General features: G+C 41.4%; 6 protein-coding genes across 20 annotated transcripts; all 6 read right to left on the bottom strand.

Annotated features, from left to right (window-relative positions):
- Positions 1-4,502: 4,502 nt before the first annotated feature.
- Positions 4,503-13,586, bottom strand: LOC104067897 (cytochrome P450 2H1). The gene is made up of 9 exons (XM_009570700.2): positions 13,354-13,586; positions 11,801-11,963; positions 10,866-11,015; positions 8,954-9,114; positions 7,409-7,585; positions 6,831-6,972; positions 6,354-6,541; positions 5,750-5,891; positions 4,503-5,272 (listed from the first exon to the last, which is right to left on the bottom strand). The coding sequence occupies exons 1-9, from the start codon at positions 13,531-13,533 to the stop codon at positions 5,091-5,093; spliced, it is 1,485 nt and encodes a 494-aa protein (XP_009568995.1). The 5' UTR covers positions 13,534-13,586; the 3' UTR covers positions 4,503-5,090.
- Positions 13,587-27,077: 13,491 nt separating this feature from the next.
- Positions 27,078-52,423, bottom strand: LOC128852754 (uncharacterized). The gene is made up of 19 exons (XM_054072285.1): positions 50,814-52,423; positions 48,144-48,360; positions 46,288-46,764; positions 45,083-45,121; positions 44,863-44,976; positions 43,363-43,982; positions 42,991-43,129; positions 41,569-42,414; positions 40,177-40,355; positions 39,027-39,174; positions 38,003-38,070; positions 37,062-37,080; positions 36,106-36,173; positions 34,996-35,127; positions 32,017-32,211; positions 31,281-31,396; positions 30,628-30,781; positions 29,551-29,711; positions 27,078-27,880 (listed from the first exon to the last, which is right to left on the bottom strand). The coding sequence occupies exons 2-19, from the start codon at positions 48,196-48,198 to the stop codon at positions 27,535-27,537; spliced, it is 3,876 nt and encodes a 1,291-aa protein (XP_053928260.1). The 5' UTR covers positions 48,199-48,360; positions 50,814-52,423; the 3' UTR covers positions 27,078-27,534.
- A 3,345-nt stretch (positions 52,424-55,768) lies between these two features.
- Positions 55,769-86,365, bottom strand: ALOX5 (arachidonate 5-lipoxygenase). Its single transcript, XM_009570785.2, has 14 exons — positions 86,170-86,365; positions 79,362-79,560; positions 77,486-77,567; positions 75,818-75,940; positions 72,098-72,204; positions 68,997-69,169; positions 68,130-68,276; positions 67,827-68,030; positions 67,520-67,606; positions 65,606-65,784; positions 63,522-63,643; positions 61,147-61,247; positions 58,368-58,538; positions 55,769-57,138 (listed from the first exon to the last, which is right to left on the bottom strand). The coding sequence occupies exons 1-14, from the start codon at positions 86,317-86,319 to the stop codon at positions 56,959-56,961; spliced, it is 2,025 nt and encodes a 674-aa protein (XP_009569080.2). The 5' UTR covers positions 86,320-86,365; the 3' UTR covers positions 55,769-56,958.
- Positions 86,366-94,338: 7,973 nt separating this feature from the next.
- MARCHF8 (membrane associated ring-CH-type finger 8) lies at positions 94,339-190,479 on the bottom strand. 7 transcript variants are annotated; one of them, XM_054071537.1, is made up of 9 exons: positions 190,325-190,479; positions 167,408-167,586; positions 146,256-146,322; positions 118,694-118,744; positions 108,107-108,186; positions 106,962-107,807; positions 104,824-105,004; positions 101,712-101,859; positions 94,339-99,275 (listed from the first exon to the last, which is right to left on the bottom strand). In XM_054071537.1, exons 2-9 carry the CDS (start codon positions 167,458-167,460, stop codon positions 98,971-98,973), a joined length of 1,731 nt encoding a protein of 576 aa, XP_053927512.1. In that variant the 5' UTR covers positions 167,461-167,586; positions 190,325-190,479; the 3' UTR covers positions 94,339-98,970. The 7 variants fall into 7 exon arrangements, with proteins under 7 accessions (XP_053927512.1, XP_053927515.1, XP_053927513.1 ...); XM_054071540.1 differs by lacking the exon at positions 146,256-146,322 and adding an exon at positions 175,457-175,578 and having other exon boundaries at positions 190,325-190,477; XM_054071538.1 differs by lacking the exon at positions 146,256-146,322 and having other exon boundaries at positions 190,325-190,477.
- Positions 190,480-193,837: 3,358 nt separating this feature from the next.
- ZFAND4 (zinc finger AN1-type containing 4) lies at positions 193,838-224,708 on the bottom strand. Of its 6 annotated transcripts, none has more exons than XM_054071799.1 (10): positions 221,793-221,944; positions 221,150-221,452; positions 214,930-215,005; positions 214,772-214,839; positions 214,066-214,252; positions 209,959-210,106; positions 207,966-209,141; positions 207,307-207,361; positions 205,310-205,424; positions 193,838-203,284 (listed from the first exon to the last, which is right to left on the bottom strand). In XM_054071799.1, exons 2-10 carry the CDS (start codon positions 221,331-221,333, stop codon positions 203,149-203,151), a joined length of 2,145 nt encoding a protein of 714 aa, XP_053927774.1. In that variant the 5' UTR covers positions 221,334-221,452; positions 221,793-221,944; the 3' UTR covers positions 193,838-203,148. The 6 variants fall into 6 exon arrangements, 4 of the variants coding, with proteins under 4 accessions (XP_053927774.1, XP_053927773.1, XP_053927771.1 ...); XM_054071798.1 differs by lacking the exon at positions 221,793-221,944 and adding an exon at positions 224,572-224,708 and having other exon boundaries at positions 193,839-203,284; positions 205,310-205,427; XM_054071796.1 differs by having other exon boundaries at positions 193,839-203,284; positions 205,310-205,427; positions 221,793-221,943.
- On the bottom strand, positions 224,354-260,056 carry WASHC2C (WASH complex subunit 2C). Of its 4 annotated transcripts, none has more exons than XM_054071792.1 (31): positions 259,940-260,056; positions 259,741-259,854; positions 258,579-258,743; positions 257,090-257,155; positions 256,253-256,426; positions 255,504-255,597; positions 255,047-255,105; positions 254,186-254,233; positions 252,794-252,898; positions 252,163-252,247; positions 250,856-250,924; positions 250,370-250,482; positions 248,114-248,186; positions 247,262-247,318; positions 245,646-245,813; positions 244,904-245,037; positions 243,987-244,079; positions 243,363-243,467; positions 241,868-241,984; positions 240,253-240,416; positions 239,681-239,795; positions 238,575-238,760; positions 237,299-237,487; positions 235,620-235,748; positions 235,323-235,418; positions 234,144-234,263; positions 232,501-232,563; positions 231,635-231,847; positions 228,821-229,423; positions 228,055-228,229; positions 224,354-224,840 (listed from the first exon to the last, which is right to left on the bottom strand). In XM_054071792.1, the coding sequence occupies exons 1-31, from the start codon at positions 259,964-259,966 to the stop codon at positions 224,704-224,706; spliced, it is 4,056 nt and encodes a 1,351-aa protein (XP_053927767.1). In that variant the 5' UTR covers positions 259,967-260,056; the 3' UTR covers positions 224,354-224,703. The 4 variants fall into 4 exon arrangements, with proteins under 4 accessions (XP_053927767.1, XP_053927768.1, XP_053927770.1 ...); XM_054071793.1 differs by having other exon boundaries at positions 237,299-237,481; XM_054071795.1 differs by lacking the exon at positions 232,501-232,563.
- Between the last annotated feature and the right edge of the window lie 4,776 nt (positions 260,057-264,832).

Below are 264,832 nucleotides of genomic sequence, written 5' to 3'. Positions count from 1 at the left end.
TAAAATAAAATAAAATATTGAGAATCCCTGTGAGAAGAGTGACTAGCTGTTTAAATTTAAAGGTAATGTTGCTTTGAAAGATGCTGAAAAGCATTTAACCTAGGAATTATGCAGGAAGCCTTTTGTATCTTGCCTGAATACAAAGGCCAAACTATCTGAAGGGCAAAAGCCAATGGGAAGACTAGTTAATTTTTGCATTCTGAAGTTTCTTACAACTAATGTTCCTCGGACTGTGCAACCTAAAGCCTTCCTAAGGCTTAACTCCCCATAAAGGCTTAACTCCCCATGCTTCTAACCTACAGCATGTATAATAATTTTATTCTATCTCTAGTGATTATCATAGGCTGCTTCCTGTAAAAGAGACCACATTTTAACCAGTGAAGTGGGTTTAGATTAGGCTGTATAGCTCTTGGAGCTTGTTCTTTCTTGCAGTGTGTGGGCACAGAACAGGAGAATCTCAAAGTCATAATTTTTAGGGAATTAATCCCCTTGTGCAGGATTTTGGGCTTTTTTCCTTTACTTTTCAAGTAGTATTTCAGACACTTGCAAATAAAACACATGAGGAAGCTGGGATAGGGAATGAGCTGGAACAGAAATTAGATGCCACAAATGAGGTAGTAAAATGTGTCGTCTGTCCTTTGACACTAGTTCTGTGATCTTCTTGATCTGAAAAATGAGTAGCCAAAGTGTGTTCATGTGTATGGGAGTCTAGTAAGAGGTCCACACATGGCAGAGCATGCTACTTGGACAGAGTCTTCAGTAAAAGAAAGAATCCAAGTGAGACATACTCCATATTAAAGCTTGAAAAGGCAAAAGCACAAGTCTAAAAAATCTCCACAGGTCCCTCACCTGCAAGGAAGCTGCAACCTTTGCTGTGTCTGTATATCGCAGCACACAAGTATTGTGAATTACAATTACGACCCATGTGAAAAAAAATCTCTGGTGTGTTTGTGTGCCAAACAGCAGATCAATTTTTAGAAAGGTGAGTCTCAGAACCAAAGTTCTTCAGTGTTAGATCATCCACAGGAACATAACACTGGTGAATCTCAATATACCCTGTTTGATACAGAATGACTTTGGACTTTTAGACCTCTTGACAGTCATGTATAGCTTAACATGCCACTGTACAGAGTTATCTGGCATCTCAAGAGATCAAAATCTGTCTTTGAAATTGTAACTGGGAGAATCACTCAGAATGTTGATAGCTGTGGATAAATGTACTGTTTTCATTACTTTTTCTTTTAAATGTAGCTTCTACATGGGAATTAACGAATGTCTTAGCACCTTTCCCTGCAGGCTTTGAGGGGTATGTAACGTATATGAAGCTCTGGTGTGCACTCTGCCCAAAATTTTTTCCTCTTCAACAAAAAAATTAAAGCTATTTGAGTTGAGTTCACACCTAGATCCTCCAAACTGCTTGTATTCACCTTTGAACAATCCATCTCTCTTGACCCACATCTGTCCTTAATGTTCAGATATACATTTAATCTATGTATGTCATGTTAAAATAATAGCTCAGGCAAGTGCTATTGCCTTGTTATGGGGAAAGTACTCAAGTGTGTTTATTTACTTCATGGATTGTTTCACTGAGTTCCTCACCTGAGACACCTTTAGTGGATTTGAGAACTTTCCAGTTCTTTTCTTCATTAGTGCTTGCCCAGCTGACTGCTGCTTCTGTAGCTGCTTCCCAGCTTCTTAGAAGCATCTTAAAAACTTGAGCTCAAAGAGGTGTTTACATTCTGAGAGAGGCATTTGGCAACTAATAGAAAAAGTGCACAGAATGAATTAATAGAGTTTGAAAGCCACTTCTTCATGTGGCCAAGTGACAAGACACTGTGTCAGGTTTGCCATAGAAAATTCTCATAGCCCTACCTATTCCTGCACACGAGCAAGCGACGCACTGTCTGTACAGTCTCAGCAGAAGAAAAAGTTTAGGCAACACTGCATGCCAGCAGGAAAAGAGTGAGCAGTATGGCTTCATGGGAGATGTAGAGCTTTTCATTGATAGTTAATTGCTTAAACTAACTGATGTTTATTCAGTTTAATGGTCAAGAAAGGTTGATGAGATAAATCCTATTCATTAACCCTCAGTCTCCTGGAAGGTGATAGTATTACTTGGTGCTAAATCAAGATAAACCAGAGAAAATGTGAACTGCTATTGCTTACCATTGCACTGCGTTTTGTACCGCAGGTGACCTCACAAAGTAACATTGCTTTAGTGATCTTTATGTGCTTCATAAATTTTTGGACTGTTCAGAAGGGTGGTTGGCAAAGTCCCATGGGAGAGAGTCCTTAAGGGCAAGGGAGCCCATGAGGGCTGTGCCCTCTTCAAAAATGAAATCCTAGCAGCTCAGGAGCAAGCCATCCCCGTGTTCTGGAAAAGGAGCCAACGGGGATAAAAAACAGCTTGGTTGAGTAGGGAGATCTTGAGAGACATCAAAAAGAAGAGGAATGTCTATGAGCTTTGGAAGAAGGGACAAGCGTCTTGGGTGGACTACAAGGAGGAAGTGAAATTGTGCAGGGAAAAAATCATGAGGGCTAAGGCCCAACTAGAAATCAAATTGGCTAAGTCTCTGAAAGACAGTAAAAAATTTCTACAAATACATTAACAAGAAAAAGAGGACTAGGGAGAATATTCAGTCCCTACTGGATGCAGAAGGAACAACAGTGACAAGGGATGAGGACAAGGCTGAGGTACTTAATGCCTTCTTTGCCTCAGTGTTTAGTCACAAGTGGGGTTCCTCAGGGCTCGGTACTGGGTCCAGCCCTGTTCAATGTCTTTATCAATGACCTGGATGAAGGCATTGAGTGCACCCTTAGCAAGTTTGCGGATGACACTAAGCTGGGTGGAAGCATGGATCTGATGGAGGGTAGGGAGGCTCTGCAAAGGGATCTGAACAGGCTGGACCACTGGGCTGAGGCTAATGGCATGAGGTTTAACAAGGCCAAATGCTGAGTCCTGCACTTGGGGCATAACAACCCTATGCAGTGCTACAGACTAGGAGAAGTCTGGCTAGAAAGCTGCCTGGAGGAGAAGGACCTGGGGGTATTGGTTGACAGCCGACTGAACATGAGCCAGCAGTGTGCCCAGGTGGCCAAGAAGGCCAATGGCATCTTGACTTGTTTCAGAAACGGCGTGGCCAGCAGGTCCAGGGAGGTTATTCTCCCTCTGTACTTGGCACTGGTGAGACCACACCTTGAGTACTGTGTTCAGTTCTGGGCCCACAAGAAGGATGTTGAGGCTCTGGAGTGTGTCCAGAGAAAAGCAATGAAGCTCGTGAAGGGGCTGGAGAACAAGTGTTATGAGGAGCGGCTGAGAGAGCTGGGGTTGTTTAGCCTGGAGAAGAGGAGGCTGAGGGGAGACCTTATTGCTCTCTACAACTAACTGAAAGGAGGTTGTGGAGAGGAGGGAGTTGACCTCTTCTCCCAAGTGACAGGGGACAGGACAAGAAGGAGTGGCCTCAAGCTCCACCAGGGGAAGTTCAGGCTGGACATCAGGAAAAAAATTTTCACTGAAAGGGTCATTTGGCACTGGCAGAGGCTGCCCAGGGAGGTGGTTGAGTCACCTTCCCTGGAGGTGTTTAAGGGACGGGTGGATAAGGTGCTGAGGGGCATGGTTTAGGGAGTGTTAGGAATGGTTGGACTCGATGATCCAGTGGGTCCTTTCCAACCTAGTGATTCTATGATTCCATGAATAATGACAAGATGCAAGCTTCCATTCATGTAGTAAATGGCCCTGGAAGGATCCCAGTATCATATCACTTGTCTTCTTTTGTCACAATGGAGAGCTCTGTAACCACAGTTGGGGTTCTGGTAGGTTTTGTAGAGTCAGTCCAGCCTTCTCCCACACTGTTACTGGGAATGGACGTTTTATGGATCATGGGCCAGGTCAGTCTTCAAGCCATAATATATTTCATACAAATGAGTGAAATGAAACTGATGGATAGAATCATAGAATAGTTTGGGTTGGAAGGGACCTTAAAGACCATCTAGTTCTAAACTCCTTGCAATGGGCAGGGACATCCCACTAGACCAGGCTGCGCAAGGTCACATCCAACCTGGCCTTGAGCACCTCCAGAGATGAGGCATCCGCAACTTCCCTGGGCAACCTGTCCCAGTGCCTCCCCACTCTCTTAGTGAAGAAATTCTTCCTAATGTCTAGTCTAAATCTGCCCCTCTTCAGTTTATACTCATTGCCCCTATTCTTATCACTACGAGCCTTTGTACACAGTCCCTCCCCAGCCTTCCTGTAGCCCCTTCAGATACTGGCAGGTTGCTATAAGGTCTCCTTGGAGACTTCTTTTCTCGAGGTTGAACAACCCCAACCTGTCTCAGCCTGTCTTCTTATGGGAGGTGCTCCAGCCCTCTGATCATCTTCGTAGCCTTCCTCTGAACCCGTTCCAACAGTCTTGGAACATACATACAAGTCTTGGAAAACATTTCGGAGTATAAGCTTTGTGGTGGCAGATTTTTCACTAAAAGATATTCTTGGATCTCAGAAAAACAATTCAATGTACTTTATATTGCAATTTAAGTTGTGTTTTCACAGACATTCATCATGACCACACAAAAGAGGACTCTTCTGTCCAGTCATCAATAAACAGCGTCCTCACCACAGGAGATAGTATACATTTGGGAAGAATTCAGGAGATGATCATCTTCTGACAGAAAAAAACACTGCACCCTGTTTTATGCTCACCTTTAAAAATAGGTCACAATCAAACTGAAAATGCAGAGCAGAGTGGTACCTCAGGCAGAGTCTGTGGAAACCCTGGAGTACAGGCATCTGTTCCTGCTGTGCTGAGAGGATGAAGTGATAGGGACAGCTAGGTGAGGCAGGTGCAGAGGAGAGCCTGTATAAATTTGCACAGGGAGCTGTCTCCTTCCCAGTGCAATTGCCTACTCAGTCTCTGTTCAGAGCTGGCTGTGTTGATTATAAAAGCACCATACACTTTTCTTTTCTAAGCAAATTTCTCTCCATAAAGTATCTAGCAAATGATCTGAGTATTTCAGCCTTAACAGGTTGGGCAATGACTGTCCTTCAACCAGAGCTTTCATGATTGTGGGAGCTGGCAACTGTCTTTTCTCGGCTAACGTGGAACAAAAGAAACCTCATAAGGTCGGGGCATATTTGCCAGAGAGCTGACTAATGGGGAAATATCAATGTCTTTGTGGTCGATGACAGATTTCAAAGTGAAGTTCTGCAGGATGGATGTTAAAAATATGAATATCTCCATTCGGGCCAGACCTTCTCCTGCACATATGCGTTTTCCTGCAAACAAAAGATAACAAATGAGAGTAGAGTATTATGCTGGTGACTTATTTAAACCATCATTCCACAAAAGCTCAGACATCTTAGAATGGATAGGCGGTGCTGCAACATTTTGAAGAAGCAAACGAATTAAACTAGGGGCTAAATGTCTATAGAATGTTATGAGAGTGCTTAGTGGGCAAAGCACTTTGAAGGCTTTAGTTTTTCATGTTCTGCTGCTGTGTAATGACAAGTTTAGAGAGAGAGGTTGCATGACTGAGTCCCACTTTATACATCTCTTCTTGTAGAGTGCTTTGGAGGAGCTTTTGTTGTTGCTAAAAAGGGAAATAAACTAAAACTTTAGTACAGGGGTGCATTACAGCTGCCCAGAAGTGACTCTAGCTGAGTGCCAGGCATCACTGGTGATGGAGTCACTAAAATCTCCAAAGAGGTTCTAGGAGAGGATAGTCTAGGATCTGAAATAGAAAGAGCTCTTACCTGCAGAAAATGGCATGAAGTGGTCACTCTTTTTAAAGGTACCATTTGCATTTAGGAAATGTCCTGGGTCAAATTTTTCTGGATTTGGAAATTCCTTGCTATCATGTAGGACAGAACTCAGCATAGGAAATATTATTGTGTCCTGAATTGATGAAGAAAGGACAAGAAAGTTAAAATGGAGACATGTTAAAGCAAAGCAGCCTCAAGAAGTTCTCACAACTGAATAGAAGTATAGTCAAAGTTTAACCAGTTTAAAATGAGCTGTTAATGAATGCCATTGGTATGTCAAAGATGATTTTCTAATGAACATCAATGGTGAGTCTGATTAGAGTATTTAATATTGCTTCCAAATAAATTAGAATTTTGCTTACATTTACATGAAAAAAAAAGAAAGCTCTATCTCCCTCTTCTCATAGAGGATGAAAGTTTTCTTTTTCGAATAGAAGAGACTGGACTCAATAATTTCCAGAATCCCTTTCCAAATGGAATTATTCCAATTCTGTATCACATTTCAGTGTTTTTGAATATAAAATAAAATACAATTAATAGAACACATCACTGTTTTCAAGAGATTATGACCTTTCTCAGACACAGTGGAACAGACCTTGGGGATATAATAGTCTCTGAACTTGGTGTCCTTGATCACACTATGTGGGACATTAAGTGGTAAGAAATCAATGAATCTCTGGATTTCATGGATCACAGCATCTGTGTAGGGCATCTGACTCCGATCTGCCATGCAGGGGCTTCGGTTTCGGCCAATCACACAGTCTATCTCCTTTTGAATTTTCTCTGTTAGGAAATAAGCAGATGTTGAATGGAAAAGTCCCTCACCTGTTTGCCTAAACCTCTCCCCAGATTTACAGCAAAACTTGCTTTTAGCACACCAGGAATAAATGAACATACTTAGTACTAATATATCTTTCCTGTGAACAGAACTAAGACTGATACACCTCTCCACACTGCAAATATGTTTCCTTATTCAGAGGACAATTGTCACATGCAGTAGTGACAGGAATTGTCCAATTTGATCCCATGACCTATTAAAAAGTATTCAATTATTTATTTACTTTTCTATTACCTACTATCTGTGGATATTTCATGAGAATCAGAAGTCCATGTCTCAGTGTGATGCTGGTGGTCCCTGTACCCGCAAGGAACAAGTCGAGTGTGGTTCTGCTCAAGGTCTCAACGGTGAATTCTGAGTGACTATTCTCTTTCTCCTGGAGGAAGATTTTGCAGAATGTTTTGAATGACGTAACTAAGCAGCTTGTTTTATAATGAAAGTCCTGTACCCATCATGTATGTTTTTAAACTCATCTAATATCCTTTCAAAAATACGACACTCACTTTCCAGAACACTAGAATTCATAGTACTTTTACTGAATAATATTATGAACCTTTTCCAATATGGAAGGAGCACTGAATTACATCAATCAGATTGGTCTGCAACTTTCCTAACTTTGGCTAGTGCTCTTAATTCTGTCTTGAAGAATCCTTGATAAGAAAATAGAGAGGATAGAGTGAAGCTGATGTGCTAAGAAAAGCAAGTTCCCCTCTGTGTTTGCAAAAGCCCAGTGCCCTGCCACAACTGAAAAGAAGCTGGCATTTAAACAGTGGTTTTCTTATAATCCAACAATTCTCTTGCTTTTGCATTACCTGTTCCATTTTGTTCAGAAAAGCATCAATAAAATCTCGAGGACAAGTGGGATCCAGAGTTTTCTGGTGTTCTGCTATGATTTCCAAAACAAATTGATCAACTTTTTCAATATTTTGTATGAGTTTTTGATGAGGCCCAGGTAAATAATCCATGAGAGTTGGGAAGACATTATATAGCTGTAAAAAATGATGGAAAAGCACATTCTGATTAATGACAGAATCACAGAATTGTTTAGGTTGGGAAAGACCTTTAAGATCAAATCCAACTGTAAACGTAACACTGCCAAGTTGGAGACTAAACCATGTCCCTCAGTGCCACATCCACACATCTTTTAAATCCCTCCAGGGATGGTAACTCCACCACTTCCCTGGGCACTCTGTTCCAATTCTTGACAACTCTTTCACTGGAGTTGTATTTCCTAATATCCAGTGTAAATTTTCCCTGCTGCAACTTAAGGCCATTTCCTCTCTTCCTATTGCTTGTTACTTGGGAGAAGAGACCAACATCTACCTCGCTACCGCCTCCTTTCAGGCAGTTGTAGGAGCGATAAGGTCTCCCCTCAGCCTCTTTGTCGCCAGCCTAAACAGCCCCATTTCCCTCAGCTACTCTTCATAAGTAAGATTCATGCTCCAGACCCTTCATCAGCTTTGTTGCCCTTCTCTGGACAGACTCTGTAGCTCAATGTTTTTCTCATAGTGAGAGGCCCAAAACTGAACATAGGATTTGAGGTGCAGCCTCACCAGGGCTGACTACAGGGGACAATCACTTCCCTACTCCTGCTGGCCACACCATTTCTGATACAAGCCAGGATGCTCTTGGCCACCTTGGCCACCTAGGCACACTGTTGGCTCATGTTCAGCTGGCTGTTGACCAGCAACTCCAGGTCCTTGTTCACCAGGCAGCTTTCAAGCCATTCATTCCCAAGCCTGTAGCTTTGTGGAGGGTTGTTGTGGCCCAAGTGCAGTAGCCAGTGCTTAGTCATGTTAAACCCCTTGCTGTTGGCCTTGGTGCATTGATCCAGCCTGTCCAGACCCTGCTGCAGAGCCTTCCTTAATGTTCCCCAACTCTAAGTATGAAAATGAAGCAATTCAATTGTTTTGGAGCAGTAGCTCTTTTTATTCTGCTGGATATTAATGCCTTTTACTTTATGGCTTCGCTATATTCAAGATAGACTTCTCCTAGACAGTTTTTGTGATTATATCCTTCTTTGGAAATACAACGGCAATTCCATAAGATAAGAAAAGCACAGGAATTGATTATTTACTGCCTTTTTGGCTTTCAAGAAATGTCTCCAAATTTAGGAGAATCCACCCCAATTAAAAATTAATAATATAGAATCATAAAATCATAGAATCACCAGGTTGGAAAGGACCCACTGGATCATCGAGTCCAACCATTCCTAACACTCCCTTAAACTATGCCCCTAAGCATTTCATCCACCCGTTGCAGCACTTCATCCACCCGTTCCAATATATGAATAAATATTAATTAGTAAAATATCATAATAATTAACAAATTTATTAATTAAATGCAACTGTACACACCTGTGGTTGTATCGAGTTCTGGAGCTTGTTGTTTTCCTCTAGCAACTCAATTAAAGTTAGAAATTTCTTGTCCTCATAGTCGAACCTATCTCCAAATACAACGGAGCAGATGATGTTGGAAACAGCATGGATGAGGAAGACGCCAGGGTTGAAAGGTTGCTCTGCAACAAAAAAAAATCCACTGTTATCTTGCTCTCATTATTTCAGTCATCATCCCCTCCTTTGACACCACAGGGAAGTTTTGCATCCACTTGAGACCCAAAGTTTTGTAGGCCTTTGAAAGAATGGTGAAGAGCTTATCCAACTTATTCTTCTGTACTTGAAGTGAACTAATTTCCTGGTTTGAATGGTTTAAGTATCTCTTTTGTCTTGTTCTCAGTAGAACACTGGTCTGAATGTCTCAGTTCCTCTTCAGCTGATACATGCCTGTCTGTCTTTGTAGACTGTTTGTTAGAAATGGCCTAAAGATTCCCACCGAAACCCAATTAAACAGTAAGGTCATTGCCTGAGCCATGTCTTTTAGATTATTGCACTCTGTTTATGAACTCTATTAGCATAACTTCAATCGTATAACCCTCTCCTAGGAGTTCAGATCCCTGTGATCCAAGTCTAGTTTTGATAGCACAGCTGCATAAACTTCTAAGAAGATAATGACTGTGTGAGAAAAAGCAAGATTAGACCCAAGAAAGAAAGGAAAGGTATAATTGCAGGCAGTGATAGGATGCATCTCAAGGATTCCAGAAGAGAAACAACAATATGAAGAGGTGTCAAATTCTAAAGGAAAACCAAAGAGTTAGAACTTGGTAGCACTGAGATTCAGCCAGTTTCAAGGAGCAATGGCACCAACTCTCCTCTGCCTGCCTGATTACTCCCTGGCTGGCAAATCCTTGGCAGGTGTCTCATCAGAGGTAGTGAGTATAATAATGCCAAGCCTAGTAGCTAACTAGTTAGAGCTATTTATTATTTGTTATTAATGAATAAATAACTACTCTCAGTTGCAGATATCTTGCTTGCAAAGTCTTTTAGTAGACAGTAAAAGATGCTAAAACAAAATGACCCAGAGACAGAGGCCTACAGTAGAGCACAGGAAATACAGTATTACTGTGCTAGTTAAGGGACAAGAGCAATGCAGGTAAGAGAGTTTTCTCTGCTTTGTAGTAGGAATGTTCATCTGTGAAGCCAGACTGAATTTTCTAGTGGCTAGTGGGAAACTGTGATGCTTCAGTACCCTTTTTCTCCCCTACAGAATAAGCACATTTTGAAGGCTGGCTGTGTGAAGGAAGTCTGTTGTCCAGACTGGCACTGTGCCTCTCGCAGGGGAGGTGCTTAGGCGTAAAGTTTGTTTATATACTATCAGAAAATGTGTTTATAGATTGAAACCAAGGGCATTACCTTATGCCCTGGCCTCAAAAGAAGATTGTAATCTGTGTTCCTATTGCAGCCCCACACCAATACCGGGAGATATTGTCTAGCGTTCAGATGGACTGGACTCAAACCTAAAGATCTTTATATGAGTTCTCTGGTCACTCACTTCTTCAGGATGCATTTACTTAGGATGCAAGAGACAAAGAAAGGAAGTGTGTGCTTCTTGGTTACCTGGCAGTGCCCAGCCCTGTCTCCATGGCTGAATCACACCAAACCCTTGGCTTTGTGGCTGAGCCACTTCTTGTCTTGTTCCTCAAAGGGAACAGGTTAAGGGATGCTTTCCAACACCAGTCTCCTGCACTTATCCCTCCATACTGTGCCTTTGACTGACCCATTCCCAGCAGTGGTAACTTGGTCTATTGCAGCAATGGAGCAGAAACAGCAGCCACATACCCACTTCTTAGGTCATACATTTAGTGAAGCAGCCCTACATTATCTCATTGCAGATAAATGATGTGTCCCAGCAGGCACAAAGTCCATATCCTACCACGTGTGTTCCTGATCCTCTCCACTAGAAAACGAGCTTCCTCCTGTATTCGCTCCTCGATGCTTTTCTTCCCCATCCCAAAATCCCGCAGGGTGGTGAGTGCAAATCGCCGGAGCTGCTTCCAGGTCTCCCCATTACTAGTCACAATGCCTGGTGTGGGAAGAAAAAAACAGAACTCCATGAGGAAACAGATTTTTTTTCCCCAGCATGGGAGGTGCACAGTAAGTATTCCACATGCAAAGACACCTCTCTGTGGAGTTACACTGCAATTGCTATATGCCTAAAAATGTATCTTTGCTGCAATTCTGGGGGCGGCATATCTGATCCATGACAGCACTTTGAGAAAAACTGAGTTTATTCCTAGAATAAGAAAACCTACATGAGGATATAAATAAGAAGCTAACAGTGGTACTGAATTGGTCTTGGCTACAAGCACGTGGCCTTTGCACTGACATAGCTGCTCAACTGTTCTGCTATGCACCTTCACACAATACCATTAGTACTGTGCTATGGTACTAGGGAGAAGGTCCTGTTCACCCAGATAAATGCCATACCGGGAACTGCTCTGGTGAATAAGCTCAGGGCCTGATGCTGAAAGTGGCCCTTACTAGGACAGCCTCCATAATCTTGTCTTTGTTGCGCTGTGAACGTCTGTATTGCTGGTTCCTTAGCTGTATGCACATTATCAATATTTTCAGAAATGGGAGAACGAACGTAAGATTTTAATGAACAAAATTCTAGCCAGAATTTGAAGCATGCTGAAAATAGGAAGGCACTCAGGGAAGCCAAACTGTGACCTTAAACAGTTCCCTAGGGGGTCCAGTTTCCTCAAGGGTCAAAGTAGTGAGTTGGTTTTTAGTCTTTTGTTGCTAATTTGTATGCATGAAAGTTGTGAATGAAATCCACCATTCCCTCCTTCACTGCCCTGGGTGTACCTGTGCCTTGGAAGAGTTTTCTAAACAGCGGTAGGATGCCTCTTCCACTGAATTCATCTGCCTGATCAATCAGAGCTTCTTTCACAACGTCATAGCCATATAGCACCACAACCTTCTGTGGGCCTAAATGTACTGTGAAAACAGGACCATACTTCTTGCTGAGCTGTAGGAAAGAGGAACACAAAAAACAATGTGTCTGAATATTAATCACATGAAAAGAAGTTTGTAGCAAAGGGGTCTGAGTGGTGATACGCCATTGTTCCAGCATCACTGAGACATGGCAGAGCAGAAGTGCAGAGATCTTTCAACGATGAATTACAGTCAGGGGAATTGTACAAGAAATAGGAGATATGTATGGAAATGGTGAGGTGTCAAGTACAAATTCCAGAAAAGAAAATAGTTCTTCTCAGGGCTAGCAAAACAGTCTGGAATGCCTTTCTACAGGCCACAGTGGATAACAATTTACACTGGCTCAGAAAGCACTTGCAGCAGCAAATGCCTAAAGGGTTTTTGTGCACAAACATACCACAGTTGTCTCTGAAATATCCTGGGCTACAGATCTCTGGAAATTGGGTGAATATATCGTTGGAGAGTTGCTGCATCCTTGCAGTAGTCATATACTCTTTCCTAGGCATCTGCTTTTGACAGCAATTGCAGAAAGTTTCTTGGGCTACTTGATCCGACCTGGTATGCTGCTTCTTATGCTAACGTTTTGACAGCAAACTAGATACAGTCCCAGTTTTTTTTATGGTATGAAACTGAATCACATTGTGCTGTGAAACAAAGCAGAATGTCTGAGGGTGCTCATGATTCCAAACATTGACATGCACTAAGGCAAAAAAGAGCTCATATGGGTATATGTGCTTCTGGTGATACACACGGTGATGTCAGCCATCACCACAATTATGCTCTAAAGAACACAGGGACACCTACCCTTCCCATCTCTCTGCCACTATCCCATCACAATCCCCTAAGGAACAGGCGCTCCAGCTGAATTCCCTCTACCTATCCTCTTCCAGGCCTTGCAACACAGGTTTTGTTTGACAGATGGCTGACATCAGCTGTCAGGGAATAGACAGCACAATTCACCTCCAAATTTTTTTACTTCAACACCTTCACTCACTACTTAAGCTCCAAGGATATCCTAGCTGTCTGCTACGAGCAGAGGCAGCAAAATATACCAGGGTCTTGCCTAAAAAAGGTCGAGGACATGTTGCCAGTATGGTGAGGAGCTAGGCAGTGGGGAAATACAGTGAACATTGCAGTAGCATCAGTGCCTTGATTGCAAATCCATTGCAAATTGCAGTACTGCTGGGGGTCAGCACAGGCTCATCATTAGTATTGTTATTGCAAATATACAGACTTGCGTTATATAGATTATTGCAATATACAGACTTCAGAAGCATGTATTTCTGGGAAACCTTTTGTTTCTGTTTGAGTCTGACATTTGGTCAATGCAAGTAAATCTTGTAAATTAAGCTGTGACAGTCTGGACCAGACTTTGTTTTATATGCAGTGGAGACAGCACAGGAAAGAAGGAGACAGTCTCTTACCTTCTTCAAGCTTTCAGGCAAGTTCCACAGGTCCAGATGGAGTACGTTTCCAATAAGTGGGAGTGAGAAGGGACCAGGAGGCTGCTTCTCTTTTTGTGATATGCTTTTCCGTGCAGCCAAGAGAAGAAGGCATGAGATGCAGATCAGCAAGAAGATAGTGGTTGTTCCCAGGAGCAACATGGTGTGAAGAGAGGAAGACACATCAAGTGTCAGAAGAGCCTGATGTTGGACCTGTAAATCAATGTCTATTTATATGCTGTGAGACCAACCACATGGGTGAAATTAACCAATAGTGCCTTCCTATTCCTGCTGAGATACGAGATTACTTATTAATCTGTTCAAGATAATAATTACAAAACTAGGGATGAACTCCTTGTTTGCATACTGATATTTTATCTCCAGTTCGTGTTCCTTTGGGTAATCATTCACATGGGACTAAAGAAGTATTGTTATAGTAATGTCAAACAAATTTAGCGCCTAGCTGCCGTGTATGCGCTTAAATGCTTGCTGTTTGCCTTCGTGCATATTGACATCTGCCAGCCGCTGTAGAACCTGAGCACGGTGCAGGGAGGTGGTGTGACTGAAAAAGGGCATCGCTCCACGTTCATCCTAGGCATTTCACCTTCAAGTTTAGAATGAAATTATGCAATTGTACCCAAGTTATACACACAGATTTTGAGGAATACACTCAGCTTGTCCTAATCTGATATTTTAACTAGATATACCATACTCTTTAGAGCATTTACAAGTCACAGGTTCTCCCCAAACCACCACTTTATGCAGTAACCTCCTTTCTTATGTTTCTAGATACTAATTGAAGATCCATAGGAGGTATGAAGATCCATGATAGTTAAAAGGACCCTGAGCAGAGCTTAGCAGAGTGATTAGTTTATTATTATTGTGTATTTAATACAATATAGAGTCTTAATAAAAATACTATGCTTCCCACTCCTCTCCACAGGAATCCAACCCCCTACAAACAGAGTAAGAACTGTATGTGTTTTCTGGCAGAGAAATAGAGTAGGACAGTGATTCAGTGACCTGAGACTGAAGATCTGATCCCAGGACTCTGCTGCCAAATTTTGTGTGTACAGTATTCGTAGTGTCCATATAGTGTTAGTGATCTACTGTGAACACTGTACTGATACTCCTATAGCCCTTTGGGTCTAACATGCCTCCCATGCTATTCCTCCTCTTTTCACTCAGCCCCAACTACAAGGCATGTTATTAGGCTGCATATTCCCTTTTTATGTGACTTTATGTAAGGAGATACCGATACTCTTTTGAAGCACTTTTGAACACAGTAGCTATAGCAAGATAACTAGAGCAAGTCAGAGAAGCTTGCAGGAAACATCAGTGTACAAGTGACTGTAAAAGGGGCTCTGCATTCAGCTGGTGCTCAGGCTTCCTGCTGGCCAGGGCTGGGTGGATGATGTCTTGTTAAAACTAAGTAGGTATGGGGAAAAAGTCTGAAAAACCTGAAAAAATCTGAATAACCTTTTCTAACTAGACATTATTACTATTTAGTAAATAGCATATTTAGTAAATATGTAGTATTTATGTATATAAATACTATATATATAAAATATATAAATATTTAGTAAATACGCTATTTAGCATAGCTCTAGTTTCAGGAAATCTGTAGGGCAGTAAACCAGTGAAGTAGGCACATGGTGAGAAAAAGGAATTTAGTAGGTGCAAAATTGTTTTCTGAAACTACTTAAGTATCAAGAGCATGAATTAGTCTATGGTTATTAAGGTTAACAAATGTTAATAAACTTGATTTTTGTGAATCATGTAGTAGTCCTAAGGGAATGTTAATTCAGACCCAGTGAAGCTCCAGTAGGGAAACAAATAAACAAGGGAAGAGGACCTGGAGTGTAGAGAATGGAAGCTGGTAACAACTGCGGCTTAAGGAAGTGAATGAGAACATTACTTAAATAAAAAAAAACTAGTTTCATCGCTGAAGAAAATCCCTGCGTAATAAGAGAGAGACATGGAATTACTCTTAATTTTACTCTGAATGATAATCAATACCACAGGATATTATTTTCATGTTTATCTCTAATTAACAAAGGTCAGATATTTACTATCTATGAAACTGGTGCTCGAAGACAATGCAGGGGCTAAGTCTTTTATTTGACTCTCAGGTCATGGTAGAGGGCTGTGAAAGGCACTTTCTTGCCTGCACCAACTCATTGGCTTAGAACTCGAGTCCACATTGGTTCAATCAGTTTTTATGTGCTCACATTTCCACTTTCATGTGTACAAAAATCGCCAGATATACTGTGAACACCAGACTTTGTTTTCTACTAAGCTGTCAAAATGGGATTTAAATGATGGGCAGATTTTAAATTTGCCCAATTAGCTGAGGACTAGCACATTTTAGAGCAGTGAGAAAAGAAGCGTCTCCCACCTAAATTAGATACTAAAAAGGTAGGTATACAAATCAGCTAGTCTCCACTGTTAGTGAAGAAACAGTGGTACTTCCAGAGAACAGGTCATCTGACTTTTCTTATGCACCAATTTTAGTGTGAAATGAGTCAGTCACTGAAGAAATTTGTTTCCCCTGACTACAAAGGGAGCCTCAGGAGACTTATATAGATTTACATGTCTGTCTGCTAGGGATCTCTTTTGAGGAAGATGACTTGGATTACCTACACATCTCTCCTGCTCCTAATGATGTTCTTTATCAGCAAGAAATTCTACAAATTCTGGTACAATGGGCACTACTCTGAATACTGCACACTGAGGGTGTTTAAAAGCAGAAGTGGACAGACAGGTGAAATTGAGAGGAGCGTTCTAGACCATGTCTAGGCAGATAATTGTATTGCTGCAAACAGTTTTATTGCCATCAAGGAAAACATAAAGTTTGCATTTTCCCTTCCTTTACTTCGGCAGACACACAGTGCCTTGTATTCCTCTATTGGCAGCCCTGAAGGTGGACAACCGCTGTGAAGCCTAATGCACTGAAAAAGCAGAGCTTTGCTCACAGTGTCACTCCCATATATGGACATGGATTTTTATTGTTTTATTATTTATCTAATTACTCACATAAGCGCTGAAGGGTCTCTAAATGGTGCTGGGATAAATCCAGAACTGCTTGAAGGGATCAGTGAGTTTCACTGGAAAGAGATGTAACTGCCAAAGGTCTTGAGTCATCTCTGATGACAGAAATACAGGAATTGTTTGAGTGTGAAAGGCAAGTTGAGTATGAAAGACCTATCGTGGTACAGTTCACATTCATAAAATTCTGAAAGATTCTGCTTTCCTCCCAGGGTGGTATGAAAGCAGATGCTGGGGCCTTTGGTCTTGTTATGAAATGGCACCATTCTCTGGCTTCACCTGTGAATTTGACAGACTGGGATACCACTGTATGAACCAATGTTTCAAAATCCAGGCCTTCCTCCGAATGTCTTTTCTGGGTCTGCCTACTGGCATGTATGGGCTGGCTTCTGGGAACACATCCTATGTTTGTACATTGCCTTTCATCGAGGCCGTGCACTTACTGTTTAATTCACTTACTTCTGTTCTCCTCCAGATTGGGTCTGTGAGAAAAAAAGACACTTTCTTATCCCTAAAACACCCTCTTCAAGTATATTTACAGCCTACAAGGATGTACTGGATCTGGCTTCTTCACAGAAATAGGCAGGGAAGGCTGGCTAGTTAAAAGAGGCTTTGGTGGGGAAAGGTCTTCCTAATCTCATGTAGACTGTAGATCAAACTGAAAAATTATCAGCAACATTAGCATCTAAAGGTAGGCCATTCCCATCTTTTCTTAGCCTTTCCAAGGATAAGCCTTTCTATCCATTCTCTTTGCTGGGAGGAGGCTGGAAGGCAACTGGGGGAAAAAAGAAATGCAAAAGGATTGTGCTGTGGTAGCCCCTCACTTCCTGCTGCTGTGGAGGGCGTCCCTGGACAGACAAGTGCAAGAAGCTCTACGACTGATGAAGCCAGGAAATCTGCCAGCATGCCTAGAGAATGTCCTGTAACCTTTGGTTTTTTTAGAGGTTGAGGTCTTGGAAGAGGAGAACATGACAGGTTTTATTTATTAGTTTTTAGTCCATTATGGGCTGGATATTAAGGAGGCTTTATGCTGAGTAGGATGCTCCAAAAAAGCAAACCAAACATTACGTATTATTAAAAAAGGACGAGAGAACATAAAGGGTACCTCTTTACACCATCTCTTTACAAGCCTATGGCAGATCTTTAGCTGGAATTCTATGTGAGCCTACGATTCCAAAAGGATGGAGTAGACTTTGAAAAGCCTTAGAATAAGGTATTTAGGATGACTTAAAATCTGGAAGGACTGGTAAAATGCACGAGATCTCTCTAAGCTGGAAAAGGTGTGAATGAAGGGGATTTAATAGACATTTGTGAAACAGTGAAAGGTTAGGCGACTTTAGGAAGGGGATGACTGCTCATATTTGCTTCCTGATTAGAGCTACAGAGCACTAAAATAGCAACTGGCATGTTTTAAACAGGCAAAAGATGGTGGTTCTTCATACAACATAACCTTGAATTATGGAACACCATTTTGCAAGATGTATGTGACCAAAAAGTAACCAGGCAAATTCATGGGACAAAAATCTCTTGAGTGTTGAATCAAACACAAAGATGCCACTGATAGGTAAGGAATCACTGGAAACTGGAACAGTCTGAAAGCATATGCCTCTGTGATTCATAGGATCATAGAATAGTTTGGGTTGGAAGGGACCTTAAAAGTCATCCAGTTCCAACTCCCCTGCCATGGGCAGGGACACTTTGCACTGAATCATTTTGGTCATCCAGCCTCGCCTTGAACACCTCCAGGGATAGGGCTTCAACGACTTTGCTGGTCACTCTGTTCTAGTGCCTCACCAACCTCACAGTAAAAAATTTCTTCTTAATATCTAATCTAAATCTACCTTCTTTCAGCTTCAAACCATTACCCCTCATCCTATCACTGAAAAAAGTGCCCCTCCTCATTTTTCCTATAGGCCTCCTTTAGGTACTGGAAGGCTGCTAAAAGGTCTCTGTGAAGCCTTTTCTTTTCTAGGCTAAACAAGCCCAGCTCTCTCCCCCTGTCCTTGTATGGGAAGTGCTCTGATCATCTTTGTGGCCCTCCTCTGGACCTGCTGTAATAGATCCAAGTCCTTCCTGCACTGAGGACTCCAGTACCCCATGCGAGGTCTCACAAGAGAAGGGTAGAGCGGGAGAATCAACTCCCTTGACTTGCTGGTCACAAGTTTTTTGATGCAGCCCAGGATATAGTTGGCCTTCTGGGCTGGAAGTTCACATTGCCAGCTCATATTGAGTTTCTCATCCACCAATAACCCCAAATCCTTCTTTTTGGGGCTACTTCCAACCCATTCTCTGCCCAGTCTGTAATTGTGCTTTGGATTGCCCAGACTCAGGTGCAGGACCTTGAACTTGGACTTATTGAACTTCATGAGACTCACGCGGGACCACCTTTCAAGCCTGTCATGGTCTCTCTGGATGGCATCCCTTCCATCCAGTGTGTTGACTGTGCCACACAGGTTGGTTTTGCCAGCAAACTTGCCCTCAATCCCACTGTCCACATAAGTGACAAATATGTTCAACAACACTGGTCCCAATACCGAACCCTGCAGAATGCCACTCGTCACCAATTTCCACCTGGATATTGAGCCACTGACCATAGCTCTTTGAGTGCCACTATCCAGCCAATTCCTTATCCACAGAGTGGTCCATCCATTAGATCCATGTCTCTCCAATTTAGAGACAAAAAATGTGCAGGGCAATGTTGAATGCTTTGCACAAGTCCAGGTAGATGATGTCAGCTCTTCTATCCTTATTCATCAAATCTGTAACCCCATTCTAGAAGGCCAACAAATTAATCAGGCACAATTTGCCCTTAGTGAAGCCATGTTGGGTGTCACATATCACCACCTTATTTTCCATGTGCCTCAGCAGAGTTTCCAGGAGGATCTGCTCTGTGATCTTGCCAGGCACAGAGGTGAGACTGACCGGCCTGTAGTTCCGCATGTCTTCCTTTTTTAAAAAAATGAGAATTATATTTCCCCTTTTCCAGTCAGTGGGAACTTCACCAGGCTGCTGCAACTTCTCAAATATGATGGATAGTGGCTTAGCAACTTCATTTTCCGGTTCCTTCAGGACCCACAGATGTGTCTCATCAGGTCCCTTGGACTTGTGCACCTTTGGGTTCCTTAAATGGTTTTGAACCAGATCTTCTCCTACAGTGGGAACTTCTTAAGTCCCCCAGCCTCTGCCTCTGTCCTCTGTGACTTGTGTGGAGTGGCTTAAGCCCTTGTTGCTGAAGACTGAAGTAAAAAAGTCATCAAGTACCTTGACCTTCTCCATATCCAGGTCTCCTGTTTCCTTCTGGAGAGGGCCCATATTCTCCCTCATCTTCCTTTAATCGCTGAATATACCTATAGAAGCTGTTCTTGTTGTCCTTGACATTCTTGCCCAGATTTAATTCTATTGAGACTTTAGCTTCCCTAATCTGATCCCTGGCTGCAAGGACAATTTCTCTGTATTCCTCCCAGGCTATCTGCCCTCACTTCCACTACTGTAGGCTTCTTTTTTGTGTGTGTTTCAATTTGTCCAGGAGTTCCTTGTTCATCCATGCAGGACTCTTGGCATTTTTGCCTGACTTCCTCCTCATGTGATTGCCATGCTTCTACTCTGTTCCTTGGCAATTCATTTTTAAGCCACTGTTTGACAGGATTCTGGCTGACTCGACCATCACTGTGATCCAGTACATGCATCCGCAGGCTCCTATGTCCTTACTGTGACATTTCAGTGAACATTTTCATTGAGCAGTTTAGCAGGGTAGCCTGTGGACATCATCTTGCCTGTTCTACTGTGAATAATATCTCAGCTACTAAACTCTTACTACTTTCAGATAGGACTTTCCTTAATGCTTTGTAGAAAAACATAGTATCAACCTCTGCCTTATTTCTGGCAGCAATTTGACAAATACCTACTGTGATAAGCAGGTTTTAAGGTTCAGTGGCAACTTTAGCATTCAACAATTTATGTAACACCCATATTTGTAACATGATACACAGATAGTACTAGAGATAAGATATATACCACATCTTTAATTTTCAGATCACAGAAATGACGTTTGACTAGGTAGCTCACAAAGCTTGGTTAAATATTTCTGTATGAACTCACTGGACACGAAACATGACTCAGTGGAAAACAACGAAGTCAATGAAGTTTATCAGTAGTTTGCACTACGTGGCAAATACATGACTAATTGCCTATTAGTCTCCAAAAGGGCAAGAAAGTTAAGCTGCTAACAGCCTTCTTGTGACCCGTACTGTGACTCCACCAACAGCAAATTACGGTGTTGCTGCTATACCCAATCCCCTTTGAATAAACCCAAGACGCTTAGCTCTATACTGTGGTCAGCAATAGGAAAGAACAGGCACTTCCTCAAGCCAGGCAAAAAACCCTGATGAAATAGGAAAAGTTGGTCTGAGTGCTATACATGGTAAAGAGAGGCACAGAAGTGAAGACCGCCAAATTTTAAAGAAGATGTGAGCTCAGCAGAGCCCCTGAGTCTGCTGCTTCTGCATGGGCAGTGGAGCTCCTCCAGAACCAGCTGCAGAACAAGCACTGTATACAGCAAGTCCTTTGAAAGGTCCATGCCCTGGGAGATAAAGAAGTGATTGGGCAACTTCATCAACTCTCCCCAACCATAACACCATCATCATGTGTCAGACTGCCTACTGAGATTTTCCAAGGGCTGAGCAGAGAATATGCAGCACAAACAGGACTTGAACACAGACCTGTTGAACCCTGGGCTAGGGCCTTAACTAGAGGCATTCAGCAACTTAAAAAAGTTGATGATCATCATCACAAAAGATAATGGAATCATGCAATCTGCTGCTAGTCTGTATTTTCTGTAAACAATGCACATCATAAATAAAAAATATGATGGAGAAATTAATCAACTGACAACTTAAAATTCAAGAAAAATTCAACAGTCATCAAGTAACAAAACATTTGGCCACACTTTGTGATACCAAATAACTACAGTGGTAAGGAAAACAGATGAGAAATCAAGCTTTTAAAATGTAAAGAAAACAATAACTTATGCAGATGCCAAGTGATATAACACATAGCTTTACTATGCCTTTCAGTCCTGTTAGAGACAGAAGCACAGAAATAGCAGAGTGGTTTGGGAAGTTGAAGGAGGAAATTGAAGAAACAGAACAGCCTTAAGACATGACCCCACCACAGTGGCACATGCAGTGCTGGACTGTTCTAGCAGGAGGGTGGTGATGGGGGAGGTTTCTTCACAGTGGTGACACCATCTCCCTATTCATTGTGTAGAAAGTTGGGCTATAGCGATTTCTTCAGTATGCAAAAAACTCCTAGCTCAAGACAACACAGATGTCTGCAGAAGTACACACTATTGACTGTTCTTCTCTTCAGCCTAGTCTTCCAGACAAGATCCCACAAATGGATTTACGTGTTTTCTTACCGTTTGGGAGGCTTCAGTTGTTGAATGGAGCAAATGCCAGAAGCCAGCAGCATCTTAACTTCAAGTTTACAAGTATCAGTATCTATCAGTTGGGTTTTTCTCCTAAGCATGCCAAAAGACAGGAAGTGCAGTAGAAGCGTAAATCAAGTCTCTTGACTCTATGTGCTAACTGAGGAAATGTAGAATGATTTAGAAAGATGGACTATGTCAGAAAATGGAAGAAAGTGAGGGAAATGTCTTTTACACATGATAAGTCAAAGAGAAACGCAGAGAGTGCACCGCCTGGGAGGGACCTTTGTAGAAAATAGTGCCAATTAGTGAGTGTGCAGCAGGGCTGTGGGGTACAAGGACAGACACAGATAAGGAAGACCAGTGGTTATCATGACCAGAGACCCCAAGTCATTCCCTATGTGAGGGTCTACCTCAGCTTCCTGGTGACAGAGGGAAAAGGAGAGTTTGCAGGGCTAAGGGGGAGTTTCTGGGATGTCTTTTCTACTTATCACAGAGGAAGCCAGTGATTAAATGCTCGGGCAGTGAATGGTGAACTGACATCTTTCATGACCTGCGTCTCATAAGGAACAAGATCTTGCATGAACTTAGAAGCAGACCTGGGTAACAGATGAACAGGCAGCACTTTCCTGGCAGGACGCAAGCAGCAATAGCTTAGAAGGCAACAGAAATTATGAACCTGTCATTGAACCAAAGCCAGAGTTCACTTGATTAAAGCAAAATATGTGTGCACTTCATGCTGAAATAAGATTTTCTAAGCTAATCATTGTATTAGAGTTTCATTTAATGTTTGGTAGTGGTTGGGTCAGGGTCCACAGGGACCATCCTCTTCTGTGACAGCTATCCACATTTGGCTCTTGATTCTCTTGTCCCATCCCACAGCCAAAGCACGTAACAAACTCTTTCAGTCCTCCTTCACTACAGGTTTCATGCATGCAACCATGGGTGAACAAGGCCCAGGTAACACTTCATCTGCTGCAGTGCTCATCCCTGCCTTCTTTGAGTGCTAATGGTGGCTCCTCCTCTCCCCTCAGTAATCATCTTCTCCTGCATATATCGCTCTCACTGAAAATGATGGTGCCTAACGCATTCTCTCTCATAAACATGAAAGATACCCCCTATCATTTGTCTTAAAGTAATTTGGAATAGTAGAAGAGGGCCATATCAACTATGATTTATTTTACCCACTTAGGAGGTGTGAGACATATGACATTTCAATGAAAAACTGCCAAATGGAAAAAAACCAAACCAGCAATCATCTGGGTATGTACTCCTGCCTTCTTCTTATGTGACTCTCAAATAGAGTTATAAACTGAAATAAAGCTCTCAGTAGTGTTTAAGCAAAAGATACGCAGTGATCCACATGCAGTACAGTTCAATACATTCTGTTAGTACTCAATAGCTCAGATGATCCAGGTGCTTGAAGCAAAACAAAGTATAATTAAGGACTGACCAGATATGTTGCACAGCTTATCTGATATTTCACAAGGACTTGGCAAGACATATATCTATCAGCGCATACGGGTTGGTTAAATGTTTCTTAATGAACTCAGTTAAACCAGGCATCATCTGAAAGAGTCTAACATCAAACATTCTAAATAGGTTTCACTGAAAATAAAGAGTGAACTTCCATGACCTCTTTCAGTGTGCCTTTTAACATAAGGTACAATGACTCTTCAGACTGAAAGCTATTAAGGAAAGACTGTTGTATATTATGTGATCCAGATGTGTTTGAGAAAAGCTGTAGATCAAGGAAAGGTGAAGATCTGCCTAAAACTACTTTATCCTTAATAAAGGAAACTTAATTAAAAAAAAAGAGCACCACCATCCTCTTTTAAAGTAATAAACTGTTTTTCCCTAAGTCTGAATTGAGTTTCCCCAAGCCCTAACCTCAATACTGGATTCATCCTTATGACACTGTGGTTTGTACCACTATTGGAGGCAGAATATTTGTTTTGCTTTCCTTGGGTCTGTCTGAATATATTTCGCAGACTACTACTTTTGGTAAAAGGAGACATTAAGGCAGAAAATCATCAGTTCAACCAGTAAGTGCAGGTTCTGAATATTAAATTGCCTAAAGCTATGCACTTGCAGGCCAAAAGGGGAGCAGATTCTAGATAAAATATGACCCCAGAAAAGCAGCTCCAAGCAGTCATCATTCTGCAAAGGAGATGTGTCAGAAGCAGATGTCTTGAGGTGCTGCAGGCAGGAAACCACAGCACAAAAACCTGGTTAGTAAGGAAGAACTATCTGGGGGGTGGTGGGGAGACAGAATTAAAAGATAGTATGTGGCCGAATAAAGGCAGGATGTGGGAGCAGCCCAAGAGCAGTAGGTCTGTAGGGAGGAGGGCAGTATCTCCACTACTGTGAGCCTGCAGGGGACTGTGGGTCACAGAGGAGAGAGTACTAGTAGGTGTCCAGTCAAGGGTCCGGTTTCCTTCCTTAGACTCAGCCACACTCTGCTGCTGGAAAGTGAGGGATTTACATAGATCAGTGAGGCACTTCTGAGGCATTTCCCCCTCTGCCACAATGGGAAATAAATCTTGGCTGATATAAAAAACAACTGAAAGTAACAACAAACTTACATGAGAAAAGCAAGTATTTATAAAAGCAAATATAGCCATCTGGATAATTTATAACTATGGCATACAAATTTTAAATGGATTTAAAACTACTTGCCTAAGCCCTTGTATTTTCATTTAATTTTATTGATATATTCAGAAATTTGTCATCTACTGAAGTCATGGATATATAGTCTCACTGATCAGTGTGATAATCTGATCAGTAATAATGGGATAAATTGCTTATGACTGTGCTCGGTTAAGTAAATTCTTGGCAAAAAGTAAGAAAAAATAAAGAAACAAAATGAATTCCTTTCTTTACATACTTCTCTTGTCCTCTCTCTTCATTTTTTCCCTCAAGTCTTGACTGGCAAAACATGCAGGCCTTTCCTTGCATCTCAAAAATTATTATAAAATAACAGGCTCAACAGTCAATGAATCTACATCCTAGATTACGAGTCCATCTGAATATATGCCCACTAGAGTTAATGGAATCAGACAGGCATGTCTTGGGGGATTGAATCATAGCTCAGATTAGCTGCACCCTTGAAATTCTCCCTTATGATCACTCCACAGTTGACTATAAGGCCAAACCCATCAATATTTACATCTAGAAGTGGAGTTCAAAAACACAAAAGGAACCAGGAGACCATCGCACTTTGAAGGTAACCACTGCACTTAGTCACTTTTTCTCCCTTCATTTTAGCCCAGCAGCAGAACGTTACTGCTGGCAGTAAGCTTTAAAGAAACATAGACCAAGTCATGCACCTACAGCCACCTACAGGAAAAAAAACCAAACAAACTTTTAAGGAACTCTGCCTAGGAAACTTCTTCCAATATTGTCTTGCTTTGATTTGGCAGAGCATGGAGTTGTACCTCTAGTTACACAGAGGAAGACATTCCTTGCAGTGCATCAACAGCAGACCAACCAATCATGCTGCAAATGTTTGTTTTCCTTGTCCTTCTTTTCGCTCCCTAAGACCTTCAAATATATTTTTACTTTCCAAATCAAAAGCATAAATAAGAAGCTCCAGTGACAGGTGGCACTGCACACAGACGATACAACACACACATCACATTTTTACCTTTTAAAAGTGAAGAAATATCCTCTAGGGCCTGCAGACCTAGGGCCCTGTGGATGCAGCAGTGTAATCTCCAGTATGAGAAGACATTTCTGGGGCTCTGTACTGCAATGCACTGCTTATGGACGTAGATTTTTTTTTTTTTACTTCACACAGGAAAGTTTTGTTTCCTTGTGTAATTACAGACGGACTCACTGCTCCCAGAGTATGCAAGAGACTTGTGTGGAGGGAGTACAGAGCAAGAAAAACTAGAGTGGAATGTGTCCTTTTAATCCTAACTACACAGAGACAGAAGTCATCATAACGGTGATTTTGAGAGCTGAGCTCCAGAGATCTGTAATCTCTGTGACCAGGTATGAGTCCCTAAAACAGGAATAGATGAGCTAAGGGTGGTCTGGGACATTTGTCAGCTCCTTTTCTACTGCTGGTTGGTTTATCTCAGATCAAATGAGAGCTACTGGGGTTCAAGTCATCATAATACAAAAAATAATCCCTCTAGATCGCTGCTCACCAAGAAGAGGTTTATACTGAAGAGGACAGGGTGCTGCAAACTTGCTGTTCTCTCAGATGCTCTGCATACCCTCTTTGTTCCCGGGCCTCTGGCTGAACACATTGTTTTCCCCAGTGATAGTAATGTATTGTACAACCTAGCTAGCCATATGCAATGTGATTATATCAGTGGAGGAAGGTCACATGGACCATATCTGACACATCTACAACATTGGGCTACGTGCACCATGTGTATGGCAAGAACACAAAAACTTAGCAAATCTGTGTGATGTTCATTTAGAGCTCAGTCTAAACATCATACTCATCTTGCCAGAGGAACTGTACCAAGAAATTGAACATTTTGTGCTCATAGAAGCTGGATGCCTACACAGATGTTGTAACACCTAAGATACAGAAGTTTTTCTACCCAACACGCTGTCCCTAAGATAAGCAGGTCAGAGACTTATCTTTCGGGTCAGTTCTCAGTGCTGCCCTCTAACGCCGAACAAAACTTTGTCTTCTGTTCAGCCTAAGAATTACACTCAATCTCCTGGACTCAGCAACTAATGCCATCAAGAGCTGTGCAGCTGAAAACCTTACTACAGTCCCTCACACAAGGTCCAACTTCTCCTCGTCCCCATCCAGGGCTATGACTGGAGGTATGAGGAAAGCCTTGCTCTCTTTCCCAAACTTCACCTTTTTGACTTTTTGACTATCAATACAGAATATGTTGCAAGCAGCCAGAAGCGTGAGCCGTACACATTCACATACTCATGCGCTCCCAACCACTAGTAGATAGGTTTTGGCACAGATGGAGCATTGGTCTAATCCAGGCTTGGCTGCTCCTTCTACTTATACTCCTTCTGCATACATTTTCAGTTATGTGTTGCTACACAATTTAGGATGTGTCTAATTCACGTATGACAGAGCTGATGTAGTGGGGGGACAGAAATGTAACTCTTCAGCAGGAATCAAATTCTGGGTTTTGTATTCTAGTTTTCACCCAAATTCACCATTTTTTTTTTTCAAAACAAACAAACCAATGCTGTTTGTTATCACAATTGTATTATTCCAGTAAACAAAATCACCCAATTTTATTCCAAAAGATCATGTTAACAATAATTCTTTTAAAAGTAAACAGAAGCAAAGTCCTTACAGTTCAGTCACAGAGGTAGTTTATGGGAAGTGGCTGAGTTCCTGTCCACCATATGCATTGTCCTTGCCAGAGGAGAAATAATGTGGAAAAGTGTTTGGAAATAGTGTCATTATTAAACAGCCCATTGAAAGGTTAGTAGGTGCCCTTTGGAAAAAAACCCAAACCCAAACTGGTTGTTAATAATGTCTGTTCAGAATGGGAGAATGCAGGAAAGAGCATGTCATTTTGCTGTTGGGTCCTACCAATGACAGTGTAAGCTGTTCAGGCTCCGCTGAGCATTATGTGATCTCAATGCCCTCTCCTGGCTGGCACTGAGCATGCTGGGATTTTTCATCTCCCAAGAATCATAGGTTTGCAGAGGTCCAGCATCTTGCTTTTTCCATCGTTGTTTCGGTTTTATTTTTAATGCCACTTAATGCCAGTATCACCATACCATTCAGTTTCCTTGAAAGTGGTTGGGCTCCTGTCTATTCCTCTTTTTGCCTCAAGCTCACATACCATCTCTCCCCATTTGTCTTTCTTGGAGAAGTACAATTCATTCCTTTCTAACAGCTGGACTAGGTGGGAATCACCAGGGTCCAACACATGGCCAGCAGCCTGTGGGGGATCAAGGTCCAGCTCTAGAAGTGTATCATAGATATTGTTGGAGGAATCCTCCTCTGAGGCTTTGCTCCCAAAGTAAACAGAGTCGTAGTCTTGCATGTCAACATCAGAACGCACTGCTGAAAGCCTGGCAGCCTCCGATTCCCTTTGGAGAGAGGAGAGAAAAAGTGATGCTTACCCACATGCTGCTGCTGGGCTATGGTTACACCAAGTATTGGCCCGTTCTGCTGGACTCATAGCTGGCTCCTGTCATTATTCAGGAGCATTTAACATCAGAAGTCATCAGCTACCTGCTCTTAGCATGAAGCACCACATAATTTCCCCTTGGTCTGGAAGGCCACAGGATGCTCTGTAACTAGTGTGTGCCAGATGCTGCCTCAGCGTTGTTCCAGCAGAAGAAAGGTGCTGGGCTGGCAGTGGTTGCCACACGTAGTAGGTAATGTGGAGCTATGCTAGTCTCACTGCAGCAGCATTACATGCTGTCTTTTAGTCTAGGGCTTCTTTTTTTATAATTAGAGGTGTTGTGCTGCAGGCAAGTCCTAGGTCTGCTTTCCATACACTGTACTCAGATTTTAGGAGGCATTTTCCATGAAAAGCATAGATAAAGACAAGCAAAAATATTTATTGCTCTCCATTAGGTTCCTCAAGCAAGCAGCTCTGCAGGACTGTGATTCATAATCATACCTTAGAAAATATATGCTGAAATTTACTGCTTTTTAGCATGTAAAAACTTTTAGTGAAGCCATTTGTGGCATATCTACACAGACACTGTATCTCTTCCCTGTTGAAGTGAATGGCTGAAATCTTCGTGCTGCTTCTGAGGCTGGGGTTTGTCCTACAGAGATTGGAACAATGTGTTTTGCAGTGAGTCTCTGAGCCAGCTAGTGGAGGAGTCTGGCACCCATTTTTCTGCTGCTTTACATTATTTTTACATAGGCTAACAGGAAAAAATATAAACTTCCTACAAAGCAGACAACAAGTCTCTGCGTCTTGGGAAATCTGATGAAGGCAATTGCAGCAAATGGAGCTATTCCAGGACAACTTAATTGGCAGTGGAGAATTAACTCCATTATCATATTTTTGGTACCTGAACAGCTCTCATTCTGCTCTTCCTCCTCCAAATGAGAATTTGTAAGAAATTTTGCGCAGATAATGTAAGAAGCCACCATCTGAGTGTTCTTCCACAGCTTAAAAGAAGAGGCAGATTGCAGTGGGGATGTGCACATAGGGAGGCACAGACCTCCCATCACACTGGGCCTACTCCTCCAAGACCTATGTGGAGGTCTGCACAAGTCAGCCTCCCTGCCTGCTGCTCTTCTTCTATAACATTGAGTCTTTGGGAGGCAGCATAGCAATGCCTGAGGGACCATGAGTGTGCGCTGCTACCGCAAGTCACCACCACAGCAATATACAGCTCAGTGATGGATCATTTATCTTCCTCAGACGTCATCTGTGGTGTGGAAGACTCTTGGATCTTGGTTAAACACGAAATAATTTGTCTAACTCTTTAAACACAGCCCTATCCAGGAGAGTTCTACCTCCCCCCAAAATGCTAGCTGAAGTACAGAAGGGCATTTACACAAAGTTTTTTCCTCTTTACTTCTCACCTGCTCCTCCTGCTCAAATTAGCTCTTTAGAAAGACAACTATTTCGGCAAAAAAATCAGTGCTGTCCTTGAATGAGGCTGTGAGCTAAAAGCTGGAAGGCTTCCCTGGGTTAAGAGTAACCCTATGGATATTACTAATCAATCACCAGTGGGACTGAGTGTCCATTACAAAGCTGTGCAAAAAAACGAGTGCAAGTGAATATTCTTACCTGTCTTGTATTTCCTGTTTGATTGTATCTACTATGGCAGAAAATGCAGGTCTCCTAGTAGGGTTGTGATTCCAACAGACTTTCATGCACCCAATCAGTCTCGTGAGGTTTGGAAAGCCAAAATCTCCAGGAATGCTTCCTAACTCCGTAAATTTTAGAACCTGTTTTTATTAATCCAGACAACAAAACCAACGTCACATTAGCTTTCTGGATGTGCAACTATGCCCCACAACAAATTTGCCAGAAATAAAAGTGGTCAAGCTTGCACCGAATTGCATACAAACAGTAAATTTTACATGTTAATTGACATTAGTAGGAATAAATAGTCCCTTGAAAAGAAGTTTTGTATGGCTATTGTGTAGATTCTTTAGCAATGTGTTTAAGTTTACACTGCAGCCTTTTATTACTGAAGGCTATAAAATGTGTTTCTTCCCTCTCCAGAGAGAATCTATGTCCAAAAATGATGCAGGAGCCTTTTAAATGGCTCACAGGGTATGTCCTTGTAGGGCAAGAAGAGAGTGGATTCTAGGTAAAATATGAAACTATAAGCCAATTGAGATCAGTGCTCAGCCATCATACACAGTCAACAGGTTCAAAAGTCACTATGGTGGAAGAGAGGACCAGGATGCTGCCAAACTGATGGGCAGCAACCAGCACAGCACAATCAAAGAGGTCTCCTGCCCTCAGGACCAGGGTAAATGCACAAGCAGAGGAGGAGAGAGATTTCCATGAAGCCTGATTACAGCTTGCATATAGGAAAATGTAGATGAAGAGAAGAACAGATTATGGGTAAAATATACATTCCTACCTAAGAAGGGAGTCCCAAGATTGCAGGTGCTACTACCACCCATTCCACTACTCAAAATGTGGTGGAATATTTCTCAGTCCAAATATTGACTAAATTAAGCTGAAAATAATGACCCCCTGATAAATGGCAACATCCACACTTGGGCTGGGGGTTTATTTTCACACACGAAAAAGAAAAACTGGAAAAAGGTCTTCCCACTCCTAGCAGTATCAGAGTTATAGAGAGGCTGATACAGAGTTTCCTCCCCAAAAGGCCTTTACCATCCTTACCTCTCTGCTGTTCAGTGAGTGGAAAGGTTTCAGTGGTTTGTACATGTGCAAATTGCTCAGCTGTGCCGTCAAAGCTTCCCATATCATAATGCCAAAACTAAAGACATCTGATGCTCGGGAGTAGAGCCCATCATTTCTCACTTCTGGGGCAGCCCTGTTGAAGGAATGAACAGGTTATTGAGGTAATATGTTTCTGTATACTATAGAGCTGGGGGGGCAAGGCAAGGGAAGGTGCTCCATGCTTTTCACTGTGAATGAACCACATCAGTGGTTATCGCTAAGTGTCTAAGTAAGAGAAGAGAAGTGGGGTGGCAATGGTGCATAGTGGGATGTATAACTAAGCTATTGAAGAGAAAAGTAGCAGAAGGCATAGAAGTATTTTTTTTCCATGTTCAGAGTTATGAGAGAATTCAATTTTTGTCAGAATGTTCAAGTTTTCTGCTGGTTAAAAAACTATAAGATAGTTTCTCTGTTTGGAAAGGTATGAGAACACGGAAAACACAACTGCAAGAGAAAATCTTCAGCATTTTCCTCATTCTCATAGGAGCCGTAAGAAACAAGATGTTGGCTGAAGCAGTGGATGGATAAAGCAGAGTTTGTGTAGAAAAATGGGCAGAAAAGAGAGGGCAAGTAAAACAGAACAAGGCACTTACCATTTGGCTGCATCATCTGGCATAATTTTGCGCACGTAAGGCTCAAAGAGATTGTCATCTGTTCCTGGATGTGGCAGACAGACTGCTCTTCCCCAGCGACAAACTTTTGCTATCACCTTTCAGAAGACAAGGGGAAGAGAGGAGATATAGATCCACAGCATTTATCCACTCTTTAGCAAAAGCAACAAGAATTCAGTATGTTTTAAATACTGAATTTTGAAATGTGAAATACACAGTTTAACAGTGTTTTGTCAACAGTGACCAGCATCACAGCTTCTCAGTTAAGGGACGAGTAATGATGGATTGACATGTCTTGATGCTTGTCTAAGCTAATCTTCCAGAAGTTAAGATAGTCGATATAAACATTTTATACAGCTTTCCTCACAGGGCAGATCTGAGCACCTCCAGAAAAAAAATTTGACACCTCCTCTCCAGAAACTACTTTGGCATATGATGAATCTCTTTCTGGGGTGACTGCATTACCACCTGATTAAGAAAAAAACTACTAAACTTTTTGCAGCCCTCTCTGTTCTAGTGTAACCGAAGATGCATCTTTTAACATGTGACAAACCACCTATGATTGTAGTGCTGTGCCTCTTAGGGTGCTTTCCTGCTCATTTGCCAAGGGCTGTGTACAGGTGTCTACCTGCATGGAAGTGGATTGTGATTAGAAGTGGTTCTAGTAGAGTTAGGGAATAATCTGAAAGAAGACTGAATGAGTAGAAAGAACAAATACCTCTGGGCAACTGTCACCAGAATTAACGTAAATATAGCTGCATTGTAGGTCGCAGTGTATGATACCCCTGGAATGAAGATACTCCATGGCAGAAGCCACCTGCTCCAAACAAGTGAGAAGTTTGATATCATCCATGCTAGGACTTGCAGCAACTTCTATTAGGGACTTTGGGTTGCCATCAAAAGGCTTGGAGACCTGCAGAAAGATATACATGAGAAAATTAGGGAGACGAGTCAAAGGGCAAATGCTTGCTAGCAAGTTATCACAAAGAAAAGCTCTGCCGCCATGTATGCCCGTCACAGCAGTCTCCCATCTGCCAGGAGGGAAAGGCAAGATGCTGTATTTTGTCCTGGTTCTATGTGGTTTGCCTACTTTGTGCACAGGTGTGATATACAAAGGTTCTTGTGCGAGCCCTGAGAGAGCAAAGGGCAGAGCCCAAAGCTATGCAGGCTGTGGAATACACTCAAGTCAGCACAGAATTAATTTGTCTTTATTTATGAGAACGTGTTTAGTGTGGCATAGTGGGGGTGATATTACCTGATGGAATTTCAAAAGCACACCCTCCTCAGACACAATCACAACCATATAGTGTAGCAGTGCTTCATGAGACTGGAAAGACACAAACCGGGATGAGGTCTCTAACTCACAGAGTTTACAGTCCATTGCCTGACAAACAGCTCCTTTCTTTAATTCTTCACTCACTACTACGCAGCTCTTTCAGTCACTGCTGTGGCAAAGTGCGTTGTAAAACACTTTACAATCTCTCAATGGAAGCTGGCAACTCTCTCCACTACTGTTCCGCTCCTTGAAAAGCATGAACAGCAGAGTAGCCAACAACCATGCAAACAGTTACAGCTACACTGCTATTTCCCTGCTCAGGAAAGGACTCAACAGTAGAAAAAGTGCAAAGATAACAGCGTTATTCCTCTACCTACCTGGAAGACTCCTCCTTAAACATTGCCCGGGATCCCAGCTCAAGACATGACAAACCCAGACATCAAGTAATGTGCCAAAGAAAACCTTTGTACAGAGAAATTTCTCTTTCCTCCACCACACTTCTATAAATACACAGAATTTCTCTTAAATTTAGAATAATCACTCCTGTTTAACATGGGAATGAATAAGGGCAGAATTATCCACTAATGCCTTCATCATCTGCAAAAAGAACTTTTTGTGGTATAACAACTGATTTTCAATGTTTGCCTGGCAGGCCCTGGGAAAGGGCAATCTGTGGTACAGTTCTACTCTGATTATGAAAGTCAATTAAGTACAGAGAAATAAGCCCATTGATAACAGGCTGAAAATCATTCTGCTGTGGAGTTATACCTCCACCTCCCTTGCTTACAGTAAAAGTAAAAAGCACACAGATAACCAGTAGCTCCTTGTTACCGCCATGAATGTTCTTTTTCTGAGTTCTCCTTCTTTGTTTTCAGAAAGAAGAAAAATGACCTTTCTTTGCCTGCTTTGCTGTGATCAGGTTTAGTGTTTAGTGAGGAATCTGCATAAAAACAGCCTTTCTAACAGGAGCAAATTTATACTTCCTGGTTCCTCGAGCCCCTTGTTTCTCCCACTGCACACACTAATCCATGCACACATCAAAAGCCACACAAAGGGAATACCAGAAAACTGTAACTGTAAAATGTTAGAGATGCGTATAGAGACAGAACTTAGAGACTGACTGGTTGGTGACATGGTGTGCCTGGAGAGTAATCCTGTAGTCACAGAGCTTGTGATAGACATGAAGGCCCTGCATGGATTCCTGTACCTCACAGCTGCATCACTGCTACTTGTGGGACGGCTTTTATCATCATCCGTGGGGGCTCTCCTTGTGCTAGCTTACTCCAGAAATGACTGCTCTGGTGTTTATGCTGTGGCTGAGAAAGGAAGAGGCTCTTATGTGTGGTTGTACCTGGAGGAAGTGCTGAGGGCAGCTTCACCAAACGGCATAAACGTATTTTATGAACTCATTTATGATATAATGAGAAGTCAATGGGATTCATCGATTAAAAATAAAAAGCTGTACCCACCCAAGGCATGGAAATGCTGTCAACACAAAATGACTTGGTGTTTTTATACTGATATCTGCTGAATGAGAGACGAAATCTGTAGCAGTCAGTCAACTCCACAACTTGATAACAGGTAAAGAACTGAGATCTTGGTGCTCTCAGCAGTAAAACTCTATTATAGAAGAAAATCCTATCCACGTGCTCACACAAGCTCTCTTGGAAATACTGTAGTGAGATACTAGAGCATTCCCTGTACCAGGCAGTAAAGATTTACAATGTTGGCAAAGGACAAAAAGTAATTCCAACAAATGCTTAAGGTTATTAATGTTATTATAGCAGCAGCAGAGGGCACTAGTCACAATTTTTTCAGAACCCAGAGTAACCCTGGCCAAGGCAGTCTCCTCCACCCTGCAAGGTTTCCACCCCTTCCCATCCTCTGCAATGACTCACACCTGGAATCTGAGAAGTCACAACAACTATGACTCTCATTCTGAAAATTTATATGGAAGACACTTCAGAAAACTATGATCTCATCATTTTGCCACTTGTTTTTTACTAGCCCTCCTGATGGTCACCCAGAGTAGAGTGGACTATCTAAACATAGTCACAAAGCTACCTCCAAAACAAACTGCCTTCCACCCAAAACAGGTTTGGTTTCAGGAATGCAAGAGAATAGCAGTGACAACCCTTGGAAGACTCACAGTATTAAAGGCATAAGATTCATATCAGAATTCACATCGTAGTCGTGTCAGATATTTCTCTCTGGTTTTCTTCACTGACTCACATCCAGACCCTCAAAAGCTAAAACCCTCCTACAGCTGCACCACATCTATCCTCTCTTATCTCCCGTCCAGGTCTGAATGCACAGCTGTCCCCTGCCAGCTCTCTACGCATGGAAAGTCAGGCCACAGACATTTCTCGCTTGGCACAGAGCCCTGACAAAGCTCTCACAAACCATTCCTGCTGCACTCACCAGCGTAGTCGTCATGGGGTAGTAGTGCATGATTTCTTTTACTGGCAGTATGTTCTCGTGCTGTAGTTCTTGAAGAACCATCTTGGTCATGTGGTTCATTTTGTGTGACACCAGCTCCCACAAGCAGTCACCCTGAAAGACAGTCTGAAATTCAGGATCCAGTAGTAGCAAGATGTTATCATCTTTATGGAGAAAAGGACCGAATTTTAATCCTACCTGTTATGGCAACGAAGAGCTAAGCTTTTCCTTCAATAACCTTAGTGAAACCCAACTGACTTTAAAGGAATGACTGGAGAATTTTAGCCTTTGTAATGGAAGTTGCATTTACTGGTCTTATCAATTTAGTTAGCTTTGTGAATGACTAAAGAGTTAAAGAATAGTTTGATGATTTAACTTAATTTGCACTTGGAAGAAACAAATGATATTTCGCAGCTTTAAGTGCCTCAAAATTTGGGAAAAAAAAATCCCTTGTATCCAAATATATTCTGAAAATTTACTGGCCTAACAAGATTTGATCTGAAAAGACCTTTTGTTACTTATACAAAACATGTTACTTATAAGAAACCCAGTTTTACATGCACTATTCTGTCAGTCAGTTTACTCATAGTGAAAATGCTTATGCTCATCTTGGAAGTCCAGAGACAGATGAAATTTGGCAGGCCAAACTATACTGGAAAGAATAAACAAAATTGCAAAGAATCGTCACAGAAAAGGCACAGATATGTAAGGGGTTCCATCATATTTGTTTTCCAGCTGTCTAAGAATTTTGCCTTATTCCTCTGACTTGCCTTAAACCGGCTCCTTTCATTAAAATGTGCATTTGCAAATGATGAAGCCATAACTAACTAATGCAGTTTAATATGACCATTTCTACAGCACAGATAAAGAATTTTTGCTTGTTTGACTGTCAGCATAATGTTGAAAGATTCAGCCAATCTGAATCAAAAAATGATGATAAATCTACCACTAGTCCTACTTTTATCTAATTTCTTCTATCTCTAGCCACTGGCTCTTGATATGATTTTGTCTGCAAGATTTAAGTATTTCTATTGATCAAACAGAAATTCTTTTAGAAGAGATAAGGTAATAACAAAGAAACCAAATCACTACCTTTTGCTCAACAGTGTCTTCATACTTCTCTGGAAATATGTTGGGTAGATAACTCTTCTTGAAGGTGCCTGAAGAAACAGCAAGACAAAAATACAAGGAAGCCTATTTCTCTTATATGTACAGCAGTTGTATGTTGAGATACTGGCATAGATGTCTGAAAAGTTGCTCTAATTTATCCTTACCATATAAAAATCAGCACCAGTTCTCAGATATTTTAATTGTGTTTAACTCTCCGCTGTTATATAATCACTTTGCCAGAACCTGCTCTTGCAAAAAAAATGCCTCTTCAGGTAAGAAACTTGTGCAGAGCAATCTCTCAGCAAAAGGACAAGTTTTCTTCTACCCTCTGCAGGGTTCCTATTTCCAGCATAGCATGTTCTGCCAGCTGAAGGTGAGGGAAATGGGTATGGGAAAACTTAAAATGCATGCAGTGAGTTTGCAATATGCATATCTGAAAGTTGTCAGACAACAACCTGCTTGTATCATCCTTTATTCTCATAACTTCTGAGGTCTTTTAAGAATTTGTCCACATAAGATTTCAGTGTTTATAAGGTCTTGAATTCTTAGTGTTGTCCCATCACCCACACTCAGTCCCACTGAGTCTCTTTTGGCTGTTTCTCACATGCTGAGTTAACTGTTGAAGCACAGATTCCCTTTTCATGATTGATTACACCTCTTCTGAGAGATTTTTCACATGAACACTCAGAGCCAAGCAGAATGTTCATCCAGAACTCCCTCAGACTGTGGGCAAGCTGCTAACTTATCCCCAAAATTGCATTTCTGGATCCCCATCTGTAGAGCTCTGAAAAACTTTATTGAAAGACTTTTTGTCTCTAGATGCTTGGCTCTATTAGCACATCTGAATCTGAAGGCAACCTGAAAGTTACTGCAGCAAAGTAAGACATTTTCTTGCCAGAGACACTGTTCAAACATGCTTTGAGAAAACTAGTTCATACCTTTGCTGTCAAGGTAGCCCTGTAAAACAAAAGGGAGAAAAAACATAACTAAATTGCAGCCATTCTTAGTTATTATTTCTACTTACTTCCATCTAAGCAGATGGAAATACCCCTACTTGCACTTTTAAATCACATAGCATTTGTGAGCTTTTGAGTTCCAACAATGCCAGAAAAGTCAGGTTTCAGCAGTGTAGATCCTGGGAAGGAGAAATCTTCCAGATGGCCTTTCATTCCCTAAACAAGGAAAGCCTGCTGTGAAATGCTGCTGCTAGAACAGCTTGAACATACTGAACCAACTCAGGTTTAAGTAGGATCCTGATGGTATAAATCCATTCCTTCTAGGTTAAAATTTAAAAATGGTTTTTCTTCATGTCTGAAACCAACCTGATCTGCTGGAGCCCACTCTCAAGACTATTAAATGCATACTTTTACTTTGGGTCACCCACAGCGGCCGAGCGAAAATAAGGCAACACTTATACTACATACTTCCCATTAACACATGAGGCCAGCAAGTCTGCTTCTGACCTTTTTCTTCCATGGGGCCAGAGAAACCAGAACGGCTTGTTTTAGGGCTGGCCAGACACAGTTTTCCTGCCATCTGAAGCTCAGCAGTGACCAGGCAAGTGCTGGACAAAACTAGACTGTTCAAATGTTTACACAAACACTTGGTGAGACCTGATCATCAGAATATCGGGTTGGGTTTCTCAGCACACACATCCCATTTGCAACAAACATGCCCTCCAGATAGATTACTCTGCAATTATTAGGATAATGATTAATGCTGATTATCGACTACTGATTAACACTGATTGCTACTAACTATTAGTAAATATGTCAGTGGCAGCAGCCACTGCCATAGACACCATGTTCTAGAACATGCTAGAAAGATATTTGCAAAGTTGGCACATCTGGAAAAGTTACTTAGCAGAGTTGACAGTTACCATAATAATTTCCTTGCCGATGGGAGAGAACTGGTTCATTATCTCATGCAGCTTGTCCAGATCTGATCCTAAGAAAAAAAAATGAAAATAAAGGCTGGAGTTTGTATTTCATGCTACCGAAACCCTGAGGGCAGGGGTAGAGCTCCTTTTGCTGTCACAGCTACAGTATCTTTGAGGCAAATGGTGTGGCTCAGATTTTGCTGAACTGAAACAAAGAAGACGGTGAAGATCTGCAGGCTGCAACCAAAGAATATTGTGTTATAAGTATCTAACAATCATTTAAGTCAGATGAGAGTCACCCATACACTTCAGCCCCCAGAGACAGTGGCTCTTCTATTGCTGTGCTTCCAGCACAGACAAAAGGACCTCAGCAGGGAGAACTAGACTGAGATCATCCCTTTACATGGGTCACTGAAAAGGAATTTCTTTCCCAAGCTGGTGCTTGTCTATGGAGCTTTTCAGTACCTTGTTTGAGCACTTTTGTCACACACATGAAGTTGCTAACACCATGCACAAACTGACAGCTGTCACATGTAGTTCCTCCCTCCCCACTTGTTGCCTCTTCAGGATCCATTTCAGGAGAAATTCCTGTAGGCAGGTGGTACATTGTCCTCCTGAGGACTGGGCAGCAGAGATGACAGGTATAGACATACAGCTGTTTGAATCCCTCAGACCTAGCTTTTCACAGTATGAGGAATTTTACATGACTGGCCTTGTGTTTTGCTGGTAAAAGGCAGAATCACAAGCAGGATACTGGAAATAAAGGTGTCCCTAAGATTTGTTCTCTAGTTGGTGGAGATCTTCCAACTGCAGGGCTCTGCTTTTCTGCAGGAGGGAATGGACACACACTTTTGATGTGTACATTTATCTTAAAACTACAAGCTCTCTAACTCTGCATTTGTACAGGCTTAGCACAATTCCTTGACTGGGTACTACAATGCTACAAATGACCAGTACTGTATTAAGTTGTCATTGCTACAGTGATGTTGACCAAGAGACTAGCCACTTATAGTGATTTCCATACCCAGGGTGCTCCTGTAGTTTTCCAAGCGCTCTGCCAGTGCCTCCATGGATGTACGCTTTGTCTCATCATGCTCCAAGCTGGGGGCTATTATGTCCCACAGTTTCAGAGGAATTGAGTCTGGTCTTTGGGCCTTATGCCCACGACAGATCTAAGAGAGAGAGGACAAAAAAAGGACCAACCATGATGACTGCACCTGAGCCTGACTGCAAAACAATACAGCCCTGGCTAATACTTCTCCTGCTATCTCAAAGTGACATCATAGGTTACAAAAATATAAATGAGTTAACTATTGATTTCCAGGATTATACCAACACAAAGAAGTAGAATTTGACCTATCTAGATACTTCTTTCACTCTTCCAGTTCCCCAACACCACTGTGCAGCACCACTGAGATTTTTGAACTGCAGCTAATTGGCTCTCACATAACATTTCTTTTGATTACTTTACCCTTGAGAAACCCAACAGTATCATACTGCTTGTAATTAGATCCTTTTATTCTGTAGCTGGTCCCATGCTGTTTTTCTTTTTACCAGTTTCCAATGAAGTAGTCATAGGTCTTTCAAGCGCAGAGTTATCAGGCCCTACTCCCTTCCCAAGGTAGAGACAATATTCAGATACAAGTGGCTTTCACTGAACTGTGATACAATAACTCAATACAGTACTCAGAGCAGAAGATCCAGCTTTAGTCTATCCTACACATGCTGTTATAGCAAGTCCTTATGTTTATTGAATGAGATTTCTTTTAACAATATGTAAATTTTCTTTCTGGTTCCCATAGATGTCTACAATTTCCTCCTCCTTTCAGGGTGACTTGATCACCTCTCTGGAGTCTTCATTTCCCTACTTATCTTGGGGAAAAGGGAGCTTATCCAGACTACACACATGGATGTGTAACCAGTCAGATAAGGACAGCCTACGTGTGTGGCCAAGGATTGTTCTTTGTGTACTCTTCCAGATTCTGATGTTTTATCAAGGTTCACAGGTTTGAAAGACCAAATTAAATGTGAACTTCAGCATCTCAGGTTGAAATAGGTTGTATTTTTCACGGCTCCTGGTCATTTCTTACACACTTAACACCCTCTGGAATTAAGGATACATCCCCTAGTCAGTAGAAAAGATGTTTTACTGATCCCCTCTGAAAGCCACATACCTCTTCTATGAATCTGGGCACAGACAAGTGCTTGAGCTCAAAGTATGTTTTCCCACCATACAGGAGAACGGAGTAAAATGTTGCAGCAACACCCCATGAATCAGATGTAGCAGAGAAGATGTGATACTGTAGGGACTCAGGAGCACTGAAATATATGGAGAGTGGCTCCTCACTGTCTCCTGTGTTAAGACGAAGATGAATCAAGACAAAGCCCATAACAAGAATTCTCTTGCCATGGATATGGATTTATCTTTGTAGCCATCAGTAACCATCCTCACAGCACCTGGACATGGCCAATAAGAAGCAAAAGAGGGAAAACTGTTCTTAGCAGCAACTACTAGACAACCTACAAGTTACCCATAAGGTATGCAAAGAGAGCAGACTACGGAAAATAATTCATACTTTCTGTGTGAGACTGTTTCTATCACACCTTAATAGGTTCAAAATATATTGTCCACTTGTAACTGCATTTGACTCAGGGACAGAGGTCTCAGAGGAGTTCTGACAGGTGCAAAAAAAGAGGCTTTTTATAGTGTCTTTGCTGAAGAAAGACGGTGACATGACTCGGCCTTTACTACACATACAAGAACACACACAAACACTCACCCTGGTAATATTAACACATTTCTGGGCCAGGTTAGTTTGGTTCCAGTAATAGGGTGGGAAACTGAATGAATGAGTAATGGCTTTGCCTAGGGTTTCAAAGTATGAACAACAAGGCTTCAAAGTTTACATATTCCCAGGCATTTCTGGAACAGTTTCATTCTTTAACTTTTAACTAGCATTGTTTACAGCAAGAGTCTTCTATAATTTCTGATGACTCAGTGGTCTAATCTTAGTCCATTATGACAGCTTCCAGGCAAAGCGGCAACAGGTGTTCTATGTAGAGACTGGATAATTTTTTATGGCCTGCCTGAACTGATTGTTTTTGTTAAAGCCATTTCCTTGTAAGAAGCACATGATTAATCCTAACTGCAACAGGTTTCAGTGTTTACAGTTGGTGTGCACACATAAGCCGTTTCTAAGCGCCAGCCAGCCCTAGCAAGGTACTCAGAATGACAGCCAGACTGCAGAAAAAAACTGAGCAGGAGAACAAGCTGGGGTCCTAGAAATTGAATTTGGTTGTTTCAATAGCAGTCAGGGTAAGAATGGATGCTCTTTGAGGCTTCTTATATCTCACTCTTGGTCTTCTTGCAAAGTTATTTTGTTAATAGCTTTAGCTTGCATTTATTAGGGCCCTCTAACAGATATGGAGAAGTAAATAAACCTTGTTTGCCCTGAGGATACTAAACTTCAGCACAGAGAAATTACCCACAAAAGAGCAGCAGCCCAGCGAAACCCACCAATTTTTCCCAAGCCTGTCTTCACTCTACCACCTCTGCATGTCTGTACCTTTGAGGCAGCCAGATCTGATGTTTTCATAGGAATAATAAGTAGCTGAATGGTATCGCTCATCCTCTGCGGGAGCCAGCCTGGCCTGGAAGAAATCAGACAGCTTGACCTGCACTTGCAGCGCCCCAGTTCTTTGTTGTCGACCTGTGACCACAATGAAGCTGGCTGGAGTGACATTGCAAAGTAAGATCCCTTTCTGGTGACATGACCCGACAGCTCTGGCAATATCTTGTAAAATGCCTGTTATAATGGATTGAGTGAGCTTATTTCTTTTTTCTTGCAGGAAATCCAAGAGCGGGTTCCCATCTTCCATCATGTACAGTGGAGGGACTCCACAGGCACTGGACATTAGCAGCTTGGCAATGGACTCCCTGTCTTGACACAGAGCCACTATTTTCATCACCTCTTGAAACCTTTCACAGTTACTGTCAGTGGCATTGGTCTGCAAGATGTCGTTCAGGGTTTGTTGTTTGGCTATGTAGATCTTTGCATTGCCTGCAGGTGTGATACCTTGCACAACAATGCTACTGGCATTTGTCTTCATCTGTCCGTTGAAGGTAAGATCAGGGAAGGTGATCTTCAGATGTTCTCGGAGAGCTGCCTCCACGAGTCTGGGATCAGCTGGGATCACTCTGTTTCCCAGCTCAGTAGCATGTGTGTATACATCGTCCTTGCTAAAGAGTAGTGGTGCGATGCAGTGTCTCACCTCACTCAGCGGGTGGTAAAGTAACTTCTGGAAGAAATGACTGAGGATGGTCATTGCCAAGGTTGCCTTCTCTTTATTGGGAGTTCTTGTGCACCATTCCCACAGGCTTTGGAGCAGATGCAGGCACTCTTTTACTTCCTCTGTGATGGAGACATGATCTGTTAATGCTACTGCAGAAGGAGCCACCCTATTGTACATAGCAGACATTTGAAAAGAACGAGGCGCTATGATACAATGATTTGAGACAGGAAGAGAAGAAAAATACTGTTTATCTGCTGTAGCATTAACTAAGCAGAGACACGTCACCACAATCTTATTGAAAAGGCCATGGACACCTGTAGGCAACTGGAGTGTTTATTTATATCACTAGTGAGAATCTTGCCTATCAGCATGGGGCTCAGTTCAATGGATAGAAAAGCAATCAGCTCAGAAAAATCAGATGATGAAAATCTCAACTGCTTTATGTAGAAACTGAAAGCCCAGTCCTCCCTCTTTCTGAAAGGTTATAATTCTGTCATCATCATCAATTTCCTCAATCAAGTTAGTCAGTGGCAAACAGTAGACAAAAAAAGGATAATAATGGGACAACGTCTAATAAATGAAGTAGATGAGACCTTTTGGAATTGTGACTAGCAGAGCAGTGGCTGTTTTGCCAGTGCCTGAAATCTGATGTCCAAAGCAAGTACCCGCTTCAGGCCGGTTCTGCGTTTCCTTACCTTGCGTGCGGCTGGCTTGGATATGTTCAGTGATGCGCTCAGTGATTTCCAGTAGAATCTCCCAGTGCTTTTTCCCCAGTTTTGTGCACACATGGAAGAGGAAGAGCTGGCTGACTGCAAGCAGTCTGTCTTCAAACACCTGGAAAATACAGAGAGTAGCTGACTTCCTCACATTTCCTGTGAGCTTCATTGGTGGCATTTGCTTACTTTCATATTAAGTAGCTGACTTTACATCCAACTGAAAAGATGCATGAAACAAGTCTTTTGTCTGGGGTTGTGCATTTGCTGCCCACAGAGCAATGTCACATCAGTGAGAGATGGACAAATCAGGAGTTACAAAAGCATGGACTGCATGATCATGTTGTTACACACCTTTTCTGTGAGAACAAGAATAAAAATATGTCTTATCATCCAGGGTACTCTCTGAAGCTGCTTCTGGATGAACTGGAACTGCATGATCCTCTGGTTTGCACAAGTCACTGTTTTCTCCAGTGTCCTAAGAAAACTTTCCAAGTGTTTCAGGTACACTTCTATGAAATTTGGCCAGAGTATTTGTTTTTTTACAGCACTGGAGATGGCCATTCTGATTTTCTGATAGGCACTAAGGCACAGATACTCGTAATTCCTCTCCCCAGAAGGGACTTTTGCAAAGACCATTCCCCTCAACAGAGCCTTCAGCTTTCCATCATTTGTTGTGGAGACATGAACAAACATTGCTGCCAGAATCCAACAGTGTAATTTCTCCTGCTGAATGCGAAGCTCCTGGTTGGAAGCACAGTTGTTGCATTGGATGATATTTCTTACTTTCAGCTCTAAGTTCTCCAGGTTTGCCAACCTAGAGAAAGTCAGAAAGTCCCTTCTGATGTTTTTGACTAACATCTGACAGATCTGTTGTCTCATCCACTCATTGCTATCATCCCAGTATCTCATAAAGTAATCATCCAGCTCTTGAAAAGATACGTTGGACATTTCTTTCAGGATGTCTTCAGTTTCTGGACAGAAAATAAAATAAACATATATCAGCTGGAACCCTCCTAGTGTTTCTAGCTGGTTTCTGTACTGGACCACAGTGCACAGGAACCACTATCTGTTCTCAAAGAAGAGGATGTGGTTTTCCTTTCTATTCAGTCAGGCATGCTGACCAAACCCTGCACATAAGGTTCCTTGAAGATCTCCCAGAATATAAAGCCGTATACATATTCTGAAAGCGGTGCAGTGGTCAAAACATGACTATAACTTGTGTTTTTAGTGGAAGAGCCAGTCTATTGCCCCCTTGAAGAGATAAATTGGAAGAGGTGAAGTCTTACTGTTGACTATGCGAAGAACAGAAATTGGCTCATAACATTGCAGAAGCAATGCTGCACAGACATGAACGGCAGTCTGTATTTTAGTTGATTCTTGCCTATTAAGATTATAGAGCTTTATGAGACTCTACTGGAACCACAACACCTCTCTTATCTTGCTCGAGTTTTATAGTTCAGCTAGCTTCACCAGGCAGTATGACATACACCGAATGCCATAAGCAAGGAACATACAGTTTGTGCTTGCTTCCCCCACCAGCTCTTTCCTTTGCAGCAGCTCCAGAGCATTATCTGTCATCCACCAACACCTGAGAGTATTATGGCTATATGAATCATCTGCCAGTGATTACTCTGATGCAGATAAATACAGGCTTAATTTTGCTGTTCAAGAACACCACTGCAAAGGCAGGAGCCTGTTGTGCAGGACATGAAATTCCCAAAGGCTATTGCAACAAAGTCCTCGCAGCTGCTGCTGTGTATGACTGTCACTTAAGTTGGAGCACCCTGGCTGGAAGAGCATTACCAGTGCAGGGAGCAGTCTGTGTATAGAGTGTATATGCAGGAGCAGTACCTCTGTAGGGAAGCACTCTGTGCTGCAAAAATGAGTTGCTGAAGGAAGATGTGCAGTGATTTCTCCAGTATGGTCTGAATGACATCCTTGATCTATCTGACCTCCTGAAAGTGGCTGTAATGCAAAGATGAATCAAAGAGACATTAGTTGGCTAAATCCACTCCTGTTATCCTGCAGTCTTTGCAGTAATGCATACTAAAAAAATGGTGGTACCACTTACAGTCTCTGCCTGTGGAGGATGATAAGGGCAAACTGGAGTCTGGAAAGAGAAGGCAGGACAGTTAAGGAGAGTAAGTTCTTCTCCAGAATAAGACAAAATGCAAACAATGTAAAGGCACAATCATATCTAATGTGACATGGAATAAGCAAGCTGGTTTATTACTGGTGTATCCGGCCCTTTCCGTGTTTTAATCCTGGGTGTACAGACTCAAATCAGTGCAGAAGTGATTGTCACTAAGAAGACACATAGGTCTCATGAAAGGTTTAGGACTTTAGAGACAGGAACTGCACCTGTCCATCTGTTTTGTGAAATGTTCAGCACAGTGAAGGGTACTGAAGAAAATGCTCCTGAGCTCCACTGAGTTTATTCCCCACGTTAGGTCAGATGCTGAAAATACATCACAAGAAGTGTGTCCTTTATCTGAATACCAAACTGGTGGCTGGAAAGTCGTGATCAGTTCCACACAGCAGTGTCTTGAACACCGTACACACCCCTGGCTCTCTGGAGAGTTTCATACTGCTGGAAAGAAACTATTTCAGCTTCTCCTCAATGTATGCGTTATCTCACTGGAGCACTAACATTTCTTTGAATTTTTTAGGTCAACCAAAGGTGTTATTTCAAGCTGCATTAGAATGCTTTTACCTTTGAGGAGAATATATGTTTTTTCTCTCTCTCTGGGATCAAAGATCTAAAATTCACAGATAGAAGAGTTTTGAAAGAAATGCCACGGCATTGCTTTGGTAGAACTCTCAGGATATATTACCATCACCAAGCGCAGACACTGTGGCTCTGCTCTGTCTGTGTTTCTAGTTGGTACAACATAACCTATGTCTATCATAGAAATCATTTATGAGCACAGAACTGTGCTCAAATTAGACAGTTCTGTCTCATTATGGACTCTGGTGGCATAGACGTAGCCTTAGACATTTTAAAGTAAGCTGGATTTGTCCAAATCCTCACTGAAGTGAGGTACCCATAAAACAAACTGTTTTGTTGGCCTGAGTTGCATCCTGAACAGACTGGTGGAGGAAGCCTAGACTGGTGGAGATAATCTGGCAGAAACTTGCATCAGTATTGCTGAGCAATCCTTAACGTCCCATATTAGAAACTGCCTCTTCCCAAAGCTGTCACACTTCTCTCTCTCTACAGGGCACAATAAACTTCAAATTAAATTAATCCAACAGTCAAACATGACATAATCTTACCTGTGTCAATTTCCCTCAATACCATCTGTCTCCTTATGGTCAATGGAAGCAGTTTTCTATGATGATCTATGGTTTTCTTTATTTTGAGCAGAAGTTGTGAGTCATCGACTTGTACTGAAAAGCAACACTGCCATAGGCTGGGCAAAGTAAAACTATCATCAAACAAAAGCAATACAATTCTTCTCAGTTTATCTACAGTTACAAGCATGTCTAAAAGGCTTAGGAAGTATTGGTCTTTATAGACTGGTATAAGTGTAACAGGGATAATTTTCATGGGTTTCTGCATGGCATGTATGATGGTATCTCCACCAACAAAATTCCTGTAACCGTGATAGCAGCAGTAACCATCATTTTCCAAGACTTCCACAATCTTCTCATTAATGAGGCTGTCAGCAGCTATCTGTCCCTGGTTCCGTGGTGCAGGGGCAGATGGGATGTAGAGGTCATAGCAGTACAGTTTATGATAAATGAGGTCATCTGAAATGATACAAGATGAATAGTAGTACAGTTAATGCCTCTTAGCTGGGAATATTGGTTTCACATGGGAACATCCCTCCTGGAAATCCAGTTGACTTCACAGTGCAATGACTGCTTCTTCACTAGGAAGAACATTACTTTTGCCTACTGTAAATGCATTTTGGCAATGTATAAACCAGTGTTTGGGTCTGAGTGAAATTCTATACTTTGAATGAAATAAAAAGATCATAGAATCACAGAACAGCACAGATTCAAAGGACCTTGAAAGATCATCTGGTCCAACCTTTCATGGGAAGGGACCGTAGGTGACCCTAGCCTGTTCAACTGCACCTTGGAAACCTTCAGTGATAGGGATTCTACCACATGCATAGGGAGGTTATTCTAGTCTTTAGTTTTTCTTATTGTAAAAAAAATTATTGCTTTATATAAGATGAAACTCTCCCAGTGCAGTTTGTACCACTGCTTGACCCCTTCACGTGGCTCCTTGTGAAGAGACTGCAGGAACAAGACTGGACACAGTAATACAGGTGTGGTTTGACTGTTACCAAGTAGAGCGGGATATGGTTGCCATCCCAGGTACAGAACTTTGCACCTGTCTTTGTCATCATATACAGTATTTGCTAGTCCACAGTATGCTCTAGATTCCTATTAGAAGATTACAGTCTCTGAGCAAGCTTTTGGGTTTCTCCTTAGGACTGTCTAATGCTTTAGCTTAGCCAAAAGATCAAGTATGGAGGAAGATGTGATTTTGGTGAAGCAGGTAATTTTCCTTTCTTCTCATTTTATTATATATACTCAAAATAGTTAACTTGAAACTGAGATGATGTGCTGGGAGAGAAAAATGGTTACCCCTTGGTGCTTTATGAAGGGATTCTGAAGGACTAATGAAAAAATCACATTAACTGAAGTTAAAATAAAAATACCCACTAACTTCAGTAGACCTTGATCCAAGAAATATTGATGCAATTACTAGCAAATCAGAGCATTGACACAGCCATCTAGAGCACCCCCAAGGAAAATTCAGGTTCTGCACACAGTCTAGTGTTGGAAGAAAACTGATATGTATTTCAGGGTAGGGTTTTACTTGCTTAAGTCACTCTTGCATTTGGTTCTTGTTGAAAATTAGACTTCTGATTGTAAATTTTGCCATCAAGTCTTTTAGACTTGAGTAATTAACGTTTGCTCTAAAGTTCCCTGATAATTATTTGTTTAGAGAGAATGATCACTTCTAAGAGTTTTCCTTTCCCCACGTCCTTTCATCTGCCTCCACAGACCTGCAGCAATATTGATCTTCTAATAGGGGGCTTGAGGGATGTTCCAGTTCAGTTCAGACCAGCTGCAGGTTGCAGCCTAGATAGACTGGTTTTGGAGACCCTTACCACATTTCCTTTCTTCACACTGTGGACAGGTTTCTGGTTCACTTTGGGTATTCATCCTTCTCAGGACGTTTGTAGAGTCACAGACCAAATGGACAGGTCATTCACATGTACTCTTCCTTGCGTTGTCCTCAATCAGGCACAACTGTTAAGCTGAAGTCACCATGGGCCGACTCTTCATAGTCCATGGTCAGACAAGAGCTTGGGTTCAGGATCAAGCCTGGAGATCAGACAAGTTAAAGGAGAACATCCAACAGTAAATTTTAGGAGCTGAAGAATTCTTACAAGAATAGTCTGCAGGATTTCAGACCTTAACAGTGGTGAACAAGTAAGAGTGGTTTCAGCTCCAGGCTATCAGCTTTTCTATGCATTCTAGCTTCTGCACTGTGGTATCACTGAGATCTTTGTGGAGGGAACATAAAATCGTGTTCTACAAACATTTACGGCAGCTTCCACTGCCACAGGAGGCTCAGTTTGCCTTCCTCTGGAAGCATTGTTAGGGTGGTCTCAGTTGTTCTCCTGCCCTGATTTGCAAGTGTTTCTTTACAGATATCTGGGTGGTAGCTTTCATGTCTTTGAGGATAGCAGCACACATCTGTGAAAAACACCCAGGAAACAATGTTGTGTTGTTTTCATTCACATCTAAGAATCCATATTTCTTCTAGCAACTGGAAAGCTATAAAGCATGTCATAGCAAAGCAGGGCTTTTCCTTTTCAACACCATAGTAGGATGTGTCACTGCTATATTGGTAGATATTCTTGCTCCTTTGCTTGTTTTGTTTTCCAGCTGCTGGCCATACTGCAGCCTGGAAGTGTTTTTGCAGTAGCCCTCCTCTTACTAGAATCATGCTTATTAATGTGAGGCTCAAAGTGAAATAGTGAGACTATCCATCTAGTTCCTGCTGCAGTTCCAGTTTCTGGTGCACAGCACTTTCTCACAGCCTTCTTCTATTCCCTCCCCATCAGACAGTTCCCTCAAACTGTGGCCAAAGCCACCACAAACTCTTTGACTAAAAAGCTGAATTGTCTTGCTTTGTCATACCACACATCACCTCTCCAGTCTGCATTTCTCTCTGGACCACACAGATTCTGAATGGAGAAGAGGACTAAATACAGGAGAAACTGAAGACTCATTTAAATGTCTGATACTTGTCTACCGTGTTCAGCACACAGCAAAACAGACCAATGAGTGTAGAGCTTAATTCCTGCTTTGCAGGTGATCAGATGTTGCTAGTTTCAGTAGGATTCTGTTAGCCTGGTTCTCTTTGGGTCTACAGGAATTTTTCACGAGTCCTTATGTGCGAAAGTTACCAAATTTCACCTCCCACTAGGTTTTAGTGGGTACTAAATGCTTAATGCCCTTTAGCAGATGAAACAAACTTGTTCTGCCAGTAGATGAATAAAAAGCTCTATTCAGGAGTCAAGACTATATTAATCATTTCTGTCAGCATTTCTGAGTCCCCATCACAGAACTTGTGAAACGTCAAGGGACATAAAACACAGGTAGCTTCCAAGAAGGGCACATTTTGTAGTGCAGGTTTTGAATGTGAGCAGTCTATTACATCTTTGGACTCCACACAAATCATCTGTCACTGAGCGACAATACGCATCCAGATATCACCGAGCTTTTGAGAACACCCCATCAGACACAGGCTCTAGTCCTAACAACCACTTACAACCCTGGCCTAAGCAGTCAATCTCTAGTACTGGTCCTCACGCAACCGCTCTGACTCAGCAATGTATCAAGGTCAGGCAGAGGTTGTATTCGGCCACAGGCAGATCAAGAACATTATAGATGACACATTAGTTTCTACAAATGTGTTTCTTTATTTAGGGGTGTGTGGAAGATAACCATGGTATGTTAGTACAGATAAACACATCACTTCTGAGAATAAACACTTGAAACATAAACCATGGTGGTTTCCTGTGCACTATCTCACTGAGTCTAATTTGGAATGAGAAAATATTAGTAAGAATTAAGACCCTGAGAGCGTCAAGAAGATCTAGGGATTTCCAGGGCACCTCTTACCACACTGAATTCCACTTCTCACTTTCTCCTAGACAACTTGATGTCATTATTGACATATTCCATTATTGTGGAAACAAAGATAACATGAGGGAGCGCTAATTACTTTTTCTCATGGTTTTCTATTTCTAAATGTTGTTTCTAGTCAAGGAAGCAAAAAGGAAAGAAGAAATTTGCAGACAAAAGATCTGCTATTTATGGAAAGGAAAAGAAAATGAAGAAAATGCATGAGCAACAGCTGCAAAATAAATCCAGCAGTAGATAAGCATGAGTAGGTGAACACACTATTAGTAGTAACTAGTAACCAATCTGTAGCCAGAAGGTTTAAAAAGAAAAGCATAGTGTGTACTATGAAATGCTTATCTAATTAAAATGAGATCTCTGGCTGAACCTGTCAAGGCATCTTGCTTGGTGACACTCTTCCCAAGCACTTTCGTCTTACAGTTACCCAATTAACACAACGTAAAAGCAGCCTGGATTTGAAAAGCTGAGCCAAACAGGGAGCACGTCAGGAAGGAAAGGAATAAAAAAGCCAGCCAAGTCAGAGACAAATCAATCTTTTTTATAAAATCACTGGGGAGTTCAGAGATTAGGATAGAGTTACATGTTTTACTGTCTCCGCAAGAAGTAAAAGTGACATGACTTACCACATGGTGCTTTTAACTCCCACCAGGATGCCTGCTCCTTCCCTTTCGTATGTCTTGAATGTGGATTTTATAGACAGAAAGAAATGTCCTTCCTGGTTTCTCCCATTGCCAGTTCCTTTTCTTTCCTTCTTCCTTGTACAAAGCCAAATCCTGGTTATGCCAACAGCTGCTTGAGAAAGCAGTGGAAAACTCTGGTGTCTGCTAGCAAATCCACCGAATGCTTAGCCCTTAAGTTGTGTGGTAAAGTATCCAGGGCATTTCTCTCTTTTGAGGCATTGCTTTGCTCTTATTCAAGCTTTCCTACCCAGTCTTGGCATCAGTCCAGCTAACTATCAGAATAGGTGGTGATATGAACTTTGCGCTCACTCCTCAAGAAGCTCAGTGACATGTTCCTTCCTACAACATGTAAATAAATTGTGGCAGGTCCACTTGCATTCTGTTGGCACTCCCTTGGTTTCGGCAGAGGTCTTCCGAGCAGGAAGCCTATAAACAATTGAATTTACTGACTTCTCACGTAGCACTAAAATCTATGAGCTGGTACATTTCTATCCTACTGATCTGATGATTTCCTTTTACCCAGGTAGTGACTTGTGCCCTGAATCTTGGAGATAAGTAGACAGTTAGAGATGGACCTGAGCTAGAAAATCTAGCTATATAATTTCTACTCACATCTGCTTAAAAAAATACCCCCCAAAAAATCCCCAAAAGACAAAAAACACCCAACACTAAGAGAACAAATGCTTAAACCATTCTGTTGCTTTTGTTTTTAAAACTGATAGCTAGAATCTGTAAGAAGCAGCTCAAAACAACTACTTCAGCTAGTTTTCCACCCATCCTTCCAAAGCAATTAATTGCATAGCCATTCAATTAAAACAAAATCAGCTGTGTTAGAAGTCAACTCACAAAAATGAAGACTGTATATCAACAGTCTCTAGGGAGATCTGTCAGAAGGACATCTTCAGCATCCTTATCTCACTGTATAAGGCTATTAACCTTCCTAACATTTGCCAGGTAAAGGCATATTCGTTAAGGCTAGAATTTAATTCTTCAGTTGGTAAAGATCATCTCTCCTGCTGCTGCTAAAGACAATCAGTATTTTATCTCTTATTTTGTCCATTTTTCTGGACAACTGCATGTGCTGTTTTGGCTGAGGTAAAATTAATTTTCTTCACAGTAGCTGGTATGGGGCTATGTTTTGGATTTGTGCTGAAAACAGTGTTGATAACACAGGGATATTTAAGTTACTGCTGAGCAGCGTGTACATAGAGTTAAGGACTTGTCTGCTTCTAACCCCACCCCACCAATGAGTAGGCTAGAGGTTTACAAGAAACTGGGAGGGGACAGAGGTGGGACAGCTGACCTCAACTGCCTAAAGGCTTGCGCGCTTGGCTTTTGCTTTACTTATTAAACTGTCTTTATCTCAGCCCACAAATTGTCTAATTTTTACTCTTTTGATTCTCTCCCCCATCCCACCAGTGAGAAGTGAGCGAGTAGCTGTGTGGTGTTTAGTTGCTACCTGGGGTTAAGCCATGACACTGCAAACAGCTTTTGCTTTGCAAGGAAACGAGCAGTAAGGGAAGGAAATTCAGGCCTTGCGGTCAGATCACAGAACTGACACCCTAGTTTTTCTATGTTTTGCCTCTAACTGTCTGAGTGCTTATGGACAAACCTCTATAGATTATATTTTCCCTCTGTTGATATAGTTGACATATGCAGTAGATACCTCCTTTTGTGATGGCAATAGTTTCTCACAGTTGTGAAAAAGCCCGACTTAGATGGCTCTCCGGCTAAAACCAAATGCAGGTGACAACTTTCTGCTCGCCTGAAGCTCCTGCTCTGTGTGTGATGGTTTACTGCATTACTCTGCACTTCCAGTCATGTCATCAGCCTGTGTCCTTATAATGTATTTATATTCCTGTATGTACGTACCTGCGTGTATACAAATTAAGACAAGCCGGTGAAAAGCTGCTCCCTCCCTTCCCCTGTTCACTGGTTGTACCACCTATCCATTTAGCCTTGTGGAAGCAATACAGCTGCATTTGAATGTCAGTTAAGAGGTTGCTGATAAACCACAGAAATACACCAGTGTCCTTCAATAACAAAGTTGTTAAGGGTGGGGCACTGAGATCTGCATCCAGTCTGGGTCTCTTGAGCCGATGGTTGCAAGCAAACTACCTGTTGTTTTGTATTTACAAGTCAGAGACCTAAATCTATGTAGGAACTGCAGACACGTAGTTGCAGGCAGGAGGAAATGCAGCCTATGAAATGATGACTGAAATAGCTATTGAATCGTGGTCATTATCAACTGCCCACATGCTGTCCACACTGTAAACAAAGATATATTGGGAACGCATAAGAGGTTTAAAGGAAGTCTTGGAGCAAATTGCTCCAGGAAATTAATTCTGTTTACCAAAAGAAAGGGGAAGAATAGTAGCGAACTTCTCAGGGAAGGTTCTTCAGTCCCACAAATCTACTGCAAGCAGCTGTCTGTTGCAAGAAGCAAAAACTGAATGTAAGCAGAACTAAAAACACAGCATGCATTTTTCACAGCAAGAAGGATTCACCAGTGAGACAATTGACTCAAGCACGAGGGAACCATGTATTTTGGTAAATCATGAGCAGCGGTTTTCACAGAAGACAGTTTCCCTTGTATTGAACTTGAAGAGGGAAATGCTTCAGGGAAATCCAAAGACCTGTGGCATGCTGAGATCAGACTAACCAGACTAATCATAAAAACCCATGACTCAGTAAAACCTCTAAACTTACCAGCCATGTCTGATTGTGCAACAGTTATTCCTGTTTATAGTACAAATAAAGCAAGCTAAGCATTTCGTGCTACCAACTCAGTATGTGCAATTACTTCCTAGATACCACGTAGCTACTGCTGTGGCAGGGAAGGCCAGTTGCAAATTAAAACTTGGTAGTTAGGTAGTTAAGAACAGGTCTTCTGCCCTACATGCAACAGAGCAAATAATTCCGAGTGGCCAAGCCTGAATACGTTGTCTCCTCTCTAGAAAGCTAAAACTACCATGCTGCAGGTAAACAACTTTCTCACAATCTTTCTGCAAAGCAGCAAAGCACCTCAAATCAGAGCCGATCTGCTGGATTTCTTTGCTCATATTCCATTTCCCTACTTGTAAAATCAAAATGCAAAATGGGGGTAGCTTACTTCACATAGGATGACTATGAAGTATCTGTGCTCTATTTCCAGGGGCAGCAAGAATCTTGATATTATTGGAAAGGATGTTTGGGAGTTGGGGAAAAGAATGCCCCAAAAATAGTTCACAGGGACAAACTCGCCCTGCAAAAAGAATAAAGCATGGGAGGTCAGTGGTGAGAGCTGGGCTGGCTGCAGACGTCTAAATCCTCGCTGTCACTGATGAGCTCAAAGAGTTACAGACTTCAGTAGGGAAATGCCTGCCCTGTCTCCTCTTTGATAGTCTCTCTCAATCTCAAGGCCTTCTTTTCTCCTTAAGGGGAGATAGTCTTTTAATCTGCTTGGGGAGAAAACATTAGGGTCTTTCCTCTATGCCAGTCCTTCAGGACAACTCTTCCCAGTTCCTTTCTCATTAGCAGTAATGGTGTTTTACAGCTGGAGTGCCCTCTCCTGTGATCAAATGAGAGGAGGAAGGGCTGAGATCCCAGAGCCTCCCCAATTACTGCCAGGACTTTCTGAGAGGGACATACCTCAGTTTCATCTTCCAGCAGATTGAGAATCACTGCAATTGGAAAAGACAGCAAGAAAGTTTGAGTTGGAAGAGACCAGCTAAATTCCCTTGGACTGGCCAGCAGCAACAGCCATCCAGCCAAGACATATGCTATTGGCTGTCAATCGAGTTAGTCATGCATGTTTGATGCACATCAAACAGTAATATCTACCATAAAGCTGAGTGCATGACTGACATCACAGAAAGCTAATCCTTTCATTTCTACCTAGGAGTGATCCTGTGTTGTACCTTAGTAGTGTATCTCAGGACATTGTACCTTAGTAGCATTACTTAGGAGATACCTCTGTGCAAATCATGGCTACAGATGTAGGGGAGGAACTCATGGCCCATGCACAAAAAGGTGGCTCTGGTGGAAGGTGACCGATTGAAAAGGGAGCAGGGAGTGGGACAGCAATGTGTGCACCTAGACCCCCTGGAAGAGTAAGCACTTTATTATTTGCACATATTTGCTTACTTTCTGGTGTCAGTGTTACCTTTAATCTCCTTACCTCTTTCCACAACTGCTTTTGCAGTTGAATCAGACTGCTAATACTGGCCTTCAAAGCTGCACAATCAGGTCCCCAAACCTCCCGTCAACCCTTCTTGTATCTCAGGTCCACAGGATAAAGCAGAGGGAATAGATGTGAAAAAAAAACCAGTCAGCCTCTTTTCCCATATTTCTTTTTCTAAACAGATACTTGGGTATGCAGATCATTATCATATGAAAGCTGAGGCAAGAGGACATTCACTGCATCCCAGGGGAAGAACAAGAGTTAGAGCTGCCATGTTGGATATACAGCATCAGCTCATTGCATTTTTTTGCCTTTTGCATTTAAGTCTTGTTTTGGGGAGGAGGGTATGGGAAGGAGTGTAACTCACATGTTATGGTCTCTGATCCCACAGTCCTGTTTCAGTGTTGCTACAATATGGGTTGCAGTAAAAGAAAGATGCACAAAAGTCTTAAATGTACTTCCTCAATAACAGGAAGTGGTCTTACCTTCCACATTTTTGATGAAACTCTGTAGCTGGGGAGAAAAAGGGAATCAGTCTGCTGTAATGGATCTAAAATCAGTTGTGCCTCCACACCTATGTTTCGTATGAAACAGAAAGGACTTATATTTTAGTAGTACCCCTTTTCTCAAAGTGCATGAGCTTAATTCCTCTACAAAGCAAATCGTACTTATAAGCTTTTTGAGACATACAGCATTAGATATTGAGTTAAGAAATAAAAGATAGATGGTTTTGTTCAGTTTTGGTTTATTAGCAAAAGAAGCTTTCTTATCCATTGAGAAAACACAGTGCAGGCTGGCGGAGCTGGTAAAAGGAACAAATACTGGAAAAAATAAACCAAAACTGTTATTAACATAACTACTACTAAATTTCCCAAACCTCATTTTTACTTACATTATCTCAATGACTCTCTCAACTTCAACCAAAGCCCAAGTATTTGCATGTGACCACCTCTAAACAAAATAGACAAAACTCATTTATTTTTAACTAAAGTGGAACATGCCAATTATGCTTAATTGGCCAAATCTGAAGAGTCGCCTTAGAAGCTGTCAATTAAACCTTTTCCACAATTTTTATCACTATACAAAGTACCTTCTTCATCCCTCACAAAGCAGAAGAAACCATACACAAAACCCAGCCACTTCAGCAATGAAACAGAAAAGGAGCTTAAGTGCTTCTAGGTCTGCTAAGTCTGTGCTCATTGACATTGTGCTAAGCAAAACATTTGTCTGTACATATGAATGACGTCAAAGTCTGCTGACAGAGGCTAAAACAAACCTTCCTAATTTTATGTGGAAAACATAAATCAATTTATGTAGGTACAAAATTTTCATCTCCTATGAATCAGGCTATCTCATTTCATACGGACTTGTTAAGAAAGTGATAAAAACACATCAACTCTGTTAAGAAAGTATCCTGCTTCTACCTTCATCCTGATTAGGACATTCATGGTTGTAGTGAAAATATTTAGCATTCATTTCATTCAAATGAAAAGCAGTGCATTAATTTTAAAATTACAGTTTATGTCACCAGTATCACCTACTAAAATAGGAAAGATTTTAAGATGTGACTTGCCTACTGATGATGATAATGTTTTCACTGAATAAGATAAGTGATTCTGCAATTTCATTGTTTTGACTAAGAGAGTAAAAGCTAACGGAAACGTGGATATCAATTCAGATGAATTTTAAAAAAACTTTGAAAAATGAACTTATAATAAAACCGACCCAGAGAGTTGTCAACTAGACATGATCTGCAAGATCATTCATAATTAAATTTGTTTTGACAGTCCAAATAGACTATGTGTCAGCTCTGATGGAGAGGATGAGGCGCTTTTTATCCATTTCTGAAAGTTCATTGAAAAGAAGCATATGTAACAGGAAAACATCATTAGCTTTACACTTGCCGAAACTCCCCTGGGTATCTGCTCAAACAGCAACACTGTTGGGAATGCGATCTGGAGAAAGGTAGTAGTAAGGAAGCTTTTTGTTCTTGTTGCGCTCGGTGATGGTACTGACGATCTCATCCAGACTCTTGCGGAATTTTGCCATAACCTCTTTCACCGGCTTCTCCACAAAGTGTTCATCTGGGTACATGCCCAGAAACAGCTAATGGAAAAACACCAAGAAATCATATTTTGTGAAAGCAAAGACTATTCTATTTCAACACTATGTTCATCCAGCAAAACAATGCAGAGAGCCTCACAAACGCTACTATGAAAGTATTAATAACTATATTTAAGCTAGCCTACACTGGCACTGTCAATTAAAGGTGTTGTCCCACCCTCCCTTCACCACTAGCTGCTTCTTTTCAGCCCTGCATCTTTTGGTAGTGCCGGTTCAGGTGTCCATGTGGCACATCCTCCACCTGCAGGGAGCTGATCCACTGAAAAATTAGCACGTTTTTCAGGTTAGTGGCCGGCTATATCAGCTTCCCAAGCCAGATCTCTGTGTAGGCACTCAAACATTTGTACTGCTAAAGAAAAGGATAGCATGGGAGGCAAATGAACAGTCAGGGATGAAAAAGGAAGACAACTGTTTCTTTCAGCAACAGTGGAAGTTTGGTTGACTTAAAACTGTCCTTCAAAGTTAAACCTGAGAGTTGTTTAAGACTTTAAGCGTGCCCCAAATACAGCTTTGCCAAAATGCACACTGGCATACTACCTGCTTTAGGTAACTAGTTTTCATGATACTACCAGCTTCTCAGACGAAATATGCTTTATTCTTAAAGACAAACTTCAGAAGTACCCTCTGTCCATCACCTTCCATTTAAGGATTTTAAAACACATCCTGCAGAAACAGCCCTTGGGTGAGACAAGCAAGAATCTACCTCATTTTGCGTGGGGGAAATAGCTATAGACCATGCTTGCAAAGTGCCCTGCAGGCTTGGGTTTTTTGCACTCCATACCAGCCAGGCACAAGCCACAACTGTAGCGCATGTGGCACTGAGGCACATTTTCCAAAGAGACAGGACAGAGGGATGCAGCAGTGCTATAGCTTCTCCAGCAGTGCTGCTGGGGCAGAGTGGAGAAAACCCTTATGCCTCTCCAGCCCTCTTCTTCCCATATCAGCATCCTTACTCAGCAATGCCCTATTTCACTTTAGAAACTGGTTTTGGCTGAAACGGACTCAGAGTGAAAATATGACTTCTCACTCAGAGCTGGTTTGCATCTGGCGGAACAATGGCAAACCCACACCACAGATAATCTCCACAGAAAGGCACATAGTCCAAGTCAAGCACATTGCAGCACGACAGTCCTGTGAGTACATGTGATCTTGCCATGGCCATCATGGTCTCACCTGCACGTCCACCACCTAAGGATGGGAGATCAACTTACTTCATTGTCCTGAAACTGGCTCAAGGCCCAGACAGCTCCAAGATGCCAACAAGAACGTCCCCTGTCTGGCAGAGTCTCCACAATTTGCTCAATGGTGACTGTCCCCTTTTCTGTTGGAGGAGGACGGCGCATTGTTGGTGGGGCATTGGGAATCCAGGAACACCAGTCATACTGCACAACAAAGCAAGATAGCACAGTGAAAAGCTACAATGGCTGGTATTTAGGAACTCTGCAAAGGAAATCAGGAGTCTTGACGCTAGGGAGTTTGCTTCTGTCACAAGAGTGTCTCAGAAAGAGAAGATACTAACTAAAGGATAGAGAGATGCTCTAGAGAAGGACTGAAGGAGACAAGGAAGCTCCCTCCATCTTTGTCAGTATTTCACAAGCGAGAAAGCTGAGTTGCCTTAACGGGAGCAGTTATTCTGCTAACCACAGGCATGTGCAATACAGTCCATATTCACCAGTCAGGCTTAGCTATTTTATTATACAAAATACCTCTTCTGCTAAATTGAGATGACTCCTGATAAAAAAACTATAACTGATAAAATTTCCATTTCTCAAGTTGCTCTTTTCTGCAAAATTTGCTTTAAGAACATGCCCACAGTACTGTGGTCAGGCAGTAAGAGAGGCAAAGGTTGCTGTTGCATCATGGAATATGGCATGTGGTGAGCACCAGAGAGGCAACTCAGAATCACTTCTGGCCTGCCTCAGTGTTGTGGGATGGTGATGTCTCATTTTGCCTCAGATATGAACCCGAGTTTTGCCACCATGTGAGAAGATTTACTTCCCATAACCTTCTTTTCCAAGCACTTTTTCATTACCTTCATACATACCCCTTGTCCTGCCTGAGGGGAAGTCCCATTTCAGCTGTCTGCCATGCTTACACTGTGTTCAATCGGTTCTTGCCAGTGCATAGCCACCTCCTTCTGCTCTCAGCACTGTCTGCCACTTTTTCCCATGGCAGAAGACCCTTTTGCTGATGGGCTGAATATCCCCTGCATAACCAAATTCCCGTTCTCATTCTCTGAAGGCTTTCTGCTAAACCCCAATAGCCTGGTAAATATTAAGACATGGTTTCTTAGTGGCACATGGACAGACAGGATTTACGTGGGGGAGGCTGGGAGATGTCTAAGTCACTTGTAATGACAGGTTAAAAGTGAACAATTGCAGAGGTCCCTGGTCATGGATGTGGCACAGGAACAGTGGGGGTTCATTTGATGCCTGGCCCTAGACCTACTCCAGTGCTCCTAAGGGGACAGGAAGGTCAACATGAAGAGTGATGCGGGATGCGTTTGGCAATCACTTCCATAGGAAAGATGGTCTCCCTGCATATCTGAGAGATCGTTCATGTCTGAAGCCAAAACACAACCCAGAAAAAAGCTCATGGAATTGTGCATCTCAAGTTGGAAGGGTCTCATAAGGATAACTCCTTGCTACCCAACTACCTAAAACTGAACCATATGATGTTTCTTGAACTCTAACAGTCTTCGTACTATGACCACTTCCCTGGGGAGGCTGTTTCAGTGACTGACCATCCACTCAGTGAAGATCTATGCCATACAGTCTGACAAAGAGATTTGCTTCTGGATGTGAAGTCTGCTTTCCAAAACCCCTCGATGTTGGAAGAAACAGTATTTGAAAGACAGGCTGTTACTATAGTTGCATGGTGGATATATGTCAGTAAAGGCAGGCAGGGATAACACAGGCTATCAGTCTGTGACATGTTAAGCATCACAGAGAAAGATTGAAGTTGTCAGTTGGTTCTCTAATTCAAGAAATGAGCAGCAATGCCTTTTCCATGCATTGAGAATATAAAGCATATTGGTGCTTTTGAAAACTTGGCCATCCATGACCAAAGAATAGATCATCCCAGATGTACTGTTTCAAATTTCTATGTATTTCAATGGGAGTTAAGTACCTAGATACCATTGAAGATCTGGACTTCTGTCCCACTGACTTGAGCAAGACTTTACCTTGCAGATGCTTCACAATGCTCCTGCAGAAAGTAGAAGTAGAGGTCTTGCAGATGCACAAGGCAGCTTTCAATTAATTAACTCAAGGCCTTCAGTAAGTGCTCCTAGGCCATTAAGATCACTTTACTGCTGGGAATGAGCTGTTGGAAATAGCCAGCTGCACCAACTCAAAGACACATGGTGTATGCAGCTACATGCACTACAGTCACAGAACTGAGCTGCACTGCACATGTTTCCCAAGCTGCATCTGAAAGCGGGATTTATGGTACTTTGGCAGAGGAACCCTGCCAAATTAACATAGCTTACAACAGCACCCTATAATAGCTACCTGTGAATGCATTCACAGCAAATGCAATGCAAGGCCCCTTAGTATAGCTCATTGCATTTCATTGCAGAACATGCCACAGACTACCAGCACATATCCAGGCACTTCAGGTGGTGTCTGGAAGGCATGCTAACTAGACTGTGCACCTGAACTCTTCAGCATTTCTGAAAGGGGTCTTAGAAACCAATTTAAATGCTTAAAAATTGTCCGCCACAATAAAAATCATTAAAATTAAAATATACAAGCTAGAAACCCTGAATTTGAGCTTTGGTACATATTTACAGCTCAAAATACCTTTCCTGGCTTCCAATATTATTCAGTCTCCACAGGCTTAATCGGGATTTGCAGATGGCTCTGCAGCTATTTTGACCAGAAGGAGTCATGTAATGTCTGTACATCTACTAAAAAACATTTTCTCCGACTTTGCCCTGGTAGATGCATTTCCCATCCCAGAGAAAAGTGTCTTCCCAGAAATTCCTACCTGACCAAAATTCACTGCTGCATGCTGGGCCGATGCAGTGAATATTATCACTGTGAGGTATTCTGCTAGCTTCTCTCGTGTCTTGATCACCTTAGGAAACCCTAAATGAGGGAGAAAAAAAGCTGAAGTAACCCAGCTATGTAGTGACCCAGTTACCCAGTAGAAATCAGCTATTCAATAGGCATGAATTAGAGGACTGTGCAGCAGTCACTGAAGAGCAGGGCATTCTGTTTCTGAATCTCACTGTGTGGCCTAACAAGTATTAGTCAACCTCCCTGTTCCTTGGCTGTCTAGCTACACAAGCAGAGTGATCTTGCCTTAGGTCATATAGGGCTGTGAGGAATCCTCACCATTTGCAAAGTATGGGGCATTCCTTAAAGGAAAGGTAAAATCCAATTACACCTTAAAAAAAAAACTGTATCCCTGTCCTCTCACCCTACCTACCCTGCAGCGAGGAACTCAGAAAGTTCACAGGGCAGATGCCTCAGATGATCCCTTTTCTTCAGTTTGCAGCGCAAGCAGGTAATGTTCATGCCAAGGAGCAAATGCCCATGTGCTTGTATTTACAGATTTCAAGGATCAGTGATCAAGGGCACTGCAGGAAGAGCGCAGAGAGAACTTATTTGCTGAAAAGGGAAGTGAGGAAATGAGAACTTCTGAAAGAGAAACAACAGAATGAGGAACAGAAATAATTGCGTCAAGCCGTCTTTGAAAGCGAATAGTCAAATGGAGCTAAATAAAGAAGGGACTAGTCAGGGACTAGGGAAATATTTTGCTACCAAAGCATCCGCAAGCCTGTATCTCTCCCATCCTCACTGCATCACAGTTCTGTGCTGTACTCCCAATCCCAGCCCAATGCAGCCACAGCTCACAGGATATCTAGAGATCTATCAGCACCCTGGGGCAAGCTGCCCATGCTCAGGCTGCTTCACGTAGAATGATTTGAGTTGGAAGGAACCCTAAAGTCATTCAAGTAAATCCATCAGCCTGATCCAGGTGTGAACTCCAACTGAGAGGTGAAAGAGGCACATGGTAGCTCTGGCCAGCCACTAAGTCTGATGAGGAGAGGATGCACCATTCTCTGTGTCCTGCTATTCAAAACACATTGTGCTTACCTTAAAGGGGCTTGGCATGCTCCCAGTCAGAGCAGCTTTCCCAGGGCAGGAATGGAGACTGGAGGGGGAGCCCTGGGGGAAACAGCCTCCCCCACTTATCCTCCTTTGCTTCTTTAAGACCCAGCCAAGTCCCTCTGCTCTCTGCTCCAGCCCTTGGAGTGGCAGCAGTGCAGACAGGGATGCTGCAGCCTTGGCAGGTTTCCCCACCTGTAGTGGCAGTCTTGCCATCAGTGGTGCTTGTAGTGTCCCAGACCTTCTGTACCCCTGAAAAGGCTCAGTACTAGTCCCATATCAAGATGCTTAGGTCAACTAGCTGGCCATTTCTATGCTTTTCCTAAGAGACAACCACACAAAGAAAAATGATAGCAACTAAGTGTCCCCCAATCCTCTGCTTGTCCAGGCAGGAGGCTGTCACACACCAGTGCTTATTGGTAATGAGTGGAAACATCACAGTTTTGCCTGGAGGTCTCACACACAAACGTGTGCATGCAATGCCAAAGCCATCTACCCCAGATCACTGGCCAACAGGTGTTTCCAGATATAAATCAATCACATAAATCGTATCAATATGAAGAATCCCCATTCACCTGTACAAATCCCTGAAAGCCTGCTTGGGCAAAATGGAATGAAAGAATAAAACATGTTTAGGGAAAGGCAGGAGAGTGCTGACTCAGGGGGTAGAACCATGTTACGGATTAGAGCTCCCACAGACAAGTAATGGTTTGCAAGAAATGAGAGGCAGCAAGGAGAGACAGAGCAAAGGAAATTATTTCTTGGAAAGAATTATGAGTATCTTCTCTTGAAGAGAACAGAACAGTTCAGTGATGACACAGACGTTGAACAAATGTGAAGTGCAGCAAGATACTCCTGGGGAGGCTCTCACTTGTTCTTATTTGGTGTAAAGTTTGGATGAAAAGGTTCAAGGGTGTCTCACTGCTCCTTGTGATTTCTATCAGTCTGTCTGGTTGTTTCAAGAGCACATACATACAGACCCTCCTAATTCTTAAACGCATGACAAGATCAAAGGACCGATCTTCGGTGTACAGAGAATTTAAGAAATTTGCCCAATCTCATGGCAAGAATCTCTGGCAAAAAAAAGAAGCTGTTTCCTGAGGGAGGACCTGATCCACGGTCTCACTCATAAAACTGAGCATCTTTGTACCAAGCAGGAGTCTCCAAAAGTTCAAGGCATGCTATACATGCAGCATTGCTGTCAGCATTGATTCAATAAGCTGCAGACCTGAAAGCATCATACTTTACCTGAGGCCTTCACACCCCTCATCCCATAGACGTAAACATCTCTGACGAAGGCCTGGAGCTCCACATCTTCACACACCACCTCGTCGCTCTCATAGTAGATGTGAATCACATCCTCAGCAAAACTGCAGACACAGGAAAAAATGAGCAAGACAAAATGAAAAGAAGAAAGCAAGCCTGACATTCCCTGAAGACATTCTACTTGCAGAGGAGGGAGATGCTGCATGGGGAAAGAGAGAAGGGCAAGAGCAGGTCTCAACACCCTCCTACCTCCTTCTGACAAGCAGTGGGAATGCACAGAGGCAACTTTGATTCATTTCTGACTGCAGCATTACTTCCTCCCCCAGCAAAAAGAAGCTGGATCACATTGCATCCCACGAACAGTCCTGCACTCTTTACTGTCTCATTTGAGGCTTTGCTCCTGCCCAAACATCTGTCCTCACATCTACATCCTTTTCTTCACTTACTACAGACTCCCTCTGGCATGTCCACATGGCTCCCACACTGGGAACAGGGGTTCCCAAACTGCAGGGCTGACACGATTCCTTGTTTGTAGGACACACCAAAGTTGCTCTTGAATACCACTCAGGCAGTTCATCCCCTCCTACTGCACATCCTCTTCACAGAACCCAAGTGGCACACTCCAAAGTGGGGTGGCCTGAGAAACTTCTCTTCGGGACAAGAGGTCTAGACCTTTTTCCTACACCCACTGCACACAGTGGACATCTCCTCCCTGTTCAGTTCCTCTTTACAAAATCCCTCCTTCTATACAAGCTTCCCAGGCTAATTCACCTCAGAAAGAAAGGCTCTTAAAACACTAGGATAACAGAAATAGTTCTGAATGCAGTGAAAATAGGAAAGCATGATTGCATGCAGATTTTCATCTGATGACTGAATGACTGATTACCTGAGCTGTGCTGAGATGTTCTGTTAGCTCTGCAGGTACCTATAACTTCTTGCTAAATATTTTGAGAGCAACTCATATCCAAGTATTTCTCAGCCAAGTCTGAGGCAGAGTAACATCTTCCTCCAGCGAGGTTAACACCCACAGTCAAACTAAATTTAGTTGATTAAGTACTATCTGGTATTTGAAAACACATACCTCAATCAGCGAGAAAACACAGGAAAGAGAAAATAGACAAAAAGAGGACTACATCAAAATAAAAACAACCACAGAAAAGTTATAACTTCCCTTTCTCTCAAATAGGCACTAACAATTGCAGGAAATATTGCAAGATAACCCCTTGCCAAAACACAGAGAAAACACAGGAGACAAAGATGTACCAAATGCTTTAAACATTATGCTTGCATTATAATGTCCCCCTACTTTGTGTACACAAAAGATCCAATTTTTAATGAACATACTTTTCAAATGCCAAGTGACCAGAAACAGTGGTGTATTAAGCATGACATGCAAAAATATGTTGTTTGTTAAATGAAATGGCACTGTGGATAAAACCCACATGAATTGGTCCATTCTGAGGCAGTGTTTCATATGTGAAAAAGAGCCATGTTTGTATGCCAGAGTCACCTTGCAGTACCTCTCTTGACTTGGAATTGCTTTCCTTCCTCGCAATTTTAAGGCATTTAAAAATGGTTTTGCTCAAACCAAAGCCTAATTTATTTGGTTTCTTAACTCTCTCACGCAAGCCAAGCTTACATATTCATTCCACAAGAACCCTGATGTTCTCACATGGCTGGATCAGAGAGATGGGTTTTCTCTTTGTTTCTAAATAGCCAAAAAAAAAAAAAAAAAAGTTAATGAAATTCACTTCACAGGGCTAAATTCCAACTCACTAAACTCTGTGAAATCCTACGGAAGGTTACATACTTATAAAGGGGCCTCTAAAATACAGATTGCAATAAAAAAGGCTGAGAAGAGCAGCAACTAACAGTTCCTGCAGCGTGAGTGCTTGCTTGGCTACGTATTTTCCCTCAGATGAAATATAGAAAAGGCTCCACGTGACTAAACAGTCCAGGTGCTGTTCATAACGCTGCGATGTAAAGTAAAGTAATTAGAGAGAAAATTAAGTTGTGTTTCTGTGATAATGACTTTATTAGCTATTTCTAGAACTACAGCCTCTTACCTTTTTATAGCCTCCCAAACTTTAATGCCATCATCCCGGTAATAGTAGTAGGGGATATCCTCTTTGCTGTCCATCCCTTTAGCTTTGATCTCCTCAGGGAAGCAGAGAGACGTATAAGTCAGATCCTTCATTGCTTTCTGCACCATTTGTACATGTCCTCCTCCACCTGTAGCGTTTGCCTGCAGGAAGAATAGTAAGACAGGAACACCAGGAGATTACATTCACTTTGTGCTGAGTTTGGTCTTCCAAATTCACAGGAGATGGTATTCAAAATGCTGGCAAATCTGTTTTTCAAGGAGAAACCCACACTTCAACTCAAACAAGTACTGAACTGCAAAGGTATACTGCAACTGTGCATTTTAACTTCAGAGATTTCACACCTCCCCCATGAATCACTGTTCATATTACTATTTTCTCCACAGGTACAGCACCTGCTTATAACGGAATATAGTCATAAAGTACAGTAACATCAAAGCATCTAACCCAAACCAGTTTCTGCCAGCCCTGTGCTCCAGAACTGGTGTGTGTGTCAAGGAAGGCAGCCAGCAGTTTATTAGAACAAGGTTTTTGTTAAGCAACCCAGTGCTGCTACAGAGGTTTAGGACAGTGTGTTTTGGGATGCAGGCTACTGTTAGCCTCCCTGGAATCTAAACCAGGAGATCAGTCCTGCTGGCTGGCTATTGATGAGGATTGGCCAGAGTTTCAGTGTGTGTTTCATTCTGAAAACACAGCATGTCCACAACAAACAGGCAAAACTCTTTGGATAATCACTGCACAAAAGCTCCCAAATGTTGCTTTTCTAGCATACGATGCCAGCACTGTAGCATCATATAAGTATCCAGCTTAAAGTTATTGTCCTCTGGCTGCTTTTTTAATCTACATTTTTTATCTACATTGGAACCAACCTGCTGGCAGGTCTTAGCCACCCACTAAGGGCACAAGGCACAGACATTATAGTTCTGTCCAAAGAGACGGGAATGCCTGCCAGGTCTCCACAGTCAGCAGTGGAGTACATGAGACAAAGAACATGCCTGGATTTAACCTCTCTTTTCTCCTTGCAGGAAAAGCTCTGGAGCACAGAAACTATTTTTGGTCTGGTGCCAGAGATGTACGAGGGACAGATCCTGAAACATAGGATCCCTCTTTGAAAGGATTTCTGAAACCTCCCCAGTCTTCCCAATTGCTGCTAGCGTGTTTTCACAGGCTGCTGCATGCCAACCTATTGCAGTTCCTAGATGTAGCACATCATTTCTGGTAGAGCCAAGAGAGGAAGCTGAGTAAGTGTTAAATACTACTGCAGTGAGATTTAGATGTTCAGATTTGACCCAAGAGCTGCACCACAGTCCACGATAAACAGCTATGTTCCACTGACTCAGATGCAGCTGAGTTTTAAGCCTAGCAGATCTGCTGTTTGTGGCAATTCAAGAAGGCAGGCTAGAATTCATACACAGTATTTGGGGGCTTAGAAATCTATCTTATCTCCACGTTTTTCTCTGTCACGCAAATTTCCTTTTGCAACCACAAATTCTTCTGCTCACCACCCTTTCCCAAGATGAATAACTAAGTAATTAAAATATTTAACTGTGTGCATACACGTGCAGCGATGTATGTGTGTATTTTGTAACTGTGCACTCCCATATTCATACTCATAGCTGACGTGGCTTTGGGGTAAGTGAGATACTGTCTTATTACTGCCATTGACTAGTTCTGAACTGGCTACTTAGATGTAAGACACCATCTTTATCACAACAAGAAATTAGTTAACTTAAGGCATGAGCTCTGTGTGCAAGTTTCTCAGGTGGTAGTAGTTATGTTTGTCCTTTAGTAGAAATAAGGCAATATTTGATGGTTAAAGGACAAAAAAATATCTAGAACAAGAAAGAATAATGAAGATTTGCAAAGGGGATTACTTACCTTGTCAAAAAGGCCACATTCACAGATAAGCTGTTCTCGGGCTTTGGTATTGATGGCTATTGTGAATCGCATGTGTGGCACCAAGAGCTGTGAAACAAGACAAATGATGAAAGAAGGAAAATTCTCTGATCAACTCAACATTAACCAGGGGTAAAGTTTTAAGTCCTGGTGGCTAGATGTACATCGCTTTTCAGTGCAACCAGCCAAACTATCTCAGCTGAGCTATTGCTGGGACTTTCTATTGGTCTGTTGAGCTACTGTGATAACCTCCCTGACTCACACATGGTCCCTTCATGCAAGAACCAACCTTGAAGAGTGGATGCACAGCAGGAAGCTGCCGGAACATAGCTATGCTGAACACCTCCGAGACTAAGTGTGTCCGTAAGAGATGGGTTACTGTCTGGTGGACATGGAAATCAGATGAGCGAACCCAAATCTTAGCTAGGAGCCAGTCATATGTGGCATCTGAGGGAAGGAATATGGGATTGTCTGGCCCAGGCTTCTGACCAAGCTGAAAGATATAAAAAAGATTATGAAACCCCATGTCATTCAAACTTGGGATGAGACAGCAAGCAATGTGTCCCTTCAAATACCCTGACAATAAGCCCACCTGGATTGCAATGGGTACAATTTTATTCTCCAGATTCTTATACAGCAGACAGATTGGTGCAGCCAAGTATTGTATTGTGCGTGGGTCTGTTTTGTTGGCATCAACGCCATCCAGCAGCTCATAGTCCACAATGAAAATGTTTCCTTGCTGGGGGAAAAAAAAAAAGCATGATGTGTTTTACAGAGTGCAAGCAGCAAGGCTCGGAACGAAGGCTGGGAAGTCCTGGCCAGAGACTAGCTTGTTTCCTGTGGTTAGGAGCAGCCACCAGGTTGCCCTTGCTTATGGTGGCTTAGGGATGATGCCACAGACAGAGCAAGTACATAAACTGCCTGACTTCTGTTTGCTGAGCCTGATAGCGCTCTTTCAGCAAAGAGAAACTAAGTACTTGACATTCATGCAGTGACACTAAGACACAAACAAGTTTCACATTGACAGCTGTAGAGACCCCTGTACTCATTGTAACAACAAAAGCAAGGCAGCACCCTTGCCAACCCTTCATCATCACATTAGTTCAACTCTGTTTGTGCGAAGAGGATGAGACCCTACCAGAAAAAGGAGAGACCTTTGCCACTTAGTGTCAGACAGTCAGTCCCTAACCTTTCAGACAAAAACAGTGAAAAAAAACCCTTCACCTTCTGGTGATATCTTTTTAACTGGATCTGAAGAAGGGTAAGGCCTGCAGCTCCAGGATAGCAGGAGAAAACAGTTGATGGAATTGTTGCCAGTTTGTAGAGGCAACCAGCTTTGCCATGACTAACCATACAGCCTGAAGAGAGCAGATTGGAGCTGAAGGCAGTTAGAAAAGGACTTGGAAGTTAGAGGATATGAGAAGAAACAGATGAAGCCCAACCTCACTCGGAACCCTACCTTCACTTCCTCCTCCAGGGTCAGGTTCCTCTCCAGACTGCATTCTACCATATCCATAGTCACAGGTAACTTCTTGGGTATCTCCGTGCATCTCCGGATCAGCACAGGATTGCATCCATTCAAGAACTGGTAGCCAAACATAAAATCTTCCTTCCAGTGCTGCATCTCGTATTCTTAAACAAAAACAAGCCTGTGGCATCAATATCTGCACTGTATCAATATCCTACTGTATTGTAGGTTTCCTCCCTTCCTTCCCACCTTTTGTTGTACTGCACTGCAAGTTTGGCTGAAGAAAGTAGCAGGAAAATTATTCAAGAAGTGCTATTGAATTTTTAGAAAAATCACTTAAGTTACATGGACAATTTGCTTTTCACTTAGAGAAGAATTCATAGTAATTTGTTTCTCCGTGTACAGAAGCAATGAGGAATAAAATCATCCACTCCACTCCTACAAGAAATATTCTCTTCATCTTAGGACCACCTTCTCGGGTCTTCCATGATACCTTTAAATCTCACTCTTGAAATTGTCAGGGTACGTACTACAAAACGATGAGTCCAAAAAAGATAGCACAGGCAGGAGAAGGGAAATACAGAGCATTGTCAGAGCAGTGGCTGGAGCACTTCTCTCAGCCAGAGCTGGGTAGGGGTTTTGATTTTAGGCTTCTCAGTGAAACTGTTCACTGTTTGTTTTGTATGGTTCAACATTCCCCCTCCCCTTTATTTTTCAGTGGCTAATATAAACCCAGATTAACATCTGCTCTTAATAAAATGCTAATTTCAGGTACTCAATTCCCTTATACTACATTTATAGTACTACTACATGATTTCCACAATTGCAATTTGATGTTCCGTAATGTCATGTTGCTACTACATCCTACAAGTTCAGACTTCAGAAGAAAATGTGATAAATATGAAAAATCCCACTGGCGTCTTCAGGGGAAAAATGAAGCAGGTAAAGTTTTCCATTGCCTATTTTTGGACAAGGCAGAAATTTGTCTGAAAACAATTTATTTTTCTACAAAGGATGAAAAAGATAGGCCTGTAGGAATGCAGTAATAATTAAAAAACGAAGTCTCAAAACTCACAATGATTTCTAATAGAGTGGAAGAAGTTAAGTTTACTTAAAGTTGAAATTTACATCATGTCTGTCAAGTGCAGTCTGAAGTCTACACCAAGCAAAAAAATGACTCATCACCATGGACAGAAACCACATGGCTGAAAAATGCCTCGATCCACCTTCTCCGCTGGCTCTGTTTCTGCCAAGTATTGCAAATAAGGAGATTCAGAATTACACTAACATAACAGAGGCCAATACTTAAAGTTTAAAACTCACAGAACTGGAGCTTGTCTCATAAATTTGGAAATGTTATCAGTGAAATTAATTATAGATTGTATCTAATTCTTGTGTTAAAAGTAAATCTCATTAAATGTAACAAATAGATGTAATTTGTTTTTTAAAAGCTCTGGCCCCCTTGTATGCTTTATTTTACACCCAAACCACAGAAATTACTCTTACTTCTATTAACTCATTCTTAGGCAGCCTGAAAAGGAGTAGAACTTCAGAGCAGGAGGGAAAAGTATTTTCCTTTGCAGAGTTTGAACGGGCTATTCACTAACATTTGAGGAGCCACATGATAACCAATTTAAAGTATCAGTGTATCTATTATATCCAATAATATAGTAAAATAAAGTAAAATAATGTAGCCATCGTAGAAGGTTGGTGTGGCTCACAAATCAAAGGCTTCCCAGCCCTGCTTTACAGAAATGGCACCATAGACTTCAAAACCCATGTGTCTGCAATTTTTTTACTAGATTTTCAAGTAACTGCTAAGATTTCCATATTGAAAGGGATAAAGGAAAGAAGTATTTTGTCTTTCATATGTTAACGCTACATAAATAGTTTATAACAATACGACAAATACTGCAGAACAGGCCTAAATACAAAAGTGCAACTCACACTCCTAGAGAGGGATTTTTGCCTTCTAGTAAGAAAATGTAAGTATGAAATTGTAACCACAGCAGGATATTTAAAGCATATGCACAACTAATTCTGGCACATTTTTTAAAAGAGATGACATTTTGGACAAATGACACAAGTCTTTTCAGGCCTGGTTCACACATTTCCAAAAAGAAGCACAGGTCCTTGGTTTGTGGTCTGGATTCCCATTCTGGCTGCAGCAGGACCAGGTGAAAAAGTTACAGGTCCCAGGTCATTCCCAGCTCTTTGCAACCTATGTACAGACCCATTGGCATAACAGCACAGGCTTTCAAGTCTGAAATAAGTTCTGTCAAAATGAGCCCTGTTGGGAAAAATTTACTGCTGAAAAGGATTTGAGCTCCTCCACGTCATTGAAACAAACAGCCCATAAGAACTAGTGGAGAGGAGCCACAGGTGAGGTTATGACAGAAGAATGGATGCAGTGGTACCCTCGTCGTGTTGCGACAGGGATGAGAAGCTGAGACTGTTAGCAGCAGTGCAAGCAGTACTGAGCATATGGCTGGATACTAGGCAATAGCTTTTAATCTGGTCTGTCTAAGAGGCAAGAGGGGTCATTCTTGTACTTGCCTTTAGTGGAGAACGGCTCCAAACATGCCTTTTTACTTTGAGAAAAGCTGATAATAATTTGTTTCTCCACATAAAGAAGTAATAGGGGATTTCCCATGCATTTAGATGTTTGAAGTGGGACATACAGGATCAAACTTTCAAAAATGCCTTAAAAGCTAATACGCTTGGAAAAGCACTCCCACTCAGTTATCTCTAGTTTAAGATGTGAAATACTTAAGGAAGTTTGTTCTATGGGACTTGCACATACCTGAAAATACATTTCTAAAAGCCAAAAGGGACTATGATGCCCAAGAGGCCTGACCTCCAGGATAGCTCAGGACAGAGAAGGTCTGAGCAAATTCCAGTAATTTTAGTTCGTGTGAGATCATATTTTCACTTTTTGGTCTTGTGGGCTGCTGGTGTGACCAGCAGTCTGCAATGACAGTTTACTTATGAAAAGCCATGGAGAGCAGAACTGTGGGTCAGCCACAGATACGTACAATTCAACTGATTAGTCATTCTATGATGCAAACATGCGTGAATGCTGACAAACCCACCAGAGATTGTGTTGCTGATTCTGACGAAGATCCTCTCAAAATCTGCAAAATCACTCCAGGAGGACTGGAACATGTGCATGAAACGGTTGATGTAAAGATTCTCCATGCTAAAATTAAAACAAAAAACTTCTGAAAAAAAATAATTGCGAGCTTCTTCAATACCCTTCTCTATTCTTTTCTACCATTTGATATACATATACGCAATAAATTTTTCAGTGGTTGGCTGTATCTTTATACACAAGCCTGAAAGGTATCTAAAGGGCCCAGTCCATGCTATTATACTTACTGAACTCCATTTTAGAGTTCTTCTTGGCAGCCTACAATGGCGGTGCTTTACTACAGTCAGAAATACTACAGTCAGAAATACTACAGTCAGAAAAACTAGTGCTTCACACATTGCCATCAATTTGCATCACACAAAGAGACTGCATGATTTCCACAAAGAACAAACACAACTTAGGTTCAGTCCAGACGGTATTCCTAAATAGAAGATGTCTCCTGTTAAGTATCTGCGTGACCAAGGCTAGACTGGATCCCTACAGGGTGAGGCCTGAGTTTTTGAGAGTTTTGTATTTACTTGAGTTGCTGGTTAAATTTGATGGTCGTCTCTATCGTCAGGAACCAAGTCACTTGGTTGCAGACATCACATGAACATGGGGGGCTGGAAACCAGAAATACCTAACTTGAAGTGCAAATTCAGCAGAGCATTCTGTCTACAACACAGTCAAGCAAGGCCACCTTCTATGAGATGACAAGTCCTAAATTGTTACATAAATGCTAAACTGTTGTTATTAAATGAAATCACTTATTTTTACCAGAAAGCAAATAATGAATTTGAAAAAGAAAGTTGGCTTCCCACTAACACTTCACGTACATGAAGAAAAGTACACCCTCCCCTCCCAAAGACAAGCAGGGCAGATAATAGAGTAAAGAAGGGTCATAGTGCTGCAGGAAATCCTCTGAAACATAATTTGAGGAAGGAAGAATCTGAGGATAGTGGATTTATACTCAGTAAACTTAGACTGAGGCACCTTAACAAGAACTGGATTAGAAGTGGGCGAAGAGGACCAGAAGGCAGGAAAAGGAGCAACCAGTAATCTGGAAGAGGGCTCTAGACCAGCATGACCATAGCCCAGACAAAGAAGCTGCTTCTGCATTGAGGTGCCTGTATGACAGAATGGACTGTTTCTGCTGTTGCAGATGGTAGTCAAGTTTAAGAGGTGCTTGGAGGTAAAACTCAGGCAATTGTCTGGCCTGGAATTTAACCTCTCCAGAGGCTTCTTCACATCTCAGGAACACAGAATGATTGTATGAGGATCAAAGGGAGAATAACTGCCCAGCAGGATTTCTGGATAGATACAAGGTGTCTGAATTGTAGATCAGCTTCAAGAGGAAGCATAACAATGACCTAAAGTTTAAATGATTTTAAACAACATAACTTAGTAGCTTAAGAGAATTTACTTGGACTATCTCATTTGAGAGTTTCTACTAAAGGTCCTGTTGAACCTTTGCCCTCCTTCAGAACTACTCTGAGATTAGGAAATACTAGACACATGAACCAGTATGTACTGTTTCTCTCCTGCCCAGGGTGTTCTTCCTACATGGAGCTATTAGCTAAAACAAACCAAGCAGTCAGCACAGAACCTGGGATCTAGTCACAAACCTGCTGTGGTTTGACCAGCTGAATGCCAGGCATACATTCATTCTCAAATGTTTCAAAGATTACTTCCCAAAGGAAGTAGTCTTTCACATTTCCTATCTTGGAAAAAGCTTCCTAAGGACCTAGGAAGTAAAACACTGCTTTCCCTAAGAAATCAAGTGCTTCTCAGATGTCTTTGGTGCACACTAGAAATCAGAAACTAAAGAAAGGAAAAATGGCAGTGTTGCTTGTAGAACTCACTCTGCCCAAACACAACACTGCTCCAAAATAACTACACATCCCTGCACTTCTCACACAGAACCCAGGGTGAGGGTTTCTGTATGCTAGATAGTGTAGGTCTCACCAACACTGGAAGCCTTCAGGATTATCCCCACCCACACAGGATTAATCCTGTAAATTTACAGAATTATGCCAAGAGCATCGAAAGATCCAACCTTGCAACAGAAGAAGGAATCTCTGAGATGCATCTCCTTCTTTCTAAGTTCAGTTTTGTATGTCCCAAGCAAAAGGGCTTTCCCCTCCCCTCTTCTACTACTCCCTAAGCCTCATGTAAGTCTCACAACTCTCATATTTCTTTCCTTAAATGTGCTCCCTGCCCACTGCTACACCTTGCAACTCTACACCTGTCCTTGGACGTCCAAACACACCTCTTTGTCTTCTTTCCTACTTCACTCAAACTGAAGGAAGATGTCATGCCTTCCCTCATATGTCTCTACTTCATTTATGCAGATAGTTGTCCTAGACAGACAACTAGGCAGACTAGCTAGTTAAGGGCTATTAAAGTAATTCTCCAAAGCTTTTCACAACTCACCAAACCAAAAGCACATGTCTAGATTTTCAGCTAAATGTGCCAGGCTTCTTGCTGTTCCTTGGATAAATCTCTTTTGTGTCTTTTGTGCCTTTTGTGTCATACCAGTTCTCCAGAATAGTCGGCTATCTGCAATAAGGTTTCATGTTCCTATTTCATGGGGAGGTGCCCTTACAGCCAGTGACAAAAATAGGCATCCCTGCATTCTGCTGAATTGTTTGCAGTTTTCACTTGGCTGTGACTCAGGGTCTCTACAGCATGCTACAGACTGGCGGGATGGGATCGCTAGAAGGGGAATGTAGCCTCCAAATTGTTTACATTCACTAATGGCAACCCTGTCATCTCTGGCTTTCAGATGCTGTCATTCCTGCAACACTCAGACCTCCTAAGTGAGCTGCAAAACATCTATCTTGCACCGGCAAACACCATGCTAGAAGCAACAACTCTTGAAAAACACAGGATTTGTAAAAGTTTGGAATACCATGCCATTATTTTGCACAGATATTGAAATTGTGGGTGATCTTGGACTAGTCTTGAATCATCTCAGAACATCCCACCGCCTGATAGCATCATGAGATGTTTGAGATTGTATGATAGGATATGTGCATGTGAGACAGCTCAGAAGGGGACTCACAGGCCAGAGAGGTCCTGTTTGCCTCATTAAAACTGTACTATTTCAAAGAGCTCTGCAGGATCCATTATTCAGGCTCACCCAATGTCCAGGACACTGTTTTTCCCAATGACATAACAGGTGCCAGTAGGTAGACAGTAACTTTGTTGCCCCAAGGGTATTGCACTGGTGGTTAACTGATGAGCTCCTCAGAATAGCTTTCCTTCAGCAGGGTCTCAAAAGAGCATTTATATCATCTTCTGTCGGTAAGTGACTGAAAGGCTTAATTATTGCCAACAGTCAGAGGACAGAAGTATCTCTAGAGGGCGACCCTGAGAACTCAGTTAAAAGCATAAGGTATCAGGTGTTGATAATCCTTCTTCCTATGCTTTTCACCATTGCCTCCTCCACCTACCTACAGCCAAAACAGCATCTAATAGGAATGCAGAGGCCCAATCCATTCCAGCATGAAAAGCTTAAACATCGATACTTTAAAAAAAAAATCCCTTCAATTCTTTACTACTGTTATTGACTCCAGCTGGAAAAAAACAATCCAATTTTGAGATTTGAATGAAGCCTAGAAGGTGATCACATCCTTACTTTGCACCCAAAAAGATTTTGCAAAACTCCACAAACACTTACGCTTTAGAGTAGTTCAGAATGAAGTCGATTCCTTTCTCATTGTCAAACTGGATGTCACGAGGCAGGTCACTGTGGGAATGGGCATCGATGCTCAGGGGGAATCCCGGATGCCACTCCTTCCAGCTACGAAAACAAGAGTGGTTAGATTAACCATATAACCCTACTAGTATAAGAACTGTGTCTTTCCTTTCCTTACACTGCTTCTGTGACTCAATTCTAGAAAGTAAATTTGTGGCAGACGCATTTGGGGCAAAAATAGTGACTTGTACCACATCAATACCTAGCAGTACCCTACAGAATTCTGAAGTACAATAGAAAGCATCTACCTGGCCACCTGCCTTCACAAAACTTGAAGCAACTTAATATCTGTGATACTTCCAAACACTTGTCACATTTGGTGGAAACTGCTAGTAGCTTCAAATGTGTTGGGAGAGGAAGGGACAGACAACTGCCCAATGCACACTCATTTCTGGGGCTGTATTTTTGCAGAAATGAGATACAGAAGCTAAAAGTACTCAGACGTATTTAAGTTCCTCCAAAAGGCAGTTCTCTGAGATACACAGAAAGTCTTGATTCAGCACCTCAGAAGAGCCTTACCTCGTAACAGTCATGGCACACATTCTCTGCCATGTATGTTCTTGTATTATGCCCCGTTTTCACTTTCAAACAAAAGAAGGCAATTTGTAAAGAATACCATTTCAATGGTATTTACAAATTGCCTGCCACACACAGACTGCATTCTATGTTAAGGGTTACGCCTCTGAATGGCATATTTTCCAGATATTTCCCTGGAATTACAAATGGTTTTGCCTTCCTTTTTGCATATGTAAATAAATTTTTGTGACACACCTCTTTTTGAAATATGTTTTCCTCTGCTGTATTTCCCATAATTTTTAAGAAAGATCCTTTCTTAGTCAAATGATATCAACAACACATACACCGAGCCTCAGTCCATCAATTCTTAATGTACCCTCTGTCCTTCTGATTGTTACTCTCATGACAAGGAAATGGAGGTGCAAGAAGCTTTTGTTATTAAACAGAGAGTATGTCTCTAGGAAAAGGAAATGTTTAATGGCTTCTGGAGTTACTCATTGATAAAAGACAGCATTTTCCCACTGTGGCCTTGATTAGGAAAAAATGTCTATGACAGTATAAAGATGGTTATCACAATTGTGTTCTGATAGCTTATTCCAGTCCACTCAAACAGGACCAGATCTTCCACTGCAGTGTAGGGCAGGAAATAGCTAGAACTATCTTGCTGTAGCAGTCAGAAAGTTCCAGTAAGAGCTGACATGTTCAGATCATATCAAAACTGGAGGACTACTTGTAAAAACCAAATGAAATCTGCCTTCAAACCTTCCTTGAAAGCACAACTATATGTCAAGGACCCACAGAGAGAATGTACCACTGAATTCACACTAAAGCTTTCCAGATAGGCTTATCTGGGATTCAAATATCTCTTAATGCCACTCACACCAGGATGATCATCATTTACACTGAATATCAACTAAGTAAAAAATATATACAGCCAATCTGGTAACTTCTGCTTTCTCGTGTCTTTCTCGTGTCAAGCGATCCAGCAATTAGAGCAACATGAAAATCTGAACAAACCCCGGCAAACTCTCACGTGAGGAGACTAGACCTTCTGGGGAGCTATGGGAAACTCACCGGTACATTTTTTGACGGGTCTCGAGCTCTTTGCGTCTGTGCTGCTTGAGAATCTGGGTCTTGTCATCCCGAGGGAGCTTTGCTGTGAAACAGGGAAAAGAGTGTTACGAGGTTCCCCTACCTATCACTGCCCAAGTCTTCAGAAGGATATTAAAGTTTCCAAACCTTCAAACTTCTGATCTATATCTTTACAAAGTTTCTGTGGGAAATGCTTACATGATCCAATTCAATACCTTGACTAGAAACACAGGTCCCTAGGGAATCTATGGAAGGAGAGAAGCTTCTAACTTGGCACATCCAAGGGGCAATCAGCTCAAGCTAGGAACATCTGTCTCAAATATATATAAGCCCTGGATTCTTGGTGTAGACATTTGCTGTACATATCTAGCATTAAATGGTCTGAATAGGGCAATTGGAATTAATTTTACATTTCAGCATCTAAGGGAACTTTCATCAATAAGAGAAATCACAATACTGTTCAAGCTAATCTCTGCTAAAAGGCATCACCAGTAAACATCTCCTATACCATCTCCTTGAGCTGTGCTCTCCCTTGTCAGCTTGGGGTAATAATCATATCTTCTTATTATGAGAACAGAAGGAATGAACAGTGAGGCTTGATTTCCAGATAGCTTGCTCTTCTGACCATGTATTTGCTACCCCATGAAATAACAGAGACACTTCCTTAGCGGTCAGAGAAAAAGCAAAGTAGAACTTTACATATACAAATGGAAAGGCAGATAAAGCCAGAATGAGTTTCATGGAAATAGCTGTTTGAGGTTTAGTATTACCTCTAATATTTCTAAGTCAGCAGATAACATACATGGCTAACAGTTTCCAGCTGGTTGTGTTAAAGTTAACAAAAGGGTTTCTCTTTCTTTTGTCCTTTACCTCACCTTACTCTGAAATTCATGCAAAGCTGCTTCCCATGGAACTGTTACAGTTGTTATAAATCAAATTGTGAAAAATGGAAAGTCCCTCTGGACACCAAAAGTAAACTGACACATAGTTCTGATTACAGGACAAACGGCTTGCAATGCAAAATTCCTCAGCCAGGAGCAGCCAAAATCTTAATGGGAAGATAAACATTTGTCTCCTACCACCTCATATATTGTTTCAGCTGTTCCCACATATTCATGCTGCAGACCACTATAGCATCCTAGGAAGCATAGAGGGAGCAAGCAAACATCAGTGATGAATATCTGCCCTGATCCTGATCACAGCAAGTAGGTTGTCAGACACAGCTAAAAAAAATTTCAGGTCCAACAGGCCACTCTGAACAGAGCACAGAAGTGCTGTAGCAGTTCTCAGATGATCATCTGTACTTGCAGTCATACCCATCTCACCCTGTCTCTTCCTGGACTTGACAGCACGCAGAGAGAAGCACTGAAAAGTGAAGCTACTGTTTCAAGTCAGTCTTTGCACATGGTGAGCAGCCTACTTTGGAATTTTATTTCGCTCAAGAAAGCAAGACAATTTATAGGCAATTAATCATGGGCCACTTAAGGGCTTCATATGAAATAAAGATGGGACACTAATTTTAATCAGATCGAAAGGACTTCCAGGATGGAGTTGTGGAGCAGACAAAAATTTGGCATTAGGGTCAGCCTTCAAATTCAAAAACAGTGTAACAAGCCCGCATAAGGATCTTCCTTTCATTTGATTCCCTAAATATCCAACTCAACTGCCAGTGCCCACACCAAACTGCTCAGTAAGTAGTTCTAGACAGCAGGGAAAACCTATTCCCTAGGATGCAGAAGGGAACTGGCAGTGGGTGTCCATGTGAGAGAGAAGATTGGCAGGCACATGGGGAAATGGGAAGGAAAGATGGAAGAACCCTGAATGTTCTGCCAGAAATAAGGTTTCTTATGGCTCTTACCTCTTCCATCTCGAAGGACAATCTCTTTTTCATCTGTAATCCAACGGTAACATGGGAACTCCAAATAATCGCCCATTGGCGTTTTTACAGTGATATACTTAAGGTACCAGTCATCCTGGTACCAATATTTTCGTTTCTCAATTTTTATTAGCTGAATTTCTCCAAGATCCTCTCCCACAGTCACATCATAGGAGTCAACCTACAGAGGAGGTTACAGTCAATGATCCACTGCACATTGAAGGAGCACAACCAGCACAATGCAAACATACTTGGCCTTTTCTCATATAGTACGGGTTCAACAGAACTTTCTAGCTTCTAGTGGGTGACAAAAGGAAGACCTACCTTTGGACTGCAGTGCAACAGAAAGATGAATTAAAGAACAGAGAATAGCATGCAAAAGACACCAGAAATGGAGGCAGATTTTTGGATGCAACCTAAAAATGATATCGCTCCTCAAAATGTTTGCAAGTCTGAGGAAAATGTGCAGAGCATGAAACCATTTACTGCTCACTTGGCATCAGATGAAAGAAGTATTGGTAGGGTCCATCTATTTATGCAGTTGGAGTGGAAAGATAATAATAAGATTAACACGTTGGACTAGGAATCTAAAGACCTCTGTATTAGTCACAGAAAATGAGCCAGCATATGGAAACATGATTTAGCTCTTTCCTCAGTTTGGAGTTAACTCAAAGGCCTGACTCCTGCAACATGAAGGGACCTCAGCCCAGACTTACACAGTAGTTAGTTGGTTTAGTCCTTTCCCAGGCTAAGGGTCCGGTCACAGGGTCTTTGAATCAAGCTAGTACTGAAAGCTAGGGACTACCCACACCTGCTCCTTCAGGAGCGTCCTTATCAGTGGTGGGCCTCTGAAACCTTGAGTTATTGGCCATGCAATGATCCAGGTAAGGAAAAGACCAGTCCTGGTACTGCCCCTACATCAAGCTTTGCAGAGATGTGAGGGCTGCAGCTCTGAACCTGGTCAGGCTAAGGAAGTGACTGAATATCACACTTTCCTTTTGTTGATGACTGCTCTAGCAGGTCACAAAACAAGTAATAGTGAACATTTTCTTCTCGTTTCATTCGAATTACAATGGCTTTGACTGCCAAGTTCAGCATAATGGCTTGAAATGGATGTGGAGCCACTTGGCCCACCAGGATGAGTGTAGTTGTGAGCACGTGTAACAGCACATCTTAGCTGCTAAGTGTTGTAGGTAATGAGGTGTGATGAGTGGCCCTCTTGAAGGTCCTAGAGAACCAGTCATCTAGACACAAGATTATTTTTGCCACCAAGGTAAAGTAGCAATTCATAGTGTAAATCGCCTCTCCCACAACACAGCTTTCAATGCCACAGCTACATGTCCAGGCCTGACAGAAGGACAGTTGTGGACATGGTGCTCCTTTCAGCACTTTTGCCCATCCCAATCACCCCTAACTCACCACAACAGCTGTTATGCATGCTGATTTAAGTGCCTTGTTAAATTGCCTTAACAGATTTAGGACAGTGAACGCTTACTCCAGAGAAGGGTGCTTCAGTCCCCTCACAGGGCTAATTTTTCAGTGATGTAAGCAGTCTCCTACTGCATATGTGGACAACATCCAGCAAGAGACAGTTCTGGTGGCATTTGCACTGTCAGGCAATACCAGCATCAGAAGAAATTTGTACTTGTTTCAGATATGACCAGCAGACACCATGTGGTGCCGGGCAGTTTAGGAGAACAGGAACTGACTATCACTTTCCAAGGGTGTCAACAGCTCAGGGCAAACAGAAGTAGCCATGCGCTCATTGTAACAAAGCTAAATTGGCTACCGCTACCGTGGGAGCAGCAGTCAAAGCCTGCTCTGTTCAGACGATCCTGCGAAGCTTCATGTGGCTAGAAGTAGAGACTTCATTCTCTTGTTTTTTTCTTCAACACAGTAAAGAATCTCAGAAACCAAACAGCTACTAATATCAAAAGCATGAGGTATTGCATCGACACACTGTAGTGCCTGCAGAAACTCACCTGCTTGGGTGAGCTTTGTCATTTGCCTCCTGACCAAGACATCACATTCAGCTTGCTCTTTTCAGAACCACTTTCTCAGCCTTTTTTTCCCCAAAGATGTTCTTCAACCAGCTCTGAAACTATCAGGCCATGATTGCTACACTGCAACTCAGATAAGGCTGTTTAAGGCTAACAAGTATATTGAAATCTCTTCTACTATGTAGCCTAATTTAACTTTAGACTCAAATATTTAAAACGGGCAGGGACAGGCCTTATTTTCATTTGCTGAGACTTAACAGACTAATCTTAGCCTGAGCACCTACTAAAGCAAAAGAAAATGAACTGTTTCTTTTCAAAAGGAAGCCCATTGTGTCTTAAGTAAAAATTTGCAATGTTTATGTTAATATCACACCCACACACGCCAAGTGGTAATAAACTACTTCAGAAATAGTATAGTGGTGCTTGGCAAGCTTTGGATGACAGCATCTGTCTGCTAGGATGCGAGCTGAGAGACAAAAATCACAGAGCTGATATTTCAACCAAAACATTACAATGATATTTGCCACTTTTCTTTCCATCTTCATAGCAGAAAAGAAATAATTTTTTTCTGTAGAGTCAATAAACATATTAATTTCAAACAATTTTTGAAAGTTTAGGTTGCTGACACTTTAACTGCTTCACTCCTCCACACTACCTCCAAACAGCTAAAATGATAGAGTGTAAAGGTAAATTAATTCCCTTATAGATTCATGATTTTGAACCACCTGTGGAGACTGAAGATTGTTTAGCAGTTTTTCTTAGAAATCTCATTAACAGTGCCTTGAGCCCAAACTATAACAGTCAGTGACTTCAGGACATACCCCTGTGCTTCTGTGCTAAGTGAATGGAGATTCCTCCCTCCCACAATGCTGCTTATAACACCACACTGATCTTAGCTTATCAACCCACATTCAATATTCTTGGCTTCACTCTTGTCAATCAGTACAAAGAATTCTGGATGAATGATAGAAATGTGGATAATATACCCAGATTGTTTCCCATTTTTCAAATATTCTTTATAGAAATAGGCAGCTCTTGCACCATTTCTGTTTAGTATTCATTTCCTTGCAACTCCTGGTTTTCTCAATAAAAACAGCATCAATAAACTCTTTTAACAGGCTCAGGTTTCACACTGAGTCAGTACTTCTGCAATTTCGTATGTCTTTCCAGGACCAGACGGCACTTTGCAGAAGACTCCCTCACCACAGACTGTCACACCATGTATCTCACAGCCACTTCCTGCTTGTGTACTTCTTCATGCAATTAAAACATAAAATGAATTCTCTCTTTCAGTTTTACCATGATCTTGTTGCATTTGGCAATCAGGAGCTGGAAGCAGCCACCTTGCAGAGACACAGCCCAAACAAATCCACAAACCTATGTGAATTATTACCCATTTGTGTTCATCACTATAAAGGGAATGTATACATGTAATGACTAATGCAATAACCTATAGACGCAAATGACACACTGCATCTAGATCAACTTCATTTTATATTCAGCTGCTTAGGGCTTTTATGCTTCATCTTCTCACTTGTTTCCAGTTCCAGGGCTAGTTATGTACAGAGGAAGAATAACATGACCAAAAAAACTGTCTGGATTAGGGAAACATACTGCATTATTTTTAGCTCAAGTCCTCACGAAAACCCATTGCTGTCAAGTGACAGATATGGCAGAGAAAGTCTGAAATTAGTCTTATTTTCTTTTCAACTTCTTGTTGCCCAATACACCTAAATATCCTTCTTTTTTAAAATTCTTCTTTGAAGGTTCAGCTAACAAATTCATTTTTTAAAAAATGTCATTTACACATACATATTTCTACAGTTCTTATGTCACAGCTACACACACACTCCCTCACACACCTGCACACACATGCACCCAGCCCCACCCACCCCCCCAGCATTACAGGAAAAGAGCAATGTGAATGAGATCCAAAGAGTTGAGAGAAATGTCACATGAACAGCCAGTCTTTGGAAGAAACTCATTCCTCTGGTAACAATCTCTTTACTAATAGTACAAGAGCCTGAAGATAGTTGCACAAATCACCATTGATGTAATGCAAAAAGGACATTCAATTAGCCTAAATGTTCCTGAGGGTTTCCAATCTTTTTATGACCATCACATTTTAATGGCACTTCCGAACGTCAGGGTTCTGTCCTGATGTCTCACCCAGCTTTTGCTGCCTCCAGATTTGCGATGCCATGGGCTCACCTGAGATGACAAATCTGCTAATGCAGTAAAGCTGTGTCACGTTACGAAGACAGTACAAGATCCAGGCAAGAATTGAGAGTTGGTTGCTCTGGATTTCTACGGCACTTGTTGTATGAGGTCTCCTTGTAAATACATGACATCCCTGCTGGCTACATGGTGAGCTAGAGGTGCTAGGAGTTTTTACACAGTTTGAGTTCAGAGTGAGAGAACAGTATTAATGCAGACTATTGCACTGTCCAAATTCCTGTAGCATACTGTTCAAAGAATTTAATCTCACACAAAACCTAAGCTTTTTCTTTTTGAGGAGAGACTCCTACTGACTAGCCTGATATTGCAAAAAAAGGCAACACAGACAACTTTCTATAAGCACAAAGCTCTAAGTTGAAAGAACTGCATTTCCCTTCTGGAAATACTTGTGAGTGTGCTTCTTTCAACTAAAGGAGAATGCAGATGAAGGGGTAACAGGAAGAAAGCAGAGAACTGACACCATAACACTTGCTTTGAAATCACTTGGCACCGACAGGAACTTACTCAAAAGACACTGAGTAAAGAAAAGCTTTCTACATCACCTGTGTCCAGTACTTGGAGTAAGTCAGATAAAAACTACAACTGAGCTACGATTGTGCAAATCCTTTCAGGTTTATCCACATCCCTTTCCCTCAATCAACATCTGGCATGTAAATCTCCTACTCAGGATTAGCCCAAGCCCTAATTCATATCTAGTAATACGCACAATTTGCATTAATTCCAATGAAGACATTTCCAGTACAATGGAACTATTGGGCCTCGTCCAACATTTAGAAAAGAAACTGGGAAGTAGACAAAGCCTTACTGTAAAATTGTGGTCATTCACTGAAAAAGTGGGTTTTTTTCTCAAATGTGTTCACAATTGAATTGCTTTGCAGAAGAAGAAAATTATAGAGATGCTATTGAAAGAAACACTAGAGGCAGAATTGTGAAACCAGTTGCTACATTTTACAAACCAACAAACCTGAAAAACTTTTGGCTAGTTTCAGGTGCTTGGGGTTTTTTTTTTGTTCTCTATTGGTATTTTTCTTTTCTTTCCTTCTTCATTAGCACAATGCATTAGTAAGACTCACATTTTAGGCACAATGTTACCCAAGCAAGTGCCTGGAGAAACACACTGCAGTCCCCAAGAAAATATCCTCAAAACCAAAATGTAGCTCCACCATACTGCAAGTGTCCAACCAGCCAGACACTTTATGGAATACAAAGTTATTCTCATTCTCCACAATAAACATGTCCTGCAAAACCTGCATATTTGTACTATCAAACACACAACAATCAACACAAATAATTAATTTGGTTAGGAGAAAAAAATCCTTATCTGGATTTAGTCAAGAATCTTTGCACTTAGAAACTAGTTTGACCAAAAACAAAACAAAAAAAAAACAAACCCAAACAGGACAGTCCCTGCCTCAGAAAGCTTACTTATAACAATGCATTTTATATAAAATATTAGGACCCAGGTGAAGGTGTGCCTAAAAGCCATCTTCCCCAAGAGATGTAAGTACACCTTTAGGGTGCACACAGCTTCTGCTTTAGTGCTACCAATATCCACAAACATCCATCCATTGCTTCCTCACCCAGAGGGGCCCACTGCCCACAGGTACCCCAGCTCCTGCTTGACCTGGTTCCATAACAGTTCAAGAGTGCCTGCTGAGCATACACTTAACGCTCACATGATGGCATTTTCTCTCTGCAAAAGGATCCAATTCAATCAGGTGCTCAGAGTACTACCAGGATCTCCATCCCAGCCATCCCTCCAAGGTCTTTTGGACACTGTGCGTTAGATTCCCAAATAAAATAAATATTTGGGGCAGGGGAAAAAAATTACTTGAGTCTGTTATTCTTCACAGTAGGCAACAAGCACATAAATAAATGCTATTCTAAAACAATGCTCAGAGTGTGATTACAGATGAATAGCCAGGATACCATGATAAGACCACAGAGAGCACAGGGCACAATCCATGACAGAAATCAGGGTTAGAAAGGATAGCATAGCTGATAGCTCAGCCCCAAATTCATTCTCACATTTGCACTTTCATGCTGCTTTCCAGCTTTATTTAAGTTGCCCTAGACATTTCCTTTGGCAGGCATTGGAATTTCCACTGGAATTTCTTATCTCTTCGTTTAATTCCTTGGAGATATCGGGCTCTGATTACTAGTAAGTCCTATTATTAAGAGGAAACAAGTAATTATTTTTTAATATTAGTAAAGAAAATATGAGGAAGTCTGAAATCCCACTGTGAGGCAGCAGGACAGGGCCCCGCCTCTCCCCACGCTGACCCACCGCAGCCAGGGCGAAGCCCCGGGGCACGGGTGCGAACGGCGGGATGGCAGCAGGCACCTCGGTCCCGCTCCGGGCCACTGGAACACTGGGTTTTACAAAAGCACAGCCCTGCCGCAGCCCCTCGGGGCTCAGGGAGACGGCGGGGAGCCCCGGGGGGCTCCGGTACCCCCGGCCGTGCGGAGCCGAGGGGATGCGGAGGGGATGCGGGGGAGATGCCGAGGGGATGCCGAGCCGCCCGCTCAGCGCAGCCCCCGCCCAGACTCACCGCGCCGCGCTCGAAGTCGTTGTAGAAGGGTTTGTCCAGGAGGTGCCTCTCGCTGCAGCCCTCCGTGCCCTCCAGGCTCAGGTACACGTAGTCGTCGGTGCCCGCGAACCACTGGCTGCCCGTGGCCACGGTGACGGTGTACGACGGCATCGTCCCAGCGGTGAGACTCAAGCTCTGCTGAGCCGCGAAACCACCCCAGCCCCGACCCTGCCCAGCACCGCCTCCTCCTCCCTCGCCACAGCACCGCGCGGATCGGCCCTGCCCGCCCCTTCCCCTGTACCCCGCACACTGCCCTGTACCCCGCACACCTACCCCTGTACCCCACACACCTACCCTGTACCCCACACACCTGCCCCTACACCCCCAGGCAGCCTGTGCTGCTCAGCTGTCTGCTCTCCACACTGCACCCCGTTCCAGCACGGCTACCCTGCACTGCACCACTGTCCCCACGCAGCTATCCCAAACTGCAGCCCCGTCCCAGCACAGCTACCCGCACTGCACCCCTGTCCCAGCACAGTTACCCACACTGCATCCCTGTCCTGGCATAGCTGCCCTGCCCCTCTGTACTGCAACCCTGTCAAACACCCTACCCACAGCTCTCACAGTTCACCTGCCCTCCCACACCGCACCAGCTCCACAACAGCACGCTTTACACAGCCCTGCACGGGCTCTTCATAACCTTCGACTGCTGTTGCACAATCCAACACAGCGCTCAGAGGTCTCAGCAAGCACCATGCTGCTCTACAGAGCAATCCCCCTCCTACTAGGCACACCTATGCACAGCTCACCCTCTCAGTGTGCCTCCCCACCTCTACACTTCCCAGATTTCATTCATGCGCCCTCAAAATCCTCAGCTGTAACCTCATCTCTTGATCACTCCAGTTTGCAGGTATACACATTCTTCTGTGTCCAAACCCTACACTGACTCAACACACTACCGCTACCTGCCCTTCCACGTACACTGCAAATATCTTGTTTTCTTTATCGTCCAGTTCTACTTGTCTTATATTCACACCATAGTGCACTTTCATCATATACACCAATCTGCAAATCCATATATAAATCACTGTTTTCTCAGGTCTAGACCACCATTTGCCCTGTCGCTGGCATGCTTTATTTCCTTCATTCCCCTAAGCCTGTCAAATCCCCTATTGTCTGTGTGTTAACACTAACCGCCAGCATATCTACACATCAGAGCTGTACATACAGAACCATACCTTCATTTCCACTAAGAACTCTAGAAATCCCACAATTTCACAGTCCCACCCTGAGCGCACCAAGCATCAAATACCTGCTGTCATTAAGATGTTATCATTAAGACAGCAGAAGAGCTGTCAGTGCTTCTTCCACAGTCCAACTCACCCCAGAGAAAACAACCCCATAGCAGTGACACTGCACACTTGGCACTTAGGCATGAAGACCACTAATGCTGTTCTCCTGCGTTTTCCTCAGGCAACCAAATAGCACACCTTCTTACTCCTGTTACCTCACTAACAATCTTCCTTCACACTGCTGCCTGATGCTGCGCAAAAGGAGTCTGGCTGGGTTTTCGCAGATCCCAGCATCCTTCCATAATTGCTCTGTGATCAGTCCAAGCTCCTCGCTTCCTTGCTCTCGGGCAGTTCACCTGGTTGGACTCTGTGCTCATATGAATTTCTAGTAACAGTTTCACAAAACAAGCTAAATTAAAACAACCTCAGAAGTGCTTTTCTCGTGGTACACTGGCACCTCAGGTGCTGTACTCACATCATTTCATACACTAACTCAGTCGTATTTTGGCGGTACTTTCAGTCTGACACACTCTCTACACGTAGCCTGTCTCTTCACATATGAAGCTGGGTGGGCATTATCCGTCACCAACCTTCAAATACAAAGAGCAATTGAAATCAACAGTTGGAAGCTATTGCTGGCTCGTGCCAGCCCAGTTGCAAATGCCTTGTGCCTCACTCCAGCGTGGCTGCTGGACAACACTACCAAGATGTGCTTACAGATCCTCTGCTTCAGCTGCTAAAATTGCAGCCGCTCAGGATGTGTTGAGGCTTGTCTTGCAAACCATGACCAGCGGTGGCCAAACAGCAATGAGGAAAGCCCACAGTTCCCTGGAAAGCTTCCTGTTCTTCTTTCACAGAAGCACGTTGCTACTGGGCTATACTTACTCAGAGAAGTCCTGTATCTCTTCTGTACAAATAGAGGCTCATTTCCTATACTGTGACTCAGATTTTAAGTCTCTCCCACATTCGGGGTATGTATTTACATACAGGCATATAAAAAATTCACTGTGCCTGCCTTGGCTCTACTGAATTGTTCAGGATGAATTTCTAGTCTGCTGCTACTTTTTAAATAACACCCAGAAGTGTAAGATAGGCAGCTGTCACCTGGCACAGCCAAGGCAGCTGCAGAATCCCAGCCCAGAGATTTGATGGTTCTTCCTGAGATTTAACCATCAATAAATCCTGCCTGCTGCACCACAATCCCTTTGATTATCAGTGTTACCTTACAAAAGTGCAACATTAAGTTCTTCCTTCTTCTTCTTCATTTTTCCTCTGCATAAGATTTCAAAGAAATCATTCATCAGTTTCATTTTTGCATGAGTGCTATCAGACCTAAAATTTCTAAATTTAGGTTCACAGCCTACATTGAAAGACTTATCTAAAAAGCTTTTCACACGTCAAGAGCTTCAGAAACAGCTTTTGTCAGCTACAAAGCCACCTTCCAGGCACTTTCATTTTTGCTGCAAACATGGCGCATAGTGGCGTTCATTGAACGTTGTTGCATCCTCCTGGGTCATCAGTTCTGTTTCCAGGCGGTTTGGGTCTCTTCTGTACAGAGGTGTGGCTGGTGAGTCTCGCTACAGCGTTACAACTTCTCTTGAAAAATCATTAAAGAAAATACCAGATAAGCTCAGCTCGTACACTGAATTTGTAGGAATGTACTTGTCACGCTCCTTCAGCTAGGTCTCTGTTTAGTCTGTTCCTTCAGCACCTCTCACTTTTATCATGATTTCTACCATGAATGATTTGTTGATAATACTTACTGCTTATAGAATTTCAAATGTTGCATCAAAATCCTGCCAAATGAAATGGCAGAACCGTTAAAAAAACACAAACTCAGCCATTTTATCAGGAGACTACATTATTTCAGCCCTGAGGAGACCCACACTCTATGAGACCCCAGTGTGATTCTCTTCTGTGTTGTATCAGGTGGGTGCTTCATGTCAGACATGGAAATCGCTCTTGGAAATAGCAGTAGGATGCCATAGCTGGATCCAAAGTGCATGTTCTAAAGATTAGACGATGAGATGAGACACAGACTCACCCTGCAGTGTTTCCCCTGCTCTCCCAGGGCCACCCCAGAGCCCTGTTGGCACGGTGGCTCAGCTGCAAAGGGAAGATGCTGCTGCACCCTACGCGTGGCACATCTGGACGTGCAGAGAGGGGGCTGAACAACTCAGGTTGAGGAAGACCTTCCCTCTCTCAGGTCTCTGTCTTCCTTTCTGAAACCACCAACTCACTTGAGGCACACAGACACCCTCATCACTTCTGCTCGCTCTTCCAGAAGGTGCGTTTTAAAGCAGGCGATCAAACCCTTGGCTAAGATGGTGGAGGGCATGGAGGCCAAGGGACACGCAGCCTGTGGGACACTCTGGGACCAGAGGCTCCCTGGCGAAGCTGCCAGCCTGCATCCCTTCTCCAGGCTCCCACAGCACCGTTGGGCCAGCAAGGGATGGACCCTAGCATCCCCAGCTCCCTCTACACCTCCAAAGGATCACAGTCCCCGCTACGCTCCACGCTGGGAACGGGCAGGTTCGCAGTTGCCTCGGGAATGAGATGCGCTCTGGGATCGTGGGAAACCGCCCAGGAGGGAGCAGTGAGAGCGCAGCGCCCCCTGCCGGGCCCCGCACCGCTCCGCACCGCCCCCGCGGGGGGGGCTGTCAGCAGGGGGAAGGGCACCTCCTTTGCGAGTGTGAGAAATAGAAGGAAAAAACTGTTTTCTATTTTGCATTCTATCTTAAGCCAGGGATGCTGTTATCGCAGTGCAGCATTATCTCCTTTCCCAGTGTGAAAATGCAAAGCGTGTCAGGGTAACTGATCTCCGCTCCGTCAACACCCGCCTTCGTGCCCAGCCGCGGCTGCCGCCCAGGGCCGCTCCCCGCGCCGGCGGGCAAAGCCGGGCAGCCCCGTCCAGTCTGCCACGGATTTTGCTGCCTGTTATTCACAGCTCTCATTCTTCTAAGCATAATTTGGATTTACTACATGGAAATTCACAGAGGAAGTGAGCTGCTGTCCCTCTATCTACTTGCAATGCCAGTGAAAAACAAGGTTGTCCTGTGAAGATGTCACACATCTTAGAGCCCTCCTGAGGCTACAGGCAATTTGGGTCGGCAGATGGCTCTCTTGAAATACGCTAATAAAGGACTGGGAGTGAGGAGGAATGACACAACATTGTAATTAACAAATGATGGAAGGGATCAGTAGAGCCTACAGAACTTTCTAAGCTATGTAAATAATCTAAGGGGCATAGGCTTAATAGCTGAGACCATATGCATGCTAATTGTATATTGCTCCACCAGAATGGCAAGAACAAACTCCTTGCTCATAGACTTGCCTCTGTCCCAGCTCAGAGGGTCCAAAAATTACATCTAGGATTGCAAAACTCAGCAGAGTGTCTTTGCTCTGCCACCCAGGTGGTGGCAATTCCACACTATCTGAATCTCTCACAAACCCCTATTGAAGCTACTATATCAATATTTATTACAATATATGTCTTGTGCAAGGGATCATCATGTGCGAGCCTCTCTCTGCCTTTGTTGATGTAGCTGTGCTACTCTGGCTCTTTGCAAGAAGAGAGAATAAAAGACCAAGAAAAGGCAATCTGCTTTCAGGCCTCCTCCCTCCCAAATCAGCGCTGGGAGGCTGTGCAGGTAACACTGAGGAGGGGAGAGCAGACACATGCAACAGGTAAGCCACGGACAATTCAAGCTCCAGAAATATAGCTGCATTAGAGGCTAGGTCTTTTGGTATCATTTGGTACTGCGTATGTTTGAGAACTGAAAAACTAGAATAGTGGTGGGAAACTGAAGACAGGTGCAAAAGTCCTAAGCCCCAGCAGTGGGGCTTAGTGGAGTCCTGATAGTGGCTCATGCAATATTAGTTCTAATATGATGTCAGGCAGGTCCAAATTCATCCCTGAAACTTCTTTGAAAGTCTTTGAACACCCCTGAAACCTTTAACTTCTACCACAGATTAATTTGGTCCAGGGCTGCAAGAAAGCTGCTCAATGTTTTGATTTAATTTCTATCTGATGTCTCTGGAGTGCCTCAGCTGCTTAGGTGTGGACATGAATGTAGCATGGTCCCAAAAGCTCAATTTCAGGAAAATAAATAATCATCTTGCTGGCATGAGAAACACGCACTTAGCTAACCCCATGGGCGGATTCAGTCCTCTTTTAAAGCACTACTTTGAAAAGCAAGAAGTTAAGCATGAGAGCAAGACAAGTGGCAAGCTGGACTCCAGACAGACCTCAGTTTAGCTATAGGAAGAGAACAATGGTACTTTGTGTGTTAATTTAGGATGCTCAGGAGTAGAGCACATGTGAAATACTGCAAACGCTCTCTAAGACAGCTGTACTTTCTCAGTTGGACTGAGCCATCAGCTTGAGACATTTCTATTCTCTCCCAGCTACAAGGATAACTGTTTCCCTTGACAAAGAAACCTGCCATTCCTAGCACCAGACACTATGGCTCCAACAGTGATGAATTCTCCTAAGCTTGGTTGGCCTGCTTTCTTTGCAGGCGGCCTTTGAGACAGAGAGCATCACAGCAACTCAGCACAGCAAGGGGCTGCCAAAAATGACTCGGAGGTTAATTTTAGTGAAGTCATAAACTGTTAGGAATTGTAAGTCTGATTCCTTGAAGCTTATGGATTTAATGAATACAGTGGCAAGCTCCTTTCTCTGCTCTGTGCAGAATTCTGGTTGTTTTACTTAGTTATTTCAAACCACCCTCTAATGTTAAATAAAGCCTTTGGGACAATTTCAGCTCCTTAACGCTCTCAGGCAAGGTCTCTGTTTTTCAGCTTTCAGTTTCTCAGCCACCAATCTTGCCCTTTCCCTAGAACACACTTTAAAAGAGTATTCTTAAAGTTTACCATCACTTGACCCTGTCTGAGCAATTTTACATTTCCAACTATTCAACCCTGCGTAATGCACTGAACTTGCTCTCTCTTTCCTTTACCCAGGGCTCTAATGATTTTTGATTTTTTAGAAAAATCCCTCTTTCTGAATTATATTCCCCTCACTCTGTTTAGCCAAGATGAATGAATTTTCCCTCTGTCTGGTTCTTATTCTATAATGAGATATTATTGCCTGATTGTCTGATGTCACCCATCCATGTCAAGACTGGGAAAAAGCACCCTCTTCTTCTGACTATCTGTATTGTGGTAACATAATACAAATCAAAAAGGTCAGAAGGCATTCTACACATCAGAGACAGGAGCTTAGAGGATATACAGGAAAAACTGGGATGGCAGGTGGCCACTGAGCTTTACACAGTGTCACTTTTGAGTACTTCCACAGTCATTCTGACGAATCACATGCCAATTATACTTTGATTCCTCCTAGCACAACACACTCTGTTCAGCCTTGCCCAGAGGCAAGATGAGTAACTGCAATATAATTACAGTGGTGAAAGGGGAAGGAAATTTGGGTTCCACAAGTATTACAGAATGAATGGAAAAGGAAAAACGCACCATGACAGCGGTGAACAGGCTGGGGATAGTGAAATCTGAAATGGAGGAGGTGGGTGACAAAAGAGTGGTCTGCAGGGTGAATGAGGGAAGAGGGGGTTGGAGAAGGACCAGAAACTACTCACCAGACATCTCTGGTTCCTGGGGACCAGTTGAAAAATACTGTTCCTGGAGTCACAGCTGTGCCATGTGCACTGAGCTCTGCTCCACCGTGGAGACGGACACACTTCACATGGTGACAGTAATAGTCTTTCAGTTGAAAATGAGATTTACAAGAGGGAAGAAGTTACTTTATAATTAAATCAAGGTGCCTGAACCCAAGATGAGGAGTACTTTTTCACCCCAACCAGATGGCTCCATAGGCGCTGTTCGTTAAACTATTTATCAGCTTTTAATCCCAGAGACTGTCAGTCAAACAGCAGGCCCTGGAAATTATCTTACCACCTCTCCAACAGGGTATTTTTCTATAGGGGTCTTGCTGATGAGTCTGCAAACTTTGTGCAAGTTCATTTACTACAACCAGACTTGCTTCACAAAGTCATATAGGACAGAACCTCTTTTTTTCATGTGAGACACCTCTTTAGGGTTGCAGCATTAAGATTTCCTCCCCTTTCTTACCTGAAGATGAAAAACTCATCACTCCTCAGAAACAAATATAAATTAGAAGTTTCTTTGAGCCCCCTTGTGTCTGTTACAGACATCACTTTCCAGATCTTATTTGCTTTTGTTATTAACCTTCTCACAGCAGCACAAACTGCTGTTTTCTTTGATCTACTGATGCTAGAAACCTACTCAAGAGAAACTACTGAAGGTTTCCTGTTATGAGGCTTGGCGCTGGCATGAAAGCACACGCAGCACTTCAATCATGCTCATGCCATCAGCAATGAAGGATAAATGCAGCCATCCACCATTCCACACTCACATAAATTCATTATTCTTCTTAAAGGAGAATCGTAGTAATAAACATCTGCTCTGCACCTCTGCATAGAAACCAATGCATGAAAACACTGACTTCAGACATGAAGCATTCATAGCAATGCTCAGTGCAAATTCCAGAAGCTCCAGATTTTAAGGCCCACAGGAATCCTTTCTCCCCATTTCCTGCATGGCTAGAAAACTCCTCAATTCCTGCATCTGAACCCAAAGCACCTGCACAGTCATCTTCTCACTGCATCGAAGGGGTTGCCCACTTATTTGGATGGTTAACTATCCCTTTATCACTACAAATAATTTTCACATCAAATTATCATGGGATGCTACTCTGTGTTGGCCTGCTACACTGGAGAGCCATCAAGTTCCATGTTTACTCCAGTGAAAGTGACTCACTTTGATCATCTTACTACTGGAGAGCTCAGTTTCGCATGGACCTCTAATGCTTTTTCAAACAAAATGGATACTGTAATGGTTTTCTCTTGTTCTGTTTTTTTTTATAGAAACACTTTATTGCTGCAGTCAATAACCCTGTGTATCGCACACAAATGATCAATTACAGTTTAAGAAACTAAAAATAATTCTGCAAGTGGTAATACTGAGAAAACAAACATACATGAAAGATACAAAACCATACATTTAAGTTGCTAAAAATTTACTATCTAAAAAAATTCTGCAGAAGTGTGAAGTGTCTTGTATAAACTATACAACACATGCCAGTGTAAAGTTGTTTAACATTATACAATTATCTATCTACAAATCTTTTACCTAAATACAGGTTCAGCTGTGATTTTTAATCAGTTATCTTCTATACAAAGCCAAGTGCTTTCAGTACTTCATTGGAATATACGGACACTGCAATATCCCAAAACTAAAAAATACTCACAAACAGAAGGTCTCATTTAGAAGTTTTCTTTGCATATCTAATATAACACTGTGAAAATCCAGCCAGCAATATCCTTGCTTTTGTATTTGCCCTGTTTTGTCCACATTTGAGAGGGACCCAACACAGAGTCACCAACGTCCCTTTCATGGCTGGCCACAATCTCCACAGCAAACTGCACAAGACATCTGTATCTCAACATATTTAGCGCTAGGAGAAATTGGGACCCAGGTCACACTTTGCAACAGATACTTACCCATCTAAACATGGGGCAGCAGCAACCAGCTCCTGTGTGTGGCCATATCCATGCACCACTTCAGAGGCTTCTGATGAGCAGCACACCAAGCAGACCCCTCCCTTACAGCACCGACACAAATGGGACTGACGCCCTGGTCAGTACAGGGAATGGGCAGAAGGGGACTTAAGACAGGGAGTTACTATTGCTTCCCAGGATTTCCCAGGTGCAGCACAGAGGCCCAACACTTCTCTAACCCTTAGCAGGCTCAGTGTAACCTTTGTTGAAACCCTCCTGCTGAAGCAAATCCAGTCTTAATGATGTTAAACCAGACGAAGCCATCCTGAGGTGTGGTCATCTCTTCAGAACACAGGGCAACATTTTTAAACACTACCACCACTCAAATATAGGGCTACAGTTGAATGAAGTCCAAAGAATTCATAGGTATTTAATGTCTCACAATCTCTTAAATGGCATCAACTTCTGCAGCACACACTTGTATTTCTAACACAATGCATGTTCATGACCTGGTAGATATACCAAATATGACACAGCAGGGAAATTTCCTTGGCACAGCCAGTACTTTTTTTTTTTTTTTTTTTTTTTTTGAGAGGATTTAAGTCAATAGAAAGGGAATTTGGTCCGATGTCATAGGACATATCAGCAAAGACTCTGGCAATCTAGGGAAAGTGTCGTAGTAGGTGGCATTAAGCCTATAGTTCCTCCTACTTAAATTCTGGTCTCAGAGAAGTTCCAAGTAACCCGAACTAACTTTGGCCAAGGAACAAAGACAAAAAAAAAAAAAACAAAACAGACTCCTGTTTCAGATTTCAAGAGCTGCCAGAAGGAAGCATTGGAAAGCCTGACCTGATGGGGGCTGGTGGTTCCCCTTACTGACATGTGGGCAAGAATGACAGAGCTCACCTGAGCTAGCATCAGTGCCTCACAGCTGGAAGCTGAAAACAAGTCAACAGTATCTCCTTGAGGAGAAAGAAGGAAAAAGCACCATTCAGCATTCTCATACCATATGATGGCACTACGCAGAAGCAGAAAACTGCAGCTCCAGAAGCCCACTGTTAACACCAAGCAAGAACCAGCACAAGAAGTGTGACCAGCATAATTGAAAACCCCTGACAGATGGATCTCTTCTGCAGCCCTTCCTGGTATGAGCATTCCTAAACAGTATAAAAACTTGAAATATTTAGACTTTAAATTATTTTCATTCAGAAAAGCCCTGCTGGGAGATGGAATGATTAGCAGTAACACTGGGTAAAACAGTTTCATCTGCAAATATGTTTCCCCAGATGATTTTGCTAGAGGTAACTTTTCTTCCCAAGTTAAGATACACAGAGGCACAGTAAAAACCTTCTGTATCCTGAATACATTGAACACTACCTGGCACGTGCCAGATGGAGCTTCCAAAACACCGAATGAGATTTTGCAATGTTTCACCATGAATCATACATGATTGTGATTGAAAAAGGACCAGAACATTAGTGTGCCATACTGGCACTTGTCAGAATATTTCTCAGACATCAGTGCCTCTCAGGCATGGGATGAAGTACAAGCAAGTTTCATACCAGAACTTGTCCATTTTAATTTCAGCTATTGGTCAGAGATCAGATGAAAACATGCACAGCATCAGTCGGCAGTGGATTCTGTGCATCTTGCAGCTGTAACGTGAACATCTTGCAGACATGTAAACCTTGTGCACTTCACAACAACATGATGAAGGTGTGCAAGACCTGATATTTAACCCACCTGAGTTTATCTAATAAATCTTTCCTCAAAAAAAAAAAAAAAGAAAACAAAACAAGACAGTGTATTATCTGGGTTCTCATAATAGAAGATGATCACTCAGTTCAGGAAAGGGCCTGAGTAATTGCACTTTATATTATGGCAGGTTTAGGCAACAAACACTATGTGCATGTCATGAAGATTGCTGCCCTGATACTAGCAGGGTATGCAGGGTTTGTCTGCCCGTATCATGTAAGCATGGGACATCCTGACACCTAGCACACGTACATAAATCCCTGCCAGCACAGGTTTGCCAGCACCACCTAGGGGTCTGGATATTGTAAAACATCTCAAGAACACGGTACTGTGTTGTTCCTGAAGATCACAGCCAGTAAGCTTCAAGCATGAGACCACACAGAGGCACCATGCACACACGTTTTTCCTCTTAACAGCTCTTAGAAACCACTTGTGTATGTTCTCTTACCATAGCTCCTCCTCTGCCTTCTTTTAAAATTTAGAAATAAATTAATATTACATTTTAAGAAAGGAAAATCACCGATCTCCTACAGTTATTCTTTGGGAAGTCTTAAAGCAACTACTTTTATTATTAAAAGAATTTGCTCAATTAAAGTTTTACTTGAAAAAGACTAAGCAAAATCTGAACCAGAACTGTGGATTTAGTTCAGTATCTTGACACATAAACAGAAACTTTTACCTAAGAATTCTAGGCAACTCCTACTAAGATAAACCAGAAGATGATCTTTGACTTTACAGAGGTTTAGATAGGGTTCAGGCAGAGAAAGTCAGCCTACAAATGCAGAGGCCTCGCGTGCTGACGTTTTGTGGGGCTTTGTTTCTGCTCCAGTCGTACTGGGACTTTGGTTAAACGAGTGCTTGAAGCTGGACAGGGATTCAGTGACAGATTGGTGAAGCAAACTAACAGCAGACACCCCAGGCTTTGGGCAACTCTGTCTAATGCCCTGCAAACAGATTTTAAAGCTGTCTCACTCTTTTCATTGAGGCTGACTGATTAAAAAGCAAGTCTCAAATTCAAAAGCACAGACAAAACTGTTCCCTAACCTTGTAATGCACCACATCAGGACTAAAACCAGGCAGGTATTTTTCAATTCATCCACTTAATGCAATATTTACTTCCTAAACTGTGAACTCAGCATCTGTTTTGACGATGTCAAATTCTTGGTTTTTTTCACACATGACACAGTACTAGAGAAGGAAAACCAGTTTCAGCTGTATTGACTAAGTATCTTTTTTTCCATTAACAGCTCACATTTTAACCAATATAGCCACAAATCCTTTGCCAACAGTTTGAAATGAAAGTTACATCAGGATATATGTGCAGGTGTGTTGATGGTCTGACCAGTTGGGAAAAAAAAAACCCAAAAACAACAACCAACCCCCAAAATAGAGCACTGAAACCATTACGCACTGAAAATGAACACTGTACATGTCCACTACTCCCGAAACACAAGTCACAAGTGCAATGTCCTTTGAAAAAAATTGTTTCTCTAAGGAAACACAGTTTATGTTATGTTAGTGTTATGTTTAGTTAAATAATGTGGGCATGTGTTGGAAATCACAGGTTGGAATTTTTTAAATTTTTTTTTGGTTTTTTTTGGTTTTTTTGATAAGACGAGACGCTTATGTTCCAGAAGAATAGATGGGGTAAAGAAGAAGAAATGTTTTAAAAAGGACATATTCTTTCAAGTTTCATTCTCATTTGACATACATATTACAAAATAAAGATTTTTAAAAGTGCTATATGCTTTGTAAGTCTCATCACAATATGTAAAGCAAAATTTAACACCCGCTGCCTAAAACAAAATGTTAGTGGCAGTGTTAGCGGTAGATTAGACTCCAGCTCTCTCATTTCCCTCAATGTGATCATGCTTAAAGAACAAACAAATGATTCCCACTCTACACATATTCCAGAATCAATGTCATCTTCTAAAGTAACAGACTCCATGAAGTTGATGACCGTTTACTAGTGGCTTGCTTGATACCAAACCCAACGCTCGTTCCACCCAGTATGCTGTGGCTCATTGATCAGCCAAGAGACAAAGTTGAGAGATGGCATTGACAGATTTGCCAAAGGGGTTTAAAAAAATTCCAACAAAAAAAAAAAATGTAAAAAAAATTCATCTGCCAGCCCTCAGGTTAAAATCAGCCGATTTTAAAAAGGTAGAGCAGTTTGCAGTAAACAATGATATTTTAAATCTTCAAGGACATACGGAAACACCCCTCCCACCGAACAATCAAACGTGAAGGATTTCTGCAGCACAGTCTTCTGGCTCTGTGTAATGTGAAGAGTTTGTGTCTGAATGGTGAACCCCAAGCACTTCTTTACTTTCGAAGTTTGGCTCCATTAGTGCAGGTTTTTCAAAAATATTCTTTTTGCTAGTTTCCGGACAGTTTTGTACATATATTACTCGGTTATATGCTTTAAGTCTCTTCCACAGCTGTATGTACACTTTGCATTGTACGTACATGAACAGAAGTCCTCCAGTGAAACCAATAGCCACAACCACCAGCTTAGTCCAAAATGGCCACTCTAAAATCCCTGCCAGAAAGAAAATTAAAAAAGAAGAAAGAAAAAGGGCCAGGTCAGCATTGGCTGGACTACATTGATTCTCTCAAAAACATTCATTAAAGAAACTGTTTCAGAGCATGGTCCATGCAAATTATTCTTATTTTGCCATTTTTCTTGTTTTACCTTCTCCTGCTCCCTTTCAAGACAAACAGATGCAGGCTTCTACTTCACATTATCACATTTATTCTCACCCACCAGAGGAAAAACAAAACAATTAATCCTCTGTGTTTGAGCCCTCGTGCAGCATAATCACTAACAGAGTCAAGGCAACAGCCAGTAACGCTGATGTCCTCTTACTCCTGTTTTTAAATGAAAATTGCATCAGATTACAAAAAGAATTCTGTGGTATGGTTTCCTCTTCATAGCTGGAGACTCAACTCAGTGACCTAAGAAGTCTCTTCTACTCTGTGATTACACAGTACCTGCAGTCACAGTCTTAAGACTCACAATGGAACAAGTGTTACCATCTATCTTGACATGCTCATTAGACAGACCAGACAATATTATTTGCATCAGACCCAGTTACTTGTTGTTGAAGTAGAGCACCTCATCTGCTGCAAAACTGCAAGTGTTGGAGATGCTGAAGCATTCTGGCAAGCTTACCCACTGTATTAAAAATTGCCACCATTACTTTCCCTGAATTTGTTTAGCTTGAACTTCTAGACATTGAATCTTGCTCCATCTTTATCAAATGCTTCTAAATGACAGGCTACTCATTTCATACATCTGCTTACATAGGTCCTGTATCCACACTGTTTCTCTCTTCTTTAAAGACAAGTGACACCAAAAGATGGATATGAAACCATGCTGAATCACACACTATTAGGTTTCTCAGAAAATAAAATCATGTCTTCCCAAGTATTTACCAAGTTACAGGGCAGTGTTCTTTTGGAAATACATGGGAGTGTGGGAGGGATGAAAATATTTCAGTCCCAAAATAAAAAGGGCACTGTAGTGTGACTACTGATGAAATAGCACCCATGATTAATACTCAAACCTCTGATTCACACATGAGCTCATGCCATTTGCAGGCAGTGTTAGCATATGCTTGCCCCTGTGCAGACCCTCCCCACCTGCTGCACCCCTCAGCTCACTACACCACCCCCAGATTTAGAATCCAAATGAAGGGAGTAAAGGTAACATTTTTAACAAGTACTAAATAGTCACACTAATTCTCATATCCACGTTCATCTAATATATTTATTGGCTGAAACAACCTGGAGACAATAAATCTTTGAAAGCATACGCTTTTCATTATCACATAGAAACCTTACGCTGAAAGGCCAACAATTTTCAGCATGCATAGAAGAGATGAGGTCTGACGGAACAGAAAGAAAGAGACTTCATTCAAAACAGCTTCTTGAATGAAGTCATGAATTGTCAAAATATGTCTCAAATTACAAACAGCAGCAAAACCGTTCAGTTAAAAGTGTGATTCTGCTCTGAAGACACTGTAAAGCTCTATGGATTTGCAGGTTTACTGATGCTCAGCTACCTCCCCAGATGATGTTCTTCCACCACCAGCAAAACATTACCCAAATGCGTGTCCAGGTGGTATGTAGTGCTCTGTGAGCAAGGGCAGCTGGCCTCCTAATGGTTCCCAGCATTGGCAGATACCCCATCTCTTCTATACCCACCTTCAGAGACAGTTCAGCTGCCCGAGAAACAGTTCTGTGACAGCTGCAAATTTGCAGCCCAGCATACCAAAGTAAAGAAATTTCAGTTTGGTAAATTTACAAGTGGCATACTAATGAAAACCTACTGCTCAAGGAGTTAAGGCACCACCTTGGGGTGGTGGCCACTTTGCAGTGCACCTCATCTAGTCCTAAGAACCAACTTGAATTTCTTCTGCTTCAGGCACAATGACTCATAAAAATTTCTCCATTATAACATGGCCATCACAGGAAACTTATTTACCCCTCCTCACAGACGAGTGAATAGAAAGAAAACCCTGCTGATTTACCTCAAAGATTTGAGTTTATGTTCCTTTTAATTCTTCTCTTTTTAAAAACTGTTCTGGTTTTGCCCAGTTAAAAGGTATCCTTAGCAGTAAACAAACGCTGATGTCACTTATGTGCTCAGTTAGTCTTCCAATTCAAAACTAAATTAGCTAAGGCAGTGCAATTTTGTGTCTGGCTACAGTGGATTAGCTCTCCTATCTATGCATTTCACAAGTGCAAACTAAATTGACTTGAAATAGACTTAAAAAGCACCCAGAGATGAATTTACACTGATTTAACTAAATCGTTTTAGAACTGTGCTTTTAAACTAACTCAGCTTCAGGCTAAAGCTGACTAGGTCCAAGTATAAGCATTACCTGCACACTCATGCTCCCCATGCTCTCTGCATTCACAATAAATAATTATTCCAAAAGAATAAGTGTCAAGATAAGCAAAAGTAACATACCTGTAGTCTGTCCCTGTTTAATCTCCTCAGCAGTCCTGTCTATCAGGACATAGAGAGACCACACAACGCAGGTGATGGCAATGATATGGAATGTTACAGAGCACATGATCTTCCTCCTCTCGCTGGCTGTCATCTGCAACTTCTCCCACTGGCAAGAAACCCAGAAGCAGAGCAAGAGATTAGATGCTTATTGTAGTTACTAGAGAGTACAAAAAGAGAACACTGATAAGAAGAAAAACCAGGCAGGAGACCAGTTTCCTCCTAACATGGATTTTAAAAGTCAGATAGCATTATTGCTCTCACCACAGTATGTGTGCATTGGCTGGTAGCTCACCCTGCTGTGACAGGAGCCAGCCGGAGAGGACCTCCGGTGCTCAGCTCTGATCTGGAGCTGACTCAGCACAATGTCATCCCTGCTTACCCACACAGGGGCAACTCCAGCACAGAGGGACCCTAACACAAGGCCTTGTGCAGCACAGGCAAGACTGCTCCTTTGTGTGTTCCTCACTTAACGGCTGCTACCCACAGACACCACTGAGCATTGTGAGTGGCAAAGGGCACCCTTGCTCAGGCAGGCATTCAATAAAACACTGCAATAAAAATGCTATGTGATCCAATTGTCCAATGCATGCAAGATATCTCACCCTGAGCTCCGCTGAGTCCCTCGGTGCACAGTGAAGGCTGTTCAACTCTCAGCTCAAGGATGTTTAGGTCTCACCTCCTACCTCTGGGGGCTTCACTCAATTTTCATGTATATTTAACACTACTTTTGAAGCACTGCCCATATCTAATTTTTCAGTGTTTCACTTAAATACATGTGCCCTAAGAATATATAATAGAACTGAAATGACAGTTTCTGTAAGTGAAAGGACGCAGCAAATTAAATCCCCAGACTTGCTTATATCAATAATGTTTATACAGCCCAAAGAGAAACCACAAAGTCAGGTTGCTGTCATTTAGGAAAGACACGAATAAATTAGACAATTATTACAGTTGCTTCTAATATGTAAGAAATTGTAAAAAAAAAAGGCCTTTTTTTTTTTTTTTAACCCGAGATATCTGGAAACTTTTTTTGAAATTTTTTTTTTTTGCAATTTCCAAATTCAGAGAGGAAACTAGAATGTGTACTTTCTTGCTGCATTAGTCCAATGATACAGCATGCGGCATTTCCTGATTAAAATAGTTCAAATTTCTGGGTTTTTGAAGTGTTGTTAGAAAAAAAAATTCAGGAAAAAATTTAGATTTAATGTCTTTTATTTTTTATTTCAAATTTTAAAACAGAGCATCCCTCCTGTCTCCCTTCATCTTCACTTAAACCTTGACATGTTTTTTTATCATCCTCTCCCCTTAGTGACTTAGTGTTTGAACAGATCAATACGATGTGATGTCATACAACCTCAAGATGTTGAAGATGTTTAATTCCATTTCTACCCTACAAGCACAAGCCCTGTTATTTGTCCCCTCCTGTTCATGTTCCAGTTTCAAACTGTTTTCTCCTGACTGACAGAATATCATAAAGACTGAGCTGAACATACAGAGGCAGCTCATCTTCTGGCTGCAGCTGAACTTCTAAAAGACTCTTTAGATATATTAGAGAAGTAAATTCATTCTTCTTCTGTTTACGGCTCTGTTCCTGCCTTCTGGCATCTGTTCTCTTTCCCCTACATGATCTACTGAGGTATAAGTGCTCAGGGACTCATTTCTGAAGGTGCCCAACAGCTTTTTCCCCACACACTCCAGACAGAACAAGCACAGAAAAAATAGCAGTCAACTGCCAACTACAGCAACTCTTTTTATGTGGACTCTCTAGAGAGTAATTTCTTTAATGCTCTGTGGCTGGGCTATGCAAAGTACTGACTGTGTATTGACACAGTCTATGGCAGCCAACACTGCAGCCCAGAGGTACTACACTCTGTGCCAGGGGGCTACCAAGGAAATCACTGCACTTCTTAGAAGGCAATGATTTGCTGCAGTCATAAGCAAAGGTCATCCTATCAACTGGACATGTTAAACTATACAGTCTGCAGACTGTATATCTCCATAAAACACAGAGAGGTGTTTGAAATTTGCTCTATTTTCTGATAAGAGTCACTTTTGGGAATCGGACAACTTCTCATCACAGCTTTTGAATGGCTGCAGTCCAGACTTCCCACTCTACATGATTTAGGCTCATCATAACTGAATGTAATGTTTCTCATTTATTCTAGTTAAGTGTGAGGTTACTGTCATTAACCTCTTCCACTTTGGTAGATGTGGCAACATTTGTCTATGCTAAGAATACCAGTGACTTCCATCCCCAAATCCTTATGGTAAGGACCAATAGAAACTGAAAGCCTGGAGGACGTGGGAAAACAAGGAGGATACAAGCACAAAATTTGCCTTACAATACAATACAATACAAGTAAAGTACCCATATTTTAAATCACCAGATTTAGAAAAGGTACCTTTTTACAAAACAACCTTTTTACAGGTTCTAGTAACTTGAAGTCTTAAAATCTAGTTATTCATACTCTAAAAAAGGTAAAAATGAAAACACATTTATAAGTGAACTTTACTTACACTAAAATAGGTTTGCTTCTTTAAAAAGGAAAAAAGCTACAAATTTTAACCAAATTACACTCAGAAAGTGTGATTTAAAGTAAGTTTAACCTGAAGCCCTCATATCTCAAGAGAACTTAAAAGCCAGAACTCAGAGCAGCAAACTAAAACAGGTAACAGAATTACAAAACTATTTTTTTTAAAAAATGTGGGTAATTGTAGAACAAATACCTTTCTGCATCAGTTTTAAAATGTAACTGTAAAGAAAAATATCAGGTTGCTGCATGCACATACGTAAATGTGTGTGTGTATGCATGTACATTCACACACAGAGAGCTGCCAGGCTAAGACAACTAACCCTCAGAGCTGGATTCCACTGATGTTGAATTTGCCAGGCTGAGTGTTAATTTAAATCCTTTTGCACCTATACAGAACTGACCAGACTTTCTAAGGAGCCACAAAACACAATAAACATGCAGGGGTTGCTGCAGGCTCACAGGCCAGGCCAGCCTCTTTTCAGAGTAGACCCGTGTTTAACAAAGCATTTCCTTGGGGAAGCAGGTCTTGTGCCTACCTTTCGCAAAGGCTTCAGTTTTGTCTCCATGATGAACTCATACTTGCAGAGTTCACAGCATCGTGTATCTGAGCTTTTGATCCATTGCTGCAGGCAGGCTTGGTGCACAAAATGAAGACTTCCCGTGCAGTGACAGGGGGTAATCAAAGGGCTCTCATCATCTCCTTCACAGTGACATATCCTGAATCAGAAGCAAAGTTGCTCATTAGGAAAAGAGGAAGAAGAAAGTGCATGGACAAGGCGAGTCATATCTGTGATCGCACACAGTTGTCCATTGAGGATTCCAAGACATACATATCAAAGCAATGTGTTCCATAAAGGAGCTAAAACTAAAGGACTCCATTGCTGCGCAAGCACATACACAGGCACAAAATAATTGAGCACAGACACTGCTAACTAGACAGCTGCTTTATAACGGATGAGGCAGACACACAAAGCCTGACAGAAATGCAGTACCCAAAAGAAAAAACAGAGTAAGAAATGACAACGCTTCATCTAGAACAACAGCACTTATCTGAAAATAGCATTTAAACAGATCAGACATCACTTCCCAAGACAAAATATGCACAGAGAGGTACAGCTACTCATGGATTACGATCTGAAACAGAAGATAACACAAAATTCCCAAACCAATGGTGAAACAGCCCACCCTAGTATTATGAAGAGTTAATTTAGCCTGGATTTTGCACAAGAGAAATTATTATTTCTAGTGCCAATTGCTAAGAGACAGATCCACACTGCAAGGCTACAACACTGAATCTCCCCCAAATACACCTACTCTAAATGAACTAATGTTTTTGTTTTCCAATTCTGACGTTGCAAGAGCTGTTAAGGAAGCTTCAGTTCTACAAAATACCCCATTTCCCTCCAGCCTAACTTGTACAGACAGCAAGGACACATGATACAGTGTTACTACCAGGTGCTGGAATTTGATTTCCAGCTTCAATTTATACACAACCTTTGGGTTGCATCAAACATCACTAAGTCCTTCTAACCATGTGGAAGAGGTCATGAATTGAAAGGGGATGGTACAGGAAATGAATAAATTACTAAGCATATGTGAAATACTCTCTGGCATGCTGCCATTCCTGTCTATTACTGAAATCTCTTACTGATGTGTAGCATCTTGCCTCTTGCGACCTTGCTGATAGCTGGCAAGTGGAAATGAAGGAGTGGGTGGATTACAAGACTGTCTTGTTGATGACAAGCCAGTACGGAACTAGATTTTGTGGGTAATGAGGGAGGAAATCAAATAATACTGGCAAGTAGTCACAAAGTGAGCTTCAGAAAGCAATGTCAGGAAGGAGAAATATTAGGATAGTAAAATTCTAAGTTGAAGGATAGGACATTTGCTCCTGGACTTGGTGACTTCTGCTCCTCAGCCATATTTTGGGGCTGGGATGGAGCAGCCCTGCAGACAAGTCACTATGAAGACAGACTGGAGCTGGCTGTTCCTACCACCTGTGCACATAATTAATCCTCTGTAGTTGGAACAAGGACACCCATACTTTTTGGACTTCACACTATGGACATCACACAGGCCCACCACCAACATCCAGTGCTCAGATCCCCCTTTTGGCTAATACATCCAGAAAGCCCTTTACAAATAAAAGAATGTGGTAGATACAAATTGTGAGTGGAAAAAACCCCAATAAACAACAAACCCAAACTTTAGCCTATGTCAACCTGATCTCTGAAGCAATGTTCAAACAGCCTCTTTCCTCCTGACTCTCCACCCTCTGACCCAAACCAGCAGTGACTGTAAGGACAACACATTGCTCATTAAAAGGTAAGATATGTTCAGCTTGGTCTTTAACATGCGTAGCTGATTCTCTCATGATAATCCCAGTTTGGGCACTGACAAGCAAAAAACACTATCTCAGAACCCCAAACTGGAAACAAACTGCAAGATAATTTATATGACTACAAAGGAAATTCTTCTGCTTAGTAGCCTTTGTTAAGTGCATCGGAGGGATGCAGGACAGCAGAAAGAGGGCTGCATGCTTCAAATCACACATATTAAAGCAAGATGGCAGGGTGAAAGAAAAGACAGAAACAGTACAAAGGTAGGGGAAAGCAGAATGGTTACCACCGCACATGGGAGGGCTCGAAGGTAGGTGGTTCTCTGGTAAACCAACCTGCAGGTATCCCCCGATGTAGAAACAGGGGAGAGAGGGGGAAATTTTTCTGAGAGGGGGGAAGGGCAGTCAAGGTCACTGTCCTTCTCAACTGAACAGAGTGGTGCCCGCTGCTCTTTTGTTTTCAGTTTCACTGAGGTGCTGTCCTCAAAGACATCATCGTCTCCCATATCATCAGAGCAGAAGTCTGTGCTTTCCACCAGCACACTAGAGGATTTCTCAGCTTGGAAGTGACTGGAATAGCTCTCCAATTCGTGGAACTTGTGCAGGCTGCTGGTGCTGGAGGTGTGGGAGAAGGAAAAAAGATAACGCAACAGTTTTTTGCTCCTTGAGGTGTCATGGTCCACTTTGTCTTCCAGCAAGGGGATGTGTACAGCGTTGTGGTTCTCTGCTCCTCCTGATGCACTCGAGTAGTTGGAAAGGGAAGGGATATAGGAGTGCTTAGAATTGCTAAAAGAAAGAGGCCTGAGATTGATTGGTTTCCTTTCTTTAAGATGAAATTTGTTAATCCTTAAACATTGTTCTTGATTCGGGGTCAATTTGCCTTCTGAGCGTGTTCGCTCCACATAGTCAAAGCACTCACTGGTGCCCTGCGCCTTCTGGTCCACGTCATTGAGGGACTTGGAGAATTTCAGAGTGCGAGTGGGCTTTACATTCTTAGCAGACCTGAGTGCCTGGCCCCGATCCTGCCCACGGGAGTTTCTCCTTGCTGCATGTAACGCGTCCTGACAGATTACTGTCACAGTGACCCCTTGTGTCAGAGGGCTCTGGCAGTGCGGATTTTTCAAGACAACAGCAGACTGCACTGGACTGTGATGACAACACTCAGAAAACACTGCACTGGAACTGCATGCAGAACAGTGGAATAAAAGCACAGAAAGTAAAAACAATTACATAAGAGAACACGTATAATTAAAGGTGAAGAAATGAGAATTATGGCTAGTGTGGGAATGGCAAACATAGCGGGGGCCAAACAGTAAGTGGGATTCAACGAAGCAGTGTTAGACAGCAGTCAAGTCAAACAAATGGAGTGCTACAAATGGAACCCCATATCACTTACTTCCCCATATACGTGCTTTTTCATTTTTTTCTTAATTTGAACCTTGAACGAGCCTCATTGCAGCCATGCAAATAACACACTTTACCTGCAAATGTCCTGATTGGATGGTGTAACAGAAGTCCGAGAGAAGCTATGAGGGGCAGAGACAGAGGTTGGACTTCCAGCCTGCAGTGAAACGAAAACAGGCAAACAAAAAGCAATTCACAAGTTGGAAGAGTTTCCTATGCACAGCAATTGTCTTCAGGGTTAAACACACCATATGGAGTCAGATATCACTCTACATTAGATACTTGAGGGCTAGTTGCAAGGCAGTGACTTTACTGTCTTTTTAAGTGCTAAAAAGGGAGGCCAGGCAGCCTCATCCTGGGAAAAGTAGCAATCAGAACAGAAACATTTTCCCCCAAGGTCAAATACAGCCATCTCTGGAGGGAACCTGCCAGCTATCAAACATCGCACAGAACAATAGCTCAGGAAATGAGCAATGCTACAGTAATTAGAATAATTAGCTGGAGGTGTGTGTATAGACTAGTCTGAATTAAACTACCGCACAATAGCTAATCCTTCCACTTACAATGATGACAAGAGATTAGAGGCTTGAGTTATTTTTTTTGAGACAGAACCGTCAGTAATTCAGTAACTCAGACACTATTTGGGGACTTATTTCCCATACTAGCATATGCACATGAGCACCATCTGCCAAGCCAGACCATTCCCTGAAGTACTCTTTGTACTTTTTGAGACCGTTCATTCTGCTCTTACTCTGACGAGGCCTTTTCTGCTGCTATTCTGTAGGTCACCAACGAAACTTCTGGATTCTTCCTAGAGGTTTTGGCAAGGAGACAACTTGCATTGATAACCTTGTAAAAAAGAATCTTTAAATCTGGTTCTCCCATTTTCCATAGCTGCAGGATAGGCTCTGCAACTCACACGCCGCTGTAAAACACTGATCACGTTTCAAAATTCAAGCAGAGGTTTACAGCTGTTTTGATGTGTAAAACAAAACCTGAAACCAGGAAGTAACAATGCAGTCAAAACCAACACAGCCAGCAGAGACGCGGGCCAGGCAAGCACAGAGCCAGATGATGAGGGACCTCAGGTCATGAAAGGTATGTCGCCACAGAAGCATGCTGTGCCCAGCCCTGTACTTCAGCTTGGGATGCCGGAGCAAGCTCAGTCATCACTGCTTTGATGATTTCTGGTCATAATGCAACATGCAAACATGGTATTTGTCTCAGGTCTCTTCAATTCTATACTTAATTTATTAGAAGCCCCTATGGCATATTTAAACAAGGCCACTGTAGGCTTTTACACTCTCATAGCCAAGGCAAGGTTCCCTGACACACAATATACTCTTGTTTCCTTTTGAGAGAAGATGGGTGTACCAGGACACACGTGCTACTTCATAAACACAGATACAACCATCATTTCCTGTGTTAAAGGACCCATTTGTTACGATTTTGTTTCTCTAGCCAACAGCACTAAAAAAGAGCAGCGTGTCTGGCCTCAGACTGGGATGTCTCAGGTGCACTGAGCCTGAAAAAACAAGTATCCATTTACAGCTGGGTATGCAAGAGTCAAAGGCAAGCCTCAAACACACACCTCTCAGTCTGTAGCAAGAGACTGAAACTTATTTCCCATCCTACCCTGCCAGGTACATGTATAGAATGAAAACCAGAAGAATAACCTTGGGCCAGAAAGCAGGCTGGAACTGTTATGACTGTGACAAAACAAATTAAAGCCTTCAAGATCAATTATTTGCTTTCTCCTTGAAACTACAGTTCTTTACATCTTGTACCCCTTGCACGTGTGCTAATAATATAGGATGCTGATTACACAGTGAGGTGAATTCAGGTGTTACTTGCAAATTTGCTCTCTATTCGAAACTTAACCTCTCCTAGAGGTAGGTACATCCCTATCTTTTAAAAACAATTTGTGCACTAATTAGTTTCATTTAATAAAGACTGACAAGTTAGTGAAAGACCTGACACACTATAATCTGCTGCTATAATTATGCAAATACAAATTAATAACACTTAAGTAATGAATTAATTAAAAAGACATATTTAGCAATCTTCTAAAAGCAAAATATTGAACCAGTAAAACAGCATGTTGCATTCTGCCATGGAAACAGAGCCATATATTGTTGGAACTGAAGTCACAAATCAATTGATAAATCTGTCACAGATTTTACATTATAAGCAAATCACAGAAGGTAACCTGCTTACTATGAACCCACTCTCTCTACTCCTTCACTTTAGCAATGAAGCTTTCCAAAAAAAGACAGCATTGTATACGATGTGACAATCTAATAGCAGATGACTAGATGCAATGATGTAAAATCTCCCTACTAAATCCATGTTACTGGTTTCTTGATACTCACACCAAGACTGTGTCAAAAAAATCAAAAGGCTGGGATATACAAGAAATTGTGGAATTTCATTTGCATTTCAAGCTCACTATTTTGTTTCTAGATTACAGCATTGTTCAGGACAGTTTGCAAAAAACCCACATCTCGAGCGCACCTTCTTTTCCTCCTGTCTTCCCGCTTCAGTATGGGAAGTCCTTTGCTCCGTCTATTAGACATAATGCAAATGCAACCAAAATGTGAGCAGAAGTGAACATACTTCGAAAGGCACCAAAAAGTGGAAAAACAAAACACTGGAGGAAGTTATGCCCCACCCTTGGTTTAAGGTAACGTGAACCGTGGCTACCACCAAAAGCCACGGTTCAGTGAGCCTCTGGACTCTACCGTCCTTTCATCTCATGCTTTTTGCTCACAGAACCATTTACACAGCTGCATTGCAAATCAGATTAGGATAGTACGGTGAGATAAAACTAACCACTTCTTTTACTGAGCTTGTTTATTGCCTGTCAGTTCCCCAGCTTCAGATGCCAGAGGACTATGAATTGGTTACAGCGATGAGCCTCTAACGGTGAGGTGCAACTCACTGACAAGGGAAAAGCACAGTAAAATGCAAGCTGCTACAAAGATCCCAAGAAGTAAGAGCTGCCAGTCCTAAAGGCAGGTGACACTGACCAGTCCACACAGCAACAGCTGGGTTTACTGACTCAGACCCAGCAGCTACCAGGCAGAGAGATGCCACAGGAAAGAAGAAATACTGGCTGTCTTGGACCAGAACAGGCAAAGGAGAGCCAACATGATGTGTGAATGAAACAGAGATGGATCCAGCTTACTTGGAGCTCTGACATTACTCCCGTGCAAGGCTCAGTTCTGAAGAGGCTGGGAAAATAAGCAATCAAAGCCTTCAGCACTGTGCAGCTTCTGGCACACACACCATCCTTAATGCCCCAGAAGCAGCGGTTCAACCTTTGGTTAAACAGGCTACTTATGCTGGGCAACAGCAGTAGCAGGTTTTAAAGCACTCCTTGTCACAGGGGGTTTCTGCCATGTTCATTATGTAATGGGTAGCCTAAGCCTTGACAACTTGAATTCGACCCTTTTAACTCCAGAATCACCTGCTGAATTTCTGTGGACTTTCATGCCCTCTGCATGAAGAAGCACCACCTCCAACGACAAGCCCTAGGAGCTACAGCCAGACTGATTGCCTAAAATAGCTCACGAGTTAATTACGTATATTGATATTCCCATCTAATGCAATTCAGTGAGGTCACAGTGTGGCCTTCTGCACTGGTGTTTAGATAATCATGGTGACTCTGAAGGCAGCAACCCCTGGAAGCCTACAGATCAGGAAGGTAGACATATCTTTATATATATGTATGTGTGTGTGTGCACGTATGTACATATGTCACAGCTGGCTGTTCTCATTCTGTCTCCACCTCATGAACAGTGTGACCTGTTGGTGAAGGAACCCAGCCTTTTCAAATTAGTTACTTGTGACTACATGCTGCACACTAAAAGGAAACCCCCAACTCTGCCTCAGAAAATAAAATCGTCTTTGAAGTGAGCCATAGTGAACATGTCAATGGCTTGGGTATATTCCAAGGTAACCTGCTTATTTGAGATGGCACTTCTGGGTATAGTTGCTGTCATCTTGCTCTCGGCTGCACTTCAAGTACTAGCAATTATACCTCCTTTTAAAGAGCAAGGCCTGTCACATTGAAAAAAATCTTATTAAATTATTCATTGAAGGTAAAAAGTTAGAAGCAACTCCAGAAGAATTCCTCCACTGACTGGAAATTTGAAGGAAGCAAAGAAAGGTTTGCCACGTGAATAGGACCAGTACTGTGACCCTACTATTTGTGCTACAAACCCATCTAGAAGTCTCAGCTAAAGACCTGGAACTAACATATTAAGCACTATACACAAAGAGTTAGAGAAAAGCAGCAAAGGTTTAAATCTTTTACTTAGGAGGAACTACAGCAGAAGGAGCTTTAAACAAATACAAATATAGCAATAGAGCAAGGAGCCAAACACTCCACAACCCAAATTTCAATCTGGCATTTTGGTTACGGGTTTGCCTTTATTTTAAACTGTGATGAACCCACTTCAAAACCAAGCCCTTCTGCTGAGCTAAAAACAAAAAAAAATTAAATAAGAGAGCAATAAAAATCCTGAAAGGTAGCTGTATGTGCTGTCAAAAAGACTGATGCTAATAAATGTCTCAAATGCCACTAGACCATTGCAGCATCTTCTGTCTGCCTCCCCCATAAGAAGAACAAGAGCATAGTGATGATTGTCCGCACTGAATTAACTCCAACTACCACCAGACCCTCTGAGGATTAAATAGATGAGCCAACATCTATTACGGTTAGCTGCAAGTGGAGACATCTCTCACCACTGTCCTGCAACTGTCTTGTCCCAAGCACAAGTGACTGAGGCCCACTTCCTTTACCACCCCTCTCTGCCCTGTGATGCTTTTTCAGCACTGAGATCACAGTGCAGCAATCTGCAATGGGTCACTAGGAATTTTGTTTGAATAAGATTTGTCTCTCCTGGTATTAACACATCCCAATGACAAATGTGGCAGAAGTACATTTGAAAGACAGAATCAGAGGGATGGTTATCACACTCTGTGTTTTAGAAGAATTTATTGCCAAAGAACTATTTTATCTCTCTCACACAGATCCTATTTAAATGTGCAAGGCTGCTGCTAGATATGGGCATGGCAGACACCTATCTTGCACAGTACATCTCCAGAGGCAGCAAAAGCCTCAGGCTTCGCTCCCTCCCTTAGATTACACCACAGAAACCAAGACCAACCAACCCATACCTGTTCCTCTGTCAGGAACTAGGTACAGAGACTGATCTAGGAAAGAAAACAACAATGATGGAGGCCTTGTGGAAAAAAAGGCACCACGAGGCACGGCAAGGCAGTCCATAGCTAACCTGGCTATTCTTCATATAGGGAAGAGACCCAGGGAATCTGACTGCCTGTGCAACCCCTTCCCCCATTCACGTCCCCTCCCTTTGACAGGTGTAGCCCCAGCTCCACCTCACCCACAGTGGCAAAATTTAGTTCTGCCTGCTCTGCTGAGAAGTCCTGAGCCTGGGCTGAAGGCAGGCAGGGAGGTCTCAATTAATTGAGACCCAAGGGACACATCTATCATTTCTCTGTAGCCACTGTAGAACAAATAAAATTGCTTGGCTCCAGCCATCCACCAAGATGCAACATATTTGCATTTTTATGCTTTCAGCAAATGCTGTATTCCTTGTACACAAGGCTGAGGACTCTTGCTAAAATGCACTTCCACTGTAAAGTCTCCAACACCCATCTGTGGAACAGATACGGTTGTTTCACTGCATGTATGTTAAAGGAGGCCTCCAGGTGAACTAGCACACCCGGGCAGCAGTACAATGAGACCAACAGTGGCGCTGAGTGTACTAATCCGAAACTTGAGACAGCCAGAACAGGCCACCTGCAGACAGACTGGATGTTGTGAAGGGCAGATAACCTTGCTGATGGGCTATTTTTGAAAGCTCTTCCTGAATATCAACACGGCACGATCAAACATCCATAAGCTCTGGTCTCGCCCATTAAATTCTCTCTACTAGACTCATGCCATTTTGACTTCCAGCATATATTAAAATCAAGGGTCTAAACCTGGGCTAAGATGCATTGCTAGAATGGAGAGTGCTTAAAAAGTGGGTGGGTGGGGGAAGATGTGGGAAAGAGGTATCTCAGAACCAGCAGTCAGCTGCTGGAAGAACTTTGTTCCACACTTATAAAGTATATGACTATAATTAAAACTTTGTCTAGAAACCAGGAGCGAAGCTGAAGTCTGTGTCCTCTTGTTCTTCCTAAAGAAATTTAAAAGAGAATTACAGCAGGAACTTCCTCTAGAGATACCAGAGCCGAAGGCACTAGAGAAAGGAGGCTACCCTTTCAAAATCTTCCCAAGTGCAATTCAGCCTGCCTAAAGCACAGTATTAATGCTGACTGAACCTAATAACAACTACATAGGTTCTGGAGGGACCAGCAGCATAAAAAAAAAAATATAGCCCTTTGACTTAAAAATCTTCCTCAAAATACCTTGAATGGACTGAGGGAACAAAAGAGGAAAGAAAACTCCTACAGGTTCCTTCTTTACAGGGTGCCCTCATATCTATATGAAATTAAGAATCCAGACCCAGGAGAGGGGATTTATCACAGCGCAGGCAGCCTATTGCTCCTTACAAACACGACTGCACTGTGTCTCAGCACAAGATTACTCGCTCTTGCTGGTGGGGAAAAGACCATACCTTAATCTTCACACTACACCATTTTTCCTGCTTTTTGCTTTCCCCAGTAGCTCAGTAGAAGTTGTTTGGTTTTTTTATTTTTTTTATTTGAAGAAACTTCTCTTTCCTTACCCCTAGGCTCATGTACCTGAACAAAACACCTTCAAGCAGCAGTTCTTTGCAGTATCCTTGGTCATCTGACAGACCACAGGATAGCTAAGCTCTGCAACTGAAAAACCCGGACTGCTTTTCTATGGACGAACGCTCACTGAATCCATCAAAGCTTCAGGCAACAGTGGACGTGTATATTCATATGCTTTTCTAAATCTGTTCCAAGCTGATGAACAGCCTAAATGGATTTTAAATTTCATAGCAAGCTTAGGCTACCACTTTGTGTCTGCACTGGCTGCCATTCAGCCCAAGAATAATTTAATACTTTATAGTGTGCTTCTGCTCAAAAGATAAAACTGTACAGGCCTTCAGAAAAGACAAAGCATTTACATTTTTTAAGGACTGCACTTTTGATTCCTTTGTTATGATCCTGGCATTAGCATTTTCAGAGTTTACCCCTTAGAGGGCCAGAAAAATAAGACTACAAAGTGCTTTCTCATTACACTAAACTCATTCCTCCAGAGCAATTACGTGATGAGAACATCACACATATGACCTGAAGATATTTTCGTACATCACATCATCAGTTACAGGATATATCCAATACTTTGAAGCGAAACAATATCACTAATTTGAGGGTAACTGCTTACAGATCAGCTTTGTTAGTGACCTTGTTTAATCTGTTTATAAGCACGATTCCTTTATCAAAGAGCAGAGGGCATGCATTACCAACCATCGTGAAAAAAACCTTTCTTAGATCAGTGACTAGCTGTATTTTAGGGTCAATTTCATCTACATTTAGAGGATAAAGCCTCTATAAAGTTTAATTATTTGTCCATGTGCCTTGTATGATGAAGGCACTTAACAGTGAACAGTAGCTTTTTGGTAAAAGAGTAAAGAGTCGAGATGTAGAACTGAGCTGCATATCCATCCGCCAGTTCAGGGTGTTTCAATCAGCATCGCTGTGCTTGAACAGGGCAAGTTTTGAATCAGGACAAGTCAAAGTCCCATGATTAAATCAATTCAACCTGCCTTCAGTGGTATTTCTTTTTTTTTTTCCTAAACAAACATAGAAAGGATTCCAGAAATTCAAATGTTTCATGTGGAGCAGATTGAAAAGGAGTGTTTGAAATATACACACCAAAAAAGCAAAGAAGGGCCTGGAGGAATGCCACATCCCCTAGTGTGCAACAGACTGCACAAAACCTAAGAGCACCAATCAGGATCCTTCTACATCTTATTCTCTGCTTCTTTTTCTCCTGCTTCTGGCCTCCATTGCTAGCCAAGAAGTCAGATTGTTTTTTTTCTTGTCCTGGCCACATGTACCAGCAACTCTTCAGCATCTCCTGGCATCTGCCTCTTGGCAAACTGCCTTTTTGCCTCTCCCTCCCAAGGGATGGCTCCACCTGGTCCCAGCACTTGGGGTCTATGTTCAGAGAGGTCCTGCTACCTCTACCAGCTGATCTCATTTTCAGTGGCACCATCTGTCTGCGTCTCTCTCTTTGATCACTTTGAGCCCTAGGGCACTGCTTTCCTTGGTCACACTGACTAACACAGCATCCTCTCTTGGCCAGAGGCTGAGTTGTGACTCAACCCTTTCCACTCATAGTGCACCTTGCAACTGAGATCAGTGGAAAGACACATAGTAATCACAGGGAGTTCGTAATGACACATCAGCACTAGAAAGGCTTTGAGTCAAGCATCAGTGCCAAGCATTTGTAGCAGATTTGCTACATTTGCTGTGCTGTAAGCTAGACTTGGGTGGAAGAATAACAGCTGAAACAGTCCTTTGCAGGAAGTGTGATCATTATTTCTGTACACATACAGATCAACATATCTGGAAATGCAGAATATAATTGATTAAACTCAACTTTGGTTAAACAGCTCCTCTTAAAATGGTGTAGTATCAACAAGCTCCAAGGATTTCAGCAAGGGTTACACAGGCAGCCAAGCATTCCCATATTTCTTCCTTTATGTGTATTCAATCTGCCTTATTTGTCAGGTTGTTACACTATTTTAAGCAAAAATAAGAGGCACTTTCCTATTAAATCTCAGAACCAGTAAAAATATTCCCATGTACTTACGCTTCCACGCAGCATCCCACTACTATAATCTTTTGTGTTTTGTCCTACAAATTGCAACAGCCAACCTACCCGTAGACTGCAAAATAGTATTGTAGCTTAGCACTGAACTGCCTGGATGTGCAAGACAGCATTCAGATGTATGAGGCAAATCAGGGCGATGATTTCACCAGTGGAACTTCCACTTTTTGCCCCTGTTAGAAGTGATCTTCAGTGTGGAGTGATGCATGGAATGGATCAGACACAGAGGCTACAGAGGAGCAGTAAGAACATCAATACCTCTGGGAAGCTCATGTTTGCAACCAAAAAGTCTCACCCACTAAACTGGCAAAGCTAACTTTTGCTTCCCTTGAGAGCTTTAGCTTTTGCAACACCCAGCAAATACTGACGTCTCACTGGCCAGCACTGTCAGGGAGCGCTTTGTCAGAGTGCAAGGTCCTTCCTGCCACACTATCTACTCTCGATGAATTGAAAATGAACTGTGCAGCTTCATACAGGTACTCAACTGCTGCTGCCAAAAGACTCGTGCTGAATTTCAGACTCACTGGGAGAAGTACAATGACACTCAATGATGAAACTACCATCTCTGCTGAACAATGCCTGAAAATCCAACTGAAGATCCCTAAGAAATGAAGGGCCATGGTAAGCAGGAAGAGGCACAACACCATTTTAGAAAAGTACAGATATGAATTTATACTCACACGGCATTTATTTCAAAATCCTTTCTGTGAATGCACATTTTCTGATGCTGAATGCAAAACACAATCCAACATCACTCCTTCAGCTTGCTGAATACTTTCTGCACTGGACAGCTGCCCTGCTCACTATTTAAGACACTCAGTAATCTTGTCTTTCTGCTCCAAAGTGAAAGTTGTCTGTGCCCATTTAAACTGTAAATTAAGTGTAGCCACTGTTTCCTCTACTAGAGATAGGCATGAATAGCTTCCTACATCCTGAAATACCCAGAACAGAAAAAAAAGGCACTTCAGATTGTCACAGCCATAATGATTCAGTCTCTCATTAAAAGTGACTCTTACCAGCAACATCAACTGTGACAACAAAGAGTTGAGGCCTATGAACCCCATGAAACATTCTGGGCAACCAACATAGCCTTGCTTGCAAGAAGGCTTTAAGCAATTGTACTTGTGTAAGCAAAAGGTGTCACACTTCCAGCTAATTAAAAATCTTATTTATCATTCAGAAGTAGGAGTAGGGTATGTATTGTAATAAGTTATCTTGGACAGAAGACACTACTTTCCTAATGGCATAACAAAGCAATTGAAGTGTGACTAGAATGGGTAGAACATCATGCTTCCCTTACAAGATCAAGGACTGTAATAGCAAACATTTTAAAATACTTACAACGTCATGCCCATTTCATGGCACTAACAACAATTCAGTGTTGCAGTGGCAATAAAATAATGTTTAAGCACATAACCCAATACATATTTAGGATGCACAGCTATCCATATCTTACAGAGACCATTACATCAGACAGCTTATGGTATAAAAGAACATACTTGGGTGATGTTTCTGGAGCGATTCCTCCCTCTCAAGATAACATCTCAGGCATCCGTCATCTATCTTGCTCCTACCAAGCTAAGGAGGCTGACAGTGTGAAAGAGAAAACCTACTGTAGCTTCCATTTTATTTGACCTGTAAAGAGAGTCTGCAAAACACCAGAGAGTTCTAATGTTTCAAGAGTGACTATCAGTGACAGAGAGGTGTAAGAAGCATTTTCTACTGGTTGCATTGCCACATATATCACCCCAGTTCTGAACTGAAAGAAATGCCAGTATCCCCAAGTATGTCAAAGACTGAGTTTTAACAAGGAACATACCTTTGAGATGTTGCTAGAGCGGCTCACAGAATGCCCCAAAGCCTTCTCATTCTGAAAGAGGAAGAACAGGATCACTGCAGCAACAAATAACAGTTAGGAGGATATTTTAAAGCTAGTATTAGAAACCAGAGTCCATGGAGAAAGTCTTGGAGCTATGGCTTTTAAGGATGCTGCTTCTGTCGACATCAGCCTGACTTATGATAATCACTCAACTGCTTTGCTTGCTCAACAAGATATTACCGTGTAGACAATCCATAGGCAAGACAAGTACAAACTGAGAAATACTAGAACAACTATTTCTTTTCTATATCAATACTGCAAAGCCCTTCTCTCAAATGGCATCTGTTTTGGAAAGGATATTTCTCAGTCCTGCTTCATCTACACCTAAAGGTAAACATCCAACCACTGAAATTGAAAGCTCTTGCTTAAGAAAAAACAAAAGCATTACAGCGATGTCTAGAAAGAATTGCAAATAACCACATGCATGTCACTTAAGGACATAAAGCAGAATTACTGAGGAGCTTCCTACTTATCACAGAACTGAGAATTAAACTGTAAATATCATACAAGATGGAAATGCAGAAGCTGCAATTCTCAACACTGAAATCAGTGACAACTGTAGCTGTTACTCACTTTTCAGTGTTCAGACCCTGACTGATATGGAAGACAATCTTATTTCCTACCAACATGAACTGTAGGTTTCACCGAGATATTTCATCCTTTATGTGTTCCTGATTTCTTAACATCAGTTTACCATAAGTCTAACCGACAAGATTGCTCCACAGGGAAGAGCCTAGAAATTGCTCTGCAAAAACTCTTCTGACTGAAATCCAACAAGAACTTTTTTCTAAACAAATATTACAAACTGGGTAAGTCATAATATTTGGTTACAGATTAGCATCTATGTTCCTCCAAGCCTGTGAAGCTGGGATGCAAATTGATTTGACATTCAAAACTTCTCTAGAACTGTATCTTTTCATATGGGATTTTTGGGAATCAAACTCTTTCACCTTTATTCCTGGGAGAATTTAACCTAACAGAGATGCTTTGCCTGCGCCCTCTTCAAGTTCTCATTAGCACTGACGGATGAGACAGAGCTTGAGATCCATAGTCTGCAGGAGAAATAGAGACATAAAAAACTACCCCAAAACAGTCAACTGTTGTTACTCCTAAACTAGCTTGGATATAGCACACTGGTTTCAGATCTCCTGCCTATGGCTCGTTACAGTTCAAATGACCTTCAGTGCCTAAAGTCTACATCAAGTCAGCCCAGGACACCCAGATGCTTACACCCACGCTTTGAGATCCCCATGCTTCCAGACAGTTCTTCCTACAGCACATCCCCAGACCAACATCAAAGCCTTACGTCAAGAAAAAAGAAGGCCAGGCAAAAACTGCAGCATGTGCCTACAAAAGCAGGCAGTCCCTTCTTCACAGCACCCGTTGCCACTCAACACAGTCTTGGGCACTGCCTCAATTGGTGGATATAAATTGCACTTCCTCCCTTAAAAACATGAGGAAGCAAATACAGTGTTCTGAAATCCTCTGTTTGAGTACCCAGAAGATTGTAAAATAGTGTTTCAGAAAAAGTGACAGGGAGCTCTCTGCCAGTTTTGACTGATGGCCAAACTAAAAATCAGCATGGATCAGTTTAAGGTCTGGCATAGTTGTTGCCTAAATTACCATTGACCTGAATGCTAGATTTGCATACTGCAAGGCTGAGTTTTATTTTTGAGATGACTATGAGCTTCTGTTACATTGATAACAGTATTCCTGCAACAGAAACTATGACATAAAGATCCTCAAAAACCCAGATATGATGCTTATGTGAAGACTGACACTGGATGGAAGTCCTGCCAGAACCAGTACAGCTATGAACTGACTCCAACCGGGAAGGACCTAGCTGATTTCATCAAAGGCCGTGTAACTATAGCAACAGAAAAAAAAAAAGTTCATTGAAACTACAGAAGACGGGGGAAGAAAAAATGGGGCAGGTATGTTCTCAAGCTATGACAAAAAGAGACCAACAGAAGCTGGCATGCACAAAGACTTGTCATTGTATACGTGTGAGATGTATGGGGAAGCAGGCTGTGCTTGGCCTTCTAGGGATGCTTGAGAGGTAAACAAAGCAAGGCTGTGCGAGACAAGGAGAAATGGTTGTGAAGTGTAGGACTTGTGGCCAAGATGTATGCTTGAAGCAATGCATATAGCTCCACACCGGTGACAGAGTCAAATCCAGCCCTAGATGTCAAACGCTTCTGGGCAAAATTCCTAAAGACAAAATTAGACACAGCAGAGGTTCTACACGTTAACTCAATGCTGCCTGAATACCATTGTCTAGCTGAAAAAGATACCTGCAAGGGACCATGACTGAACTTACAACAGCACCTGTGTTGAAAAGGATGTGCTAAAGTTCAATAAGCATGAACAGGCTGGAGGAAAAGACATATTTGTACAACACGGTAAATGATGCAGAGCAAACAGTCTTAGCTGCACTACAGAAAAAATGTTCTTTCTGCTATACTCCCAGAACTGATCTTATCTGATGTATGCCAGTAGCCTCTAAGAGACAGATGCTTTTATTCACTTTATTGATCTTTGGTTGGAAACATACCTATCAGAGGTTTCAGCCAGTAGACAACTGCTAACAGCTGGTTTTGTTGTTGAAAGAGCGATCACTTAAATAAAAAAAGCTATCTTGAAAAATGTTCCCTTAAAGGTTACAGAATGCATGCACACATTTCTAGAGGAGCCCTGGCCACGCAAGTGCTCTTTCACATTTCGGTTTCTTTACCGCACAGAGTTGGTACATCCATAAACTAAATAGGAAACTCACTGTGGTCTTAGCCTAGGTTGACCAAATTCTATTCTCTAATGGGCTCCTTAGACTGATGAATAGCGAAGGAGCACCAACTCAGCCATATTTTCAAGGAGTGACAACTGACCCAGTAGCTGCTACTAGATCCAAGAGAATTGCAAATTTACACAGATTTTCCAGTCTGGTTGGTCTGCCAACTACCAAGTAGTCCCATGGCCCAGATAAAACTGCTTCAGCCCTTGGACACCACCTGACTCTTCTTAGCTTGTCTTCTAATCAGGGACATTTGTTGAAACAGCTGCTCCAAGTCTCACAGTTTACATAGACGCAGACTTCAAAACATGTTGGGCTGAAAACAGGTAAACAACTGAATCTTGCTGTGCAACAGCAGTTCTGAGTTCACTATGACCACTCAAGTAGCAACCCTGCTGAAGGAGTGTACAGCACCTTCTTGCCCAGCTTCTGCAAAGGACCAAAAAATATATATACATTTCTTTTAATCATTAAACAGTAACAAGAACACCTCTAAGCAATACAGTTCATTAAGTCAATCTATGCTTTTTAATTCTCTTTTAAAAATAAAATAACAAACATTTATCCTTCAGAACGAAAAAGAACCGTGGAAGCCATTAAATAGAGCCAGCACTTGCTGGTGTTTTCATATGCTGCAATACATTAACGATGCTGTATGTTTTCCAGTCATTAAGAGCAGTAAAGCCACGAAAGGAGCTCCTGGAATAGGTAGATTTTGATGACAGGCACAATTACTAGGTGAGGAACAGAAACGTTAAATACATTAAAATTATTTAAAAGGCAAACAAACAGAAGCTCACTTTTTAAACTATACCCATCACTGGTATATTCATCCTGGCATCTTTTACCAATTATTCACAAATTAAGACTGACCTGAGAGTGGCAAGGCTAAGTTTCTATTAAGATATTATCACTACCCAACAAATAAAGGTCTTCAGAGACTTTTTCCAGTATGTTCTCATTGCACAGTAAGACATTCTAGTCTAGTAATTACAGCTCCAAACAAGCTCTCCTTCCCTCTTGCAGAAGTGTTTGCACTTGAATGAAAGGTCAAGAAAAATGCAGCATCTGCCAGCATGGACCATACAATTATCACCAGTTAAAGCAAGCACCGCTCTACTTTAGCAGATCAGTCTTTCTGTGTGGGATAATGGGAATCCTGCCTTTCCAAATCATCCTACTCAACTAGAACCATTTGGCAGGCATTTAAAAAGAAAATCTACACAATAAAAAATTACAAGTGTAACTTGTAACTTCTCCTGAGCCACTCACTGCCAGCTGCTGCTCTGAGGTCCCCATCAGAACCTGACTGATCAGAAACAGAGAAGAAGGCAGAAGCAGGGAAATGACTAGAAAACAGAAAAACTGCTACACATTCCATATCAATATATTTCTCTATACTTTGGATACACTTGCTTGCAATAGCCTGAACCCTTGCCCCTGCCTCCCTCCTCCAATTACCTTTCTTTTCCTGTGTTGCCCTTGAATTTCCTTTGAGTAACAGAACTGCCTCCTTCCTTCAGCAGTTGCTTCAGCTCACATCTATTTTCCTACAAGGCTCTTCATCTTGCCTTCTCCACCTTGCTGGCTCATTTTCCCTTCTGCCACCATTCCTTAGTTACTCCTGCATGACACATCTCCCTTCTCAGGTCAGAAAGATAAATGCTGACACCTCTCCTTTTACCTCAGTCTTCCATTTTCAGCACTTCAAGTTATTTTACCCTTGCTTTCCTACCATAACATATCCACTTTCCACTAAGCACACCGGTGACATAATTACACAGCCAAACCCAGAAGTCTTGTGAACCTCAAAACACCAGTTTCTATCACCTGAGTCAGAAAAAGAGTCCTCACTCACTGATAACAATTCAGGCAGCCATAGCTGCTCTTGGGAACTTACGATACCAATGCGTCATGCTGACCTTTCTTCAAACTCGGCTGTGGACTTAACGTAGCCTCAACAAGTGGGCATCTTAAAGAAAAACAATTTGGATGTCCTTGACAGGATTGAAAGAAACTTGGTAAAATGTTTTGGATTTTGTGTTTTCAATCATTAAGACACATAATTACAAGACAACAGAGGAAGTAGTCTCATGGCTTGGGCAGCCTCCTTCTGACTACATCTCTGACAACAAACTTATGTTCAGTCCTAAGTATGGCTAATAATAAACCCATCTTTATCTTATCCATACACCTGGAAAAGAAATGGAAAGACAGATCCTAATGGTTTAGTAGCAAGGTGATTTTTATTCTCTTTCACTCTGGGAAAGGACAGAGGGCAGCAGAGGAGGGTCCACCTTTCTCCCAAAGCCACCCATAGCTGTGCATGAACCCAGCACAGACCTGCTTTCTGAAGTCCTAATTCTCTAACATAACAGTGACCTGATAGGGCACTATATTCCCCATTTTGTAACACAACTTTTATGTTACTTTAACTTACATGACAAAATGAGTCAAGAGCCTCATCTAATGACAGGAGTTCTCCAATCAAATTCTCAGTAATAAAGAGCAGAGCCCTTTGTTGTAATGGTGTTCTTACTACAACGCCTCAGCCACAGGTCCCCCTATAAGGCAGGGTAGTAATGCCTCAGCCAACAGAGACACAGTTAAACAAAGCAGGGCAGACCGGCTAGGGCACTGCCCGTTCGAAGTTTTCTACCTGGAACCTGAAAGACATTTTAATATCATTTTGTGCATTACAATTGCAATGTACAAAGATAGTTTAAGCATAAGATCAATATCTTGTAAAATCACTTACTGCCATCAAAAAAGTCTTCTGGTAAATGGTTGCTTTCCCTAATAAAAGACTTAGCAAAAGAAAATTAATAAGTAATAATTGCTCCCTTTTATGCAGTAACTCTAATTCTTAGATCTTATGACAACTACAGAATGGGATATGGAATGGTGTTGCTAGAAATGGTGAGGTGCTCAAGTGCTGAGTAGCTGAATTACCCTTGCAGGGCAAAGCAGCAAGCCAGGGGTGAAAGTCCATCAAGTCTCATGATCAGAGCATGAATGCACAGCTGTTCTAAAAACATGCAGCCACACACTCCCATGCATTGTGTCAGATTTCATAACTGTGTTAGATTTCCTAATAACTCTTTCTCACAACTTATGCAAATCTTGCACTGCAATCCTATACCTGAACAGCAGAGATAAAAAAATAACACATGCTTTTAATTTGGCGAGAGGGGTTGTTGCTGTTGACAACACTGGTATGTGCACTACATTGTCTGAAGTGGATAGAACGAGAGGGAAGAAATGGGAGAAGGCTTTGTGAACTACTTTATTAATCTGTAAAAACCAATGGATTGTTAAATTACAAGTTTTGTCAGCACTAGATCTTACAACTCACAGAACCCAACATTTGATTACTTCATTAGGAAATGATATTTTTGCATCATATCAAATGAGCATGGCCTTTATTTCTTTGGTAGCCATCAGGTCATCACAGAAGAACAATAAACTTACTAACAGTTTATAAAGCCAATGCTTGGCAAACTTCTTGCTCATTCCAAATTTTTGTCCACAACATATGATGAAATATCATGAAGGTTTGTCAATTATTTTTGCATGCAGCTAGGGCTGTACTGAAGGGAAGAATAATGGCATCTATGCTCTTGTGCAGTATTTATCCCCAGACACTGGAAACTGAGTGAGATGATGGAAATCACAATACTTATTTCCTTTTTTGCCTTCCTGGAGACCCAATATAAATACTGAAAAAGAAATCCAAATAATCTGCCTCGTGCCTATAGTCCAGTATCTTCTAGTTTTGCATGATCCCATATGACTCTCTGTGACCAGCAACTCATGAATGAGTGCAGAAACCCAATATAAGATTTCAGATCTTCCATCTCAGTGGAAGTTCTCTGTGGATTACTCAGCTCACTGACTTGCTCACTCATGTTCACATCAAGCCATTTCACATAGTGGGAGGCAAGCTCAGAAAAACAACCTGAAGGCAAAAAACAAGGCTGGAAGTAAAACATACGAGAATTAACAAGCTTTATTCCAGGTGCTGAACTTACAGCTGTGCCTGAGAACATCAAGCAACAAAAATAAAACTACAAAATCATATGGCTCTAAGGAAAGAAAGTCCAATGAAAAGAAAAGAGACAGAACAGTTTTAATGGCAGAGTTAAAGGAATTCAAAGAACAGGCCCCTTGGGGGTTTGGGGAAGAGAGTCAAGAAGACTAACAGATCACAAGAAATATAAATGAGAGGAAACTCAAAGAACAAGGCAAAGAGTAGAATGTTGAAGTTAAATACGAATATCTTGGCTACGTCAGCATCACAGTATAGTTGGAAGCACAATACACTTCATCTCCAGTCAGCCTTGAGAACAGCTCTTAGAGCTTGCATGGACGTGCCTGATACTATGCAAACCTGACAGGCATGCAGGTCCCTGCATGTTCCAGATATGGTCCATCCATTTATAAGTCCTTACTCATTGTGTATTGCTGTATGCTCAGTCTTACCAGTTTGGTTTTAGGAGTATGTGGGATACAATACTAGGATCCATTCTTGAGTCCAGCCATTCACTGACTGAGGTTAGGAGATCATTGTCTTCAAAAAAGCCCTTTTCTCCATGGCTTTGTTCTCCAGACTGTTTTTCAACATACCATTTTTCTGGGTTTTTTTGCATTTTTGTGTTTTACTTCCAAAGGCTCTGCACAAAATGATTATGGGTAACATGCATCTCCAGCTGACATTTCAAAATAGATATCTGATCTCAATATCCCCTATTTAACTGTTTGAGCTATAAGAAGTCACAAAAGCCTTCCTCTTGCTAAGCTGAGGCTGCCTCACCTGGAAGAGTAAATTTTAATTCTGCAGAAGACCATCAGTCTGGTACATTTCACTAAAATTTCCTCCATTCACACACTTACTATATTCACTTGCCATATTCCTAATTTGTAACAAAGAAAGTAAACCTCAAAATTTGGCATTCGCCACGCTTTATGGATATTCTGTCTCGCTGTTGCCAGACAACCTGCCCAAAATGGATGCATGCCTTTATGTGATGCAACACATAAAAAGGAATCCTTCCCTCAGGCAACAAATTATATGAAATACAAAAGACATGATCCAAAAATATACATCTTTCTTGTTAATGGAAGCAGTATGCATTAAGCTTACCTATATGACAGCAAAAACGCCTTTTCAAATGATTTCATGTATTTAACAGCAGAAAGAGAGATGCAAACACTGAGGAAGCCAGCAATTATGAACAGATTAAAAAGAACATTCTATCTCTTGTGAAGTAATTGCATTCAATGCAACTGCTGGAATTCTCATGGTACACTACGCACATCAATATGCCAAAGCAATTGACTATTTTAAACATTCACAGATTAAAAATCCCTCTAGGCAACCAGTAATTTGGAATTTCTCAAGCTGCCAATAGACATAGAAAGCCTGCAGTCCAGATGCACTCTCCAAAGAGCTGGCCCTTCTCAGCATCGACACAACTTTGTGGGTTCAGTCACTTGCTGTGGGACCAGGCTGTGTGCTTGCACACGCTCCTCAGGCAGGGTGGCAGGTGGCTGTGCAGTCTGCATATCGTGTGCAACTTGGATGTGATGCACGTGCCTGGATCACTGCCTCTGCTCAGCTCAGAAGGTCAACAAAGCCTCTCTTATTTCCAACTCATATTATACTGTTGAAGTATATTGTTGGAACAGTGAATCACAGAATCCTCTTTTAGCCAAGGTTACAATGGCCTCCTGAATCTAAAACCAGATTCAGAACAATTCTAGTAAACTGGATACTTCCCAAAGCAAATGCAGTACTTCAAGTTGCTCCTGTTTTGCTCAATGATTTTATCTTCTTTTCCTCTCTTTCCATCTTAAGATATTAAGATTGTTTATTAACTTATTTATGACTACATGGGCCATAAGGGCAAACAGTATTCCAAAATGCAAACAGCAGCTAGAGAAAGCACTTCCTAAATGATGCTGGAAAAGCATTCAGGGTATTTTTGCTAATGTTTAATACGATATGGTCAAAAGCATATAACAAAAAAACTCTTGAAAGAGCACTAGTAGATATCAGACCTGTTTAGTGATACCTACTTGTTACAGACTGGCTTGGTTTTCCCTGAAATTTCATCTTCCAAGTTTTATTAGAGCAGTTTGCAAAGTATTCTGACCCACAGCATTTCAAACGGTGTCAAATAGTCACACAAACTTAGGTAAATGAGGAACTGGGCTCTACAGATACCACCATTAAAGTTACTTAGTCAAACACTAGTTAGAGCGAGATCCTTATAAGAATCTAACTTGTGATGTTCTGAAGAGCTTCAAGCACCTTACGTTTCTTGAAACAATTGTTTGTAAGGTCAAAAAACAGACAAAGAATAATATCTCAGAAAAAGAACACATTCAATCATCCTTACAGAAACAAACTCACTAAGTGTGTCCCTGACACAGAAGCAGGATAAGGATTCAGAACTTATCTGCAAGTCAGTTAACATCACCTAAACCCATGTCTAACAGCTGATGGTACCCAGTTTACTCACATTGATCATTGGTATACATGTACATAATTTTCCCACCTTCTTTTTCTGTCACAATAGCTTATGCCCACAAATGAAAATCAATCAAAGAAATCTTTTTGGCGGAAGACAAGTTCTCAGAAGAATAAGATTCTCTAAATTTTTGATACTTTTCCTGCTCTCAGCAAACATAAGGACAACACAGGACACCAACAGGATGAAAACAAAATCCTACAGAAGATTTGTTCGTTTCAGGAAGGTAATTTCAACTTTTTTATATGAAGAAGAATAACTTTATATGCATATCGAATAAGGAGAAACTCTTCCACAGTGAGACCAAAAGCCAAAAGTGAGCCTCATTCTGTCAGGGACATCTTTCTTAGTTCTGTATTCAGCAGCAGTACTTCTTGAAAAGGAGAGTGCATCGGATCTCTCATGTCTTCAAAATGTGGCAGCAGGCAAAAAGCAAACCAAATGCCAGCATGGAGAAGGAATGGGCAGAAATAAAAACTGAAACAGTGTTAAAACCAGTGACAGGTCAACATTTTTTTGTATATGGTCACTAGACGTTCCTGGCTTTATGGAGGTCAGGGGGAATTCTACCACTAATGTCAATCTGGTCAAAAGTTTGGCCTGTTAGCAAGAAATGCTGCAGAAACGCAGAGTTCAGCAACAAAGAGCTTGGGGTGGTCAACAATAAGACATTTTGTTATATGAAGACAGCTGAAGTGACAGATTATTAAATAGAAAGGAAATAAATAACGTGAAGTGAAGAAAAGACAAGTAGCTAAGACTTTACAGTTGTGTTGCACACCTTCAGAACACAAGGAAGCAGGTGACTCAAGCTACTACACGCTAAGACACATATACTTACATGAATTATTTTCCGGAGGAAGCAATAAACCAGCACGCCATGTGGAAAAAGTGGTCCTACCAAAACCAACAAGAAATGCCTGTGGTCTCAGGAAGAATCAGAGTGAGCCACTATCAACATCCTGATCTAAAAAAAAAAGTATTTCCATAACTTCAATTGGTAGTAGTCAGTTCAGCAGACTGGGACCTAAAGTAGTTTTAAAAATACTGACTTGCCTTAAAGACTGAGAAGCAGAGAAGAAGAAATTGCAATAAGAGTGAGCTAGAAAAATATGTGTTTACCTCTGCACATGGAAATCTACATTTGCTGCATGTTCAGCAGGGAGAAGTAGGAGCACTTCTAAAAGAAGTCCTGTGCAGGAAGGGACTGCTACAAAGTGCTTACACTGAGCGATACTGAAGCCAACGGAAGCGCACCAGCTAAATAAAGCAGGGATGAGGCCAGTGACCCAGCACAGTAGGGCAGTCCACCTGGAGGCCAATAAACAGGGAAATTAAAAAAAAAAAAAAAAAAAAAAAAAGGTGTTTTTTTTGAGCAGGTTATGTGAATACAGAGTATGGTGCTTGGAGCATCATAACTACCACTCCTGGTCAGGGCAGCTGTAGCTGAAACAGGGACGCTCTGTGCCGGCAGCCTCATTTCCCATCATTGGAGTCCTAAAATCATCAGATTACAGTGGAAGACTGTCTGAGGCAATCAGATGGGTGACTAACAAAACCTACCAGCTGAAGAGAAGCCTTCCAGAAGAACACTGCTACTCACCTACTTGGGAAATTTCAGCAAGGTTACTATCTAATGAGAAGCACTGAGGTTTTTGTGTGGCTGACCAGCAGCTGCACAAGAACTAAATTTACCATTGCAGTCCCAGGATTGCCTGCATTTTCTGCTAAAATAAAATCTCTGGGCCATTAGCCTATTGGAAAAGAAGCTTTTCCACTTAACTGAAGACATTTACTCATTCTATTTCTGTATCGCTCATGCTCCAGTTCCAGTAAAATCTTGCTTGGTTTCAGAGTTTTTTAGGAAAACAAACTTGCATCAGTTCAAAAGTAACAATGTTATGTGGGTAGTATTAAACAATTCACTTCACTGGGTTCCTCTGCCTCGTATATTTATTCCTATTAAACAAAAAATGAACTGCAGCTGTCAGAGCGCTGGCTGACCTACTGGGGACTCTACTGCATTCTTGCACACGCGCTGACATAGCATTTTCTATAGTTTGTTTCCTAAGGGGAAAGAGTTATAAATAAGTCTCATATTCACACTAAACCTCCTGCCCTTCATTCCCTAGAGCTTTGAGTGTGGGTGTTTTTTTGTCACAGGAAACTGCATCAAAGTTTTCAGAAAAAGTGCATTAGCTTATACAGTTTGCTTTTGTCAAAATGTCTTTAGCTTTACACCAACAAAGCTAAATTTTAAAAATTCAGTTTCAATTTTCTCTGTGTTCACGATATGCATTTTTTCTTCTGATATCTGGACATCTATGAAATTTGTAGGTCTTTTAGAAGATAACAGATTTTATTAAAATACATTCTGTATTTTTTAAAAATAACTTTTACAAACCCACAAAGAACTGGTAAATTATTAAAGGCATTTGTGTGCATCCTCTAAAAATACATAGTTAGACCTCTAGAGTCTGTTTTCTCTTGGGCTAAAAACGTGGAACTGAGTGAGAAGCTGAAGCAATAAAGAGGGGCTTCACCGGGGGCCCTAAAATCCAGAAAAGAGGATTCCCTTATCAGGTAGGGTCCTCAGATCGTCAGCTTTTATGCCTGGGATGTCACATTGACAAAATGTTTGCTGATCTAGGTATAATACGGTACTGATACAGAACTGGAACTTCCCTACCTGCTCCCTGCCACATGCAGTGTACCTCAATCTATTTCTGACTCCTTTAAAGTTTTGAAAATACAAAAGATAAAATTATTCCTAACTGTAAGTACTATCCTTCCAGCTTGAAATGACTACTGACTTATTTTCCAGGAGACTGAATAACAAGTAACTGCTGCTTTGGAAATCCATTTTTCTTATAGGCCAAACCCCAGAAGATGAGCAATATTACCTATCTGGACATTAAAAGAGTCAATATTCTCCCTGAGATTTTAGTTTTAAAGGGGTATTTTCAGAGGGCATCGGGTGGAAAAAAGAAACATCAGATAATGTGCAGGAATTCTCTAAAAGATGAAATAGATCATTTGGCCAGATAAGCACCCTGGTGAAAGGGGGGGGGGATTAGATGCTGCTGAGCTGCATCTTGCAGTGCAGGCGGAGGGACTGATGGAACAGTAGCATGAGATAAGGATGAACTTTTAAGAACAAACGGGTTGTGCTCTGAAATACAGACTGGAAAGCATGAGTACTCAAACTAAAACACCCTGGTCCACATTCAGACTTCTCCATATTCACATTTCCAATTTCAGGTTTCAATACAGACATTTACAAAAGGTGATCAAGACTGATGTAAATTTGCAAAGAAAAGCTAAGGGTCAGATATCGTTTACACACGGCGTCTTTTGCATGGAGTATCAGACTTGGGTATCTGCCTAACGAGCTGACTCCTGGAACCCCTACCTGGCAAAACACTGACTACACCTCAGTGAGTGTTTTTTCGAAGCCTGAACAGTCTCATTCACCCCACCAATCGTCCTTCTTGAAACTATTCTATTTGTTCCCACCACTTGTAAATGTGATCCAAATTCTCCTTGCACTTTGCTGACTGTACAATGGCCTTTAGATCTCAAAGCATAGTGGTCCATTAGAATGCAGAAAGTGCTCTGCAAAGCCCTCATTCCGATGCACGGAGGCAAGCAAACCGATAGCAATACAAACTATAAATTAACATTCAAAGATGCCTATTTTGTTCGTTTGTTTGTTTGTTTGTTTGAGGCACCACTGCACAAGGAATCTACAGGATTTTCAAAAAATGTTGGGATTTAGGATCCTGGGAGTTGTTGGGATCTTGGGATTCAAGATTAAGAAACAATATTTTGGACAACAGTTGTGTGGGGACTCCTCATCTAGGAAGAAATTCTTTCAACCTTTGACGTGTGCAGAACCTCTGCTGCCCACGCTCCCAAGCACATGGCATAACTGGAACATAGCAGTGGAACTGAAGTAAGAGGATTACATTTCAAGAGGGACATGTTTTGGTGCGAGACTAAAGGCTTAAGGGGATTACATGACAGAGGCTTCTTCCCAGAGTGATGGTGAAAAACAGCCCACGTGTAAACATTGCCTATAAGTAAGCATTGCTTCGCATCCCTCAGCAGCAGTGATGCAATGAGCAGAACAGCAAATGAATGGGTGACCACACCAACTGCATTTTTACCCACATCCACTGTCCCAGCACCATCTTAAACTCACGCCACACCTGCATTTGTCTCCTTGTGCTCTTTATCACCTTTGTTTCTTCTTAACTGCTGCTCTTCCCATGTGAACCAGGCCTTTTCTCCTGTATTTCTGTTATTAACTATACTGTCTTTCTCTGGTTCATTCCCTATCACCACTGAAAAACAATTTGGAAATACTTTTTTTAATTCAACTCAAGAAAAGTATGTTGGGATGCTAAATAAAGGAGGGTGATTTCCATATCAAGAAACTAGAACAGAGAAATATAGTCATCTTCATAAGATCTAATCCTGGGTACAAAGGGGAACTCCTGTAAGCTTTAGAAAAAAAGAAAGCAATTATTTTTAAATTCTGCAGGATTTTATTTTTCTGCTAGCTAACACTCATCAAAGGTGGGGCAGTAGATTTGGCTTCCAGTTAAAAATGCTCTTCTAACATATACTTACAGAAGCGGGAGTCTTATTCCCTGAAAGATGTGGAGTTCAACTTGCTAACAAATGCCGGACTGTCTCAAACAACTGGAACATCCTATCTGGATGTAATTTAGAAATCAGAAAACTGCCAAATTCAACCGACACTTCCAAGACACAGGAGAATTCAAGATCAGGGACATTTGGTCCTAAGCATTATAACACGTGGCAAAAGGTTAGAATTTTTTCAAAAAGCTTATAATGCAATACAAGAAAAAAATAAATACGACAACAGCAACCTGATAACAGACACTAAGGATGGATACTGGGGTATTGAGTAAAAGCTGCCAGGCATATTTATGCCAAATGCATTAAAATACACACATATATACATACATATATAAAAAAATAAAAAAGACCACAACCCTAAAAATTACATTTTGGTTTCATTTAATGGAAAAAATCTGCATTGGACAGTACTGCATCCCAAGGGCTACAGTAAACTAAATCAAAGAAACTCTCTCAAAAGAGAAGTCCTGCAACTGTGACCTGAATTTTCATGACAAGGTAGTTAACTTCATTTGTAACACAGACAGGATCAAAGAAGAAAAGCAAAACTTAGAATGACCACTGAGCCAGAGCTTGGGAACCAGGAGTTTCACTGTCTGTAGTCAGACCTTTATGGCTTTGGACACTAAACCTTCACAAAGTTCAGCTGAAAACAATGGGACAGAAAGTCAGAGATCACCTCTGAAAAGTGATGATAGGTAAATCTACTTCATATCTATAGATGGTATAAAAGAGGACAAATGGTTAGAGTTTATTAGGAGGATGGATGTCCTTTTATTTTCAAACCACACTGTGTAGGTTAAGGCTACCTTAACTCAGAAACTGGCTTGGTCCTAGCACCACTCTTTAACTCCCCTTTACACTTAACATAGCATTTTTTTTTGGCAGAAGACAAAATGTCTAATACATAATTAAGAGCTTTGATACAGTTGTAATTTGTTTAAACGTCACAGGTATGCCACGAAAACCCATGGTGCAAAAGCAACTTATGCCTACACAAACCTCCCTGCCTCACCCAGTCAGTATTAGTTTTCTAATCAAAATAAGCTTTAGGAACAGAGATATCTTTTTTATTTTTTCTTTTGCCAGTCTAGAGTGTGTTTACCATCTGAGTACAGGTATTGTGGTAAATTACGAACCTTCAAAGTACAGTTCAGGTTTTCAGCTCTCTTACCCATACAGCCACAAGAAAAAAAAAGATAAAAAGTCATTCCATAGTGAAAATACTTCCAGTTGAAATATACAGGCAGTCTGGAACAGCTGGTCAAGTGGGAGCAAGCCATTCGGTTAAAATGCTGATATGGCAATGATGGAGTATAGTAACAATAACTCGGCACCAAAGTTCATTACTTTAAGGTTAATGAAAAACAACTGGGTCAGTTATAAACCACTGCCCTTTCGAAACCAGCAGCTCCCAGGCTTTCCCGTACACAAAGTTATTTCAGGGACATTGACTGCAGGTAGACTCATAGTTTCTTAATTTAAGAGCTTCTGTCCATCTGTAGTAAGTACAACAGACTACAGGGCAGACGATTGCTAAGTCAACTCCTACTCTGACCCCTGATTGTAACCTGCGAAACGGAAAGCCAAGAGAAGCCAGGAGAGTAATTTGGCTTGAAACAAGGGATATTTTTAGGGACAGCAACACAGTCAGTGTTCTCAGAAAGACCAGAGTGGGTGCAGGGCCACAATTATGGGAGAGGGAAGTATAAAAAAAATAAAAATATTAACAGACAGAGAAAACATAGGGATTATTACTCTAACCACGATGGCCCAGCCTCAATTTCAAAGAAGGGCTGGTGCCTCAAATAGCCTAAGGTATTACATCTGGTTCTTCAAACTAAACTGACCCCTTTGAGACAGAAAAATATATCCTTGGGGAAGAGCGTTGTTACATTTCAAAGTCCTAATGACTGCCAATCGAGATAAAACAAGCACCCCAATGAGTCATAAAACGCTAATTTTCCATTAGCCAGAGAGAAACTGATGACAAGAAACAACAACAAAATTAGCCATTAACAGAAACCAGATGGAATGGCAAAAACTAGTCAAGGAAAACTATTAACTTAATATAAAGAGAAAGAAATAACTGTGTAGTAACCACAATATGTCTAACTATGGAGAGCAACCAACCATCAAGGTCAACATAAGGGAGCTTAAATTGGTTGGGTTTGAGATTGCTTCCTGTTACGCTAGGCTAGGCTGAGAACTCAACATTAAATTAGAAAGAAAGAAAAGATCCCCAAACAAGAGAAACACAAACCCTACCATAACAGCAGCCTAGTTGCACAACAGGAGGTGCAGAAGCCAGACCCCGGAATAACCATTTTAAAGACATTTCTCCCTCTTCCCAACACTCTCTTGCTACCTCTGTGCCACCTTCTCTTTTGAACAGCCAATCAGATTCACTTATACCGAAAAAAAAAAAAGAAGACAATTCGAGTCACCAAATTGGCACTGAAGCACTACTGTCTCTAGTCGGAAGCTGGACAGTTTACCACTTTTTAAACACCTATAATTCAGTTTCATCAACCTCTGATATGCAAAAGAACACAACTGAAGTTTCAAATTCATAAAATGAGTACACACATTCCCAGTCACAGAGTCTGAGTACACTTAAATAAATGATAAAAATAAGAGAGCAACACTGCCTAGTAACTGCAAGAGACAGGAAGAAAATCTTAAAAATACACATTTCAAGCAGTAGTTTAAAAAAAAAAACAACAAAAAGAAACAAATCAAATCCAAATAAGATTAAAAAAAAAGAAATCTCTATCTTCATAATTTTTCTTTCAGTAATATGCAGAATAGATGCATGGTTATGGTGCTTCCACACTCAATCCCAAGATTCTTTACTGGGACTAAAATACAGGGCTTTTTTTTTCCCAAACGAGGCTGCCATTCAGAGGTAAGGCTGGCCGAGGTTATCACCTAGCCAATACGTTGATGTCATTTTGTCTTTTGCCACAAGGCAAAATGCAGAAACAAGGGATGAGATGAAGGGCAGTTGAGTGTTTGGAGGTAGGGGTGGATAATTATCTGTGCTGCCTTTCAGCTCTGCATCGCTTAACTGAAGAAATGGAGAAATCGCCCTCTCCCTATGCACTTCTACATTACCTTACCGTCCCTGAGACAATATGCTCTTTGGAGCATGTGCTGTCTTCAGGCGCTTCTGGACAGCTTTACCCTTCTGGTGTCTGCAGATAACAAAACGGGAACTTGGAAGAAACAGCATCTGAGGATATGCTCTGTCCAGCTGCATGATAAAAGGATTGCGCTGAGCCCTTTCAACTTCCTCATGGCTAGCCTCATAAAGAAAGCAAATTAATTTACTTAATTCAAATGAATGAAAAATTGTTCATTAAGAAGCAGGAGACAAAGTTCAAGGCAAAGGTATTTTAACACATTTAAAGGAGGGCAGCTCCCAATCAGACTTCATGGGGCTTGTGAAGCCATACTAGGAGAGACAACTGCGACCTCCTTCAAAGTCATTGCAGAACTGCTCTTGTGAGAAGGCAAATCACTTCAGCAAGGTAGAAGGTGACATGAACCTCACAGGTTTTGCTCCTAAGAGAGGCAGAGGAACTTTACAACATAGGTCTTCAGAGACCTGCTTTTCTTCAGCCAATTTGAGAAAGCCTAGTTTCTAAGATGACTGTCAAAGGCACTGATTGCTTGGCTGTTCTTAATAATCTCAAGTTTAAGCCATGGAAGGTTCCCCCACACTTGTAACAGACGCCAAGCAAATGCACTTAGCAACCCTAGTTATTTGGTGATCTTGAAGTCAAGGTAATAAAGTAGCATCAGGAACATCCCTAATCACAGTCTTTGTCTTTCATCCACGTATAGAAGACAGATGAGAAAGGGTTGTTTCTAACAAAGAACCATATGGATTCCAAGACACATTACAAGAGCATTTTAACCAAATGCAATCATACAAAAAAATGTGTAACTTTAGGAACAAGTGTAAAGAATCTGTAACTGAAATCAACACACGCAGAGGAAGTGATGTTTAACAAAAATTAAATCCTGATGTCAAAAACACATCACAAGAAGAGAGATGAAAGGGAAGGAGAGCAAGCCACAAAGACATCAAAAAAGAGGAGGTGGGATGAACAACATAATCTGAAATTCTCTCTGTTCTTTACAGATTTATGATTGTTAAAGATCCAGACAGGAGAATTAAAAGGAGAAAGCTTTTGGGCTTTTTTTCTTTTGTGTGTAGGCGTGTCTTGTTTTTCTCAGCAACTCAGTGTAACAGTCACTTAGCAAAGGTTAGCTCTGCTCTGTAGCTTTGACTGAATTGTCTATTGACAATCGCCTATTTTTCGCCTTCTCAAAATGCTCCTCTAACATTGTCATGCAGTGGTAGGGCTTCCCTATTGAGGCTGAATCATTTCCATTGTAGCTGACAGGACTCCTGCTCTTCCAAAACCTTTGTAGTCCTTCGATATGGCTCAGAGTGAAGGAGTATGTGGCATGCAAAGTATTACTAAGAAATACAGAAGGTATAACTTCATAGCTGTAACAACTGTGACCACACTGCATATGACAGAGAGACAATTCTGTCCAACCACTCCTATCACAAAAGCTTTAGCAGTTTCCACCATCTTCCAAAAAGTTACTACCCTTACTGAAAGCCATGGGGGCACGTTTATCTCTTGAAAAAAGAGAAGTGTGCCCACAAAGTTCAGTAATTTGCATGAAGAAATGACAAATTGTGCTAAACAGAATCACCAATGGTAGTTACAGCCAGGCTGCCTTTAACAGGTACAGTCCATGGACACCACTCAGAAATCAACACATCAAAGCTCTGGTAATTACAATAATTGCATGTATTATTTTTAACAGGAAACTTAAACGAGAGGAATTGGGGCAAGCCTGGAGCAGGGCAAGAATTTTTCTTCCCATGTACACTGACTTTTTTTGGACTGAATGTTTTGAGATGAAAGGTGTTTTTTTTCCTACAGATCTACAATACCCACCACCTAGTAAAACAGGACATAATGTGAAGTCTTCTGTGCCACTGGCACACACCATCAAAAAAAAGATGCTTAAAGAGCAGAAGTACTTGTTCTCCAAAGCAACATTAAGTGAAGCCTTGCTATAAAACCCAGAGATTTTACATGTCACCAAAACCTGGAAGTGGTGCAGGCAAGGACCACAGTAAGAGCTTCACTTTGCTGCAGGAATTCCAAAGGAATATCTGGAAGGGTTTAAAACCTTTAAATTAAACTTTGGAAAGTAGCATACAGTCAGACAGCTGTAATGTGACACCCCAGTGAAACCAGCCTTAGTTGAAGAACGAAATGCACTCACAGAGAAAATTCAAGTTTTGTATTAAATCAGAATCTCTCAAGTCTGCATCCCTGACTCCTCCTATTAACCTCTCACCCTCTGATACACTTTTAGACTGTGTTACCCTCCTGCTGAGGTATTTTTTCTTTTTGGCACAACAGGATAGGGATGCTATTTCATTTTCAGTTAGTAGTTGAATTTTCTCTTGAGATCTTTACAGGCAAAGCCCAGGCCATATTATTTTCATAGCCATTTAAAAGACCAAACCTGTACTTCTATTTGCGCCCACATAAAAAAAAAAAACCCAAACTTAGCAATATTACTAATCGACTGAATTCACACTGTGAATTCACATTCACAACAATTTGTGACTAAGGATCAGAAATTTTACTAAAGACATTTTAAAGAGGAAATAAACTTTAAATGGAGTTTAAAGAAAATAATTACTAAATATAGAGAAGTTTTTTTAAGAACTGCCACTCTGGCTACGCTCCTTTTCCTTTTAATTCTTTCATCTTTGCCATGGGAGAATAAACAAGAAAATTTCAACACTGCTATTACTTAAACTTTGAACTAGGTCTGAGAAAAGTTAGTAGTCTGGGATAAAAAGGACAAAAAACCACAAAAAACCCACAAACATTCAAAGGAAGAAGATTTTTCCTAACAGAAATTTTGATACATGAATTTATAAAAAATTTTGTACAATCACATTAGGTAAATAAGATAGGATAATTTCTGTTGTGTTTCTTTTGTTTCTTTGAAAAGAAGTGCACTAATTTTAAAGTAACTGTCAGATATAATTTTAGTTTTAAATGACTGTTTGATTTTTATATGTATCTGCACATGAATGATTGGTCAATGATTGGTATTTCGAAAATCAATGGTGTTTGTGAACACCTGGTTTTGAAATCCTAAATTCTGTTACATTCTAAAAGTAGCCTGACCCCAAGGTTAAGGACTGATGGAACAGTTCAATTTATCACCATGGAGCATCACCACCTCTTGCCTAAAAGTGCTTTTGTAATGTGGGACTGGAGGGTGAACAGTGCAATACCAGTTTTGAGCAAAGGTGCCAATAGATATTTAGGAAACTACAGAGCAAGAAGGCCAATCACTATACTGGGCAGGATTAGTGAAGCAATCACTAACAGTCTAGGGAATAAATCTTATATATTACAACTTCTGTAAAGGGAATTTTTTTTCACGAATTAAATAGTTTGGGATTTCTCCCCACTTTTCCCTTGAAAGCATCAATAATCACATAGACTCTAAAATATTTTGAAATGAAATTTTGTCAAATTCTTTCTCCACTCCAGGTAGTGTAAGCTGATTAGTTCTGTGCTTTCTAAGCTACCACAGACAGAAGGAAAGGCTATCACATGGCAGATACCCGATTAAAGGTTAATAGAGGTAGTTTTTTGTTTGTTTTTAATGAAATCAGTTTTCACAGCAGAAGGAAATCACCAGTGGAGTGTCACAGGGAGAGAGCTAATACAAACCAGCCTCAAAAGCAAGGTTAACAATGAGGTGGGAACATTTACTTCCTGCACAGCTTCCTGTCATTAGCGAAGGCAAGGTGCAGAACCACCTAACTGAACCGGCTAGTAAAACAGAAGATGTCATGCAGGCTGGATAAATGTCAAGTGACAATCTGAAATTTACACATGCAAGGCTGGGGACCAGGTATACAGGAATAAAATCTTCAGGTTATAAAAGTGATTTTACAGAAACATCAGCTCCGTGCTCAGTAGCGGACCAAAACCACCAAGTGTTTGTAATTATTACAGAAAGGATAGAAAACAAACCCAGAAACCACTGTTGTCTTTTAGAAACCCAGAAATGTCGTTTTAAATACTTGCATGAAGTTCTCATCCCACAGAAATCAAAGAGGAGTAAGACTGAAAAGGATACAAAAAGGGTAATGGGTGACTGAATGAATGTCTGAATGGCTTCCATGCAAGAAATGACTACAAGACTGTGGCTCTTCGACAAGGAAAAGAGAGAACAAAATCACAATATAAAATAAAGCAAATAACTAGGAAACAATCTCCTATCTCTCCAGTAAAAAACCAGGGAACATCCAATGAAGAGAGCAGTTCAGAACAAAAAAAAGAGACTATTTTTTTGCACAATTCATAGTTACTGGTGGGACTACTGCAGGTGGTTGTGGATGCACGAAGTTTTATTTGGCTTTAAAAAGCTATTGGAGAGATTAGTGGAACAGGAATCTTTTGAGAACTATTAAGTACAAATAAAGAAAGATCCTTAAGCTATAAATTAGTGAAAGCTGGGAGAGCTTTCTGGGGAGGCATCGTTATAAGGCCTGTTGTTACAGTAGTCCCCAAGCATCTCCTGTTACACACTGCCACAAAGTGTTTTGTCCAACCTCATACAGCAGTTCTCATGTTCCCAATTCCAGTTGTGATCTTGATTTTGTTGACAACTTTGGCATTCCTGTTATCTGGAGTATAAGGGACTGTTTGCGCCTTTGAGTTCTCTGGAATCATCACCATTTATGAGATATGCATTTAGTCTTGAAGGGTTCAAGTAAACACTATTATATACTACTGTACATGGGACGACTCTCCAAAAACTAAATTTAGACCTCAGTAAAAAACAGGTAAACCAGGAAAACAACAGTGCATGACAGGAAGGAAGCAAAGATGTCACCAGTGCCTCAAATACCTGCAGTGCAGGGACCCAAGTCAGATGAAGATATCCTAGGGCGACATTATAAAGAGGACTGTGCTCCCCTCCTGCAAGATGACAAAACAAAAATGAACTTCCCCAATCGCAGACTGCAATAACTGCTGTCTGTTCCTTCCTGACCTCCATTTCTTAAGTATTTTGAAGCTGACAGCCTTCACTAGCTTCACACAGACTCCTCCAGAAACACAGGAAAGGCACAACAGCTAAAGCTCTCTGCAAAGTTCAACATGTAGGTGGTCTGACTTTGAGAGGTCTGCACTCCTGAACTGGCCTATCCGTATTCATGATTCTGTTTCTAAGCCCAAGGTCATAAGCATCTTTACACCAACATTTATAAAATGTGTTGAAATGTCTTTCTATTAGCTTTGAGCTCGGATGTTGTGTCAGTCTATAGTAATGTCATTTCAAGATTGTTCTCTAAACATCGCTGAAAGGCAAATATACAACTATGGAGCTCCAAGCACAACAATGACACACTGCCAGTTACTGTACACAAAGTCTTGCAGAACATCAAAATGTTACTTTAACTCCAACCTGTTAATTTGCTGTTAGTTTAATACGGATGCACAAATAAACCAAGTCAAACCAGAGCTGTATAGCCAAGATAGCACATTGCTGAGCCCTGTACCTGAGACCTGCTCAAAGCGAGGCAGTTGTGTGGGTTGGCACATTTCCACACTAATGTGCTCACACAGCTTTTGGATTGGCCTTGCCTGTATCGGCAGTCCAGTCCTGACTTACTTTACCTGCAGTCAATCCATGGACATGCACGTGGTTGCCTGATCTCCCTCTGTCTCCACCAAGTCTTACACAAGGTCACTTCCCTAATGGGAGATATTTGCTTCTGCCTGCCCTGCAGTAATTCCCAGGAGGAAGGGAAAGATGGAAAACATGGTTTCAGTCCTTCCTGCTCCGTTATCATGGCATTGGTGTGTTCTGTGCCTCTTAGACAATATGACACAGGAGTTTGGGCAAATGTGGTTGCAGGGAAGGACTCTGTCCTGCCCCTTACTGACCCTTCCCTGTCACCAATGGCCAAGACATGCCCGTGATGAAGTAGCAAAATCCATCCTTGTGTTGAGGCTGAAGCACAAGTAGATGATGGCACTCTGTTGCTCTCCTCCACCAGACTAAGGTGCAGAGATCTCTAGCCTGGCAAAGGAATGAGGCAGAGAGCCACCCCACTCTGGGGAAAAGGACACTGGCAAAACCATAAGGAAGCTGGCTGACACCGAGAAAAGGCTGGATGGAGCAGAGCAGGCTACAAAACTGACATAATGAACACACAGTAATATACGCTCGAAATCAATTTTATATAATTTGCCATCACAAGCAACTTTATTGTAACCCCGTCATGGCATCAGAATATTGCCAATCATCAGGCTTTCTGGGAGACAGGCTAGTGGCAGAACGCCATGGACTGAGAATATGTTAATTTTGCACTACTGAAAAATATTTTCAATCTAAATTTACTCTTGGGGAATGAAGGGGGGGGGTTAAATAAAAACACAAACTTACATCTGTTCTCCCCACAGACCTACCTTTAAAATTCCTTGTCAGTAAGAAATAAAAAAACCCCTAGTTTCTCCACTGCTTGATAGGTTCTACAAAGAGGCCACCATGCTTAGCTTTCCCTGTTCTTTACTACTTTTTGCAAGGACACAACAGCTGCAAACATTTGATTTAAATGTCATTGCAATATCATGCTGTCCTTATATCAGAGAACTAGCTAATAACTCCCATTCACTTCCTTAATAAAATGAAGATACTCTTCATTCCAGTTTGCATCATTTCTTGCTGCTGCCAAATGCTGAATATTTTAATTGTATTTCTGACTCTACTGCTAGGAACTTTCATATTCCATTACAAAGAGACACTGAGATTGAAGATAAAGCTGGCAAGGCGTTTTATCAAATAAGTCTCAGTCCTGCTCCCTGCCACAGTCTGAACACAGAGTATCATATTTCCTGCTCTGGTCCAATTCCAGTTCTTCACAGTGATCTACAGAAAAATAACCAAATTGGATTTGTGCCCTTCCCCCCACGCTCCCTTATTCATTAGCTTTCTTTTGTTCAGTGGAAACTCTCACCTTACTTCATCTGTAAGTAATGCCTGAAGTGCTCTGTTCAGTCCAAATATTTTCCTCACCCTTGGATAATGGGGTCAGTCTATGGGAACTTTTGATCCAGAACATTTCCCAGACACATGAAAGTTCCTTATTTTATTATCATTATTAATGTCTGAATTAAAAAATATAAACATCAGAATAAAACTCTCCAAGAGTGAGATTTTATGCTCCACAGAGTCATAGTCCATCCAGGTCCCTCAACCTCAGCTGCAGAAGAATTTTGAGGAATTTCTGAAGCATGGACATAAGCCTGAGCAGTTTCAGATGGCACGTCAAAGACGACACACTTTTCTGGGCCCAAATTGGTTTAAGCCAGAGATGAATGTAAGTGCTTGAGTTCTCTCTGTGCCAGTAAGCATGTGCATAGTTGAAAAAGAACAACACAGAGATGCTTTTATAAAGCTTCATTTTAAACTATCTATACATCAGCCCAGTACAGTAAACAAACAAGTGCAGAAGTAACTCTTCCTTCCCTATATCCTGATGACTAGACAACACAACTCAAATCCAGGTGTAACTGAGTAGCGGAGCAGTAAAATACACTTTAAAGCTGATTTTTTAAAAAAAACCCCACACTTAAAATCACATAATCCAAAATCCATCTCTTAATTCCACTGACTTCAATCAAGTAACTGAATGCATGGGAACTTACAAGTCTAATAAAATCAGATAAAGAATCCTGCTAGCGAACTTCCATAAAATGAGGATCTTGTGCACTGAAAGGTCACCCTATCAGTTGTAAGAGTATTAGACCATCACTTCTCTATCTCACGACAAATACTGAAGCAAAATTCAAGCAGCAGATCAATTCTTGCTGTGTGTACAGCATGTAAATTGGAAGAACTTTGACATATGAAGTCAAAATGAGCTTTTAAAGTTTTGAAGTTACAATTTCAAGTCACTTAGAACTCCAAAAAGTACTGATGTGTCCCCCACCAACCTCAAAGCCACAGGCTGATAATGTGAGTGACAAAATTTTGTCACTCCCTATTATTAATAATAAGAAAAAAGAAATGTCACTAAGTACTGTATTCTTGTGTACATGTAAATTCTATTTAGGTGATCAAGGCATCTTGGAAGACAACATACTGGCAGACAGCGTACATTTGAGCTTCACCAAAAGCACGTGACTGTTAATCTCCTCCCGGGGGATTTTAGATAAAGCTGACAATTTCTGCTTCCACCAGTAATGCTTATTTACTAAAGCCTGGATTGGACTTAAAGCTACTGTTTTGAAAAGAAAACAACTTGTCTGCACAGCACAGCACCATTTCATCCTAGCTGTCTAGCAGAGATGCTTGATGCTTGGCATTTTCAAGTTTTGGGCTTTTAACAGCTCACAGAAATAAATACATAGATAGATCAAAAATCTTCCCCCTCCCCTCCAGAACAGAAACAACCCCCCAGCCAGGGAAGGCGGGCAGGCAGGACACACGGGAGCAGCAGTGCGATTAACAGACAGAAGCAGCACACATACTTAAGATACACAAAACAAATAACATTTGAACATTCTTGCCAAATGAGATTACATGTTTGTTATTCGTCCTTTTTCACACACACACAAATCCACACGCTACAGAGCAAATAATGTTGACAGAACAGAAGAAAAGACCCTTTGTTATTGTTCCATAAGGTTTTACAAAATCCCCTTCTTTGTCTAAAACTGAACTAACGGTGGTGCTTGAGCCCCAATGGTGTAAATATACAAAGCTTGTACAGAGAAGGAATATAATTTCTTTTAGAACAGCTGAAAACATTAGAAAATACAGACAAGATTTTGAGAGCAGAAGCCCCAATTTACAAGCATCTTTATTCAGATTTTTTTTTTTAAAAAAAAGTAGTAAATACTGTGGCCATTCAGATGAATGCACTCTAAAATGACACAGTTGGAGCTTAAGGCTTATCACACCCAGCTATGTTTTAACTCATCTCTGATGGTGACCTCCCCTCAAATAAAAGTGTTAATATCAATATAATTAAAGAGCCAGCTTAAATAAAAACAACCAAAAAATTTCCTAACCCAGCAAGTTGTCTTTCTGCTTGTAATCCCCAGCCTCTTCAGAAGGACATTGTTGTGTGAATGAAGGAAAGGTGCTTTAAAAAAAAAAATAAATAAACAGCAGCTTCACAATCAGAACAGAACAAAGTATCACACTATAAGGAATCATTCATGTAGCAATCATAATGAGGAGCCTCTCCAGCAGCCCCTGACAGGCTACTCGAATGTACATATTTACTTTGCTGGGCTTAAGAGCACCCCCACAATGAACTGAAAGCCAAGATACTCAGCTGATGAGACACTCTCCTACCTGAAGCTTCATTTTTCAGCACAAATGCATATGCGTATCCTCAGTGTAGTTTCCTGTGGTTGCATGACTCCCGTTATCCAGACTAAAGAGACAGAGCTGTGTAAGCAGAGCTGCTGACTGCCCTACATTTGCCTGCACACGAAGAGAAAGAGTTGGTGCTGTACTTGCCTGGGCTTGTTTAAGCCCCCTAAATATAATACTAGTGTAGCTCAAACTAGACTAACTACTTCCTCCAGCTGATCCCAGTGAAAAGAGCTTGTGATGAATAATGCATGAGAGCTCCTATGAACACGCTCCATTCCTTGCAGCAGCTGATGTCCATCTCTCCCCCTTTCTCAAAAGCAATGCCTAGCAGTTTTTGTGCTATGAAGCATGACAATTCTCCCAATGTCCAGAGAGCAAAGAGGATGCCCCTCCCAGATCTATTTTCTTTCCTCTACTAATTAGTCAAACCAAGAGGTCTAGTGATTTTTTTTTTTTTTAAAAAGATGAAAAAAATCCATGCAGCTATAAGTCAAAGAAAGCATTATAAGCACAGAGCCATAATTCTGGACTGTACAATACTGGTAAATTCTGTTGCTTAGTAATTAATTTTTCTTATTCTTAGGGAATGTGATGCAAGAGAAGCCGTATAAAGATGAACACAGAAGACAAAGAATGTGACAAACCAGAAAACAATACAGCACAATGAAGGTGGAAAAAAATGCTTGCTGTAGCTGGCAAGTTTAGTTGACTGTTTACAGAGAAAAGAGATTGCTTAGGAGAACTTAGTGAGTGGAATAATATGAGGGATCAATTCACATGCTTCTTTCCTTGAGTAATAAATTCTGCTATGTCAGTACAACTTTGCAAGCTAACTACAAAAATCAGTTAGTTTCAGATTTCTTCCAAAGACTGAACAAACACAGGACTAATTTGCAAGTACTTTATTTACAAGTGCAATTATTGCAATAGACAAATGTCAATACACACTGCTTACAGAGTCTGTTCTGTTTCTCAGAATTGTTTTGCTTTGATTTCGTTGTTAGATACACAACAAATTATTTGGCATCTCTTTATCAGTTACCTGCTGCAATCCAAGCGACATTGCTGTCCAAACACAGCTGACAAGGCTTTCACATGCCCTTAGTTTCCTGTAAAGGAAATGAGGCTTTAATGTATCATTTACAGCCAGAAAGTGTGTGTAGCTTCTTAAATCCTGAACTGTGACTCTTCACTTTGGGCATAACTTAATTTCCAAAACTCCTCTGAGGTCAGATTTCTCAGGTCACATCAAAACTCAAGAGACAGTCCTTGCTTTCTATCCCAACTGACTCTCACACAATAAAATGAGAGATAAAAGGTGAAGACAACTGAGAGGGACCAAAGAGAAAGGGATACTCAACACACAGTCACTTAGTGCTCAGTCTTGACTGGTTTTTACTTTCAAAGGACTCCTCTTTCACCTCTGCTAAGGATGATCCTCCTGCAAGGATCAAAGCTAACCTTAGGACTCTCCAGATGACATCACTCAGAGAGTTGCACTTATTTTCATGCTTTCCCTGTGACACCCTCTGACCCTGGGAATGCTATACACACCACAAGGCAGAGGAAAGGATTTCCCTTCCTTTTAGCTGCACTTTTTTCAGACCAACTCCATCTTTTTACCTTCACCAGTTCTCTGCACATCCACTTTTAAAATGAGGTTTTCAGACAATTGCACCCTATTCAAAATTTAGCATTAGCACAAAATTACATAGTAGGACTCTCTGTGACCAGAATCACTCTGTGCATACTTTGTTTCTCATATTCTCTTCTCTCTCTCTCTCTCCCTCTCACTCACGGTCAAGGACAAGCCCCTGAGCTAGAAAGACCTTTTGTCTCATCCACTACAGCTGGTCCAGTACCCTGAGCACTCTGCATAACTCCCTCTTTCAGAAAATCTCCCTCTAGGCCGAATATTCATTTTTAAAAAGGAAAAGTTAGATACAAAAACAAAACATACAAACATTATCAGATCCATAGCACAGGCTATGGAAATACTTCACTTATCAATACCCTAGGGATAAACCACAGGGATGCAAAGGTGTTTAACGCTTAAAAACCAGGGCCTTAATCTCTCTTTCCAGTTCCTCCATCAGGATTTTAAACTGGAAAATAGAAGCTGGAGAATTAGCAGCACTGATTAAAGTGAGATGGCAGGTCCCTGCAGAAACCCAGCGTTGAATGCTATGAATGACAAGGTAAGCAATTGTGCTGAATGTGGCAGATGCAGGACTACCGTATAAAGAGACATGTTTCGGCAAAGGAAGCCAAAAGGACTACAAATTGCAAGAGGAAACAATCACATGGCATGCTCAGATTCTACACTATAAACAAACAGTAGCTGAATGTAGTTGAAACATTTGAAATTAATCATTCAGACTGCAACACACTTAATAGAAACAAGGTGTGTTATGTCCATTTCTATACAACTGACCTACTCTCAGAAACCCCAGCAAATAGTAAATAATAAGCTGTGAGATCAGCTCTACACAACAGCAGAATAATCACCAGAATAATCGTCCCTCTCCTTGTCAGCCTTGCAGACTCTTGCACACCCCTAGAGCGGTGCCTATTTGGTTGATATGGGACTTCATGCAAACAAGCACCTCGTAAATATTTCAGCCTTAGCTTAACCTGGGCAACAGCACTGCCATGAATTCACTCTCCAGACATATTCTTTAATATTTGGAAGCTGGATTTGAATTCTGAGGGTTTTTTTTTTTTTTTTTGCAACAGGGGCTCTGACTCTGAGGCTAATGGAAATGAATTGCTGAGGGGCGGGTGGAAATCTGCCACAAACACACATTTGTAAGGCTCTATATACAGAGAAAAACGTACCTAGGCTCAGTTAAGAATTTCACTCAGCCCCCTGGATATTTACTCTTCGTCTTCAGTACTTCAGGAGGTTATGTCAAAGGTTCTTATGGGTAGTTTCTAAATTCAATTGGTGTGTTACTGTCAGTCTGAAGAATTATGCAAACAGAGCACGCTGGAAGAGAAATCTGCTTTAATTCCAGCCTGCACCACTGTTACACCTGTTACATGGGTGGACTCTTAGCAGAACTGTGCCTGCACATGGTCCAAGGGATGACTCCCATGACACCAGGTGTTACGAAGAAGTTTCTGGGAGAAGCAAACCTGAACACAGAGAGATAAGCATGAGAGTAATTAAATGCTGACATTTCAGGCAGTTCTCTCTGTTGGGTATTCAGTGTAAAACATAAGAGAATTTAAGCCTACCTGCTTTCTCAAAAGTGTCCTTCATATGCATTTAAATTAAAAAATAAATAAATAGTGTGTTCCTAACTTTTTAAAATAATTAAACTCAGTTGGTTTTCATTTAACATAGCACACAAAGTTTGCACTACTTAAAACCGTAGCACTGGAACTGATGGGACTAAAAATCTGATTATTCATTTAAAAACACCTGGCCATACACAAATTCCCCAATTTCTATGCATCACAGCTTCAGGAAAAAAATCCCACATCAGAAACATGGATATTCAAAGTGTAAAGCCACATAGGGAACAACTCCAAACTGGCATGAGTTCACAGGAGTTTAAGTGACATATTATTTGAGTACTTGGGGTTCCCTAACATACTCCCGCGTATTGCATCCCCAAAATAAAGGCACTTTTTTTTTTCTTAAATAGTAAATATTAGAATTTATTTATTATTAGAATTTAACCAATATGCTATTTTTCATGTTGATTAGGCTTAAAAGAGCAGTTTAAAAATTAAAGGACTTCTGCTGAGCAGCTTTATATTTCATTTAAAATTAACAGCATCTTGTAGCATTCTCCTGCATGCCAGAAAAATCATGATGTCACTATGAAAGGAAAAGATGCAGGAGAGGCCTAACCACAGCAAGAACTGCGCACTGCAAAATCATCTTTCATTCATGCACACCTGTTAGGTGAAACTTGAAACAATGCGTGTGCCATCAGCTCAGACACATCACTGCATTATATGCTTATGCTAGGGACCAAGCTGAATCATTTTGGTTAAGTGTTTAGCTACTGGCTGGCCAATTAATTTTACAGTCAAATTTCATACAGTCTATTTAATTTCTCCCATTTTTAAATAACTGTAACCTCCTGGGGAAATTCTCTAGTACACCATCTGCTCATTTCCTACAAATCCTTTCAGGCCATACGCAAATTTCTAAGGTGCCAATCAGAACTTCTTTGATGTTTGGGTGGAAAAAAACCCTCCAAGTATTCTGAACTAAAACCTGTAGTACAAAAAGATTATTTATCCCCTGATCAGTAAAATAATGATAGCAAAGCGGGTCATTTTTCTGCAGCGTGTCTAAGCAGCAGATATGGTCTCAGTGGGATAAGCACTTACTGTCCTCACTGGCCACAGGTTAGGAAAGGATGGTCGTGATCCATGGACAATTTATCTCACATTTTTAACTTCCTATACTCTGTCCCAAGTTTCTGTGTGCCATATCACCTTGTTTGTGACCTTCTCAGGTGGTACCGCCTAGGAACACCCGACAGACATTGCCAAGGTCTAACCCCAAAGGAGGGTGGAGGGAAGGAAGAATCAATTTGGATGACACAAGTGTAACAGAGGACAAAATAAAGAGATGTTAAATACCAAGTAGTGTTTCCTGTCTGTGATTTCACATCATCATGCTTGTGCAAGCACTGCACTGGTCCTCTCTGGCTTGTGAAATGCTACAGGCTAAACAGATCCAATGTTACAGCAGACTTTTTCCAAACAAACAAGGCTAGAGGGAGTTTCAGCAATCAGCAACACACTGAAGCAGCTAACAGACTTTGATCCAGTGGATGTTTTTCCAAGCCTATGTGAATTCCACAGTGGAAAAAAGAAGTGAGTATTTTATATTTGTTTTTAATGAAACTATCACCAGTATCCAAAGTCTCTACCAGGCATTACCAAACACCACATAACATCCCATGCATTAGGCAGAGAGACTGAGGGTAGGAATGGACTTTCAGCTGCTGCCTGTGCCTAACTCAAATACTTGTCACTGCAATAGTAAATTCACAATGCTGGAAAATTATATAATAGTGCTTAACCAGGTACTGTGGGTGTCACTAATGCACCTGCAAAACAAAAGTAGGGTGTAACAATATGGCCTGAAGAATGTTTCCAAAAAGCAGCAAGAGACTGATTGAAGGAAAAAGCGAACAAGATGGATCCACAAAAAGCACTTCAGACTAGAGAAAATGGGGTGATTGAACATGAAGAGAAAGAGGCTAAGCAACTAAGGGGCAGCATATCGAGCTTCCTAAATGGTTTCATTTCCCCTTACATGTACAGTTCTGGCTTTTTGTTCTGCTTTTTGGCCTCAGAAAATACAGCCAAGTTCAGAATAGTGGATTGCACACAAGTTCTCCCTAGCAAAACTACACATGCAGGAACTAGTTAAAACACTTTCATATATATTTGAGAAATCTTTAAGAAAAAAAAGTGAAAAACAGAACTCTGTAACAAAGGGGAACTGTAAGAGCTTCCTCAAAAGTTCCTCTGCCTACCCACTTTTTGTCCCTGTCCCACCTCCCCCTCCAAAAAAAGATCAGATTTCAAACTTGTAACAGCTAAAATCCACCTGAACAGTGCACAAGAAAAACTAACCAGAAATGATGCAACATCAGGGCTTTGCATTAAACAGCCCAGAAAAATTCTGGTTATAAACCAGAACCTCAGACTTTGCATTTTTTTGTCTTAATGATCGAACAGAAAATGGCAGGGCCATAAAAATGGATTGATCTCATCTGCCTTCCTTCACTCTGTAATCCACTGAGACTTGTGTGCACCATGGTTAGGTTTACTCCAGGTAGCCAGGCAGGAGTCATGTCCAGTGATCTGCTTATTAAGTTTGAGGTGGTTACCCCTACATCATCCTTGGGGACAGATGGGCACCAGAGCCTGTGGTTGAATTGCCAGTGATGGACATATGAACAGAGAGACTGGAGCAGACATTTGCTGGAAAAAGACAAACATTGAGGGGGCACTTCAGAGGAGGCTACAGCAAACAAATCCGAGTTTTGCAGGATGAGGCACTGGGGAATGGCACTTTTAAAGTGGTTCCTTTCAATGAGCAGCTGTACCACCAAAGGCAGGGAGAGGTCAAAGAGAAGTCTTTAAGGAACTGCAGGCCTCTCGTAATGATTAGCGACCTGCTAGCCGCTTTCCAGGTGGGCTTGTGTTGCAAAACCTCAGATTGAAACCAACCAAGTTGATAAAACATTTAGACAGAGATATGAGAATTCCTGAAAGCAAATAGTTGGATCTAGAGATGGTGTCTAGCACATTCAATACATATTCCTGATCTCTCAAGGGGGCAGCAGGAAGATCACTGGCAGTTTGTAGGCAGAGCAGCAGGGGTGGGCACAGGCTAGAACTGGGAAAACTTTCAGGAGATAAGCAGCTGCTACCAGTTCTACTCTGTGTAAGACTGGGAGGAGTTCAAAATTCTCATAAACCTAAGGAGCAACAGCAGTGCTCTTTGCTGTATCTATATTCAAAAGGAAACAGAGGTTTAGAGATGATAAGGGGAAAAGACACAGAACAAAGTAGCATGGTATAGACATGATACAGTGGGAACTGAAGCTCTGAGGGGGACTACTCAGCCCAGCCATACAGGACGTCTCTCCTTCTCCCTAGATGCATGCACGGGAAAGCTCCAGTTTCCCACAGAAACTGCAAGCTCCCATGCTTCAGTCAGTTCGTTCTGGTAACCATTAGAAAGTATTTTTCAAAATGGCATTATTTATTCTGGCTCCAAAACACACAAAACAAATGTTGTAAGAGAAATTCCTAATAACTGGATACTTTACCCACTCCTGAAATTCTCCCCACTAACTTTTGTGTAAGAAACATCCGTCAGACCAGCTGAGCTCAGGATGTGACCAAGAGAAAGCGCTGCCTTGCTGCAGACATGCTCACCTTATCTGCATTTTTTTTCCAGCCTATCATCTTCTATTAATATTTCCTAGTAGTCTGGTTTAGCTCACCAAAACTCCTACCTTCACTGTGTCCGATATGGTGGAACATTCCCTTTTACTTCTTTTCCCAAATCTTTCCACCTAAAAATGGAGGAATCGATACAGATACAAACATGAAACGGTGAAGACCTGACTCCTGACAGATCTGAAGTTGGCCTTGTCAACAGGTCATCAAATGAAGATGTTCCTGCTGGTTCACAAGATCAGTGTTAAGCCAGGCATTAGTCAATATTCTCGATAATCATCTGGAAATGAATTAAAAAAAATAGGAAAGTTATTATGTATGTAACAATGTAACGCTGCCAGTTACATAGTTACATTTAGAAGTGATACAAAGCTTAGCAGTGTGGTAAAAATCTGTACTAAAACTGCATTTTATTTTCACCAAATCCAAGCAACACAGGCTGTAACTGCGAGTTAGAATGGCTCCAGCCTATAAAGTCGGAATACAATAAAGGATTTCAGAAGTTGCAGTGAAGTGACAACTGGAGATGAAAACCTGAATAGGGTTTCCTCGAGGATAAGATCAACATCATTCATCCCTGCATGATGATCTCTGTAAGAGATTAATTTTCCCTCTGAAGTCCAGCACTGCCAAGATAGGTGCTGAGGAACTGAGGGAGGACAACAAATGCAGCAACAAAACCTTTGAAAGCAAGAGCAGTCTTTACTGCTTGCCTTGCAATAAAGACACTTGCACCTCCAGTGTCTCCATCTTTCTGTCGAAATAGAAGGAGAAAGGAATAAAACCAACCTCTTTCCATCCCTCACTCCTCCCAAACATTTTCAAGGCTGTAGGAAACAACCTACTAGGAGAGATCAAAAATTTTATCTGCAAGCTTATCTAAAAAGAGAATGACCTAACTTGTTTTTAACACACCAATAGGTCCAGAAGTACAACTTTAGAGCTTGTTTCAGTTCATGAAGAAAGAGTCACAGACAACCAGCAGCCAGGTGCTGAAGCCAAAAACCCTCAGAAATAAAAAATAAAAAGTTGGTTGTGGTCTCTGTAAACTGTGATGGTGGCTGGCATAGAAACAAACTACCAAGTAAAAAGAGATTCACTCTTCATCACAGACGTAGCCATCCCTGCTGGTCTTTAACATCACAGACTTCAAAGGAGTCATCAAAATAAAACAAGCCATTCTCAAGCAGAACAGGGTTTGAGGGTAGGAGGCACTGCTTTTATGCTGTTGACTTCAGTTCAATGAAGGACAAGCAGCCCCTTATTACCAGTGCATAGAAATACACTGGTTTGCATATTAAAAAATTACATACAAAATATCTGCTTTCAAATATATCCAATCTGTACTCCAAGACACCTTTCCCTCTTCTGCACGAATTTCATCACTGCATAATGATACAGATTTTTTACTTGGGAATTTGAGGCAATATAATCATAGAATCAATCACAGAATCACAGAATACTGGGTTGGATCATCTGGTTCAACCTTTCTTGGCAAAAACATGGTCTAGACAAGATGGCCCAGTATCCTGGCCATCTGAATCTTAAAAGCGCCCAACACCAGGGTATCCACCACTTTCCCTGGGAAGATTATTCCAGTGGCTGATTATGAAAAATTTTTCTCTTGCGTCCAATCGGAGTCTCCACACACGTAACTTGTACCCATTACTCCTTGTCTTTTCCATGTGACTCCTTGTAAAAAGGGAGTTTCCATCTTCTTTGCAGCCACCCTTGAAGTACTGGAACATGGTGATAAGGCCTAAGCCACCTTTTTTCTCAAGAGTGAACAAATCCTGTTCTCTCAGCTTTTCCTCAAACAGCAGGCTTCCCAGTCCTTTGATCACCTTTGTGCCCTTCTCTGGACCCTCTCTAGCCTGTCCACCTTTTTCTTTTGCATAGTGGGGACCAAAACTGAAGACAGTGTTCCAGGTGTGGCCTGTCAAGCCCTGAGTGGTGTAATGATTTCTTTATCTCTGCTGGTGATGCCCTTGTTGATGCAACTCAGCATCCTGTTGGCTTTCTTTGCTGCAGCAGCACTCTGTTCACTCCTACTGAGCTTGCTGTCCACCAGAACCTACAGGTCCCTTTCCACAAAGCTACTCTCTAGATGGGTAGATCCCAGCCTGTGCTGCACTCCTGGATTATGTTTTCTCAGGAGCAAGACCTTACACTTCGAACTTCATTGTTGAGCTTCATAAAATTCTTGCTACCTGACTCCTCCAGCCTATCCAGAACTTCCTGCAGGGTGTCTCTCCCTTCCTAAGCGTCCACATCCCCATTAACATTGGTATCATCAGCAAACTTCATCAGGGCACCCTTGATCCCATCATTCAGGTCGCTTATGTAGATGTTAAGCAGCATTGGGCTCAGTCTTGATCCCTGGTGACCCCAACTTCTGACAGGTTACCAGGCTGAAAAGGAGACAGATATTGATTACCACACTCTGAGTGTAGTCAGACAGCCAATTTCCCACCGCTTATCCAGACTGTATTATCCTCACCCCACAGACCACTTATCTAGACTGTAATGCACCAGTTTCTCTAGGAGGAGGCTGCTGGAAACCCTACTGAAAGCCTTGGAGAAATCCAAGTAGGCAATGTCCACCACCAGCGTCACATCAACTGAGCAGGTTACTTTGTCATAGGTGGTTATCGGGTTTCTTAAGCACAATTTGCCCTTGGTGAATCCATGCTGGCTTTTCCTAATCACGTGCTTCATTTGACTTGTGCTAGGCCCCAGGAGGATTTGTTCTGTAACTTTTCTGGGAAAAGAGTCACTTCCACGTTTCTGCCTGTGGATGTTTCAGTAACCCCAGTGTCTCTAGAAGTGCCTGATGCTTGTTTGGCAGCCAAAGGGGAAGTCACATTGCAGCATCTCATGCGGAATGAAGCTGTTTAACTGCTCTTATATTAACCTGCTCAGAGAAATTAGGATGCAAAAATTAGTGAATGGTTCACTTAGTTGCATACAAGCCTGTCCTACAATCTTTACCCAAATAATGTTCTTGCAGCCACCTGCATTACAGTAAACATAAGTAAAGAGGACTGGGGGGAGTGAAGGGGAACCCAGCAAACAACCCTCTCCTGTTCTCTGGGATCAATCAAATGTTTTTGCTGTTATATATAAAAACTAAAGTGAAAAAATACCCTGTAACCCACTTGCTGAGGGAAACATAAGGTGATGTTTCAAACTGAACAATCCAGAAACCACCTCCTCTGGCATCCACTGCTTGGGAATAGCTACTAGAATTAGGCAGGCAGATAACTGACAGAAAAGAAAACTTTACAACTGACATGAGGTTTGCACATCCAGTCAGAGCTGACTAACACATTTCCTGTTCTGAAACTTTCCATTCAGGAAAAGCTACTAATGTGTGCTAAAAGGCTGTTCCATGACCACTCTAAAGAAAAAATAAAAATCAATTGATTAGTGGGTATTTACTAAATCCTAGGTAAATGATAATTTCATACTTCTCTTAAGACTTTGATGCCAAACCACAATTCTGATTAACATCTGGTTGTGAAATTTAAAATATACTACAAAATGAGGAAAGGAAAGAAAAAAAAAAGTATTGTAGACTAATCACTTCCATAGGCTGTACAGTAAAATCTGTCATCACCATACACTGCAGACGTGATATGACAACTTCTGTTGTGTAACATGTATTCCTGTAGGGCCTCAGAGGACTTACAGACATGCCTACTTGTATCAGCCCTGGAAAGGCAGTACTCAACAATGGGAACTACAACTTCCTATTCAACCACTTTCCAAATACCAGAAGATAGGGAGAGCTTGCTTCTAGCAAGCTGCTTCTAGCAAGCTGCTGCTTCTCTCTTAAACAGAGGTTAACATCTTCTGCGCAGGGAAGCACAAATATAGCATGGGAGATGCTCAACAACAGATCAAACTTGGTAGCCACAGCTGAAATGAGTCCTGGCACCAGGCGAAAAGCTGTCCTAAAATAGACAGAAAATAAGAAGGGATAGCATGAGATGCCATTCTTCTAACTTATTTATTGTTTCCCTCGTGACAAAGTGCAGAAGAAAGGATAGCATATTGGCTCAGAAAATTCTTCAAAGAAAATTCAAACACTAACCGGCTTCCAACACAGATTTGCAATGTAACACGGGCAAGCTTTTAACGTCCATTTTTGACAGCTCTACAGAAACGAATCAATTCATTAAATGGCTAATACAAAATTCCACTCACAGAGGAAATATCAGCTAGTTTGTGGCACAAAACTTCCATGACTAACATAAGTTCAAGGAAAAATTCCAAGCCTGACTTTCAGTGTACATGCTTGTACCATACACAACCTCACCTTTCTGCACTTACGTTCTCATCAGCCTCATGAATCAGGTTTGCCTCTACCCACAGTTATAGGAATTACAACCAACTGATGGGCATCCTCAGGAGCAATGATCTCGGGTGTGCTAGGGAGTTTCGGATATTTATTCTGGGTTCACATTTCCTGATATGCTCATAGCTACTACATCTGTTGCTGAAATGGCTCCCAGCCTGGCCTTGCCAGTTGAGGTCACCTCTCGATCCACCCTCATGGCTGTGCAGCATCCACAGCTCAGCCCTTGACATCTTCTAGTTCACTGCTGTAACTGCAAGGTTGTACTTTTAAAAGTGCACCTGAATAACAATACCATTCTCAAGGACTTCCTCCACCTCATCTGTCCAGCAAGTTTCCTATTTACTAACATTACTCACTGTTCTTTGTATCTTCATCTATGAATCTGAAGCCCATTACACATACTAGCTAATGTGAACAACCCGCTTGACACAACTGTGTAGAAAAAGGAACTGAAGTATGAAGCAGTTAAAGCAGTGACTGCCAGCAGGTAAACTGGAGAGGCAGGGCTAGAAGATGTTGAGAGGCACACGTGCAGCAGGACACTGGTACTGGAAGAAGGCAGAAACTCTCAGCAGGGGCTGCCACTCAGTGCCTCACACAGTAATGAGATAATCCCAGCTTGTGCGGAGGCATCACGTGCTGCCTAACTCCAAATTTCTGCTGATGATCCTTAACTTCTAGGTTGGGAAATAAAGTTGATACATCTTGGAGCGGTCGACAATCTCTTGTATAAATTGTGTATGTGTAGGTGAGAATATTTAATTATGTGGTTATTTACTGTTGCCTCACTTCCCAGGTGTACTGAAGGTTGTCCAGGAAGGTTAGGACAAACAGTACGGTTACAAACAACCCTACATAAATATAGTAATAATGACTGATATTAGCTGACATGCCACATAAACCTGTTTCCTTTGTGGAAAGATCAAAATGTCTATTCAAGCTGTGGATAACTTGAATGGACAATCCTGCATGAAGACAGTTGCTAGTGAAGTGTAAACCTAGAATATGACCTCTGCAGCAAAAGTTAAGCCTCCAATCAGAAAAATGAATGAATTAAAAAGCTAGCACAAAACACATAGTTCTGATACTTTCTTCCCCACTGACATGATCTCTGTGTTCGTTTGCAACAAGAATGTGATACAGAGGGGTTAGAAAACCACGACAAATCATAATGAAAAGACAAGCTCTGTAGGCTGGACGAAATACTCTCCAATATTACAGCATACTATCTAAAGGAAAAACATTTGGCATAAATAATGTGCTAAAGAGATGTTAGATAAGGGACACAAGATACACACTTTTTTCTTTTTTTTTCCCTGAAGAATGGACTTCTAAGTGAAAGCAAAGGCAAAAGAAGTCTTTTGACTTTTACACAAAGATACTGTAGATGTCTAAGGTTTCATCTCATATTGGAAGTACATGAGCCAAGAACAGATAAGAACTACAAATATCAACTTATAAGCTAATTCAAGAACATCAAGCAGCACACCTAAAGCAGTTTGGAGTATACTATAAAAATAAAATGGAGCCAAAAGTTCCTCAAAAAACTCCAAAGGCTCATTGGAATATTAAGTACAATATAGTTAAATAAATGAATGCAACCACACACTAGTTCCAGTTAACACAGAGAGTGAATTTAACTTAAGAGAAAAAATTCTGACTGACTTCTAGAGATAAATAGCCATAAATACTTCTGTCTGTGAGATCTAGTGAAGAGACTTTCCAAGGTACAAACGCTTAAGAGTAGGAAATGCAATTATCCTTCAAGGCAGCAAGGCACATTGGGAATCCGTGTCTCCAAATCCAAGCTGATGTAGACTCAAGTAGGTTACACAGAAAAATTTAGAAGAAGATCCCACTTCTTTATTGTAAGGTCCCTGAAAAACCTAATCATAAGATACAAGCTTATTACTGAAAACATTTTCATCTTAGAACTATACTGAAAACTGTTTCTATGCTCATAGAATCTGGGTATATGAATATCTTTGCTAAACACACACACTTGCAGTTACACTGGCAAACACATAATACATGCGCAAAAGCATTTAGTGCCATGGTCCCAGACTCCTGGTGCAGCAATACCATAGCTACTGCACCCTAAATGAACACGGTAGACATACACAGCACACAGCTACTGCACCCTAAATGAACATGGTAGACACACCCCTTTTAGCACAGGGGTGAAGTCAAATGCTACAATCCTCTCCTTGGCCCTCACAGCCACCTGCTGTTATGTCCACAAGGAATCAGATGCAGTCTACATTCAAGCATATGATAAACATTATGAATGCACCAATTTTACTTATTTGCATAAACATCAAAATAAATTATTATTTACAGAAAAGGAGAACTGGGTTGTAAATAAACTTATCTCTCCACAAAGAGGTGATCCCTTTCTTCCCTTTGTCTTTGAAGATGTCAGAATTCAGTTCCTGACTTCTAGAAAATGAAATTCTGAATTTGAGCCACTGACCTCATGAAACACATATTTGGGTTTGCTCAGTAACAAAAGCATGCTTTGACTTGTGGCTGTCATGGAAAATCTCCATAAGCAACTTCCTAAAACAGGAACAATGTCTGCTACAAAAGAGAAACATGTTTAGTGGCATAGGAGAGACCATCACGTCTGGGACCAAGGGAAGCTGAATGGATCCCAAAGGCGGATTTTGTTTCTAGGTGTGAGGACTACTGACTCAGAAGGCTGTATTCCTAAGAGCTTAGATTTCAGCAAAGCACGGAAGTGCAGTTTCTGAAGAATAACTTCTCCCTGCCCCCATCAAGAATCCCTCATAAATGGCATAAAGGCCAAGTAGAATTACCTAATATTCAGGGCTGCAAATCTAAAGCCTATATATAACTTCTCAGAAGTTCAACTTTTAAACTGTTAGGATGCAGGGTTTAAAGGGAAATCATCAACTTGAAAGCTAGACACAGTTTTAAAAACTTTGAAATTCAAGCACTTTAAGGGTACCATACCACAGCATGACTCCTCGGCAAAATTGTTAGTCTTTGTTCTGTCTCTAAAAAAACCTAAATAAAACCAAAAAAAAAAGCCCAAAATAACCCAAAACACAAGTATTTGATCAGCTAAAGAAACACACCTGTCTGAAAGAATAAACCAACAAAGTAACTTCTACAAAAGGAAAAACCTCTGCACTTCTGGTGTCTGTCATTTAGAGACATTACCTTTAATAAATAATTAACTTTAAAAATCAGTTTGCAGCATCACTTTGAAGAAGGAGTGTAGCCACTGGATGATGCAAATCACTGTAAAATATGATCATGGCCTTGACTCACATCTTTGTGGAGCTGCAGTTACTTCAGTGGCTCTCTGCACCAATCGATACACATACGTACAGCTCAGTGTGCGATCATGGTTGAAACACTTCTCATTAGAAAGCAAATAAGTAAGTACGCTTCTGCCAGGGAAAAAAAATTACAACTCTAAAATAATGAGCTCAGATCCAGAGCTCCCTTTATCGACAAGTGTGACACATCAAGATACACTGGAAACATCAACAGACCTGCAAACCACCACCACCAAAACATATCTGAACAACACATAAGTAAAGAGCACCAGTATCTTTTAGAATATCATATTTTTCTAAGAATGACTCTCAGCTTGTTTGAGTGAACTGCTAGTGAGAGTTAGACAGAAATCATGTTAATATCAGAGAGTTGGTTTAAAAATTCAAGTTCATACAAGAGTGACAGATCATAATAATTAACTCTATGTTTTTGGTGCTGAGACACCAAAGCAAGGAGTTCACACTCAATAAGCAGACAAAATCAAACAAGAGACTTTTATATAAATTAGTTTGATTACAAGCAAGCCACAAAACCTGAAACTTTTGGTTTCTTCTCTGAAGCATGACTACATAAAACGCTGCTGCTGTATTAACTGCTGTTAGTTTTTATAATGTTTGCTGAATTTTTAAAAGAAAGGGTTTTCTCCTCTTCTCCTCCAAAACCTTTTCAGAAACCACTTCCCGCCGTTTGCCTTCATCTCCACTCAGAAGCCATCTGCTCCTTTCCTCACACACACATGCTGTACACACTTCAAGACAAACACAAAGCAGAATCAAATGGGGTGATTTGACATTTTTTTGTTAGGACTGCTCAAGCAGGAGCAGCTCCCTCCCATCCCATCCCCTCCCTCCTGCTTCATGCCTCCTCTCTTCCCTTATCACTGGGGTTTGCTGGGAAGCAGCAAGCTCTAGCTTCCAAGAATGGAGCTTGAGAGGGGACCAGCTTCCCATCCTGCACTCAAACCCAAAAGAGCAGAACAGATTCAGGAAGTTCATAGCATTTTGCATAGTCACCACAACAGAGATCAAGTCATGCCTACCTGCAGGAGGAAGACCCCTCTGCTTTCCATGCACTCTGTGACCACTGCGTTCTTCAGCAGAGCTTTGGGCCACCTCAGCAGACCCAGCTGCAGACTGGGACTCCAGCAAAGCAGTCATCTCAAAGGATCCAGTCACAAATGCTTCCAGCTGTTCAGCTTTTATCCATGCACCTGAGGCCCTTCACAAGGCTAGTCAGCAGTGCTAGTCCTCCTTCACAGATGGGAGGAAAGACAGCACACGCACTCAAGAGACTTGCCCAATACTGTCTATCAGGGCAGTAAGAGATGAACAAATGCCAGACCACTGTTTTAATCCAGGCCTGGCTGCACTCTGTGTGCTTCCTGCCAGTTTTCCAGGTACTGCCCAGAAGGGGAAGTTAGCAGTGTTCTTGCTAGGAACACATGCAAGAGAAGAAGAAAGCCGTGAACCAGCAAGGGGCAGGAATGGTGGCAACCGCTCATGGGGAGAAGGCAGGAAGGCAAGGGCAGAAAAACCACCTGAGGCACTCACACCACTGCCAGATGCCAAGACGTTTAAAGGAGTAAAGAAATAGGTAATGCCCTGTGAGAGTGTATTCACAAAGGCACACGACAGAAACTGCAAAGTGCTATGCCCAGGATGAGTTTGATCCAAGTAACAGTTAAGCTGTCTGGACAAGCACAAGAACAACTCTTCTAATAATCAAAAGGAGAGACCACAAGCAAGGTGGTGTTCAAGCACGTACAAATGAACCTGGGGAGAAGAGAGGCATTTGGTGTGAAGCAGTTTCTCAAGCATTTTTCCAATTTATTTAGTGCTCCTCACCAGACAGTTTACCTGCTAAAGGTAATCAGAGTGGGAGTACATTCAAGCACTTGCTCCTACACAGACATGTACTAAAATATCTGTTTTCACTCTGAAATCAGCCATGGAAATACCATACTCAGCATGACAGCATTGCTGCAGGGATACATTTTGGAAAAATGTTACAACCATGCCAGTCATCTGGCATACTCTCAAATGATGACATCTGGGAAATATTCCTACCTGCTTCCAGATTGAAGAAACAAAAGCATTTTCACTACAGCTCTTCAGGGGTGCTCTGTCACAGGTTGTCTGCTCTGTCAAAAAACTGTCTAAATGCTTTTCATAAAGTGGTAAATATGACATCAACTTTTTCTGAGAAATGCTTTATGATCCATTGAAAAATATGCTAAGTAAAAGCCAAGGCTTGAATTGTTAGGAAAGGACTTTGCAATTCCCAGTTTGGGGCTAAGCCTATAAGCAGTACAGCAACAGACACATTCTGCTTCCCACAGAGGAGTTAAAAGATACTCAGACAAAAAGTCTTCAATGATTAACCAATTTCTATACAAAGCCAATTTAATAAAGGAATAATGGCAGGCACAGTGTTAATATACTACATCGCTACACAGAAACACACAAATCACAATATAAAAATAAGGAGTGAAATTCTCAAAGGATTTGCAGCCTCACTGTTTAATGAATGATTTGATTCAATGGGCAAGCAAAACCACACACACACAGAGTCTTATAAATGCCTGAGTGTTTGGATCAAGTTCAGCCAGTTAGAACCCACATTCATAGCTCAAAGTCCAAAAGTGAATGAAGAACTTAAGTGCTTCTGTACTTTAAAAACAATATAATAGCTTTCAAACTATCACAGTGGATTCAACAACATAAAGCATGCACCTTTATATCATGCTACTGAACTATAACTAAAAATTTTTGCAAATTCATCTAGTGCTTTTTTTTCTTCTTCAAGTAAGTCTTGCTTGTCCAGTAAGATGTGGCTTATTTGAACCAAAAGGCCACAGTGCCTTCCCTGTTACAGGATGCAAGAGATCATTAAGAAGGCAAATGAACTATAGCAAGATGCAGCACAATGAACTTCTCTCACCATAATTTCACCCAAATCAATTAGGTAGTCATAGTATCTCCAATATGACAGCTTTGGAAAGCACCTGGAGCTGTTTGAGATGATCATAGCATGCCTGCTGAGCACACAGCAGCCAGTAAGACTACACAGGACAGGGAAAACAAGAAGATAGTTCCTCTACAGCAGAGGAGAGAAGGTAGTTTCAGTTGATCCCGTGGAAAGAGCAAGTTTAAATTTAACTAGAATAACAACCTGCTCCTGTGATAAATGCTATGTGATCTTTGATGACAACTCAGTACTGCTTCCCAGGTCCAAGCCATTAAGAAAGTGTACTGCACAGTCAAAACGTCCATCTCTGATCCACTTATGAGATCTGCAGAGATCATAGCACAGGAGGCCACATTTGTGAAGTTACTCACACATTTTTAGAAGAGCTCAAGGAACTTCATTTACTGCAGCAATATTTACTAAGAACTTGTGGTACACAAGTCCACTTCAGCAAACAAGGCAAAAATCCCTCAAATAGGCAATGCTGTAACAAAACAAATCCAGAGCACCACCTCAACAACGTGCCAGCATCAGTTCCCCATTTCCAACCCAAATCCTGAGAGCTGTTAGCCTTTGGATACATTAGGAAACATCACCTGCAGTGTGCTACTCACCATAGGGGCAGGGGGGTTGTAGCACCTCACAAATAATAGACTCTCTCTTAAATCAGGTAAGTATGAAGCTATTCCTAGTGAAGTAGGATGAGTAAGAAGCTAATGATGGCTATTAATAGCCTTAAAGCTAACAGTTCATCTGAGTCGAATGCAAGAGTAATACTACCTTTATGACCTTCCCATTTTTACTGGGGAAATTGACAAAGTTTCATGAAAGACTGCTGTTAACCACAGTTTTCAAGTATTTTAAATCTTGAAAATTACACTCACCTAAACCAGTATCTACCAGGCTCTGCCATTTATACACATCACTGGGGACTTAAAACAGAAATGGTAGGTAGGAGCTCTGCCTTTTACCACTTCTTCAATTTCAGCAGGACTTCTGCCTCAGACTTCCACACTGAATCTACAGGTTAAATCCGCCATGAGGCATGTGTAGGGACTACAGGTCACACCATCTGAAAAACTTGATTGTAATGATAAAGGTAGTAAGATTTCTTGCTTTTCTTCACAGCTAGTCATGAATCATCCATCCAGAAAACTTGCTCTTGTAATAAGGAAAACTATTACTAAAACCAGTCAAATCTTAATCAGTAACACGAGAGCTACGTCTTGACTAGAAAAAGAAGAAATAGTAGGAGATCTAGATTGTTCAAGCTTGAGAATTTTTCTTCTGCACCTCTACTACAAATGTGTATAATTAAACAAACACATAATTACAAAAGATAAGAGAACAGGATATAAAGCATCTTCCTTCTGGGGAATAGGACAAACACTAATTATTCACAGTCTAGCAAAATTCTCTCTCTAGGCATATTGATACTTCATTTTCTACTGCTGTGCTTCTTGAGTCTCTTCTCTGAAGGGCTTCTTACAATGCAGGATGCACGTACAGACAAGCCAAAGGTCTAGTTTGAAGCCGTAAGAACAAAAGAAAGACAAAATTTCATTTGCTAGTTGACTCTCCACCTTTATTCACCTTAGCTTTTGCCAGAGCGTGGTAATGAACAGGAGAGATATGTACATGAATCTGCTCAGTACACAAAGTACACACCTGGCAATGCATTTAATCTAAGAACATAACCTGCTATTACAAAGCAACCTACATATTTGTCTTTGAAGTAGGAATATTAGTTTTGATTGTGGTTTGGGGTTTGATTTTGTTCAGATTGGCAAGTGACTACATAAAACTCAACATTTTAAGACCACAATGTATACATTTTTTTGAGGCGCCTACTGTTGCTCCTACACAGAAAAGGTGAGGAGTGTTTCTATCACACAGTAAAACTAAGGTAAGAAAATCATGGCACTGGACTCAAACAGTGAAATGTTGCACTTGCTCTTTAAAAACTATTATATGCTTCTGCAGAAATCCGTGAGAACTATCTCTAGGCCATCCCCAAAATGAAGAAATAACTACAAGCTGTGTTGCCTAAGGGAAAGTTATGCAATGGAACTATGAAAGTACCGAAATTACACTGAGTTTGTACTGAAGCTACAAACCTGAAGTGCAAATGCCTACTTCTTCTGTTCTACCTAGTGCTCTTCTCTGGTACTGCAGATGTCACCTGGGGCACAAAAGTCATCTACAGCTGCTCAGCAGATTTGCTCAACAAAGGATCATGCTTGCCTTACATGCTGCTCTTTATCTTGCAGTGGTTTCTATTTTGAAAAGAAAACAGCATTTTGCAGTGATTAAAAATGTGGCAAATAATTTCTCTCTCTTATGCCCTATGTCCCCTTTGCTACATACCTTAAACAGAAGCAAAACTCAGTCGTGGCCTGACTGCACCCAAGAGCTGACAGGAGCTCTGACTAGTGAGTAGTCTTGAATGTCCAAACTGACGCAATACAAAAATTCAACTGGACTGTTCAAAGTCAGCACATTAACACTTGGACTGTCCTCAGTCTCATTTGTTAGATCTAGCATTAAAGGTTAACACCAGAAGCAACGCAGTTTGCAGGTGTGGGGAAGAGCGCACATTAGCAGCCACAGAATCAGTACAGCTGTGCATCAAGAACAGCAGGTAGTTCACCCAGCGCTCCAGCTGTTCCAGCTGTGCTTTTGGCAGAACACAAGACACTTGGGGGATGAATGAATATGCTGACAGAGACAGGAAGGACAAGACTTGGGAGATATGAAGTGTTTCCTGGTAAGCCTAATTTATTGCTCACATAGTCTCAGTCCCCACTACTTCCTCTGCAATATTGCAAATATTTAAATAAACATTGTTTTCTGTCTCAAATGTGCCAAGGCATGAAAGTACAACAGTAGCCTAGCAAAGGAAACAATAATCAGTGATTCAACTAGTTATCATGAAGGAAAAACAGGAGGGATTTTTTTTGCACTGAAGTTGCTGTGTCAAAAATGAAGAACAATTTTAGAAGGAGAGTTCCTCCCACTTCTGGACTCCCCGCATGGCCAGTTACCTCAAGCTGTTCTGACCAGATCAGCCTCCTAATACCCATTACCCCAGGGCATGGTAGTCAATTCACAGCACTGCTCTGCATTTAGCAAGGGGGCCACTTCAGTCACCTTTTCTGTGCAGAGTTTCTGCATTTCAAGGGACCAGAGGGAAGAATCAGCAGAACCCTCTTCCCTGGAGAGCTGCCCAGCAGAACCCTAGATGATGACTATAGATGATGACCCTAGATGAACCCTAGATGATAACAGGTGGGAAGTGAGATTCCAGCAGACTCCTGAGACAAGGTGCTTCATGGATTTAGAGCACCTCACCTGTAAGGACAACTTGCCTAGCCCTGGCAACCAAAACCAGCAACATGCCAACCTAATTAATTAGTGGTTTAAGAGTCTGAAGGGCTAGAATCTATTTTAGGATGTTACTAAAGAGAAGACTCAAAAAACCAGCAAGACAATTCGTTTTTATTGACTCACTAGTGACAATGGTAGGTACAAATTAGACAGCTGACAGGTGAGAATGGTAGTCAGAGCAGGTGATCTTAAAACATCAGAAGAAATTTCTTTTATCCCACGCAAAGCTAGTCTTAGTGAATCCCTGTATTGTATAACATGAAAGTGCCTTTCTTGTCCCTTATACTTAAGCTACACCTTACCTGTAATCAGTATCACCTTAGATCTCCTCAGAATTAACCACTGTTGAGCAGTCCACAAAACAAGCCCTGCAGCTGTTCCATATGTGTGCTCCTGACCTGATTTTATGCTAGAGTAACGCTAAAAAACCCATGAAGATGCTTCTCTGGAATTGAACTGATAATCTAGAATTCAATGCAGTACAGCGTACACTAATGCATGATGTACACTAAGGTCTTTGGGCTTGATCAGAGACACAGTCCAGGGGCAAATAAGGTTGGCATGTGAAGACTTGACACAGTATGCCATCCAAAACCGTGAAGCAGCCTATTAATTAGACTTACAATCGTTATATACCTCATATATTTCTACATTCCACTTCTCATTAGCACCACAACAAGACCTCAAAATTATTCCATTCACACATATACTCCCAAGTTAAGAATACAAATCATATCTCCAGAAAACAGCACAGTAAACACATATATGGGTGTATATTTCCTTCCCTGTGATATTCCAATGAATACTAACCACAATACGGCTATCGTATGCTGCCAAGAGCAAATGAAAACAGGATGCACAGCTACATACAGAGGTTCACACCCCATACTATATTTCATGTAGAAAGAAGTGGTAAAATACACCTTTAACAGCTTCCATGACAATGGTATTAGAGCCATCATCCAAAGTCCCTATCTGCCTTGAATTCTTAGGCAAAATAGAAGGTCTTAGCTTGTATTTTACAGAAGTTACTCAACAATTTCTAGTATTTTGCAGCAAGTTGATTTAAGATGGCAAATATGAGAATAAAGAGAGAATTTGGTAACATCCATCTTAACAAAAAGCAGCAATTGCACAGGGAATCAGGGCTTTGGATTAGAATCAGGTCAGATTTGATAAACCCTATTGTTTTATACTTGGATAACTTCCTGTGACAGTACCTGTTCCTCTTTTTCTTTGGTCTTGCTCCTGGAGACTCTGGAAGAGGTAACATCCTGAGCTGGAATGACAGAGATTTGATGCAGTGGCATGTTCATCACACCGCCTTGTTTGGTCCTATCATTTACAGGAAGGAGGCGTGGAGGCAGTCCTTATTCGGTGCCATTGTTAGGCCTTGCACCTAAAAAATAAAAATATTATACGATGTTTAAATAGTTTGAAATGCAATTATCTTTAAACCAAAGTTAAGCCATCAATTGGACCAACGTGCACCTGGAGACGTAGAAAGCAAAGCTCGTGCAGGTAGTTTCCGTCAACTCCACCACAGTGGATCAAACTGCCTCAAGCACTGTCCTGAATCAGACTGAATGCTGTAGCTTTGGTTAAAACCAGTCAGTGGCCTGCATTTGGTTCCTGTCATTCATATAAACATGTACCAGCTGGCAATAGGAAGATGCATCATGTGAGCTGTTCCTTTCCTAAGGCTATTAGGAAATATAATCAAAATAATATAATCGAAATAATATAACCTAAATCCATCACTAGGAATTGGGAATCCACTGGTCTACACACTCATCATCCTTCTTTCACTACTACAACAGGGAAGTATTACACATTGGACAGAGTGATAGACATAAATTAGCCAAAATTGGCAACAGTAATCTGAAAGACAGGCATAATTAGCCATACATTTTATTAGATTAGGAAAGGTACATTAAATAAAAAGCTTTTTGAAACATGTAGGATCATGGAGTGTTTATTTGGAATGTAACCTGCTGCAAATGAGACAAAATCGTGTTTAAAGAAAGGATTAGAGGGGAATTAACACAGAAGGGACTATACTAAATAGGGCAACTGGATGGTGCCCTGATGTTTCCATACCATACCAACTTTTTGTTTGTTTGGGCTTTTTGGTTTTGAATCAGTGACAGCAGGAAAAAAGAGACTATGCAGGTGACCCATATATTGTGTTTTTAAAAGTTTAGAAGTAGTGTAGCCTAGCACTTACTGCATACCCTTATCTTATATTGCACACATTTTTTATTGTATATTTAATTAACTGCAAGTTTTAAAGATAGATCAAGCTTCCTTTTTAATTCTGCAAAAGATGTCTATCTGGTTCTAGTCCTATTTCCATTAGACTTCATGGGAGTATTACAGTTGTGCAAAATGAAAGTAGGGTCAAATCTTTTGAAAAATTAATTACACATCCCAAAACACTTTATACGGGGAATCACAGCTCAGTATCCTCTTTGCACTGCACTGAGGGGGAAAGAGTTATCAGAGGTCATTGAACAAGTCATGAGCAAAAACAAAAATACAGACAAAGCCTGTTCATTCCCAATTGCACACTCCATTTGCTGAACGATGCTATCTGCCCATTAGAGTGCTCACAAGCGTTACCAATACACGGTCAGGATTTATACTACTTCCGCAGATGCCAAGACAGCATATCATAAAGCATGCCTGGAGGCTCTGAAGGCAATGCCTCCATAACCCTGAGAATGGCAATGTCTCCTTTTACCCTGAGAACTGCCGACCTGTCAGCCTCACCTCTGTGCCTGGGAAGATCATGGAACAGATCCTCCCAGAAGCTATGCTAAAGCACATGGAGGACAGGGAGGTGATTAATGGCAGCCAGCATGGCTTCACGAGGGGCAAGTCCTGTCTGACCAACTTGGTGGCTTTCTATGATGGGGTAACCACAGCAGTGGACATGGGCAAACCGACGAATGTGATCTATCTAGATTTCTGTGAAGCCTTTGACACAGTCCCCCCACAACATCCTTCTCTCTAGATTGGAGAGATATGGATTTGATAGGTGGACAGTAAGGTGGATAAGAAACTGGTTGGATGGTCGTATTCAAAGAGTAGGGGTCAATGGCTCAAAGTCCAGATGGAGATCTGTGACAAGTGGTGTCCCTCAGGGGTCCATACTGGGACCGGTGCTGTTCAATATCTTCATCAATGATATTGACAGTGAGATTGAGTGCACCCTCAGCAAGTTTGCGGATGACACCAAGCTGAGTATTGTAGTTGCCACACCAGAAGGACGGAATGTCATCCAGAGGGACCTGGACAGACTGGAGAGGTGGGCCTGTGAGAACCTCATGAGATTCAATAAGGCCAAGTGTAAGGTCCTGCACCCGAGTCGGGGCAATCCTCATTTTCAGTACACAATGGGGGATGACATGCTTGAGAGCAGCCCTGCAGAGAAGGACTGGGGGGTGCTGGTCAATGAGAAGCTCGACATGAGGTGGCAATGTGTGCTCACAGCCCAGAAGGCCAACTGTGTCCTGGGCTGCATCAAAAGAAGCGTGGCCAGCAGGGAGAGGGAAGTGATTCTGCCCCTCTATTCCTCTCTTGTGAGACCTCATTGGGAGTACCGTGTCCAGTTCTGGAATCCTGAACGTAAGAAGGACAAGGAGCTGTTGGAATGGGTCCAGAGGAGGGCTACAAAGATGACGGGAGGGCTGGAGCACCTTCCCTACGAGGACAAGCTGAGAGAGTTGGGCTTGTTCAGCCTGGAGAAGAGAAGGCTCAGAGGATATCTAGTGACCTTCCAGTACCTGAAGGGGACCTACAGGAAAGCTGGGGAGAGGCTAGTCATAAAGGCTTGTGGGGATAGGACCAGGGGGAACGGGTATAAACTGGAGAGGGGCAGATTTAAACTGGACATTAGGAAGAATCTCTCCACTATGAGAGTGGTGAGACACTGGCACAGGTTGCCCAGGGAGGTTGTGGATGCCCTATCCCTGGAGGTGTTCAAGGCCAGGTTGGATGGGGCCTTGGGCAGCCTGGGCTGGTGGGATGTCCCTGCCCATGGCAGGGGGGTTGGAACTAGATGATCTTTAAAGTGCCTTCCAACCCTAACTATTCTATGATAACTTCTAGGCATTGTTGATTTCAAAAATAAAACATCTATATGCATAAAGAAGCAACAACAAGGACTCCTTCTTATCAAAGGACAGAGGGAAACGTGGGACTTCAACATTATTGAATCCTGGCATAAAGCATAAAGAGAAAACACAGAATTCTCCTCAAGTCCTCCACATACCTGTTTAGGTGAGCCAAGCCAGAGGAGAGAGGAATGTGGGCTGAGACAGAAATATCAAAGTGCAATACACAAGGCAGGAAGGGAAGGTATTTTCCCAAGAAAAAATAAGGAAATGAAATCCAGAGAATGTTAAGCTACAGTGAAAATACGCCAGGTAATATGTTCTGTGCTACTGCCAACAATAGATGAGCCGAGGGGAAAAAGATAGACTCCATTCTGTGTCCCTCCCTGTCCCTTGCAGACAAGGACATGTTTTTACCATAAAGAGAACAAAGAAAATTATTAGAAAACACAGTTAAATCCCTCTGATGATAACAAACAAGTCCAACCAGTTTTTCTGCAGGTACTTCGAGGATAGCATGTGTTAAAGTTATTTGAAAGAGTTTAACCAGCAGATATAATCCAATTAGATATTCAAAGACGATGTGTAACAGCCCTCCTCTGGTAAAGAAACCTGGCAAATGCTCTAATAAAGCCTGCCTTTCTTTAAGGGTGACTTAGAAAAAGCTCTAAATTTAACCCAGATGTCACACTACAGCATCCCCAATCTGGAAGGTCCCTAACAATGCACACACTCAAAGCCTGTCCATATCAACCTGAAGCTTACTAATACCACACCGCTAATTAAAGGATAAAGTTACATGAGTCAACGGACCATCTGCAGCTACAAGTGCAAACAGAAAAGGATGCCAGAAAAGCAGTGCTACTCAACACAAAGCAAGTTATGACAAGCTCCACAGGACTTCTTCTACAGCTAAGCTAACACCACATGCTACCTGATCCAGGATCCACGCTTCAAGCACATTAAACTAGGGGTTTGCCAAAAAAAGTCCCCAGTGAAGAAATACTAAGGCAGGTGAATGCTCCTAGATACTCCTTTCTCTTCAGGATTACAGTTAGATGTTTAGGCCGTCCTTCACAAAGTAAGGGATCCTCATTGCTACAACGCCTCCACCCAACAGCTGAGTGCACTCACCAAGGAGGTGGCAGATAAGAGCTCAGCTTCCTCCTTCCCTGTGCAATATTCAGTCCATAAACCACACATGGAACGGAGGTCCCATGACCACCAGTGTAGACGCTGTGTGTTCAGAGACGAAGAACTTTCCAGCTCCTTTTTGACTGGAAAGATGAAGTAATCATGATATGGCAGGACAGGGACAGAGGGCACATGCACCAACCAGGTCCCATAGGCAGGACAGTCACCTGAAGGAGGAGGGATCCTGTTCTCCTCCTGCCCTCATGGTTGTTCATGTATTATTCACCGGAGGAAAATAGTTAAGAAAACCTCTTAAGTGTCTGAGCATTCAGCGAACAATAATAAAGTTAAACCTGTTTTCATACCTGGGCCCTTTGGAGATTTCTTTGCTGATGCTGCCAATAGCCACTAACCAACAAATACATACTGCTCTTGTCCAGGAAAGTTTCCTGCAGACCTGGCTTGGACACATGGGAATGCCAGGACAGAGGACAGTCTGAAGCTCTTCTGTTCCCACTATGTATGGCCACACTGGTTCCTCCAAAATGGATATCAGCAATACTGCTGTTGTGAAGAGCCTTCAGAAACCAATGCCATTTCAAAAGACAAAAGAGGTCAAAATCCTGGCCTTACAGGCCAAAGGAGAGTCCTCAACGGAGTTAAGATTTCACCCATGCAGGTAAGCCAGTTTTGCTTTCTGCATGGCAGGCGAAACAGTAACTAAAAACGCAGCAGATGCCTGGAACCACATCAGCTGGGTCCTTCTTACATTGCTAGAACCATGAAGCTGCAGCAACATCAGTCAGGAAATGAGACAAATTGTCTCTGAAGGCAGTTAAGCAAAATGGAAGGAGAAGCTCGCACATGACTTGGGCCTGGTGGCTGGGGCATTCCCCTGGGCAAGTTTCCTGACAGCAGCAGAAGCAGAAAATTAGGTTCCCCTGGGTTACTAGCATTAAGCACATGAGAGGGGACAACTGGCATGAGGTAACTCCACTATAGCAGAAACAGCCAGGAAACCATCTGGAACTCCACTTCTATCTACTCCATCATGGCACCAGTTTCTCCACTGACAAAACATGAACACAACTTAGCTATAAGTTACACCTAACGGTCTGTGAATTGCTGGACTGTTACAATGAGTTGTGCCATTAGAAGAATGCAGGTGGAAGAAACTATTCTGTTGTCCCTCACTCTCCACTCACTACAGCTGCTCTGCCCATTACGCATCCAAAACAAAGATTGACCTACCCTTTGCCAAAGATTCCCTGCTAGACTGGAGCAAGCTAGCAGAAATGATGGTTTCTGGTCTGTGACTTGGTATATGCTGGAATTTAAAAACATGCAGATCTTATTGCATGAACTATGAACTGCAGCTTTTATTAGTTCATTTACACTTCAGAACTTTGCTGCACGAGATATGCTGGAGAACCTCAACTGAAGCTCTAGAGTTGTAGTGGCACTGGCCACAAATGTACATAAGCCTTATCAAAAGAAAAGCATCCTAAGGATGTATGTAGGCGTGCACACATGCATTGCATTTGTCATAGGAGGGGAGGGGGAAAGCAACAAATATCAGTTGTTTTCCTATCTAAAGTACAACTGGCTCTCTGGATTATAAAAGAATCTATGTATATATGTGAAAGATAAACCTTGGAACATGTGGTAGAAGCAAGACAATAGTCACTAACAGAAGGAAACTGGAAGGAATTTCATCTCTAAGTTGTTCCTGTCTGCCTTTCCTTCAGCTCCCCTAGCCCCCATGAATGACAGTGAGCTCTATCACATGGGTTAATGGTCTGATAATCTGGTGGGGGGGTGGGCAGGTTAAAAATAAAGTAACAGATTGCCGCTGTCCAGATAATCCAGACACTGCAGCGCTGTTCAATGCTGTGACAATCCTGTCATGGACTTCAGGGGATCTACCAGCTCCACGCTGGAAAGTGCCACCACAGGGCTTTGTGGATTGCTGCCATGAACTCTGATCTTGTGAAACTTCCCCTCTATGCAGCATGAAACCTGACAAACCCAAACAGGAATGGAAACTCTCTGAAGAAACCTCTGAGTGTTGCTAGACAGTGTAACATCTTTACCAGCTGGCTTACTTTCTCCTAGTGAGATCGGAAATAATCTATTAACACAGCTCTGGAACTGTTTTTCTACCAGAGGTCTTGATGTGAAATCTCAAAGCCCAATAAAAAACAAAATCCTTTGTTTTCTTGTTGTTGTTCTGAAGAAGAGAGAAGCCCTCACCCAGTGACCATAGCAAATTCCTGTGTGCATCTTAACTTTACTTATCTACACTGGCATTTCAGCTGGGTATAGCTTATGCCTACTTTCTGTATACTACATTTTCCATATTTGCAAATATTTCCAGTTCTATTAGCCTATGTTGGCTCCAGTTTGAAGCTTTTATTTTATTTTGAGCTTGTCCAGATTCCTCCCCTACTTAATGTAGCTTACATAATCCTTTTCTAGAGATGACAGATGTGCATTTTCAAAAAGAGGATCCTGCATCTGCGTTTCATTTTGGTTTACTGTAGCTTAATCAGTTCTTTGTTAACAGCATTATTTAGGAGATGTTATCAAGCCTCATGCACTTCACATGCATTTGTTAACTTGACAAACAAATCTAATGAAGGGAGCTTAAGGGAGAGAAACTAACACTTCTTTCCCTGCAGTACCTTTCATATTTCACAGCTAGTACAATGTTAGAACTGAAAAGAACCTTTGTACTCAGACAAGGCAGATATAATTCTGGATTATTGCTATTTACAGCTATGCCTCTGCCTATAAATCTTGCATTGTTTACTAGTTCAGCTGCAAGTTCTCACTGTATTATCTCAGTTCCTCCTTTCCTCCACCTGCTAATGTCCTATAAATAATCAGCTTGAAGACTTAAAAATATTTTTTCTCCTAATAATTAAAAAAAAATAATAAAGTTAGTTGCTATGTAGAAATAAAAAAAGAAAAAGACTTAGAAAGGGGACAAGAGATCCTTATGCATTTTCCCCATGTTCCCTTTGAAAGCTTCTCAATACACACAAATATACAGCCGTAGATCATACACAACACTTCAGGAATTAGAGGTATCCGCCAGCTCTGCCTGACTCCTCTCAAAATAAGAATATGATTGTTTTTACACACATAAGACAGCTAGACAAGCAAGCTGTTTAACTACAATATCAATAAATAACAGTCCCAGAGGTCTCAGCAACCCTATCCCTTGATTTCAGTGGAAGCTGAGCAGGATCTGCACCTCTTAAAAACAGATTCCTTAAAAGCTGTTGCCTCCAAATCAGACCAACTGCTAAGTGCAATTATGAACTAGATTGGTAGCACTTGGAAGAAAACAAAAGTTGCTTCCCTCTGTTCCAATAAAAAAAATAAAACAGTCATTACAGTCCCTTGAGAAACAAGAAATTACTTTTGTCTGCTTATGCTACTAATAGTGACTTATCTGCATTAGAAGCATCAGTGACGCTTGTGGAAAGGATAAAAGCGCTAAGACACACACACGGGCTGTAAGCTCTTGCTACAGAGGCAAAACTTCAACTACACCAGTGGCCTGCCAGTTAATACACATTTTTAAGTACTCCTCTTGTATACTTGTTGATCAAATAGTCCATAGTAACATCAGCAATAATCCCTGCGACAGCCTCTAATTATAGCAAGCACAAAGAAACAGAAGTAAAGCAGAAGTTTTATTCTCTACACTGGGAAACCTTGACCATGGGGGCCTGGGAGAGGTCAGCAGCCAGGGATGCTGCTTCCTCAGCCACCAAGCTGCACTACCTCCTCCACTGAACTTCCAAATCCATTTGCATAAGCAGGTGCCACTCATTCTTTTGCCTAGATAATCACCATTTCACATCACCCCTTTGCATTCAACGCATCTTCCAGCCCCGAGGTGCTTCTGAGCAGAGCAGGTCTAGCACACAAATCACACTGCAAGCTGTGAATCTTTACAGCTTTGCTGCAAGCAGGATGTGATATCACAGTGTGTATGGGACTTGCCTTGTTATCACTCTTAGCCATGATCCCATCAACTCTCACAAACAGTAGAGACTGGCTTCCTGAGAAATCAACGTCCCCCTCAGAAGAAATACTCTTCCTTCCCATTGGGCACTGAAGCCATGCTGCAGAGCAAAAAATAAGGCTGTCTTAATCATGACTCAAATTAAATTTTTTCTTAAAGGTACGGATTGACGACTTAATTCATAATATTCATTGTTGGATAACAAGATGCTGCAGCACCACGCCTATTGCTACAATTTTCAAGAAACACTGTTTTTCCTTCTTCTTTATTTATCTAAAAGCATTGCACAGCAGTAACCTACCTGGACTCCACCACTGTGTGCACACTGGTGACGCAATAACAGTGGCGCTTTTCCTTACTAACCCACAGAAACAGTTAGAAAGAGCAGTAGTGAGGTTTCATACAGGCTGAAATTCTTAAATTAAAAGAAAACAAAAAAGGTCAGATTACTGCAAACACAGCTTTGGGAATAGCCCACGAAGATTGCTGCAGTCAGTCCCCTGCAATTGTAGATCATCCTTCAATCAACACTGAAGGGTCCATAGTACATCCACTGGATAAAAGCCCCACTATTCATGGGCAAAAGCCAAACCCCACAGAACTATGACATGCTTAAGAAAGACAGCAAGTGATGTCAAGGACAAGGCAATACCCCAGGCCTCCAGAATAACTGCAAATCTATTGAGAAAAACACCCACGTGATCCTTATAATTTAGCAAAGCACTCTCTATGATGGTCAATGGTTTTTAAACAAAAATGTTTATGAAGGTTATAAATAAATGGAAAGAGGGTCATACTAATACATGTATTGACCAGTGATAGAAATCTGCACCAATATATATCTGCATAAATTCTAGTCTAGTACACAAGTCCACATGATATTAACACCTATGGATAATTTATTATCACTCTACTATAATCCTTCTGGGGTTCATGTAACTCTAAATCAGTTCTGAAATTCAGTGGAAAATTGCCCTGCATTTTTATCTTCAAAATTAAGAAAGACTGTTAAAAACAAATGCATAAATTTGCATCAAAGACAATGAAAGCCTGTGTTTCTCAAACAGCGTAAACATTTACAATGCAAGATAGTGATGAAACATAACAATCTCATTGTTTCGTGAGGACATTGCCCACATTCTCTATTGTACAAAGATAACAAAGCTGCATTTTTAGGAAAATCCAATGCTAAATCACTTATTTTCCAGTACATCAGAGGCTAACAGTTGTAAAGGCTATTTATGAACAACAGGTGCCTAAGCAACATTTTTCACTATTGTTTAACTGCTACCAGGCAAAATGTTTCTCTTAAGCCAGAGTAGAAAGAATATATAAAAAGACTGAATGATTCTGTGTTTTGATAAAGCATGAAATCATTCCTTTTCTCTGGATGAATAAGAAATTTCCAAAGCGGTGCACGTAAGAACGTACTATATTTCTTTTGAATGATTTATGAATTAAACGCCAGGTAACACTTTATTTACAGGTTAAGGTTACAACATCTCTTTGGTCTGGGAGTACTAATAAAATCTAGAATTCTGGATCATTATGACAAACATTAAACTTTTTCTAAGTAAACAGCTATAAACTATATTCTTTAGGGCTTGCATGATGCAACTGAAGAGCTCAAACCCACCATTTTCAAAAGTTCAAGCACAGAATAAGAAGAACCAGGTATCAAGCATCCTGTATCTGATTCTTCCACAAACTTGCATGACATAGGGCAGTTATGTTTTCAATCAGTTCTCCACATTTTACAGCAAGCTGAACTTCTGATGCAAAACCAGCTATGAGAAAGCATTTGCTATCCCCAAAATTAGAAGTTTTAAATTTGAAATACATTTGAAATACATGGAAATTCTACAAGTAATTAAAGTATACCAGATTCCAGTGAGAGCTTTTTATTAGGAAATGTATTCAGGCATAGCATGTCTATTTTATGTTTTTATTGTTTTCATCTTTTTTGATATTGATAACTTCTTTATACATTTGCCAATATTAAACAAGAATTCCCCCTTCCACAGAGCAATATGGGAAGGACCACTACTGCAACCTGCATGAGAATTTGTACTACTGGCAAAATAGCCAGCAGGGGCAGGGGAGGTGGTGTCCACAGTCCCACAGATATAAATCCCCATCTTTAGCTTTATTTCAAATATCACCAATACAGAGGTGTTCTCACTGCACAGTGGTTCAGGAAGGCAAATAATTTAAATTCTTCAGTTCAGTCACTTCTGAGCAATGGGACAATAATAGTACTTCCCCCCTATAGGCTGTTTCAGCCTCACAGATAGCTTTATTCCTTACCATGACACTGTACACGACCTGGTACAACCAAGAGCACACACTGAACTGCTACAATAAGATAAGCAGTAGGAGCAATACACATCTGAGTCACTCCTTTAGTTTCACCCCTGCATCCTCACCAAAAATTGCCACATCTTGATTTGAGGCAGTTGCTAGCCAGGCAAACACAGCATTTCTCATCAACTTCAGCATGAAAATTATGCTATGAAGAATTTAATCCCTGTGTCACAGCATTATATTTAAAAAGTAAAGGTGTATAAAGCCTAAAGACAAAGTCCAGGTCTGTGAAGAAAATTAACTCCCCTCCAGTGCTAGGACAAGACAGCCTCTTCCAGCTGCAGCCTTACCATGGGATTTGTTGCACAGTCAAGAAGGCTGCATGTGGTCTTCTTATTGCAAGTGTCCCCAGTGTAGTTTAAAGGCCAGGCAATCGATTTCAGAGGGCCGACAAACAGCCTGGTTTCCCTCATCCCAGCTCCCCATGCCAGCACCGACACCAATACACACTGGCAGCGGAGAAGCAGCAGCACAAACAGTTTCCCTTTATTAGGGTGTCATTTCACATACTGGCACGTGTATGTTGGTCCTGCCCGTCCTCCCCTGACAACAGTGCTCTGTGCCACTCAAAAAGAAGGGACTGGCCTTACTGACCCCACAGACAAGGCATTCCTTTACCACAGCCTAAAAAGGGCCATTCATTCCCATCACACCTAAAATATCCACTGGATGTGATCATGAGATGAATATACAACTGTGGATTCCTTTAAGTTGCTGCCTTCTTAGACAGACAACAAAGCAGTGTTTCTTCCCCGTTGTCCTCATTCTTCATTCAGTAATGAAGTGCTGACCCTTTCCGTCCCATCTGATATTAGTCTTTTCATTTCTACATATATTTAGCTTAGAGACAGCACAAAACTCCAAGAATCCATTCCTGTACATCTACAAAATCTGTATACAAGCCTATTTAAAAAAAACAAACAAACCTTCACAGCTTTTTATCACCGGAACTTAAGCAGAATTTCTGAAGTCTGTCCCTCAGCTGCCCATTGCCTGTCAACCACAGCCCGCTGCAGAAGGCTGCTAAGACAGTGAAGTATCCAGGTACAAAGAAATCGAGCCTATTCATAAGAAACCCTGAGAACTGCGCAGATCTGCTTCTTGCTGCTGGGGAAGCGGCTGACTCACAGCGCTTTGTTACCTTACTGCTTAAATGACTTCCAGTTTTTCTCCAGAAGATGTTTCAAGTGATCTTCAAGTGTCCAGTAAAGGTGAGGAGAAACACAGGCCATTGGAGAGCAACGTGCTGTCAGATGGTTTAGAAGGAACCTCGTGATAGCTGGGGCGATAACAGTGAAATGGATTCTGGGACGCTGTTGCAAATCCACAGGGCAAGTAAACGAAGTTCATATTGGAAGCTGTCCCATATGGGATAGGGAAGGCTTAAATAAAATTCAGGATCATGACCACACCACTGATACCAATCGACATATCACATTTTGCAACACAATCACATTCAGAATCAGATTTTCTGTATTCTCCCCTAATATATGCTCTTTAAATAGTTTAGACAGAAGCCAGACAGATGAACCAAATGTGCTAAATAAGGCCCATTCATTTCTGGTGCACATGAACACTGTTAAAAACCTGAAACATTCATGAAAAAAAACCCTGTAGGGAACAGCATTTTCTATCAGGTATCTCTTGAAATTGAGAGTAAGAAGAAAAACCTCTTTTTTTTTTAAGCTAAAATCTAGTCAGTACTACAGGAAACTCCACTGCCGGAAAGTAGGTAGCGTTGAACCTCTTGAGGCTGCATCAGAATTTTGGATCAACTACATTTACAGCTTCAGTGAGATAAATCCACCTGACCCCCATCCTGCTCTCCTTCATATTTTCCAGGATCTATTCCTGCTAACCACATGGCTTCCTTTTCTAAGTAGTTAAAGTTACAACAATATTCAGGGACATTTACTTGTCCAAACAGTAGATAAAAAAATTTACTACAGACAAATAATTTGAATGCCTGCTGAATTAGGCTAATTGAGAGATAAGGACATATTTCTTTATTAACCATTTTCAAATGGCTAAACACAAGATTTATTTCTTTTAACTGATAAAAGAAAATTCCTCTCTATGCTAAATGCAACAGATTAGAAAATCAAGACAAAATCTCCTCAGTTTTCTACTCACTTAAAACTGTTGGCATGTTTCAACCGAGAAACAGTCCTGACTTTGGAACAGGCTCCCACACATGGGCTGCACAACAGCATCAAGATGCTCATAAAGTATTTAAAGATGAAGGATATGAATTCTGCTATTTCTGAAGTGATAGATATCTACAAGTGACCAAAATACTGCTGCTCTCTCCTTGGAGTACCAAATCATTCCGTTCAATCTCTATGTGCTAGAGGAAGCAGTACTGTGCTTAGGAAGAGACACAGTCCCCTATGCAGCACAAGTAACCTTGTGCCTGACCAGTTACCCTACATTAGCTGTGCACTCTGAATGAGGCATAAAGCCTTTGTCCTGGAAGAAGTTACACTTCTTGTTTTACAAGGCATATGCTATGCAGTGAATGGTATTACCTGGTGATAGGAAAAGCTCCCACTACCACTCTCTGTCAAAGAAGTAATTTGGTACAATACTGTGTCACCTACATTCCCTGCAAAGTTAAGAGAAGTTTCACAGCTTGGTAAGGCCAGCTGTCTCCCACCGCAGCACGGCAGAAGATAATAAACATCTAACTTAGCAATGAAACCTGAAGGCATTAAAAAGTATTCAGACGCCAATCTTACAAAATGCTAACTATCTCAGCCAAAAAGGCTCCCTTCTTCCTTATCATTGTAATGTGCCACTTCCGCAGCAAAACCAACAGACTTCTTATAACACTAAACCAATGCTACCTAACAGCTTGAAGCAAGAAACAACAACATAATGCATGCATAAAAGTTTGTTTGCATGTTCATGGTTGGGTTTTTCTGGGGGGATGGAGGTTTTTCTTTAAAGAAAAAAAATTTCTCTAGGAAAGAGATGCCCACTAAGAAGGACATCTTTGCTGTCTGTAAAAGACACTGTTGGTAAAACTGCACCCTATGGCATTTAGCTGGGGCAAAGACTCAGCATGAATCCAGTGCAAAGTCAGTACCATCATCCTTACAGCACCTGGTCTCGCCCTGAAATTCCCTTCCCAAACACTGATTCTGCCCAGACTTCCCCAACTGGCAAAATAGAGATAACACTTCAGTCTCTGATCTTGCCCCAGTTGCAGGTTAAGAACTAGAATACTTCTCCAATTAGAGATCAACCGTGGAATTAGAAGGTGGAATATTTTCAGCAATTGACTGATTGAGTCGGAGCCACAGTCAGTTTTAAGTTAGTCAATGCATTTCCTAAGACTACATTTTACACACCAGCTTCCAATGCAACAGTTAGTGTGTCTTCAAAAGCCATAATTTATCAGTTATCTTTGCAGAGAAGAGAGGAAAGAAGAAGAGGCTATCATACAGCCAAGATAAGACTTCTTAAGAGCTTCAGTTTTTTCAATTAAAGCCTAGGAAGAATGGTGAGGGAAGACGAAGAGGTTTGGAAAGACACCGGAACCGTCACACACCAGCGGTGAAGACACAAGCCCAAGTAGCCCATCCCTCTGACAGCTGTCATCTTAGAGTGGCATCTTTTATAAAAGGGGTCGTAGAAGGACCAGCAACAGCATACTGTGCTGTTTTATTGCTCATCAGGTTAAAGCGTGACTCAGCCTGCCAGTGACTCTCTCTTTTTTGGCACATTCCAATAAAGGAAGAAGAAAATGCACACGGAAGAAAGGCTTGGCACAGAAACTTGCCAACCCTCCTTGATTCACAGGGGTTGCTGGAGACTGAAGATAAACAACATCTCAGAAAAGCAGGTCTATGTTGCAGTATGTCCACATTACTGGCCTCAGTGGGATGCGTGGCTTTCCACTCCCATCCCCTGCTGACAAGAACTGCTTTCAGACTTGAAACCCAACAGTTTCATCATCTGATTAAATTCCCAGTTCCTGGCTCAGATGTCTCTCATATGCATTAGTTAGATTACATCAACCACAAGAGCCATATAGGATACAGCTCAAAGGAGGACAGTCAGAGTCTAGATCGTCAGCCCTCTGAGTTTCTCTTTCCTTATTCACCAAAGCAGCAACTCAAACTGTGTGACACTGTCTAAGTGTATGCTTTGTGGGGTCATGTGGAAAGGTAGATAATACCAAAGCACAAAGATGCAACTGGCAAACGTACCTTCCCCTGAGCAGAGCATCAAACCTGGAGCAGAACCACCCTTTCAGCTGCTTCTCTCAATCCCTGCACGAGGCAAGGCCAGTAAAGACAGGCTAAACAAAACACATATAAGTTTTAATAAACCGGAGAGCAGCTGTAGAGGAAAAGGCAGCTGACAAGCATCCAGCCAGCAGCCTAACCAGCAGGATGCCTACAAAGCATTGCGGGCCTACAAAGTCTACGCAAAGTACCTGTAGTACTGCACAGTGAGAACAAGACGACTGAAAAATTTGCCAGTAGGCATTCAAAGATGGATAAGACAGAGTGAACACGTGTGCCAGCTACCAAGTAGAGCTCATGTTCACAGAGAAGGCAACCATAACAAATGCCTAACAGATACAATGGAAGATCGCAGCCAAGAATAAAATGCATGATGAATCTAATTCTCTTTCTATATAAGGAACTGACTCTGACTCCGCTTTCTTGCTCTTGGCACCCAGACCACACAGCGCTATGCTTGCTTCTTGCCAGGGTATCACAAGTGAAGGAAAGTCAGTGAGAAATCAATCAAATGTGTTCAATAGCAGCTGAGCTGGGATCCTTGCCTTGTGGCTGGAGAAGCCGATACCAACATCACTAGTGAATAAAAACCTAGGCCTGGTGCAGATACCAGTGCCTTAGGGTCCCCCAAAACACCAAATACTGACCATGAGAGACTTCAATCCTGGGAAGAAGCAAGCAACCAGAAGACTACAAAAGCATACATCAGACTTCTCTCTACATGCCAAATGCAGTAAGGTATGCAGAGGAGATGCTTCGATACTTCACTACCTGCATCTCAGATGAAGCCTTAACTAAGCAGGGGTAAAAAGAAAGGAGCACTTCGGCAATCCTGGTAGGAGGCACAGGGCCCTGGCAGGGCCATCTCTGACTACTTCAGACAGCTTTGAAACACTGCTTTGAAACTGCAATTTTAAACTACCACTTGCACACTGCCTCACTAGAAACAAAGCCACACATTTCATTTAAGGAAGAAATCAGATGGATCAAGAAAGGTCAAAGAAGAGTAATTTTGAACCTCTGCTGTATTTTCCAAATGGCAAGAGTTGTGAATCCCACCTTCATAATGGATTTGCCTGGAAATCATCACAGCGCAGTTTTCTTACACTCCCAAGAAGGCACATAAAAAGAATGTCATCTCTAAAAAGCCTTGGGAGTGGCAGAGCTCCACAGGTGTACCAGAGCAGGAGTCTCTCACACACCTGCCAAAGCATGTTGCAGCTTGTACAGAACAAGATGGAGACCTTTCAAACCTTGCAATTCTGTGATGAAAGCAACTTGCTGAATATTATCGCAACATTTGAAATACTTCACTCTAGTGGTCTCAGTCAGAAGTTATTTTAGCCTCCCCTGTCAAGTCTGGCCCTAGAACAAAAGGTAAAAAATAGGTGAACACTGCTGTCATGAGAATCACAGAAACAAAATGCTCTTCTCATGCGAAAGAACTGCTAAAAGGGAATATAGGGAGTTTTCACACCCAAAACCAAGGAAATATTTCAAGGCTACAGTGTTAACACACTGCATAAGAAACACTGATGCATTTATAAGTCTGAAATTTGATCTCATTTTATTGGTTTCTGCTTTGTTATGCCAAAAGCAAAGTTAGAATTCCCTTCCATCTTTTAATCAAACATGCTACTTTTTCTTGTTAACTCCCAAGATCAAGCCAGCCTGACAAGACTTCTGTAATTTTACAAGGGAATCTCTCCTCCCTCCACCCCCTCATGTTATCAAACATTAATTTTGTGAAGAGTCTGTTGCACTGTGCCAGCTCTAATTTAGTAACAATACTTAACCTTTTCCTCATGGCTCTCAGAATACCCTGCATGGCAAAAGGTCATCCCACAGGCAGAAAGATTAGCAAAGACCAATATCCTACAGTTTGTATCCTGTGGCTGCAATCTTCACAAGGGCTACTCACCCATGTGAAACATCTTGTGCCTAAAAAAAGCACTATCTCCACGGGCTTTGGTGCAGGGTGAGGCTGCAGCTCTAGGTCCTGACATAGCAATTTACATTCCCTTCCTCCTGTGACGTCTAAAGTTCCAGCAAATATCTGACACTGAGCCAACAGGTTCAGAAGTCACTTGCAGTGTGATTGCGTAAGCCCACTTCCCCTTGGAAAGCATGCTAAAAAATATATTTTTAAAAAACCCAGGCTTACAAAAAACATGATACAGATGCCAATGGAACTGCAGGAAACTAAGGTACGGACAGGTGAAGTAGCTTAAACCAGAAAAGACAGGCCAGAAGCAGGAACAAGACTCAAATTTCCTGTCACTCACAACAAATTTTTAGTTGCAAGTGAACTTCCTCTTCTTTTTAAAGCTGAACAGATTCTTTTTTTTCCTCTTTGCAACCAGTTAGTATTTAGTTCAGTGCTATTTGGTACAAGAAAATTCTCATCTAGACATCATTTGCAATGCCAAAGAGCAGCAGCTCTTCTGCAGGTCTTCATTCTACCTGGTTTTTATACAGTATAGCATCTATGTACACACATACACATATACGCACACTTCACAGAAGCAGCTTCAATGTAAATGATTGGTTACAGATTGAAGCTGGAGAAAAAACACCAGCAACAATTGTCCTTTCTAGTTCTGGCACTTTCAGTTCAGATCTGGCAGGCAAGCTCTAGATGAAAATGACCCTGAAAGGTAAGATAATAATCATGTTTAAGCGGGCAACATTTTGAATGCACAACTACAAGGGAAGCTCACTTAATTTACCAGAAATGAAGGAACAAACAAAGCCTACTGTTAACTTTGGAGAGTCAGAGTGCTCCCATGTATATATATTTCCCTCTGTCATCACCTACAGTAAACTGTTACCTAGCGCTCTTCACATGGCTCTGTTATGTCAGACTTCACCAGGCTTATTAAGAACAGAAATGCCACTGCCAACTTTCACTTTCTATCTATTGTAGGAGAGTCTATCACGCTGTTTAGTGCAAGTCCCTTAAGAGTGGTTTGCTGAAGGAAGCCATGGGAAACAGGCTAGAAGGGAACAAAAACACACTGAGATAGGGCAAGCGGAGACATTTGCAAGAATTTCTTGCTATTATATGGCCCATGTTATGAAAGCATGGCAAAGCACTGCACTGCATCACTCCCTGTGTTTCAATCCATCAATCTTCCTATAAACATACACACACACACAAAAGATTATATATATATATATGCACAGAGAAATATACTACATTTTTCTATCATCTCTCCTCTTCTGACTAATGCATTTGTAGTTACAAGAGACTGTAACAAGGATTGGCCTAGTAGTCAATCACCCTCAATAGCATGCTGCGCTTTTACAACTGGAAATAGAGGGATCAGAGAGATTAATCTTCTGTCCTGGATGACATGAGGAGCCAGTGACAGTGAAAGCAAATATAAATAGGAAGAGAAGGCTCTTTGTCTTGCTACAGTCTGTTTGGTTTTGAAGAAGGCTCTTCCACGAAGAGATGCCCTTAAGAGGTCATTATGAATTAAATTAAGCAAAGGCATCCTTTTTGTAAGCCCTGCAGTACTTAGGAAAGGAGGAACTCCCACTAATAATCACCGTGACCTCACCTTCCTTCTCCCAGGAATGTAAAGACCAGGTTCAGCCGTGCTGCTTAACAGTAGCAAGATTTGACTGAATACTTCCTCAGTATTTAACTAGTGCAAGACAGCAGGTCGTACACAGGCAGACTGTCGCTTCCTCTTCAGTCAATGCTACTCAAATTAACCTCTACAGGAAAAATTCACCCAAAAGCCATGTCTAGAAGCCAGTAACTTTCGGTGTTAGGTGTCATGGCAATGCATGGACCCCCACTGCTGTCCCCACGCAAATTCTTGTGTAACAAGAAAGAAGAATTTAAATCCCAACTCTGGTGACAAGAGCAGAAGTGCATCCCCCCCTCCTCAAGCTGCACCAACGGCACAGAGTTATTAGCAGTAAGTCTGAGTGACAAATTATTCTGGTCATTAAAATCAGCAGATCAGACCCAGGGGAAGCCTATCTGTTTACTAAGAAGCGTGTTTTTTTCTACAGATACTCCTCTTTGCAGGCTCAGTAGACAATATAAAGAGGAACTGAAAGGCTTTTTAAAAATAAAGTACATTTGAGACAAAGGGAAGCACCAAGGATTTGTATGCTTTTTTAAAAATTAGCAACTCTGTGTGTAACTTTGTAGTCATTCTTTTCTTTTCTTTTTTAGTTTACCACCCTAGATCATTATATCTCTCTTTCATTCCCTTCTGTCTTATCCAACTGATCTTTTGAATCAAACAGAAGTGTTTCTTTTCCTGTCTTCAGCACAGGAAAGAAGTCAAGCTACCTGCCTGCAGAAGAACAGTGGGAATATTTTTATTCCTTGTAATGAACCTCTTATCCTTGACAGTGTGTGAACGCATGACATTACCAAAGCTATGGTCAAACTGGGAGACAAACTCACCTTAGTGGTTTTCAGCCACCTGGTAAATGACATTCCTAAATCCAATGCCTGTTTTCCCAAGCAGAAAACTTGGTGCAGTTGTTCATGACCAGCCTTACCTGCAGACTGGACAGGTGACTTGTATTCTGTCCTGCTGACGCCTTTTGAAGGGCACACAGAAACTGCAAGGAGCAGATATCAAGGCATACAAAAATACGTAGGATTTATGTACCCCAAAATATATATTTATATTCTATATTGATTCTGACCACATATCCTGCAAAGTTTACAACCGGGATCCTTAAATGAGTCTCCAGGGACAAAGCACTTATTGACTAGTTGACCTGATTTCATCAAATTAAGGAAAACAGCCACAATTTCTAGAGTGTTTCAGTATTTTCCACCTATTAGACATATACCTCCTATCAGAATTCCTAACACTGTTTTCAGTTGAGTTCAATCAACCGTGACATCCTGTCAGGTCTCTGGTTAAATTCAAGATGTGCTACCAAGCTCCCTTTGTTGCCTGCAGGTACCGAAGGTGAACTCCAGAGAGGCACCTATTTTAAAAGGTAGAGAAGTTGAACAGTAATTTCAATATAACTTTGATTTAAATCGGCTCAAACTAGATAACCATCTGAGTGTGTAATAAAGACCTGCCTTCCCCTGGTCCCTGGGGAAAGCAATTGCAAGCACTAGAAACTGCTGATGGCTGAGGTATCTATTTCTGTTTGTGAAATGTCTGGCAATGAGTTACATTTAAGAACAACACAGCTCTTAAAGCTTTACCTTTAATTGCAAAAAGACTGTCCTTGCAAGAACTCTTGTCCATTTACCCACCCCAGAAATAATACGCACAATATAATCTGTTATTTGGTTTTTCATGCTTCACACGAATGTGGTTAGATTCCGTGATAAAAGACCCACAATACTGTGGTAAGCGGTGAAAAAGAATACATTCTGGAAACGATGAGTTCTTTGGCCAATCAACAAGATTGTTGGCCAGACAACAGAACCAGTAAAAGTGAACCTAACCTACTAAAGAAGGTTTCAAGCATACGGAGCTGTGAAGCTTCACTCCTAACAAAGGCCACCCAATAAGTTTAATGTCAGTTCTGCTACGCCAAAGCAAGCTGCCACCAGACCTTCGCAGTCAGTGCACAAGTCAGCAAAACAGTCACAGTAAACACTGCACGAGTTCTGTCTCACTATGGGAATTAATAGTGAACTAAATGTGTGGTTTACACGACTCACTCAGTTCCTGCAGCAGCTAGCACTAGATGCACCAGAGAGAGAACCAGAGCAGGCAATAACTGCGTTGCTTGTTCCCCTGGAAGACTTCCCATTTAACACGTTTTTTCCCTAGAAGAGAAGTTTCTCCCAGACTTGAAGTTTTCCACTCTTCATAGCCTTCTACAGCTTTGCTCCTCACAATTTGTCTACCATATGCAGACACACTCCAAGCACAACAATGTGCAGAGCTCCTGCAAGCTCCTTCCTTCAAAGACAGTTCACTTTTTAAAGTAAACCCAGCTCCAGCCTCTCACAGAATACCAGGTAGACACTTCTACAGGATCAAAAGTTCCTTATATTTTGGGAAAAGGGAGAAAGGGCAGGATCTGAGCAAAACAAAACAAGCAAAATAAAGAAAAAGAAGTGGACACTATTTCCATTTTCATTTTTCCTGGCAAATGGCCATGCTCATTCTATTCATCACTGTTTCTGAAGCTGGCTGTCAGTCACTCACATTAAGGCTGACTGCTTCCGAGGTGCATAGCAGGAAAGACCCATAGCAGGAGACTCCTTTCTCTTAGGCAACAGAATAATTTCAGGACTTGTAAGAACCACCTAACTCTCCTTCCTCAAGCAGCATTACTACTGGGAGCTGCCACACTCCTGCAATAACCTGCCTCCTCCATGAATACCAGTGTCTGGAAGAGAGATAAGAAAATCAGGCTGGCAGAGATGAGACTTTGGTATATTGCATGAGGTATGTGTGACAGCCTCAGCAGCTGCGCAAACTGACTCCTTTTACCCTTGACTATGGGACAACTGCTTGTCGAAAAAGTTCAACGTAAAATAAAAGAAGATTTTTATGAAAAAAACCTCATTCTGAAAATATGGGAAGTTCACTCGGCATGCTGAATTAATCTGTCGTCATAACACTTAAGACTGGGCAAAACTAGCTACAAAATAGGTGGATTTTCTAGCTCTAGAACTGTAACTACCTTGTTTGGACATCTCCACCAATTCTGGCTACATATCCATACACTGAGGCACGAAAAGGGTTGCAGCCTTCCTTCTGCTATGACACCTTGAAACAGAAAATTGCTTCTTTTCAACTAGTTTATCTCTATAAGCGCAAGTGCTGACTAGGGCTGGCTGAAAGTCAAGTTAGGAAAAAAAAAAACCACCAAAGCAACAAACCCAACACCATATCAGAGAATATTCACTGAATTGGAAATTTTTTAAGTTCTGGAATCCTCAACATAAGGATACAGAACTGTTGGAACAGGCCCAGAGGAGGGCCACAAAGATGATCAGAGGGCTGGAGCACCTCTGCCATGAAGACAGGCTGAGAGAGGTGGTGTTGTTCAGCCTGGAGAAGAGAAGGCTCTGAGGAGACCTTATAGCGACCTTCCAGTACCTGAAGGAGCTACAGGAAACCTGAGGAGGGACTGTTTACAAAGGCTTATAGTGACAGGACTAGGGACAATGACTATAAACTGGAGAGGGGCAGATTTAGGCTAGACATATGGAGGAATTTCTTCACCATGAGAGTGGTGAGGCGCTGGCACAGGCTGCCCAGGGAAGCTGTGGCTGCCCAATCCCTGCAAGTGTTCAAGGCCAGGCTGGATGGGGCCCTGGGCAGCCTGGTCTGGTGGGATGTCCCTGCCCACTGCAGGGGCGCTGGAACTGGATGATCTTTAAGGTCTTTTGCAACCCAAACTATTCTGGTTCTATAATCCTGACCTAGAGACAGCCTTAGCAGAACTCCGCATTAGTGGAAATTCATCAATGTTGATAAGTTTCAAAGAAAACATCTTAGCTTTTATAAATAAAGTGTTTTTCAAAAAAAACTTCTTTCCTTTGAAAAATTCCACTACGGCTGTTACTGGATTAGCCTCAGCCTCACCTGCCGCTACCGCAGAACCAATCTGAGCAGCAGAAGTTGAGAGTGTGCTGCTGCTTCAGCTGAAGCGCTACTGTCAGACCAGCTCTCCTCTTCCACCCCCATCTTCCTTCCAAGATCTCTTTCCACCTCCACTCAAGCTCTAAACTGCAAATCGCCCGCGCTATGTTTATGCTGCCGGGTTATTCCACAAATCTGCCGTGCTCGGAAGCAGCCGAGCCCTTCGCCAGCACCGCAGCCCGCGCTGCGCGCTCTCGCCCCGCTGTCCGCACAAGCCGATTTCTCTCTGACGCCCGATAATTCTCGCCCCGCCTGCACTTCCAGCCGACTGGAAACAGGAAAAGTTAAAGAGTTACGGTTCGCTCGAGCACTACTTTTACCTGACAACGAGCTCCGGGAGGCACGAAGGAATTCGGGCTGTTTCTCACTCTGCCATGAAACTTCACGACCGGTTACGAACGCGCCGCGCATCTCCCGCACCCGGGACTGAGCCCGCGCCCCCGCGTTCTCCCCACGCGAACCCGGTGCAAACGCAGAGCCCTCCCCGCCCCGAGCCCGGTTCCTCCTGCGCGGCGCTGACACGCGGCTCGGCAGCCGAGCCCGGGCAGACAAAGGCGGCGGCGGTGGGAAAGCCGCTCCCCCCCCGGCGCTCCACCTGCGGGGCGAGCGGCGCCCCCGCGCCTACCTCGGTGCCCCGCGCAGCGCCGGCCCCGCGGCTGCTGCCCATGCCCGGGCCGGGGAGGCTCCTGCGGGGCCGGGGCGCCCCCGGCTCCCTCTCCCGGCTCCTGTTTACCGGGGCTGCCCGTCAGCGCGCGGAGGAGCACGGGGAAGCGGGGCCGCGCTCCCCCCGCGGGGCAGGGCTCGGCGCGGTCCCGCCTCCCGCCGCCTCCTTGGGCCGCGGCGCCTCCCGACGGCGGCTCCGGGCGGGGCGGCCGCTCCCCCAGCGCCGTGCTGCCACAGCATCGCCGGGCGGGGGAAAGACCTCTTGGATCACCGAGTCCAACCATTCCCATCTGACACTAAACCATGTCCCTAGGCACCTCGCCTACCCGTCTTTTAAACTCCTCCAGGGAAGGTGACTCCACCCCCCCCCCGGGCAGCCTCTGCCAGGGCCCAATGACCCTTTCTGTGAAATATTTTTCCTGATGTCCAGCCTGACCTTCCCCTGGTGCAGCTTGAGGCCATTCCCCCTTGTCCAGTCCCCTATCACTTGGGAGAAGAGGAGCTCCCTCCTCTCTACAACCTCCTTTCAGGAGGGCGGTGCTGGAGGAGATGCACTCACTCCTCGGGGAATGAGAAGAAAGCAGCTAAACTGACTTAAAACGTCCGTGCTACACACCTGAGCGCGCCTTAAGGCCACCTCTGTAAAGAATTTTGTATTAGTTATTCACCTGCATGTACTGATTTATCAGCAAGGACTGTGTAAACGAAAAGTTTTGTGTAGCAGAAGGATGAGAATGGAGCTTGCCCGGTAGCTCTGTTCTCATTTTATACTTAGGTTTTGAAAGTAGAATCATAGAATAGTCTGGGTTGGAAGGGACCTTAAAAGATCATCCAGTTCCAACCCCTCTGCCATGGGCAGGGACACCTCCCACTAGACCAGGCTGCCCAAGGCCCCATCCAACCTGGCCTCGAGCACTTCCAGGGATGGGGCAGCCACAACTTCCCTGGGCAACCTGTGCCAGTGCCTCATAACCCTCATGGTAAAGAAATTCTTCCTTATATCTAGCCTAAATCCACCCCTCTTCCTATCACTACAAGCCTTTGTGTACATGTCCTCCTCAGCTTTCTTGTAGGATCCTTTTAGGTACTGGAAGGCAGTATAGTTTGGCCATTTTTTCCCAAAGAGGAAAGCTAGTAATAAAAAAAACCTCTCCTGAAAGACGCTGGAATACATGAGCTATAATAAAAAGGTGAATAACGCAGGGGAAAAAGGCAAAGAGAGTTTTATGAGAAAGTGTCAAGGCAGAGATTACCTGCGTCCAGACATGGTCTCTGTCCCACTTGGGAATAAGTGAAAATGAACAGGCAGCCTTGCTAAACTGTTTCTGTCACTGCAGCACAGGCAAGAAAGCAGATGCTATTAAGAGAGAAACCAGACAGAAAACAAGGAAGACTCCTGACTTGACATGCGAGTTCATTCACTAAACTCAGTCAAAGTTTTTCATCTCCCGAGCCTGCACTTCTTCACGTCAATAATTTACAGGACTCCAGGGACATTACATCGGCTGTTAGAGAACAGTGAGAAAACCATAAAACAAAGAAGGTAACCTCTTTTGTTCCCAAGTACAACCACCCCATACAGAAAAATGACACTACAATATGTTTTCAGAGTACAAAGAAGCTGGGCTGAAATTCTGTCACTGCATTTCAGAGTTAGGACACAGCACACCCCTGTAATGAAGGTGGGTGAAGCACCACACACACGGTACATAGCATGTCTTCCTGGAAAAAGTGTCTGCAATTCCTATTTAGTCTCATGCAGACTAAAGCTCAAGATTAGATACTTAGATTGTATCTCTTTTTTAGATAAGGTATGGTAACACATATGTGATGTGAAGTGATGATAATCACGTCCATATGACAGGCAGTGTATTGTAATGCTGGCTTGTAAAGAGAATCATTTTCCATCGTAGGCTGCACCACTGGCTTACCTTGAGGCTGTGGGGATCTCTCAGAGGAGGTTGTTGTCTTCATGCTCTCAGTCCATTTTGCTATGCTTTTTTTTTTTTAACTATTTTTCAGGCTAGGATTGTATCCCACTGTAGGAAGAACATAGCTCACCACCCAGTACTGCGTGCCAGACTAGGAAAAGGGCCTGTAGACACAACTGGAATAGAAGTAAAAATTATACAGAAATGCAGTTGCACAGAGGGCAGATTTTCCAGGCAAACTAGAATAACTAATGATCAGGCCTGAAATGAAAGAAACTGCAATAAGCTACCAGTAAGATAACCTTAATTCTCAAGGGTAGCAAACTGCCTAAATCCCTTAGCAGATTTAAGTGTGTTCCCTGTGTTTTGCAATTATTACTCCACAGTCTCTCCATTTCCCCAGAACACTTGCCTAGTATTTAACACGTGATGCTGTTCTTGAGTTTGAAGTCTCAGCAACAACCTCCTGAACACCGGACTGCAGGGCTAGGATTAAAGCCTCAATGCTGAAGAGCAAGCACTCCTGTGGAACATCCTCCCCGTGTGCCTCACAGCCCTCAGTACAAGATGCAAACCTAACCCTTTGCCAATGTTGCTCCCCCAAATTTGCAACTAATTTTAAAAATAGCAATGAATTAATAAACTAAGTTAAAGTTCATCAGTCAAATGGAAACCTTAAGTTCTTCTAGCTAGTGCTGCTGTTCACAAGGTCAGCAGGAGACAGAAGGTTTTAAAAAATGTATGGGAATAGAACATCTCCACTTTGCTAACTGGATACCTCTGGCTCATAGCTGCGGAATTTATGCCTAGAAATTCATGTCATGCTTCGCTGAAAATCCTAGTGGATCTGCAGAAAGAGCTGCCCCAATGTCTTGCACACAGGATCTGGACTGTGAGCATATGCATGTGGCTTTTGTGAATTCTTGCTATCGACAATAAATTCAATGTGTTTAAAGTCAAAATAGGAGAAGTATCTCTGTGCCCTGGAGACTAATTCTCTCTAGAAGCAGCACAGGTCTAGCATATGGTTAATAAGACTATACTTGTCAGAAATACTTTTCCTCCTTTTAGCAGGAAAACGTAAAAGTGTTGTGAGGCAGAAACTCTGAACAGTAGGAACAATTGTAGAACTCTGCCCTCTTGTCTTTGTCTTTTTCATGACAATGCATGGAGTAGGTATGTGTAAAAGCATAATTCATTTTTTCCTGGATAATTTTAAATGATCTTTTTATTCTACAGTATTGGTCTAAGCACCTGCATATTTTCATAGCAACTCCACAATACTTTAGGGGATTACTTTAGAATTCTACTATGTTTTGGCTCTCCAAAGCTATTTCAGCTTTCTGGGGAAAATCTGTAACTACTGCTAGCATATATTTAATGAGCTATATCAGTCTCCTATGTTAGCATCTTCACAAAATGCAACAATTCCTTGCAGCTTTTTGTACAAAACCACGCAATATTACCCCATAACGACAGAACAGTCATTATGGATAGAGAGCTGGAAGCATCCCCAGAAGTCTCACAGGGGACCACACTGGTGTGAGGGGCTGATGGGAGCCTGTAAATCCCAGAAATCCACATTCCCAAAAGACCCCTTGCAAAGAATAGGCAGGTATAAGTGCCTTCATGCACCTAAGTACATACGTGCTCATTCATTTCACATGCATGTACATGAATCTGTAGCTATTGATTTAAAATGTAGAGAAACACATCTATTAGACTGGATAATGACTACTAAAAAGAATGTAAGCCTGAGGAAGCTTTAAATCCAGACACATGCGTATGCGTCTCCATGTGCAAACACAACATGCGTGCAGACAAGACAGGATGGGCTTTTTCTTTGCCAGTTTTTCTCCAAGTCAGCTCAGTTCCTTTACTTCCTTCCACCTGCATATCCCTGAGCTGTGTATTCCCCCATCTGGTCACTGTCTTCTATGCTGCACACGACTGGCAGAGATGAGGGGAATTTCTCCAGGTGTTCTCTGATAACCCCTAGTTTTACTATAAGTAAGCCTGGGTTTCACTCCATCCTGCACTGTTGCTCTGCTGGTTTATGCCTGTGTTAGGCAAATAAAATAAGATTCTGGTGAGAGTGAAAAGAGGAGCATTATGGAAAGTGAAAAGATCTGATTTGAATTCAAGTAGAAAGAAGGAAGGAAATGCAAATAAAGCTTATGACCTTCCTGACTGTTTTTCATCAATATTTCAGACAATTTCAGGTTCTGAATGCAAAATGAAAGAAAACAATTTACCTCTGCAAGATCTGGAATTCCTTAAAACCTGTTATCAATGTGCTCCACACAGCATTGTTTCAAAGCCTGCTCTACACCATAGGTAGGAGCACTTTTTGCTGCCCTCTCCCTTAGAACATGAAGAAAACTAGATACGATCTTTCTAGCCAATTTTAGAAGAAAATTATTTGTTTCAAGAATACAGAAAACTAGGTGTTTTCCTGATTGCCTCAAGTACAGGAAAAGAGCGACTCCCACTCCCTTTCTTTGCCAACTTAGAATACCCAAGTTGTAGCCAGGAATCTTCAGACACGTGACCACTGAAAGATGCCCATTGTCTGAAAACTGTAGTCTGCTAGAGTAAATGGCAATAGCTTAGAAATGAATGAAAGAAAAAGCTGTATGATGCATGAGAATTGCATGGCAGGCACCTGAAAGATATTGCAACACTAAACAAGCACGATACAGCGTTAAATCACTGACCTTTTATTTGTGAGATAAGGGAGAAGAACCTAAGTCCAGAAGTAAGGCTACTCATCAAATATTTATATGCAACATATCCAAAGAGTTGCAGTCACTGTAAAATAAACCATTCTTCTTTCTCAGATAATTTATCTTTTTCAGCTCCATTTTTTGTTGCCTTGCAAGCAGTAACTCAGCAGAATGCACTGTTCAAAGTAGTTTTTACCAGAAAGTTTTACCATCAGAGCTCCAAGTAGGAGACTTGCAGACATAGTAACGTGTATTTCCAAAGTGCCTGAAATTTATCAGACTTTCTGCAGTCTCATATGCAGGACATAAATTAGCATTGAAGTAAATACATTTTACTAAAGCTCGCCCTTGGAAAAACACTTGGATGAGATCATTCAAAACCCATATCTGAGACTGCACATCCCAGCAGAATTCTGCAACCCTTCACAGTCATGTGAGGGTGCCTCTGAAGAGCAAGATTGGATAGAGCTTTGAATATGTCTCAAAGCAGATAGGCTTTTGCAGTGATAAAGCCTAACCCAGGCCTCATAAAGGCCATCTTCTATAGAAGCGTTAACAGGGATCTTCTCATAATTGAGTCTCAAAACTATGGAAAGGGTTGGCAAATACAACAAATGGACCTTTTAAGGTAATTTCTCTAGATAAAATTAGTTGTCCAGCTATGTGTGAACTGACTCTAAGGAAAATCCAATCAACAACATTCAAGTGTCACACTTGATTGAGGCTTATAGCACTGCAGGTCATTTAGGACCCATATAAAACAAAGAACTCTGTACCACAGTCCCTTCTTTGTACCCAGTAAATTTAATGTCCGATTCAAGGCAGGATATGTACCATTAGGAAAAAAGTGAAGCTCAATAACAAGTGACGCATCTTGAGAGGTTAGGTGGTGCTGCAGCTGGGACTACAGCTCACCATTTTCTTCCTCTGCTTTGCAAAAACGAAGTTTCCTCCTCTATTGATGAGAACTTGGAAAAAGAATTTGGCTGTTGTGCTGCACTTACAGGTCGGTTACTTGGACCATCAAGGAGTATAGAGAAAGTTATATTAACTTACTCCTCCCAAACCCAAATATTTAGAAAAGGAAAGACATTTTCTGAACCTACCTCTTCACATTCGGTATTTCAGCACTGACTCTTCCCACTGCAAGAAATAGATTGCGTTCATCCAACATGGTGAAGACGTAAGAATAGGCAGCCTGTTTCCGTGCAGCAAAACCCAGGCATCATCTTCCTCATAAGCAGAGCTACTGTGCTGAACCCAGCTAGATGTTCCTCTCACAGAGCTCTCCTACATTTTCTCCTCATACATTAACTATTGATATTCATATCTGTCCAGAGTACAGACTGATTAATAATACTAAGCACTTCTATAGGACCTCTGCCAGAAGCAGCCTAGGCATATCTTACCAGATATTATTTTAATCACAATTTTAGAGGCTTCAATTTTAACAGTACCTTGAGCTGCTTAAAGCTAAATACACAAAACAGGAAAATAGGAACCAGAGAACTGAAGAAGACAGAAGGATCTCTGAAAGTATACTGCAAAATTAGAGGAGATTCAGAGGACAGCAAGCATTATTAAGGCACTGGAATAACAAAGACAGTGAATTGCTATCATAAAAATATGAGTAAGAGATGTGATACAAACACAGAACTTGCTGAGTGTTCAGGAGACACTGTTCTCCATTTCTCATAACACTAGACTAAATGAATTTCAATTAAAAAACGTTAGAAAGTTCAAAACTACAGTGAAAGAAAATGCTTTTCCCACTACACGTATGTAGAAGTAAGACTGAATCTATCAAGCTTCAAAAATAGTTCTAGGCCTTTGTGGGCCTCCAAATTGCACTGTACACTGAAAAAGCAAGTTCTTCACAATGCAGGCCAGTCGCTAGCATAAAAGGCAAGATCCTGTGTTGGAAACACATTTCTGCACACTCAGTTACACAAGAATTTTTGCACCTTCTTCTGAAACGTCTGTTACCTCCTGTTCTCAGAGACAGATGCTGGACTGGATGGATGTTGAGCTAATCCAAGCTATTTTGATGAGCCCTATGTTTCCCTAGAGAAAACTATATATCACTGGCAAGGCAGACAATGCTAAGAAGAAATCCTGTCACTCAACTCTCAGCCTCAAGATCATGTTTAAAAACAAAGGTATTTCATTATATCTCTGTATTGTAACTTTGCACTGGCCAATAAAGGTTTTCAGCAAACCACAATCAGATGCCAAATATGGCCCACTATGGGTAACAGTTCCAACATGTGACATGAAGTACAAATTAGATTAATGCAAAATAGATCCAGGTCTACTGTTTAATGACATCTGTTCAGGTAAAATAAAGAGACTGCCTGCATGTTAAGTTTATGGCTAGAAGGGAGAAAAAAACAGAACTTTTTTTTTTTTTAAATCATAGTCATCTGCTAAAAAAACCTCAACCAAACACACAGAGGAAGAAGAAACTCATGATTTCTCCTTTTAGAAAACCTTAGTGGTTTTATTTCCAACTCATTAACCTTCTTGATCACATACTACATAAATCATACTATTTCATACACACATACACACACACACAGAGTTTTATATAATAGTCAGCCCTACTAAAGACTGGATTGAAAATAGCCTTGAAGTGTGGTTTAGCAATCAACTTCTGTCGCTGAAGACATGTAAAGTGTCTTGAATCGCAAGGCCAGAAAGGATAAGTAGCAAGGAGTAGTCAGTTTGAGCAGTTACTCTTGTATACTCCTCACACACCACTAAATTTATATTTTCTTATCCTCACCCTGTACTGATAAGAAAACAGTATTTCTCATTTCACAGCATGAAGTTATGGGGACAGGTAATATTTTTACTACATATAGAGCATCCAGCATAATCTAGCTAGCGGACAGCTCTGAAATTCATACTTACAGGACCAAAGCAGGTTCTCTGTTCTGCAATACATTATGATTATATAATAGTTAACAACATAAACCCCAGCATATAATCATACATTTTTGAGGCACTCTTCCATTCTTTTCATCCTGTTGCTGACCTCCACAGATCTGTTCAGAATGGGCTGAATAAGGATCATAAGGAAAACTGTGGAAATTTCTTTATCTGTGGTACTCTTCGTAAATCTCATTATTGGACAACCCCAAAACTTTTGCCATTCTCAACCGTCTCTGCTGCCCCCCGGTGTTCCTTCTCTGCAACATCACACAGAAAGCTAATGCCTCAAGTCCTCTGCCACGAAGAAGTGACGCACAAACTAGCAGACCACACTTCTAGATGCAGTTCTTTTGCAGACTGATGTTCATAATAATTCCTAAAAAAAAATAAATCTAATTACTAGACAAGCCTCATTCCAGTAGGATATTGCAGAAGAAACCTCTCTCTTGCACTGAACACCGCCAGAGACATTGCTTCAAATTAACAAGTTACTATGTCTTCAGTGCAGTAAACTGGGAAATAGCCGTCTTACTCTCACTGACAAAAAAGATGAAGCAGATCAAGACTGACACACAAAAGACCTGAAACTGCAAAGTCTCCCAGCCACTGCATGTATGTGTCTGTAATAGGGAGAAGAGATTCCTGGAGTAAGAAGCTTCTAAGCTATACATAGAGATACATGTATTGATAGGGAAGATGCACGCTGGATTCTGCAGCTTTCTTAGCTACTGCATTCCTTTTGACACTTAATGGCTTTGAAACAACTGCCTTTGAGCCCTTCTAATAAGATATAGCTAGCAGTCCCAAGGGAAAATGGTTACAATTAGTTTTTTTATTCATGGAGCTAGCTAGCTGCGGGAAAGAACTTGGCTGAAGGAGTCAATCCGCACGTGGTTGGATGATGTGGTTTCATCTTTTGAGACAGAAATATAGAGAAAATCTGGCACATCGTTCTTGAAAGAACAGAAAGGCTTTGAAGTACAACTTGTTCTTTAATCACACAGCAGTCTTAGTGAAAATCTTATCAGATGGAAGGATTCATCATGAAAAATCCTATAGGTCTCAGGAGGTCCTATAGGATCCCTTATTTAACCTGTGGCTGTAAATTCTAATAAAAAGGGAGTGCTGGACTTCTCTCAAAACGAAACATAAGGCGAGCATCCACCCCACAGTAAAAAAACCCAAACAACTAGGGAGAACAATGACCAGCTTGCTGGAATACTCTGCTCAACAAGGCTACCTGGTCAATAAAGGAATCAATTTTTCACTGATCGGGAAATAAAGACAGGCTAGGAATATAAAATAGGTGAAAACCAGCAATAGCTTAAGACTCATTAGAAAGTTCTGTCCCCATGGTTGACTGATTTATCCCTAATTTGCTCTCAGATTGGGGCCTCCACTGACATCTCACGGCCTTCGTGGAACACACTATAGTTGAAACACGACTCTCCTTTATCAAGTAATTGCTCTTTTCTGACAAAAGGAGTAGAACAACATGCCTGATTAGTTAAAAAGTTTTGCTTGCAAAATCTATGATTTGTATATTTGATCAGTGCGTGTAGAGAAAAGAAAAATAAAAATTAATAGTGTGAGAAGGAACGTCCCTTTACCAGTGCACAGATATGCTTATAACACTCAATAGTGCTCATAAGCAACCTTAAAAACATCGACTATAAACTAGGAATTGAAACCAGCTAAGGGGAGCAGGAGACTGTTTTGGCACGCTTCTGTTGAGAAAGGGCACAGTAACAGTTCTACCTATTAAAAAACAAGATTTACCATCCACAATATTGCAATGCCTCTAAACATACTTGCTTCACAAGAAACAGCCTGAATTCATCTTTGTATTGAGCACATACTATGATTTTTTCCTTAGACCATCTTTAAATGTCAATAACTATAGGATTACCTTTCCCCCCCCCCACTGTTTTTAACTCAACACTACAACCATTACAAACACTGGAGAACTAACCCAAACTGAAATCAGGGTAAGAACTACAGCAATTGGAAGCAGCGCAGCCTCACACAACTGTCCCATAGCTTCACATGGCTTTCTTAGTTTCATGAATGTCCTCACACTAGCAACTGTGGCTCAGTGCTAACAGATACCAATGAAAGCATCAAATGCATTTCAAGATTAACCCGATTTACATTAAAATTGGAAAAGCATGACCCAAAACAAAAGTTCCAGGTAGAAAGCAACTCCTTGCAGACACAACCAACTCCAAACCCACAATTTACACCCAGAAGATGGTGCCCCATTAAGAAAGTTGTAAGTATTTGAAAAGAAACCACAGCGTCTAATTCAGGATATGCAAAAAAAAAGCTGGAAAGACTTCATTTTTGTAATATAAAGCATTAACAGTTTTAGCTTTGTCAACAACTGAAAGCACCAGTGCAATTATATCCCAGGGGACTGCAAACCGAATACAGATGGGAATTGCAAGCAAACAGATGTTTATCATTTCAGCCTTAAAGAGATTTCAGAAAAATCAAATGTTAAATTCAAGATCCAAAATAATTTCTGACACCTCTGTGGCACTTATCAATTTGACAGAAGAATCCTGGAGGTCATTCAACATGAGACCAGCCTGTTTATGCCTCTCAGGTCATCAAGCATAAAAGCAGCATGCAAAATTTAAGGATGGTAGAGAAGAACATGTCAAACTCGTTGTTGAACTTCCATTATATAAATGCTTTATGATACTATCTAATTACATGAGCAAATACACAAAAGCTAAACATTTGCCTACAGCAGATGCACAGCACCAGAGTACACTTACTACTGGTCAGAAAAAGAAACTATTTAAGTAAGTTTACACAGCAAACAGTAATTAATCCCTAGCACAGTCTAACACAGGATTACGTAAAACATGATTGCATACTACATCAGCAACTAATCCACTGAACTACACCGCTCTTAGGGCTGTACTTCTGGTTTAAAATAAAAGTGCCTGTAACAGTACAGGAGATGAGAACAAAATCAGAAGAGTTCTGCACAAGAGATGTTTGTATTAGGTATAATCAAAATGAGGCATAATAAAAATTATGAGAAGCTACACATGTAAAAGTTATTATTACTACATTGTACTGTCTAAAAAGTATTGTTCCACAGTTCATTATGCATATGCCAACAGTGAGAGCCACAAGTGAGACTTAACTCAGACTACCTGCCACACATCTCAGTTACATGGTCTTACTAATTTGAGTATTGTCATTCCAATGCACTGCAAAATAATTTGCTGAAAATTATACGAATGCAAAATCAGATAAAGTGATGACAGCCGATATTATTTTACTCCCACTTGTTACCAAATCTCTACTGTACCTACAAACCAAATACCACTGCCTTCAAAAGCCTACTGAGCCACAAATAAGTAACTGTTGGGAAAACACTACTACATTTGCCTTGTTCTTTGCAATATTTTTCCTTCAGCATTAAATATTGTCCCATGCTGGAGATGAAATAAACCACTGGTACGTTTACAGTTCCTATCACTGCTCAACAACGATGTGTTCTTCATACCAGGTGCAACTTTGACCAGTAAGAATGAGCCTAGAGTTCATACATGCAGAATTAACATTTTTACCTTATCACTGCCCAGATGAATAATCTTGCGATGTTTTTCCCAGGAGCTCGCCAGTTTCTGAAATCTCCAGAAGGCTTAAGAAGTTGCAGTAACATTACATGAAATTGATTTCCTCCAAGGGTGAGAATTTCAAGTTACTTCTTTCCCTTCCAGTGATATTTTTTCTGGCCCTTCTTTTGACTGCTATGCTCATCAGCCACTAATGTTTGACTGGAATGCAGCACAGATCATTTTAATACGTAACTGAGGATTCTGGCAAGAAAGGGGCCAGAATATTCAATTGTATAGATACAATGTGGAGGAGCTTCTTTTGTTTGTGTGGTTTGTTGTAGGTTTTTTATTAATCTGTTTATACTACAACACCTGAGGCAACACAGGTTTATAAAAAGATGTCAAACACATAGACAGAATGAAAAAGGAAAAGCTTTCAGTAGGTATATTCCTCCAACGTCACTTTCTGCAGTAGCTGCACGCTCACTAGAGGCGTCTCATCCAAGTACCGAACTGCCTTTGTACAATATTAGCTGGAGGGGAGAAAGGCTGCAGGTTAACACATCCCATTAGTTTAACACCCATTCTGCCTTTGCTAGTCCATCTGCAGGAGTGCAGGAGGTTTATTTAAAGCGTACAGCGTTGGTCACACTATTCCTAAGGAAGCTAGTGGGAACTTTCCCCACAGACTTCAGCAGGAACATATACAAACCAGTGCTTCTGGAAAAAACAAACAAACAAAAAAAAACCCTCTCCCCTATAACAAAGCCCCACTTTTAATTTAGGAGCACGCTGTAAGACAGGAAAAGTTATTTTGTGCATTTAGAAGAGCATAAACCAGAATAAAACTGAATATTTATTAGAATTTCTTCCAGTAACAGCATTCAACATCTTAACAAACCAAGTTGTGAAGTCTTAAAAAAATTTAGGATTACAAAAAAGTTAAAATAAGTTGTTCCTTATATTTAATGGCAACAAAGGGGGAACTTTCTATTTAAAAACAAACTTGTCATATAAACAGTACTATTTCAAGAAAATGTGATTAATGTGATATGTAACTTTCAGAATGTATACAAATTGTATGAATATCAATCTGAATGGAACAGAGGAGTGGGACACACTACCCCCTTAAAAATCTCAAAATAGGCTGTTTGAAGAAAGGAGCGGGAGGAAGATCTTTAGTGAAATAACTTAGAAGATACCACACAATGGACAAAAAACGCAAGAGTACAGAAGACATTATATGATGCCCTCATTACAACAACCCCTCAAGTCTGGTTATACAGTAAATAAAGTTAGTAAAGTGCATCTTTTAAAGACTTGTCTAGTGAAATAGCTTTTCCAAATATAAAACACAACACAAGACGTGCAGTAACAGTTAAATCATAGTGTAAGTTTTTCAAAAGTAATTTTAACTTTTCATTCACTAATGAAGAAAAGTTTTAACTGCAGTAGTGTTCACATTATCCTTCAATAGGATGCATCCTCATGTGCTTTTGTTACTTGGAAATCTTTAAATACGGAGCATGGCAAAATTACACAGTTTAAGCAAGTGCTTCTCTCAATGTAATACAATTCTTCAATGGCAGAACAGCCACATGCAGCACAACCATGTTAGATTTTGGGAAGTTTAGGTGCACTAACGACGGGATTGGTCTCCTGCAAATACCTTCGCCCTGCACTCTTATAGTCGTAGGTGCAGGTGTGAGTCTCTGCATAGCGGTGCGTTGCACAGAAGTTGTTTCCACATCTGAAGAATCAAGAATATTAGAAGTTACAAGCTTTTAACTCTCTGACATGCTGGGAGCCCTTTAGCTTAATCATGTCTTGTTTATTTGTCATAACTGCTTGGATTCTAATCATCCTTGACTGATAACATTAACTGGTAGGGTAATCAAAATGACATTTCTGGAACTGAATGTTGCTGTTTTGGCCCAACATTTTCCTCAGCTGGGAAGTTAAAAAAAATCAGTACTCCTAGAAACAGCTAGCAAGGATCAAACCCAATTATAAAATAGGAATTAGGTTTTGATTTATATTATTTCTTTTTAAAGACCTCATGCATCATCAGTTGGTAGAATTCAGCAGACAAAAAAACCATGCAACTAAAATAATGGCATCAAGTGAAATCCACATAATGTGTTTCAATTTAAAACCACCACATCTTTCAGACTACCAAAACAGATGTTTAGTTCAGTACAACTTCTGCATGATATACTCAAATTAGTCATGTGAGATTAATAAATACAGATTTAGTCAGCTATAAAGACATCAGACAGACTAACTATAGGGAACGTGACTTCCTATATGACCAGATAAAGATGCATCTTTCTAATATCAGTTGCAGTTTCAATGAGTTAAGATTATGATTTTTGCCTTCAAACTTGACATCTCGGCAGCTAAGTCTCCTAACAAGAAGAAAGCACACTCTGGGTGTTGCATATGAGTCGAACAAGTGCTTTAAGTGGAGATTGTTATTAGCATCTTGTTGTCTGATTATTTGATAAAGTTGCTTCTTGACAGTAGAACAATGGCATTCTTTTGAAATCGATTAAGCATTAGTCATCCAACTTACTGTTTCATTATTACACTGTAATCCTCTATCTAGGTTTATAATAAGCTATGCAGCTGTTCCTGAGGCTGTGTGTTCCTGGTAATAAACTTGCTTTTCTGTGGTTTTTGGTCCTGTAATGACTAGTTCTCTCAAATAACTGCATTCTCTATTTGGTTCATGTTCCATTCTAGTAAATGCTGATATGGTTACTCCTTTTGAAACTAGAATGAATGCTATTCTCGGAGATGTGCAACTTTCCTCCTTTTTCTGTGCTTCATTTTTAAACCGAAGCAAGTGCCCTAGTTACTTCCAGAAGAGCTTGCATCTATTTCCTCAGCAGGAAAGTGTACAATGTCCAAAACTGTTTCAAATTCAAGACTGAAGAGGCAGCAAGGAGGCAGTTCCTCACCCTGGAACTCTGCAAAACAATTGCCCAATGTAAGAAGTCCTCAATTTTGCTGTTGACTGGCATGAACATGAACAGCATTCAGTGCAGCAGTTCCCAATCTTGACTATCTCACATGAAATGATACTGAGAAAAGAATCCCTTGTGGGAAACAATCCTCTGAGAACCAAGACCAACAGAGAAATCAGGGAGGGAGGGTCGTTTGATTTTTTAAAATTTCCAGTGATCACCAGGTGTCATTGTGTTGTCTGCAAGTGATGGTTTGGGGGACCGCACTCTGGCATTCTGCTTTTGAGATGCTCTAGATGCTCAATGGTGACTGAAATCTCACCAGAAACAAAACACACGTAAAACCAAAATGCTGTCAAATACAAATATGTATAAATTCTCAAACTGTGCAGATATGCTGTAATAAGACCAAATCTGAGGGAGATTTTCTGAAAAACTGTAACAAAACCAGTTTTTCCTCAAGTTGTTAACAATTTCTGTTGAGAAACTTTGTAGAACACAGATCTATAGCAAGTTCTCTTCATAACCGTAGAAAATGTCATAGTAGGTTTTTCGTGTAATCATGCTATTTATTTCCCGATATCTTGCATTCTGATTCCTTGCATTTCTTCATTTTCCTAGAATAACATACACCTCAGCAGCAGAAGAGACAATAATCATGAATTTTAATTCCTGGGCTTTTGCTGAACTGAGAATTGCAACTTCTTTTGATTTGCTATGCTTAAGGAATACTATTCAGCATAGGAAGCCTTCTGGTTAACCCAGCTACCAGTTTTAAAGAACAGTTGGTTATATGCTCAGCCTACCTGCATTCATAGCTGGTTGCCAATCCAGTTTTCTTGCCACAAAGAAAGCAATGCTTTGTAATTTTCTTTTTTGCTTGAACTGAGCCATTCACAGGTGGAAGATGAGTTGCTTCACCTGCTTTCAAAGGTAGAAAGACAGTAAAGACATTTTATTTTACTTATTCCTGATCACGAACTAGTTAAATGCTATCTTTTGAAACCCAGATTCATACTGCATTTGTTAGGATACTTCAAGTTTGAACTTCAAAGCCTAAACAGAAGCGAAAAAAATACAAAGCCAAAACAGAAAACACACCTCAAGTCCACGAACAACTTTGAAAGAGGCAGCACAATGCTGAACTTCGACCGATTATTTTAACATCTATTAAAAATTCACATAAGCAAGAAGTTCCAGAAGAAACCGAGAAACATCTCCCAGTGGTCTTCCTGAATGCAAAATGAAAATACATAATTTGATTGGAAAGCCCTACACAATGTTTCTCCAAATAAACAATTGGGCATTCAAGTACCTAGTATTTAGTATATCCAGTAGCTAATAACTCAATTTTGTCAAATAAATGCTCAAACATTTTAAAATCTTGCTGGTACTCCATAGTTGCAAGGAAAGTACATTATTAGATTACAGACCTCTATTTAGTTAGATGTTTTCATAAGGCACTTTATAGATGTTTGTAAATTTTCTGTACTAAAAAATATACTTTGTTTTGACTTTTTGCCCTGTAATTAGTGGCTGCTGCTTTATAACTAGAGACCATGTAAAGACAAAGCACCTTCCATCCCACTGTAGAAGAAAGCTCTTCATCCACAACTTGCTTATGTGCATTTACCATATGGTGAAAGTGAGCAACACATGCTCTCAAACATTCTTTCAGTGCTTCTACTGCTTTATGATTAGGATGCTTGCAAAAAGTGACCTCATGAGTTCAGAAGTACTTTTTGTCCAGCATAACCTCAATCCCAACAGTCATTTCCCGGCTGAGATACAGCAGGCTACGTTCAATAGTAACACCAAGCAGTCACTACACGTTGCAGTCATCACTACCAACCATGCTATCCCATCGCTATCTAGCACTGAAACTTGGATGCAACAATGTCTGTCCACACTATCAACTTCATCATCTGAAAGCATAATATTTCAGAAGCATCAGTTATCCCAGTTTGTGAAAAAGACAAAGTTTAAAGACAGCTCTCCCTGTAGACCACATTTAAACAGAAAAAAACATTTATCTGTCTTCCCATTTATGGTCCCTACAGCAATCACAGGTAAACTGAATCTGTCCTTTAGCCAGTTATACAACAGATCACTCTCTTTAGCCAGACACCTCTCTTAAGAGCCTGCATGACATGACAAAACCAACTTTGTCTTTCTGATGCCTGGAATCTTTTGTCCGACATAATAGGACTGACATCATAGGAATGTATTCATAGTTCTCTCCAAAATAACACAGATGATAGTAGGCTTCCTCACCATGTCAATGTGGCTATTAGGGTACCACATGTTCTACCATGGAGTAGGTAAGGACAGACTTGTTTACTAACTGACTGTCAATTCAAAGCTACACTGCAGTTGTGAAACTAAGGCACAATTCACTATTTTAGCAGCTTTTGCTCCCACATCTTTAATATTACATCACTTGTCCTGTTGCAGCTGCTGTTTGAAGATCTATCTTCTAGTTCATTCACTACATCTAAAATCCTGGAATACACGCCTTCCTCTTTTTTCCTAAGGTCATACAGAAAGAAAACTTGCAAACTGAACGACAAAGATGTGAAGAAGAAAAGTTAATTGTGCTGCGAGTCTTTAGCTCACTGCCTTAACAGTTTTAGAAATACTAATCTAGACAATTCCATTCCTCCCAAGAGAATTAATCACACAAGAAATTAATATTTAGGCATAACAAATATGCCTTACAAAGATGATTTTTGTCCTCTATATATGTGATATATCAGGAAAAATTAGAGTCATCTTCAATTATCATTTAAGTCACATTACTTACCTACTCTTTTCCCTACAGCTGCAATACTTCCATTCATTCCAAGCCCATGCGCAGACTAAAAAAAAAGAATTTCCACAAGGAAATTACTAGCAGATGGAAATTAAAAGTTAGGCAGCCTGGTATCAGCTTCTTTGAAATCAATGTTTTATCAATAAACGTACCTATGAAGAGTCCAAGATGACTTCTGCACACAAAATTAAAATTCCGCAATATAAAGCCTTATTCAAAATGACTATTAGATAGTCTCCCCATACTTCACAACACACCAAAACAACAAATTACATTAGAGATCTAAAGGTAGGCACATATGGTGCCAGTCACAGGGCCAACTTTGGAATAAATAACAATTAGTAAGCAGCTGACATAAGTCAGATGACATTTCAAACACAGACACTTGTAATTCTAATATTACAGTAACTAATAATTTCAGTTGTGAACTGAAAATACACTTCCATTTTTATGAAAAATTACTTCTGAGACCCATTTAGATAAACAGGCAATTAAGATTCCAACAGGAATTCAGGAAATGGTTTAAAGACTATCAATGATTTAAGCATACCTCCCCCTCCCCATCTGCTGTCATTTTTCATCAGTTTTTATAATACCAGTACCAGAAAAGACAGGAGAAGTTCAATTTCTGTAGAAGCATTAGTACTCACTAGAATATATTCAGCAGCTTCACTTGGAGGAGCAGTTTTCCTAATGCTTTCTTCCTGAAAATGCTGCAGGTTTGTAGGTAGTGCAATACCAGAAGTCCGAAATCTGCCTGTCCCACAGGAACTCTGTAAACTTTCCCTGTTTGTGCTTCGGGCCAGCGAAGCTAGAAATCCTAAGCTACTTCCAGAACTCACAGGTTCTTTGGATGCCTTGTGAGCCACATCTGTGATGTCCCTAGCCTCTGCTTTAGAAATTAAATCAGGTCTTTTGCCAAGTGACTCTACCTTGACGCTACGAAATCTAGTAGTCCTAGAAAATGAGGAGTCTGCTATACTACGGACTTCCAGCGATCGAAGCACGTTTGGGGAGGCTGTAGATCTCAAGTTACCAGCCTCAAAGCATTTGGGTTGTGTTTGTGGTTTCAGAGAACTGTGACGTGCCACTTGTGCTGAATACCGTAGAGGTGACAAAAGCAGATTTTTCTGAGGACTTAATTCACGAGTACTGAGAAGACCAGCCCCCATTGCTGCAGTGCTCAGCACTTTGCTAACAGGTTTTCTACGCTGTTCTACAACCTTAGATTCTTCATCTCCATCAGACAGTTCCAGTTCTGGGTTTACCTTTCCTATGTCATATATCTCACTATCAGTGGTGCTTGTCTCTGTTAACAAAGCAAAAGCATCTGTTTCAGGTAGAAGTTTTTCTTCTGTTCCATACAGTTCTATATTTGCTAGATTTGGAAACAAAACAGGGTCCTCCTCACTTGCTGAGGTCACATTTTCAGATGTTTTTTCTGAATTTGCAGGCAGAGATGAAACAGGAGTCAGAATGCTACTTGTAGGTAGTTTTGCATTTTCTAGTTCGACACGAGATATTTTCGGTGGTAACCTGATGCTACTAACTGACTGAGACCAAGAGTTGCTCTGCCAAGTGTCATCTTCATTAAGAAAGTCAGTCGTTGTAGATGGCATTGTTCTACCAGCAGTGGCCAAAGTAGTCAATGCTGAAAGTGCGTTTTGGGAAGACTCTGAGGGATATGAATTCCCAGGAGGAGGTAGACAGGACTGTCCGATATGGGGGAGCACTCGTAAAAAACGGTGACGAGCAGCAGCCACTGAGCCACCAGATGGTCGAGGAGCCACTGGAGGACGAGGTTTCACCTTGACAGTTTTCTTAGGCTATTAAAAAAAACAGAACCCACATACAACAATTATTTGAATTATGGTTGCATTCAAAAATCTGACTGAGATCATATTCACATGAATTCAGGCAGGGTAAAGCCAGAAAGCACCAAATCATTCTTTTTACTCTCTTACTTGTTACTAGCCATCAAAACTTCACCCCAACAGCTGAATAATAAAAGTCAAAGATCATAATCATAAGAGGCTTTTTAGTAAATAGGTAACGTGTCAGAGGAATAGAAAAGGGAAGCCACAGCGCCAAAGTTATCCAGAAGAGTGTAGTGTTCAACCAAGATGAACAATGAAAGAAAGTATATCATCTTCATTTTACAGCTAGATAACCTAGACAGACACGAACACCAATATAATATTTTATCTTCTAGGAAACGTCATTCTGGTATTTAACTTTAGAGCTTTTTCAGTGACAGTGTTTCTTAAGTGTAGAAACTTAAGAACTTAAAAGAAACATTGATTTCTACCAGAGCAGTACTGCAAAACAACACTACTCACAAGTATCAGAAGCAAAAAAAAAAAATAAACAAAAACCCACCACACATCAACAAAGTCACCCATACAAATAAATCCAGGACGAGCAGTGAATTCTTTAAATGTAGACAGGCAGACCCAAGTAGAGCCAGTGCCCCACAGCATAACATTTATACAGCAGCATTTACTTAAACAACAGATAACAAACCATGTATCCTTGATCACTTCACTTCCCAAGACAGCAAAGTATCCAACCACTTTTCAGAAAACCCAGCACTAGTAAAATGCAACCCATTTTAGGATAGAAAAACTGAAATCACAACTTCACCTTTTTACTCAGATTCATGTTCTCCATCTTTGCCTTGAGCAGTTTCATTTTATTCATAGTAATTGAATTCTCAATAATCTGTTGGCCAGAAGGTGATGCCTCTGTCTCATCTTCATCGTCAGCATATAAATTATAAACTGAATTACCACTGAAAACAACAGAAAGTTTGTGTTCACCCTCTAATCAAATAACTCAAGTATGTTTTCAATGTAGAGTAATGTAGAGTATTCTCACAACTAGAAAGTCATATCCGTAGTTGATCTGTTGACAAATCATTATGTAAAACCATATGCAAAGATATTTCAAATCCATTTATTTTAGCACATAAGCGTTCCTTATAAGATGCTCACACCAAACGATGCTGCTGCAATCTGAACACAGCCACGCTTCTGGGAAGCTGTTATACCATATACAGTTGGTTCACACTCACTATATATTTTCCCCACAGAGGGGATATCCAGTTCCACATATGTCTCCTGAAGGTATGGCCAAAGCTGTTAACTGTGTGACTCAGACAACAAGCTGATCAGTTTTCCAATTAATCAGACACTGGCATGGAAGGAAAGTCCAAATTTCTATCCATCCTGAGGGGTGTTCTCACCATAAATGGAAATGGAGGGGTCACCCATGTGGATGTGATATTCTATTTCTCCTTTTCAAAATAAAAACAAAAAAATAAAAAAGGATCAGTTTAGGTTTCCAAAGAGTCTCACATTTGGAAAAAAATAAACAGATTAGAATTGCTAGTCCCAAGACAAAATATTTTAACTCAGTAGTCACTGGAAATTTATAGCATCACATTGCCTTTTGCCATTCTGTATTCTAACAGAATGCAAAACCTCAATGTTTCAAAGCAGTATCTGACTTGTTTTTCCTGTGAAGCAGTGAAGCATTAACAGTAATGCACATCCAGCAGTTGACAGTGAATTGAAAGAACCATCAGGAATGCCCAATTCATTATAGATTGATGCATTTTCAACATTGTATACAGTACAATTTTAAAGAGTTCCATTAGGCTGTCGGCATCTAAAAACAGTGACAACTTTGTAGCTCCCCTGTGTTCATGCAAATGTCTTAGTAGACCTAAGTAGTAGACCTTAGTAGACCTGTTTCTGCTCTCCAAAAGAAACCAAGGAAGAACTACAGGTCGTGAGAAAGACAGCATCTAAAAAAAATTTTTGGTAATTAGAGCTGTCATCTTACCAGATTTTGAGAAATATTCTGCTGCCCTTTGTCAAGAGACAGTATTTCCTAAAATGTAGCAAAATTCTGTAAGTAGCACAACTTGGAGACAGATCTTTAAAAGCAACACAGCAGCAAATCCAAAGCAAAAGTCAACAAGACAGTTCATTCATTTCTTACCAAAACCTGAACAGCTACACACGGGCACAGTCAGCATGCATCTTGCATACCTCTCTCGGTAAAGATTCAGCACTAAAAAATCATTTCAAAATTTTAACTCTGCAAAGACTTAAGTCACTAACTCAAGAAAATTCTTTGAACTTCCCTTCCTTCAAGGTAAGGATTGAAAGAAAAGTCTTCTCTCTCATGTTTGGTTGGGTTTTGTTTGGCTTTCTTTTGTTTGTTCATTTTAATGCAAAAAGAATTGTTATCCTTTTTCTTGCACTTTCTGGCTAAATAGTAGCCTAAAACACTTAAAAAAGGAGTAACAAAAGGATTTTTTGGCTTACTGTGATTATAAAATTACAAAAGTTAGATAGAGCTTTGTTCTTGATGATTCCTTTAGTCCATTTTCCAATGAGTAAATGTCAAACTTACTTTGTCCATAGGTGTCAATGTCCCTGAGATCTTGCTTGTAAAATGCACACCTCAAAAATTATCAGTAGCATGCTACAACTCTTTTGACACCAGTGCCAGCCAGTCCTCTACCACAGCTTCAACAATTTTCTTTTAATCCAGAGACAATAGTCATTATATGTATTTACACCTTGTTAAGTTTCAAGCATTAGTCTAACCACAAATAAAATGATCTGCAGAACTACAAAAGAAAACCTAACCCAATGCCTCATTTCTAAACACCAGTCACTAAGCTCTGCTCCATACATAAGTAATGTGAGAAAGGCTGATAATTGCCTCAAAACACTCAGTCACCAGTATCCCCACGTATATAAACATGTTAAGCCGTCAGTGTGGAAAACACTAGTAGTCAGTGATCCACAGCCTTCCTCTATAAAGATCAAATGAAAAGGTCTGATACATTTCCATTCTCTTTTCCCTTTGCTACTTTTCTCATTTCCCACAAAGCCTGACTCAACCATAATAACAAATTAAAAAATTAGAACCCCCCAAAAATTACTGCCTGTCTTAGTAGAAAAAGACAACAAACTCCCATAGAAAACATAGAGGAAGAGAAACAACTGAATGTTTTCAGCTTGAGTGGCTTCCAACCTAACTGGATCATTTGACCAGTCACAGCACATTTCTTAAGCATAATATATTTGACTTTTACACGTGCTGTTGTAGTTTGAAAGGCTTACCAAGACACCTTGTTAAAGCCAAATGGGTGTGGTTTATTCCCCCAGTTTGCTATATTTAGTCAAATCTCAACTAAATTACTACTTAATCTATACACAAAATTTACCTCATTGAGAAGTACTATGAATTTCAGATAATTGTCCATGCTAATTTTAAATAGGGCAGAGAAGCCATCACATACAAAAGAATTTGAACATGTAGGCAGACACCAGGGAGCCCACTGTAGTGAAAAATGAAAATTCAAGTTCTTTATAACAACTTCTTGCATCAGCTCACAGCAGAGCATCCACAGTCCTAGCTCTTTGGAATGCTTTGGATGTTCTTTGGACTTAAAAGGTAAAAGGAAACAATTTGGCTATAGGTAGGGTATCAGTAAGAACAGATTACACCTGTCTGCTCCTCTTTCCCGAAGTGCGTCTACGCAAATGCAGCAGCAAGGTTCTCAGTCCTGACTGATGAAGGTGGTTTTACCCATTTCGGATCTACACACAATACCATATCTGGCTATTTACTGAAAAAGAGCGCAAGTGCTGAAAGGTAAGGTTACAGATCCAACATCTTTGCATCTTTCCTCTTCCTTCCCTACAGTAATTGTATATCAAACACTAGCTCTTTTTGCTGTGTATAACTATGTGGGAATTCAACCTTCATATTTCATCCAGACTGTAGTTTCTAAATACAGACCTCTTATAAAATTTCGTAAGAGTAACATCACTCTTAACCCACTGAATCACACTGAACACAAAGCCAGTACGAAGCTATTCCTTCCACTTTGCAAACAAGAATAGTTACTTAGAACAGTGCAAGGCTTAGCCTTGGAGAAAATGCAGCTCAGTCACAACAGCAGGGACTCCTTCCCTTGCAGTTGTACATATATGAAGTTCTTCAGGGGATAAAAAACCCCTCAACTTACTGAAAGTATAAAGACAGTCTAATAATTTTTAGTAGGTATTATCAATTTTACTAGCTTTAAGAAAAAGACCACTAATCTGTTCACTACAATACAGTAGCTTATGAGACATACTTGCTGTTCTGATGATAACAGTACTTTGATTCTGTGACAGTGATTAAGACAAGTTTGGTATCTCAACAGTAGCTAACCTGACATCTAGTTATGTCCAAAGGCTAGCTATATTGGTAATTATTTCAGTATATTCACACCCACCCCCCCCCCCCACTCAGCTTCTCTAAAAACTTCAGACAAACCTTCTCAGGATTTTGCACTGCAAATCTAACCACTTCCTGACTAAGCATTGGGTCAAGTCATGTCCATACAGAAAAGAAAGTTTATGCTGTGAACAGAGAAATGTTTATAAAACTAAACAAATGCCTTAAGATGCAACAGAAAGTACTTAATAAAAGGGTTTTTTAATAACTTCATTGCCAGATTGACTCTCCTGTGAAATATTCCCTTTTAGAAAGGGATGGAATGTTCAGAATTGTGTCAAGCACAAGGTCAGCTTTACAGCATGTTAGTAGCCCTTAGGAGACAACTCTTGCAATACTGCAGACATATTCCAAATATTCTTTTGTTAAAGTCAACAAATAAAGCCCAAAATTCCACAGCATTACTCTTTTGAAGAATAATATAAAGATTAAAAACAACTTTACCTCAAAGATTCAGATAATGGTGTTAAAGTGCCATCTCCCCGGTCTACCACACGGAAGAAATTCAACTGATCTCCTTCTCGATATACTAAGAAAGTAACCTGTTTGTTGGATGACCCTTTCTCCCATATCTCATCTCTAATAGGATCCATATATTCAGCCATTTCCCTGATAGGGTCTTCCACAGGAACTACAAAGAGAAAAAACAGAATAAAACAAAATTATTATTATTGTTGTTTTGATCACCTTTAAGGGCTCAGCTCAGTTTATAATGGGAATTCTCACCCTAGAAGATGAGTGTTTTCCAAGTGAAGATTAAGGAAATTTGTTAATTTTCATTCCTTTACAGATGATCCACCTAACCATGCTTATCATCAGACTACACCAATATCTAATTCTTACTAATCATATTTTTAAAGCTATCTCTATAATGACAATACAGTATCCTTTTTTCTGCAAGTGAAGAATTGCTGATTTTAAGACTTGATGACTACACATACAAAGATACTTGTTAAACTAAGGGGAATAAAAGGACGGTGCACTTGGTACACTAAGGAAGAAAAAATGAAAAAAGCTTCTTTGCTTTTGTCAAGTATTTTTCGAATTAATTGAGAAGTTGGCTTGTGTAAAATGCTTAACTCAGAGAAGCTGTTTACAGTTACAAGATGTTGCATGAAAACCACTATTTTCTAACAGCGTGAACACGTACCTCTTCTAGTATTAATAGGTCCACCTCGCATAGCCAGAACTAACTTCAGTGTGCAGCCTTCTGAAATGCTGTAAATAACAATAAATAAAGTTTTGTAACATTCTCTACAGTTTATGCTAATAATCATTCAACTTACTGCAATTTTATTCTATACTTACTTATAGTCATTCAAACAACAGTCATCCTTCAGTTCTGTATTATTCCAAATTAAGTGCTGCTGAGATACAGGAATACCTAAACAAAACAAAATAAAACAAAGAGTATTAAAATTGGAGCTTGGTGGGAGGGTTTTTGGGCATTTTTGCTTTTGGAAGAATGAGGGTGTAATGCAAGTGAAGCAAGAAAGGGGATCACAGGACAACGACAAAAGAACGCAGGGCAAAGACAGGCACTCGAGCAGCCTGCAGTAACGATAACTATCGTGATAACCAACCTCCCAAATAGTTATTAAGAATAAAGAAAAGATTTTCATCAGGCTTGTGCTCACACATGGAATTCGATCTTTGGGCTCAAGAAGGGGTCTGCAGAAGTATTCATTTGCTTCAAACTTATTGAATACTTGTTCTTTTCTGGTCATCAGACGAGGGTTTTTTCCCTGTCATGTGTACCTCAGGGCTTTATGTCTACAGACAGGAAAGCACTGGATAAAACTTCTAACTACAGAACTACTGAATAATCACAGACTGATATTCTGTATTATTCACAGTAAAGACAAGGTTGCATTAAGGTAACTAATGGCAGCTTTGTTACAGTGGCAATGACTGTAAATGTGCTTTTATCACTGCTTGGTTTGGAACCCGCAAGTTCACATGTACAATATAGTACCTCAGTCGAACTTTGTAGTACAAACACTTCTATTTTATTGTGGGTATTCTTTCAGGATATCGGAACACTTTATTACTTATACCCGCTAATATTAATTTTCAGCTCAAGTTCTGGGACAGATTTGGTTAATTATATTTTGTTAAAAGGAAGTAAGAAAATTGAATATTTGTTCCTTATTAAAAGTCCATATTCTACACAATGATTATCTTGTTTCTTTTTGCCTGCATAGTCAACTCATTTAGATACAGATGTAATACACATTAAAGATAATAAACATGAGATGGTACAACCCAAAGTCTTCACACATTATCACTAGAATGTTGCCACTTTCCAAATTTCAACTGTACGAACCAGAACAGTGATGAAAGGATGAGACATCTCTGATCACACACACACAAAAGACTAATAGGAAGATGAAAAGCTGTCTTTTTGGCCTTTGAAAAAAAGTCTCCCCTTTGGCATCAAGAGGAAGTACTGTTGTTCAATTTGTCTAGTGTAATCCAGGTAATTAAGATCTCACTGTGCATTCCTGACAAATTGTAATTGAAAACCTACAGAGGCCAAGAACTACATGTGCAGAAGGGCCTAAAAACTACTCCACAGGCTAAGCAGCAAAAGCTATTGTCCAAAAGGTTACACTAAAGAAACTTTATCTTCTATTCATTGTGTGTTCAGATACTTAAAAGCAGATGCAAGTAGCAATGCTGCATATATAGTAAGACTTCCCAAAATAATCTAGCAAGACAGGAACACAAAGATCAGTGTCTTCCAGGTGGTTTCCGAAAATATCTCAGCTTCTCAATGTTTGCAAGAGTGCTTGGCAAGCTGTGGCAAAAGGTCAGTTAAAGTAGCCCCTTCCTAACTGAAGGAAGGGAACAAAGCTACCAACACTTACCACCAGCAAGGAAGATTAGGGGACCATATAAGCCCAAGCAGATTCAACGGGTGAGTAGGATACCTGTTAAGAGGACAACCCTGTGCAGAAGAGGAACTGCAGGCAACTGTCATTATTATTTAAGTTTTAGAGAAGATGACAATTTCCTTTTCTCACGACACCTCACATCTACATCATCTTTTATGAATTACCAACACAACTTTCCTTCACTCAGGCAGCACTTAACACAAATCTTGTATCCTCCGAAGTTCACAGGAGATTTATGAGGAGAATATATCCACATAGTAGACTAACATGATTGCTGCTACACTACCAGGTATTTAATAACTGGTTATTGATTATGCTTCAAGTCTACAGTGCAAGCAAAACAAGAAAAACTTGGCAACAGCCAGCAAGTCTACAGTGAAGTTTTCTGCATTGTTTTGCAGTCTTCTGATTACAAACAGCGTTACTGTCTGTATTTGTTATGGTTTCGGCAGCCTCCAAGGAGCAATTTCCAATTACTTTGGTAAACTGAGAGAGCATTTGTTAAGAAGGCTGGCTTGTAACTGGCAGTGCTGCAGTGAAACATATTTTTGTTCATCTAACAATGACCATGTAATTTTGATGAAGTGAACAGATGAAACATCTATACTACGCTGTAATGGGAAACAGTCAAGTCTTTATTACTAATTCCCTTTTATGCTGCTTTCTAAGAATTCCGTATTTACACATGGAAAACTGCTATGTGCTTTATAGGTTCAGGTGCAAGAAAATGCACATCAGCTTTCCCTCTTCTAGATTATGGTAAGAGTTTCTTGAGTCAACATGGGATAAGCACCGTAACATTCGCAGCAACAATGAGAACAGCAAGGTACACATTTACTATCCCCATCTCCCTAAGCAGCACATGACTATCTCTCTGGCCTGCTCTATATTGGTATAGAGAGGGAAGTAGGACAACAAGCTACATCTCAGTGCTCAAATGCAAGTGGCCTAGCCAGGTGATGCTATAGGAGGACAGAAGAGTCCTCAGATTGTCCATTGAAACGTCTGCAGACGTGCTGACAATCTGACCCACTAAATGAGACTGGAGGGAGGGGGGAGACAGCATGGAGAAGTAGGTACTCTATCCTGTCTCTGAATCAGCATATCTGGTACAGCCTTAAGCTTCCCTCTTCTTTCTGGCACACTAAGTAGGCCCACCAGAGAAACTGATGTGGTCAAGACCCAGAAAATAAGCCCTGTAGATTTCAGAAAAAACTTCATTTTATGTTGCAGGTAGATTATGAAAACCACCACAAACATATCAAAGTTCAAACAGTGTACTCATCTTTTATCAAATGTTGCACTTGCTGTAGAATTTCTTAAATGTTTACTTTTTGTTCCCACTTACAGAGAGGCTGGGCTGATAGTCTCCGTTTCCCCACAAACTAGCTACATTAAGGAAGAAATGCAAAGGTTCACAGCTCACAGCAGCAGGACCATTTTCATAACTGTCAACCCACCCAGCTTTTATTTGCATGTCAGTAAGCTACATGTAAATAGTGATCAGTACTGACCTCCTCTTTATCCTAGGGCCTGACAAAAGAGTCACAAGTAACTGAATACAGGCCCACAAATTTCCTGACAACAATGATCTTGTTTATACCTTCCAGAAACAGCTTTAAACATCCGATCTGGGCACAAACTTGCATTTGCAGGAATGAGCTCCCAGCCCAGGCAAGGGATAAACTTAAAAAAATGTTTCATGAACTTCTAGTCTCTATCAGCACAGTAAAAAGGAAAACGACCAAGCAAACGGGAGACATAACAGAAAGCAGTAGACAGAAAACAAGCAAGACTGGTTCTGCTAAAAACTCTTTACACTTGTGCAATCCACTTACTCCAGTCCTGACAGAGGCATAGTTATTTTCTCTAACACAAGTAGTAATAATTATCACTGACATACTCCGATTCACAGAGTATTGAAAAAATGCAACATGCAGAAGACTGCTTGATACTCATTCAGTTCCCTTTTCTTAAGGTGAAGCTCCTGTACATAGGCAGCAAAAAGACCAAAGAAAAATAACTCGTGAATTGAGAGCACCCACATGTATGAGAAAATTATTGCAACCGTCCTTCCCTGCTGGACGCAAACATTCCAAATTAAGATGTAGTAGGAAAGCTGGTTCTGTTTTTCCTCTATACAATAACACAAGAACAAGAGAGCACCTAGATTTTCATCTAAAAAGGTACTTTTCCACATAAACGGATCATAAAAGCCAGTTGCAAGCAGTCACTAAAACGATGACTGAGCTGTTTCTTCTTATTTTAAAGCTAGCTAAATAATTGAAGGCCTCAACACATCACGCTACAGAAAGCAAATTAATTACTACAATGATAATAAAACAATAGCAATAATAATATCAGCACCAAATCCCAAACCCCACCTCCTCCCTTGAGCCTCAAGCCTATCTTACAGAACAAACACCTTTACAGGTATTTTCCATGATTCTTTAACAAATGAAAGAATTAACCACTACAAGGAACACATCATCTGAACGTTCCTCCTATAAAACTGAAGATAATTGGAGCTTACAAATGAAGAATATTATACTTTCTCCAGCCCAGCAGCTACAAAGACTCATGCAATAGAAGAAACAAGAAGAGATCTTCTCAGTTAAAAAAAACCAGACAACAATAATGCTATTTCCTCTATCAATGAAATCCTGCTGGGTTTAAGTGTTAATACTATTCATGTGTTAAAGCTCAGTCTTTCATGTCACCTTGAAAGTCAGGTGCCATCCTAATCCATGTCCATGAACACATGATCTTGCTTTCAAATACAAATAATGAGCAAGTAAAAAAAAAAAATTGAGCAGGCAGCGCTGCTGGCAACACTACGCTATGCTGCTGGCTGCCTCTACTCTAGCTTTTATGCTACCAGTAGAGACAAAGGGAGCTACTTCTCCAGTGCACCATTTTAAAAGGCTCATTCAGCAAATCTGAGACTAGAAGCAACTTACCATAGGTGGCTCTAAAGTAAACACTACAACAACAAATCTAAGTTTTTTGATACCTAATGCTTATTTAAATGCAGAATATATTTGAGAACAGATCTGATCCGAACATCAGATCTACTTTATCTCAATTAACAACTAGCCTTGCACTGAATTTTCAGATACATCAGAACATATTAGTAAGTTTTTACCCATATTCTCTGCTGACTAAAACAAACTGGAAGCAGGAAGCTGGAGAACCGAAGCTCTTAGTAAGGTACATATGCCTGCTACAGCTGTCTAAACAAACCTTTCCCACATCAGATCATTAAACAGACACCAAGAATGACAAATAGTATCAGAAGTATACAAAATTCCTAAGATGCCATCCATGTTATCCTTTCCAAGTAATGGGCAGACAGTCTACACCTATTAATACTCCAGTTGTTGACACAGATCAGTTAGTTTTATTGTTAGCCTCTCACAATTAGAGGCACTGGGGACATTTGAACAAATTTTATAACTTCTGGTACAATTGCAAGTTTTGTTCTTGGAGACCTTAGGTCTCTCACTATTTTCCCCAAAATTAGCTTTTTGTATGCTTACATACTATGATCCTTAACACGCAAATGAGTCCACAGAGACAGCATGCAATACCAGGAACCCTCTATACTCTCCCAGCAGTGTAGGAGGCATTCTCCAGCCTGAACTGCAGCTTACATGACAGAGGCTCACAACCCATGAAAGGTGACAAGATACAACAACAAAAAATGAAAAACTTCAGCAGAAACAGCAACAGATGTAAGCTTTCTGCTCCCCATGCTGAATCACAACGGCAAAATTACTTCAGGATTTTCCCTCCACCAGCGTGATTCATTCTTGAACTTGTACACTATAACAGGAACTTTGTCACTGAAAAGTTGTTACGTTTCTTTTTTTTCACATGCAGCAGCAACCCCAAATGCAACATAAAATGAATTAATCATCATGTGTCTGTCCTCTTCACACATACCTAAACAACTCCTATAACTAATATTAATCAGGATATCACTGATCTTTTAACTCTGTTCTGGAGTATAAAGGTATTTGAACTGACTTCTAGCAATTCAATGATAAGCACGAATGAAATCTTTTCTTCCATATTTTAACAATATATACTTATTAAAAGTTACATCTATACAGCAGATACTCAATAATACCTTATCATAACTTATCATATCATGACAAATCTAAGAAACAAGAGCCATCGCACCTAAAGAATGCTCAGACAGCCGCTACACAGACACACTGCAATAGTCAAGTTTATAATCTTGCTAGTTCACAAACGAGTTACATCAGAGATTCTTTTCAACACCATAAAGGCTATATACTATACAACATCAAAACCTAAAAATTTACCATAATAGACTTTTTCAGATTTATCTTAATGATGACATACAGAAAAAAAAAAAAAAAATAAAAATCAAGAAAATAAAACAGCAAAAATCCTACTTCCAGCAAAGCCTGACCCATGAACGGATAAGAAAACAGAAAACCAACTCAACTCCAATTAAACCTAAGTCATAAACAGAGCGCCCAGCTTAAACGTATTACTGAACAAATGACTTAAATTATCTCGTTTGATTTTAGCAATTATAATTTGTAAAACAAGACTTCCTCTAAAGTGATAAAGTTCACATTGAAATAAGAAAATAATACCTTCCAGTCTTTGAATTTTAGCTTTCACAGAAATAACCGTTTCAAAGGGGGAAACTCGCAGTTCAAAGCACGTTCCTGTGAGTGTTTCAATGAAGAGCTCCATAGTTTCATAAAAAGGAAGCTTGTAGTGAAACGGTCCCATATTATCTTCATTGAAAAAAGGAGGCTCTTTCTTGTTGGCCATTACAAAGGATTTACAACTTCCTCATAAGAAGACCTGTCAGGAAACTACATTCCACTTCTAGGCAAGTCAGCTTTGCGGGCAGGCGTGGTGCACTGCTGGTCATGGTTGGGATTTTTCACCTATAAAGAAAACAAGCACAGTTCTAACATCTGAACGAGGCTGTTAAAGAGTTTTAATTTATTCTTGATAAATAATAAAACAGCTATTAAGAAGCAGGAAAACGGTATCTAGGTCGTGCAAGAGATATCGCTTGCGGTTATCAGGAACATGGCAGTTTTAGGACTCCAGTTTCAGTCAGCATTCCGGGTCCTCCCCGTTACCTTTTCACTTTGTTTTCGCGAGGGACAGAACAGCGCGACCTGCGACAACGACACCCAAAGCCCCCCGGCACGGGCCGAGCCCTCAGCAGAGTCAGAGCTGGAGAAAAAACTCCAGAAAGACACCGAAGCAGGGACTTACCCGGGACTGGGGAGGGCGGCGGGGGCGCAGCAGCGCGCAACGCGGCGCCCGCAAACAAAGGGGCGAGAGCGGCTGCCACCCCCCAACCACCCCTCAGGCAGGATGCGGGGCCCTCGGGGGAGCCTCCCCCTTCCCCCCGGGGCCGGGAAAGGGCCGGAGCGGGGCCCCTCTCGCCCCGCGCTGAGCGAGCGGCCGAGGGGGCACGAGGCCGGGGGACAGGGAAGGGGGAGGTGCCTCACCTCAGCGGCCGCCGCCTCGCCCCGGGCCGGCCTCGCCGAGCCGCCCGCGCCGCCGCTCGCCGCCCGGCAGCCCCCGCGCCCGCCCAGCCCTTTATGACATCGCGGCCGGCCGCCCCCCGCGCGGGCCAATGCGGCGCCCGCTCCCGCGCCGCTCGCCCAATCGCCTGCCGCGCGCAGGGCCGCGCTCCGCCCGCTTGTTGTGCTCGTTGGGGCGCGGCGCGTGCGCGGCGCGAGGACCCGGATGCGGCCGCGGCGGCTGCTGGGGCGCGTAGTTGCCGGAGGGGCAGCGGCGGCCCCGCCGGCCTCGCCTCGAGGGGGGCGCGCAAACCCCAGCATCGTCTATACCTTAAGCACAGCCCGAGAGGCGCCCACGGGCCCGTAACGCGCTGCTCTGGGCGCCGGGCGCTGCTCGCGAGGCGGTGGGGCCGCTACCGCCCTCGGGCCGGAGCAGGCTGCCAGCACGACGCTGGAGAAAGCAAGCTTAGCTTATTAGGAGGTGCTAATTACATTAACCGCTTTACTTTCCATTATGCAAGACCTACCCCGACTGTAGTCGTTCGGTTTTAAGCCCGGTTGACGCGCTCAGAACAAATACTGAGGTTTTTCAGGCGCATGGAGCGTCTGCGAGCACCCTCTGACAAAGAGCTGCTCCCAGGTGCTCGACGCTCCCCAGCCCCGCGCTGCCCATTCCGGGAATGCAGCCATAGTTTATCAAATTGGGGGGAAACAAAAAAGAAAAAGACAAACTATGCCAAAACTCTGTTAAAAATGCCACCAGTCAGACTAAGCCCTCCCAAAAAGTGACCAGGATTTGCAGCCTGTCACAGGGAGTTTAACTGAGGTCCATGCATTTCAATAGAGGGAAGAGACTCTGCCCGTCCAGAAGGAGGGACGGGGAAGGAAAGGTTTTGATCTCTATTACGCTGCAAGCTTCTATCGAGGGCTTCTCTACTGAGCTTTGACATTAAAGTTTAAGAACTGCTATAAGGCACGAGGTTTTGGACCCCAGAGCTCCAGGCCTGTGAACAGCACTCTGCAATGTAATACAAGTTATTAACGTGAGGGGGCTGAGAAGAAAAGGAGAATGCAGAAAAGAAATAGAAGAATGCACCATCTTTTTCCTCTCTCCCCTAGTATGCCTCTGAATCCCTTCAAGCACAGAAGAAAGGAGTAAAGAAGCAGTGCAAATCATGTATGAGGCATATGCAGCAGATGTAATGCCTATAAATAAAATGCAAGTGCTCTCACTGTAGACACTCATTTGCGAATAGCTCCCACATTCTTTTCCAAGCTGCTACTCCGAACTTACACCCCACTTAACATGAATCATTGCCAGGCCCACCTAGGGCACAAATCAATAGATGATCGTTCTCATTTTTCTTTCCAACCTTTCCTTTTGCTTTACCCTCATTAGTGCTAGATGCTTCAGCTGTATTTACTGTGCCTGACCGAATAAATCCAACTTGAGACACAAGAGACCCGACTGGATCTCTCAGAATAAGGGCTTCAGTGAAAATGGTAATTGTCCTCAAGGAAGTCCTCTGAGCATGTGCTTTAAATTCATAGAGAGCAGGAATCTTAAAGTTGAAGACAAAGTAGGACATTGCTATCATAAAACCAGCACATATAATTTTAAAATCAGAATTGCAGGCAGTCACTGGTAAACTAAGAGAAACATTCTATCCTTCATTTATGTATTTTCTTTGCTTGTATGCATGCAGGAGAGCAAGAGTCTACCATTGGGCATCAAGAGTGGTTAATGGTATCAGTTCCAGAAGGGCAATCTAGAAAATATAGGAAGCAAGAAGGTTAAGTCAATTGGATAGTTAAAGGGATTCCACAAAATAACGACCTCCTATAAACAGCCTGCAATGTGCTAGAGATGAGAAAGGAAAGCAGATGGTAAGTCTTTGGACACAAGCGAGTCTCTGCATTATATGCACACAGGCTTGTTAACCTCAAGTGACCAAGCATGCTCACTACCAATGGACTTCCTGGAAGGTGTTATTTGCAAAACTTTGGCAAATCCAGTCAGGTGAAAGTCTTATTTAGTGGCTTACAACTTGAACAGAAGACAATGTTAGATCTCTGTTGTTTTCTTGGAGCATTAGGTGCTCTTCTGTAACACACACTTTCTGGCAGAGAAGCTTTAACCATTATTTTTGCAGACCACATTCGCTGCCAATATGAAATACCTTATCTCTGTCTGGTGTCAAGTCCTTCGCTAAGATTTGTTAACTGACTGATTAAATAAGAGAAGCTGTACCTGGTCAAGCAGCAGACATTAGCAAGTGGTAAAGAGGAAAGACATACAGACAGATCTGGTTTAACAGACTCCATTTACTATTTATCAATTATTTTCTCTATAGATCTGTTCAATAAAACAAACTATACTTTGTATAATAGATTACTTCATTGCAGGTATTGCACAGGCTATATTCATCTGGGCACCATGAAAACAAGGTAGCAGAAGGTTACTGTCTCTTTTTTAAAAAATATATCATTTAGCACACTTGGACCCAGCACAAGAGAATACTAACCATTTCAAATGAGTCATCTCATTTAAATATCCACAGCCATCTCATTTCAGCTCTACTGGATTAGAGAATCCAGAGTATTAGTACTGGACAGGGCATAAAGAAGGCCGCCTCTCTGCAACACATTATCCTTGGCTACTGGCCTCCAAAGGCATTCAGTGGGTCATCAAACGTGCTCAGTGTCTTGCTTTCAGATTTTGCTTCTGAGGCTGCTTGGGAAGATCTGCTTTTGGTAGTAGGTATCTTGACTTGGCTGCTAGAGAAGATATCATCTAAAGGGAAGAGAAAGGAAAAAAAAAAAATTTTAATGTGAAGTGATTGCCAAACAGAAGTAACATTGGTACATAACAGTCTCCAGCACACAGCAGTGACTGCCAAGGACATTCTGTGATAAACAAATGCTTTCCTGCTGCTTGTGATTCTAGATGCATTTGTAAGGACATACGTGGGAGCTGTTAGCAGTAAGTCAAATTAAGAATTTTTTTCTTCTCAGTACAGCAGAATAATACTTGCATTTTATACCATGTTCAAACTCTCATAAGCATTTGAGAAGTACTAATAAATTAAACCTCCATAAAAATTCCATCGTGCAAGTGCCAGATAACATCCCTCTTATCTAGAACATTGGCATCTGAGGAACCTAAAAGATCCGAGAGCTGCAAGATTGTTGCTAAACAAAATCAGAAGAAGAAAAGATGGTACTTGCTAGTGACTACTGTTGTGACATTCACTAGCAACATGGGTGTCTTTCATCTACAGCACCGTAACACAGCATAAAGCGCTTGAGAACAGAACACAGCTAAGATGCAAGGATGCAGACAGCTACAACTGCTATCCTGCTGAATTTCAAAAAAGTCTGTCTACAGCCCTGAATCAAGATCTCCCACCACCTTCCTCAATATAAGCATTTCTGTTATTCATAAACTAGGACCACAAAGTGGAAAAATATCATGTCACTATTAAGGAAAAGTTCTCTTCTGAAGGATATCTACCAATAGAAATGAAACCCTCTAACCCAGGTACCCTGCCTGTGCCAGCAGCAGACCTCACAGACCCGCAGTTTGTGCTCTTGCTAGAACTGTGCTCATGGAAAGACATGGAGCTACTATCATACACATGAAGTGTTGTCCTGAGGTTTCCTGGGTGCACACAACAGCAGATCTCTTCCTAAGCACTAAGATTTTAAATTTAGGGTACACACATTATGCAGTTGGACTATGAGTGGAAAAAAAATAAAAATTACAAGAGTGAAATACATGGATCGCTAGTGATTCCCAAGGCCAGTATAAGCAGCATGTAACTGGTCTTGAATCCCTACTAAATAAGCACAGGTCTTACACAGAGGTTAATACAGGTCCAGAGTCTAAAAACTATTATTTCAGCCTTCAGCATGTATCCTAACCTTAAGCATTAGAGGCCAAGCACGGAGTGGCCTATCACAATGTGCTTGTCTTTTTCTTGTACGTATTCTTCCACTCCAGCACGTGCACTGTGCTGATCATAGGGATCACACAGTCATAATCCAGCACAGCACTTCAGCACAGGAGCAGTTTAGAAAGGCAGTAAAAGAGAGTAATCCCCTACTGGCATAACTCCAAAGCAAGAAGCTATAACATGGATTAGCTTCACTGCAGAGGGGAAATACAGCGAGTGCTATCAGCAGTAGAGGTACCACTCCCATTTTATGACAAGGCTAAAGGAATAGGAAAGTTTTGGCCATAGAAAATAGTACTTGTCAGTGCACAAGAAAGCTCAGTCGCCATTTTGAAAACTCTTCCAGGCAGCAGACGTGATAAATATGTTTGTGTCTTTAGCCATAAGGTCACTGAGGAGGCTGTGAGGATAAGGACCTGAGAAAGTTTTTTCTAATGCTGCCACCACAAGATTAACACAACTGTAACAAATAGTGACTAGAAGCTGTGGCAGGACAAAGAAGGAAAGCACCTTGCAGACTCCACTCCCTACAAATTGCAGCTGCTTACTGTTTTATTTGCAGCAAAAAGGATTTCCTAAGCCAACAATATACATCCCTGATAAAGTGCTACTGTGATCGCTTCTGCCAGTCCTTAACCTGAAGCACAGACAAGTGCCAGTTCTACCACCCCACTGCCTACAGAGCATCCCCACTTTCAGGCATCTTCCCTACACTACTGATGGTGTTCTGGAGCTCCATAGCTTTGGGCACAAAGTAGCCGCATTCCTATGGGCTGACCACAAAACAGTCAATGCTCTAGAGGAAGATAAGTCTAACAGATACCGGGTACTATATATGCTATAGGTATCAAGATCAGATGCCACAGCAGACAAACAGATTTAGTACTGGAGTAGATGTCAAAAGTGGAAGTGCAAATGACGGTTTCTGTTGTGGCTAATTTTCCAAGATACTTTCAAGTGGTACTGTACAACTGGTTTTTTTCCAACATGAGGTCTGGATTTTTGTGCTGAAGTATTTGGAAGGGGTAGCTGTTTGGGAAATTCTTTCATTTGCTACAGGCTACATGAAAAAAAGTAAATTAATAAAGATATTTTTATAATCCAATACATATTTCAAATACCATGTCACAAGTATTTATGTTACTTTTTACAACAGTTGAGAAATTTTGAAACTTCAGGATGTTCATATGTCTGGCAAGTTTTCTAACTTATTTACAGACTTCACAGCAAGGTCATTCCGTCAGGCTGGAATGTTTAACAGGAGTTCAAGCAAAACAGTGATAAGTCATACCCAATTTGAATAGGTTAGAAAGAATGAAGACTGACAAGAATCAGAGCTAGAAGAGATTTTTTTTTGTCTTAAGAGGAAAAGAAATACGTGTCATCACAAAGAGCTATAAACAGGAAGAGCCCGAGAATGAACAGCCACAGTTGGAGACCAAATGACTTTTGATACCTCCACTAATGGAGAACAAGAGAAGAGCATGCTTTGCAGCATTTCACATTACTATATGCTGCTTTTTCAACAAATTATACAGGGCAAACTTTTGCTCCGAGGTGTAGTATTTGTGAATTGTTCTGGGTATACATGGATGTAAACAAAATCCTATAGACTCCAAGGCAGTCAACACAAGAGTGAAGGTGGGGTGGGAAGAGATGCTTATTTCTTTACAACGATGATTCATCAGAAGTATGATACAAAAAGCTGTGCCGATTGAAACAGAGAATTTATGTCTTAGAGCCATAACAACAAGAGATTAATCTCTTACTCCAGATAAGAGAAATTTACCAATCTCCACAGGTGAGAAAAATCCCTACAGGAATTAAACTATTCGTTCTCTCAGAAGACTTTTATATACTCTCCTAAACCATTTAAATGCCATCCCAGTTCTACAAGTTTAGGAAGTTCCCATCCAGATGTTAAAATCCAAAATAACCAGATGGTTCAGAGCAGCTGAAAATTTAAAAGAACACAAAGGGCTCTAAAACATCTCTGATGAATACAACTCAGGACAATATTATGATATTAGTGGTAAAACATTAGACACTTACCCATATCATCATCAAATATGGATTTTTGTTCCATTTTTTTCTTGGTAATCCTTTCCTTCGGTTTCACAGTGAGATCCACAAAAATGTCGATGTTATCATCAAACAGGTTAGTTTCTGGCATTTTCTCTTTTGCTTTGTTCATTGGTTTAATCGCCTCAGTAGCAAATATATCATCCTTGAAGCAAAGCATAGAGAGACAACACACTTCAAGAGAATAGTCAAAATTATCTGTACACAGCAGCTGAGATGTTCAGAAGACTGACAGTCATGGCCTTCTCAAACCCAAGAAGCCCAAGTCTTTTCTCCCCACAGAGGACTCAGTAAGTGCCTTAGTGTGTCATTGTGCACAGGTCACACACAGCACACAAAGGCTTGTGTCAGCTGCCCAGCCTGCCAACTTTTTTCCTTTTTCAAAAGAATTACTTGAGATGCTGTGTGTTACACAGACAGCTGACAGATAGGAAACAAATACTTTGTTACTCCAAATAATGTCCTAATCACAGGTATGTTGTTACAGCACATTCAGCAACACGCCTGCTCTGTGTTAAGGCTCCACCTTTTAATCCACTCTGTTTAATAAAGAGGTGAACATCCAAAGAAAGAGCTTCTATTGCCCAGTAGCAGAGCATGATTGACTGTTTACCTCACTAGCTATTCTGCACACCCTATCCTACTCAAGAGCCTTCATTAAGTCTGTGTCTAAGTAGAAGGGTCTGTGTAAAGTCCCACGGATCAAAAAGGCCAAGGTAGCAGGCTCAACCATTACCTCAAAGATATCTTGGGCAGTGGGGTCAACAGCTTGCTGGACAGCAGATTTTAGCTCCTTTTTTCCAGTTTTCTGACAGGTGAAGAGAGAGTCTTCCTCTTCCTCCAAAAAAGGTATAGGGCTGCTTTTCGTTGAAGATTTTTGCTGTACAGGCTGGAAAAGACTATTGCCACCCTGATCACCCACAACAGACACATCAGGCCTGACTTTGATGGGTTTGTTAGTCACACTGTCTGTCACTCCCTCCTTTAACTTTGATTGTGCAGCTGGTATGAATGTTGAGCTGCTTGCAAAAAGGTCTTCTGATTCAAACAGATCATCCCCTTGGTCTGAGGATTCTGGAGGAAGGAGTTTGTTTGTCTCAGCAGACAAAACACTGCCATGAGCTGGTAGTGACAAGCCAGAGAGAAAGCCATTTTCCTTGGCCTCTGCTTCAGTAGCAAGAGGCTCCTTTGTGTTCACTCTTGCTGACATCTGCTTTGGTAGAGAGAATTGTGATTCTTTAGCACTGTCCACCTCCTCATTGTCTTCAGACTCTTGGGCAGCTAAACGGCGGGCCATTCTGCTAGGAGGTCTTCGTTTTCCTGTGACCTTGATCCTGGTCTGGAAGAAAGGAGTAAAAGCAGAGCAGGGTTATACAGAAGAAAAAAATCCCATACTTCACGGAAGATAGGTTGGGTTTTCTGTTATGTTTCCTTGCAACCCTTACTTGGCCTTTGCAACACTACAAATAAAATGCATTACCCATTTCATACTAGCACACAAACTGAATTAACTACAAGTTCTGCTGACAGCTCTGATTTAGGTAACTTGAACAGCCACATGTACATTTAAAAAAATGCTCCACTGGGAATCCTGAGCAGGGAATGCTTAGCAGACACTGATTTATGTCCTAGGAGAAAGCAGCAGGAATCATCATCCATTCTCCCCATTTTTCAGAAAGGGGCAAGATGGACAAGCGGGACATTCAACCTTGTAGTAGCTCACCACAGGGTCCAGAAAAATAACTCTGGATTTTTGATTTGCTGCCATCTGGTCATTCATCAGCAGGTGGAATTGGAATACAAAAGGAACAGCACTTGCAAGCAGAGTCACAACACAGGTCAGCAAGACACTAGCCCCTTGGCTTTAGGTAATACCTTAGCCAGTCTCACAGCCTGCTAATCCAGGGGCTTCTGCAGTGCAGTTAGTCTGTCCAAGTCATGACTAATTATGTCATACACAGCCTCCCACAATTTATTCCTCTGCTGCTTTTAAATAAGCTCTCTGTAAGTTTCCATTATAGCCTCTACTGAATCCTACATGGACAAGAGTATTCATGCAGGTAGATAATGGATACAATCTTCTTTTCCCTCTTTTTTAATTGCCGTATTGGAGCTTAAAGGAGCCATGTGTTTTTGTCAGAATCATTGTAGAAGCACTCCTGCCTTCTGAGTGGGGGGCTGTGTTGATCAGAGCATGGTTGAAAACCAGGAAAATAATAGAAGGAAGATGCACTTGAAAAAAAAATCTGATCCACGTGCCGTTCTTTGAAAGGACAGCCAGAATACTGGGAAGGTTGCTTTATTTCAGCCTTTGCAAAAAAGTGCATTTGACTGCATAGATCTACAGCTTAAACTCAAACTTCAAAAGCTTAAGCAGCAATGAGAGGCCAAAATTAATATATAACCTGAGCCACACAAAACATTCACTGTATAGTTACTGAGACGCTTCTTCTCAGATGACTTCTGTAAACAAACTCGAATCATTACTATGCTAAAATGAACATTCAGGGTTGACCATATGCAGATACAGGAGCTCTATTCTTTTTCAAAAGTATCACAATAGCAGGGTTTGTCTGTTGTGCAGGACATGCCGCTATAGGAAAAACTACGTCTACATGCCAGTGTACTACCCTGAGATACAAGCTTCAAATCCAATTGACACTAAGGGGTCATGTCAGCCACTACAGTGAAAGCTGCTGCATCTTCCCAAGTCATCTCTACTGCACATCTGGTAGTGATCAGCTTCAGCAGCATTAAGACATAACCAAAGTTAAGACTCTAAGTTATCTTATCCAAGTCACCGCTGTCAGTCTCACAAAAGAGAGATCTATAACAAGATAAACACGCAGAACAAATCTTAACCACATCGTTCAAGCTTGCTTTTTTTTAAAAAAAAATCCACACTAAATCTTTAATTAGAACATGCCTTTTGCAATCCATAAAGTAAAAGGTATGAATAAAAACCCAGTGAGTCAGAAGGCAGAGATCTGCCACGTCAAAAGATGTTAAGACTTTGTTTGCATTTGGTTTTGTGTGAGTTTTTGCTTTAAAAACTGATTTTGTTTGAAAAAGAACTGGGAGTGACAGTTCAAAACAATAAGACATTTTTAGCCACAGAGGAGATAAAGGTCAACCTACAGCAGCGATGTGTTCTCAGTATCTTGCCACAGCAGCTGTCCATAACTTATTTTATAGCTAGCCAAGAGAGATGCCTTTTTATGATTTTCAGGTTGGCATCTTGTGGCACAGAACAAGATGTTAAGCTAAAATACCTCTAACCTACAAGGAAAACCAGAAAACCACTGTATTTGAGGAATGTACACATGTACCTTAAAAAGGCACAGAATTAGGAACATGCATAAGCCCCTTACACAGCTAAGGACATAGTAGGCTTTACGTTTGTGAGAAATGAGAGGGGATTAGATTTCCACACCTTCATTTAGATTCAGATAGACTTTTAGCAGAACCTGCATACCAAAACACAAATTCCTGCATGAGAACAAACTCTGTTCTTAATCCCCCTTTCTATCCTGCTGAACACCAAAGTTACCTTATTGGCGCTGTGCAAGGTATCTGCTTGCATAGGCTGATCAAAGCTTACACCTAGCTCTTCATTCTTTCCTCCAGCAGAAAAAGCTTCGTTGTTCTGTACATCCTTGGGCTCATGCAATGGAGTGTCCAGAAATGGTAAGGGGGACTTTACATTGGAGACCTTAGGCATTGCTCCAGGTAGTAAGGCTGCAGGGTTAATAGCTAAGTGAGCCTACAAAACAGAGAAAACAAAAGCACAAAAATAGATCCCATTAATACTGCTGAAAACCAAGCACGGCTCCAGAGAAACAGCAAGTACTAGCATATGTAGGCATTCAAATTCTACTCCTACAAGTGCTAGGCCTTTCTTACACCTACACATGTCCTCTGTCTCACTGAGTCTGTGGAGAGCTCGCCGCTGTATTAGAGCTTCAGGAACAGCGTGGCCACATTACGTCAAATCAAACACCTATGCAGCTCAGTATCCTGTCTGAGGAAAACGTTGATTCTGACTTTAAAAGCAATACTGTGATACAGGCAGCCATTAGTCATTTCATGTCAGAAGAGGGGCATAAACAAAACCCTAAACCTCTGAACATACTTAAAATAGCACTGAGAAGAATAGCAGGTTGAAGAGAAGCCCACCCTCTGTACCCCAGATAGAGTAATAGAGTAAATAGTGCTGCTCAGAGTCAGGTCTGCAATGGGAGAAGGAAATACTATTAAACATGCAATACAGAAAAAGTAGTAGAAAATTTGCAATTTGGAAAAAAAAGGTAGCAAGGTAAGGAGGTTAAAAAGATCTTGTTTAAGAGAGAATCATCAGGGAGGCAAGAAAGACTTTTTTTTTTCCTTGAAAGTCAAAATGCCAGTAAAGTTAATTACTTGTATCTTTCCAATCCGAGATGAGGGCTCTTTGGTTTTAATGGGAACAGGACCTGTAGATTTCTGCACAAAATTACACTGGATTAAACAAGTGGACAAGTTATCAACCAGACTGTAGTTTGCATTTTAATATGTCTACAGAACGCAGCTCAATGCTTACCAATTTCTTCTGAAGATACCTTGTTATCAACACATTTTACCAACAGATCTACAGTCACCTAATTTTCAACTTCAGTTCTCCCCATGCCATGTTCTTCATTATCACATTGCATTCTACCCTCCTTCTACCCAACATTATACTTTGCCATAGCAACCCCACAACTTCCATCTTCTCCAGATCACACAAAACACAGGTCAAATCAAACTGTGACAGCTACCCTCCCTCCTCGCTCATTCCCTTCCCCAAGACTCTCTGAAGCTGTGGTGACAGACCAATACAATTAACTCCTGCCTTTGTGATTGGCTATAATAGAGCCACAGACTTCATTGAAGCCCACACAGAAGCCAAAAGGACTACAAAATTGTACCTCTCAGCCTGCAAGCAAAATCTTCAGAAAAATAAGTGCTCCTTTACAGAAAAACCAGGCCATCAGAAATAAGACTAGATTAAAAGAGCAAAACTAGCTGTTTGTTCTAAAGACTTGGTCAATTCTATGACTTAGGGATTATTCAAAACAGCTGTCTTCCCAAGGCTTGCCCTCTGCAGGTTTATAGTCTACCATGATTCTGTGAGCTACGCTGTACTGCTGTCAGTGTGACTGGGCAGTCAGAGCTCCTTCAGCCAGGCTGAAGTAACTGAGGCTTTGCAAGAGTTAGGACACTGGTTTGGGGGTCTTGAAAGCATAACAGAAGAATCTCAGTGCTGGAGAAGATCGTTCTCTACTAAAAGCACATGGTGCTCAACTGAATCTCAGACAGACTAAGATTATTCATATACCAGGCTGTCATAGCTACAAAAAACGAAAGCTGAGCATGGTTCTGCACTTCAAGGAAAGAAGTTCTTCACCATAAGGGAAGACAGTCTAATTACTAACCCTACAGACTTGCTCTGTGTTCCTCAGCCCAGGGAAGAAAAAACAACATCCACCCTTCACAATGAAAAGCTAATCTCCTACAGATGGAAATCCAACAAGCTGCTCTGGTAAGATCCAGACTGCCTCTCCCAGAGACCCTTGGTTCTGTAAGACTAAGGGACAGGATTAGGAGTCTTGTTTGCTCATCCTGAAGTCTCCAGGATAAGATTCTCAACAGCTACAGATTTGTGATGCACACCCTGATCTCCTTTCTGAAAAAGCCTACCCATGAAGTCACATTCACTCCGACAGACACTGACATTTCAGAGAAGAATGAACAATAATCTATTCACAATCCGACTGGACCTGAGGTGTAGTTCTTAACTGCCTTGTACTTTGCCTTTATAAGCATGTGGACAATGAATAAAACACTATCAAGAGCATTTAACCTTCTTGCTAGTGACAGTAAACCTGCTCATAGGCAGAGATGAGTCCGGCCACGCATTGCTGCTATGTAGCAAGTAAATACAGGCATTAGCTTTGATCTTTTCTAGGGACTTACTTAAAAAAAAAATTATATATCTCCTTTTTCTTCACATGCTGTTCAAGGCATAAGATTTAGGTACTTGCCTCTATAGTTGCTGCCTTCAGAGCTTCATCTTGTTTGGCACTTAAAGCATTTTCTGGAAGATTACTGCTTTCCAAGGAAGGGCCAGTACTGGCCTTATGTGTTTTCTTCTCGGCTACTTTCTGAAAGAATTAAGAGCATAAGTCAACAAGAATCAGGTAAAAATCATCATCTCCAGATTTAAAAAGAAACAAAACACCCAAATCCAGAAGCAAAGCTTCTAAAATCCTTGCTTCTATCTGAAAAAAAAAAACCAAATTAGGCACATCTTTTGACTCTACGAAGCACAATAAGCAATGCCATTGGGCTCTGAAATGACAACGGCCTTTCACATCTCCATTCTTTTAGCTTACCTCAGCCTTCGCTGTCTATGCTAAATAATGAGTTTTAATAAACTTACAAATGCATACATATCTCCTCATGCACAGGACAGCAGGGAAAATAAAAGCACAAAGCTAGCTAAGGAACACTGCTATTTTTATGTTTTGAAGCAAAAAGGCTCCATATATAGCTGTCAAGTGCTAACTACTTAAGACTACTCCTTACACAGTCCTCAAACTGTTTCCAGGAAATATCACCAGTTTTCTAGCCTAACTTCCAGCTACAGGTATGAAAATAGACTAAAGCAAAAGCTTGCTTCAACAAAATTAAGCTAAATACATATAGAGTAGCAGCTTAGAACATGTTAGGATTTTGACCTCAGACCACCTATAATGCAGTCTAGTTTATTACTACAGCTGCTTGCCATCTGAAAACAATCCAGTTGTCACAAGGATTTTAATACCACATTCATTACCTTAAATCAAAGCAACCTGCAGAGACTTTTAATTACTTAAGTCAAACATCATAGCTCCTCAGTCATGCATGAACTACAGAGAAGTAATATTAGCAAGTTGAATAATTAAACAATTAAACAATACAAACTCTGCTAACTCTGATTTCTGCTCAGGTGTGTTCTCTTCCACCTAAGCCAGTAAGAGTGGTACACAAAAAGCAAAAGAATCCAATTCATTCATCCCAGCTTTGGAAGACCTAACTAATCTGTTTGTTCCCTGTGTCTCCAGGGCCACCATAGTAATTTCTATTCACTTCATTTCTTGTGGGAATACATATGCAGAAATCCCTTTTCTATATAAAAACCGTTGGAAAGAAATGTAAGTCATTGACAGAGGAACAGATACCGGAAGGTTTATTTTAGTGGTACTGAAGAGATCATCCTCATCATCATCCCCGAAAAGCCCTCCTCCAGATGATGGCCTCAGGATACGGTTTGCAGGCTAAAGAGAGAAAGGATAAAGATGTGTCACAGATCAAAAGCAAGTCTCCTTTGGCCAATGGTGCCTGAACTGATAGTAGCTCTCGGCCCTCCCTGGAAATCAGTGACTTAAGCCGTGTTTGAACAAGGAACAGAAGTAAGCTGCACAGTTCAAAGAATGTTTTTTTTAAATAGCAGATTCTGAGGACGACTTGGAACTCACCATAGACCTCTTGGGGCTGGCAAACAGGTCAACATCTGGATCATTGTCCTTCTGAAGTTTGTGACTGAAGAGGAGCTCTTCGTCTTGAAAGACTCCAGTGCTTTTGGGTCGAGTACTTTTCTCAGAAGCCTGGAAGGAGATGAGAAAGGTCTACACAGTGAGAAACTCCCTCCTTAAGGAGATTATATGCTTAGTGACAAGACAGGTTACAATACAACTGAGGCTACATTATGACCCTGGTAACAAAAATGCAATTTTAATTGCCAGCTATATATTTTACTTTGACCAAATTTGCAAAACTTGCAATGTAAATATTTGTACTCACAGCTCAATTTTATTAGAAGCCATTAAGTAAAATCTATCTGTGCCCGCTGACCTGAGATTCAGCTGCTAAAGCTCCCTCAGAAGGAAGGAAGGAAAAAAACCAAAACTTTTCAGTATGTTATCAAGAGTGTACAGTAAGGTGTATGTTTTAGTAAGACTTATATGCCTTTAATTTTCCAGCTGAGGGTACAGGACAGAAGCGAGAGGAAGAGAACCTGGTTTAATCATCTTCCTAAGTTACCTTTTTAGAGAACAAATTAAATCCCAAAGTTGAATGCCTGTGAAGCTGCTATTATTGCTAGATTCCCTGTTCTCCCTGCACCCCCCCCCCCCCCCGTTAAAGAAAACACACCCCCACAATGAAGAACAGAACATATTGTCTGCCTTTGTAAAGAACTTGTACTTTCAAATGGTGGTGAGGAAGCTTAACAGTGAAACAGATCACCTTATCAGCTCTCCAGTATCTGGCAAACCAACCATATCAGTTACACCAAAAACAATGCCTTTCTATGATTGTGGTCACTGCACACACCCAGGTTTGACTTTCAAAAGACAGAGGACCCACTGAATGTCTAGGTAAAGGCCACATCTGTCTCTTCAGGACCCAGGAAAATGAAAGGAAACCTCTTAAGAGCATTAGTGAATGCCCAGTAGCATCACACCAGACTCAAAATCTAAGCAGCAAGACCAATAGCCATAAGAATAAAGCCTGATTCTCCCCTTCTCAATGCAAGTCCCCAGGAGCAACAAGGGGCTGCCTACTAAAGCTAGTTTCCAGTATGCCATTTTTGGTACATACAACCTGTTCTATGATTTTTATTAGTGCTCCATTCTCTGAGTCTCTGTGCACTAGAACTGCTGTCTGTTCCCAGACACATGAAAACATAATACACTTCCAGTAGTATCCACACAAAACACACAGAAGTGGTGATAAGCAAGGAAAGTAGTAGGACATTTCAGATTTGCATATCAAAAATATTAAGTTCCCAAACTACCTATTCTGATTTTTACATGAATATGCATTTCAGCCTCTTAATGACTTCATGACTGTTATATGCTGACAGCTGAGTGCTTTGAAGGAAAGATTTGAAAGGATTTGTATATTTCCAAATTCATAGGACAGATGTGGCTTCTTGCAATCATCTCACAATGTGAAATTTACAAAGGAATTCATGATCATGTGGAAGAACAGGAATAATTTCTCACCCAAGGATCTGGAAGTTTTGAAACAGAGAAAGATTAGCCTGAGTGACAAAAACAGAGGGAAGGGTAAAAACAACAACCCTGGCTAGAATTGTAGGGGTAGAAAGGTAGAAATACTATTTCTTAGAGTTCAAGAACTTCCCTAGACTCACCACACCAATTTCTTTCCGTGCATTTTTAATGCCATCATCATCATGCAGTCTCTCCTCTTCCTCCTCCTCAAACAAGCTTAACACTTTCTTAGCTTGAGTCTTGACATCTTTCTCCAGAGCTGGTGGCGATGTTGCAAACAGATCTGAACTGCTGTCTGGCTCTGAGGGTGTTGCTGCAGAAGGCTCCACCAAAACAAAAAAAAATAAATTAACACATCACCCTGCTACATTCAGGTTTGCCCAAAGAACCACTAAGTTTCCTTAGTTAAACAAACCAGCACTGGTCAGAGTTCTGCAATCCATTACCAAGCAGACAACTACATTCAACTCATTTTTCCTAAGAAGACAGAATAGCAACATGCGGATTAGCAACAGAGAGTAGATGAAGGGAACACACTTGATGGCTCTGAAGTGAACACAAGTTTCTGCTTGTACTCTTATACTGTAGCACTGTTGACAAGTGGCTTCCTGCATAAGGTTTCCTCCTCACCTGTATGTCAGGTTGCATGTGGACCACAAGGCTGCATTAAGGAGCTTAGCCACTACCTCTGAGATATCTAGTTCATGCAGCTTGGGATTCTTTGGAGTGGGCAGCACTACCTGAACCTGGAATGCACTACCTGAACCTGGAATGCACTACCTGAACCTGGAATGCACCACCTGAACCTGGAATGCACTCAGGAAAATGCAAAGCATGATAACTACTCTCAAAATGCATCAGCTGGTAACTCCCCAACAATCACTCAGTAAGACCATGCCCACATTCTGCTGAAGAGTCTTCAATACATATATATCAATAATATCCTGTAACAGGGCTGCCCAGGAGAAATTCGCAATCCTGAAAGCCACAGCTACCAACACCATTTACAACTACATTGAAACAAAGTTACTGAGTTTGAAGCCAAGCCTACACATCAGCATAGACTAGCTTTTAAAGGAAAGCTCTGCTCATGTGAATAAACATCACCCAATCTACTCTAGAAGAAAAACAAAGAAGATTCCTCCCCCCACTCCACTTCCCCTCCCTTTAAACAATTCTCTCATATATGTCACTTGGAAAATAACCTTTAAATGTAATTTAATCAATTTGCTGTTTGACTGACAAATGATTTTGCTAAATGGAGATAGTTATTCTCTCCTTGGCAACAGAAGAGGAAATGCAGAAAAAGAATTCTAGTCCCAGAGCAGCACTGTTAGATTGTTGCTTTTTTTTTTTTTTTTTTCAAAAAAACTGAACCTTTATCAAACTTCAAATTAATGTAAGAAAATCCCTCACTTTTTCCTTAGTTTGCTGTCCTGCATCATCTGTTCCTTTAGGGACAGCAACTACTCCAGGCTCTTCCAAACACCACAACGTATCTTCTATCCGGTTAGACTTTGCTTCTGTCTCTGGCAGATCTTCCTTTTCCTCCTTTTCTTCTTCATTAAAGAAAGGTGGTGCTTGTGCTGGTTTTACTTTCTTCTGCAAAATTAAGAGAATATTGTTGAGACAAAATTGGTGGGTATATAAGAAGCACACACTGCTGTAGGATAGCAGAGTCTCAGTTTGCCTTCTGCAGGGCTCTAGGTCACTGACAACATGCTTGACTTCTACCTTCCTCCTGTGGGACATTCTGGTTAGTTACTTTTGATTTCTGGTATTATAGGCTTTTAAGTCAGGTTGAAGAGTGCCACAAAGCAGTTTTAAGCTTAGAATGGATGCTCTGGGCATCTTGTCTGGTTGGTACACTGTTTCACATAACTGCTAGCAGCTGGAGTGTGGCTTGCCTGTTTCTTCTTCCATTTCCAAGCGTACTTCCTTTATGGGCCATGATAACAGTTTCCCTAGTAAGCAGAACGGCAAGGTGGGGAGCAGGGATGCCACATACATGTGCAGGAATTCCTGCTACAGACAGAACTGTGTTAAGCTTTTGCAACTCCTACTTTCAATTCCAAGTACGAAGAGACAGGCAGTACACTATGGGCTAAACTGTCAAGACAGAGGATAGCATAAGCACCCTCAAAAGAGGGCCAGTAAGAAGCCTGTAGACACATCTGATCCAGCTTGGGTTGAAGTAACTCAGAGGTTAAAGCCCTAGCTTCACAGTAAGTAGTCTGTTCCTTTTAATATTATTTTATGGTCAAGACATCTCAAAACACCCCCAGGAAGGGCTTTTAGCATAAACCAAACAAATTTATGGTTAGTGGTCAAGAAAATTTTGAAATCTCTATTATGACTCTATAAAGTTTTACATGTAAGAGTTCAGTCAGCCCCGTTCCCATTCCCAATCTGCTACAACTACCGTTGTCTAAACCAACTTAGACTTGTATCAGTACCTAACAAGAAAGAGACTACATAAAGACTAAGCGTTCCAAATTAATTATAAAAGAAAGGAGGGGTACCACTGCAGCCTTAGCAGCTGAAGGAAGTAGCGTTGATTGGGAGCTGAAGAGTGATTCTCCATTAATAGCATCATCTTCAAACAACAACAACGATGCCTTCTGTGGCTTTCTTTGTCTACAGTGAGAGAGAGGAGAAAGCGGAAGATTCAGTGCAAAAGTTTCATCAGCCATGCACTGCATCTGTTTATAAGTATTACTTAGGACCATCATCCGCAGCAAGTGGTCTCCGATACAGGACTCTGCTTCCTCACTGTTTCAACCATTTTACCACCCACCTTTATTGTCTGCATAGCTTTCTGCAGACATAAACATAATAACAGGTCAAGAAGATTTTATATTGCAGCCATAGAGATGGAGAGTCCCGTTCAGTGGTGGCAAAGAGAATGATCCGTCAAAGATAGAAAAGAGGTAAAAGAGCCTAGTCCTGCCCATTCCCACTCACACATCTCCACTTCCTCCTCAGCAGCAGTAGCAGGGGACAACAGTTGCAATACACCTGGGTCCATCTACTGTTGAGGGTGCTGCTGGGCAGTTCTGAGAAAACACCTTCCCTTCCCTCCCAGGACTGTCACCTCTCTTTAGTGATTGCAAATAAATCCTCCTCGTCCTCTTCCTCAAAGAGGTTCCTTGTCTTCACAGCTTTAGCCTGATTGACAGTACTAGCTGGTTTTGCAGGGTCCTCTTTTTGGTCATCTTCAGAAGGAAGTTTAGCTGGCTTGGAGATACTCCAGTGTTCCTTAAAAATAAGGAACCTTAAAGTTTTCTTTTGTCTTGGTAAAAGCCACTTTCATATTTTCTATAAGTAGAAACACTTCAGCATCTTGGCAGTCCTTGCATCTCTTCACTAGTTTATTTTCCTCACTTTCTGTTATCCACTGTAATCTGACATTGCTTAGGCTTTGCAGAGAGCCTGACCACCTTTTGGAATACAGTATTTGCCCAGCAAAACAGGGTACAGAGGGTTTATTATTATAGCTGCTCTTAACAACTGAGACTAGTGTCAACAGCAGTCACAGGTCATCCAGTAGAACCTGATTTGAACCACTTAAAATAATTAGCAAGTTTGATGCATGGGGGAAATGGGAAATACAAAATAAAAACACCCAGGAAAAAACCACAAACACCCACACCCAAGACTCCTCATTACCATAGTGCATGATGCTGCACTTCTTATTGCCTCAACTTTCAACCACAGTACTGCCCCCCACCCTCCACAAGCTAGCATTTAATTGAGCCTACCCGCTGAACAAGTCAACATTAAGAGGAAACATTTCTGGTGTTGGAATCATTTTCTGGCTTGCATGTTTTCTTATTCCCAACATTTCAAGATGTTTGTCCTGTTCCCAACCTTTGTTTGTCCCTTTTCTGACAGAGACTACAGGCATGTAGAACTATGAACTTGTTTTATTTTACATTAAGATAAAGAGGTATCTAATGATATAGTAGTCCCCACTAAACAAGCAATTATCGGACAGGTAATAAAAATCAATTCTACACAAAAGAGTAATTTTGGGGAGTAGAAGGGCTAAGAACTGAATCTTATTCATGACTTAATTCTGAGACTTTCCAGACAAGTATTTAATTTATTTAGTATATCTGGCTTTCCTGGATCCTTTCCTTTTCTACTTTTTTGGATATCCCTAATCCCTAAAAGGTGGCTGCTCTCTGGAAAGCCAATTTACTTATATTTCATTTTTCCCATCCCTAGATTTGCAAAACAAACAAAAACCAAACCCCCACCAAATCCAAGCAAACAAAAAACCCGAACACCATCACACGGAAAACCCTCACCCCAATAACCCAAACCAAAGAAAAACTCCCTACATATGTATCTAAAACTATTAAACGTTCCGTATAGAAATTAAAGCAATAAAGGCAAACTTATTTTTCCCTTTAAGTATTTTTAAGGGAGATTTGTTGGCAGCAGCATCTATTTGCTACAGATCTTTCTATAAATTATACTGAAAATACTGATTTTCTCTTCCACGTAACTTCTATTACCTAGATCCTGAGATAATTTGGGCCAAGAATCAGACAGCTTCTTTAGCTGCAAGCAAGTCACGGGATTTTGGTAGGTATGGCATATGGGCACAGTACAGTTTGACTGTGGTTCCCTTCTCAACAGTTTCATGTTCTGCCAGCATAAAGCTCAGTAACCTCTTTCAAGCAAATCTTACTCCTCAGTACCTCCTCATCACTGCTGAACAATAAGCTGGAGGCTTTCTTGAATGGCGCAGAGAGTTTTGATTTCTCATCCAAGTTTTTTTCCTGTTGCTTGTTGGCAGGTATCACACCAAAGAGATCCTTAAAATATAGTAAGGAATATATTTAAAAAAAAATAAAAATCAAAAGCCAAAGCCACAATGAAAACCTCACTACAAAGTCATCAGCATGCAAGATACTGTTGCCATCTGCTTCTCAGATTAGTAGGACACAGAAATGGTGTTTTGCAAACCATTTCTGAAGACAATTTCGAGTGTTATACAGTATTATTGTACAGAGAATTCTATGCACACAGCATTTGATAGACCAGAAACTTGTAAGCACACAGCCTGGTTTTGGCCCACAGATTCTCCACCATAAGGCTTGACCAGCAGCCAAAACCCACCACAGAGCAATTCTGCTGCACAGCAGCTAACACAATGGGTCACTGTTTCTACATCTACGTAATGAAACAGAGAAAGAATCCTATTTTGGGAGGACTGGCAATAGCCAAGCTGAACCACTACTGCTGGGCAACAACCAAGACTTTATATCTGAAGACAGTTATGTCTTCACTACATGAAAACAGTCACGTAGATTACCATTAGAATGTACAAAAGCATAGGTTGACTTCACTACTTAACACAGATTTATGCTCTTCTATAACTTGACCTTCAGTTCCATAACACAACATTCATGGCAGATACTATAGAGCTTACCACATTACAAAATGGTTTACTAGACTGACAGTTGCTTCTGAACAGCCCCTATTTAGACAGGTGAGTTGGAAGCAGCCCCCTCTTGAAGAGGAAACCTTTATCTTCAGTTTGCAGAGATCCCCTCTCTTATGCCCCTGAGCAGCCTCCTCTGCTTACCTCAGTTTAAGACTATGGCGTAAGTTAACCCACCATGAACTTTGCAGGCCCACAGTTAAAAGCTCTTTGGAGTGTGTGTGAGAGGGAGCAGAGGGTAAAAAAAGATAAAAGCACATACAAATTCAATTTTGTTGAGTTCCTTGCACAGACTGTGCTCTGATCTCAGTTTCTACACTCACAGCCACAATTCTTACACACTGAAAATGGAGAATAAAGGAATTCACCAGCCATGATGCAAGGGAAGCAAGAAGTTATCTATATGGCTAGGTACCAGAGGCCAGGATAAAACAGCTTCCTGAAGCTCATATCTGTTCTATTGTTTAATGTTCTCCAGTTCTATCAATCAGAGAGATAACATGCATCTGCATTGACTGCAAAACACTAAAAAGACTCAAGAAGTTGCAAGAGTCCCTGCTACCATTCTACTTCATAATGCCGTCTGCATGCTCAGAACTTCCCCACAATGCAAGACCAATTTAGTGCTCTAATTTAGTGTTCAATTTTCAAGCTTAGTGTTGTACGCTTCTGAATACTTCCTGCTGCATTTGCAACAGGCTGTGCAGGAGGGTTCGCATACACAGGCAGTATCAGGAAGAGGTACTTACCTCTTCATCATCATCAAACAAGGAAAGATGAGCTTTTGTCATGGACTTGCTGGTGGGGAGAGATGTAGCTTTGGACTTCACAGTTTTACTTGATGAAAACAAGTCCTGTGCAAACCAAAGAAACATTACTTTGCAAAGCAATGCTATATGTTCAAGAACTCTAAATGGGATATTTGTGTGTTTCCTTTTAGAAAAGTGTTTAATGTGCCTGTGAAGTAGGGAAGAATTGTCTTACTCAGATGTATCAATCACTTACAACTCCACAGGGATTTCCCTCAGCTTTGCACATTTATTGCTATCTGGAAGCAAAGGACACAAGACTAAATATATGCAGTCTTTCATAATTCTTACTCCTCATTTCCTGATCTTTCTCCTCTTCAGGCCTTCAATTTACTCTTCTGTGTATCACACAAGTTTAACTCTCAGAAGATAAGGAAAATGTCCCCAGGGATTTCACTCCTGAAAGTTCTTGAAGGAACTTTCAGGACAGTTGGGAGTGGATACATGGATGTAAGAGTTCCCAATCCTACAGATAAACAAGGAGTCTCGAGATATGAGTGGATTGAAACCAGAGTTACTCAGACCCCAATGATTTCTGTGGCAATTTATTAAAGAGATACTCACTTCAGAATCCTCCTCATCAGAGAAGAGGCCCCTCTGTTTTCTTGGAGGTGTTTCAGATAAAAGCTTGAAGTCGTCACCTGAAGATAGCTGACTCTTTATGACAAATTAAAGACACTGCATTAGCACCCATTTAGATTCAGTAAGGGCATCATACAACCCTTTCTAAGAGGCATGCAGCATCCCAGCAGCTGAAGGGACAGAACACAGGCTTGTCACCCACGGGCTGAAGACCAAAATTCATGTGCTAAGTGAGTTCCTTAGGTGCAGCTGGAGCTACACAAGACTGATTTGCAAGTCTTACTATAGGCCTCCCCTCCCACCACCACCCTTATCAGCAGAAAAATGTATGCATTAACTCATTCCAGACTCCCTTGTGAGTTAAACAAAAATATTTCTTTTAACAAGCTGTGTTTTGTAAAGGAAGAGCACAGTTTGTGCAAGTCATTATTTCCTGCATTAATACAGGAGCCCTAGCCTCCCACAATACATACAAGCAATAGGTTACCGGTTAAGTTGCTACCAGCTGTTAGCCTAAGTGCAGACAGTCTTGGCAACACATAACTGTGATACCAAAGGTTCAAGTATGGCTCATTTCAATTCAGCCATGAACTTTATAGACATTTTTTATTATCAAATGCTTCTCATCTTGCTCTCATTTCAATCTTGTCTTAATAAGACTCTCGCAATCACTGCCCCCACAAAAAAAAAAAAAACAAACGCTCAAATAAACTCGAAGTTTAAGAAGCAAAAAGCATTAAAGTACTCCTGAAGCACTCAGGTCATGGAATATCCCATTAATCTAGTTCTGTTTCACAAAACCAGCACTTTCTTAGTGCTGTATGTGGAAAGACTACTTTAGCTGTAGTAGTAACTTCGTCCCAAAACCTGAGCCATATGATCCATATATACGCCATTACCTTTTTTTCCATGACTGTCTCCCTATGGCTTTCTGTTTCTTTACTTGTGCCAGCAACCACAGAAGGAATGGCAGGTTTTTCCTTGAATAAATCACCTTCTTCATCATCATCAAACAGGTCTGCTGTGGACTTGACTGCATTAAGAGACAAAACAAACAGAGAATGATGAAAACAGAACAGCCAACATTGAACAAGAGAAGATACCATAGCCTCTGAAGATGCCACACTCCCTTTTTAAAAGATTACCAGCATCACTAGTCTTTAAGAGAAAAAACTGAACAAGCTCTCAAAGTGAAACATCACTTACTTGAGAGCACTGTTGACAGGGTGTGCAGTCAATAAGCATTGGGGTAGAGTCAGATGACACTTCTAAAGGCAGTATTTTGTATTGGTTTGGCACCTCTAAAGGCCTAGAGCCTGCCAATAGGGAGTGCGTTCAGCACAGAGACTCAAAGCTGTGTGAATAAAGTCGGTACCATTTCCCTCATTCTGCCCTAACAGAAGAAGGAGTGTTCTAAGAGAGGAAAGTCAGTGGAGACTGTGTACAAAGAAACTAGTTACACACTACTCTACGCAAAAGGAATGCCAATAACAAAAAAAACCAAAACATCAAACCAGCCCTAAAACCCCAAGCAGAAGTAGCAGTGATGTAGGTTTGAATTTTGTAACTCATTTATTCTTACCAATTTGAATTTTGATGACCTTTAATGTTTAATCTTCTACAGCACATATAAAAAGGTACCTGAACCTGGAGACTTTTTAGTTGCTCCCACAAAGAAGTCGTCATCATCATCATCATCATCAAACAGAACAACTTTCCCAGGTTGTTTAGGACTTTTCTCTGCACTCCGTGCTACAGAATTCTTGTCTTTTTCCACAATTACAGTGGAACTAAACACATCACTTCCTCCTGCAGGTCAGATGGGAAAAAAAAACCCAAACAAATCCACTGAGAGATCATTGCCAGAGTTACTCAAAAGCTGAGCTTGTGCCGTAGTAAGTAGAGTCAGGCCTAGTTTCCATCACAGTAACTTTTAACGTGCTCCCGCAACAATGCTGCATCAAAAAAAGCATTAGCTAGAAGTTCCTGATAAAGAACAACTGCTATATGGTTAAAAGTCAAACTGCAAGAATTTTGACCAGGGCAACAGCAGTTTACTAATAAAAAAAATTTATCATGTAAATATAAAGTGCTACAGGATTGACAGGAATACAGCCATAATGTTTGATTAATTGTTAAATATTCTCAAGTCCCTAAATGAACTGTTCACTGGGAATGTACTCATCAAGTGATCCTGAATAGCAAAGGATACTGTCTTGTTTTCTCTCTGGTGACTTTAGCCTAATGACAGGGAGCAACTGAAGACACTGAATACATGCTACATACAAGTTAATTTCTGACGAACTAGAACAAGACACTGTCAGAATGATGGGAAACTTGCTGCTTATGCAACAGTACCTCCAGGAAAGAGTGAAGGATAAAGAAAACCTCTAACTGCTGTTTCAGATTTTGCTACCAATTCAATTACGTTGAATGACCATTGGTGATGTGTCTCAGCTACATGGAGTGAAAAGGCTGCATTTGTATATGTTCCACTATAGTAATCATGCTGACTGAGGGCTAGTTAACTGGAGTCATAGTCTTGAAACAGGCCTTTCTTAATAAAAGGTAAAACTTAATTTTAAGGTAACTCCGTCTATGTGGAGGTGAAGACCCTACACATAGACAGAAATCAAAACAGTCAATTCAGAGAGACTAGTTACATGTTTTTTCATTGCTCAGCTTAAAGTCAGACATGGAACACGGTTCTTCATACAATTTTTTTCTTTTTTAGCTCCGAGTTATAGATCTGGTCCTTCCCCGTGAATGCAGATGCTTCCAAGAGACAAGATTGGTCTTTATTATCCATGCCACAAAAATACAGGAACTTGATGTTTAAACTGTTCTTCCGCTAACTCATGGGAATATTATCAAATCTGAAAGATCAAAAATCACTTCCTTCTCAGAGTACAGAGGAAAGGCATGACTGCATGCATTGCAGACTTAAGCTGTATAATATCAGTTAAAGTGACACACACCCTTAAAAGTTCATAGAGCAACACTGAAAGCTGACAGCTGCTTATATCTGCCATCAATGATACTTACCTTCAGAGCTCCTACAGAATCCTGATTATCCATAATGCATGCTGCAGTTTAGGCTTAGCGTGGTAAAAGCACCTGTATTTGTTACTAAGCGTATGATCAAGCAATGCAGTGCGGCTGTATTTGGACAGCTTTCTTCTTTAAAACCTCACCACTAGGTTTTAAAGAAAAGAGCATTTTGTGCATGAAGCAATTTGCTATTGAATGAATCATACCTGGGAACAGAGATACTGCACCTGCAGGAACTTTCTTTAAGGACTTTCTAGAGGACACTGAAATCATAGGAAGCATGATACAAATGGATGCACTTTGTTTTATGCTGTCAAAGTCTTCAGAACTCTACCATAGAAACAGGAATCTGAGAAATCTTCAGAGCTCCATTTTTTTTTTATCAACAGCTCAGAACTCTTTACACATTGGCCTTGAACTTCTGTTTTGTTTATTGCAGATTTATGCAACAGTATAGCTATTTTTCCTCCATTTCCCCCACAAAACAGCTCTACTAAATTGAAGCTTATAAACATGATATACATTTACACATGGTATTATTTGCAAGAGTTCACATTCACACACTCAAAACAACCTCAACACCATACAAAATGACCTAATCTCCCAGCCTCTACCTGAAAATTCATCAAGTACAATGTTTCAGTAAAAGTTGCCGCAGTATAGAATGGGTGCTCAGATTCTGTAAGGGTCTAGATATTCAGCTAATAGGAAACTCTGACGTCCATTAATTTGCAAGAAGGAATCTTTACTCCACTTAAGACCACAACTGGATCCTGCAAAATACTCTTCTTCAGCAGGAACCCAGTGCACGCAGACAGCTCTGCCAACATCAGTAAGGACATCCTTTCAGAAGAGTAAGTGTGTGTAAGAGATCATAGTGAACAAACATCTACAATTCAAGCAAAACACAGCTGCTCTCTATTAAGACTGGGGAAGAGAAGAGTCTTGCCAACAATTGCTACTCCAGACTTTCTAGTTTGGAAACAAAATACTCTAGCTGCTAGTGGTGATAAATCACAGCCTACACAGGACTACAGGAGACAACAAGAGTTTCTTACCTTCACTTACTGGGACTTGCTCCTCCCTCTCTTTTGATTCTTCTCCTTTTGGTGCTTCAGCAAAAAGATCACTCTGATGAAAAGGCAAAGGGGGAAGGAAAAGGAAGTGGTGAATTTGTTTTTTTTTGTATGAAAAGGCAGCTGCTGATATTTTCATGTAGAATAGCCACTTCTAAGCCAAGACAGAGACAGTGACCACCAGTCTCTTCTCAAAAGGACGTCTGCACATATAGACTTAAACTCATGTAGCCAAGCCTTGAATGCCCACATTCAGAAAAGTAGCTTTCTGTCTTGTAAAATACAATTTACACTGACTGTCAGTCTGTTTACTGTAGAGGAGGAATGACCTTTTATTTGCACATATTCAAGGACTTACACTACTTAATCTACAGCTGTTTAGGTCCTGATTAAACTCTTATAAGCTTTCCTATTCAAGCTTATGCAGTAAGTTTTGAAGGAATAATTCAGGTCAGGACAAGCATAAAATGCTCCTGAATGTCACATGGTTAAGATGAATGATTTATATTGCTGCTAAGGAGAAGCTAAACACCAGTGTGGTGCTGAGATATACATCATAGCTGAAAAGCATTGCAGGACATTCTCACAGAAGTCCTTGTGTTCAGGTTGCAGTTGCCCTGTGCCAGTCCTCCCCAAAAATCACTGCCTGGATCTCCAGGAAACCTCCAGATCTTGTGAGTACTAACCACTTAATTTCTTGAAAGCCTCCCTCTTACTGGAACTTGAATATTAGAAGCTGCCTACCTGGAAAATCAATGCATGGTCTTTGTATAAAACTCTGTGGGAAGAAGGCAGCAATACTTAGGAAAGAGTAGGGGAGTGCAGGGCTGCATCAGGGATGTCAGTGATTAATTGCACATTTGCCAGTTACTATTTGCCTGTTGATATATTTGACATATTGTGGCTGCCTTCTGGTAGAGTAACACCTTCTCCATTGCATAAGGTACGTGAAGATAAGCTACCCTTCCTAGACAGGTAACAGAAAACCAAGACCAGTTGTATGTAGGCAGGCAACAATCACAGACACATCTTCTTGGTTGTCCTGCACCTACAGGATGAGGAAAGTAGTTGGCAATAAGTAACCAAGAGGCTCTATTGATAGCTTCATCTGAATTTACATATTTTTTTTTAAAGCTGTTACCTGCCACTTAAAAAGAAAGCACATTAATATTTGTTCAATAAAGGCTCCATTCGAGTGAAAAGCATTGCAGAACTATCCTTTTCCCTCCACGCAATACCCCTGACTGGTGCTTGTTAGGTGTATGTTGGCATGGTAAGCTTCGGGTCAGCTGTAAATGAGGCCTCCTTCTAAATTTCACTCCAATAGCTTCCTTGGCTTCAAAGGCTACCTGACTTTTGTTCTAGTTGCAATGAAGAACACAACATCCCACAAAGGAAACAGTTTGGCTACTATTCTGGACTAGCTTTGACTGTTACCTTTACCTGCTAAATGATAAAAATCAGAGGCGATTATTTGTTTTACACAGCTGTACAATCAGATTCTTAAATCATAAGTAACCCTGACATTGACTTCTATCCCCTTTCACACGCACAAACAATGATAAAAAAAGGTCGGAAATGCAGTTTCCTTCATCAAGTCAGCTCTAGAGACATAGCACAAGAGTAAGCTTAAGGTGAACTTTTCTTGCTAACACAGCTAACTCGGGAATTGTACAATAAGCATATGAAAGAAGACAGCGTAATTGCAATAGGGAACTTCTAACAGCACAGACAGAGAAACCCAACAGCATCGCTGCCCAGACATGGTATGCAAAAGAAAGTGGGAAGGCCATCATGTTCTTCTCCCTTTCAAACTTTTCCTACAGCCAGGGAAAAAGATAGAATCACAAAATTAAGCATTCTTATAGGCACTTCAATACAAAACTGCTGTTTTACAATAAAGAAACTGTACAGAATTCGGTTTACCTCCACAGGTTAAAGTGAGGTGCTGAGTAAACTCTGCTGGAATTAGGACCTGTCTAACATAACGCTAAGCCACCCCTGAATCTCATCAGCAACACTGCAGAAAAGAGGGGTTTGTACCTCAAATAAGTACCTTACTCACATAGTTCTGTTCCACCATCAGGAAGCTATACTGTCCTACTATATTTGAATGTTACCAAGCAACAAAATGCTTGTTCCCCTTCCTGTCTTCCAGAGATGGCAATTTCTGGGGATCTTCTGTTTTGTTTTTAAAAGGGGGGCACACACTATTTCTGTCCTTTCCAGCATTCTCACCTCTTCATCGTCAAAGAGACCTGTTCCACCACTGAAAAGGCCACCTCTAGAACCAAACGGTGTGAAGTCTTCATCAGTCAGCTTAGGAGGCTTGAAGATGTCATCGTCTTCATCTAGAAAGCACATGAGCCAAGAGCTATGGTGGGACTGACCAAGTTTCAGGAAAGGGAATTAGAGACAATCAAAATAGAAACTGGTTTGATTCCATCCCCTTTCTCCTATAAACATGACACATTCAGAGAAGCTGCTGTAGATGGGTTGGGTTATATGTGGTTGCTCCACAAGATCGCATTTAAGGAGGAACTCTCACTAAACCTGTTTCTAGCCTTGTTTTACATGCACATCACAAACTAGGTTTGTTTACACACTCACCTTGCAGGATATTCACTGATAGCCCACAAATTTCTAGAGTAGACGGCACAATTTCCGAAGTGGTATCTTATAATCCTGCCCACAATTCACAAGTAAGAGAAGAAGATATCCTACCATCCGATGGAACTCTAATTTCCTTCTTCTCTTTCAGGGTTTTCCTTGTTTTGGTCTCTGCCGACAGGGCTTTAAGAAAAAAATTTCAAAGCAAAAATAAAAACAGTTCACCTTACTCGTAGCCTGAGATCAATCTATGGCAAAAAGAACAAACAAATAATCTAACCAAGCTGACCTATATGTTTTCATATGAATCAGCCCACTGAAGCAATTCTACAAAGTACAGGTTCTAAAATTAGCACTTAAAATTTTAATAGCAACACTCTGTCAGGCATTATGCATTCGACTGTTGCCTACACACAGACTAGTGTCACCTAAGATGCCAGAGCACAACACAGTATTCCAGATGGCTGAGATCCCACACAGAGCATGCAGAACCTTTGAGCATCTGAAAAGGCTACAGACATATTGTACCTTGATTTGGCTACCAAAAGTAAAGCCAGAGTTTTATTTCTTCCAGCCCTACCATCACAAGGTTAATACAATTAATGGAAGATTTCCATGTAACTGAACAAAGTAAGCTGGTAGGTTTTATACTCTGATATCCACAGACCTTGTTTGATTGTTCAAACCCTGCAAGAATACATACACACACTGTTTTTGTCTGCTCATGCTCTCAAAATTATAGGTGAAAAGCAGCCTCATAAGCACTTGCCAACTCTGTTTCAGTCAGCTAATTTCAACTGCTGCTTTGCTGCAACAGTAAATACTTGTGAGTGGTCTCCCCCTTTGAAAGGGACACAAAAGTAAATTCAGTATTTAGTCTAAAATATCACCGACAACAGCAGCAAGGAAAAACTTCCTCAGAACACAGTATATTTAAGCCACAAAGAGGAAATAACAAACAACCCACACCACATGAAAGTACCGATCTACTGCTTGAGGGGTTTTCCACTGTTGAGCTCACAGAAATACTACAGTGACCAGAGGCTTCCACATACTTACTTGAAACAGGAGGAAGTACACGTGGTCAAACATGCAGTTTTGCATGCAAAGGGAGAATCAGATGAGAGAAAAATCTGTCCATTAACATGTGTGCTTGGGGTGTAACCTTTCTCACCTGAAAGCAATGTGTTTTCACCTATACACACTGAATTCCAACTCAATCTTATCAGTTATGGCCAAAAAATTTCTCAGAACACAAAACAGTGTCTTTAGTTCCTCTTGTTGGGCTTTCACATTATACATATTCAAATAATAGATCTGTGTGACTTTGCATATTGGTACACAGAACCTCATGTTGAACGCTCTCTAACAAGTCCCCCACTACCTCACAAGTGCTTATCAAAGCTGAAGAGTTAACTTACATGAATGCTCTTCACCCTGTTTGACAGGTACTTCTTTGATTCGGGCTGCCAGCTCATCTGCAAATGATGTTGGCCTTTTCTTTTTCTGAGGAGTAAGGACAAATAACAGCATATTCCTTATATACAATCCAGTTACCCACTTTACGGAATTGCAATTATAAATACTCAACCAATATTCTACAGCCTCCCTTGTATGATATCTTGTCTAGACTTTTGACTGAAGCCCTCAAAAGAAGCTATAGAGCTTTTAGGTAAGAAGGCTATTAAGAGATTATGCATGTATCAAGACAAAAGAAAAAGCCATTACTAGGCCCTTATGATCACATAATTTTTAACGTCACCTCATTTGGGGAGCAGGACAAGCAAGAAGCATTTTGCCACACACAAACGCAACATGTAGTCTCTTAACAACCTTTACAGACATCTTTGATGGCAGCTCAGGATGCAGGAGTCCCCTAGTTCAAAGGGGAAAAGCCAGAACAACCAGGCTGAAAGACCATTGAGGATTTTTACAGGCACTCTACAGAATTCCATCCCAGGTAACTACAAGCCACCATTATAATCCCTCTAAGGACAGACGTTTCATGAGGGAAGTCAAATTTCTCCCTCCAGGGAGGTAATAATTACTTACAGGCCTTGTGCTTTCTCCTAAGTCTCCATCCTCATCTTCCTCTTTTTCAGAGTCAAAGAGATCACAGCCTTCGTAATCATCTTCATCACTCATCTGTGCTGTCCTCTAAAAAACAGTAACACCCTGTTGTGTTGTCCTGAAATTCGTAAACAAAACAAGCACAAAACTACCCCTGCTTAGATAAATATTCAAAGCAATCTTACTAAAAAGAGGGAAATATTCAGCCAGTTTGGGGTACTTCACAGCTTTTGAGAGGTAAAGAAGGAGTGCCTCTATTCTCAAGCAAGTTGCTTCATTCTCTAGTTCGCTCCTGTGGTGTGTCACTGAACATTTCTGTACCAGACACACGACTGAGGACACTAAGCTTCTGCTCACAAGGAGGATACTGCTGCTATACAGAAGCCAGAACTGCTTTGGCTGTGCTGCTTCCCTTAGTTTACAAACTCCTTTCCACTAAAGATCTAGTGTTTAACCTTAATTCAGGAACATTGTGTAGTAAAAATATTACATCATCTTGAACTATTCCTAAGGTGGATGCCAATGACAGCTGATACAGGCCCACATCTTGGCTTCTGTTATGTCAGTAAGAGAGAGAGAATTAAAAAGATGAACCAAATGGTGGGCTAGGAACATGGAAAAAAGTAAATCAGTAATAACACAAAGATACTTGCTCATCTTAAAATACATCAGGCATACAAAGTTGCCCTATGAAGGTAAATACAGCATAATATAACATCTGAGTGCTTTTGTAACATTGTTTTATCAATACGCAGATAAAAAAGGTTTCCTTTTTGAAACATTGTTCTTCTGGCACTAAATCATTCCAGACTGAAGATCCTCAAATAGAAGTCTTCTGCAGTGGCACATCTAAAGATGGGTAAGATTCCTTCTCCTCCTTCTACAAAAGACTAAAGCAATTAGATTTTTCAGTCTACACGTTCCTCCTCCCTTTTCATTCGTTATCCAAATGGATACTTCAAATATTTCATACTGTTCACATCTTTGATTTCACATCATACATAAACTGCACCATTCCTTACTTCCTGCATAGCAGGTTTAGAATTTTAATTATAAACCAAATAATCCCACAGAAGCCTAATTTTCCTGCGGAAGATTCTTTGAAATCTCATGGCTCAAAATTCCTGAGGAAAACACACAGCATGCAATGCCGTTCCTTATACACTTTGCATCTAATGATGGCTTGCAAGCATGTCTAAGCCCAAACCAGTGCCATCTTGCCAGGACAACCTTCCCATACAAAGTTATACAAATCAGGCTTAATCAAAGTTTTTAATAGTTAGGTGTCTAGAGCTCATATCTCCTCTTCCTCACATCATCAGTGTGTCACAAGTGGAAAGTTTTTCAGGTAGGTACCAGGGTGTATAACCATACCGTCTTTTGATCATCTTCACTAGGGTTTCCAAATTCATCATCTGATTCCTGAAACAGAGGAGATGCAAAGACAAGTGTCACACATTACTTCTTCCAGCAGTTTAAGGGAGAGGGCTCAGAAACTCAAGACTTGCTTAGGTTTGGTAATTCAGATCTCACCATGACTTGACTAAGGAATCAGTTCCCCACCGTTGACCATCTTTATCAACTAAGCTCACTAGAAAGTCAATAATTAAGCAAAGACAGCAAGCTCCATCTGACAGAGCATTTTAGTCACTCAAACAGAACTTAACTTTAGTCGAGCAAAGACTCCAAAAGCAAACTCCTCAGGAAAAAGAGTATGCTTCCATAGCTCAATTACAAAACAGAGACATTGCAGCCAAGGCAGAAAAAATGCATCAGAAATTTTTAGTCCAATGCAGCAGATTTATAAGGGAAAGCCTGCAGCTGCATTAATAACACCTACTTAACCTTTCAACTTGTTCCCGTTAGTCTCCATCTCATTCTTTGTAATTGCAATTTACAACAGATTTGTTCTCCATAAATGCAGTCCTTGATAAGAATCTGTTTTGCTTCAAAAAGTGAAATTAGACTTGAATAAAACGCTTCAGTTTGAAGTATTCTACTATAATCGCAGTTAGAGCCACCACCACTTTATTGCTCCTCTGAAAAGCCACAGAGGAAACGACTGCATAAGAATAACAAAAAGCACATTTACCACAACTGACATAGGGAACAGACATTGTTCAATATTATCTTGAGATCCCACACGAAAAAGCAAGGTAGTAATGGCCTCACATGCAACCAAGGAGTCACGAATGCTTGCGCAAAGTAACTGGTACTCTGTCACTTGTCACTTACCTCTTCATCCTTCTCTTCACTGTCAATTACACTTCCACGATCACTATCTACTGACCCTTCTATTTTAAATGAAAACAGAAAAGTTAAGCTCAGACATGACATCTGTACACAAAGCAACGTGGTCACCAGACATACTGACAGCAACTTTAAAAGCTTTGTGAAGAGAACTAAAAATTAAGTGCAAAAGAGAGCAGTTTGGAAGAGCTTTGAAGGCTACTGACAGTTCAGCACTTTGTGTTTCTGATATACAGAGCACAAGTTACTGATAAGTTACTGCTTTTCATACCAGAAGAGCAGTTGTTACAGAACAATGCACATTTTCTTCCCCTCAGCTAATTACAGTTTGCATCTAAACATACAGGAACACTATGCAGTATAACCCAAGCTGTGAGTTAAACCAGATCAAAGTCTCAGATTGGGATCTTAGTTACTCATAAAGGATCAGGCCAGCACATACCTTCACTAGACAGATCTCCAAGGCCAACATCATCTTGCTCCATAAACTGCTGAGAGCCAATTAAGTAAGGTAAAGGCCTGTCAATATAGAGATCCTGGAAACAGACAACATCAGGATTTTGACATCTAGGAAAACCTCTACATCACTGAAGAATTCTTACACTCCTTCCATTTGAGGAAGATACAAGCTTGTTTAAAGAGAGTCCCACCAGACACATGCTTTAAGCCAGCATGCAACTGGGTGGGTCAGATAAGGTTTATTCTTTTTTTAACACTGCCAAAGAAGAGGGCTACTCGTGGTCCCAACTTGTTTTCTGTGTGTTACGTAACAGAAGAATATCTTTGCAAAGACTTGCAGGCATCACTCTTCTCCAAAATCCTGCATGTAGGATTCTTAATTACCAGGATATTAAAAAAAACACCTATGCAGATAGGTTTTATACCTAATAAAGCATGACATATAAAGGTCCCACTCCACCCAGAATTGAGGCTTCCCTTTCCAAGTTCATTGTCATTAAACTTAGTCCCTTATGGGTCCCATACCTTAATGCTAAGTCAACTGTGAGACAAGCAAACTACACAAGAAATAACTCCACATGGAGCACTGCACCTTCAGATGTCGTCATCACATCCGCTTTTTATGTAACTAATAACAATTTTATATCAATGTACCAATGCTGCTGACAGAAGCAAAGAGCAAATTCAAAGCCAAACGTAAACCCGGGCTCTCAGCAAAAACAGGTCTTGTACCTTTGGCTCAAGTATCAGTTCCACCTTTTCATTACTTTCTTCCTCTTCAGAGTCAGAGTTGCCTGCTTTGATGTCTAGCTGTTCAAAAGCACTGTCCAGAACTTGCAGCCCATAATTCACGGCTTCCTGTATTTTGGGGATCAGATCAGCTTCTTTCTGTTCTCGTGTCTTTTCCTTTAATAACAGCAACAACACATTGTCTTTGCATTTTACTCAAGACTCAATCTCACTGTAATACACATGCAAAATTTTAACCTCAGATTAGTACAATGAAAGCTTTGCCACTATATGTAAGACAAAGACCTTCAGAACCCATTTTTACTTGGCTTAATTCATCTTTATTATTCCCGGAAAGAGTTGTTCTAAACATCCACACCGGCACAGTACTATTTTACATGCCCATCGAGGGAAATTTATGGTACTATACACCTAGACTGTAAGATGTTTAAAAAGCATTCTGAGTTTTTATCCCTTGGAACTGCAGTCAGATTCTGCTTCCCCCAGTCCACTACCTCTGAATGCAGTAAGGTGGCCCAAGGCCTCAGTTCTCTTGCTCAAAAAAACAGGCAGGGGCACTTGAAAATCGACTCATACATCTTGTCTATTGGACACTATGGAGCTTTGGGAGGCCTTAACAGATTATCATACACAACAGTAGCCTCCAATGTTACTGTTAACCTTATGTCTGAATGATATAAACCATCCAAAAGAGAATTCAAAGAGAAACGAAACAGTTTGTTTGCAAGCTATAAATGTTCACAAAATAAGTTTGAAAATAGAAGGTAGACAACAGCTGCAAAGCTACTGCCAGCACTCAAGGCAGCTGAAGTTAACTACCTGCTCTGCTTTGTCTCCAACATCAGCTTTGGGAGTAGGCTCTTCCACTTCTTCATCATATACTCTCTAAAAAGTCAAGCAAAAATAATTCAAGTAAGAACATTCTGCTGTAGGAGCTAAACCACAGGCTTCACCAACAAAATAAAATACATTGTTAAGGTGTAATTAATTACACATTAATTCATTACATATTTGGAAAAAGAAGCCATGGATGACGCCAAGCATCTTCATAGCCTCCTTCATGCACTGAAGCCATCATCTTGAAGTTACCGTCAGGTAACCTCTCAACCCAACTAATGTAATTCAAGACTGCAAATATCATTGCAGTAGTGGAAGACAAACTGAGACAAACATTTAACACTGTTCACAGATTGACCTGAATATGTTAAAAGCAGCACTGTTTTCAATCCCCCTAACACAAAGTTATTTTAGAAACCTTCAAAATCAAACCTAAGTTCACTTATGGGCTATTTACTTTTTGGTTTCTGTCATTTAGTAGTTTTCTTTCTTCAGCATTTACCCTTCTCCTGTACTTACAGAGATGATTCACACTCTCTCAGCCTTCAGTTTCTGATGTTCCCTCCCATCCGGCTTTTTTAGCAGGATCAGCTCTTTTGTAGGATCAGCTACAAGGAGACGCAGGGGAATAAAAAGTCTCCCTTGAACCTGCAGACCTAAATCTGCATCTCTCAAACACAGCTACAGTTATCCCCCAGGGAGGGGGAGATCTCTCATGTCAACTAAATTGAGAACTAGAAATAAGGACCTATTTCTGCGCAATTAAATTTGGGGACAAACAGCTTCAAGCACCCAAGATTTTAAATGTTTGGTACAAACTGTTCTCAGCAGAATCATTATGCTGAACAGCAAAGGTAGGCCAGAAAAGACATTACAGCTCTGAAGCAAAACTACCGCCCCAAACCCCCACAACAGAAATCCAGATTTTCATCATCTTGTCCTCCGCCAGCATCTTTCCAACAATAGCATCATGGCTTCAGATGAGGCATACATGGCCTAAGAACAATGCTGATCGAAACAAAATACGCAATAAAACTCACATTCCTAAAAAACCCTTCACAAATCTGAAAGATTATTAAACCTCTATATCTTCATAATACACATTTCTCATATTTAGACAGCCAAGTGCAGCCAAATGCTACATTCATGCTACCTGTAAAGATACACAAAGACATCCCAGAGATCCCAACTCATTCATAGTCCTAAAAACAAAACTCTGATCTCCATGTCACACATAAACAATGAACGAAGGTGCACTAGAAGAGGCAAAACGGAATCTGCCAGTATTGGCTAGTATATTATTCACAAAGGAATAAGATCACTCATTCTTTAACATAAAGCCATGAAAAGCCCCTCCATCTCTAAATTAACATTAGACTTGCCAAAAAGTCAAATCACTTCCCCACATTACAGTAAGGGACAAGATGAATGTTTGAAGTACAAGCTTGATGCTGTACAAGAACATACTCACGTTCTCTATGAACTGTGTATTGGACAACATAAGAAAGTCATTGAAGACATTATGAAGACGACAGTCTGTAGCTTTTGTTTCACTAATCAGTCCATCTACTTGCTTTTTTATTTCATGAGTCCTGGAAATGGTTTGCTGCGAGAACTCTTGTAGAAAATGCAGAAGCTGTTTACAACAGAGGAAAGCAGCAGTCAGCATCTAACTCCTTTTTCCTTTAGCACTGTTTATTACAAAGGTGAAGCTGATTACGCACATCAGCTGAGGACCAAAACCCCCACAATTTGGACTAAAACAGCCCACGTACACATAGGACCATAGAATCATAGAATAGTTTGGGTTGGAAAGGATCTTAAAGATCATCTAGTTCCACCTCCCACTAGACCAGACTGCGCAAAGCCCCATCCAACCTGGCCTTGAACACCTCCAGGGACTGGGCAGCCACAGCTTCCCTGGGCAACCTGTGCCAGTGCCTCAGCACTCTCATACTGAAGAAATTCTTCCTTATAACTAGTCTAAATCTGCCCCTCTCCAGTTTATACCCATTGTCCCTGGTCCTATCACTACAAGCCTTTGTAAACAGTCCCTCCACAGCTTTCTTGTAGCCACCTTCAGCTACTGGAAGGTTGCTATAAGGTCTCCTCAGAGCCTTCTTTTCTCCAGCCTGAACAACTCCAACTCTCTCAGCCTGTCCTCATAGCAGAGGTGTTCCAGCCCTCGGATCACCCTTGTAACCCTCCTCTGGACCTGTTCCAACAGGTCCGTATCGTTCTCATGTTGAGGATTCCAGAACTGGGCACAATACTCCAGATGAAATCTCACAAGAGAGGAACAGAGGGGCAGAATCACTTCCCTCGCCCTGCTGGCCACGCTTCTTTTGATGCGGCCCACGATACGCTTGGCCTTCTGAGCTGCGAGTGCACATTGCCGGCTCATGTCGAGCTTCTCATTGACCAGCACCCCAAGTCCTTCTCCGCAGGGTTGCTCTCCATCGCATCATCTCCATCCATGTCTCACCCTACTCTGTTTCCACCTCATTCTGCGCTTCCTTCTGGGCCAACTCCTTATCTTAGTTTTCTCGCCCGGAGTGGGGCTTGAAGCGACGGGGCTGCTCCTCCTATTCCCCCTCCCCGCCCGACACCCCCCGCCCGGCCGCCCCGCTCACCCCCGCGTCCGAGGCCAAGGACCAGCTCTGGCTGCCCTTACGGATCTCCTCCAGAGACCATGGTCGCTCCCACACCGGCGCCGGCTCCGCCGCGTCCCGCGGGGCCCCGTTCATCTGCGGGAGAAGAGCAGTGAGCCGAGAAACCCGGTGCCAGTGTGCGGGGAGGGGGGATTCGGGCTCGGCACGGCCGGGCGCTCACCGTTACCGCAGGCCGCGCCGGCGCCATCGGCCGCGCGTCAGCTGAGCGCCGTCACGTGACCCGCTGCCCCGCCCGCGCGCTTGGGCAGGGCCGGCAGGGGGCGCGCGGCCGCGGGGCGGGGCGAGAGCGGAGGGGGCGGGGCGAGCGGGGGGGGCGGGGCGGGATGCGCTGCGGGGGGGGCGGTGTCAGCAGAGGCGAGGCTTCTCTGCTCAGCCGAGGTGGTGGGGTGACGGCAGTAGTGGGCACGGGAAAAGCAATGGATGTGATCTGTCTGGACTTCTGCAAAGCCTTTGACACAGTCCCCCCAACACCCTTCTCTCTACATTGGAGAGAGAGGGATTTGATGGGTGACTGTTGGGCGGATAAGGAATTGGTTGGATGGTCACATTCAGAGAGTAGTGGTCAACAGCTCGATGTCCAGATGGAGATCTGTGACAAGTGGTGTCGCTCAGGGGTCGGTACTGGGACCAGTGCTGTTTAATGTCTTCATGAATGATACAGACAGTGAGATTGAGTGCACCCTCAGCAAGTTTGCAAATGACACCAAGCTGAGTGGGGCAGTTCCTGCACTGGAAGGACAGGATGTCATCCAGAGGGACCTGGACACTGGGCCTGTGCTAACCTTATGAGGTTCAACAAGGCCAAGTGCAAGGTCCTACAGCTGGGTCGGGGCAAACTCTGATTTCAATACAGGATGGGGGACAATGTGAATGAGAGCAGCCCTGTGGAGAAGGACTTGGGGTGCTGGTCAATGAGAAGCTCGACATGAGCTGGCAATGTGCACTCGCAGCCCAGAAGGCCAAGCGTATCGTGGGCCGCATCAAAAGAAGCATGGCCAGCAGGGCGAGGGAAGTGATTCTGCCCCTCTGTTCCTCTCTTGTGAGATTTCATCTGGAGTATTGTGCCCAGTTCTGGAATCCTTAACATGAGAAGGATACGGACCTGTTGGAACAGGTCCAGAGGAGGGTTACAAGGGTGATCCGAGGGCTGGAACACCTCTGCTATGAGGACAGGCTGAGAGAGTTGGAGTTGTTCAGGCTGGAGAAAAGAAGGCTCTGAGGAGATCTTATAGCAACCTTCCAGTAGCTGAAGGGGCTACAAGAAAGCTGTGGAGGGACTGTTTACAAAGACTTGTAGTGATAGGACTAGGGACAATGGGTATAAACTGGAGAGGGGCAGATTTAGACTAGTTATAAGGAAGAATTTCTTCAGTATGAGAGTGCTGAGGCACTGGCACAGGTTGCCCAGGGAAGCTGTGGCTGCCCAGTCCCTGGAGGTGTTCAAGGCCAGGTTGGATGGGGCCTTGAGCAGCCTAGTCTGGTGAGATGTCCCTGCCCATGGCAGGGGGGTTGGAACTAGATGATCTTTCAGATCCTTTCCAACCTAAACTATTCTATGATTCTATGGTTCTGTAGCAGGAGCAAAGCAGAGGGAGGCAGGAGAGGAAGGTGGCAGCAAGGCACCTGCAGTGCAGCAGCGTTCCCTGCTGGAGTGCTGCAATGCGGTGTGGATGCCCAGCCCCACCAGAAAGAAGGACCCCTTCCTCCTGCTTTCCTTACAAAAGTAGGTGCGAGACTTACCTTACAAGTCAGGTAAAATCTCCTTTGGTTTAAACAGTGTTTATCTTAATAAACCCACACTAGAATACCAGGACTTGCTAGAGTAAAATGCTATGTACGCTAACATAAATATACGGTGCAAATTGCCAGACTGGGATTGACAGCCAGATATCCCTGGGACTTTACATGTCACACACCCACTCTTAGCTACTCACTTTCTCATTAAGTAATTTTTTTCCAGTGGATTAAAAAACCTCATCACGCCACTGTATTTCATGTGTGCTCTACTGCAAGTGAATTCACCATCAAAGAAACAACAATAAAATCATCTGTTCTTCCAGCTGGTAACTGAATAATTAGTTCAAAATGGTCAATTTAGATCAGCCCCTGATATGAGCACATGTAGTTTATTTATTTATGGCACTTGACTACTGTTACCGCAGAAGATCTCAAGAGGAGCCAAGGCATGGGTAATTTACTTCTTACTTGGGTTCTCAAGATCTTCAACTTGTCATATACTGATTTTAATGGTTACATCTAGATACTTGAAGGATATTGCTAGATTAGGGAGACAGAAACTTTTTAAAAGCAGAGTATCGTCATATTCCTTTCAATTCTAACTTCTGTGCTTCTGCAACAAGATACCATTAATGAAATGGCTTAGACCTTGAAATCCAGTAGAATTTAAATAATTTTAATATACTAGTAATAAAGCAGAAACTAAGAAAGTACAAGTAGAAAAATATTTGCCTAGGCTAGTTTCACCAGAAAGTCTTTAGCAAGATTGTTAAAAACCGCAAAAATGGGAGTTGTCTGAAATTATTCTCTAAGGCTTTTAGTGTTTTGCAATTGTCCTTCCTCCACAACATTCAAAAAAACCCAATAAAAATGCCTTTAGTTAGTTTACACATTCATCAAAATGTGGAATAAAATCCAACAAGTCCTTTGTTGATAATGCAAAGGTCTACTGGCACAGGACTTTGTGCATTATAAAATATGAGATCTATCTGTCCTGCATGTTGTGATGTTGAAAAATGTAGGATTTTACCATCAGGCAGCTTCAGGTTGGGGTATCTTCCAGATTAGTTTCCATTAAAAAGAAGTCAGCAACTTGAACCCTGAATGTCCCTTAGGAGAAAATGTTTATTTTTGACACCAGTCTCTGAGCAGGAAGGGCTACAACTGGGAGAATAAAAATCTGCTTTCTACAAGTTCCAACCTAAACATTGTGGTCAGTCCTAAAGGTTCCTTTTAGAGATGAATTTACGCAGGTTCCTTTCAGAGGTTAGAGAGGAGATGACAAGAAAAATCACTTGCTGACCCCTTCAGAACTTTCAAAATAAATATATGATGTGAAAATATTAAAAATAACGCATATTATCAGATACTAATTGACATATTTAGAAAGAGAACATTTAAGACTGCATAGAACTGAGCTCTCTGATATCCATGCTTACAGACATGCCTTAGCCCTGCGGCGTTGCTTGCTACTTGTGTGTGGCCATGGATCTAGGTCTGTGCAGCTCAGATTCCCTAGGACCTTCCAGAGCAGGGCAGAGTGCTTCTGGAATCGTTTTGGAGGACAAGTTCTTCCCTGCATGGCCACAAGGAGAATTTACCACAGACTGGTGTTCATTATAATTCTATCAGTCGCGTGCAGCTGTTCAGCCTTGTGCCTTTGCAACTCTATGAAACAAGTGAGATGTCTTTAGAGGGGAATCTGAAGGCTGCAGTGAAAATGTTGAAAGTGGCCTCCAGAGGTCCTCTACAACCCCTACTGTTCTGTGATTCTGTGAAGTGCCAAACAAAGGCTTGAACAGACACAGGACTTGGTTAAACTTACAAATATTTACAAGGTAAAAAATGAAAGTGAATAACACAGCCAATGGTATTTGTTGTGGTATAAGTCAATAGCTAATGGAAAGTAAATATATTTTTATAACTTTAGAACAGGATGCAAACAAAAGAAAAAGTCAAGTTGCAATTAAAAGATAAGGTTCTGTATTGCATAAGAAAGAAGCACAACAGTTTGTGCATTGTTCTTTTCACTGCCATTCCTCTTTCTCACGCTCAGGTTGTGGGTTTTGGCATGGTACAGATACAGAGAGCTGGGGTTGTCCAAGCCCTGTAATTACCAGAAATCCCCAGCCTCCAGCATACAGTCCCAGCATCTGCATTATCTGCAGGCTGCAGAAGGATTTGCAGATGCTGAGTGCAGTCAGTGCTTGAAGATGCTGCATCCTCTGGTGGACAGTGTAGAAAGGAGTGTCTATAGCTAGAAATAAGTACATATGGGCTGTTCTTGTACCAGCACAGGAGTCTGAAGCCCCCTAGAAGTACTTCTCCTTCTGCTTAGGATTCATTGCTGGTTAATGCAGTGACAGATCACACCACTTGCATCCCAGTGCATGTATTTGTTTCAGGGAATTAAAAATCAGCTTTGCTTTAAAATAATTAATTATAACCTATGTTCCAGAAATAAAGAGACTGATTACTCACATCACCTAAAAGAGTTTGCTGCCATGTATTGAGTCAAGTGACTTATTGCAGTACATTGTTGTGCAAGTAGGAAAAAAATAAAGAGGCTGATAAATTCAGTTCAGGTAACTAGAAATCCTAAAGGAGTAAATAAATCCAAAGCAGAATTACTAATCCTCTAAAGATACCTGGACTTGGACACACCTGACTTCATTGGCTCGTGGTTTCCCCAACACATGTTTGATCCTTCTTCAATTGCAAGAGTTCATCTCTTATGGTAAAATCATACCATATGTCTTGGAGGATGGTTGTTACCCTGGAGTTCCTTTGGTGTGGGGTAGGAATGGCTAGTGTGGGAGGAACAGGGGAAGTTGACTTTCGGGTTCTGTCTCTGGATTCTATAGCCCTCTACAGTCAGGTAAAAAGCTCTGAAACTTCAAATCTTGGACACACTTAAGCAAACCATCCAAAATCATGCATCAAGTCAGTATCAGAATGAAAAATATTTTAAAAGCTTCTCTATTACAGTCCCATGCTTTTCTACTTCAGTTTTTAACAAAACTTTGAAACATGAAACTCGTGGGAGTAGTGGAATAGTGCTACTCTCCTACTTCTGTAAAAAGGTCAAGAAACTAAACTTCTCATATCAAGTAATGTATCATAGTTGATAAAGTAACATAGAGGCAGGATGACTGTGAATTTACATTCCAGGTTAGGTCCAGCAAAGCCTTTCATAACATGTGCACTTGAGAACAAGGAGTGGCTCCACCAGAGACAATGAAACTACTCACATGGCTAAAGCGAAGTATATTTTTAAGTGCTTTGCTTGATCCAAGCCCTAGGAGCTAATCTGAAG

The sequence above is a fragment of the Cuculus canorus genome, chromosome 7 (assembly GCF_017976375.1).
Source record: "Cuculus canorus isolate bCucCan1 chromosome 7, bCucCan1.pri, whole genome shotgun sequence".
In the NCBI taxonomy this organism is placed as follows: Eukaryota; Metazoa; Chordata; class Aves; order Cuculiformes; family Cuculidae; genus Cuculus; species Cuculus canorus.
The sequence above is the reverse complement of the archived record's forward strand: the minus strand, read 5'-3'. Positions and strand labels throughout refer to the sequence as shown.

Coding starts and splice junctions, on each gene's coding strand:
- ZFAND4 (XM_054071798.1), bottom strand. CDS start 221,333: ATGGCCAACAAGAAAGAGCCTCCTTTTTTCAATGAAGATAATATGGGA. Junction 214,840..214,929: donor TGTTGTTTGAATGACTATAA/GTAAGTATAGAA, acceptor TGTTATTTACAG/CATTTCAGAAGGCTGCACAC. Junction 209,142..209,958: donor ACATGAATCTGAGTAAAAAG/GTGAAGTTGTGA, acceptor TTTTTTTAATAG/CCTAAGAAAACTGTCAAGGT.
- WASHC2C (XM_054071792.1), bottom strand. CDS start 259,966: ATGGCGCCGGCGCGGCCTGCGGTAACG. Junction 248,187..250,369: donor GTCTCTTTGACGATGAAGAG/GTGAGAATGCTG, acceptor CCTTTTCATCAG/AGTGATCTTTTTGCTGAAGC. Junction 247,319..248,113: donor GCAAGTCCCAGTAAGTGAAG/GTAAGAAACTCT, acceptor CTATGATTTCAG/TGTCCTCTAGAAAGTCCTTA.
- ALOX5 (XM_009570785.2), bottom strand. CDS start 86,319: ATGCCGTCGTACACCGTCACCGTGGCCACGGGCAGCCAGTGGTTCGCG. Junction 68,277..68,996: donor CCCTGGAGGAGGAAGTGAAG/GTAGGGTTCCGA, acceptor TTTTTCCCCCAG/CAAGGAAACATTTTCATTGT. Junction 61,248..63,521: donor GAGGGGTGTGAAGGCCTCAG/GTAAAGTATGAT, acceptor TCCCTCATTTAG/GGTTTCCTAAGGTGATCAAG.
- MARCHF8 (XM_054071537.1), bottom strand. CDS start 167,460: ATGTTACCTCTTCCAGAGTCTCCAGGAGCAAGACCAAAGAAAAAGAGG. Junction 118,745..146,255: donor TGTCGCTTGGATTGCAGCAG/GTAACTGATAAA, acceptor TTCCTCTTTCAG/AATGAGAAGGCTTTGGGGCA. Junction 105,005..106,961: donor ACATCGGGGGATACCTGCAG/GTTGGTTTACCA, acceptor CTTCTGATTCAG/GATATGTCACTGTGAAGGAG.
- LOC128852754 (XM_054072285.1), bottom strand. CDS start 48,198: ATGAATACCCAAAGTGAACCAGAAACCTGTCCACAGTGTGAAGAAAGG. Junction 42,415..42,990: donor CCAAGCCAGCCGCACGCAAG/GTAAGGAAACGC, acceptor TCTCCATCACAG/AGGAAGTAAAAGAGTGCCTG. Junction 27,881..29,550: donor AAACAGGAAATACAAGACAG/GTAAGAATATTC, acceptor CTCTCTCCAAAG/GGAATCGGAGGCTGCCAGGC.
- LOC104067897 (XM_009570700.2), bottom strand. CDS start 13,533: ATGTTGCTCCTGGGAACAACCACTATCTTCTTGCTGATCTGCATCTCA. Junction 6,542..6,830: donor GAAATATCCACAGATAGTAG/GTAATAGAAAAG, acceptor ATTTCCTAACAG/AGAAAATTCAAAAGGAGATA. Junction 5,273..5,749: donor CTTCATGCCATTTTCTGCAG/GTAAGAGCTCTT, acceptor TTTTGTTTGCAG/GAAAACGCATATGTGCAGGA.